Source organism: Trichoplusia ni, chromosome 4 (genome assembly GCF_003590095.1).
Source record: "Trichoplusia ni isolate ovarian cell line Hi5 chromosome 4, tn1, whole genome shotgun sequence".
Lineage (NCBI taxonomy): Eukaryota > Metazoa > Arthropoda > Insecta > Lepidoptera > Noctuidae > Trichoplusia > Trichoplusia ni.
In genome coordinates, this window is record NC_039481.1 from 18,283,921 (window position 1) to 18,564,532 (window position 280,612).

A 280,612-nucleotide genomic window follows, 5' to 3' on the forward strand; every position below is an offset into this window, starting at 1 on the left:
TATAATTGATTAGGATACTTATTAAATTTATTGCTTATGATTTATATTTGTATGTTTGGATTTTTAGACTTGTTTCACAAAATGCAAGAAAGTCGAATGCTGTATAACGGACTTAGCGCAAGTCAGCAGTTCGAAACGTAAGAAATCCTTCAGTTTTTTTTAATTAGAAAACCATACACTTTGGTAATTATAATGAATAAACAAATATTCATGAGTAAAATATTTAAAGCTGGCAACATGTTTATGTCTATTACAAACATCCCCTTGTTTTATTTTTTTGTTATCTGTCTGATAAAACCCGAGACGACTAACCTGCGCTATATAAACGATTAAATACAACAAAAACAAAAAAAAATACATCAATTTGTTTTACATTGCGTTTATAAAATACGAGATCATTGTTTTATGTGTAAAATATTAAAATATATACGATACATCGCATTTGGCCTAGAACTACACGGTGACATGGAACGATCTAATTGTGTTTCAAACTTATCTTGAAACTACATAAAATGTATGAGTGATTATGACTTTTTCTTTCAAGTCTTTACCAAATAATATTTGGGTTCCAATCTCAACAGATTCCGCTAAATACCAGTGAAGGTAAGTCTTATATAACTAAGACAAAACACAGCTGTCGTTCCAACAGATAAGATCTAACATATTATTATGTTAATAAAAGAACGGCATAGGCACGTGCCTAATGGCGTGTGCTAGCACGCATCAAAACATGCGACTTCAACAATGACCACGCAAAAACCACACATGCGATAAATAAGTACTTTTAAAATTCAGAACACATTGTTTAAAAAGGTAAGTACCTCTATGGTCCGAAATCAAATCGCCATAACAAACCTCCTTGCTTTTAAAGAGGCTTATATCATAGATCGTCCAACGTCACCGTCGAGTAGCTCAGACCGTTAATGAACACAGCTGGTGTGATTCATGACAGAATTTATATCAACATATTATAAAAAAATATACCTACAATACATTTGTAAACTAATTGTTATGTTACATTGAATGACGAATATCTACATAAAATTGACAAATGGCCTATCAAGAGGTTCTGACCTCGCCAACAGTTATGACATTTCCAAAGTTATGCGCGTCGACCATGTATCACCGGAATCTATGAAACGAGATATTAATATTTGACAAAAATATATCATATAATTTTGATCCTATACACATATTGCTTTCTTTACATTGAACACAACAACAAATTCCGACAATGCATGTTCATTATGCGGTAAAATCTTGTTTCCTCATTAAATGGTAAATAACAAAGAGTTAACAACAAATGCTTGCGATTGCACTAATTATCTAAATATTCAGGCGAATACCAAACATATAGAAATAACATTTGTGAAACGAAAAGTTCATACAATTATGTCTACCAATAAAACGTGAGAAACGCCGCAAGGCGCTTGTAACAGGTAGTGTGATATCTTGAGAGATGTTTTATAATCTGACCTCGTCTCGAGCCGGCATTACGGGCAGACTGTTGAAGTTTTTGATCATTGAGCAACTAATCCACATACTTCAAAACGACGTCAAATTATAAACAAAATGTAATGTATAGTTAACACCGAGACACTGAAAGAAAGAAACAATGCCATATAAGATGACTTTGTCGCTCTCGTTCAGCGCAAACACCTATACAGTACAGGCTGTAGCACATCGACTATCACCATACCTTACGTTAAAAAAACGGAATAATACGTAGTAACAATACAAAAGTGATAAAGTGTAAAATAATTGTGTGAAATAATAATAAATTAATAATAATGTTGTAACTAAATGTAACTAACTGATATTTACATAAAGTAAATGTTAAAATTTCTAAAATTATTTAAAATTTTACATAAATAAAATAAGTTGTTAAATTTTACAATGAGTTATTAGTATCATCCCTTGTAGGTTTCCAATTTGACTAAACTTTAAGTTAGTTAGGACTCGCACTGAGGGCTGTGGCTCGCGGCGGTCAACACGATCACAGAACACGCGACTGGATTATTTATGTTAAGGCTTTATCAATATTGCTTTCAATCAAGTATAACTAATCAACCTGTACCCTACACATAAAATAAACTGTAATCGTTGTGTAAACGAGCTACAGATAATAACACTAAATTGGATTAATGACGCAAATATAAATTGGATTGTGACGTCACTCTCTGCTACGTAAAGTCATAATTATGGTAACTTGACGACAGGGAGCCACAGACACCAGCCGAGTCGCAATGGAAGCATAATGAAATTATTCAATAAGTAGAAAATAATACAGTGTAGCGGGGTACCTATACCGAAATGCCCTTTATTAATTTGACTAATTTATTATTTCAATGATGTCGCACCACAAATTGTATACTGCTTACTAAATGTATTTTCACAACCAGTGGCCCGCAGTAGGCGGGGAGAAAGCTACGAACATATAACATGAAGACATCCTTCTGTAGACTGACAAGCATTCAACGATCCCTCGACCGGAGGAAATTATAACGGATCCCGCACGTTGTCGATCGCGATCTGCGATCACAATATGTAATCGTCAATCGGGATCGAGACATACCACGTACGGTACGCATAACGATCCCCCTTTCAATCTATAAGGCACAAAAACAAACTCCAATGCTCATCGCGCACTAAACCATTACCGAATGTTCTTACATTAAAGCTTGTTTTCAAAAACTGTTCGATAAACTAAACACAGTATTGTTTTATTGGTTCTTTTTCAAGCCCGGCACACAAACCATGGATCCATGGCGGCCGTTATCAATATTCTGGCTATAAATGGATTTGTGGACTAGAAAGGAAATTGCGTCAATATTTTGTCAATTTATGTTTTTGAAAATTTCATCTCAAGTATTCAATTCCATCAACAGATAGAATATTGTAAATAGCTCGAAGACAATAGCACTGAAACGAATGACGTGTATTCCAGTGTGTCTTGAAACCCGAAACGAAACCAAAAGAAATGCGGACACAACCATTGGTAATAGAGAAACGATCAAAAACCCCATAAAGGTACAAATATATTATAGTATTTAACTAATGTCATAACCATTTACTCTACAGAAACGAAGTGTCATATATAATTTGTGGTGATCCATATTGTAAACCTCAAAATGCTCTCCACCTCGCAACACCACCCCAAATGTACACGCTTGGTCCTGTATTTACAACATTATAATATATTCAAATTTAACTAGATATTTACATGGCCGCCGGCGTGCGTCGTCGCGAACTTTCACATAGTCAGTGTATTTTTGTCACAAACAAAATTATCACAGAGAAAACGTTTGGTATATTTAAAAACGGAGAGGCGTTTCGATCGCCGAACGTAGCGTACGTAACGTATGCAGTGTGTGTGTCGCGTGTGTCGCGTGTGTCGTGTGAGTGCGGACGACGCGGCGGCCGCTTAGGCCTCGGTGGCGACGGGCTCGCGCGCGTGGTGGATCTTGACGTGCTTGTTGTGGTTGGACTTGTTGCTGGACGTCTTGCCGCAGATGTTGCAGGAGAAGGGCCGCGCGCCGCTGTGCACCTTCATGTGCTCGGACAGGTAGTAGCTGCGGTGGAAGGACTTGCCGCACTCGGGCACCTTGCACACGTACTTCTTGGCCATCTCGTGCTCGCGCACGTGTCGCTGGCAGTTGTACTTGCGGATGAACTGGCAGCCGCAGTAGTTGCACGTGTAGGGCCGCACCGACTTGTGCGCGTTCATGTGTGATATGTATTCCGTCTGCCGGATGAAGGCGCCCTTGCACAGCGAGCACTTGTAGGGCTTCGCCGAGCGGCTCATGTGCGTCCAGCGGTGCAGCTTCAGGTTCCATTTGGTCGTGAACGACTTGTTACAGATGATGCACAGGAACGGTCGCTGGCCGGTGTGCGTTTGTAAATGCGTCCGTAGGTTTGATCTCAGGTACACCTGGAATTTCATGTTGCTTGCATTAATTAATAATATCAGGTACTCTTAAATACAGAGTTGCATTCATGAAAAGTTGAGTAAAATGTTTTTTCTTCTGTTAATGGTCGTAAGAAAGTCTTCGTCTCAAGATTGTCATAGGGGGAGCCATGTATATCCCTGAGTGGGATGTGCTTACCTGGTTGCAGACGGGGCACTGCACGTTGTCGGGCGCGGGCGCGGGTGCGGGCGCGGGCGGCAGGAAGTGGTGGTTGTGCTTGCGGCGCAGGTGGCGCGCGAGGGAGGCGGCGTGCACGAACTTGTCGCTGCAGTAGGCGCAGGCGCGCGGCCGCGCCGCGTGCGTCTCCTGGTGCCAGCGCAGCTTGGCGCGCGAGTGGAACAGCGCGCCGCACTGGCACACGAAGTCGCGCACCTTGGCGCGCTTGGCCAGGTGGTGCCGGTCTCTGCGGCCCGGAAACACACATGTAGCGACCAGCTGCCTAGGCCTTAGTTACAGGAAAATATCGCAATAGTACGATGGCGACCACGCGAGTCTAATCAAAGGGCGTAGCTATAGATTGCTACGATATTTTGGCGACCCGTCCTGTATATCGACACCATACGGCTGGTATAACAAAGGAGTAGGTTACGAGAAGCGAAATTGTTACGACAGCTAAGTGACAAGCAACATCACCATTATAATGTGTTATGTCGACGCAGCATTGTAACGATAGTCACCGGACTACTACGAAAAGAGAAGTGTCGACGCGCAACCTACTTTCACCCACATTTTTTGATTATGGTTAATCTGACTAAACTTGTATTTCTGCTTTCATCCATCCCTTCATATCAACTTATTCACAGACAAACACTCACACAGATACAATGACACCTCAAAGTTATAACACCCATCTTTACCGAGCTCAAAAAAAATCTTCAATAAAACTTATAAAGCACCATATAAGATATTTAACTATCTCCGAGTGTCTCCGGAATGTTTGCGAAGTTATATTTAGTAGTGAATATTGAGTTATCACAAAATCAATTAAGAAATATATAATGCCGACTAACATCATTGAAGTTTGTAAAATATAGCTAAAATTACACGTATTCTAAAATACACAATACAATTACAAGATATATCTTAGACAAAAATAATAACATCGATATCAAAAGTGACAATTAACATATTTGGCTAAGTCAAAAGTTGACATTTATTTTCTCAACTTTTTATCATTAGCTTGTTTGAAAGCTTGCCTTTAAGCCACATTTGAATCGTACATCATGAAAAGGCAGTAAGATACATCATCATCTATTTACAGCAGTTTGATCATTTTTTTTGACCCAGTATTTGCCTAATCTTTAGAATATCAAATAAAGTATTCAATGATTTCCTTGTTAACCTTCAGTATAGATAGGCAACGGCCTTTAATCAGTACATAAAAGAATACCGATAAATTAGTAAATGTTTTGATTTGGTCCGTTCTTTGCAAGGACATGCTTCTTATCTTACATTGATAGGCAGATAATTACTAATTCTGTGTTGACTTCATGTCTATATGCGAAAGGATATTCAAAGAATAGGAAAATATGCGTCGTCGTTGTCTCTTTTATTTCTGTCGAAGCAAGTATAAATCAACCTTATCAAACGGCCTGCACATTCATGGTTACCAACATTTGAATTAAGCAGCAACAACCTCGCAGTAGCAACCTCGAGCCGTTGTGAGCCTATCCAACACAAAAACATGGTTCTTTCTAACACTACACACTAATATAAATAAAAACTCAGCTCTATAATACATATTAAAGAATGGGGTCGGCTTCCAGTCTAACCGGATTCAGCTAAGTACGACAAGGAGTGACTGCCTATTCATTTCCTTTCATTATAAGCTAAATTATTAGGCTAGTCTGCAGTCTGCGGGCTGACCTGTGCTGCACCATGTTGGAGTAGCGGCGGAAGGTGTCGCTGCAGAGCGTGCACTTGACGGGCGCGCGGCCCGTGTGCACGTTGTGGTGCTCGCTCAGCTTCTGCCGCGTGCCGAACCGCTTCTCACACACCTCGCATCTGCAAGTCGCAACACAATGGTGTTTACATTAACGGACTAAGCTGAGACTTCAATTTTCGATAGCTTTATTATCCTTTTTAAAGAAATTAAAATTAAATTACTTTTGCTGTACTTGCCTTCCTTTTTGGCGTCAAAGTTATATTTTGTAACAGTTATTTTACTAGAAACTGGCAAAGCAATATTTCTGTTACTTGATCATTGAAAAAATACTGACTCGAACATAAAGACGCATGCCACGGTAATTTAGTAAAAACTTTTAAATGTAACTAAAATCATTAAAAGCTTTATAAACAAAATATTCTTTAAAAAATCAACTGCGAATTTTAAACTAAACTACCACATCTAATAGTCCACGAACCAACTCACTTAAAATTCTTAATTCCTAAATGTGTCTTTAAGTGTAGCGCTAGGTTCGCTCTCCGGTAGAAGCACTTGCCGCAGGTGAGGCACTCCAGCGGGTGTATCTTCAGATGCGCCTGGTACGCGGCCTCGTTCAACTGGTCCACCTTGCACGTGCTGCACGTGTAGTCTCTCCGTCTTCTCTTGGTCTCCTGTTTGATGATACGGTCCACCTCGATCTTAGGTTTCGACTCCATAGGGTCGTATACCTCTAGTATTGTTGATGTTATCGATTCTTTCGAGTCCAATGTCATGAGGGAGTCTGGAATCACATTTTTGTGGGTGAGAAATCTAGCTCTTATTATGTCAAAACAACAAATTTCGCAATGGAGCATAAAATATTTAGATTAAGAGACACAAACGTTACGACGCAAAGCGAAGATCCGGCTTTCTTGACTTAAATGTATTTCCGTCGTGAAACTAATTTAATGCTAGATATAATATAAACATACAAAACATAATGATGGTCGGATTTGAAGTAGGATAGGATAGGAGTGTCTAATGATATTTTTGTAAATAAATTCATCTGACGATCGATATCCAAAGAAATATTTTTTACTAATTAATTGAAATTTAAAGTGGCTAAAAAATACGGGCACAATAAGGCGCGACAAACATCAGTATATAACTCCACATGCAATTTCTTAATATTTCATAACAAAGAGTAACCTTGTATATTTTTTACAAATGAATTAGTTATTATTATTTTGTAAACCCAGAACAGAGAATCGTGGAAGGATTTGGGGGAGGCCTTTGCTCAGCAGTGGGACACAGTGGGTTAGATAAAAAAAATGAGTTACTGTAAAGGAGTAACATACTGGTGAGTGTGATGTTATCAGGTTTCTCCTCCTTCTTGATGGTCCTGGCGGTGACGAGGCGGCTGTACGAGGTCTTGGTGACGGAGCAGGTGGGCAGCGCGTGCGCCAGCGTCTTGTGCGCGCGCAGCTCCTTCAGCGTCGGGAACTTGGCGCCGCACTGCAGGCACGTGTGCAGCCGCGCCTTCGGGAAACTCGGCGCCAGGGGCGGCTCCTCCTCGCTGAAGATGGAATTAAATACATGAATACCTGGATATGTCTAGCTCTGGGCTAAGAGCTGATCGGTAAAGGGAATACGTTTACGAGCGAATATTACGAGGTTTTGTCGATTTTGTGTTTGTATGTCCCTGTTATAAGAAAGAATTGAAATTAATATTTAAGTGTTTGATCTGTATGAGAGTATTGCTAAGTATATGATACAAAAAAAAATACAAAAAATACTGTGTACACTACAAGTGTGATGATATAACTATATTTTATTTTCGACCAGTTTAATTTAATATTCTATTATGCAAAACACAAAGAGATCGTTTTCTAAAGCTTAAAATCTACGATTTTTACGAATGTCTACATGAATAAACAAGAGTAATACATTACTAACATGGGTTCCCTCTTCTCGCTGGTGTCGACATCAGAGCCGTCGGACACCCAGCTCTCGCGAGCTATCAGGTCGTACGGCTCAGCAGGCGGTACCTCGGTGTACATCTGTGAATACCAAGCCACAACTAAAAAAACATAATTCTTGCCTTCTGTACAAAGTGTGATCAAGATCCAAAAATAAACGATACTAATATTTATGTCAAAGTATCTGTCTGTTATGGTTTTACACCTAAACTGCTTGAACGATAGTGATAATGCCACCATACATTGGCGAATGACTGCACGAAGCTTTTAAGTTATGCGTGTTTTTGCAATCACAGTCGCATTATAAAAATTAAAACAAAATTTAAGGACTGTTATAAAACTTTGCTTACTGCTTATATGAATGTATGTATTGTGATTGAGTAAGAAAAATCTTCACAAATAAAATATCACAATTTTAGAATACAGAACCCAGAAAATAATTTCTGATACCAAATTTGATATAGGAAGTTACATGAATTGTAGATAATTAATTTTTTATCTTACAACTTGCCCAATGAATTAAAATTAATTGCCTTACCTGGCCTTACCCACCTTAACCATGGTAAAGTCCACGTTAGCATGTAGGAGCATCAACATAGTTTGTATTCCTAGTCTAAGTAAAAAATATTAATTGATTTTATCCCTTGGTTGACCTTTTAACATCGTCTATTGAGCTGCATATGAACTGTGATGTATGGTAAGATGTTTCAAAATTAAAAATTCTTTCAAAGTACTTTGCATATTCAGCAGAATTACAAAAAAAAAGCAGTTTTAAACAGTTATTTCAATTTTGTGTTATTATTGTGTGAGTGCTGAGCCTACAATAACTGTTTATAGCAGTGGTCAATATCCTATTGAAATAAGTTGAGTCATAGCAATTACAACAGATACTTACTCCACTCCAAGGTGACTCCATGTCTCCGTTGCTCTCCTGGCCGCTGAGCTCGCCACGCGGCGGCATGCGCTCGTCGGCGCATATGTTTATGGGCGCCTCGCTCTCGCTACGACCTTCGCTGAGCACGTCAGCCTTGCTGTCTCGCTCACACCCATCCACTTCCACATCCACCTGCACCTCTCTAACACCCAACTCTGAATAATCTATTCCATTACTCTCAGCTATTTTGTAACTCTCATGTATGAAGTTGGGCAAAACAAACTCATTTTCTTTCTGTGATGGCTCACCCCACAGATATATACCTTCTTTGGGGCCTTCCTTAAATGCTGCCGCTTCGCGTTCGGCGTCGAACGCCTCGACACGGTCGGGTGTAAAATAATCTGCGTAAATATTATCACCGAAGTAGTTTTCGTTCATCATACTTACGAACTGTTTATTTTTGGAAGCAGCTTCGAGGTCTAACAATTCTCTGTCGTTAGATTCTTCATTGAAATCTTGGTTAGGTATATTACCGTAAGTGATAACATTGATAGGTCGTAACGTTTCTAGCGGAGTGAGCTCCCGATCCGATGTCACCGTCTCGTTACTGAACCCTCCTTCATTACTGGAGTTAATTTCTTCTTTGACCTGCACCAAGTCCATGCCTCCAACATACTCTTCCGGTTGGTCTAAGCTTGTAGGTGCTACAGGTTCTATATCCATGGACTGTTCCTCTGTGTCAGCATCAAAGTCGTTATTATCATCATGTTCTTTGATCTCTTCTACAGATATAGTTTGTAGTAGATTTGGCTTCTCTTTATTTTCTATCCTATCAGTTTGATGAATTTTATTCATAGTAAAATTTTCTGGTGATCTGCAACCAGATGACGTGGGAGTAATGTCTGTGTCACTTTTAGCAGTAGTTTTTAGGGGAAATGATTTAGCGTTTTTAATTTGCAGAACTTTCTTGTGCTTTTTTACATAAATATTGTTCAGTCTTAGTGTATTGTGCCTTACAGGCTTCTGAGAGAGCTGAATTTTCTTTTCAGGAAGTTCTATGCTAACTTCGCGACTCTCGGGTTTAGGAGAAATAGAGGTACGGTCGGTAGAATTGTCGCAATTCTCTGATAATTCACTACAAGGTGATATGGAAGGTTTCTCATTACAAATTAAATCTGGAACAGGACAACTGTCTGAAAAGTCTGTGTCCATTTTATTATCTCCTGAGGTTTTGCTGGGGTTGCCAACATTCTTTATCACAGAAAAGGTATGGGAGACCATGCTATCAACACTAGATATTGATGATGGCTGGGTGTCATCAGACATCAATTGATTATTATCATCTAGATCTGGTAGAATCTTCTCAGGTGTATCGGATCTTTCAACAGCATAATCAGCATCACTGGATCCAGTGAGATCCATTACAGTGTTCACCATATTCTTGTGATGCTGAACTGGAACTTCGACCTTGATGTTACTTAAAATTTTTAAGCCTTTACTAGATCCAGGTGCATCACATTTAGGGTCTACAGGTTCCAAGGTTTTCTCAGTTTTGTCCACAGGACTTCTAGAGGTTTGCTGCGGTGCTACAGTACATATTGGTTCTTCATTCTCAGAAGGAGCTACAAGAGGGCCTACTTCAATTATTATTGTTTTAGGGTCATTTATGTTTTCAACAGATTTATCTATGTTTATACTAGGTACAGGAGGTCCACTCTCATTGTACATGTTTGTAGGACAAGTTTTATTCATGACTTGTTGAGGTGTAGTGTACATACATGAAGTGTTCCCAAACTGGTCTACAACCATAACATTCTGATACATGGAGCTAGTTTGAGCTAAATTAGTAACATTCTCACCACCCAGTATGGTGGGCATGGAAGTTATGAAAGGTTTGCCGTCTATGCTGTGAACCATTTCTCTGTATATTATTTGGGAGTTTTGGGTAACAACTGTTGACGCTGGAGTGAAAGCACCAGAAGTAATTTGGTTAAGTGGGTTGCTAGCTAGAGGGGGTGTAGCTGATTTGGTATTCATTTGCACTTGTGTGTTTTGTACATTACTTGGCATAATCATGTTGTTCTGTAATCCTTTCTGTACAAATGCTGGTGCTGTTGGCAACACAACATGCATGGGCTTCACCCCAGGTGGCAAGTATTGAACACCACTCATATTACTTTTGAGGAGTATATTATTTGGTTTGGGCAAAACTTTGACAAGGTCATTTGCTCTTCTAGGCACTGCTGGTACCAACTTGACACCTGTCCCTCCCAAAGTTGGCACATTGTAAGTAAACAAATTACTACTATCCATAGCATTGTATTCAGCACTCCGAGAGAACTTGATCTCTCTGTCTTCCGGTTGTTCTGGATAGTAAGCATACTGCGGTTCAAAGTCTGGCACTGGGGGATTCTGAAAGGTGTCTTGATGTTTATCATTTTTCATACTAAATGTATTGCCTGCATGCTGTCCTGGTCCAGTACCAGAAACTGAATGGTTTTCAAAGTTAACATCCATAATCCTAATATCTGGAGTGGCATTTCTAGATGGGTTAGTCTGAGGAGTATTTTTAGCTGATCTACTTGGTGTTCTCCTCCAAAACCTGTCATGATCTGCACCTCGGGTTCCATTCCATTTGGCACTATCATCAATAGCAGGTGTCCGTGACCTACTCCTATAGGATCTCTCTGAATGCATAGGTGTGGAAGTCCTGCTTCCATAATTAGAGCCTTTGCTTGATGTCAAAGAACACAATGCCTTGATAACCTGGTCTTTAGGATGTGTGTCCAAATGAGACTCCAGGCTCATCCCATTGTGCAGGAACAGCGTGCACACGGGACACTGCACAAGCTGGTCCATGTTGACGTCACGAGGTGCTCGCTCGGTGACAAAGGCAGCGGCGGCGCGACCCGTAGCGACCGCACGAGAATAATTTCGTCACAGAACGCGCACTCAGTCCGCAGAGCCAGGGCGCACAATGTCCGTGACGCGCATATCGTCTATTCACACGTAAGGCTCTCGCTCGATCCACAACAATACATAACTTCGTTGCACGTCGTCTCCTTATCGATCTGTCAGACAAAATACTCTGTATAAATATACGACATTATGTCCACAACATCACATTCTACAAACTTGTTCAACGTGCAAACAGAGGACAAAAGAAAACAAAACCCCGAGATAAAGGCCATTGAGACATAAAAAAGTCGAGCATTATGTACAATGAAGAATGAACTGGATTACGATTATGTAGCTAAAACGCACTGACTGAACTCACCTAATATATTGTTTGTCATGTATAGTCCATGACATCGATTACTCTAAATAGATCCGTTAATTATTTACGACTAAGCTAAATCTAAAAATATTTCCAAATAGTCAGCAGACATATTGCAGACGTCTTGTTCACGTTCACACACAAACTTTTATATTCCGATACACGAACCAGAACATCGATATGCGCTCGTGGCGATGTGCTATAATCGAATTTCTATTATAATTTTCCCTAATGGAGAAAATAAAGCTGAGGAATTATGCGTGGAACGGAGTTTTAGTCAAAGCCAATCCATAGAGAATAAATTAATCGTCCTTTAGTTTTTTTTCTACTCAAATAATCATTAATTACAGCAAAATTTTCAAGCTTATAATTTGAACATAATTGTTTTGTCGGTACTTTATTGGTTTATTTAATTTTACCCTAATTTATACGAGTAACCAAAAAAAACATTGCACAGGTGCTGGAACGCATTAAGTAGGTCAATGACATTAGAGTTGATTGCAAAACAAAACAATTAGAGGTCGATGATTGGTCAGAAAAAAACTAGTGTTAGTTAAGATAATAAAAAATCTTTAGTTAAAAGTTAAGTTATCGCAAGACTGCCTGTCTAATTAATTTGAGCTTGAACATCTAAAGATAATAGTTTTGGATATACTTTGATGCTTTATTTTCATTAAATTGAACTAGCGATGAGTTGAGAATTTATATAATATGACCCTATCAGCAACAACAAAGCAATTGAAATAAAGAAGCTTTTATTAAAATCACATTTTTAACGGAAGCTTTGGCTGTGGCAGGCTATGACGTACTACATCTGTGATGACAATGACAAAAGTATTAAATGACATTTCTGATTTCATGTTTCAGCTGTCACATTCAAGTCAAGTGGTCTATAATTAAAGAGATTTGTTAGGGTTAAAGTGTGAAATATTACAATATCCTGGTTAATTTCAACCTACTAGACGAGATCCGATAAGTCATAAGTCGCAATTCGTCGTGCATAATGTCGTACAATTTTGAGGAGTTGTCTTTTAGTGGTACGTTCCATAATAATACTCAACACAGTTACTTTTTAGTTGGTTACCCACCAGAAAATCTTGAAATTAATGAACAAGTAATGTTAGAATAGTACACACATTGTTTTTATCCTAAACCGCAACGTATTACAATGGAGTTCAGTCTTAAGTATTTTGCTGTACAAAGTCTAGGCCTTTAGTTCTACCCTTTTGAGCATCTCTAATAACCAATCCTCTATCGATTATCAGTAGGTTTACAGTTATAAACAAGCAAAATGAGGAATAAATCTTCCAAAATCTTGTTTACAATGTCTTTTTAACAATTAGACAATATCTAATCTAATTATACTACTCTATCATATGATTACCTTCATATCTATTTCAATTAGAACAGTTTTAAGTAATTAATATTAGTCTTTATTTGTTCAAATATGGTACATATCACGAAAGGCCTTAAAAAAGAATAAAATTTTAGTTTAGTTTTGACTGCACACATAGCTGAGTGGTTGAGGTCACCAAGCCAAACCCACTGAGTGCGACGTGTCGCGGGTTCGAATCCCGCGTAGGTCAAGCATTTGTGTGATCCACAACTTGTCCTGAGTCTGGGTGGAGTCTTTAAACCCCGCAACACACGGATTGAATTCCTTAGTGCGGGAGATGTAAAAAAAAACTTTTTGAAATTTTTTACCTTTTATTTCAGAGGCAAAGGACCTCCTTCGTAAGTGGAGAGAGAATAATGAAAGAAGGAGTGATGATGTGATTGAGCTGTGGACCTCTGTCATCAGTGATAATGTTGCTAAGCTCGGCAATGAAAGTAAGTACAGAATACCTTATTTTTAAAGCATAGTAAATAAGCACCTGACATAATCTAGGTAATTCATTTTCTGATTGTTAGATACAACTGTCACATACTTTTTTATTAGATCCAGAAAAAACTTATAATGAGGTTCTATCATTATGTTATGGTTATTATAAGTGTTGTCACAACTCACAAAAACTGTAAATATTAAAAATCAGTATTACAGTTTGCACAATTTTCTGTGTAATAGTTTTTCTGTGTAATGTACTCGTAAACTGCGTTTTTATTTTATATTTTTGCAAGGAAAATGTGCAATTATTTTTATATTACAGCCTCTTTGAGATTGTACTACTGCGCTAAGGACCTTTCTCTTCAATGAGCAATTAAAATTTACAAAAATTATTCTATACTTTCAGAGCACCTGGTATTAGAACAAGTCATGTATGCAGCTCTTGACTGCCATGCTTACCATATCGCCGTCATGTGTACCTGCATGTTGTCGTATGAGTTCCCAAACAGTATGCGTGTCTTACGGTACGACGCCGCATACAATGAGGCTAAGGAAGCGTAAGTATCAAGAAATATAACAAAATACAACTCAGGAATTCAGGAATTTGACCACTATAATCAAAATCTACTCATTGAAGTTAGCTGCAAAATAGCACTTTTTGAACGTCAAATTGTTTTTATCCTATAGTACGGCAGTACTGAGCACCCCATATCGCCCACCCTATATAAGGAACCTAATGTTACCTAATGAATGCACCCTATATATGATAGTTTAATTAGTGACTGACCAAAACTGTTAAATTACGTTTTTTTTATTAAGTTATAAAACGAAATCTAACTTTTTCGTTAATGAATTCAGTCCAATTTAGTGTATTCATGAGTTAGTCTTTGTTCAACTTTTCCAGTGTTCCTTTTTTTTTAATCTGTATAATCATAACCTGTATTAGATTCAAACTGATTTGTATATTTAATTTTAGGTATGGTGAAGCTTTAGAGACGTTGGATAAGATAATTAAAGCCGATGAGACTAACGCGGCGGCACGGAAGCAGCGCGTCGCCGTCCTCAAGTCGCAGGGACTCATCAACGAGGCTATTAAGGAACTAGTTGATTATCTCAAGAAGTGAGTATTCGAAAGAAAATTGTTGCATGAAAGTATTGTCGCATTTATAAGCGTGGGCTGCGAAGGGTGAGTGAGTGTGATTTGAGTCCAGTAAAGAGTGAACTCTGGACTAACTGGACACAAAACGCACTCACTCCACGCACTATATCAGAGGTAATATACTGATCTACCATAAATACTCATCTTCTTGATAAATTGTCGTACAATCAATTTAGAAACAGTTTCATCAACAAGCCCTAAAGTAATAAAAGATAATAATAAAAAAAAACATCTTCGTTATCTATATCCTTATATTTTATGTCCTTGCTCCAGGTTCATGTCGGACGTGGAGGCCTGGCAGGAGCTGTGCACGCTGTACTCGCGGCAGGGCGAGTACGCGCGCGCCGCCTTCTGCGCCGAGGAGCTGCTGCTGCACCAGCCACACAACCATCTCATGCATCAGCGGCTGGCTGACATACGATACACCATGGTACATACCCCTTTTCAGGGCCATCTGGACCTTAAATACGCAGAACTTAGACCAATATAGGTAGCCTTTTTAGTTGTGCCATTTATTCATGGTTGGCTACCACCATTCCGAATATGACAGACAACTTATAAATATTGTGTAATTTTCATAGTAAATATCCGAGATATTAGGTAGACAAGAGGCAATTTGAAGCATAAATTTCGTTATTTCACAGGGCGGTGTTGAAAATATGGAGTTAGCTAAATCGTACTATTGTCAAGCTTTGAAACTGAACCCCGACAACATGAGGGCCTTACTGGGATTATTCTTAGTAAGTAACATTTCAATTGAAATATGACCGAATATTTTTTAGATTATAGAGAGTGATTATTTACATGAGTCATTACACGTTGAACAGACGACAAACAACCTGCTGTCGCACTACAAGTCCGCAGGCAACGCGGGCAAGCGCAAGGAGGTGTGGAAGCTGTGCCAGTGGGCGCAGTCGGGCGCGGCGCGGCGCCAGGGACAGACGCGCGCGCCTTCCGCCGCCGCCGCGCCCGACCTCACGCAGGCCATGCTCGCGCTCGCCATACAAGACTGACTCCATACAGTGTCGTAATGGGGATGGTTCAGCGCGCGCTCACCTAATGTAAATAAATTAGCAATTTCCAGTCCAAAATATGTATGTCAAGGTGACGATATATCTACAGACTACATGAAACAATCAAATGAAAAAAAAAACTATATTACCTGCAAAGTAGTCATCTACACAGAATCCTCCAGTAAAGTTAAAAAAAAATGCAATTTAGTAAGACTGGTCAGAAACACCTATCATTATCTCTACTACCACTTATTGCGTTGGTTGTTGAGGAAACATTATAGTGTTAATTATTATACTATATTCTTGTCGGCTTTTGAGCCTTCAATAGTAATAAATATATCTTATTTATTAAATAGGTAATAATTTACTTTTCTAGTATACCTATAATGTTGGAAGTAATTATACCAGTACTGGAATATTTCATTATTTGCATTTATATTTTATGTTATTGGTGAAATGGAACTTCTTTAAATTATGTTACAGGACTGGTGGGATAACAATTAATGTGTTTATTAAATGTATACTATGTTACCATCTAACAGTGTTTATATTAATTAGCAATACTTAAATTCTTTCGATCCTGTCATCTAAAGGATGAAGACCTATCGTCAATGGATGACATTTTAAACTCCTTAAAAAATCTTTGAAAAGGTAAAAATTGGATTATAGGTGAGGCACTGCAAGTGAGCTGTTTATCTGTAGTAACAACTATTAACGCCATTATAGCATAGTCTCAGTCAATATACTTAAATAAAACGCAAGAACTGATATCTTTTTTATATTTCTGTATCATATACTCTACTTATTGCCTACAACACAGTGTCACACGTCACGTGACGTCTTTCTTGGCGGCCATCTTGTAGAGCGCATACGCCGCCATTTCTTCCGATTTCCTCTCTTTCTTCTCTCGCCTTGTCATTTCACCCATTGCGAAATATTTTTCTCTGAAAATGGCAGAATATTTAGGTACTTAAAATTTGCAAAAATCTGTTAATTCTCTGTCCGTCAAGTGGATTATAGAGGAAACAAATAGACGTATTACGTCACTCTCTTGCATATGGTTGTAAGATAATCAGGGACAGTTTACAGACCATAATGTAATTTTAGGTACAATGTGTAATTATAGACATAGACCCCGTAGGGCACAGCATTATGGTAGAGGAAGAGCACTGTTTTATGCTTTATTAATTATTTCGCTATTGTATTTTGTATACGACACTTTGTATTGTTTTAATTTCAAATTTAGTTTTCTTAATATTGAATACAATTATGAGATATTTAGTATTGTAGTCTTAGAACCCCTCACCTAAAGTTATGCGACCCCCCGTTAGTATCGAGCGGCTGGCTGGGCACGTCGTCATGCACCTTCTCGTAGGTCAGCAGTCTCCGCGCCGTCAGCTTGGACAACACCTGCTCGGAGTTGGCCACGAGCGACAGGCACGGGTGCGACGGTAACTGGTCTTCATGGTAATCTTCCCTGAACGGAGATTGTTGATTATTTTGAGAATTGAACAGAATTTACAAAGTAGGTAAGTAAAGTCTGATAAGAAAATAATAATTATGACATTTCGCCAAATCATCCACATGTTCAAATAGCAAAGAGCTGCATAAAAACTTGTGACTTGAAAACTCCTGCGGTTGCGTCCCGATTTCACAAACACAAATAACCTGCAGAAAGATTCCCAGACTCAGAGCAAGCATTCGTGGATCACACAAACGCTTATCCTACACAGGGATCGAAACCGCGAGATGAACCCGCGCACATTGGGTTAGCGCGGAGACCTCAACCACCCTGCTATCCGTGCAGTCAAAGGTCAAGGACCTGTGGCGAGAATTCTAAAACTTCATAGACTAATCCATAGATAATTCAATAAAAAAAAATATTCATTCCAAAATAAAAAGCTAATGCTCCTGCGCCATTAGCCTCTTACTTACCTAACAAGCGGATACCAGCAGACCAATCTCCTTCCGATCTCGAGATGTGTCGCGGCAAAGTTCAGCAGGTCTCCGTACAGCTGCTGCAGCCCGTACTCCACCTTCGAGGGGATGTGGTTGACCAGGTGCTCGTCGGAGAGCTTGTAGTTATCACGCTCGATGCCTATCTTCTCTGTGGGCTCTCTGACGCCGTAGGGCGCTGTGGAAGAAGTGGGGTTTTGGTCGTAAGTTAGTTAAATAATATGGAATGAATTTAATGCAACGACTTACTATCTAGAGGCAATTTAATGCTTGTGTTGATCATACATGGTTGTTTCAGGCAGCGGTAGCGTGCTGATTATAGAATTTATTTTATGACTTAAAAGGACTTTTTGGAATAATAAATTCTTTCTAGTGGGATGCTTTGAAACAAAATTACAATACTGATTCACGAAATAATAAGTATTGTTATACAATACAAAAGGTGCATAAAAGTTTTTTATAATTTAAATTGAACTTACGATCCGTGACAATTGCGTCGAACTTGAATCCTTGTTTCCATAACGGTAGTGAGAAATCACTCACTAACACGTCTAGGTAAGAAGATTCAGTTCCGTATTGCCTCATGTTACCCCTAACGCTCTCCTCTTTGGCACGCATCTAACAAAACAATGCAAAGTACAATTATGTATATTATACATAAATTAATTATTAGTAGTTTGTGCAAGATCTAGAACTATAATAGAACAGATATCTTTGAAGCAATTTCACATTAGATACGTTTTTCGTAGTAATGCTTAGCTAGCAGTGGTAAAGTTAAATAATTGTGTTCATATTGTCTGTGTTAACTGTATATACTTCAGTGATACATTTTCTTTTTTGTAATATTTGTGTGTCAGTTGATGCCCTTGCAAAGTAATTGTGTAAGCACCTTAACCTCAGAATACATACTTTGTTACCTTTTGTCCGACTCGAGTTGGCCGCGTGCGCCCGTGCAGCATCATGAAGTCGATGTCGGAGCCCCACACGTAAGCTGGAAGTTAAAGTTTTAAAATGAGTACATCGACAGTGGCCTGGCACAATACGCTGATAGTTAATTAATACTTTTCACTTCCATAGCTCACAGGAATAGGTCGACGAAACATATTTTTAAATTATCATACATTCAAAACATTAAAGCTTTACAAAGTGTTGACTGTTTTCTCTATTATTGAAATCTGGTGGTCCATATTAATTATTAATAATTCTCAAGATAATATCTCATTAATTAAGAAACCGCAAAAAAAACCTAGATCGTGAAATCGAACTTGGCTCAGCAGTGCAACCTTATACATGAAAAAAAAGGAAAGAAAATACGCTAACAATACAAAAAATTACCTCCAAAATGAGCAGCAGACACCAGCAGAGATCCCGACCCAACAAAGGGGTCGAGTACAATGTCTCCCGTCTTCACTTGCGCCTGGTTAGACATGAGCAGGGAGAGCTGCGCGTCCATACTAGTGTTGCCTATGAAGTGCCGCTTCTTCAGCGAGTGGTACTGGATGAGGTCGCGCTGCCCGTCTACTATCTGTATGGATGTACATCTTTGCATTAGTTAAGAGATTTGACCTTAGATATTTTTTTTAGAAACAGTTGAGATCACTGAGACTAATAAAAATAATCTGGTTCCCGTTGGATGCAGGTGGCAATGAACCGGTCGCGCTGGAGAACTTATGGAGAGGCCTATGTCCAGTAGTGGACTGCTATAGGCTGAGATGATGATGATGATGGTAGAAAAAAAATTAAGTATTTAATATAAGCTAGTCCCAGCCCTTATTTCGTAGAAATAGCCGTAAGGCTACCATCCCACTAGTAACTTTCAAGGTGTCACCTGGCAAAAGTACAACATTATGCTCTGGCTAGTGTGGTGAGGGCCTCAATATAAATTATGTTATTATCAACCTATATATATATATGACGATCTCCGTGGTCGAGTGGCGTAAGCACCGGTTTCAAGGTGTCGCTAGCTCTGAGGTTCGATCTCCGGTCGGGTCAATGCAAAAAATCACATTTTCTACATTGCCTCGGGTCTGGGTGTTTGTGATACCTTTGTTGTATCGAAATCCATAACACAAGTACTTTAGCAACTTACTTTGGGTTCAGAACAATGTATGTGATGTTGTCCGCATATCCTATCCTAATCTATGTTATTATCAAGGACATTCAGACAGGTGTAAGAAAAAAAGGTAAGCCATCCCATTCAGAAACCGCTCCTAGTAAATGTAGACCTACCCATTTTCCAAAGAAGACATCATATGGTTGATCAGGCACATTGTTGGGGTCATCACCATAGAACTCCAGGTAAGCTAGGGTTATATCAGGTTTGTTTAGCTTCACCGGCCCTTCTAGAGGTAAGTACTCAAATGACTGAAACAAGAACAATTAATGTTAAATAGTTTTTTTATCCTGCTTAAACTTACGTGTTGTGTGTTTAGATTGAATGATGCAATGCGAATTCGACAAAATCATAGTCAAAGCAACATTCAATATCAATTCTGATACATGTTTTAATCAGTTATTAAAAGAGTATTATAACAATCTAATAGACAACCAGGTTACCCTTCATACAACATGTTAGATAATATCTATTTGCAGATAATGGGGTGAAAATCACACTTTCGCAAATAATCGTAAAACCACTCACCTCAATTTTCTGAACTTTTTCTTTTAAAGTAAAATGTTTGCAGAAAGTTTCGACTTCTACTTTAAAAGATTTCTTAGGAGAACAACACGCTTCTATTAGTTCTTTAGGACATAAATGTGTATCACAGCTTCCACTAACACCATTTTCACCAACCACCCAACTCCCTGTTGAGTTTTTGAGGGAATTTCTTAAGTTTGAATGTAACTGCGCTTCGGTTTTTGCCATAGACCATAGTTCTATACAATTTTTGATCAACACTGATCTCGAAGCAATTTTTTTAACATAATCTTCAGACGGTAGTTCGACAATCCAATAAGGCTTCCTAATAGTCGGCTGCTCTATAAACTTTACTGGTATTTTGAAAAGTGATATTATACTATGCATTTCCTGAAAATAGAAAGGTTTGTATGTAAAGAAAATACCAAAATAACTATGTGGCAAAACATATGTTTTAAGAGCTTACCGCATGACGGAAATCTAAATGCTCATGGGCGAACCACATTAAATATCGACGCCACATTTTGTTGTCGTTTTGCATTATTTATTTTATTTTATCTTTTTAAACTTAATCATTTCTTTCAACAACAAATAACATCGTGTACTTAACTATCACAACATAACCTTAAAGTTTTGATTTGACATATTACAAATTATTTGCGTTCCATTTCAGTTTTTGGCCTTACTGTCCAATATTATTCCACAAAGGAAACGGAACACATTCATAAAACTTTGATTACAGTATTCTCGATTATGAATAAAACTAAATCATAATCCATATAAATAAGAAAAATTAAACATTCTAGGAATAAATCTTTTGATTCAAATCAAACAAGGCTTCAATTAAACAATTTAATTTTAATATTACTTAGATTCTACTGGGACGAATCACGCATAAAGTGCTCACACTAGCATAATAAACGAATTTGATAAAATTGTAAGTACTAGCTGAATGTAAATTACATTTTCCTGCAGAATTATCACATATAATCCCAATGAGGGCCATCATTATGTTGAGTCAAAAGACGAGTCAAAAGCGGATATGGCCCCAGAGAACTATGCTATGAACTGTTTTCTTCTTCTTCATGAGTAGCTTCCAGCATCTCTTGGTGTCTGTCACTGAGGAAGTCCTGGTAAGCATCCTTGATGGCTCCAGAGCAGGCAACATAGTGGCCTCCAGAATGTTCTGCTACTATTGGTTTTATGAATAGATTGATGAGTGATTCACTCATTTCTGGAAAGATGAAGAAGAATATTGGTATTACTTTAGTCAAGATATAAATATCTTGTCTTAGATGCCTGCAGATTTATAATGACTAAAAGAATTTTGCCCAGCTATAGGACAGCACAGGCTAAGGATAAAAATAGGTGTTTTTTCATCATTAGGCGTTTTTCCATCAGAACTATTTTGCGTTTTTCTTACCTTTTGGTATAATAGAGTCACTCTCTCCATATACATGCAATGAAGGCAATGTGATCTCTTCATCATAGAACCCCTTATGTACTAAACTGCCAGACCTGAACCCTGATGCAAATATTGCAAAGTTAAATGTGTAGGGTAAATCTGAAATACAAAATATTATACATTAGGATCCGCTTTTTGGATACATTTTGTTGATGCATGTTCTCATAAATAATAAGTATTTTATTAGAATAAGTAAGTAATGAGTAAGAATGACAATAATTAGCAAAACAACAATATTTGAACTAATGATAGCTCATGGAAATTAAAGTAGACATGTGTATTTCACACAACATTGTATTTGAGAATCATAGTATTAAGTTCAATAAAACTTAGATATAGAATGATGCCTCAATAAATGGTCTATCACCAACGTACATCCTTTCTGCTGCATGGCAGCCAGTAGTCCTACTAGACAAGCTCCCTGGGAGAAGCCCATGAACCCATCAAAGGGGCCGTGATCCTCCACTACTTTCTTAATTAGCTCTAATGTGTCCTCAAAGCCCAGCGCCGGCCCTCCAAGACATTTCCCACTGAATGTGTTGTCTTCAGCATTAAACCACCATGACCGGGAATCTGTAAGAACATTAATAAAAAAATATAAAAGTTGGACACGAGAAGCCGAAGATAGATCTTGAAGGCCTGTAATTGGGGAGACTTATCTCCAGCAGTGGACGAATATGGGCTAATGATGATGATAAAATAAAAGTTGATATCCATTTTAAGTGGGACATACACATAAAATTAGTGAAGTCTGAATGCGAGTTTAGATGAGGTTGCTAAATTGAGATTGTTAAGCTTCTAATTGCCTAGTAGAGGAACCAGTGTCTTAAAAAATCGTTTTTTAGCTACTTAAGTAACAAACCTTCTTCACCTCCGCCGTCTTCATTCACCACTTTGTGAGGCGCAGAAATGAATACTAGCTGAGCATATTTAGCTACTGCTTTCCGAAAAGATCCGATCTTAGCCCTAAATACTGCCCCATTCTGTCTGTAGCCATGAAAAGCTAAGATCTTCAACTTCGGTCGATCTGTTCCCTTGTTGTTTTGTGCCGGCGATAAGGACTGGTTAGAGCTTGAGTTAGGTTCCGACATTGTGCTGATAATGCGATATGTGTTTTTAACTAAGCCATTAAAGTTACGCACTAATTTAATTAAACAGGTCTGTTTATTTATTTTGAAGCTTTGAGGTTATCCGACGGTGTAAACAGTGAAGTTACATTACCCACGAGCGGATAGTTCGAAACTTCGAATTTTCAAAAGAATCATTTAATTAAATCATTTAAAGCTGACTACTTTTCAATCGATTAAATGAATCGAATCAAACTTTATTTTAACAATAAAATGCAGCCGTGACTTTATTTTTTATTAAAAATCTAAATATAAGTCATGGTAAAGTCTGCCACAATTTTTTAATCATTGGTTAATATTCGCCAATTGTCCGCTTATTTATTTTACTTAAGTTAATAACGATTTAAATCGATTTTATAAAAAGCACTCGACTGTATCACTATGCCTGATAGATTATAACTGTTGTTATCCTGTAAAAGAATAAGCTATTTTCACATCTCAAATTCATATGTTTTAAACTAGATACAGTATATCATAAAGTAGTTAAAAAAGGTTTAAAATTATTAAATAGCACGGATCTAAAAGTTTTCTTCACGAAAACTACACCTCACGTATTTGTTACGCAGTACGACATCTGTTAAAAAAGGAAAACTAAACGCAGACTGAGTATATTTGGCGCCAAATATCTAGCTGTCAAACAAAGTGTTGTGTGGAGTGTAAGACCGTTGTTTAGTTATTTGTTAATAGAATTATCAAATTTAAACAGAGAAAATGGAAGACGGAGACTTCGATCAACGTTTAAGAGATTTGCAAAGAGAATACTTAGAATTCTTAGACGATGAGGTGAGTTTCTATAGTGTAAAAGTAACTAACCTTACTCCAAACCGGGTAATAACATTAATAACTTGTTTAAACTTGCAGGAAGACCAAGGCATTTACATGGAGAAAGTTAAACAAATGATAGCTGATAAGTCACAGCGTTTAATTGTAAATGTTAATGATTTAAGACGTAAAAATCCAGAGCGTGCTCGCACTTTACTTGACAACGCTTTTGAGGAACAAATTGCGTTTCAAAAAGCCTTAAAAGAATACGTCTCGTCGATAGACCCCACGTACGCAAAGGTTCAGGAAGAGTTTTTTGTGGCATTCTGCGGCAGTTTTGGTAACAAACATGTTACACCAAGGAGTTTGACGTCTCGGTAAGTAGTTGTGTACTTTTAAAGTAGTGATTTTGATTACTGTTGTAACAACTATGTACCGTAAACGATAAAAGGGACAAATAGTGAAGGATTATAAATGAAGAAATTGCTGCTTCTTTTCTAATTATAGTTTAAAAGTTGGAATCTTAGTAACAAAAAATGCTCTTTCCTAATTTTGCTTCAGATATTATTAATATTACGAACTCCATTTCCAGGTACCTAGGTAACTTAATATGTGTGGAAGGCATAGTGACCCGTGTATCACTGGTGAGACCAAAGGTGGTCCGCAGTGTGCACTACTGTCCTACCACCAAGAAGGTCATGGAGAGAAAATATACTGACCTCACCTCCTTTGAAGCCTTCCCTACTTCTGCTATATATCCTACTAAGGTATGTGAAGGCTTAGTGATGTACTGTAACTTATTTTAAACAAGGTGATCATATAGTCAGACACAGGTAAGAGAAAAGAGCAGAGCTCTGCTGGGCAATGCTATTAGCTCATAATACAAGACCAAATGGTATTATCGAGAAAACCTTACATCAAGAACAAGATGATGAATAGGTTCCATGGTAATTCGCCAACACCCATCTTATAGCACTGAAAAGTGTGGTAACAACTTAGGTGGAACAAGCAAATGTGGTTAAGCTTCACTAGATCACTACTGGACAAAAGCTCGTTGTCGTCCCTTAACCCTTCCTCAGTCCTTCAACTAGTGATGAATGAGATGAACACCTGAATTCAAACAACTCTAAAACCTGTATGACATACTTTTTCCAGGATGACGAAGGCAATCCTTTAGAGACAGAATATGGGCTCTCCCGCTACAAAGACCACCAGACCCTCACAGTGCAGGAGATGCCAGAGCGGGCCCCTGCAGGACAGCTTCCCCGCAGTGTGGACATCATATGTGATGATGATCTAGTTGATAAGTGCAAGCCGGGAGACAGAGTACAGATTGTGGGCAACTACAGGTGCCTGCCTAGTAAGCAGGGAAGCTTCACTGCTGGCACATTCAGGTATTTACTTTTACTTATAATAATTAGCCCCTTATCAAAAACTTCACCTCCCACTAGTGGAGATTTATCCTTTAACATATTTTTTCCCCATGACAAATTTATTTGTGAGTCCTCTATACCATTTGTTTAGGTTAGTTGCTTGAAATTAGATTTTAGTCACAATTTATTTTAAAACTGAGTTTTAGACGAAAATATGTTGTTAAATAGGTATCTAAACAAATGGAATGCAATTAAATAAATAGATTTCCACCGATTTTATTTAGATTTTTTTTATAATGTGAAACCTAGGCTATATTTAATAACTATACTTAAAATATAATATAAAAGCTAAAATGTAAAAGCAATATAATTACATTTTCAGAACAATACTCATAGCCAACAATGTAACTCAGATCAACAAAGAAATGAATATGAACATAACTCTAGAGGATGTGAAGCTCTGCAAGCGTCTCGCCAAGCGCGGGTCTGCGGACATGTTTGAGTTGCTGAGCAAGTCCCTGGCGCCCTCCATACATGGACATGATTACATCAAGAAGGCTATACTTTGTCTGCTGCTCGGCGGGATGGAGAAGATCTTGCCTAATGGCACGCGACTTAGAGGGTGAGTGAAGACTTTAAACCGTTGGTCAGGGGTGGCCAACAAATTGATTTGCTTTTGCCTGACGTGTAAAGTGTGATTCAATTTTTAGAATGTTTGTATTTTGGTATCAAACTTACAACTTATTAAAGTTAATTCTTTATGTGAATCGTGTATGTACACGATTCTATCAACTTTACTGTTTAAAAATTCCATTTTATCATCTAAATTAAAACAATTAAAGAGTTGTTTAGTAACCATTAGACTTTTACACCTACCTAGATTTTTGCCTAAACAAGCCCTCATAAGTTCCACAAATTATAGCAATACAACTCAATTTCAATAACATACTTGAACTTCTACTTATCTACTACTTCTGCAGATGAATAAATGATTTAATAATTTCCAGTGACATCAACATCCTGCTGATCGGCGACCCGTCCGTGGCCAAGTCTCAGCTGTTGCGCTACGTGTTGCAGACCGCGCCGCGGGCTATCACTACCACGGGCCGAGGCTCTTCCGGCGTCGGTCTCACTGCCGCTGTTACTACAGACCCTGAGACTGGGGATCGCAGGTAACAACTACTGGCATCTAGGCTTGATCAAGTGCATATTGGTGACAAGATTTTGCTAGTGTATCTGTTTTTTTTTTTGGATTTTAATATCGGGACCAAAAGTAGTTAGTGTAGAACGTAACCTTGTTCTATACACATTTTTTTAGCCGCGAGCAAAATTCATTCAAGATGACCGAGATTGAGTGTTCTATAAATAATTTCATTTTAAAATATCACCAGTTTAGCAGTAAAAGTGCGAAAGACATAGTTTTATAAATGTTCCAGTCTAAACAGGAGATAGTTATGTAATTTTTTCGTGTGTATAAGATTGGAGGCGGGCGCCATGGTCCTGGCGGACCGCGGCGTGGTGTGCATCGACGAGTTCGACAAGATGTCGGACATCGACCGCACGGCCATCCACGAGGTCATGGAGCAGGGCCGCGTCAGCATCGCCAAGGCGGGCGTGCACGCCACGCTCAACGCGCGCTGCTCCGTACTGGCCGCCGCCAACCCCGTCTACGGCCGGGTCAGTACTACTCACTAGCTTACACTAAATGTGGACTCAACTATTCCACGCCAGGATTAAACACGCTGACATTCTACACCAGATGCACAGTAAATCAAAGAACATCTGATCTGGCCATTATTTGGGATACCCAGTACTACGTTACATTACCATCAAAATGAAATAAAGTGTATGTGTAAATCACTGTAGACTGGGCTACGTTTATATCATGTCCCAATAAAGGAAAACTTCTTACTTCGAATTATAAAAGTTTATCGGTCGCTGGTGACCGACAACTCATACTCTATTTAAAACCTTTATTAAGATGCTATAAGTCGTAGTACAACGTCGCTTGGCATTGGCTGCTTTATTTTGCGAATCTGCCTGTGTCGCTGCTTTTACCTTCAAAATGACATACCTATTAATATTGCCTCTTCCACAGTACGACCAATACAAGACGCCGATGGAGAACATAGGGCTACAGGACTCTCTCCTCTCTCGTTTCGACCTGCTGTTCGTGATGCTGGACATCGCGGACGCTGACCACGACAACATGATCTCTGAGCACGTGCTCAGGATGCACCGCTACAGGAACCCCAAGGAACAGGATGGGGAGGTGTTACCTATGGGCTCGACAGTTGAGATGTTGTCCACTGAAAACCCGGATAATGACGAGGTTGAGGTGAGTAATATTTGTTTTTAAGGTTAAATATTTTGAATTTCCTTGGTAGTCAAGTTTTCATTCCAATTGAAGAAGTCAATGTTTTGTTATTTGGCAGTCATTGGTACTGAGATATATCAGGATCAATTTCAACTTTTAATCTTCAATTAAGGGTGATGACAAACAGGCAACAGTTGCAGCTATAAAGGAGTCTGCCCATACACCGTTCCATACCATGACCATGCTAACGTTTTGATTTCAACGCAAGCACTACTTATTAAGGCCGATATATTATTCACATCTGTAGTTACATAAAAATTATTTCCAGGAAACAACCCAATCGATCTACGAGAAGTACGACCCGCTGCTGCACGGCAACACGCGCAGCAAGAAGGAGCAGTACCTGAGCACGAAGTTCATGCGCAAGTACATCCACATCGCCCGCCTCATGAAGCCCAAGCTCACGCAGGACGCGTCCGACACCATCGCGGACGAGTACGCCCGCCTCCGGAACCAGGATGTCATGGACAGTGATGTTGCTAGGGTACTAAATATTTATTACTGTAGTACGGTGGTTCAGGTATAGTCAGTAAGAGTCTGACACTACCCGTTACCTCTCCCGAGGAAGTGGGTGTAAAACATTATCCTACGCGGACGTAGTAAAATTATGTAACTTACGCCAAAAAAAGTTTGGAAATATTTTTCCTAATTTTGAGTTATAGTCATATTGATAAGTAAAGTTTTTCACAATAACTCGGCCATTTTAAAGGCGGAGAATGGCCATTGAAAATTATTGGGGTTAATGACTGGTTCTGCAAAATCCTTCTCACAAAGTTTCCTTTTATGTACGTAATAAGCGTCCAACATAAGGAAAAGCAACTGCAAAGTAATGGGAGTCATATAAAAATATAGTTATTCGCATAACAGACGCAGCCCGTGACAGCCCGTACGCTGGAGACCTTGATCCGCCTGTCCACGGCCCACGCCAAGTGTCGGCTGAGCTTCCAGGTCACGCAGGACGACGCGCTCGCAGCCATACAACTCGTGCAGTTCGCATACTTTAAGAAGGTATTGACTAGTTACATCTATAATTTTAATTAACAATATAATTTTTAGTTGAACAAATTGGAAACACGTCAATATTTGATGTCATTTTCAATTTCTGCATATTTGATTGATTTGAATTTTATTAATTTAAAAACATAACTATTTTGTACAACAGGTGTTAACCAAAGAAAAACGGCGCAAGCGACGCGCGTCGTCCGAAGAGGAAGGCGCCGCTGAAGAGCCAGAACAACCGCGCGCTAAGAAGTCCAGAAAAACGGTAAATATTTACATTAAAATAATAAAACTACGAATAATACGCGATAAGTGGCGATACTTCTCAACCAACAATATGTTTGCTCTACAACATTGTATGTCGTTAGGACGCGGCCCCCGGCGAGGACCCGTACTCGTTCTCTTCAGACGAGGAGGCGGAGCCCGTGTTGCGGGCAGCGAGGCAGTCGCAGCCAGACCCGCCGCCCAGGACCACACGCTCCTCACAGAAGGCCATCGATGCCAATAGGTTGGTTTATTTTATAGTTTTTTTTTGTCCATGTTACTCCATTATATTTAGGTGTAAGTTGACTTTTTGCTTGCATAATAATGATAAACCTATAACCTAACCGAAACAGTTGAGGGCTACCTTTCTCTTTAGTCAAAAGATAAGAGGCATTAGATTGGAAGAAACTTCTTAACTAACAGATGAACTGTTTTCGCTTTCCCATTTTGAACTAGCTCACCATTAAACTCAAATACTCTATTTTCATAATATTTATAACCCAAAATTTAAATGTATCACTGTACTACTTTCTATAATATTCTTTTATTTCTATTCCCAGGCTAACACAGTTCAAGTCAGCCCTCCAGCAGCTGTTCCGCGAGGAGCGCGCCAACTCCCTGCCCCTCTCCCGCGTGACGTCATACGTCAACGACAAGTTCTCGCACGAGACCTTCGACGACGGAGAGATACAGGCGGCGCTACACAAGATGACGCAGGACAACCAGGTCATGATGGCTGATGATATTGTGTTCCTGATATAGGCCTACTTAGCAACAAGCTTTTTTAGCGTGGTGCTTTAGCAGTAGGCTATCGTCAGTCAACTTGCTTTGCTATCTCCCGCGGTACCGCTCACTTATCTCAGGAAGTTAATAACATGCGCGCACAGTATACTGTAAAGTTCATCACTCCTAGTTTCTACAGAATGTTCATTATTGTCCTTTGATAATATTTTCCATCTCATGTTATAAGCAGTTACATCATCAACTTTTCTGCCTATATTAACACGAAACTGCCATAAAAATCATCTATACATCACAAATTGTCAATGATATTACAAAAACAGTGTATTTTTCGATAATTTACAATAGAAATATAGATATAACTTACACTTAAGATCTGAATCAGCTTTTGAATGAAGCTGTGCATGTGATATGGACCTTAACGGCTTTATAACAATGTTGATAGTTGATCGTAAGACTTGTTTATAATACTTTAATGTTAAGTTTAATTCACTATTGAGGATAAAAATGCATGTTTCTTTTGGTAATGCTCTTACTTGTGTTGCAATCCATGTATTGATTACATAAAAATCGTTGCTCCTGATCCCGCCTATTAATAACACGTCTGTTTACTTGTTAATGTTAAGTTTAAATTGTTAAGTACAAATAGTGGTTAAATACAAATAATCAAGGTAAATGTACAATGGAAATTGACAATAAAAATCTGATTTACAATTAAAACTTTTATTAAATATACTTAACCGCTACATGGTATGTCATTTCCTACCCTTCTTTCCTTTTCCTTTGCCGGATTTATTTATTTTACCGCCAAAAACTTTTTTAGGCTTTTGTCTATCGTTACCATCCCTCTGAAACTTCCTGCCGCCTTTGCTGTCGCCCTGGAACTTCCTACCGCCTTTGTTGTCATTCTGGAACTTTCTGCCCCCTTTGTTGTCATTCTGGAACTTTCTACCCCCTTTGTTGTCATTTTGGAATTTCCTGCCGTCATTTTGGTTGTTTCTAAATGGTCTTTTCCCGTCTTTGTTCTGTGGTTTCGAGTCCTGATTCCTCTGGAATTTCTGTTTTATCTTTTTGTCTAGTCGCATCTTTTTAAAGCCGCGTGGCGCGTCGGGGTCGCCTTTACGTTTCTGTGAGTTTTGTGAGAACAGATCTGGAAATAAAAATTAAACAATAATGAAGATTACACTTCACTTAGTAGAGGATAGTTTATAAAAGAAATAAGTTAAAAATACACATGACAGCTTCTTTTTTGCGGCCAGAGGCGAATGGTTTCACTTGGAAAGACCTATATGGGTCGATATATCTTTCACCGGATTGCAAAATACATTATTATTATAATACCTTTTTCTGGTTCAACTCCAACTTCTTGTCTGTAGTAGTCTGCATCATCATCATCTTTGTCCTGGTCCATGTCGGCGTGTTGCGACTCCGCGTTAGCCAGCTCCATCAATCTGAAAGATTCAAATCGATTTTTATTTATTTGCGATTTGTGGCACACTCGTCTGCAAGTTACCAGCAGTAGTCATCAGATATCTTGGCTGCTGCTGCTGCTGCGAGTCAACTACAATTTCCAAAATAAAGCCCCTATTATTTTAATTTAATACTCTGTCAACATTATCCCACTGACATTTGAACTCTTATATTAATTTATCCTGGTACTGACCTCTGGCTCTCCGTCTGTCCCTTCTTCTTCATGCCCTCGATAGACTTCTGTTTAAGGTCCTCCTTCTCCTTCTGTTTCCGCTTGACATTCTCCTCTTGTTGAGCTTTGCGCTTCTCCTTCTGTCGTCTGTAAAGGTAAACAGTTCAGATAGCATAATAAGCTTCTTTGCATGTTTTTTTTCACGAATGAGGAGAACTTTGAAAATATTTATTGTAAGTAAGTAGCTGTTGTTTGTGATATTATAATAATTATTTTTCATTTCGCTAACATGGCTATCATTGAACTCTGTAGAGTTTATAAAAGTAGGCCTTATAGTTTAATGAATACTGTATTTTGAACTAAAAGCGAAAGTCGTTAGGATCATACCTCTTTTCCTCTCGCTTTTTCTTAATCAAAGCCTTTTCTTCTTCCGTCTTCTCAACCAGTTCGTGGAATAACACCTCGCCATCCATTAAACCGTCTTCAACCTGTAAGTAGAAGTAGTAGATGAAGCAGTACATGTAGTAGTAGTCATTGTAGCAATGACATGTTATTGAATGAACATAAGGTTCGACGCCAAGAAGGCGAAGCGCGATTTTTTTTATAACTTCAAACATTTCAAAACTTATTATTTCGAATTTTTATTTGACAAAATATAGCGAAGTGTGAACAACAATTTACTTTTTACCGATAGTCTTGACGTCTGTTTTCGAATAGCTATCAAACCTACGTATCTTTGCGCTCCACTATATGTGTGCAGGGCGTTAACTTGTGACAGCAAAATACCGTCAAATATTAAATTTTAGTTCATTAGTACTCACCTTTATTAATTGGAAAGATATCCTAGGTCCTAACTCAAACAGTCTGATAGCGGACTTGGATTCCGCGGCGGCACCTCGCGACGCTAGGTTCTGAGGGAGCACTACTTGGGCGTTGGGGTCATCTTCAAATTCACTCTCTGACAGCATTCCTGCTCTGCGAATCAGTAATAATATCTTAGTTTTAGGATGATAAAGGATTCCGGTTGGGTGCGAGACTAGTCGGGCAATCCCGATAAATACGCGTGAGTAAACCGTTGTATCATTGAATAATATCTTAGTTATTTTGGGATACTATATGGCGATGGCGGAGGGAAAACACCAGATTTCTACTATAAGGACTGGCTACAAGATAAAAGATAATTTGGGAGCGCTTTGCAAAATACAACCTTAATTAATAAGATGTCAAGAATAATAGATGAGTTGTGAAAACACTATTAAAGTCTATGTTTAAATAAAAAGTAGAGTACTTACTTATCAAAGAACTCTGACATGTCTTTACAGCGATTTAAATTCGGGATTTTTCCTTGCACCATCTACAAGAGACAATTTGCCACAGATTAATAGCACACTTCGTCGTACAACGATTTAAAGTCGTCGACGTCACGTCTTATTTTACATACTTTTTTCGTTCCTTTATTAAGTCCTACAGGAGTGGCTCTGATGGCGTAGTGTCGCATATCCACAAGCTTTGTTGACGGGTTGTAGTTCATCAGCACGCAACGACGAATGTTTTTCAGTTTTACCTGAAACCATAATTACAAATATAACATCATGAAGTATAATATAACATATAACGTCGAAGATCAAATATTTGACTGACTTTAAGGCACTCTTATTGAAATAGAAACACCATTAGTTGAAAGTTTTAGTTTAGTACCAGTATAGTACTCGAACAGTGTTAATACGCTTAAACTAGTGCACAACTGCATTAGTTTTACTTTAAGCGTGGGGTATAGGGCCCTAGAGCCATGACACAATATTACGTTATCAAATATATATTCGATTCATTTTCCTATTTTGTTAAAATAATTCAAGTCACACACAAAGACACCCAAACTTAGTAAAACCATTAGCAGTTCACACAAACGCTTGTTCTACAAGAGGATCGAACGTCGAGCATGATGTCAACCACTTGGGTATCCATGCAGTCAGCAATTAATATGTATTGATTCCAAAACAAACTTACAGTAGTAATATTGATAGTAGGAAACATATTCTGGAACATGGTGGCCATGAGCTTCATGTGCATGCCTTCCCCGGAGAAGCTGTTGAGCACGATGAGCGGCGCGTGCTGGAACGCGCGCATCGTCACGTACTGCTTGCGGAGGGACGAGATCACGTCGCGGGATAAACTGTACTGGGGGTGTGGAATACTTGTTGTTAATAATAAAATCTTGGTAATCCAACCAATTAAGGGTAAAGGTTGGGGTACAATATTTATTACATGAATTTTAAAGGAAGTCAACATTTAAAGAATATAATTAGTTTAAATTGCAACACATAAGCCCTATATATTGGTAGATTTACAAATTGCTGGTTCTCACATTGGTGTGAAAGCTTACAACAGTATAAAGGCCATAAAAGAAACTAACACATTTTGAAATTAAAAATGACAAAATAATCTGATAGTAAATGAATAATTATAATTGGTTAGAAACATTCCAACCATAAATGGGAACATATAACTAGTGTCTTCAACTTGTTGCTGGACCGAGGTTAAAACATCCATAATAATGGTACATGAATTATATACTGTTACTTACATTGTGAATTTTGAAGGTGAGTGTAGGCCCGCGGGGGAGCCGAGCCATCCGCATATATGATCCCAGTTCCGTCTCCGTGAATACCATCATATGTGACACATGTAAATACCCTGATATTGACACAAAGTCTTTTATTGTATTTTTCTTTCTTTCCTGAAAATAAATTATTTAGAGTTTATTACAAGTTGTATTGTAGTATTTGTGCTATGCATTTTTTTTTTGTGAACTCTTCTGATCTGTTTTACGAAGTTTCCTTGCTACTATTTATAAATTGCAATAACACTTGTGAACTTAAAATAATATTCCACAACTTTCACTCAATACCATCAAGTCTCAAACTAAGCACTAAGCAGTTTGTTTTCTAAGTATTAGCAACTGGTAAACATAATCATATATTTCTAAACACATACAAGATTTAGATAAATATGATCCAATTACAGAACAAATGATGGTGTTCGTTTTACAAATATTTGTTTAGGGTGGGAATCGAACCCACTAGGACTATGGGCCAGTAAAACACAGGTACAATTAGTTCTTAATTTCACAATATTGATTAATAATAAAGAAATGAGCATAAAACATGCTTTTGGGTAAAAAATTATCACTTAATATACCTAGCTGCTAAGAGGAACGGTGAATAAGTCAGTTTATAAACAAGAAAAACGAATACTTGCTAACCTTAAGTTGTGAGGCTGTGAACGGCTCCATGATCTTCCTGAAGTCTTTCGCCAAGTCCATGAGGTCTTTACTACATTGTCCTCGGTGGATAACGAAGGAGTGAGGCGCTTTTACTAAGTTTTCTGGCTCCAAAGCTTCTTTCGTCGTAGGATTCTTCTTCACACATTTTCCTTTACGCCTACCCATTGTTATACGCAGTTACTTTTACTTATGTCTTATATACAATAACAATTGTTTCATGTACTCTAGAAATATAATTAAAGCTTTTATTTTTAAAATAAACCCACGAGATGTTATTTGTTTTGAGGTTATAACATGCACTTCGGATTGAGATGCTTTTGACACTGACAACCGTGACAACTTAAGTTCAGAAACGTGGTCATGCACTGGTTTATAAACATGCGATGCAAAATAAAGTTCAAAATTAATTCTTGATTCAAAACTAAAATACATATTTAGGTAAATAAATTTGGCTAAATTATCATGCTCGTGCAACCGCTTATTCAGCGGTCATGCTGCAATATGATTTACGTGCTAACCACAGTAGGCACATTTTAGTGTAGTTACTTCCATATTTTCCTATCTTTAGCTAGCTATTTTTAACGTCCTTGTATGTCCTACCCCTTGTCCTATGCTGGAAACATCTGTGCGATGAAACAAGTGGTCCTAAAATCTTGTTTTATCAACTTTTCCTTTTTCTATGCTTCTAATGAACTTTCTTATGGTTTGGCTTGCGATAAGGCACATTATTAATATACTAGACTAGCTAAACTGGAAAATGTTTTTATGCCATGTACATTATTTATATGGATTTTTGTTGCAAAAAAAGCAGATTCAGATTCTCAGACCGCCTAAATATGCGGTATAAAGTTTCACAGAAAACTGTCCAGTCATTTGGAACAAGTTTTATTTTTTAAATTAAATAATTAAGAATAATATATCACAAACAGGACTGGAAGAATTAAAGACAAAATAAAACACAGCAAAACAAATCAAAACAGCTTTATTTCCTGCTGGCTCATCTGTGGATTTTTGAAAACTACACTAGGTATTCTTTGTCTAAGTCTCATTATGTATTCCAAGCGGTTTTGTTCAATTTATTTAATAATTAATTGGTATACAAAACCCTCTCCGATGTGAGACCTTAGATTACAATAGCTTAAATGTTAAAACGAATAAATACATATTTAAATAATGTTGGTGCCGTGTACTTCCATCACAGTAGGATTTGTACCAGCAGAGTTGAACAAAAGTTGAGTAGTATGAGAAATAACAGCTAACCACCGCACAGCGTCACACCGGGACCTCGACCAGGCCGCGACTACCATGGTTTACTCGGACACTACTAATTCGATAGAGAGAAAGCGTATGGTACAAAACATTGACTTATCACGACACGTAAATACTGGCGGTAAACACATGGTAGCGGTGTCTGCAATCACAAAACAATGTTTCATCAATTTTCTATCTTATTTTAAGTGCAATAAGGTGCATTATACTCAACTATCCTACTATTTTTGGATTTGAATTTAAAAAGAAATTGTATTTGGTAGCAAGTCTGACTCTTGGAGATTTTCGTGTTATTATCTAGCTATGCACCGTAAGCGGCTAGCCGGCAGGCCGGGGCCCGCGCGGCGAGCACCGAGACTGTATATAGTGGATGAACCCCAACCAAAATATACAAAACATCTTACATCAATAAAGGTGCAATAGAAAAATTACATAAAAAATAGAGAAAAAATAGTTTTCGTTGAGAGGAACTAGACATTATTCAAATTCATTTGCAATACAAAGTAACTTTTATAAATCACAATAAAGAATGTTGCAGACAAACGAAGATTATTTTTTTGTAATTACGAAATATAAAAAGCCCCTATTTTACCCCTATTCAATTAGCTACTATCTATAGTCCGTTCTATACTATATCAGTTAAATACCGTATCATTAATTTAATTTTAAATCATATTTATAAGGTGTACGCATGAACGTGACTGAGTGGTAAAGTAACACTGATAAACGTCTCCGGCAGTCACCACAACGACTCGAGGGAGGAAGCAACGCATTGCAGCTGTCTACGTCAGAGTGAGTGATAGGACATCAAACCTAGCAGAAATTATACAGCCGTATGGACTTGCTTTACTGTGACAAACTGAAAGATAAAAAGTAAAAATAAAAAAAAATCCACATAAAAAATGAGATGTTACGAGATCAGTTTTACTCGAGTTTTTATGGTTTCTCAGTATTACTTCATGCTTCTAACAAATCTGTATATTAATATTATTCAATCTGTTTATTTGTAGCTTAACGTAAATCATCGTTAGTCATCAATAAAATGGTATCTTAAAATAAACTTATTTCCAATATAAGAACAAGTGTACTAGAAAGAATACCCACGAACAATTTGGCTACCTATATGTTATATTCAGACCTTGGCGCACTGAGCTCGCTACAAATAAACAAATCCTTACACCGACTACGCATATAATGCTACCGAGAAATGAGTTTTATTATAAGGGTACCCTCGTATGCGACAGATCGGTACATGTTGAAGCGTCAAGCTGAAAACAAACTGCGTCGCGGTGTTAGTAACGAACGATTGTTTAAATAATTATCAATTAGTTAAGTGCGAAATTTGATAGGCACAAATCTTCTAACATTCAGTTTATAAATTGAGATATTATTTATAGTTATTTTTATTAATTAACGATATAATTCCGTTAGTGTAATTTCATGGCCTAGGTATTCTAACAAAGCCATAATAGATGACGAACGTTTAATATCAATTGTGCCATTAAGTTAACAATAGTCCTCACCGCGTAGACGACAACGCGAGGCGGCCGCGCGTCGCGCTACAGATGTACCGGCCATCACCGCGGCTCAAATAAATACCGTTACTACATCCTAAGTCTTCAAATTGAGCTAAGTATATCGATGTAATTCATTCGTAGACCTGATACCCGGCGCCCTGTTCACTAGGCAGACAAACGTGTGGATCTATTGCGGACTAGTCACTCATAGTGGACTACCGATACATCAATAGGTGTCTCTGGTCGCACGGCATAGCAACTCTCAGAATAGGCTCCGACAGGCGCGCGGACCCACCTCTACGTCTAAATGTAACAAAACTAGTATCAATCACTTACAAATGTGCAACCACAAAGTAATAGTGGTTGAAATTTTCGCAATAAACTACAAAAAGCTACACTCCCTTCGTACAAAGCATCACAAAAATACTACAAAGAAACGTGTAGACGTAACAGAATATGTTAAAATCGAGCAAAATGATCGATAAATTAATAACAAAATATGTTATATGCAAAAAAATATAGTTAGGTGTCGCACGCAGACCGATGGTGGAGGCCGGCGAGCGAGTTAGTCCACTTGTATGAACTAGGTATATTACAAAATCATTGCTATGCAAAGTTGGTGCTTGCATCAGTTTCGTCCAAACCACAGCCGAGTCGTTTAGTGTTGATCCATCTGGAAGGAAAATAAAACAATATCACTATTCATTTCTTTGAAAGTTAGTAATATATAGACACAACGTTACATTACAAGTATTCTTTGGATTACTGAAAATAAGTAAAGGTATTTGTTTATTAAGTACGATTCAACTTCGGTACATGATACATAGTCATAAAAAGCATACAAAAACTACGTTATGTAAAAAGTTCTTAAAGTTCTCTGTAACATAAAAAAAGAACCTACTTGTTCTTGTCCGTTGGTTTCCTGTGATTTCATCACATCTGGCAAATCCGGTGGCGAAGAGTACGGGGTCAGATCCAAAGCCTCAAATTCACCATTTTCCTTCCTGTAAATAGTTAAACATCTTATTAAAAACACTGTTTTGAAAATATTAATACTAACTTATATTATTATTGAGAGATATTCAGTTGACAATAGTAGTTGGATAGTAAAAAGAAAAAAGGCGTGTCACCTATACTCATAGTATTAAGACGTTCGAGTCCTGTCTGAGGCTTGAATTTTTTCATCATATAAAACATATTGAATTGCAAATTAAGAGGCAAAGTTTGTGAAGTTATAGAGAGTAATTTCAGTGTCTAGAGAACCGATTTCAAAATATCTTTTACCACCAAAGCCAATTTTTTTATGTCGTAAGGTATATGTATATTATTATGTTTCATAAAGAATAGGTTTTATAATCAGTTTGATTAGTACTAAATTCTATTGTTAGCTTAGAATTAAACTTATATACAAAATATTTAATGCCGTCAGTTATTTTAGCATCCGGAACCGTGCAAAAAAATATAATGGCAGCATAAAAATTCCTTCATGAATGGATCTTTTTATAATGACTTGTGTTTGAGTAAAAAAACTTTTTACAACGGTCATTAATGGATTACTTCATGTGCTGTGGGTTAAAAATAAACTTCGATACAAAAACGCTTTTTCACGATAGAACTAAAAGTAAGTTAAAATACAGCTAGAGGGTGGGACTGGATATGCAGTTAATGTTTATTTGAATAATATTTTAACCTTACAGCTGCACCACACCATTGCCATAATTGTTAAATGTACAAAGCTCACACGCGAATGTGACCGGTGATCAAACAATTTGCAAAAATATATGGGACAAGTTGATTACGTATATTCAATATCGCGATTCCTTGCAGCAATTAATTACTGCAAATAACGCTAGAGTATTCTATTCTATAACGTTGTTTAAACGTGTTATAAATGAATATGGCTACATACATAAAGAACTTGATATATTTGTAGCGACATGCAACGACACAAAATCAATAAACTGCAAGGTTTTTAACGCGGTACCGCCGGTGTACCTGTGCCACTATGTAAGTACTATGACGATGTTACAAGGTCTGCAGTCGATTATAATTCTCATAATTCATGGAACAAGTAACTTTGTCTGATTTATCATCACAATGGTATCTACTTCGTACTTGGTCTTAGCTTGATGTTAAGGATCGATTCAAAATGATTGAACGGCCTGTGGTCTTTCTCCGGACAGAATTTGCCGAATCCAGATTCCGTTAGTACCTACACTAGTTAAAATTCGTGCCGTAGCACGAGTTGGAGCTATGCTTGATAGAGTTCTAATGACTCTGATAAGACTGGATCGCTACTCGATCTTGGTTTGGTTAACATTAAACCTTAAAAATAAGGGATAGCACGGGCGTCTTTAAAGAACTTGAAATTGAGTGAAATGAAATCCGGCCTCTAGTTGACCTTTCATATTGATTGATGCAATATTTTGCCCATTTGCATCATCCGTTAAAAGTATAAGGGCAACATTGGAATATTTCGAGCTACGTATGGTATTCCGAAATACCGCTTGCTGAAAGGACGATTTTCCGAAAACACTCTACTCCGACGGTTAGTTGAACGAAAAAATTATTGACCGATGAAACGTTTCGCCAAAAATATTATTTATCGACGCTTGGTAGTCCGAATGAATCCTTCGCCGATGTAACGGTTCACCGAAAACACTCTTCAACGACGATTGGTTAAACGAACGAAACTTTCGCCGATAGCACTCGTTGTAGGGGAATTCTTTTGCCAAATGGATAGTTTTTTTTTCACCTTGACAACACCCTTAGGTCTTGTAGAAGTCATGTTAAAAATACATTATTACAAGTATTGTTCAGCTGCATTTCACATAATTATAAAATATAGTAGCTAGCGTAAACTGAATGCTATCGGCGAAAGTTTCGTTCGTTTAACCAATCGTCGTTGAAGAGTGTTTTCGGTGAACCGTTACATCGGCGAAGGATTCATTCGGACTACCAAGCGTCGATAAATAATATTTTCGGCGAAACGTTTCATCGGTCAATAATTTTTTCGTTCAACTAACCGTCGGAGTAGAGTGTTTTCGGAAAATCGTGCTTTCGGCAAGCGGTATTTCGGAATACCATACGTAGCTCAATATTTCTTTGACATGTATTATCTTTTTTAATTTACATGACCTTCAATTTCGAAAATAGGTATTCATAAGTTATTATTAAAATAATAAATTAGTTTCTGATTTTACCGAGTCATTCTCTTTTCCTTTTACTAAGGAATATTTGGGGTGTAATCAGACCTAAGTTAAAGTGCCACGATACAGTGACGACCACATGCAATACTTGCTAGCTAGTTTACCTTAAAGCCAATCCGATAGGTGCGGGACATTGGGCCTTGGCGGTGGCGGACGTCAGCCCATACTCGGCCAAGGTCTTCTCATCCTCCATGAGCTGGCTGTCCTTGTTGAACAGCATCTGACTTGGCGGGGACACCTTCAAGATACCTGGACACCAAAACATATGAATTTAATTTAATTTTCTAATATTTACAACTTATTAAAATTAAAGATGTTTTAGTATTAAAAAAAGAACTTCTTTACTAAAGAAATTAAAGAAGCGTATTCTTTACATTCTAAAGACATTTATTTACATTTTATTAAAAAAGTACGAGAAAAAATGGCGACATAGTTGACAACAAAATTAATAAATGCAGGTATTATATATTTTATATATGTAACACAAACTTCAATGACCTAATAAGATTAAATAAGTATTAATTTTATGTATTAAAAGGACCTTATTACTCAGTCACAGCCAAACCATTTGGCTATGACTAAACTCATTTGACTTACAACGATTATACATTGTGAATAACCCATGCTTATCAGTGAGTGATTCAACACGATACCATAACAAAATTGAATTGGACTAGTTTATTATAAACATATTTATTGCAAGTCAGCGAATATATGTTATACTAGATGTCCCGGCGAACTACGTACCGCCTAACAGTCGAAGATAACAGTGTAGACCAAATATTAAGGGTGGACAACCCTTAGGGTTATGAAAAATAGATAGTAGCCGATTCTCAGACCTACTGAATATGTATATAAAATTTGGTAAATATCGGTAAAGCCGTTTCGGAGGAGTACGGTCACTAACATCGTGACACAGGAATTTTATATATCGGATATGTTTAGTTGGCATGGAGTGATATGGGCTAGTCAATAGTCAGCATATTTTCATATGTAAATTACGAACTTATATTATTCTAGCATTAGATTTGCCAGCAGAAATCGTAACATATACTTTTAGACTCACCATTTTCTAATATGTCTTATGTATATATTATTATATTAACATTATATATATATGTATTATTTACGTAACTGAAGACTAGTTCAATTGCTACCAGTAAGTGACAGTGATAATGATACCAGAAATAGCTAAAATTTTTGGAAATACCACCTGTGGTTTTTCCTTGCTCAGTGTTAAAAATGGATCAAGTGCGAGTCGGACTCGCGAAACAGAAGATTCCGTACAAATATGCTATAGAAAAACAAATTGTTTGGGTGACAAAAAAAATTGTGGACTCACCCTCAAATTTATTTGTCATCCACCAACAAATATATAACTAATTTCACCTTGATCTTTATTTTTAGTTATCTATTATTATTCTTATCATGGTTTATGAGATAAAGTCTGGTGTCAGACGAATGGACAGACAACCCTCAGTAATAGGATTCTGTTTTTATCCTTTGGGTATGACCAGATAATGAAAACAGTTTAAAGGCCATCATTATAAAAAGCCCAGAAGTGGGAAACTCAGATCTTAATCATAATATAGTACAGTTCATTACATCTTCATTCGTCCAGTACTAGTCAAAATAATTCCAAGAAACCAACACTAGATGGCATTGTGTTGGTATATGAATATTTCAATAAATGACATACTTTGATTAACAGTGCTAGTTAAATTAATGATAAGAAATCTTTGAAATTATACTTATCAAATTCTTGAATTTCTTAACCCAAGGCCAATGACCTTTTAAGGTCATATTATTGATTTTGATAGCAGCCCTTTTTTGTTTCATAAATAAGCATCCAGTATTGATTATGCATTTTCTATTCATGGAGGCTTTATTACATTGAAATGTCACAGATTATTTAAATGTTGTGTATGCATTTTTGTATGTACTCAATACTTAACTTTTCTTCTCTAATATATTAATAAGGCACTATCTCTTATTAATATAATCTATTGAGGCTATTATTAATTTTTTCTTTTAGTACTTCTGTTTACAAAACAGTGGCTAATACATTGTTGTGACAGTTGTGAGCACTTCACTATATCATAGTTATATTCTCATTGAACATGACAACACTTGGCTGGAGACTTCTAAGTTACTAATCCCTCCAGCTGTAATCTTACAAGAGATTAATATAATCCATATGCAGATTTACAAGTGGAATAATATCAATGCATTGACACATCTGTATAACAGCAAACAGCTCACTTATCAAGGCTTAACAGATTATCATGGGACAGTAATCAGTCCAAAGTCTAGAACTATTAAGAAAGCATAAACCAGTCAATGATAAACACTTCTAAACCATTCCTTTTTTAAATCTCGTCCTTCAACAAATCATAGCCACGATTTTCAATGTTAAACACAAACACACCTATGAAATGCTGTAGCAATACACTTGGTAAATATTCTGAGTCATTCTTGTTTCAATCGGAAAATATCGAATTAGAGCACAATTCTAGAGTATTAAACATTCATGAACAATGAAGAATAACACAAGGCATAACAACAAAACCTACGCTGCGCGCCCGACATTGTATCCTGACTATAAATAGAATTTTCTCATATCGCGTTTATCGCACCCACCTTCGATCATTTTCTTCAATTCTAGCACAGTTGTCGTGTCCTTCGCGTCAGTGAAGATGGTTAATTTTTTTCGCCTAATCATTAAAAAGACATCCTGAAAACAAATTCCATTTTTGAGGTTACGTCTTTCAAGCTAATATCGCACGTCAATATATCACTGATTGCACAATTTATTAGACACAGTTGTAGCAGGGTGTGTTCTCTTGATAACTTACCATGTTGAGTTTATATTTATTTTATATTATCTATTTATTTTTAGGAAAAAAACTCTCCAAGGCGTACCTACGAAATGAAATTATAACGAAATGACAACTGCAAGAATCCACAGATTGTTAATCTTATGATGAAAAAGGTGGTAATTGAAAATCAATTTATTTTGATTTTAATATTAAATTTATTTTAATTCTTAAGCAAATTTAATCTACATTAATTCTATATACGCAGACCTTTATTTATGTTTTGTAATAAGACTCCGCATCATTATTTTTAACGGAAGTTTAATGCTTAATGTGTCTTTCTCACTGCTTTATTTTACATGATTTTTATTAAAATTGTGAATATCCTAAAAAAGAAATATCCCTACCGCTTTTTCGATAGTAAGATTTTTGTACAATACAAAACATGTTTAAAATTTACAACATCATTGCGTTTGCCACAGATGACAAATATGGATTTAGGTAACAGATGTTCCAAGTCATTTTTCTTCATATTAATATTATATTTATTTTAATATTACTTTTATTTTCTTTTGCCAAGAAATATTAATCAAACAAATAAATAATTTGCACTAAATTCCATACTATTTACAATACAGAATAGCGTCAGGAACTCCAATGACTACCGAAGTACGTTCGTAAGCCATAACATTTTACTAAATTGCTAACTTTAAAATAAATATATATTTTTTATTCTTTTGTTCTTATATATTTCGCTTTCACAGACATGGACAACATCATAAGAAAAATAATAATATATCCGCAATAGCTGTGTAGTAGTACCATTAAATTATTATGTCTACTTGTTTTGACGTTGCGGTCATTACACGTAAATTATATTGTGTTAGGAACGTACTATCGTTTAGCGTATACTTCGCGAAAATGGAAGAATTTTATTTTATGTGTTGTTTAAAGTTCCTGGTTTCCAAAACAAACTGAATGAGTTTTCAACGCAAATTTTCCAAATCCTTGTAATGTAATGGTTGAAGAAAGTTAGTGAACATCAAAACATAGCGTATAACCTCAAAGTTGTGTTAACAAAATGAATTCACAAGTTTGTTCGAATTGTCGTAATGAGAAGCCTGTAAATTCGACTGATAATCGCTTGGTAACGGAGAGCTGTGGTCATGTGAAATGTATGGACTGTTTGCTGCACGAAAAGAATGGTTGTGTTGCTTGCCTTAAAGAAAAGTCCAAGTTAAAAATTGAGATAGAGTTGACTTTGGTGGAGACTGTTCATGAGGACCGGGCTGCTGACGGCGAGACTTTGGAGACTGACGACAAGTCGTACGACGACGATGTCAACAAGGAAGTTCAGTGCGAGATATATGATAAGAAGAAACCTGAAACATCACATATTAAGATAGAAACTGGTATGTTTTCTTATTGGACTTTGTTCATGTACATTATACATACACCGTTTACCTTGACATTTTGTAGCCAACACAGCCATTGAAAGTCCAAAAGAGCCATAAAAAACAACATTGTTATTGTCAGGTACAAGACTGTTGCATACTTAATGTTTAGTAACAAATAATAGGTGTACTGTTTGCTAGTAATATAAAGCGACCCTTTATTAATGACACTATTGATTAGTGTTGATGGAGTTGCAAAATGCTCAACTATAAGTTCATAGTTCACCTAAGTTTTCTGTATACATGATATGTATCTCAAAGTATTTTAATATTGGTACTGAGAGCAACAGCAGCTTGATCTCACAATTACACAAAACAAAACAAACATTGATATTATCTTTCAGGGACATGTTTTTGTAGACACATTTTTGTTTAGTATAAGTAATTAAGTATACTAGCAGGGCTTTACACAGTATACAATTATTTTGAAAATCTGATTCATGTCACTGTCTACTATTCTTATGTATTTTCTACTTTCAGATGCAAATGGTAGATGTTACTTATGCACAGTATGTAAAAAGAAATTCCATGCCCGAAGCCAAGTGGCGTACCATGCATACTGCAATGGACAGCGGAAGCCCTTCCAGTGTCCAGAGTGCAATAAGGTAATTCTTAACTGGTATATGTCATAGTTAATGAACGAGAAAATGTGTATATTATAATAATAATATTGTTACATGTATAAAATAGCCCAATTGTTTCAACACACATGCTTGCAATAGTTCTGTATGTACTTTATGTCCGTTCTCCCATAGAGTGGAGGTTAGTGATCCCTAGTAGATGCCCCATCACATTATACATTGATTAAAGTTCTCAAGAAGGCTTTTGCATTTTAGACCTGTGTCCCCATGAAAGGGACCGGGCACACCTTTGAAAGGGACCGGGTCTCTTCTCATATAGTTTACCAGAGAGTGAAAAATACCTTGGATGTAACTCTCTGTCACGTTTTGCAGGTTTGATCCGGCATATACTACGCAGGGATCGTCCCTACGACACGTCGCGCTCATACTTATTTCGCCCTGGAGACTAATCAGCTATTCAAGAATTTTGATCGTATCTGGTTTTCTGATTGCAGAGCTTTGCAACCCTCTCTCACTACAAGTATCACATGCGCGTGCATCGCAACGAGCGCACTTACTCCTGCGACGTGTGCAAAGAGGGCTTCTTCCAGATGTCGAAGTTACAGCGGCATAAGCTGAAGCATACTAGTAAGTTATACTGTTGGAATTGAAATAGTTTTTTTTAATTTTAAGAAGGCTTTTTCAGACAAATTGTGGTCCTATGGTCCCTGTTCTGAAGAAGAACTGGCGGACTTATCTGAATGAACAACTGTTGTAATCTTTTTCATTATGCACAAAAAGGAAAACAACTTATTATTTGATGTTTTACTTGTCATAGTCTGATGCAGAGTAGCTTAATAAATACTCACCGTCAAGGTGGATAAATGCATAAATGATGTTCCTATATGAGATGTTCATGAATAAATAGAATTTTAGAGCTGTAGTGCAATAGCCAGTTGCCAATGGGAGACACAGATATCCTTGCAAATTGTTTATTGATAAAGACCTTGTTGATTCGGGCCATGTGTCGTCATTCTGTCGTAAAAAGCAGCATAAAAAAAAACTGTTTGCGTGTACTGGTATGTAGATGTACTGTCAATTTCATCAAATTCGCGGCATATTAGCTATCTGCGGAGATTATTGAATTTTACTAAGGCCCGATTTTTCAATCGCCAGATAACTTTTGTTCGACGAATATGTTTGACGTTTTGACAGCTTTTGTATAGAAAATATGTCAAACGGCCATATTTATTCCTCAGATAAAACTTATCTGACGATTGAAAAATTGGCTCTAAGTGACAAGCAATTATTCTACGAACAAGTATCAAGGACAACATGACATGTATAAGTGTCATAGTAGATTAAACTGAGCGATGTGTAACCGCTAGAAACTCATTCATTCAGCTACTAAATACTAATAACTACTTCTTTATTACTCTGCAGAAGAGAAGAAGTTTGCATGCAGCCAATGTAACAAGGCCTTCAACAATTTATCCTCGCTACGTAAGCACGGTCTCACACATACCGAGGAGCGGCCATACGGGTGTCCTACTTGTGGTAGCCGGTTCCGGGATAGTTCCAACTTTAGGAAACATATGCTTAAACATGGTAAGATATACAGAATTGCATGGCAGATAAGTGTCTAAAGACATAATATGTTGAGCCTTAATTTTCTACATGTATAAAGGAATTTCTTGTATTTTTATTCCAGAAATAAATATAAACTACTAATATTGTTTGTCGTTACCTACTGAAATAATTGGAGAGTACATGTATAGTGTGTTGTCTGTTGTCCCCCGCAGAGCGCAAGTGCGGCTGCGTGGGCTGGGGCGCGTGCGGGCGCGGGTCGTGCCCGCTGCGCTCGCTCCGCGCGCGCGCCACGCACCAGTGCCCGCGCTGCCCGCGCGCCTTCCACTCCGGGAAGGACATGCGCAGGCACGCCGCCGTGCACACCGGTCTATATACCAATACATATATATTATTTTGCTTGCCTACTCGGAGATCAGATGACAGAGTTAAAGTATTGTATAGACTATAGGTAAAAAATAAGAAAATACTAATCAAATATCTACCTGTTATCTGCTTTTCGGTACTCTATGTATAAGCATTTTTTTGTTTAATCGAATTAGCATTCACGTTTGCATAATGATAAGTGACCGTCACTAACCACTAATAGGCCAGTTAATAATAAACACATAGATTGTAACAATCTAAAACAAAAGCAAAAAAAAAATAACAACTTATTTACTTACATTACAGACTCAAAACCATTCCGTTGCAAGGTGTGCAACCGTCACTTCAGAAGAAAGGACAACCTCGAGCGTCATATCCGTAACACGCACCCAGACTATGTACCCTCCACCGCCGTCGAGTGCGACGAAGCCGCTCTAATACAAATCCGAGCTAATGGTCACACGACTAAACCTGACGACTACCAAAAGGGCGAAAAGATCAAACTAGAAATCCTAAACCCTCTACCGCCGCTACCAGAAGACGTCATACAAAAACACATGCATGAAAACGGCAACCGTAAAGATGACACGGAACCAGAAACCAATATTGACAAATCGTACATTTTAGTCGCAAACAACGCTCGTCAAAGCGTCATTGTCGGTAACAAGCCTACGAGCGTAACGGAAGCAAAGACTCCTAATGAAGAATGTGAATACGTACATAAAATACGGAAGGCATCTATAATACCGCTGCCGCCGATCGATGTGAGGAAAATGATTGAATTGGAGGAACAAACCAATTTGAATAACTTGGACTTGGGGGCGCCGCCGAAGGGCAAGAAGACGTTGTACGAGAAAATTTTGTATGGAGATAGAGACAAGCGAGATCATGAGGATGGGAATGTTGATCCTGGTGCGGGGATACACTGGAGGAGGAAGCTGAAGCAGTCTGTATCCGTAGGTAGGTGTAAAAAGACATGTTGTTACATAATATGTTGTAAGACATGTGTTTATAATGTATCATATTGATACATTATAAAATCCATGGTAATCATTGGCCCCAATATTGGACCTTGATAGACACCATTGTTTACGCACAATGTTCCGACTTGGAGTCTTCGTGCGGAAAAGGGAGCCCACAACCAGACCCATTGTTACAAATTGATGCTTTGACATTCAGTTTGAATTCCAAATAACGTCCTTAATGTTTGTGTCAGGACCGTATTATAAAAGAATATCCCGTGCTTAACAGTATCAAAGGCTTACCACAGGTCGAAAAATTGTTTTTCCTTTAACAATATTTTTTATTTTACAGATTTGAAATGAATGAAGGCTGAATTGAAGCAGGGTGGACAGGGCAGGTAATCCTAGTATAATACCTATTTTATATGTATTGAATGCATTTATATTCAACGACGTTTCATACAATAAATCAATTTACACTAAAACAATAGTTATATCAAGTTTGTTATTATTAAGCATTAATCCTGTATAAGCAAAAATGAAGTTTTTACGATAAAAGGTCCATTATTATTTAAGTAGTGATAGAGTTGTAGCCAGTAGAAGTAAAGAAGAAAGCAATACAAACTATCCCTTGGGACTCAATACAATAGTGTAGGTAATTCAAGTCATCTTGGCACACGGTTCAATGTGTGGGTGACTCCGTAAATGTACAGTGACGCTGTGTACTGATACCGTCTTTATTGTGTGTGTTATAAAGCTTCAATAATAAGCAATCGCACGCACACATAGCGCCGCAGGCACAAATGAGTTGAACAATCAGTAGTACGGTTGTTGGAGTAAAGTGGATCAGAAAATATTCAGTGATTTTTCCTTTTACGTAATTTTCAAGCCTTTTTATTCCCTTGTCATACTTTTACAATATGCTAATGTATTTAGTCCCTGGAATGATAATCATCACCCATGTTTCCTAACAGTCTTGTGTCTGTGTGATTCTTTGTATACTATTTGTATGTTATCTTATTAATCGAAAAGCTCATGTATTTTATTCTTGTTTGGTTTCGTATTTGGTTAAAAAATATTTAAAAATCAAATGTTTACTTTTTTTAATATTTTTTTTTTCTAAATCAAAATGATTTGAAGTTTCTTGACTGTTAGATTTTTATACATTTTTAGGAACAGATATTAGTGTTTTTTTTTATGTATTTTCTGTAGTTATTAACTGAATGCTGTACTGCAAGTCGTAACCAGTCAATAATATTACTAACACTAGCACGTAAGGGCGTCCAAGACGCGTTAGTTTTAACTCGTTGCTATTAGCTGTGACTCTTATTTCATATATTATGTATTTTATTAAATGTGTATCCCAGATTTTAAAGTGTTATCCAAAAGGTTTTATTAAAATTATTATTGATTGGACGATGCCACGGACCAAATCATTTGATCTCTAACGGTTTTACATGTTTTAAAGGTAGTTTAGAAGTTGCGAGAAATTGGTATAAATTGCAATACATATCTAGCTATGATATATCACTTTTGATGATGACATTTCACCAACCCATCGCGGCCCCGTAATATGCGGACTGGCTGTTTGAAATACACCCCAGTGATATGGGTATAAGCGTGTTTGTATCGCAACTTCCTCGGTCTTTCTCGCATCGTCTTAATGAGCCCTTTGTTCGCAATTTGTTGGAATGCTGTGACGGGGGTTGAGACTGATTGTCAAATGGACAGGAGCTTAGAGGTTATAGATTTACATTTTTGTAAAACGACCTGCACGAATTTGGAATGACTTAGGCTCTTCACACACGAGGTAATCCAAGTACTCGATGGTCGAGTATTTTAGACTCCAAGCATTAACCATACAAACTCATCAAGATAGTTGAAACCAGTGTCTGAGACTTGGTTTACCTTGTGTATAAACAGCCTTAGGCCTGATTCGCACGGGAGCTTTTTTAACGCCCGTTAAAAATGCGTTCAAATAGAACAAATGCACATTTTCATACGACTATTCCCTTTAGCGCTCAAAATGCAACACTACTCGATAAAAAAGCGTCGCGTTTTAAAAACGCGGACGTATGAACAAGTACTCGGAAATGCATTTGTTCTATTTGAACGCTTTTTTAACGCGCGTTAAAAAAACTCCCGTGCGAAGGCCTTAGTGTGGAAAAAATTGAAAGGACTGTTTTGAGAATGTTGTTTTAAAATATCACAATAAAATGCTCATATCGATAGTTTGGTCTGCCAAAAGATTCTATGTGATAAATGCGGTTTTTCGATTCTCGATTCTTGCGTAAAAATATATAAATAAAATAAAATTAGTTTTTATAATGTCGACTGAAGATCATGATCTCTGATGTAAGCTGATCTCACGTATTTTAAGTTGATGTTTAACATTATTGCGCGTACGGTCTTGCATAAACTCGTTCATCAGTTTTCGACTCTACATCATCGAAAATGTAATTATTTGCCATTATAAGTAAGAAAATTTGCTGCCTGGACAGTTTAATGTTTACTTATCTAATTTAAAATGTATAATTATATTTTTTGTTGCAATTTGAAGCAGTAAAAAGTTGCCTAATATCCTTTATTTACTGGGGAATTTCTTCTCTTTCACCGACACTTCAGCTAACGTCGGCACACATTTCCGGCCCAGACCTATTTTATTCACCCATTAAATTTCTAAAATAAACCTAAACGAAAAATTCAGATAATTTACTGCACATATTTCACCAGCTAAATTCAACTGAACATTAATTTATCTGATATGGACGCTACCCAACTTTCAATTGTCTTGTTACAAAATTACATTAATTTAAACTTTTGAACGAGTTATAGCAGCCTGCCAGTATACATACATACGATGTACTGACGAGCTTTTTAATTATATTTTCATTAATCAACATGAATTTAATTTCACTTAAAATGCGTAACCCATTCCTTACTATGTAATAATAATAATTTTGTTCATCATTGTCTCATAACTATATACCGGTTTGATACAAATAAATGAATTGAAACTTTTCTCTTTTGTTTTATTGTTATTAATTGGTAAATGTTTATTACTACCTGTATCTATTGCCAATGAACAATATGTTTGGGTGTTTGCCAGTTTTTTCTTGTAGTGTATTAGGAAATGTACAGGGACGGACTGGCTGCATGGTTTATTTACATTGTTGTAACGATCTTATTTAATGTTCTTGGGATATACCGTAGTAGAAAAGTTAGTGTAAAGTAAATTTTGTTTGCTACACTAACTAACACTAGGTAATAGTAGAGTGTGCGATCCTTACCTTATTCTACATATTTTGTTTGATTGACATTAGTTTTTATGCAAGCCTTTTTGTTTCTATATGATATCAAACCCTTCTCACATAGGGGTTACATTCCTAAATCATTAAAATTTTAGAGCAAGTAATAATTAATCGAAAAAATATTTTTATTCCGCATTCATAATAATTTAATATTCACAACATCAAATCCGACTCTGCATTCTAGTACACAGATAAATCACGCGAAGGGTATTATGTAAGTTCAGACTGTTCAGAGTCAATGTTACGCCTGCTCGCATCCGCATACCATGGACATAGTCACTTCTATCACTTGTTTATACAGAGAGAGTAATTGGAAGGAGATAGTGCATAGGTACCATGACCACCCTGACAGGAACAAGGTGTTGTGGGTGTACCCTAGTGAGGGGAACTTCGAGTTTATAAAGGCTTGTGTGAAGGAGCTGCTGTGTGATAGGGTTGTGAGCGTCGGCTGCGGGTCCGGGCTGCTGGAGTGGATGATCATGGAGGCTACTGGTAACGAGATGTTTAGTACTTGCGAGTGATTGTGTGGGCTGTGAAGAGGGGAAGTGTTAGATGTAGTGACAACCCTTGGGTTCTGATGTTAATAAAATAACGGTGTAATTTTATAGTTGTTTTTGAAGCACTGATATTTTTTGAATATTTTTTTTTATTTAACACTCAGATTAACATGGTTTTAGCCCAGGGTTAAACATGTCGAGAATATTTCTGTTTAAATATTGTACTTTGAGAAAAAGATTATCTCTTTAAAACTTATGATTTAATATGTAACGAAAACATTTCGCAATTTTGTTTTTGTTGTTTATTCGCGACAATAACCTAAAGATTAATTAGTATATGGAATAATCGTGTATTTAATTATTCCAGGTTTACCAGTCTCTGGAATAGAGGTAGACGGGGCGTGGTGGCGCTGCAAATACGCCCCGCCCACTTTTATACCTCTCCACTTCACTCCCGCAGAGATAGACAAGGACACAATCACTCTACTGCAGAGGAACACTCACACAGCTTTACTGTTCTGCTACTTCAACAATCGGCCGGCGTTTGAAGACTACCTCAAGTATTATAAAGGGAATGTCTTGATTATCATTGGTCCGCATCAGAAAGGCGTGCATACAGACCCACAGCCCTTCAATGACGTCAGCGAGGACTGGGTCCTCCACAAGTCACAAGAGATCAGAAGCAGCGGCGACTTCATAGCAGTATACACAAAACAAAGTGTAGAAACGCATTCCATTTAATAAATAATTTACACTTTCTAATCTTAACAGTCTTTTTTATAAAATTTTAAGCCTGGTCACACTGTGTTTACAAATTAGTGTGGCCAAGTAATTAAATGCTAACAATAATATTTACAAACAAAGTATTTGTTGCAACATTTATCAATGATTATATATATTTTTAAGTTAATTGTTTCTAGTTTTATTTCTATTTTGAGTTAACATTTATTTGATATAAAGAACATCGTAGTGAAACAATAACATTTCTTAAAAGTACAAAACATGACAGCTCAAATTCCAGAATGTCCCTGGCAATTATTTATCTTGCAATAGCAGCATTTGATTAATGATTTAAGTCGAATGATACATAACGTTAGAATTACACCCCGGACTTACATGGCATTTCAGGAGCGTATATAAAAAAGAGCCCTTCATAAAATGGAAATGTTGCACAACAAATAGCCTATCACAAAAGGAGTAATATTAACAGTTCATTTTCCCAATACTAACTACAAACAAACATAATTCTTAATTTTTCATCAGTTCTATATTCTTCACATTAATCTTATTGGTGGTGGGTCTTATTGCATTCATCATAGGGTCCATTATGCTTTGAATACAGATCGGGATCTCGTTTGTGGGGCACTCAATAGATCCCTCGAGCAAAACCTCCTTCTGGTTCATGATGGGAACCTCGTTGATCATTCTATTGACTTCGTCCTGTTGGCACCCTGTGTCGGTGTCCAGGAAGTGGAACTCGTTGTGCATCGGGTACAGGCCCTCTAGGGGGTAGAACATGTCGAGCCGCGGGAGGAGCTTGTTATCGTCCGAGTTGTCATCTATCTCGATGACGTCATTCTGCTCCTCCGATGTCTCTTGCAGAGTGACGCCGGTCAGGTCCATGAGGCCCGAGTACTTTTCTCCTATCAGATTATCCAACAAGTACTGCTCTATGATTGGCTGGTTTGCCGCGGTGTTGTTCATCGTTATGTTATAGAAAGCGTCTGATTTGACTTCGTTCTTTATTTCGCTCATGTTCTTGTGTATATCTTCTAGCGGAGGCGACGCTTTATATTCGCGAGTTATAGCCGAGTTGTTGAGGAGGTTCGCGTTACACATTCTCTCCAGACTCGGCGACTGGGTGTTCTGTTTTATAGTAGCTTCCAGTTTGATGTAGTTGGGGTCGTTGGTTTGTATCTTCTGCGGCGGCGGCAGCATCGTCATGGAGTTCACATTCAGTTGCTGGTTGAACGAGAATATCTGCCCGTTACTGTTCATCTCACTGTCTACTGGAGTAGTCGCCGTGTCCGCTAACATCGGCTCCTGAGGATACGCCATTATAATGTTGGGGGACTCGCTCAGTGTGGGTTCCGGTTGTAGCTGCATAAACTGAGTTGTTATCAAATTGTTGAAGGTCACAGGACTGCCCAGACCGAACCTCTCATTGTCTTCTAGTCTCCTGAACGCCATCTTCTGCTGAGAGTGGAACATGTTCACCTGGTCTGGTCCTTTGAGAATGAGATTACTTTTGACGGATATTTTGGGCTTCTTCCTGGGCACACCTTCGGGTTCCATCGTTATATTAACGGGCGAGTTACAGGAAGACGGTACCGGTAGTATCTGCGTCGGTGTTATGATGGGCCCGGTCACTTTGTTAGGCATAGATATTTTGTCAACAGGTTTCAAAGTGATGTTTCGTAAACTTTTCTGAGGTGCTGGTGGTAGCCTGATCGGGAAGTTGTTCATGATGTTATTGCTGATACTGCTCTGTATGGAGCAATGGTTCGACACTAACGAGTTTACGTTATTGTGCTGTAGAAGACTTTGCTCCATGGATACTGATGGGTTGAGGAAATGCATATTGGATTGGTTGGTGTCGTAGGTAAGGAGGTGTTGTGCAGAGTACTGGTGCCTCTCCATCATAGTATCGTTGGAGCTCTCGGAAATGAGGCAGTCGGAGTTGTTGTCCTCCTTGCTTGCTTGACCGTTGATGTCGGAAGGCTGGGGAGTGTCGTTGCTGGAAGTGGCGCAATAGCTCTTGGTGTAGTCTGGCGGCAGACTTTCAGATAAACTGTCGCAATCGTAAACTTCGATCGGTATATCATTGACAGTCTTCGGGGAAGATTCTTTGTTCGGCTCTGCGCTTCTGGAGCTCTCGCTACTCGTGTTCTCGCTGGGTATAGTCCAGGGGCGTTGACTGGCTTTATTTTTGGTCAACTCTATAAGCAGCTGAATGCCTTCCTTGTCTGAGTGTTTGGTTAGATGCACTACATATTTATCTTTGCTGACTGTCTTGAAACGGCAGTAGGGACAGCGGTGGATGTCGCTGGAGGTCACATTGGGATGTTTGGAGATCATGTGTGATGTGAACATGGTGGACTGGATGGCGGTGTAGGGGCAGTGCTTGCACTCGTACAGACGGCCGTTAGTGTGCTGTTTTTTGTGTCGTCGTAATGAGTTGTGATCTCCAGTTCTGAAGTTGCATTTATCGCATTCGTAAGGTTTGTCACCTGTAACAAAATAATATTATAAATAAATATCACCTTGTCTGCCGACCCCTTTATAGTTCTAAATTAACCTCAGAAGCTTAGTTGGTACAGCCGCTTAGCCAGGAGACGCAGGTTAGAGTCTCGTCAGAGGTTGAAAAATTTCCATTATTTTTAATGTTGCCTTTGTACCTGGATTAGAGAGGTCAGATAGGCAGTAGCTCCTTGCAAAACTGGTGCTGCATCTGGTTAGACTGGAAGACGACCCGGACTCCGTTGGGTTTTCATATAGGAAGTCCTTCATCATAGGAAGGCAGGCTGATGATGATGATTATTTGTAGTTATTAGCGAAAACCAGGAACATTTTACATACCTGTATGTGACCTAATATGGATCTTCAGCTGGTCTTTCCTAGCTGAAGTGAAGTCACAGTGCAGGCACTTGAAGGGTTTGACCTTCTCGTGCACCTCGGTCACGTGCACCTGCATGCGCCGCTTGCTGGTGAACTCCCTCTGGCAGATACTACACGCCACGGGCGAGGAGTTTCGCTTGTGAACCATCTTGTGTTTTGATAGCTGATTCGCGTTTTTAAATGCTTTTGAGCAAATGTTACCTGTTGATTGTGGAAGATTTTAAAAGTAAAATTTTAAACGTCTATATTCAAATTAGGCTAGATACTAAGTTAAGTAGCATTGGTCGTAAGACATGGTCGACATAGGACAGTACCCTGATTCACCCACCCTTCATGGTATCTTAAGTGTGTGTGAGATGAAAAACTGGCGCAACAAACTCCACAGAATGTTATGGTGTCTTTGCATTACATGATATGATATAACAAACAAAAAAATAATTTTGCTTAATCTGCTTTCTTGGGGTCAATTGAATGATCATAATAGTTTTACATACACAGTTCTTATTGAACAATTAACTATATTCTGGTAAAATTCAAAGAGTGTAAATAATTGGAAAGATGACTTAGCTGGAACAATCAAGGATTAATAAATGTATATACATGGCAGCCAATACTTACAAACATGACCTTTGAATTTCCTATGTATATTCATGTGGACATTGTTCAACCTGTGCCTGTTGTATGTCTTAAAGCCGCAGTTGTCACAGGTAGGCAGCTCCATATCCACTGAGTGAACCTTCCACAGATGTGTGTGTAAAGACTCCACAGTACCCAACTCAGAGTTACACTCCGGACATATCAGAGACCCATTCTTATGACATTTCCTGTGATATGTGAGGTTGTCCGGCTCCTTTAGGCGTACCCGGCACCCGTTAGTAGAACACAGTTTCCCATACTTTTCTTCTATTGTCTGCTCCCTTGTATCCTCTTTAGTTTGATCTGTTTTAAGTATAAATGGAATGTGTGAGGGTTCTTTCTGTTGTGGAGGTGATGGTTTAGAGGCTGCGGTGGTGCCCTGTGGCTGAATCGAAGAGATAAGGTCTGGTGGCACACTGGACACCTGGATCATGTTGCAAGAAGTGTTCACAGTTGTGGCCCCCGACACACTGATGTACTGAGGAGCTATCTCATTGTTATAAACTATATTAAAACTAGCATCCTGTATGATTTCTTTAGGATCAACTTTCTCAAAATTAGGTGTGCTCATTTTGTTCAACTCATCAACAGATATGAATCCAACACCTTTAGGTAAGTTGTTGTTGGCACTCACTGCCTCAGGCAGTATCTCTATCTCTATGACCTGCGGTATTTTGAGGTCTGCGACATTCTGTGCGACTGGTTCTGCAGCTGGTGGATCTATGACTGGAATTTCTTTCTTTAATTTGGCGTTTTTAAGCGCTATTTGCACTAGACTTTTAACCATTTTCTTGACATCTTTAATACCCATTTTGTGATGATTACGTAGGTGCGTTCGTAGTGTCTCCTCCGCGTCGAACACGCTGGTGCACCCCGGACAAGGTATCCGGATATTGTCTGCGAGGCCATTGCTCTTAGCCAACTCTGTGTGGACGGTGAACAAATGAAACTTGATGTCGTCCTCGGCCAGGGCCATGTAAGGGCACGCTTCGCATTTGAAGAATGCAGTGGATCCCACTGATTTTTCTTCGTAAGACATGACCTTCTCTTTGGTTGGTTTTGTTTCTGTGGCACTTTGAGTAAGGGTTCCATTTACATTCAAGATAAATCCTTGTACAGACATACTTCATGGCACGAAAGCTCTCAACCAAATTTGAAAAGACTTACAGTTTAATAAACTAAACAATGCATCACACACAGCTGTAAACATCGAAAGCCATTATATTACGTATCGATTGCAATAAAAAGAGATGGCGCTATTGAACCCCGCTTTATGCGACAAGGAAAAAATATAACATTGCTTAATATATTATTTTGCTAGGTAGGAACGCAGTTTGACAGATGGAGAGCAGCTGTTATTAAAGTAGGCTACACTTCGGATTATTTCACCGCTCGGTTTTTTTGTTTTCTTGTATATTTAATTAGATTAGTTTGTAGATTCTTTGACTAGTTTTATCTTGGATACAATTAATATTGATAACGTTAATCTAAAAAGAATTGATCACAGAAGGGTAAATTAAACTTTTTAAGATATTTTTTGATTTATTAATTTCAAACTATAGCTAAAATATTATTAAATTAATCTAATTATCTACACATTGAACATAAAACAATGAGGAACTTTAATTTTGAAATCGATTGTTTGTCCACAGACTAGTGGTGTCTTGACTTTCCTAATACGTGTTAGTCTATGGCCGGCAAATTGACTGACGTATCATATTGATGTCAGTGTTTAGCATCGTGTAATATTTCTTATCAAAGTAAAAAGAAACTGCAAAAATGAGCGTAAGTATACACGATTTTTGTTTCATTTACAACAATGCGTTTGTGTTGACATGCCTAATGTGGTTTATTATTGTAATTTCAGTTGGAAATAGAGTCGATGATCCGGTACACGTCTCCTATCAACCCGGCAGTTTTCCCACATCTAACAGTCCTTCTCCTTGGCATCGGCATATTCTTCACGGCCTGGTTCTTCGTCTATGAAGTCACGAGCACAAAGTTATCGAGGGATCTATTCAAAGAGTTAACGCTATCACTGGTCGCGGCATTATTCTCGGGATTCGGAATTCTCTTCTTGCTATTGTGGGTTGGAATCTACGTGTGATCGTTGTGTAAATGTTAGTTTGTAAGCTATGTATAGCATTCCGAGTGTGTTTGGCAAGAAGATTGGTTCTGTATGACCAAATGTTTGTATCTAATAAATTTTATATGTAAGAAAACAATGTTTCTATTTATCACATTAAGTCTTTATTGTGTTTAATTTTATTGCTGTAAATGATGGTAATATACAGCTAATTAAGTTTTTGTTTTGTAATAGTTTACTTGTCAGTAGTTGAGTTGAACTAGCTCAGTTGTTGACTTCCTTGAATATCATTATCATCAGAGACAGGTCAAATATTATTTATTGTTTCATTACAAGAACTTGCTCCCATATTATTACTGCTGCAGGAAAACTCAAGTTACAGTGGTACTAAAACTGCTCTTTTGCATGCCAAACATTAAAGGCCCCAATAAAACTGTTAAAACTGATATACTCTTAACACATCTTGGCTGTCCAGCTAGCATTATAGACCATCTTTTAAAGCATATAATAAAGTAATAAATAAACAAATATTTACAAAATAACAACTTAATTTTATTTAACCTCATAATGCAACCAAATTAGTTACCTTAATTCTTATGTAAACAAAAAAAAAAGGAAAAAGTATTACAATAAGTTTTGCGAGTTTATGAAAACTCTATAAGCCTACACTTAATATTTTCATGGTTAAAGCTTAACAGCATAACATGTTTTGTGCATCAACATTAAAAATGTTTAGAACTTGTAGTTCAATCTATCCATCCATTGGCCATCTGTCTCAAGCTTGTGAAAAACATGTCTTATAAGTTTTTATATTTGCCTTGAGTTTCAGTTTGTCTACGTTCTTTCTAGTACTTCTTTTTGACAAAGAAACATAAAGGACCAGAAGTGAATAGTTAATTCGGATATAAAATGTTCTTCTATGATCTCGCCGATAGATGGCGCTAATAGTATGGATAAATTAATATAAATTAATTTATCTATAATATGTATGTATTTAGAAATATATAAGTAAGTTTATCAGTTGTCTGGTTACCATAACACAAGCTCTGCTTAGCTTGGGATCAGATAACCGTGTGTGAGTTGCCCCAGGATATATATATATATTATGAATAGTGTCAAATATAATCCAATTTCAATTCATTCGACGGGCCATTGTAAAGTAGCGGGATTGGGGATCTGGGTAATTATAATATTTGCGTCGATCCTGTACATCACTAGTTATTGTCAGCCACATCAGTCTGCTGTTGTTCGGCTAGCTTCTGCCGCTCACGGCGGAAGTTATCATCCAGGAGGACAGTCTCGTGCATGCGTCGCGATGCTAAAGCCTCGATGCGCCCGTACAGAGTAGGGTGGGATAGGACGAAATTACTGTTAAGAGAAAATTTCGGGACTTTCATATTTCTACTTTCAGTTTGGACTGCACCTAGGAGACAATATTGTTGATGCAAATGTTGTAAATGTTGTATGTAGCAAATGTAGCAAATGTTCCAAAAAGTTCTAATGTAACAGAAAGATTTATGAGTCAGATTAACCCCAGCAATTTTTTTGATACTTAAAGATTAAGGTTTAGTAAGTTTAAAAGGCTTAGTTACTTAAAGTCACGAGCGTCCAGGCGGTACAGCTGCGTGATCTCGACGGCCACGACGGTCGCCACTCGCTTACTGTCTTTCATGAGCAGCGCCACCTCACCGAAATGAGTGCCGTCTTCCAAATGACACACCTGCCAGGCAAAACTATTTTAAGCAATGATATAACTCGACGACCTCCGTGGTCGAGTGGCGTACGCACCGGTTTCAAGGTGTCGCTAGCTCTGAGGTCCCGGGTTCGATCCCCGGTCGGGTCAATGTAAAAATTCACATTTGTACATTGTCTCGGGTCTGGGTGTTTGTGGTACCTTCGTTGTATCTGAATTCCATAACACAAGTGCTTTAGCAACTTACTTTGGGTTCAGAACAATGTATGTGATGTTGTCCGCATTTATTTATTTATATTATTTATTTATTTATATAAGTCTTCGAATCTAATTCTAATGTCAAGTGTTTCGAATTTCTTATATTATGAGAGATTCGAAACATTTGACATTCGTAGCAGTAGACAAGCTCGAGATTAATCTTTCCATGATCTCCTTGAAACTAACATTACCGTAATTCGAGACAAAGTACCACGATCCCCGGTAGTGTTAAGCTGACCGACGTTTAGCCTTGTTCTTACAAGGTTATTCACTCAGAAGAGGCTGTTTCAGCAACGTAACATTTATATTAATTTGCAAGAACGACGCACGCAAACTTGGAAACACGGAAACGAAGCACGCATGGAAAAATGTCACCCTTGGTTGTCATTTTAGGGACGTGTTGACCTCATTTAAATAAAACTGTAAAAGTGCCCCACCTCAACGCCTTTCAGCGAGTACACAGCGACAGTCCCGGTGGCTATGAAGTACATGCAGTCGCCGATGTCTCCGGCGCGCACCACCAGGTCGTTGGAGAGGAACACCTCGGGGCGCAGGCAGCCCAGCACGGTGCCCACCACGTTGGCCGGCACGCCCTCGAACAACTTCACCTTATTGACAAGCGTCCGACAAGTGTGCAGCTTGATCTCATCTCGAAGCTCGTCTGAATTACGTGATAATTTATTTTAAACTGTATATTTTGTATCTGTAATTTAACATAACTTTCTACGTTTAATTTTTTTACTTTCGAGATTCAGTTTAAGAAAAGATACGATGCAGCACTGTTCTTACACGCATTCAAATGAATGTATAAGGTATACTGTATTTTTTTTAAAGAGTTGGATACTTTTTTTTTTTTTTTTTTTTTTTTTTGTCCGGGTTGAAACTCTAATGACTTCAACCCACGCCGAGGGCACGGCGAGGGGATATGTCGGACTCCCACCGACTAAAAACACCCCGGGCCCCTTCAAATGCCTGAGCCAGAGCCACGGGATCGCTCGCGCATGCTTCAGCGCGACCCTGACCGGCCTATGTCCTTTTGGACTTCTTCTCGAAAGCCAACCCCTCATTCCTCGTAAGAACGGACGTGCAGGACGACACGTCCGTCTCCTTCTTGGCCTGTTAGCTGGTCGGATGCCAGGGTGCCCTCCCTGCCACCCGCAGGCCCGACCTTACGGTGGTCGCAGGTCGTTTTGTCTTCGACGCACAAGCCGCCTGCGCCGCGACGGGTTGTCTGTAGTCACTTCCCGCTCGCGTTCAGCAGCTTCTTTTGCTGACATAACGGTTTCACAATAGGTGGCAACCGCTAGCCACGCACTCTCTCTCCCGACCATGGCTGAGATGATAGCGGGTAGTGAGAGCGCTTGCCCGTCTAGATTTGCGACCAAGTCGCGTCTGTCATTTGCCCACGCTGGGCAGTCTAATAACGTGTGTTTCGCGTCATCTTCTGGGTTAGCACAGTGGTGACACCCTCCAGTTAATTCACGTCCGATCCGACAGAGGTACTTACCGAAACAGCCATGACCGGTCAGCACCTGTGTCAGTCGGTATGAGAGAACTCCGTGTCGCCGCTCCAGCCAGTCCCAGAAGACGGGGCGGATAGCAGCTATAAGTTCGTGCCCAGCGGTAGGACTTCCTAAGCTATGCAGCCAGTCCGTCAAGGCTGCCCTACGAAGTTGTTCCCTTTGTTCCTTCAGCGACAAATCGCCGCCCCGAGCTTGGACCTGGCGCCATGTATAAAGCTGTGCCAGGACTCTAGCTTCATACTTCCAGGGCAGCGTCTGTGCGAGGAGTGTTGCTGCTTCCCCTGAGATTGTGCGATAGCCTCTTATAACTCTGACGGCCAGTGCGCGCTGTGGTTTCTGCAGAAGTGCAGCTTTGCGGACCGTCAGGTTATTTCCCCATATTGGTGCACCATATAGGGCCATGGATCGCACGATCCCGGTATATAGTTTTCTGCAGGTTATATTTGGGCCGCCAAGATTTGGAAGTAATCGGGATAGTGCCCCCGCTGTTCGGACAAGCTTGGGTGTTAGGGCTCTGAGATGGGGTCCAAAGTCCCATCTGCTGTCGAGAACTATTCCCAGGTATTTTAGGGTAGTTTTGATCGCGATTCTTACTCCCCCGACCGTAATAAAGGAATCTGGAGGTGGAGCATTCCGCGGTCTGTAGAAACAAATGGCTTCAGATTTATGGAGAGCCACCTCCAGCCCCAACATTCGGATACGTGCGACGATCTGGGCGACCCCAGCCGTCGCCAAGATTGCAACGCTTCGGAAGTCACAAGCACTAGCAACGACGAGGGTGTCATCTGCGTAGCAGATGCACGTGACCCCCCGCAAGAGAGCACCGCGTAAAACCCAATTATATCCGATGTTCCACAGGACCGGACCCAGTACTGATCCCTGTGGAACACCGCGCGATACGTCGTGCCGACCCCAGCCTTCCTGATTTGGGAAAATTACGGATCTCTCCGATAAATAGCTGCCGAGTAGACGTCGCAAGTAGCCGGGTACCCCGTGGTAAACAAGTGCCGCCTCAATACAGCACCAAGGGATCGAGTTGAATGCGTTAGCGATGTCCAAGGACACCGCCAAAACAACCTCGCCGCGTGCAACTGCCTCCTGGGCCATGCTCTTCAGTTTAAAAACTGCATCTATTGTAGAGCGTCCACGCCGAAAACCGAACTGCTTGTCATCTAGATCCGGCCCCACGTTTGTCAGGTGTTGGACGAGGCGATCTGCTATGATTTTCTCAAAGACTTTTGCCACCTCGTCCAGCAACACGATGGGGCGATATGCTGATGGTGACTCGGCTGGACGCCCTTCCTTTCGTAGTAGGACCAGCTTTCCAGATTTCCAGATCTTGGGGAATTGACCCTGCTGCAGACAGGCTGAAAAGAGCCTCAGAAGGCGAGGACCTAACGTCTTTAAGGCTAACACTAGGGCTCTACCTGGAATGCCGTCTGGTCCGGGAGCTGTTTTCTTAACCCTGAGCCTATCGGATGCCGTCTGCAGTTCTTGTTCCGTAACCTCCGGACAACCTTCACCTAAATCGACTGCTGTTTGGGCAAGAGCGTCGTCTGCCATAGGTGGAGGAGTAAAATCAGCATCGGTTTCGGGGAACAGAGCAGATACAACCTCTCGGAGTAGCTGCGAACCCATGCCTAGTGTCAGTGGTGGAGTCCAAGGTCGAAGTTTACCTCTTACCATGCGGTATGGTGTTCCCCATGGGTCCCGATCTAAGATGGCTAGCAGCTCCTCACGCGCTCGGGCTTTCGCAACTTTTATCGTGAGCTGTAAAGTCTTCTTTGCGGTGGTGTAGCGGTTGTATAATTCAGCCTCTCGAACCGATGCGTCATCAGTGCGGCGACGCCTTCTACGGAATCTGGTGTACTGGTAACGCGCGTTGACACACGAGCGTCGCAATAAAGCAATCTCCTGTGTCCACCAGTGCACTTGTCGCTTTGTTGGTCCACGATGACGTATACGTGGCATCGCTGCGTCGCATAATTGCGTAAGCACATGCCGGAACTGCACCGCCTCGTCTTCTATGTCAATGACATCATTTTGAACCGGAGTAGCCCAATCCAGCACGACGGCAGCTTCTTCCAAAAGCTCACGATTAAGCTTCTTTGATGCCCATCGTGGACCATCGTTGACTCCTATTTTTTGCCGGCGGTTTCGAGAAGTGGATTCTTGGGCAGCGACACTAAAACGGATATAAAGGTGGTCCGATAATGTCTCCTTCCACGACCCTCCAGTTTGTTATGCGCCGACTGATGACAGGGCTTGCAAATGAAAGGTCCACAATGGAGCCACCATTATACCGCACGCATGTCTGCACACTACCCCGGTTGAGTAGAGCTAAGCCAAGTTCAAGGGCCCATTCCTCAACTAGCCTTCCCCTTACGCTTGTGACTTGGGAACCCCACGCAGATGATTTTGCATTAAAATCCCCGGCGACTATAACGGGCTGAGATTGGTTGGCACCCAAAAATGACCCAATCCGACCAAGAAAATCTTCAAACTCTGCTAGTGATTTATTTGGTGAAAAATACACCCCTACAACTAACAGATCCCCTATGTGGGCAGCGACAAAACCCCTGCCCCTTGAGATATTCCCCATTAATGGAGAACCCGAAGAGATTATAGCGACCAAACCTTCCTCGTCTCCTGCCCAGTTGTTCCTGGGTGGAACATAGTATGGTTCGGCCACAACAACAATGTTTATCAACCACTCTGCCATGCTATGCATCAGTAGGTCTTGCGCCCTGGCAGAATGGTTGATATTCGCTTGTAGTATTTTAACATCCATCACTGGGTGTCAGTATCCATTTCCTGCCTTCTACTGTCTGACGTCGGTACCTTTTTTTCTGACGTCCTCTTCTCTTTTGTGTTCTTAACATTAGCATTACAGGTCTTACTGCCGACTAAATGGTCAGCAGGTTGACCTTCCTTGTCACATACAGGGCAATGCGGAGGGGCTGAACATGCCTCTTTCTTGTGGCCGCGTTGACCACATTGGAAGCAACACCCAGCGAAATCAATCTCCGAGGAACAGCATACTCCCACATGGCCATCACACAGGCATTTATAGCACCGCATAGGTCGCTCCTTTAGGAGCTTAACCTGCGCTGAGGACCATCCAACTTTAAGCCTCTTGTCCTTCTCTTTAACTAATATTAGTTTTGCCACTGCAGTAACTGGGCAGGAAGCGATTGCCGATCCCAGTCCGGTATGATCTCGGCGTATTACTCCCACCTTAACATCGGTGGGGGGGCAACCTCCCTTCTTGGCGACAGCCGTTATAATCTCTTCTACGGTGACCGAGTCATCTAGGTCCAAGAGTCGAATTTCAGCACGTCTGGTCGGTCTAGAAATGCGGACATCTTCCGGCTTTAAAGTGGCCCTGAGCTTATCAGCCAGAGCATTTGCTTTTTCTCCACTAGCGGCTCCAGGAATTTCGAGCAAACGAGCGCCTGTGACCGTAGTCTTGGGACGTACGCCACTGATTCCCAGCTCCTGCAGATTAATGTGCTTCTTAGCCTCCGTCATTAGGTCCGTATACGTTAATCCTTTTTTTACAGCCTCTGGCTGCAAAGTAAGAATAACTGCCGTCGTGCTGGGTGCTTTAAGGCGCGCTCTCTCCTTTTCGTCTAACTTTTGATTACTCTTTATTTCTGTACCCTTAGTCTGCCGCTTGCGTTTTCTCTCCACAATCTCCCACTTTTCCTCAGTATGCTTGAGTTCATTGGGTTTTTGTGGAGCTAAAAAGTCCTCGTTAGTCTGCAGGAGCGTTTGGGCTAATTTTGTCTGCGTCGTTTGAGTCGACGGAGTTATTTTCTCCGCCGTCTTGGAGGTCGATTGGTTCGCCTTTTTTGGCAATACCTTTGCCGCTTTTGAAGCATATGTTGCGGTGGCCTGCTGTGGCTCCTGCGCTGCCTTTGCATTTATGGACAAGGGAGGTCGCAGGATTTTTCCTTCTAAGAATGAGACTCGGGCTAAGACTTTGGCGATCTCATCTTTTAGTATAGTCACTAGCTCTGAGTCCTTGTTGGGCGGCAATCGTGCTTTCTCAAGCCTAAGGTTTGCCATTTCCTTCTTTATTTCCTTTACTTCGTCTCGTAAGGTGTTAGTCTGAGCTTTAAGCTGCTCATTTTCCTTCTGCAATCGGCTAGTCTCCTCGGTCACCGACCGCTGGAGAAGCGCCTTTGTGACGTCTTCGATAAAGGCTGCCACGTCTTTTAAGGCTCTCTGACTTGTACCTTTTAGCCCCTTCGACACGGAATTTATAGAAGTCACGACTTCCTGGACTCTCTGCTCTATGTCACCGCCGGTCATCTGTTCAATGATCGATTTCGAAAGTGACGATCGAGAGAGCTTTGATCCTCTTTTCTTCAAGGCTGTCTTCTCTTCCTCCGCAGATCCCTGCGGCATGACTAAGAATGAGGACCGCTTGGCACCGGTGCTCTCATTCCCATCAGAATGGCCCGCCTTTTGGCTTCTCCTAGGAGAAGACTTAATCGCTCCGGACTCGTCCCCACTCGATGCCCAAAAACTGGGCTCACCCTCTGCCTTGCGTTTCTTTGTCTGTCGCCAGTATTTAGTCGACAGACATTTCCGACTCCCACTCGATATGCTGAGCATATCCACCCCGTCCGATGAATCGGACACAACGTCATCGTCACCCACAACAATCTTTTTGTTTTTATATAAATCATCCATAGTGATCCCACGAGTACAGGAGAAATAAATGTCCTTCCCGGGCAGCGCTCCCTGTACCCGGGAAAAGCCTAGTGTTACCCTTCGAGGTGTCGGCTGGTACCTCGTCGGGGATTGGCACTAGTGACTGGATTCCCTTCAGCCATTCATCCCCTCGCCGTGCTTCGCAGCTTGGGATTAGGGGTTTTTTCAGAGGTTTCCTTCCTCGCGGCCCAACCGATTAAGGTAAGACCCCCGTTCCTCCGTAAGGTCCACCCGACCTATCGTTGGAGGTTTACGGGTTGGCCGGCGGTGACCTTAGTAAGGTCGTGACCGAAGGCAGGGTGAGTGCTCTTCGGACCCGCCGCCCCCTTCACAGCAGCACGCCCGCTGCCACTACCCGGACTATTTCCGAGGCGCCAGCGAGCCGCAATCAAAATCGATTGCCTTTCTCATGGCCGTCTGACTCTCAAAACAAGTGGTAGACTCCCCTCGGTTTTTGCAGGTGGTTTGCTCCACCGGACACAGAAAATGGAACTTATGGGTAGGATTAGTTAGGGATAGAGCAATCTGCCCTTTAAGGATGGGAAGGAAGAAAAGGAAAGTAAGGAAGACACTGGCCGTTTGCCCGCCCCATGATGGGACGTAGCGGTACGCCCAAGACCCCCGGTTTTGGTTCGCGCCGGGTTAAACCCGGTACTGCACTATGCAGCATGCCCCTATCCACCACCTGGGGACGCGCCCGATAGCAGTCCAGGAACTGCCCCCGTGGGGATAACTGTCCCACGGCGGGAAAGAGTTGGATACTTGCTGACTTTTTTCTTAGGCATCTTGGATCCGTGAGCCTAGAGTCATTACTTACGTTACATTACGTTTTTAAAAAGCTTGGAAAACAGCCTTGTTTTAATAAAAAATTTAAATTATTAAATAGCTTCAAAATTTCATACCTCTTCCGATAGATTATAATTGACCCTAATCAGAAAAGTCATTTAAATACCTAAGTTAGTACTTGAAGTAATACCTGACAAACAGTTGAGGTCCGCCTCTTCCTTGAAGTACCGTCCCTGGTATCGGTACTGGTAAAAGGCGAAAACTCGTTTCTTAAGAACGGTTGGAAACTGTCTGTACTTCATATACTCCTTGAAAATAAATATAATGGACAGTTAAGAAAAATCTATCCAACTAAAATACCTTGTTCTCTTCTTAATGTTATGTCTAAGCAAATTCCTAATTTAGCCCAAGTAAAACAGTGTCGAAAACTGTCATGTTTCTCCTCCATATACCTACTACGTAAATAATCCATGAAAAATAGGCGATAAATGTGGTGTCAGTGAGGATATCAAATCACGCTATCTACTCTGTATATATACAAAAAATATTTGCTGCGTTCGTGCGATTGTGAAGGATTGTGGCCTAACATGGGCTGATAATGATGATGAATACTCTACGTCGCTGCAATTTAATAAGAATATTTACAAGGGTCGCTCACACATGGCGCCATGGTGCCGTGGCCATGGCGCAATATTTTTTTTTTTGCTCCTAACATAAGTTGGTCATTGTTGTTGCACTTACCTCCACCTGGTTCATTAGCCCATGGTACCGCAAAGAGGAACCGAATAGCGTCAAGTAGCTCTTGATTAGAAATACTAAACAAAATGGGATAATTAATTAGTCATGAACGTAAAAATAATGTCAGTTTTGTTTCTATTTGGTCTACACAACCAGGGACAAGTAGGTATGTTTAAACCAAAAAAAGCTGAATATGCATTTTAAGTCATACCTAATGCAAACACCATAAACATGGCAGCATACACAATGATGGCCGCATGAATAATAATCTCTTCCGGTTCATTGGAACGGAACATTGTGAAGCCAGTGCCTGAAAAAAAACATATTTTTCAATTTCTGTACGTCTTTCGAGCAGTATTGATGAGTGAAAAGACGATGAGTGGAGAGACTACCACCGCCGCGCCTGCTCATGACTAATTTCGGACCCAACGGAGTCCCGTTGGGTCCGAAATTAGTCGGGAAATCGTGATGAATATGCGTGAGTAAACCGTTGTATCATTTAATCACGATAGATACAGAAATAAAGGTATGGGATAAAATATAAAGTACCGAAAAATGCGGAGAGTGTTATAAGAATAGCCTTATTGTAGCGGACTTCCCAGCTGTAGAGGAGCAGGTCGTTGGGACCGTGAACACGCAGGTAGTAGTTGTATTCAGTAGACATGTACTCCCACCCTACATCACAAAGAAAAAGGAATAAAAAAAACATAAGTATAAAGAGAAATTTTAACATTAAAATTCATGAGATGCGAAAGTGATGCTTCATTTAATCTTCGCAAAATATTAACAATTATTCATTACTTGCTGCTGAATCGAGATTTAATTTCTTTGTTCGGTTACTCGTTAAATGAATAACTTAATCCATAATAGAACTGTATCAGTCGCATGCTAGGCAAACTTTGGGCAAAACGCCACAGAAGATCACCAAAGGGCAAAATGGTACCTTGGGGCATGTAAGAGCAAATTGCGGGACGAACTCTAGTCACAAAACTTGTTCATAGCTTAAAGACCAGTTAGACAAGAAGATGTGGCCTTTGCCTTTTAGCGGGACAATTCCAGAATTAATAATAATATAATGGAAGATGAGGATAATTACAGTAGTAATGGAAGATAGCTGGTAGGTACATGAGGCAGCTGCACCAGTGCGCCGTGATCAAGAAGATGACGGCGAGCCCCACAAGCCCGTGCACGATGTAGGACTCCGTGAAGATCTGGATGTTATAATTTAATGTAGGTACACGCTGTAGTCGATAGCGACAGGTTTAGGTACAATTTTATATAAAAAGTGTCCCAATTGACTATTACCTTATAATAGAGCTTCTATTTGGAAGATTTTTGCTACTTATTGGTGTTTTCAATTTTTTGATGAATGCATTACCAACCCACACCAATATTTTAAAATGAAAGACCTAGTTTCGAAAGCAAAATATAACCTAGCGCTTGCTTATAATTTGAATCTCTTACCCTCAGAAAAATCTTCAGATTATTGTGGACCATATATATTCTAGAGGTTCGCAGTACAGCCATCATGTGTGCGATCAGAATAAACTGAGGTCTGCAACGGTAGCTCAAGGCGATGTAGGCAAAGGGCATGCACGATAACAAGTCTACAAGAAACCAACTGCGAAAGTAGTGGCTGGAAGGGAAGGGCTAATTAAAATGACAGTATTTGTTTATGTTGGTTTAAGTCTCGGCTTTTCTTCAGTACCACACTATTGGCCAACGTCAATGCCCATTAGCACAATAATGTAGCGCCACTTGAATTATCGCCACGGCAAAATGTTAATGCTGTTGTTAAATTATCGCGAGTTATGGCAACACCTACGGTTAACGTCCATTACGCGATAATTAATGGCATTTCTTGTTATTGCGGCCCCAGCATTACAACAGAACTACTTAAAATTAATTCAAACACATTGTTAGGTTATTACGATTCGTAGAGGAGCCTCGAAAAAGCAATTCTCACCATAAAATCCGACTTTTAACCATCACAACGGTTTTTTCTTTGGGCTTTGCGTATCCAGTATTCATTCGCACCAGTATGTCTAAGAAGCATATAGCATGCGCGACCAAGAGGACCTGGTCATTGTGGTGGATTCTCATTCTACCAATATGTCGTAATATAAAGAACAAACGGAACGTCGAAACGCCCATGTGAGTGAGGTTCACTACGATCATGAACGTATTCCAGATTAAACTGAAAGAGAATTATAATATATAGCGTTTGAGTGAAACAACGAGAACCACTTGTTTGTGTGTTTTTACCAAATTAAATATGGTTATAACAATTTTGCCATTATGTTAATATGATTGGTGCTCATCAGGTTCTCAAGGTTCAGTGGACCATTCTGCTTTGATATCAAAATGAATCAGCACCCAGCTGTGCTATTAAATGTTTATATGATCCATGATTTAGGTAATAAACTCCAAGGAATGTCCGTTTCATGAGATCGAGAGAACTCGAGCTCATCTTACTCAGAATACCTGTCCAGATTGTTAGATTTCTTTTTTGATTTTACCAACTTTACGTAACTTCAGAATTCAATACTGACGAAAACAAGCTAAACGGGTGTATCACCCGTCCTCCTTCCTCGAGCAGCTGTCTCTGTCGCTCGGCGACCACGGCCGAGTAGCTCCGGAAGTACTCGAAGGTCATCGGGTGGTGTTTTGTCAGCTGGCCCAGCTTCCTGATGCTGCGGAGCCACTTCCGAATCTTGTTCGTCTCCTTCGGCAACATGCTGTCAGAGCCTATAATATAATGTTATCGAAAAAGGATTTGAACCATTTTAAATTCTTTTAAAATGGTTCAAACTATACTAAATTATACACGCAAAAGTTTGTGGGTATGACGGGGTATGGTGGGTGGGCATGTATAGACATTATTTGTTCCTCTTTCATGCAAAAACCACTGAACGGATTTAGATGAAGCTTGGACAAAACATAGGTTGAATGCTATCCCGATTTTCTTTACCTGTGGGATCATTTTCGATTTGTAGCGATCGGGCCCGCGGAAACAGCTAGTTTAAAAACAACATTCAATTTTTTTTACATCCGGAGAGGCTTATATATTTTACAGCTTGTTTTTAATTGATCCTAATAAAACTGTGCGTAATGCAATACACCGTACAGGTACCTACAGCAAGAACGACATAACCTTCAACGGAGAAGAAAATTTATATGGGTTTTATTACCGAGATCCAAATCGCATTTGTGTTTCTTATGCGCCATGCTGAAATCTTTAGTTTCACGCGTCCTTTATACAAAATATCGGTCCAAGATCAACAATTCAACACTTATATAAGAAATGCTAAGATTGACAGTGACACATTATCTACCAAAGAGGAAGTTATCGGTAAGTTTTCGGTCCAATCTTCTTTGAGAAATTGAAAACTTTTTAACTTAGCGTGGCATAACTGAAGTAAAGATCTATTTACGCTACGATATCTTTGTGAAGATGTTTCTGAAAAATATATCATCTATCGACCATCATCCCAGTTTTCCGAGAAAGGAAAAAGTGGAAGGGAAAATTTCGATTTTGCGTTACCTAGAGAATAAAACAGGCATACATCTTTTATTTTTATTAAAACACAGTATACAAAATAAATGCACTTATATTTATTACGAGTATATCTACAGTTTGACATCACATTATACACGGTGATTTTTTAGTCGTCTTACAAAAGTAGCCCAGTTCATGTATCCGACGTAAAATACCCCTAGGCGCGATTATTATTTTTTTATCATCAAATAAGATAATATACTCTTAAAAATGATAAAAACGCCGCCGCCCGCGCCCCTCACCATTGTTACAAGGCTCGGACCGCGCTCGCAACAGAGCTGTGTTTCTAAAAAGTTACAAATAGCATCATAATATTAAATAAAAATTGCATTTTAAATTTATTCAAATCTCATAAATACCTATTTTTTTATCATGAACGTGTTGTAGTCATTGGATACATGAACTGGGCTGCTTTTGTAAGACGACTAAAAAATCACGGTGTATTTATTATTACCTATATCTATCTATATAATATGTATAAAAACTTGGTAAAATTTATGAACGACTGGACTGATTATCCAAGTTATACCTTAGTAAAATTACCCAGTTATAGTTTTAATATTGCGGAGGTCCAGTGGACCTTCCGACTTCCTAACAGTTGTGGGAGCGGGACAGGCACACGGCGAAGAGCGATGTCTCTCTTCCACAAATGTCTTCTGGGCAAGTTTACGCAGGGAACAGCCACTAGCCAGTATCTTATACTACATGAATACTTTCACATAGATTTTGTTTTATCTCCGGATGGGCGTGTTCCCGAACTCCGGGCTGAAGGGGCTAGCGTTGAACTTGAAGTTGTTGCCGTGAGTCGCCACCGTGTCGTTGTTCTGATAAATTAAAATAGCATTCAATTATAAATAAAGTTATAAGTACTGGTGACAGATCGACTAGAACTACACATTATAAACATGAGTTCATTGTTTCAAAGTCTTTCTAGGTGGGACCTAAGGAATTAATGCGGAGAAGAAACTGCATGTTAATAAAACCGACACTTCATATACTTAGGCGTGACTTTCACTTATATCTGATCTTTAACTGTACAGATTTTGGGTTACTTAGACTCAACATTGATACGACAAATTCCGACAAAATACCAAGTCTCATAAAGAATATTTGAATCGTGATATAAAAATTTTCATTCTTATTCAATTTTGCGACGTTAGCTGCATATGGCAGGAAAAAATTAGTTCTATAATAAAAGAAAATTTTCTTCCTACTTAATTTATCACTATAATTACATTCCGATGAACATACAAGACCATGAAAGACTATGTATTAAGGTATCAGACCTGATTATCAAGTACGATGCCCCTCAGGGAGCTGTCGTCAGCGGGAGGGAAGTAGTCGTTGCGGAACTGCGGCAGGTCCTCGATACCGATCAGGTCCGAGTCGTTAGAAACGTCGCTGGGAAAGAAGCAGAATGTCAGTTATGTGTTATGTGGAGAAATCGTGATGTGATTCAGGAGGTCGAAGTCGAAGTCTTAGTCTAAGATGTTTGTAGCGGTAATCGTTGCTCAAGCATGGTGCAAACCCATATCGCACCAACCTTAAGTTTAGGTTGCTTCTGGCTAAAAAAACTATGTTTTGCATGATGGTTCAATTCATTCATCACTTCAGATTGAAAAATCTCTTAACTCCTAAAAAATATATCGTTTTTGCTGATGTCAATGCGTAAATCCAAGCTGACCTGATTGTTTTCTTCATACACTGAGATCAGCTGGTGGTCAATACAGTACTATTCTAAATTCTGTGTCTATTCTTGGGAGGTCTCGTTTAATCCAGTCACCTGATCGCATCGAAGTCCGGCGCTTTGATGGTCTCGTTCCAGATGGGGTTGGAGCCCTCGACGGCGTGCTTGTTGGTCCCGGGCGCGGCCAGACCCACGCGGTTCAGCCCGGAGTCCACTGAGCCGTATTTAGTCATGGATAGGGCTTCCAGACGACGGTTGAGCCTGAGAAAGGGAAGATAATTACAGTTGACAATATTGTAACATTGCATGGGAAAACAATTATTACTATATTTGATTTCAATTGAAAATAGCATTAAAGAAGTTAGCTAAATTTTTTATGGTGAATCAATCAATGAATTTGTCCAAATCAGGGTTAATTTTATGTGCATATGATTTGAATTTCAGTAAAGCCTCCATGCCAAAGAGACAAATTCGTTTGGAGAACCATTAATTTAAAAAATAAGAAAGCTAAATTCTGAATGTTTTGTCCTCTGGATCGCATCAGATACTCACGCTCTAGTCCTGACGATGAAGGTGATGAGTAGCAGCACGCACAGGAAGCCCAGCAGCGCGGCGAGCGCGCCCAGCACGTATATCGTGAGGCTGTTGTCCACGCCCAGCTCTGGGCTGGAGCCACCCACAAAGTCCTCCAGATGCAGTTCGCGAGTTAACAGGGTTTCCTGAATCGCTCTCAGCAGTATTGTGTTACTACGGAGCCTGGACAAAGTTAAACATAAAATGAAAATGATATTTGGTGTTGGCAATTTATTCGGTTTTGGGATTCTGGTTTCCACTAGATGGCACATATATATTTATTGAGCAAATGGCAGCAATTGGCTCATTGGTTTGTCGGGCAAAAAATAGATTGCGTTATAATTATGTGATGCTGCAAGACGTTAATTGCTAAACGCCTGCAGCGATTTTGCCGATTTTACCAGGAATTTTTTTTTGGGTAAGGCCCCCACCTTACTCAAAAAAATCTTCGCGGACACCCACCTCCACGAAAGAAAAGTTGGTAGTGGAAGATTCTTACCGACCAGGAGGCCTAGCACATTTTAAATTGAAATTGTTGCAGTTATGGCAATGAGTCGTGTATTGGGCGGTTTTCTTTTTTAAAACTGCAATAACTTTCAAATGTCGTTAAAGGGCATTATATAGTTCTTTGGTTCGAGATTGTTTAGAAAGCGGAAACTTAATTCGGAGAAAATCTCATAGAGATCCGATTCTGTCCTCGTTGCATGTATGAGGGGTTCCGTACTGCTCTATTTCCTCGGTGGTGGCGGGCACGTGGTCCCGTATGAAGTGCGCGCGCACCTCGGTGCGGTCGTCGCGCGCGGCGCCGCTGCTGTCCGGCGCGCGCAGCACCGCGTCGATGTTGCACGTCAGGCTGAACACCGACGAGAACGTGTCCGCTATCTGTGACATGTGCAACATATTATATTTCACTCAATATTACTACTTACTCTTTGCGTCTTTATCATTGAGAACAATTAAACTTAGACCTCCAAAAATAAACATAAATCCAAGTAGCCGAATCGGACTCTTCACACTTAGGTGCAACGCAGACGACAGACTTTTAGTGCGAACGAGTTTGCGCCGTCAGCGTTATCGCGCGTTGAAACAATCATTCAATTTTACCTTAGGGATCTGTACAAATAAGCTAAACAAATTTGCAACACAAAATGATCACCTATCTAATTTATGACCGTAACAATAATACATTAGCACGAAACAAAAATCATTTCAGAAAATTTCACTATCTAGCTATCACGATTCATGAGATACGCTCGGATAACAGACGGATACGACAGAAGGTACCGTTTTTACATTTACTTGAACAATTTTGATATGATAGTATTGCAAGTATTTGTACTAAGGTATTATTGGTGCAGATAAAGGCAAGCATGATAATGACTGGGACCTTTAGCGGCCTAAGTTACAACTATTTAGTACTTACGAAAGCTCTGTTGGAGTCAACGACATCCAGCGTGTTGTTGAACAAGAAGTAGACTCTGTTGAGATGGGTGATCAGATAGATCTTCACGTCAGTACGGGCTTCTGCACCTCCTACAATATAAAAAATATATTTAGAATTTGATTTTGGGTATGGTAGAAGTCCTAAGTCCTTGTGGAATGGAAATGGCTTATGAATGAAAAAATATGAGGCTGTAAAATAGCTTCATCATTTTTAATTTCTGACCACAGCACAGATTTAAGAGCTCATTGAAGTTGGTGTACCATCGTAGATGAGAAATTCAAATTGCTTAATAACTATCGATAAATTCACTATCTGTATGCCATAAGACACCAGCTTAAAAAAAGCCTTGTACAAGACAAGGTTTTTTACGCTGGCTGGCAGTTATATAACATTTACTCTATTTTATAACCCTTCCATTAAATCCTCTCAAAATACTTCAATATTAAATCATATCCGTCTAAGATCCAGTATCAAAAATTCGTGGAGGACTATAGCAGACGAATGTAAAACTAAATATAATGTAATTGATCTTACTGGTGTCAGTGGCCACGACATCGAATTCGAACATGCCGACCATGGTGTCGAGCGGGTTCATGTTGAGGGACAGGACGCCGCTGCTCGGGTGCAGCGTGAAGGCGGACTCCCTCACGCCCTCCAGCGAGGGGTCCACCACCATCGTGTCCAGGTCCATCGTGTACGTTATGTCTAGGCCTTCGGTATGTGTCGCCTGAAATAAGCGTTTTATGTCAGTTTGTCGGTTTATACGAAAAGTCTAGATCTTCTTCTTATCCTGGTGATTTTTTGCCAAGAAAATTTATATGTAGTGTGGTTCTTTGGTAATTGGGTATCACAGATCGTCTGAGCCATTTGATTGCGGCTTCTCTCGATAAATAACAATCCATCTAAAGCTGGGCGGTGTGCCCCATACGAGGGCACTAGATTCCCTCAGAACTGTGAAGAGTATCTCTCCAACAGCTGCTTTGACAGTGGAAGTATGACCTGACCTGCACAAGCCCAGTGACGATGCAGTCTGCATGTCTGAGCACAAAACTATAAACTAAACATATTATTATAAATTGACCTATTTAAGAGCTATTCTTACATGAACAGTGAGTAGTTCCCTGTTGGATGTATCCGTCTCGTAGATGCCGGCGGTGTAGATCTCTCTCTCGAATACTGGCCGCGGGTCAGCCTCACGGACCTAAAACAAAAAAAGCATATAGCGTTTTGGATATTGGATTTGGGAGGTTCAGAAACTTTCCACTTATTCTTGTAATTCGCACTTTTAAGTTTAATTTTTAGTTGATAAGGAACCAACATGTCTTTTAATCGAATTGAGACCGAGTTCGTACCCTACAACACGACTCTTGCACTAATTGTCGCTGGGGCTAGCTAAAAACTTTGATAATCCTTACCACTATTTCATTTGGTAAATCAATTTTAGTACCAACTATTCTGTTTCTATCCAATTAAGCATGCATTACCATGTATTCTTACACACGCAAATAAATAATCTTTGTCTTCGTCTTTCAAAATAAAAATGACACCCAAACCATGTCTTTGGTCGATTCAAAATGAAAAACACTTAACAAGTTTCGGTAGTAACCTGCAGAGTATATAGGACTTACATTGATGGTGAGCAGGAAGGTGGAGGAGGGCAGCAGCGGCGGCGGCGCGGCCGGGTCCAGCAGAGTGTTGGAGGCCGCCACGCGGACCACGTGACTGGCCTGCGAGGCACGCTCCAACTCGCGGGATAGGGAGATCACGTTTGTGGTCGAGCCCACTTGGAAGTAACCCTCCTCGTTGTTATCTATCAATTATAGGAATGTTTCAAATCACTTTGTTTATTTACGAGATTAAAAATGATTTTTTATAGCTGAAGCTCTTAAAAAGCGAAGAATCAGGATGCTGGGCTCAGTAAAATCATCTGAATAAAAGATTTTTCGGTTGAACGACTCTAAAGCATGTTGCGTAACTCATATTTAGACAGACGTTGCTCCCATCCGATAATTATAATGGCGTGATTGATTTCTATTACACATATATACCGATTGGACGGCAATCCGATACGACTGCAGAAAGATGCTACCGAGACACGAAAACTTAGGAAGAACTTAACATGTCTTGGGATCAAAATTGAGATCTTTCCCTGTCCGAACCACCAGGGAACAGCTGGATATTCTTACTATTACTCTTACCGATAATACTGTAGTATATCTCATGACAAGGCTCGTTCATTTCCTCACACATGTAGTTCTTCGGGTCCACAGCTCTCGGCAGTTGATGGGATTCCAGTAAACCAGCCTCTTTTTCTGTTAACATGTAACGACAATTTAGTTTTTATATTTCGAAATTCCAATGTTTTAGAATTTCATATAACCATTGTTGTCTTCTAGGATATGTATATTTTCTTCAACCCAATTTAAGGGCAGTAATGCAACACAAACTTTCTTTAATCATAAACCCACTAAAAATGGCTATAGTAATTTAAGATAGATCAGATGCAATGTCGTTTCTTGCGATACCGGGTTCCTGTTCCTAATACAAGATCTGTCTCTTTAGCCAAGTGACATTCTAACAGTCGTTAGCGTTGATAGGAAACATTGGAATGTGTGAAGGAACGAAACGCTTTGTAATCACCATACATTTGAACTATCGACTGATGGACTCTCACTTGGTTAAAGGAACATGTATTTAGATAATAATGTTACCTATAAAAGCGACAGTATACTGGCTGACGCTGAAGACAGGGTCCCCGTGCGTGGGCACGAACACCAGTCTGAAGGACACCTCCGAGAACAGCGAGCCCGGCTCTGTGCCCGCGTCAGAACCGCGGATGGTGATCTGAAGCAGATATACTAATGTTATAAACGTGTAGGTAGTTCTGACTGTTTGTATGTCACGCCTTCAATGATAAATCAACCGATGGACATAAAACTTAGATGTCTGATAATTTTTATCAGACATTTTGCTCCCGTTGAATAAAACGAATGTAAGTTTTTCGACTCACATCAAATCCATCGTCTTCTAGAGGCAAGGGCTGCGACAGGTAAAGCTCGCCAGTGTTGTCCTCGAAGTTACGCATGGAGAAGTATTCAGCGGCTGTAAAAAATAAGTTTAAGATAATATTAATAATAATTATAGCTAAAATATTTACAAATTGATGTTCAATATTAATCTTCTTCTTTTTTTTATTTATAAAAATGAATGTTCGTAGTCTCGCTAAAACTCGAGGACGGCTGAACCGGCTTATTTAAGTCTTGAAATCTTAGTCGCAGTCCAGGGAAGGTTTAAACGGTGAGAAAATATGGAAAAGTTGCGGCAAAGACAAAAATGTCTACCGGCGGTACGTAGTTTGCTGGGACAGCTAGTACATAATCGGTTTGAATGATAGACTTGATGCTCGATTTGACTGAAATTGATATTTAGAGGTTTAAAGGCGATCGAAACCGCCGGTAACTGTAAGTTTTTCTCCTTTCCGCGTTAATGGTAGACGGCGGAGCTAATAGTTGTTTGTCATATAATAGTACGTACCAGCCCCGACGACGCTGAAGCTGACGCTGCCGGCGTGCAGCCCGTCCCCGTCGGTGGCCGACACGCGCGGGAAGCTCTGCCCGTCCACGCGGACCAACACGCCGTTCACTGTCGACTGCTCCTGGGGGAAGCAATACAAATTTCATGACTAAGTTTCCAAATGGGTAGTAATTTTTTTTCTCTACGCAGCAGGTTATAGCTTTGAAAATAATTTCAACAATTCATCCTGTCCCCTGCTGAACATAACCTCCCCAATTTGCGCCACAACGCCAGGTATATTATTTTTGGTAGAAGAATGATGCTCAAAACTAAAATAGTTTTATAAGAAGCTTTTGATACACTCAATTTAATCAATACTAATATTAAAATTTTGATAAAAACAATGTTAGTTAATGACTGGAACACTTAACATATTTTCCAAATAATATTAAGGTCTAAAATAGATCTGTGCTTGTAGGTGGGTAAGTACTAACCCTGGACAAGCGGAAGGTGTTGCCAGCCTGTGGGAACACGAACACCGGTTCGTGGTAGTTGTAGGGGCGGATGGTGAGGGTGTACGTCTCCTCAGATATCTGCTGAGGGATGCCGTGGTCGTACGCCTGTTGACAATTAATATATAAATGAAGTAGTCATAAGGAAAATATCAGACGCTGTTCTATAATTTACATTTTACTGACCAAATGTCAGGTATCAAACATTTTTTCAATTTTACCCCTAATGTCTGAAAAAATAAAGCATCTTACTAATTCTAATATTTGTAGCAGGAGAGTTGGTTTGTTTGTTTGCTTGCTTGCTTGAACGCTTATAACCACGCGGACAAAGTCGCGTGCAACAGTTAGTCGTTAACAAAATTGTTACCATATCTTATATTTGGTTAGGTAACTTAAGATGAATGTATAAAGTGTTATTGAATATCGAAATACATAAAAAACAACGTACCTGTATATGTATACTATAAGTTCCCCAGAATCCTTTCAGATGGCGAGCGGTCTCGAGCTCTCCTGTCTTGTTCTCTATCTGAATCATGTTGAACAGCTCCGGGACTTCGATCTCTCTGTTGGTCACTTTAAGGCCAAGAATCGCGTAGCCGACCCTAGAGTTATCCGTGTCCGGCTCGTCTCTGTCCGGAGCGTAGATATGTGGTAGTACGCGTACTTCCTATTGTAAAAAACATTTTGTTAAGTTTAAGTCAAGATCACAAGGCATTTTTCTATAAACAAAGATCAACATTAAATTTTGGCGAAAAGAAGGAATATTATAGACATGTCAAAATACGACAGGGCAGATAAGATGAAGCCTAATAGAAAGGTTACAATAAACAGCAGCTTCGACCACTTAGCGACTCAACCGAATTAAAATAGTCACCTTTCGGAAACATCGGGCAATCGTCCATAATCGGAAATTATTTAGACGTGTTTAAAATATCTTAAAATCATTAAAGTCAATAAAGATAGACTTCTTCTCTTGTGACATTACATTCGCGTGTAAAGCGGGAATTTGAGGCGACTTTAGATCCTGTGAGTATAAATATTATTTAATAATATCTAGGTTTGCAGTTAGTCTATATTTTAGAAGAAGTTAGTACACTTACTTCTCTCTCGTCTTCGGACACAGACCAGGATAGTTCTTCAGGCAGCGGCAGTTCGGGAGCGTTGTCGTTCACATCTAACAGAACCACGAGCACTCTCTTCTCCGCCATATTGCGTTGCCCGTCTACAACGTATGAGGAGATATTTGATTGATTGTGTGCCCAGAAACGGGATGGTGAATATTAGTCCCTGTTGTTTAGCTGTCTGAGGATCTACCATCTCTTTTTAATGTTATACTATTGCTGTTTTGAAAGTGTGCGGTGTCTCTCTTCTACAACTGCTCTATGATGTGGAAATATAGCTGATGGAGTAGAGAGTAATTGATTGATCATGAACAGAACAGAACATGTTGTGGTATGTACCAAAAGTTTCTCCTAACCCAGGTATATGCTTACTTAGTAGGTCTCTACGTAAGACTGAATGTAAAAGATGATTGATAAAGAATAAACTATTTTTTTTTAAGTACTTATGGGTCTTGAAAATTGTGCCAGCTTATATAAATCATGTTTCAATGTAACTAAACTGTGTGGTTCCGTGGAAGTTAGACAGCCCAGTAAACGGCGAGTAAGCATTATTTTAACTTGCAGGGCTCATGGCAAAAATACTGAGAGCCTGCGTCCACCTCTTTCAGTAACATGACTGCAGTTGTGGAAGTGTGGCAGCGCGATAGAGAGCTCTATCCCTTTCTGCGTAAAGATCTAAAAATAAATTATAATCCCATTGTCCCATTACCTCCATCGAAAAAGAAGTTATCGAAGAGGTTGAGGAAGATGGTGTGTTCCGGATAGTCGCCGTCTCTGTCCAGCACCGTGTCGGTAGTGTAGTGCACGGTGATGAGGCCCGAGTCCTGGTCCACCGCGAAAAGCTCCAGCAGCATCGGGTTCACCGAGTACAGGATCTGGTAGCGGACCGTGTGGTATAACTCTGTTGGAAACGAAGATATTTTCAACTCAGATGGTAACCGAGTCTATCTAATTTTGCTATGGCAAGATTGACATATTTCTAAATGGTGTTTACGTTTATACGCCAACAGATGATTTATGTTTCCTAATCCTGGTGGAAGAATTTGGGGAAGCCTTTGCCCACCTGTGGGACGTAGTGGCCTTGATAATAAAATCTCATTTAGCTCTTCTGTTTTAAGTCGATCTTCTTTGCATTCTTAATATCAGATTTTTGTTAGTTTTTTAAATAATGCTAATACGGTGTAGCATTGTGTGTCTAGCTTACGCTAATGTGATACATAATCGTCTTGTCGAAGGTTCGGCTCATGGCTAAATATACCGCCTTAAGTAACGATCAAACAAGAATTTACAGAAGTAAGTGATGTTCCAAAAAGTCTCTTTATTCACATTTGATAATGACTGAAATAAAATGAATGAAGACAATACGACATCTAAAGGCTTCTTTGCTATGTGTTTACTATGGGTCTACTGTGTGTTGTTCTAGAACTAGTTTGATCAATAAATAGTTCGAGTTTATGAAGTTCTTACCGTCTCTGTCAAGGTCGGTGGCGGAGAGCTGTGCTACGGGGTCCCCATGGGTCGCGTTCTCCCAAACCCACACGGTAATGCTGGGGCTCGCGGTCTCCGGGTTCTTGTTGTTTGTGTCTATGATGTCGATAGATAACTGTAAGGATAAATGTATGATATGAGTCAGTAAATTAAAATTTTTAATAAGCTCCGAGAATTTTCAATTGGATTTCTTCGTAAGACATGGCATTGGACAATTGTGTTGCGGGGCTCTCAATAGCTTATATACTGTTAATATGGAAAGGTTTATGTGAGCGTATAGTACAGGTCAAAGATACCACCGCGTCAGCCTATGATTAAAGACTCCGGTTGTGACGAGAAACTAGTCAAGTAATCTCCAGAAGAAACCATTGCATCAATGAACAATGAATAATTCTCACGAGAGTTACTATAGGAAAGTATATTTCTTACATCGCCTTCGGTGTTCCAGACAGTGGGGTCCGTGCCGGTGCAGGCCACGCCGTCGTCCTCCACACAGCGGTCGCTGGCGATGACGGTGTACTCCAGGGTCCAGGTCTTGGGCACGTCTGCGTCTATCTCTCCGTCACCCAGGACCGTCAGCTGACCCAATATGGGATCGATCGCTACTAGGCCTTCTTTGGTGCCTGGCTTAGGACTAAAAAGAGAGGAAAAGGTGCTTTTATAATTATGTTGTTTGATGCGAATGTACTTAGACAGGGATTATTTTTTTTGCAATCTGCAAGATGGGTAGAGGAGTTTAATCTTAAATTGACGAGGATGTCGCGTAATAAACTTCGAAAAATCAGTAAGTTACTTGAGGAAAGGCAAAAATGCTTTGGACAAAATTAGACGTACATGTAGTATTTTCTTTGTAAATTGGCATTAGAAACATTTGTAAGAGAAAATATCAGAAAGTTTAGTGAAAGACATTAAGCAAAATCCTTATGGGTTATTTTGTCTTTGTGAATATTAATCGAAAGGTAGAGAAAAGTGGTACTCAACAGCATATCCTAATCAAGTAAGGTGAAGAGTATTTCCAGTATATACTCACTGTATGGAGTACCGCACTTTATTGTAGAGCGGGCCGTCGATGTCGGTGGCGAGCAGTGAGCCGATGATCCCGCCGGCGGGCGAGCCCTCGCGCACGCGCAGCGCCTGCCGCAGCTGTCCCGCCGCCCACACCGGCGGGTTGTCGTTCATGTCGATTATGTTGATGGCCAGGATCGCTGGCGAGGGGGACAGGTACGTTAGGAACTTAGACTTGAAAGCAGTTGAAGGTAGTTATAATCTTACTCAGTACTTACTTTTTTAAGTTGTTTTTCATATTTTGCAAAAAAGAAACAAGTTAGATATCAACATGGACTCTAAAAGGCACGCAAAGATTTAGAAGAAGGAAAATAATCCTTGTATCCTGAGGACTTGTGGTCGATCAAAGAAATACTTTCCCTGGGCGGGGATCGAACCCTCGACACGCCGCGCTCTGTAGTTTTGGCATGGTGACCTCAACCACTCAGTTATTGGTGCAGTCATCAAATCTTTTTTTATTGCTAGAGACGCCAATTTTTAAAAAAGAACAAAAAAAATTGATAGCTGTCAGCCAGCCTAACGTTACAAAAAAGTCTAAAAAGTAGTACGCATTATATACTTTTGAGGGAAAACCATAAGTAAGTTGTTGAATACCTTGGGAAAATTGGTAAAAACCAAGATTTTTTTTCAAATTACTCACATTCAGCATGATCGATAGCACCAGCCACAGTGTTCCTGTCATAGACCTTGATGCTGAGGTACAGGATCTCGAACTCCTCGTAGTCGATGGTGACTCCCTCTCTGATGGTCCTCACGTCGAGGCGCCCGATGACGCGGTGACGGGTCTCCGTGGGGATGGTTATTATTTCCACGCATCTAAAGGAGAGTAAAAAAACATTTTGGAAATGTTGTTCAAAGAAATGTTTTTAGAAGATATTGTAATTCCAAAGGTGTCTATATTAATTTTGATAAAAATGTGTTTGTGCTTTCAAATATCTGACAGCTTTTAAAAACCTATTAGAAATAACTACTGCTACGTTTACGCTGTTTACGTTTGTAGAAGAATGTGACTAGTTAATATTTATTATTGAATACGTGAAATTCTGTAAAACGGATAGTATTTTTGCAATAACACGATAGCAGTTGCCAGTTCGAGTCCTTTCAGGTTGATAAGTGTTATTATCAAATTGGCAACAAAATGGTTGCATATGACGAAATAGTCAAGTGGGAAAGAGCTGACACTATATTAAAATATTTAGCTGAACTCCTAACAAATGGGAACTGACCCAAAACAGCTTAAGCCAGGTTAGGCAGAGGACAGAAAGTGTTCGTACTTATGGAACTCAACATCGGGAGCTGGTCTTCCCTGCTTGGTCGCGTACGAGCTCTCCCAATCTATTTCGAACTCGAGTTGTGCGTCGAGGTCGGGGTCCGTGGCCGCGATCTCCGCCGGTATCACGAAGTCTTGCGGCACGTTCTCTTCCACTTCAGGACTACCGCGAGGCTACAAATCAGACCAGATTACATTATGGACTCTATCCTGATCGACGACGTAAATTTTCAGTCAGTGATATTCTTAAACTACGGCTTTAACTTCGCCTTTTCACATGACTTCAAAAAGGAGGAGGTTGTCAATTTGCATGTATTTTTTTATCCGCATAGACCGATTTTGTAGATTCTTTTTTCATTTATCGTGAAATAGCTTTTATTTGATCCCATTAGAAATTTCAGGTTTGGCGCAGCAGTTTTTTAATTGAATATTTTTTTGTTTTCTACCAAAAGTTCTTGGAAAGAATTGAAAAGTATAAAGAGCTCACATAAACGAAACTACTGCTGTTATTTTAGGGATTTCATTTGATTACTTGGTACAACTTAATTTTCTCTTCGTGCAAGACTGGAACACTACTAACAAAACGTTAAAGTTAAGAAAAGTAAGCATATCAAGGTGAATTTCAAAAACTAGGGATTTATATAAAATGTATCTCTTTACAAGTTAGCAGTAGAAGGGCAATAGTAAGTTCATACGAGTAGCAGCGTGGGCGGCGTGTTGTTGATGTTCCGCAGCCTGATGGTGAGCTGCGCGGTCACCGAGTTGTAGGGCTCCATCAGCGTGTCCGTGGCGCGGACCTGGAACCAAGAACGACTATATTTACATAACCATAGCATAAACTGAACATGGCTTGTAGAGGAGTTCACGTCTCCAAGCACTGTTGAATTGCTCCAAGGGTAACTACAAATCGAATGTGTACCAATTTTCGTCCAAAGCCGATCTGTGATTCTTGGATAAAAAAGTAACAAACATCTTTAATATACATCCATACATACATACAAACTTTCGCGTTTATAATATTACTAGGATAACCATATTTTATTACAGGACTTCCAAAAACAGAGACTTTGTTAGTAAAAGATTGAGGTATCATATCCACCACTAATTATATCTTACCTGGACAAAGAACTCATTTTGCCGATGGAAGTCGAAGTAGTCATCGTGAGCGACAGATATCTCACCAGTGTCCGGATCAATTTTCAGATAATCTTCAGCATTGCCTAGCAATGAGTGTCTGAAAAAGTAATTATTAAATAGTCTTTTAAATACATTTCTTTTAAAAGGTGTATGGCTCTGACTCCTATGTGGCTGTTCCAATTTGAAAGGCTTTTTATTGAAGGCCGTAGGGTGGTACTCTGGATAGTTTATATTAACAAAACAGCCCGGCAAACCAAAGTTTACCAGATCAGGTCGACTTGGATAATTTTTCTATATATATATAATTGTGACCGATGCTTAGTTTTTAATAACAACTTTAAAACTAAGCATTGGTCACGAAGACCATAGTTCAAACTTATTTTTACAAGCGTAGTAAGTATTTTAATTTGTACGGATCTGGTCATATGGTTCTATGCAAGGAAAGTGTACAGGTTGACAGGTGGTTCTATGCACGAGGTACAGGGTCCAATCAATATTAATTACTCACACAACTTTATCACCGATATCTCTGTCGTCAGCCTTGACGATGGCCACAGGGAAGTCCTTTCCGACAGTCTCGTCAAAGTCTACCGTCTGCGCGCTGTGCTCGAAGATCGGGAGCTCGTCGTTCCAGTTCCGGAGGTTAATGTTCAACAACGCCTCGCCCGTTAAACGAGTGTCGTTCAAGTCTATTGCTCTTACCTGGGGATTTTGGTTAAATCATGGATATATAGGTATGTTAGGTAGAGTAGGAACAAAACACATTGAAAGAAATTGATGGGTTGATGAAGAAAGATTGTTGTAACATACTGAGTGATAATATGTCTTAAGTGATGAGGAATGCAGCTGGGGTCGTTTTCAGGATTTCTAATAGACTTCTAATATTTAATACAAAAAAATCAGAAGCAAATATCTGGTTAATATCAGTTGAGATTACCATCCTATCCATTACAAGTGAGAATTAAGAGATAAGGTTTCCGAGGTTAACAACAGTAAATCCGATCTGACGCTGTGGAAGAGAGACACTACGCATTAGATTGTCCGTCTCGTTTTTTCTGGTGCAGTCTTAAATATAGAACTTAAGATTCCTGTTACGTTATCCACGTACCTTTAGCTGAATGTTTTGATATTTTTCCACTTCATAATCCAGAAGGTGGTGGTTTCTCGTCGACACTATGAACGATTGTTCCTGGTATCCCCTCGTCGGGGAGATCATGAAAGCTTCCTCGGCACCTTCAGGGTATACACTCTCCAAGAACACTTCATATTGAGCGTTTTCACCCTGGACGAAGTTCAAGGTGTTAAATGATACAAGGATAAAATAATTCTCAAAATAGGCTTTTAAACACGCTTTTGTTTTTGTACAAAAGTATTATTTGCGTAACGTACGACTACTTGGATTGAAACCAGAAATGCAATTGAGTAACTTACGAGATCTATGTCGTGGAACCCAAAGTCTTCTAAATTGAGGGTCATGGGCGTCTCTTCGTCTATTTCTATTGTGTAGGTATTCTTGAAAGGGAGAGGCCTTTGATCGTTGACGTCATTGACGATGATCACGATGTTGGCTCTGGTCTCGAAGGGGTTCTTCCCCTCTTTATCATCGATACCGTACTTATACGCTACTATGGACAGCTGGAACACTTCCCGCTGTAGAGTGTCTCTGTCTATCTTGTCAACAACTAATGTGGCGCCGCTGCGATCTCCCGCGATTGGTTCCAGGGAGAAGAATGTATCTAAAATGAAATTTCTTATAAGTCAGCCTGTTTTTGTCTCTTTTGTTTAATAGGTAGTTTTAAAAAATACTTGACAAAAGTCACGTTGGTTTGTTACTGTGAGTTGGATGGAACCTGCAACCTCTTGCTTACAAATCCGTTCATAAAACTTTAAGGCCATTATGACCTTTATATCAGATAGCCAGTACAATAGCTAAAGGCACTAGTGGATAGGAGTGTATTTAGTTTTAGGCTACTGTACCTTCTTCGTCCGCTTCCAGCTTATAGTAGATTTCTCTGTCGAGCCCCGTGTCACCGTCTATGGCCCTGATGTGGAACCTCTGCACAGTCTTCTCATCGAACTGCTGCACGGCGAAGATGTCCAGCCAGCGCGGGTTCCTACGGTCCACGTTCAGGACTTGCACCATCATTGTCACAGTGTGGGTGTTGGGCTTTGAGTCCTGAATTAACACACAAATTATTTATAAGTTTGACGTTGACCAGAAAATGGCAAGAAAAGATGTTTGTTGTTCGAGTTTTTAGCTGGAACCTTGGGAATTAAGTAAAGCAATGAAGAAAATGTCGATAACAAAGTTTCAACCCACATCCTATATTTTAAGACATTTAAATTTATCGAAATTCTGGGGCTCAACATTAAGGGTGTTCCACACACGATACGGCGAAGGACTTCATCTAAACTTGTTAATTCTACTTGCGTATAGGCAACTTACGAAGGTAGAAGGAAGGACAAACTTACCAAAGCCGTGACTCTGAATATATGAAGAGGATTGAGCTCGAAGTCTAGGGCTTTGTGTAGGTAGAGGACCATGTGGGTGGTTTTGTCGTCAGGGTCGAGCGTGTGGTCGTTGACCAGCTCGAAGTAGACCGCATCGTCGCGGTCGCTCTCGATCTCATACGTCATGAACTCCGTGCTGAGGCGACCGTCCGCGTCCGTCACCGTGTACACACACGACGTGCGGCCTAACTCGCCCGGCTCCTAGACATGGCATTTATAATATTAATACGACTGAGAATACTAAATAATATAACTGCGTATGTGTCAATTCAATCAGCCGTTCAATTAACAGCCTCTTTCTCGTTAGAGGCCTCCAAACATCTATAGTTTGTGAAACATAGAATCAGCTTTGACGCCGAACAACACAGATTTTTTATTTATACAGAAGAAGTAAAAAGTATTTTATATATTTTAACCAAACTATAGTTTGCAAAATATAGCGCACAGTTGAATGAAATTGCTGAATGGATTCAGGAAGTTAGTTGAATGATAAACCAACTTAGGTTTTCAGTGACTTAAAACTGCAAAGAGTATTTTCAAAGTATTTTGTGAGTATGAGTTACTAAGCGTTGCAATTAACAAATATTCTTGTTGTTATTAAATACGGTTGTTTTGCATTACTGACGGGTATCTCGCAACGGTCGATCATGTGTATTATGGGAGCGTTGTCGTCGATGTTGATGATGTCCAGCATCACTATGAGGACGGCTGATTCACTCGGCACCGAGATGTCGAACGAGTAGCGCTGCATGTCGGGAGCCTCGTAGTCCTGCCTATAAATGGGAACAAATTCATGATACACGTCAATGTATATAGCATAGAAGAGCCAACACCTCGACGGGGGAGAACAATGAATTATTTGAGTGTAACAGATAGGTTGATAACAGTTATAAGGTGTTAGCAAAAAAATACGAGAATGAAAAAGGGTATCAGCTAGTTGTTTGATTTGATACTGTCACGATTTCCAGATTTTTGTCTTTTAGGGCTTGACTATTTTGAAAAATAGGGCATTCAAAACTTTGTTCTTAAAATAATGCAGTTAATACATACTTATTAGTGATAACAAGGTGCCAGTCGCCGCCATCTTCAGGAATCCGACGAATGACAGGACCGAGCATGTGGAAACTACCCGATGCGAAGGGTTGCCTGATGCTCGGGGTTTCAGTGCCTGATGTAGGAAAAAAACAATAACTACACATGGGAAACATCTTATCAGATCCGGAGAAGGCGAGGCTGGAAAAGGGGAAGGTGTAAAGGTAGTGCGTCATATACTCATCGTATTTGTATGAAATATTGCAGCGCATTGCCACACACCGCACACGGATGACATAGCATGACGTATGAGGTTTAGTCAGTAAGACTCTGACACTACTAGTTCCCTCCTCCCGGGTGTCCACAACAAACTAACTGCTCTTATTTTATTACTCGCTTATCTTTATCATATGTGGCTCAAGTGCAAGAAGATTGACCACTGCCCGAACTTGTTTAATATGTGTTTTCTTCCATCTATTAGAACCTTACAATGAGGATGGCAATATTACTTACTGCCAGTAATCTTGGAGTTTACTTACCTTTATAATTTAACTTGGCTATAGCTATTTCTCCCTCGATCTCTTCCTCCATAAAAATTGTCATGACGATGGAATTTCCTGCAAAGGCAGGATCTTCTATGCACAGTTCCTCTCGCTGTGGCAGTGGTATAAGAGGCTGCTGGTTCCATGGTACTCCTGAAATTTACCAACTCCACTTAAATCGCTGGCACTTTAATTTGAAACGAAAATGTGTACATACAGCTCATACTTTGGAATGATTCGCAAGAATAGCTAGTAAACTATAATAGTACCAATTTTACCAAATAATCTTTTTAAGTCTGCAATCTGTCAAATATTCAGCAATTGTGAAAAAGCATACCTAATTTAGAAATACAAACTACACGATACAATGTTTGCGCTGCACTGGTGGTGCAGGATATACGCATTATACCCTGTCTAAACTAACTAAAACCCTGCTTTAAACCGTTTAAATTTACGGAAGTGACAAGTTTAAGTCACGTGACAAATATAAGGACTACATATTCAAAGCCCAGGCAAACTGTGTTGTCGTCTCGAAAATACAATTAAACTTTACCTTAGATAAAAATCTTACCATCAAAGTCCTTTATTTCAAAAACGGGAGTTTCTCCTCTGGGTATTTCTTTCATGTACGTACATCGCACTGAAAAACAATTTTTTTTTTATGAACAAATAAAAATGGTCATCAATTGTATGACCACACCTACAGTGGTCTACCCTCGACCTCTATTACTAGTAATTGTTTTGTTTTCTTGCGACAAAAGAAATTTATTCAGAGATTTGATCTGTGTAGTTATGATACAGCCTGACAAACGGATGGACGGATGTTCCGTTTATACTTAGGGTACAAAACCCAAACAGAGGAAGCCCATCAATATTTAATAATCGTTATCGGTCTGCTAAAGTTTTTCCTAGATCTGATTCAAAAGGTTTTAATGGGACTCTGGAAAACTTTTATAGAAAAATTACATAAGAAACTACATACATCCATCATTTTGTGCGTTGACAAAGCTGGCAGCGAATAATAACAGCGCTGCCGTCGTGATTCGGACGTCAACCTCCATTTTACATTCTCTGAGTCAGTCTGGAGATGATGTCTGGAAAGAATTTTTATAAAGGGGTCATACACTACGCATTTCCTACAAGCTAAAGCTACGATTTTTAACTCCCAGGGCCCCGATTCTGCTATTTACAATGACCGACGTATGAATGGCAAATGGATTAAATTGGCACTATTCGTATTATTGCAAACATTATTCTATCACAATAATTGGAAATTAAGTACGGGGCGGAACACTCACGGTCAAAACTATGGATTTTCAATTATTGTGTTGGCAAAATGCTTAATAAGAGATATTATATTTAATTTTGTAAAATTGTAAATATATCCTATAATCAAAATGTATTAAATAATACGTCACGAATTCCTGACTTAGTTTATTAGAAAAAAAGAGTAGGGTTACTACCCTAATAGTACTACTGCACCAGAAGGGTTTCCTATCATTCTATAAGGACATAATTTACGTAGTACGAAGTTTTCTGTGGAAACACCACTCTGCATACTACTGACTGGCCTCACTGCCGGAAAACACGATCATTTCCCGTTTCCACAAAGAAAACGTATGGAAAGATACCGAAGAAAATTGTTTTACAAGGACTTGAATTGGTCTGTTTACGTATAATGTATCATCAAACAAAAGTTCCGACAAATTAACATTTTGTGTCGAATGAGATTTACACAACGATATTAGAAGAACAAATAAATTAAATTGATTAGATTGAACAATCTAGGCCGGATTCGTTATTCATATCGAGCGGAGTGAATTAATCATTGTGATATCCTTCTGTTTTTGCTTCTTTCGTGATAAAAGTGTATTTCTATAATTGCATGAAAATACGGAAAAGTGGTACAGCTGAAATTAGTAAAAATTGTGTATTTTTGTCTGTAACTTAAAACTTAATTTACATTAAAACGAGACTAAAAACAATATAAAACAACAATAGAGATTACCATATAAAATACACCAGCCGTTTTTGTTAGTACAAAAAGACATTGCGAAATTGTTAACCTTTTTGAATTACCTAAACATTTAGAGATTTGAAAAACAATGCAAATCACAAAAGGTGAATCAAAACCTCATTGAAAACAAGGAAATTGGATGTTTTGAAGTACGTGGATATTTTGTATTGTTACATACATACCTGCACCTTTGCTATAATTAATCCAATACAATACAACACTGCACAGAACACGAGAATTATTTAAATAAAAAATAAATAATGATATTTCTCAAACAACACAACTTCGGCTAGTTTCCGGACGATTAATGTCTTTATTATTTTTTTGACCGAATTATCGGCAAAGATTAGATTGCGAGATATTATTTTATTTAACATAGCTATCGATTATTACGAACGATACGAGTATGATAACGAGTCATTTTTAACGAATTAATGATAACGTATTCGTCATGTTTATGTTAATTACCCTATGACTGTTTATATACGTATTGACAGACCTTTACTGCCCGAAAGTGGCAACTGGGCGAGTTGCATTTCCCGTCTGCAAATGCAACTGCAAATGTAAATGATCAATTCAAATTCAAAATAATGTTTACACATGGTTAGATTTGTTCTTATTAAATTAAACTTCATTTGGAGGCACCTAAACGACTAGTGTCAAACTAGTCGGTGTCTAGTGCTATTGGTCATAAATAACTGAATATAGAGTCATTCATTGCGGATAAAAAAATTACGAATCTATAATTTTACGAGAAATAATTTCTTCATAGATCCTTCAGTCTTTCATACATTTAAAGTAGCTAAGTAGTTATGTTTATGTAGCCATCACGTAATTTCTTGCTAGCATCATAATTGACGAAAGTGATGATGCTCTCCATTGGGTCCTACGTCAGGAATGGGGTGACCTTTCTCACCTCAGAAATCAGCGCCACGTGGGTATAAAATCACGTGATTCTAACCCCTATTCTTTGCAGTGATAAATATTACACGTATACGATCCACAATAGTTACCCATTTAATGTTATGAGCTACAAACATGGGCAAGGGCAAAAAAAACAAGGTTTGTCTTCCAGTCGTATCGAATCCTGCTGAATAGCTTCTACTACAGGTTTTATTATAGAAAATATGACGATTAAGCCTTGTTATAGAATTGTTATTTTTTTTCTGAATGGCTTTAAGCTCCTTTAATAAAATTTAACGTCTTGCGTCTTTATTCCGCAGGTGTTTTCCTTTTCTTTAAGATGTAGGTCCTTTGAACGCCAACCCAGCAGATCTCATTTATTTAAATATTAATAACTCTTGTACATGCTCGCTGTAATTGTAAACTCAGAATTGTTATCCAATGCCTACAGTTGTCTAAGCTCATGATTTGCTCTTTCTCGATTTCATTGACAAATGTTTTATTAAAAATAATTATATCTAACTAAAATATTTGTTATCAATAGTTCTTATCGTGGTTATTCTTTCACTCCGCTGGACTCCGGACGCTATGTGAGTTTGCTGATTGTGACGTATACACAGTAGACCTTTGTTATGCAACGTTTTTCCTTAAAACTCTATCATTATTTATATACATGCTCTGGAACATGAAAGATTAGTTTTTCTCAAGGATGGCCTCATAAACATCCCTGAGAATAGTTTGATGATTCATCACTGAACGAAAATTCGGTTCATAATATGAAATGATATCATCTGCAAACCAGAATTTAAATGGAAGTTATAACCTTCCTTATTCTATTAACAATGTAAGTAACTTCTCAAATAAAAACCTAGGTATGCCCATGCAAATTGTCATGAGGATCAAAACTTGATTGGGTGGACGTTTTTTCTCAAGGGAAGCTTTCTGTAAGTTATATACCATTGATACTTATATGTTTAAAGAACACATATTTAGAATATAATCAGAACACACGTTGTATAAACAATTTTGATTCTGGAAACGTGAAACAGCTAATTAACCAGAGTAAATCCAAAGTACAGAAATCAGTCAATACAAAATTACATCTAAGCAAAGGCGTTATTCGTGTAAATCGTATGCTAACTGTATAATTGACGTCTAACAACAAATATTGACCCACGATAAGGTCCGCTGGGCTCGCTAGCGTGCGCCCGGGTATATGCGCGGGCGCCGGTCACATCTCAGTCGAGACCAGATCGTTCGAGTATCAACGCACCCTTATCAACCAGTGAGTACAGTTTTTAACTTATATCTATGTATTATTCCGGGTTACTTACTTATTATGTAACGTGATTTTTGTAATAATTCTCGAAATATAACACTCCAAGACAAAAATATTGTGTTCATTATCTTTATTTCTATAAGCGCTGCTCGCAACTTTGTCTGAGGGGTTGATTTTAAAGATGTGGAGAATAATACAGTGTAATAATATGAATCTTGCTAACTTTGTTTTAGGAAAATAGTTGACGGTCAGGGCTAAAATTCTGCTATTTACAATGACCGATGAATGAATGGAAATTGGATTAAATTGACACGATTCATATTACTACTAAGGATGTTTTCAACAGAATATTTGGAAATTCAATACGAGCCGGAACTCTGACGGTTTAAACAATGAATTTCCAATAATTGGGTTGGCGAAATGCTTATCGGAATAGGTATAGTTTCAAATTTAATAAAATTGCCATTCATTCATCGGCCATTGTAAATAGCAGAATCGGGGCCCAGCCCTTTTAGGAACTGATCTTCACTCTTTCCTTCTTATTTCTTCACAGTAGGTTATCTCCATTATTCAACTTATGTACAGCCATTAATCGATAATCTTTAATAATCGATTTGAAATCGATTAGATCGTTGAAATGTTCCAATAATAGTATAAGCATTGTTTGTACCGTTATGCGTTAGGATCTCTTTCCTAATCGTTTGTAAACTTTATTGGAAGTTGCTTTTTTATCTTATCTTTGTCTGGCATTATAATGCGAAAGTATTTGAAATATCGCTTTAATTATTCTGTTTTCTTATGATTACAAAAATATCCTGATATTTAAGTGTATCCTACTTTTACAATGAGACTATTGAGTCACAACTCCGACGCTAAGGATAGCGTCGGAGTTGTGAAAAAAAAGTTATTGTTTTTTTTTGTTTATTATGTAGTACGTTGTGTATACGCCCCTAATTACCTACTAGGTAATTAGGGGCGTATATGACGTTTGTTTACTCTATCGAACAATAATAATAAATGCATACTTATAATATATGTATAATGTTTAGGTATTTTTACATAACGTTGTAGTTTTAACTTAAGACTAGCTGTTGCCCGCGACTTCGTCCCCGTGGGTAAAAGTTATAAGTTATGATTTATACCTGCCCTGTTTTTTTCACATTTTCCATTCTATCTTCGCTCCCATTAGTCGCAGCGTGATGGTTTATAGCCTAAAGCCTTCCTCGATGAATGGTCTATTCAACACAAAAATAATTTTTCAATTTGGACCAGTAGTTCCTGAGATTAGCGCGTTTAAACAAACAAACTCTTCAGCTTTATATATTAGTATAGATATAGATAGATTCAAACTTTTTACGACCGATTTCAAAAAGGAGAAAGTTCTCAATTCGTCTGTACTTGTTTTTATTTTATGGATGTTACCTCAGTACTTTTGATGGTATAAACCGATTTCATTGATTTAACGGTAATAGCTGTCATTCGGTCCCATAAAAATTTCATGAAGTTCATCTCAGTAGTTTTTATTTGAAGCCGGTTGTATGTGTTTGTTGTCAAATTATTATTAGAGCTATGTTGAGTTGAACAGAGAGATCGAATAGTTCCAACATCAATAATTAGCGTTTATTCTTAGCTCTTTAACAACATGTTTTATAGGTAGGTACTTACTTTAAAATTTCATAGTTGTCAAAATACGAGTAGAGAGCATGAGCCTGAACCCCAAATCAATTCTAAATATTCATCATCTAATACCAAATACCAACTAAATAACGTTTGTTTCACGAGATAGTGCCACTGCGTTAGCATGAAATGAGAAATCACGTTCTTGAGGTCAAGGGTCAGGCATGCTGGTTCGTAGGTTGCACAAATAACGATGATTTACAAGCAAACGATAAACAAACTGACTCACATGACTGAATTACCGATGAAATGCCGTAATAGAAGTAAATATATATTTCTTGTTAGAATGTACAGATACCTAGTAGGTAGGTACATACTGTAGGCCGACTACCGCCTCATAAGGTATGTTATTTTATTGAGGTTGTAGAGAGACGTCGAAGGTCATCGAGAAAACTATTATAAAAATTTATAACGGCAAATTGTAATTAGACCGTGAAAATTAAAATCTTGTAAAGGAGTCTTTAACGGCTTCTTCATCCTTATACGGCGCGCGGATTAATTGAGAATACTTTGTTTATTTAGACGATTTTAATTGATTGTGGAAATGTGTATTAAGATAGTCCATAATTTATTATTATTATGAGTAAGTGGTAAATTATAAAAGGGAGCGGGTTACCCCGAATAGAGTAGTAGGTGGCGCTAGGTGCGACGACGTTCGTTTTGCTTGTCAAGACAGTTGTCATAAAAATAGCGAGCATGTACTAACCTATTGGCTCCAAATAATATTCCATCTCAACCGTCCTACTGTATTCTACTCCATAATGTTATAAGTTCACATTATACAATCTACAAGATAACATTGACGCTTTTATTTCGAACATCCCGTCGCTCATACGCCCAAGATGGAGGCCAACCTAGACTGTTCGGAAAGTGTTCCTGACGCTCCCACATCAGAAGTGGGATTACCAGCGACGCATCGTAAAAGATAAATACAGGTCAGCATGAAAATATGTCCTCAGAAAATTATTGCGATTGTTGGAAATATCTTTTTGCAATGCAACTACGAAATACATTTGGTGAAGATAATATAGACCGTTTCCTGGAATAGCATGCCTGAATTGAAGACGTGTTTTGGCAACATTTGATCAATTGAAAAACCCCAGCTGCAAATTTATGGCGATTACTCAATAGAAGTCGATGATTGATATGAGTTATGAGCACCTGAACCGCACGGATGAAGTTCTTGTCAGTGGAGAAGACTGCTATTGCTTTTACATTGGCGCACGCAGCGATGATAGAACCACGATTGTACAGAATTGCATTTACCACAGATATTAAAAGTCGCAGTAGACTGCAACAAGAACTCGTCGCGCTTACTTTTAGAAAACAAAGCCTACTATGTATGAGTATACCATTTCGCCGATAGTGGCAATGAAGTCACGAGTAGAAGACGTTCCAAAGGCCTATAGTTGTGGCAAGCAGGATTACGTATCGAATGAGTGCCGCAACCGTATAAAGAAAACAATCAAGTTCCTGTATAAGCTTCTAGAAGACGTTGTTCTGAAATCGGTATCGACGATAAAGCAGTTTGTACGAGAAAAAGCAGGTTGACAGATCAAGCATTTGGAAGAAAGCGGATTGATTTGGTTTGAAATCTAGATTTGAAAATGAAAATTGGCCAACTATATACTACGTTGCTGTCTTACAATGCGTACTAAATTGAAATTCGGCAAGACGTTTAAAGGTTTGATGGTTATTGTACTAAGTTAATAAAGAAAAGCAACGCACGTAAGTGAATTTGTCTTTGCTAAATGGAATGTAGCATCATCACTTCGAGTCAATTGTATGTGGTCAAGTCAGTTGTATGTCTTGTGTTTGAAAAAAAGAAGTGAGTAAGTATAACGATTGTAGCCATTAGGCGAGGTATCGGAAGTTTAAGCAAAATGTCTTGAGTTTGATTTTTGTATGGTGCCAATATTGACAACTAATTATTGCTCTTATTACAGCTTGTCGTCTTATAATGTCGATTCAAAGAGACAGTTATTTGCGGAGGAGGAGCGACCTATGTCGACCGCTATGTCTGTACCTTAAAGTCATCGAGGGAAACTGGTGCGAAGTGCGGAGAGTGATCTGATCGTGTTGCGCTGTGTGAGCTCCAGCGAGTATCGAGTTAATTTGAACTGGGTGCTTATGGTCAAGCTTTCCTTAGGATCACTAACACAACGGTGGGTCGATTACAATTTATTTTTGATAAGGAGCGGCATATTTATCAGTATGAGTTGATGGCAGTTTCGTTAAGAAGTTGGTTATTTAAGATTTTAAAGTTATTGATTTACAAAAGGGGCTATGTATAGGACAAATAAAGTGTCAAATTGAAAGAACCAAGTTTAATGTTATTTTGATCAAGGTTTGAGAAAGTGAGGTTCTCTAGTAGTGGGTGTTGTGTTTGTAACCGGATGGAAGTTACGTGTGGTAGTGACTGGATAGAGGTTACCCGTTGTGATCGTTACCTAAGGAAGTTGCATGATCATGCCCGGAGGGAGGTCATTTTGGTTTGATGCTTATGATTGGATTAAAGTTATAAGTGTGATGATGAACATTTCCCAGGGTTAATCAAAGTTAAGCACTGATATGTTATAATAAGTTTCTTATTGTTTGAATGATAATAGGTGTTATTGCACATGTCATTGGCAGTTATGCGTTCTGAGTATAAGGCTGTTAACACTGTTGTTACCACTAGTAAAGATTTTATCCAAAGTGCCTATATCTTTAGTCCGAAAACTAAGTACCGTTCCAAATAAAGAACGAGGTCGAGAATGGTGATAGTATAGAATTTTAGGTCAATGGTCGGGATCGAAGCAGAGACCGTGTTAACTATGGCAGAGGTGGCGACTGAAGAGACTATGGTGACTCTGGCTGAGATTGGGTCTTGGAGAGGCCATGGAGTCGGGTGGACTCAGTATTCACATGGAATGCGTGCGGACTTTGTATGACTCAGATTCCTGCTTTGAGATTCGTGATTAGTTCCAGTAGTGAGTTGCTGGTGGCAACTGTAAGATTGTAGAGTTACTTGGTAGCTCTGACTTAATGAAAGGTTTCTGGTAAAGAAGATACAGATGTTAAGATAAAGTCAACTATTATAATCATGATAACGAATGACCGAGTGGTGAGTACTGCTGTGTTGTTCTTTGATGCATAATGATCTTTAATAAAGCAGACTTTAGCTGACAAGTTTCCAGGCTAACGTAATACAATGCTGTGCAATACGTAGCGATATTTTGGGTTGAGTCAACGCGGCCGTGGCCGTGCGGACTTAAATGACTTTGTCCTAAAAATTAGGATTTCATATTTTTCATAAGTAAACATAAAGAAATATTCTTGGCTGAAAACAAATGTTGAATTTTGAGCTACGAGGTTTCCGTTGGTCAAATAAGACCCAATCCACGTAAGTGTGGAGCCTGAATTTGGAACTTAACTGAGTGAATTTTTGTTCTTGGTTTCTTGTACTTTTGATAATTTGTCCCTGGGATACTTCATGAGTAGAATGTGCCGGTGACGGCGCGGGTAAGTGAGTCCTACTTGTGTGGTTAGAGGAGATCACTACTTAGCAGTTGATTCAATTTATCAGTTGGACTGTGTGGCACCGATTGGACTGTGTGTTGGCCTGTGTGGCAAATAGCCTGTGTGGCAAATGGCCTGTGTGGCAAATAGCCTGTGTGGCAAATAGCCTGTGTGGCAAATAGCCTGTGTGGCAAATAGCCTGTGTGGCAAGCCTGTGTGGCAAGTAGCCTGTGTGGCGAGCCTGTGTGGCAAGTAGCCTGTGTGGCAAGCCTGTGTGGCAAGTAGCCTGTGTGGCCAGCCTGTGTGGCCAGCCTGTGTGGCCAGCCTGTGTGGCAACGATTAGCCTGTGTGGCGACGATTAGCCTGTGTGGCGACGATTAGCCTGTGTGGCGACAACTATCCTGTGTGGCACAAACTAGCCTGGGTGGCGAACCTGGTTGGCATTCAAGGGCCTATGTGGCATTGGTGAGCCGGTGTGTTTAATATTTGCTAATCTATAGCTATAGCTGTAGTTGGAGTATAGTTCGGAGATGGATTTTATAATTTTTAAGATAGATTTGTGGAAAATGTCTCTTATGACAAATGATAAGTGATCAGCAGTCACCCAATTGGTCAGGAAGGCCAAGACGAGAGTGTAGTGTATCATTTTATCTAATGTTTGCAGACAACAACGATGCACATGAGACACACGAGGACGTGTGACGACGCAGGACGGCCGTGACGGCGCGCGGATTAATTGAGAATACTTTGTTTATTTAGACGATTTTAATTGATTGTGGAAATGTGTATTAAGATAGTCCATAATTATTATTATAATGAGTAAGTGGTAAATTATAAAAGGGAGCGGGTTACCCCGAATAGAGTAGTAGGTGGCGCTAGGTGCGACGACGTTCGTTTTGCTTGTCAAGACAGTTGTCATAAAAATAGCGAGCATGTACTAACCTATTGGCTCCAAATAATATTCCATCTCAACCGTCCTACTGTATTCTACTCCATAATGTTATAAGTTCACATTATACAATCTACAAGATAACATTGACGCTTTTATTTCGAACATCCCGTCGCTCATACGCCCAAGATGGAGGCCAACCTAGACTGTTCGGAAAGTGTTCCTGACGCTCCCACATATACATATATATATATATATATATATACATATTATAAAACAAAGTCCCCCGCCACGTCTGTCTGTCTGTCTGTTCGCGATAAACTAGAAATGTACTGAACAGATTTTTATGCGGTTTTCAACAATAGATAGAGCAATTCTTGAGGAAGGTTTTAGTGTATAATAAGTTTAGGTTTTGTGTAAACTTACGATATTACAACGATATTAGTTAAACATGTCGGAAAAAATTAAGCCATTCGAGAGCTTTCCTCGAGAACGCTGCCAAAACCTTTTGAGTTACAACAAAACAATGTATGGCGGGTTTATACCTCTTTAATAGATCTACAAAAAAGTCCGCGGTGGTATATGTCTATCTTCCAAGGATAACCCACAATAACCATTTTTATGTGTTTTTTTAATACAGTAAAATTATGGGTTATTTACGAACCTATTTTTAACAATACAGTATTAATCCTTATCCAAATAAATAAGTTAGATATATTATGCATGTAATATAGAACAAAATTGCCTTTTACACTACACCAAAAAAGTTAATAGGTAATGAGTTATCGTAATATTAAAATCTCCGCGCGAGAAATTAAAAATCGATGAAACGTAGCGAAGATATCGTTGGCATCTATATACTAATATACAAAGCTGAAGAGTTTGTTTGTTTGATTGTTTGTTTGTTTGTTTGTTTGTTTGTTTGTTTGTTTGAACGCGCTAATCTCAGGAACTACTGGTTCAAATTGAAAAAAAAATTTGTGTTGAATAGACCATTCATCGAGGAAGGTTTTAGGCTATATATCATCACGCTGCGACCAATAGGAGCCAAGAAAAAGTCATAACTTATGCAGACTAGACTAGACTACTGCAGACAGCAATCAATATATTTGCATGCACTGTCCCGCTGTATATATTCTCGGTACAAAGTTCACAGATAACTGCGATTCCGGGAGAAATACTGATTGTTCCGTATTACACAATGCGAGAACTAGTTTTTTGTATGACATTGTTTTCCATTGAAAATAAGACATTATCAAATCAAACAAACAAACTAAGATGGCTATAATAATAATATGTCAATTGTTCTTATGGCGATAAAAAATGCCCAAAAAAATTACACAGAAAAAGTACAATTGCTACTGCATACGTTGTTTAATTTTTCTTTGCAACCTGCGTAAAGATCCTTGCTCATCATTATAGAACCTGGAAACAGGAAAAAACAAAAGTTTTCTTTTTTGTTTTCAATACTCCATAAAAAGTGCATGCTAGTAAAATTACGTATTTATTATAAAATAATCAATACTAACATCTCCGTTATTTACAGTTGTGGACAAGGTCACATAATAACTATCATGTATTAGATCATTCTTATAATTATTCTTGACCTTTCACTATATTCAATAAGTATCCGTAAAACCGAACATCAATACTATTATTTTGAAATTATTTAAAAACTTACCGATAACCTTTTTTATTAACATATAAACAAAATGTAACTATATTCAGTACATATCTTCAGTATAACTGCAAAATCCATTACACACAGACGGTCTCAGCAAAAAAAAAAAACAAGAAACTGTTTGTTGTAATAACTTTTTATTTAAAATATTCTAATGTCATTCGAGTATAGCGCGAAAATCACTGTGATAAAGATGGCCGCCAACGGTGAGGTTTTAAAAAAAAGTTTTAATGGCACGTGCACCGTGGGCCTGAATAAAAGGACGACGGGGTCTATAGCGAAAAAAGCTGAAGCTTACTTAAATGCTGTTAAGGAGAGTCTAGGAGCACCTCCAGGTTTTATTTTATTCTTAATAACTATATTTTGTCTTATAAGATGCTGTTTACTCATTTTTTTCGTTGTTTATTACCTAATTGGTCAGATTTGGACTAGTTTTTCGAGATATTTTTGTCTTCAATGATTACACACGAATCTAATTGGTTATTTTGCTCAAAATAAGTAGATATGCAAAATTCATGCACTCATGTAATGATATCGGTCTAAAAATATGTGCAAAGATGAATCATGCATTCTTCACGCGGCAATGTCGCTGGCCGAACACACGATTATCACAAAATAATAAAAACGTAAACACATTTAATGGACCGATCATTCATTCAGAGCAATTAATAGCTATTAATTTCTTTTGTTTATAATTGATAAATAAGTTGCTTTTGTTATTCATTGTTTTTTTTATTGTTTACTTCTTGTTTAAATAGATTTAAAATATTAACTTTACGTTCCTTGTATATATATGAAGTTGCTACTTTTGTAAAAAGTAACCCAAAATTATTTAGTCGCCTTGCTGATGTAAGCAGTCGTAGTCGTAGGGATAATGACAGACTATGCATTGTGCCATGCAACACTGCGCTAATGCATAAAAGCGTATTTTGTCTAGCGCCTATCATTTATAACAAAGTGCCAAAATTGATTAAGTCCCTACCCTTAAATAAGTTTAAATTAAAATTCAAAGAATATCTTGTAGCGAAAAGTTTTTATACTCTTAATGAATATTTAAATGATGCCTAACACTTTTACTACCTATATTGTGACGTTTCACTTTAAATATTTGTAAAAATTTTGTACGCCAATTGCTGGCAAAACATGTATGGGTCTGATTTTATTTTACCACCTTATGTAACAAAAATACCTGTGTTTTTTTTGTAAACATATACCCGTGTTTTCACAAAATAAATTATCTTCTATCTTTTTATCTTTTATCTTTATCTTTTATCTTTTGTTTAGTGTATTCTATTGTTTTTTGTTACTGCACCTACCTTATTATAAAAATAGTCGGTACAGGAACATCATAACATAATTATTAATACATTCATAATCAAAAACAGAAATTTCCATTCATGGCGGTGAAATGCATCATTAAATGTCTTCATAACATGATAAGGTCATGATGACGTTGATATTTAGTTAAAAACATATTTGTATATGTACAATAAAATATATTCCATAAGTCTCAGAAAACATTGATGAGACATAAACCTACTACTAGATTTGAGATTGTGGTTTTACCTTTGGCCTACGGGTTCCTACAAATTTAAATGTTTCCTTTAGTTGTCTTTCTTGTGCGATTTGTCGCATACAGCCTGCATGATGCCACCAGCATGATCAAAACTGCTTAGAACTTATTTGCCTACGCAGTTTGCTACGACTAGCGCTACGTACTACTAGATGTGGCTACGAGTTTATTAGAGCCTCCAAAATTTAATAACTTTACTCATAAGTGGAATATGAAGTCTGTATATGTTTTCTTTTTCATGTTTTATAAGAAGTATAAAACAATAAATTAAGAAAAGGAGCAGACTTAAATAAAATCATATTGTTACTCGGCTGTTGCATGTGACACTAAAATATTATGTTTTATTGTACAGTGGCGACTAAAGTTCAAAAGCCTCATATACCGAAGCTGGAGGTGGTATCGCGGGTGGCCGCTATACCAATCGTGGAGTCCAGCATCGAAGTCACCGAGAAGATGTACCACAAGATAAGGGTAAGGACCTCATGAGAACGACCTCTTTTATTATTTATACTTCATATACAAACAAGTACAATGGCGGACTTAATGCCAAAGGCATTCTCTACCAGTCAACCAAGAGGTGGTGCAGAGAAACGGGAAGTGGGTGTGTAATCAGAAAAGACAGTCGATGAAATTAAAAATATATACAATAACACATATACACACAAATATATCTATCTATATATATAAGAGACAGCTAATACATACAATTAAATAACCGGGGAATACTATTACGTAAAATTATCTACATAAACATACATATATAATATATTAGACAAGGTGAGATTCTTGTGATGACGACTCTGCCAGTTTAAAAGAAACAATTTGGGAACCTTTAATTTGAACACATTACGGTTAGTGGACGTCCTGATTTCGAGAGGAAGGGCATTCCATAATAGAACTATCTAATCTTTTATTATTTGACATCATCATTATTAACTTTTTGCTACCTTACCAGGCTATTAATTTTAAAAATTACGTCTTCTCCCTTAATTGGCCTTGCTATCTGTACTAAGAACTCTTATGGTGTCCATAAGAAAGATAAAATACAATATTCAATTTGACCGTTACATAATTATGGATGATGAAGTAAATGTTGTCCATGTTGAAGTAATACAGAATCTACGAGGAAACAAAGTTATTTTAAATCTAGTGGTTTCTTAGGTTTACGCGAATGTTAGACATTGAAATGAAACTACTTTTACGGATTTTATCGCGGTTTAATTCTGCCCGTGACCATGATACCTGCAAAGGTTTCGAAACGTCGGGAACTAAAATCTAAAATTAAACCGCGATAAAATCCGTAAAAGTAGTTTCATTTCAATTATTTTAAATCTGTTTATTTTCAAAACTATTACCTATAGTTATCAGTTAAATTGACAATGTTATGTTCCCCGTCCAGGAATCAAACCCGCTTATCCGCTGGTACTTATCTCTGGGCGAGAAGTCATTTGCCACTGGAATGTCACTAGCGCTGCCAGCGGTGCTCCTCTTCGAGACCCCGATACATCAACTGGACAAGTTCCTCTGCATGTCTTTAGACGTTGTGGAGAAGACTGTGCCTTCCATCAATATGCCTCCTCAAACAGTAAGTACATTGTGGTTAAGGTCACCACGCCAAACCCATTAAAAGCGCAGGACAAGTAATTGTGTGAACCACGAATGCTTGCCCTGAGACTGAATGTCTTTGTGGATATGGCTTGAATGTGTGTAAAACCCCACAACGTTTAAATTCGTTAATGCGGGGTAGATTTTCTAATAAGTAATCGGCCTTATTTCGAGGATCTTAAATAGGTAGCAAGTCCTGAGTAATTGAGTGAACAAAATCAATAAGTTAACGTATTGGCAGTTATTGAATCATGCTAGATAAATCACATAAATGGCTATTTTTGGATATCTGTGATATGACTTATCTTTAAAGGAAGTCCGGTTTAAAAGACAATTTTAATTGTGATAAAAACATACTTTTTTAATCCTAACTTGTGCCTACCAATACATAACATTTGATATTGTACCAAAACCGTCGTGTACTATTACGTCATGATTATCCAACAGATGTACTCGGAGACGCGCCAGTACGTGTTGCGGCGCGCGGACTCGGTGAAGCAGCTCGGGTCCGCGGTGCTGGACTCCAGGGTCACCGCAGTCACCGCCACTGCCCTCGACAGAGCGCTCTCTACAGCTGACAAGTACGTCGACAAGTACCTGCCGCCCGATCAGCAGGATGCTTCCGAAGGTTTGTGAGAAAAATAAGCACTATGTTTAGGTATCACACATACGAAATAGGAAAACGTAAGCACAACCTAATAGAAGTATTGCACTGAAATATATATCAGCAGACCTTTTTTTTTTGGTAAGGCGGGGCAATCCTCAGACATACTCCGTCGGGGGAGGAAATGGGTAGGGTCAAACTTTTACTGACTAAACCTGAACCGCCGGGCTACGTCATCCGCGTTTTTGTGTCGGTGTATGGCAATGCGTTGCAATCCTTCATGCGATCTATTAGCAGACCTGCGATGGGAAGTAGTTGACATTTAGTTTAGTAGCTTTAGTTAAACAGATTGAAACGGAAAACAATGATATCGTTTCTATAGTTCGGTGTAGGTACTGTCAAAAACAAAATCTTTTCTTCAGTTCTTTACAAGATAAAAACTGATTTTTTCCGTGGATATATATTTTGCAGATAAGGGAATGCATTTTCTGCCCATACATTTGTTGAACTTTGTGGATAGGTCGTTGGAAGCTTGTTCGAGTATAAGTATATGTATATTTCATTTCTTGATGACAACTTTCTTTAAACGCATTTATTTTATCTAGAGACGTGACGTGTTCTTATACAATAAAAATAACAACAACAATATACGAATATTGCATTGGTATCAGTAACCTAAAATAAAACGTCGTTATCACTAAATATTACACGAAATCAAGCCTCAATTATTTGTTGCGACAAGAAGAAAGATTTTTTAACACGCAACGTAGTACCTTCATTATAAGAAAAATGGGGGTTAATACAATGATTACTTCATCTGCAGAGAAAAGTAAACAACTAATTTATTTAATTATGGCGAAATATTGCAATCAAGAAATAACAAATAACATCGGAATTCGGCAGCGAAGTTGATAAGATTTATAATTGTGATAAGAACAGAAAATTTTGATAGCTTGAACAATGATTTTCGTACTGGTTTTATCACCTATTTTGCATATCGCCTTTTTCGAATTCCTTTGTAGTTTTACAAGATATTATATTGGCCGGTTGAGACAGGAAATGCGAAGTTGATAACAGGGATTATATACGTAAAAATAACAAATGTCTAGGCCTTGTTTCGTTTAAGATAGGCCACATACATTATAGTCATTGAGTATATCACACAATTACAACTGTATTTTGCATTCAAACTATATGTATGTTTATCTAAATGAGCCAGTATTTTTGGTTATTATTACTTATAGCCGTTAGTGTAGGCACCACTGCAGAGCTTTTTCCCTCCTTCCAAATTCCAATAGTCTATGGATAACAGCGGCCATTTATGCGAGAAAGAATCGAGCTTATCCTGCCATCTACTCAGCCTGCCGCGAAAAGGAAATAATTTTAATGTAAATGCGAAGGTTAATCAAGAAAAAAACCAAGCTAATTGGCCGCACTCTGGCTAAAGCGCGGTGGATACTGGTGGCTGTGTACACAAAGTGTACACAGCCACCAGCCATTAACCCTCATCGACGCTAGACTTGTGAATCTAGAGCACTAAATAAATTGCCTCATAACTCATTGTTCGGTAACATAAATTAACATAATTAGCAGGAGCTACAACAGCCCAGACGAATGAAACTGCCGGTCGCAAGGTTACAAGATAACATTTGTCTGAACCTCGTCTGGCCGCCTAATTAGCGGAAACTGTTACTGCGCCTATTATATCGTCCTGACCCGATGGCTCCGTATTCCTCAGGATATCAGTAACTGTTGCCCGTAATTAACGGACATGCAATAACTGTTACTATAACTGTTATCTGCAGACCGGTACTGTGACAAATTAGACAAGATATTTACGGCCTGGACTCTGCGCCCATTCATGTGCTGATAATATCTGATTTATGGAACAGGACTGGCGAGGTATCGGGTTGACAGCCATTATTCAAAATCTCACCAAACTGACTCATTGTATATGTATTTGTATTATTAGTGTACCTAAGATTGTATCGAACTCATAATGGTGGTGGTCACGACAACATTAGTTCCCGTAACAAATGAGAACTTTCAGTTCACTTTCGTAGCTTTGAGGAAACTTATATATTATAAAACACTCGCTATTTTAAAAGCTATTTTACTTTGGAATATAAAGAAGAACGTTTTCAAAGAACCAAACAAATAAAACTGATATATAATCGGTCATCAATAAAAATATGATAAACAAATTGCGTAATAAACTAACTAGCATTCTTATTGCATAATTGTGAGCGATCAAGGCATATGAAACTATAAAAGTTACGTGTCAAAGAACAAGTTTCACACTTTAGTATATAATTATAATCTGGGGCAGTTCTTTGGCCAGGACTATTATAGTATCATACCGTCTAACGGTAGTGTTCTTACCATAGTGATAATCATAGTGACGAGCGCTGACACGGTGGACAGCGGGGAGAGCGGGCGCGCGCGCGCAGCTCAGGCGGTCCAGCACGGAGCCAGGTTCGGGAGGAAGCTGCAGAGGAGGCTCACCAGGCAGGCCCTGGCTGAGGCTAAGGCGATCAAGGAACAGATCCACGTGCTCGCTTATGTGGCTGAACTGGTAAGCCCATGCTGCGCCAATAACTTTTCAATGGGAGTGATATGAAGATTCGAATTCATATCACTCCCTTTTCAATACTCGTTTTGTAAAAATGATCCGGGAAAATTTTCTTTTTCAACTTAGGGAACAGCATAACTAGTCGTCTATTGCTCTATTCGAATTGATGTTTAAGCAGTTGAAGATTGAACTTTAAAGGCAAAAAAAAAAAATCATTCGTCTGAACTCCTGTAAATTACTGTCGTATTCCCAAAATTGCTTCACCACATAAACTCTTATCTCCCAGGTGGCGACAGACCCAGTCCTTGCTTGGCAGAAGGCTAAGGAGCTGTTCGCGAATCTCAGTCGGCAGGAGCCGGAGAACCAGGCGCGTCCCGAGACGTTGGAGGAGCTGGTCGTGCTGCTGGCACGGGAGACCGCCCGCAAGATGGTGCATCTTATCAACTACACACACAGCGACTTGCCCAAGTAAGCCTGTTTAAGTTTATTATTCTTAAACTTCAACCTACTGGATTCATGAAATTGAATGGAACAAAAAATTAACAAGTGTTTTATTTTCCATTAGGAACGTGCGTCAAGGACTGACTCTCATAACAAAAACTCTGAACACAGCAACTGATGCACTCATGAAGGTAATGAATATTTTTATTACAATAAATTGAATAGGGAAGCGTAAATTTACTTCCCATTCCTTTTGAAAACTTGACCACTTAGTAATTATGTACCTACCTATCATACCAGACGAACTATTAAACGGTTTAGAGTGCTATAATTTCCTCTAATTTTCTTTTCCAGACGGCCCCCGTAGAGACGGCGATGTCCGAAGTCAAGGGTCTGCGCAGCAAACTGCAAACCTTACTGCAACACCTTCAGGACGCTTCCAAAACATATCTGGTATAAAAAAGCTTTTTTAAACTGAATTTCATACTGATTTGCATAGGTACCTGGGTGAGGCTGTATGTTATTCTCCTTGACTAAAATAAATGCAACGAACTACGAAGACAGCTAAGCATTTATCACAAACAATCAGAACTTGGTTTGAAAATAAAAGTAAAATTAGTAAACTTAATAAATAATTTAAATTAGGTTTGGTTCCTAAGTATTACTCATAAAACGAAGATGTACTTATTTTCCCATATTATCTTCAATAAGAACCAATAAAAATGTATTTGTGTGTTTTTACAGGAACATTTAGCAATATTTTTGGCGGGAAACGAAGAACGCGAGAAGATAGCTCCCCGCACAGCTTACGAGCAGCGAGATGATTTGGCGGCAATCAACGGGATGAATTGACTATTTTTTAAATTAGAACTAAATCTAGAATGTCGGCTTTTGTCCCAATACTCAAATTCAAATATGATCGAATACCGTACGAACCAAACCAAGGAGATTGTAAAGCAATGATTAACCTCTTTGAATGTAACTCTGTTTCAATTAATTTTCATAGTGAATAGGAGAGTTGTAACAATAGACTTTTAAGTGTTAATTAAGATAGATTTATTAGGTAATGTATTTTTTATGGTTAAGCTATGGGAAGACTTTATGTAAGTATAAATAATAAGGTATAGTTTGAGCATACAGGGATATTTATCTACATAAGCTTTGTTTACGTAGATGTATTGCTTATGGCCGTCACTCGTATTTCATAAATGATTATATTGTCTAGGAAAAAAATATTTTTAAGCAAGGGAGTTTGTAAGTTTAAGATTAAACAGGGAAGGTCTTTGAATAGGTAACAGATTTCCTAATTAAGTTTTAGGAGATATATTATTATGTACACTATTGAATTAACAAAGTATGTTATTTAGCAATTATATTATTTAACCGTCACAAATAATAAAATAGTTTTATTACAATTGCATTTTTATTATTCAATCTTTTACAAGATCCTCTAGAACACACCAAAAAAACTTAACACCTTTTTCCCACATGTTAATACACTCACTTTTCTTGTTTGTCGTTGCGGTTGGATTTTTCAACTCGATTTTGAGGCACTTCCCGATATTAAGCTAGCTGGCTGAAATTATCAGGGTAGTTTAAAAGCCGATGATAGTGCAAATAGATAGAAAAGAAGAATAGATAAAAACGGCTGAACAGATTTTGATACAATTTGAATGGAGGATATACATTGAAATACGTGGGCTTTTAGATTTTTTAAATCTATTATTTTTATGATCGACACCGGACTTGAAACCTCTTTTACAGTTCACGGACATAAAGAAGATAATATGATATAAGATAAATTGTCATGACGACAAGTACCTGAGAACACGTATTTTTTATACTTTCTTTATTTTATGTAATTAAAAATAACGATGAAATAATTTATTAAATTTAAATTAATAGTATAAACCTACGGAGCCGTTACTTTTATAACGGACATAAAACTAAAAATGAATGTCGAAGAGCTATTGAAAGATTCCCCGCAACATCAGTATTATGTAAGTTTTACAAGATTTCTCGATGGTGTTTGTTTTTGTGCTGTTTGCGTGCTTTAAAGGATTTTAAGGAGATTTCATAATGTGTCTAAATTATTGGAGTTATTTAACTTTTCTTGTCGATTCAAGTTTTAACTAAAGTTATTTATTTAATTACAATTTTCTAGCCCTGCAATAAATATTCAGAAGAACTAGGTCTGATAGAAACTGAACAGGCCGAAGTTCAAAAAGAATGGACTTCTCAGACAACTCTATGGATGATTATGTTTGCCCTTCTTCTGTGGCTGCTCACATATCTTATGGTAATGACTTTAACCATGTGCTTTGACATCAGCTTCCGTTCTCTTGCGGGCATTACTGGCTTTATACCCTGGTATAATGCAACGTCTTTGATGACTAATGAAGAATTTTCAAGATACGTTATAATATTTTAAATATTGTATTGTTTGTAAAATAAATATAAGATTTTTGATCTACAATTAACGTTTTTTGTTCTTATGGCACCTACAAAACATCTAATTACCTGAGACTCAACTTAAAATACAACACCAAGATTCAATATTACAAGAAGACAAAGCTGCAAAGATGTAAGGTATTACTGATGACCGCAGTCAAAGACGGAAGACTACATTTTGTCACTGCTCTATCAAGGCGCATATGTTATCTGTGCAAGATGGTATAGATCTGTGACACCAACGCTTGTCACATTCAATTGACAAATGCTGTGACAGTAATATTCTACAATTTGCGTCATTCGTTGTTTGAGACTCGTGTATAAACATGATAATATTTTGTTATTTCTAAGCCAGTTAAGCAATAAAGTGATATAAGTTAAGTGTGTGTAAGGCAGCCATGCCTTCTATCGATGTGTTGCCTCCTCCGGGGCCGCCGATGGAGATGCCATTGGAAGAGCCCCAAGCTCCGCCACCACCTGTAATTGGCATCATTTATCCTCCACCAGAAGTGAGGAGTATCCTTTTTAGTACAATATAATGCAAATATGGTTTGTTAAAATGTTAACGTTTCGGTAGCGTTAGGCAATGTATACTACAAATCAAAGTTGTCACATAACCTAATTCATGTACCCAAACAATGCAAATTATATACACAGCGCCACCAGTTAGCTAAATGTCGAATGTATGTGTAGTATTTATGCTTAAAAAACATATAAATCATGACCTACATAGTACTTTTGTAAAACTTTATTTTCTACATTTACATATCTATGTTCAACCTCTACTATTTGGTACCTGACTTACCTGTTGATTACCTGTTCTTAAGTTCAATACAGGGAAAAATATGTGGAGAGTACAAAATGAAAAACAAAACAATGACACTATGAACCACCATATATGTAGTGTTAATCATTTTTTTCATGTGTTGCATATTTGAATGCTGTCAGTTGCCAACTAACCACTTGTCAGTGGTAGATTGTGGATTGCCAAAAACAATTTGATATTATTTAAGCCATACAACTACAGAAATATCAATATTTTAATGAATTGTCAGTTTAAATTTTCAGTATTCAAAATTATTTCTTTAACCGCCACCCCTAGATATTGTTGACAAGACTGCAAGTTTCGTGGCTAGAAATGGACCTGAATTTGAAGCCCGTATCAGGCAGAATGAACTTGGGAACCCTAAGTTCAACTTCCTCAACTCCGGAGATCCCTATCATGCATACTATCAGCACAAGGTCAAGGAGATCAGGGAAGGAAAAGGTAAATATAAAGTGTTTGTTTTTACTCTTCTATTGGAAATTTTATTTAATCTGGCCAGTGCTGTAACTTGGAGAGTAATACATACATTACATTTTGTCATTTAAACTTCAGTACTTAGGTTTTATCCCTCTTGTTGTTCCTATGTTACTGCACTGGATTTTTTGCCTGTTAATTGTACCTAGTTCTGCCACTCAGCTTTTGGTGAGTTTGATCATAAAAATATTTTTTGTGTATTTAGCTCCTGACCTGGCTGCCTTGGTGCCCATGGGAGCTCCCACTATGATCCAACGTCCGGGGTTGGCGCTAGCCACCGCGCTGCGCCAACAGGAGCTGCTGAAGGCCGCCGCCCCGGCCGAGCCGCCGCCGCCGCGCGACCCTCCGCCAGACTTTGAGTTTATTGCCGACCCACCCTCTATATCAGCTTTAGAGCTCGACATCGTCAAGCTAACTGCTCAATTTGTGGCTAGAAATGGACGTCAGTTCCTCACAGACCTCATGAAAAAAGAAGAGCGTAACCATCAATTTGACTTTCTGCGACCACAGCACTCACTTTTCCAATACTTTACACGTCTCCTTGAACAGTACACGAAAGTACTGTTACCACCAAAGGAGTTGGTATCTAAACTTGCAGCTGAAGTTCGTAGCGGAGTGTTAGAGCAGGCGCGGAGCAGAGCCGCCTGGCACTCACACCAAGCGCGACGCAAAGCTGCCGACGAAGCCAAAATTGAGAAAGAGCGGTTAGCTTACGCGTCCATTGACTGGCACGACTTCGTAGTAGTCGAGACTGTCGACTACCCTGCCGGTGAGCCTGGTGACTTCCCGCCTCCTACGACCCCGCTTGAAGTCGGTGCCCGAGTGTTGGCGCAAGAACGTGGGGAGGACATCACACACGGCAACGAAGACGACGACACAGAAATGCAGCTTGAATCAGAGTCCGAGTCTGAGTCTGACGGGGACCTGGCCGAGATGGAGGACCGCACGCAGCAGCAACAGCGGCCAGACGATAACCGCGTGCAAGATATGGAGGAAGATAGCTCCTCTTCCGACGATGAAGGTCCTTCGGATTCTGGGCCGCGCGCTCCGGGAGACGAGGCACCGCTGCCGCCGCGGCCTGACCGCGTGGTCGTCAAGAAGTACGATCCGAAGCGTGCGCGGCCGCAGCCCACACCCGCCTCGGAGGAGTGGCTAGTGTCGCCCATCACGGGAGAGAAGATCCCCGCCAACAAGGTGGCCGACCACGTGCGCATCGGGCTGCTGGACCCGCGCTGGCTGGAGCAGCGGGACCGCGCCGCCGCAGAGAGGACCGACCGGGACGAGGCGCTCGCGCCCGGAGCCGCCATCGAGGCCTCGCTTAAACAGGTATGCTGCATGCGTTACGATTTAATACATTTATTGAGACACAAAAATAAACTGTTTCCAACTTTTTATTAAATCTGTTTAAAATCCCATAGCTCGCGGAACGTCGTACGGATATCTTCGGTGTGGGTGACGAGGAGACGGCCATCGGTAAGAAGATCGGCGAGGAGGAGCGGCGCCGCGACGACCGCGTCACGTGGGACGGGCACACCTCTAGCGTGGAGGCCGCCACTAGAGCTGCTCGTGCGCACATCACGCTCGAGGACCAGATACAGCAGATACACAAGGTATTAATCACTAGTGAATAGGATTATTGTTATAGTTGTACTTATTTTTTAAGGCAAGACTTCATTAGACTAAGAAACAGCACCGCAGTCTATTATTTTATTCTATAACTTTCTCACAAAGAACCAATAAATACGGATTCATCTTACATATTATTCAAAAGGGGCAATTGTTTAAAAAAGTAGGTTTCTTTGCGTTAATAATATTACCATCACTTCCATTTTGGAATACTGTGATTCCCTAGTGTTACCACATGTGGTATGTTCTCATAGGTCAAGGGTCTGCTTCCTGACGAAGAGAAAGAAAAGATCGGTCCCAAGCCGGTGGGCGGCGGCGGGGCGGGCCGCGCAGTCGGGGCGCGCATGGCTCCGGCCGCGCCCCCGCGCCCTCCCGCGCCCCCCGCGCCCGCGCCCCCGGCCCCGGCGCCTGTACTGCTGCAGCCGCTGCCGTCGCTCATGGTGTTGCCGCCCATGGCGCCGCGCCCGCCGCTCATCCCCACACCAGTGGGTGCCGTCGCCGCTGTAGGACCTGTTGGTACTGTCGGTAAGTATTTTTTTTTATCAGCCTCCATAGTCGTTTTATTTCTCAAGTTGTTTCTTCAATCAAATGTTCTAGTAAATAAAAAGTGCTACAAATTTAAGTTGCATTCCATTTTTAAGTACTTTCTGGTTGCTGGCAGCATACATGCATAGGACATGACATAATGACATATATGATGCCTGATCTGGAAGGCAGTTAGAAGAGCTTCTCCATGAAACGACTCAACTTTCGGCTCGCTTTATTCTTATTTGAAACTTTGATTTCAAAAGAAAGAAGCCACCTATAAAGTTTGTTTCGTAAAGTGACGATTATATACCGGACTATTTGTACGAGTCTCCATGTTTGATTGCGTGCGTGTGGCAGGCGCGGTCCCGGCGGGCGGCTTCCCGTTCCCGGAGGAGGAGGAGGCGCCGGCCGCCAAGCGCGCGCGCACGGAGGACGCGCTCGAGCACGAGCACGCCTGGCTCGCGCGCCATCCCGCGCCAGTGCCGCTGCAGGTACTATACACTACTGTAATATTAAGTCAAAACTAAAATAGTTAGCATTCTTAGAAATTTTTATATTTAAGTTTCTTCTCTTATCTACATAATAATTATTTTTATATTCGGCCAACTTTAAACGTACTTACTATGATACTGACTTAATGTTGATGTTGAAATGTGCTTCTTGGTTGCTTAATCAAAATTTTTATTTTTATTTATTTTGTTACTTACATACAACGCCATCTAGCTTCAAACCAAGCTACTATGAGTACTAGACAACTGATAAACATACTTGTATATTTCTAAATATTTTTTAATATACATATATATTATACCCAGCTACACCTTTGTCCTGGGTAGAAATCAGACCCACGACCACCAATATAGCAGTCCACGAGACTAGCAGGCCAGTTAAGAAAAATGATGCTTTGAATAAATATTTTATGTATTGTATGATGTCTTGTCCAGATCGCGCTCCCGTCGCTCCCGGAGCGCACGGAGTGGCGTCTGGACGGTCGCGCGCTGCCGCTGAGCGTGTCGCTGGCGACCTCCGTGGCCGAGCTCAAGAACATCCTGCAGCGGTCCACCAACATGCCCACTGCCAAGCAGAAGCTGCACTACGAGGTATCCTTATCATACGTCCACTTGACCGATATAGCTTCATGTTCTTTGTATCTTTTTAGACTTCCTCATAGAGATATTTTAATCCTTGTGTCGGTTCCCAAACATTTACAACAAACACCCAGACTTAAAACCAGCTTTTGTTTATCACTCAAATAAGTTGTCATTGATTGAACCCTACACCCTGAAGCGCGCACTGAGCTTGACCTTATTTACCTACCAAGACCTAAGTTATACCTTGGCTATCCTTGCAGACAATACAGAAATGTTTTTGTGCATAATAATATAATTATTGAAATAAAAAGACTATTTGTTAAGGTTACTTAACACCTCAACTTTTTCTAAATTAGTCAGTGTGGCGAAAGATGAGTGAATCTCAAAAACTTCAAATCTAGCTATCTTTTTTATGAACTAAAATTTGACTTGTACGTGTTTCCATCCCCAGGGCTTGTTCTTCAAGGATACGAACTCTCTAGCGTACTACAACGTGCCCCCGGGCGCGGTCATACACCTACAGGTCAAGGAGAGAGGAGGACGCAAGAAATAACACCTACCCACATAAGCCCACTGCTTCAGGGTGCCCAAATAGCTATCTATACGTTTGTTGCCAGCTTAAAAAAGCTCTTGGTAGTTTATGGTGTAATGAAGTTTAAGAACGTTTTCGTGACATGAATAAAGATATCTATGACACAATTTTCGTTTTACTTTGTCAATAAAAGCCAATATTTTTTTAGCAAACATTTATTATAAAAGTGTATAAAAAAATAACAAAAGTACAATATATAACAAAAAGCTCTAGTCGCATTGCAGATCATGGTTTATGAACCAACAAAACAACGGAAGGCTGTATGATTTACTAACACCACGTCAAAAACATTATGCCTATAAATAGATCTAAAACGGAATGTGAATGGAATATTGCACAGTACAGCACCATGATTTATGTCAAGTATAAAATGTAAATAAAATCTGCTTTTACCCAAACTATGTAGGGGTCATGTTCCAAAATCCAGTCTTACTGAATTCAGTTTAACATATTTAATGGAAAAACTTCCGGGTACCACCCAAACAAGTGTTACGTGTAAATAAAATGTCTTTATAAAATCATAAACTACCCTATCCACCCATAAACAACCGATATTTCTTGTTATCCTTTAATTACATGAAGAAGGATTATTCTGATTATTTCACACTCAAATTAAATATCAGTTCTTTATGTATGTCGAGTTACAGAACTCACAAATCTGTAGTGGAATCATCTTACAACTACGATCACAAAACCTCAGATTCTGAACGATAATAATAACAAAATTCAACACCTTAACAAGTAATAAATGCCGAAGCTATATCAAAATGGATGGAATGTTTCCTCTTAAAGTGCCGAATAAGCAGCAAGTGTGCTAAAATATAAGCTTTCGTTAATATTTGATTATAACTGGTAAGCGTAATTAGCGTTACGTCATTAAGTATATTTCGTTAGATAAACTAACATATTGGCTGTGGAGAGGTACTTGAACTAAATCCTGCCACCATATTGTTTTCGTTTCGTATAATAACACATTGTTCGGCAAATCTTTAGTACTTGGCCGTATACTATCGTAATTAGTACTAATAAGGCACTGTATTGTAAACCCCTTAAGCGCATAAATTGATTGATTTTCATACTTCATTCCTCTGTACCAAGATTCACAAATGTTTACTTGAATTGGCAGGAAATAGCTCAAGTTTTAGCACCATCGTTATGGAATAATTAGTATTTACTTATATGCGGAATATTAGTAAGATTGTTATTAATTAGGCGAGCTTGGGAATGGTTTCGATCATCTCTCGGTAGCGAGCCAGCATGGGAGTGTAGATCTCGTCGTGGTCGGGGTACGGGGTCGCTACCGGAGTCACCTTCAACTCCGATCCTAGGTGAACACACAAATAATTAGTTTATAGTGAAACTTTAGCTCTTGTCTAACTAACTTAGTATTAACATTTTCAAAGCACAAAAAGGTCCCGAGGAGAGAAAATGGTGCAATTATGTCGGTGGATAGAAATTCAGCCAGTGTAATATGAACCATCATGGTATTTGTCTTTATAGTATTGTTGCACATAGTGTGAGGACTCACCTGGTAATTTAGTCCCTGTGACAGCGCTCCACACTTCGGCGGCGCGTATCGCTGCTCCCAATAGTGCGGCGTTAGCGTGCTGGTCCTGGAAACATATTTGTTTGTTAGTCTTTACTTTATCTATGTTTACCTAAATCTTGTGATTACTATAAATCACAAGGTTATTCATAATAACCTTGTGATTTACAAAATGATAATATCAAAATCAGTTATTTTAAAGATCTTGATCATGTTACCTGCACGTAAACGGGTGTATTGAAGACGTCTGCAAATATCTGCAACAGCTCCTTGTTAACTGAAGCACCACCCGTCGCTATCACGCGTGAAGACTTGTCTGAAATACAGAACAGTCTACAATCATATCATGAAAGAAAAACTTATGGCACATTATTAGTTTATTCATAATAATTATATTATTCCGTTTGTATGAGGTCCAACAATAGGGCAAAGGTGTCCCTTTTTAAAAGTGTTACGAGTGAAGCAGCCCGCTCACCGAGCGTGAAGCCCATGTCCTCAGCATGCGCCCTCCTGGCGAGCGCCTGCCCCTCCAGCAGCGCGCGCGCCTCGTGCTGCGGCGCCGCGCGCTCCCGCGCCCGCCCCGCGCCCTCGCGCAGCCAGCGCCCCGCCGCCGCGCGCGGGACTATCTCCGCCGTGTCGTAGTAGATGCCTGACGCACGGAACGATGCAATGAGGCATTCAGTCGATTATGTACTATGCTTATACGAGAAAAGACATTGTAGGATACCGACGTCGATTATAAAACAAAGCAAAACATTTGAATAATATTAACTACAAAAGCCACTACAAGCTTTTAACAGCTGTAAGGATTAAACTAACATTACTAGTTCTGAGAAAAGAAACTCAAGATGTTATGTTTGTTTCAGATTAATAATAATCTCTAAACTCACCCATGTATCCCATATTTCCCCTCACTGTAGACCTCAACAAATCGTTGAAGGCTTCCCAACTGGGCCCGGCCAGCCTATCGCGATGGTTTTGCCTCGTCAGAGAGCCGTTAGCGAAGCACAGCAGCGCCATGTACGGGGCGTCAGGAGTGGGTCCCACGAGGACATGCCCAGCGCTGGGCGCGGCCGGCGCCTGTAGGCCCAGCAGAAGCGTGTCGCTGGTACCCAGCGAGAGTCCTACCCACCCCGAGCGGAGGCGAAGACCTGAACAATGAATGTTGTGTTTATCTAAATGCAATAATTATATTTCTTTATGCTCTGATTCTGTAAAAACTGCCCAAATGCAAAGTTACAGCATGATTTTGAATTTTAAGTACTTATTGTTGATATTGTTTTGGATATTTTATTTGTTCAGATGTTCAAGGAAGACAAAACCTTCAAGACTGCGTTTTTTCAGAAGTAGTTTTTTCAAAATCAGAAGATAGCTATAGAAGCTATCTTCTGATGAAAAGTAAAAGAATAATATAAATGGCGTTTTTTTGCTAACCAATTCTATGCTCTATCTATACATTCTGAGGTCTTTGTAACAAGTAAACAAGTGTAAATACGTGAAGTGTTTGCAAACTATTAAATCATAGTTACTGATAGCACGCGTCTTATCGAGCAAGTGCATGATAACGGATTTCACGGCTTATCTTGAAAGTGGATTGAAGCAAACATGTGATCAATGTCATGGGAATGAATGGAAGTGCGGTGGCCAAGTCGCTTAAAATATGAACTAGTGTACGTCAGATAGAACAAATAAAAAACAACATAAAATATGCAACAAAGAAAAATGTTGTATAATGTTTTATAGATTGTTTGACAGATACCAAGTTGCAATAACATTTTAGACCTATATTCTAAGTAACATTCATTTTCTTGTGATTTTGGTCATTGCGACATGAGTACTGCTTTTATAGCATAATATAATTATAGTGTTTGCATTCAATTAAGGTCATCAAAGTTCAGAACATTATGAGATAAAATAAAGATTTGTATTTATCAATATCGTTTTTATCCAGTTTTGCACTTTTGTGTAAATTAACCCAATTACTGGTGTAACTTTATTTATTTAATAATTTTGCTCTATTCAAAATCAAAATCAAAAGTTTTTATTTCAAGTAGGCCGTTTTCCAGGCACTTTCAAAACGTTAAGGTGATGGCTCTAGTTGCGCGGTTCCAAAGTGTCACTCTTATGGAGAAGAACCGGCAAGAAACTCCATAAGTTACTCTTTTTGAAAGTAAATGTAAACAATATAATTTTTACAAATATTATGTTTATGCAAGAACAGCGTAAAATGGTAAAATGATAAAAAAAAAAATCCAACAATGGAAAAAAGGTAAATTCTACTGGGTTTTACACTTTTGATGCATTTACAAGGCAAAGGCGAAAAAAAAAGCAAAATGAATATTTTACATGCATCAAATAATATGTAGTCCTAATTAAATTGCACTGACAACACTAAAGTTGTAGCATTTAAAGGAAAGGTACCAAGGTTTACGACTACATCCTTACCGCAAATCTAAAAAATGAAGTAAGTTGTTCTAGATGTTTGAAATTTACTAGCCTTTGGACATCTCACTGTAGAGCAAAGCCTTAATTTCATTTCTCCACAAAGGGTTATTTCTAGTTCTACCCTTACCAGTCTATGTTCCATTTATAATTTCCAGTTAGGTATTTAAGTTACATACCTGCTAGAGCAGAGCAGTTGTCTCCAGTAAAGGCGACAACGCGGCACTCAGGTTTGAATCCGTAGCGGCCGACGAAGTACGGAGAGATACATCCCACTACCGTGGCGCTGGGAACAGGAGTACCGAGCTTGGTTGCTAGGTTCTCGTCGCCACAAGCCTGGTGATAAAGTTGTGTTTGTAATTTATGGATTTAAAAGTTCTTCCTCTTACTAATAATTTGATGGTTTTTATTTTTTACAAAATGGAGATTGGCGATCTATTCACCAGCGTCGAAAGCTGCTTAGTTCCTATTCGCACCTTTGCACAAATTAATGCATGTATCGGGTTCCAGAGTAATGGATATTAATATTCCTTGTATCTCTTTTCTTTCACGGTATAACTTCATGGAAAGATACCTGGGCCTTTATTAAGGCGTACCACGGGGGCACAGGTCCAACATGTACAGGCCTTGTTGAGAACTTTAACATTAATGTAAAGAGGTATCTATAAGGGATCAATCACCCCCGCTCTGTGGGAGAAGAGAACTTTTGTTACAGTATTATAATTGTTATAGGATATTAAAAGACTCACTTCCAAAGCCTTATCATCCCAGTTCATAGTTCTAATATCGAGCAGGTTCATCCCGGAGCCGTCGGCGAGGTCTATGGGCGCTATGGTCCCGGCCAGCAGCGAGCAGGCGAAGCTGGACACGAGCGAGATGCGCGAGGCCGCGTGGTAGGCGCGCGGCCGCGTGCGGAACATCTTGCGGATCTGGGGACCTGTGAAGCGCTCGTAGGCGCGGGAGCCTGTGATGCGAGATAACTCCTAGGGATAGGGACATAGAGATTATCAATTTTGGAAGATTATGAAAGACATTTAACGGTTCTTCGTAGATCAGAAATGAAGTTTTATATTATTACTGCTGTGTAAATTTTATTTAGTTAGTTAAGAAGACTGACTCCTTTACGAAAAAAGTGTTACTATTAAAAGTACATTTGTTTGCACTCTAGCTATGTAGAAGTAAAAAACTATAAGTTTAAAATTATTTCAGGCGTGTGATTTCTAAATTGAATTCTCGTGGAAAACCTGATAGATTTATCTATATAACATTTTTAAGGAGAAAGTCAATGCTCAGTGTTTCGAGCATTATGATACAGAACAAAATATTAATCCTTTTTTTAGTTCCTAAAAATTTTCGACTATTATAAAACAAAATTAAACAATACACAATTCCAAAAATTGAATTACCAAAGACATTCTGTCGTGAAACTAGCTGTTGCCCGCGACTTCGTCCACGTGCTTAGAATTTTCCCCGTTTTTTCCACATTTTCCATTATATCTTTGCTCCTATTAGTCGCAGCGTGATGTTATGTAGCTTATAGCCTTCCTTGATAAAAGGTCTTTTCAACACAAAAAGATTTTTTCAATTCGAACCAGTAGTTCCTGAGATTAGCGCGTTCAAACCAACTCTTCAGCTTTATATATTAGTATAGACTAGAAAAAAAGACGCCTTGCACGCACTATAGAACATTATCTCGCCTCCACAAGTACAGTTCATTACGGCCTAACAGTACAGGTCCAGGTGTCTCACCTCAGCTCCAATAGCTTCCTCCAAGGCCTTACAGTCAGCAGTGGTGCTGGAGTCCATCCACACCGGCGAGTCGCACACGAAGGCGGTCGCCAGCTGCGTGTGAAGGAACTCGTCCGGAGACAGCTTGGACAACTTGGTTTCAGCATCCTTCGACCACCACACTGATCCGTGTTGCTGTTAATAGTGTATAAGGATAGAATTATGAAAAGTGTAGTTAAAGTTGGTATAATTCAACAAAGTTAGCAAATTAAAAGGTAATACACCTCTAAAATCTCAAGTTGGATACTAAGAAATTTAAGTTAAACATGTAAATTAGTAGTATATATAATTATAATAATTCAAGTGTTATAATAAAAGTTTGTTTTAGTGTCTTACCTGGCCAGCCCCTGAGAGAGCCTCAATGATGGAGAAGTCCACTCCAGCTACCACCAAGCGGTCCATCACCATGTCTAAAGCCTTCACCCATAGCAGGGGTGGTGCTGTCACCTCCCCACGCCCCTCGCCACGCACCACACCTCCCGCCGTCCTATGAACAAGGTAAAATTTATAATAGAACCTTATTATGGTGGGTTATAATAAAAGTAAAATTACCTAATAGGAGAAAGATCAGGCTTCAACTGAGTATGGATGAGTATCCTAAAACAGACATAGGGACTGCAAACGCAAACCAGCATTAGACTGCGATAGACAAAATTAATTAAAAGTAAAAAAAATAACCATTGTAGGGCGAAAGTGAAACATAAAAAACTTCTATTTCAATTTCCTAAATAACTTTCAATACACTGCCAATTACAACTAACAATAGACTTCATATAAAATGTAATAAAAATGCTGTTATGAATGTACTTTCTCTTCAGAATAGTTCTGGTCAGTTAGAATACTATACAAAGAACATATTTTCATCATCATTTTAATCAAATATTGAATGTTATTGTAAATCTGCTAAACATTTCCTAAGCAGTTCAATTAAATATAAATTATGTTTGTAAATAAAATTGCAAATAAGTCATTTAAGAATTCCAATACTCATGACCATCATTACTCAGCAGCTAGATAGTTGAAAATATTTATCTGTTAATCAAAGATTAAAAATCTTCAGGATAGTGTATCATAATGATTAAGATATTAATAATAAGAAAAAACAATAATTAAGATATTTATTCTTAAACTAACAGGTATTTGTAATTCATGTAATAATTATTTTCAAAAATACTTTTTTCGTTATATTATAAGGTACCTGAATTCTGGTAGGTCCACATCAAACTCAACTTCAGCCTCATGCAGCACCGAGAAGTCTTCACCTATAACAATGGCTTTTAACTGAAACCAACAATATGAAAACAGGTTACAATACAAGAAGAAAAAATAATTAATTCAATTAATTAAGATAATTAGGTACTTAGATTTAAACGAAAAATACGATAGCAATAAAATTTAAGTTTATGTGATTCTAATATGAAAAAAATATGTTGGGTTAATAAAAACAAAACACATGTCGCAATTAGATAATGAGTTTGTCAAAAAACTTGTTTGAAACTCGATCGCTGTACATTTATTTAAATACTATTTAAATAATTATGTTTCCTTTCATACGTTGTTATTTTCATTGATTCTACCAGTTAACAACAAAATTCTTTAAAACAAAAGAATTCAAATAAAAGTTAAACATAGCTTCAATTGTTTATCATATAATTTTACGGCAATAATTTAGAATAGCGAATATCAAAATAATAAATGACACGCGAATCTAAACCAGTGGTGATGGCGATCATTAATAAATTTAATTGTAACTATACTATGATAACATTAATATTATCAAATAAAAGTTTAAAAACTTACCCTTTGAGTACTAAAATCGAATCCCAAAAAAGTTTTTTTCTTTGAATCCTCAGTCATTTTTTTTATATTTTGACAGCGCGGGCGGGCAGTGACACGGCTCTGCGGTGCGTTCAGGAACGCGATATCGACTCAGCTTTCGTGACTGAATGCCGTTTTGTAAAATTCCAACGCGATTTCACGATATCATTACAGTATTTTATTAGTCTGAGTATATAAATTAATCGTTGTAGTCTAATGTTTGGAACAATTAGATAAAGAAGCAAAACAAGGTCACTATTATCTCATTTAAAGTAATTACGTAATCGGAACTATGACTCTATCTACTAAATGTTATTAACTCATAACCACACCCTGAGTCTGATAATATTTATTTTTGCAATATTATTCAAACATTAGGTACAGTCGACGCGAAACAACTATTCAGTTGAATGATGCACTTAAACTGATTCAAATTCCAGAATGAGCAAAATATTTTTCATGTAGGTAGTAAACTTGGTGTAAATTTATCTTAAATATTTATTTAGGTAATCTCGGATTTTATCATTTTATAACATTAATTAAGACGAAGAGAAGAAACATCGAGAAGATCAAGTATTAACGAATAAACAATTAATAACTTTAAATAAGATTAGGTGTCCGGTGGCATTCTCAACTCGAAAATCAGCCGAGCATAACGACACACAGCAAAACAGTTAGTTATGTTGCATTGTTAGCCTTTTAAGTTACGTGCTTGCTATGAATCATAGCGTGGTGCCTACCTAGCATGTAGGTAGGACGGGTTCAGTGACCTATATTTAATAACATACTTAACACCGACGGGTACTCATGGTTAATTGAACAAAGCCCCTAATATTAGACCACCGATATTTTTTAAATTACCTTGCTATAACATAGCCGATGCCTTTACCTGTATTAGATAATGTACATTCCTTGTCCTATACCACGCTCCGAAGTAGTAAGTTTGTTAATTTTGAATTTGAGATTTTGTTTATCAATTTGACTTTTGTCTACGCTTTTTATTTATTTAACTTAAATGACTGGGGATGTTTTGTATATTAGAGTATCACCTCATTATCAGCGCCTTCAATTTAAGATTGCCGTGTATCTAAATATTTTTGCTACCTGCACAGTGTTAGGCGTTTAAATGGGCTTAACCATGGGCTTAACGCAGAGGGAAGCACACGTGATTTATAAACTACAAGCTCAATGAAAATAATCAAAAGTAAAATTTTGCAGACGTGACTAAATGTGTTAGATAAAGATAGAATACTTTAGTAGGTATTAGTTAAACAGGACTCTTCTGATCAAAATCTTTGGATGTAGCTGTATCATTATACTTCTGTAGCTGCGCAATTTTTTTTTGGTTGCCTTGGTTCGTAAAGAAGCCCTTGCGGGACCCATAAGTATGAAGTTTATAGCCACGCTAGACTTAATCAATTGATGCATTAGACAAAAATTACGTTATTCTCGAGACTTAGCCTGGATATGACCAAAATGGCCGTATCCACACACACAAACGTTGAAACACACACAAGTTTCCGTGTGAGCTTACAAGGGTGGCATGTAACGTAACTAATCGTATGGAAAACCTACACGGGTGGCGAGGCGCGCTTTCGCCGGCTATATTTAACTGTGCCACCCCTGCGGCCCTGTGGGACGGCCTGGACACGGTGCGCGGTGGGACGAACGTTTACGCCTTTAAACTTCAAATACGTGTCAACTTTGTTGCCGTTTGATGAAGGTATTAGTGGAAAGGCCTGGTTCACTTGCTGGTTGGCTTCTTTTTTTAAATAGCTGTCAAAATATTGATCAGTTTGGGAGGCGGTAGAATTTGTAAGCATCTAAAACTAGGCGAATTTACTGATTCAAAGTTAAAGACTAGCAATTAAACCAATCTGCAGATAGTTGAGATAGAGATAGACTTATCTGCAGTAACATTCATAAAGAGACAGCATCTTAATAGGATAAATTTTAATCGTAACCTATTGATGCGAAACCATTCATATAATTATAACGATAGGTCTGGGCCCCAATTCCGCTTTTTACAATTGCCGATTAATTAATGGAAATTGGATTAAAATTGATACTATTCGTATTCTCCTAAGAATTAAACCAACACTATAATGGGCCCTGTTAATGGTGATGTTTGACATTAATATTTTTTTTGGTTCTGTTAAAGTATATTTTCCCGTCACAACTTTTAGGTGTCAACAATTAAGTAGGTACGAGTAGGTTAATGAGTTAGTAGGAACAACATCTTCGAATAGAGCCCACATAAAGCTAAGACCCTACCATATCTACAATCCATCAAGGTATCGTCGTAACTTATCTATCTAGGTACAATACTTTTTCCGGAATTTAAGGTATCTTTAATAATAGATACTGTCTTTTACTGCGGTACAAACTATCGATATTAACTGCGTCAGTAAAAGCAATATTGTGCTACCTAACTATGTAACTAGACTTTAAAGACATTTCTCGCTACAAATACAAAATGGCAGCGTCGGCAGAGATAGGCTCGCATCCTGTTTCAGCGCTTCGGGAAGCGATACTCACTCCATGCCTAGGTGAATACACAGTGTACGATGGAAAATGGAATTTTATAAGAGATGCAATGTTACAGCGACCCATTTACTGCACTAGCTATGTTTTGAATAAATATTGTAAGGTAAACAAGCGGTTGCGAAAAGACTAAATGTTAGTATCACAGAACTGTCCTCGACGAAAATAGATAGGTATACTTGACAATAAGTTAGTATAAAACAATTATAAATTCTAATTTAGTTCTAGTTTTTTTGCCTTTTCGTCAACCGTGATTCGCGTTCATGCGGTACAAGTTGCTGCGTAGCTGTAGCTCTGTAGTACGTGCCGCGCAAGATAGGTGGCAATACCGTCGCATAGTTGTTTTTAGACGTCACACGTTATTTAGAATATCGTAGATTTTATTTCTTCATATAGGGAGAAATATTTTTATATTATTGTACCTCATCCTTGTCAACTTCGTACTCACCAATAAGGTGGTGTTGTATTGGTATAAAAAAAACAAAATCGGTGCAGAACTTAGGTCTGGATTCCAAAAAGTCGCACGCATTGAAACTAAGCAATTCTATCAACTGTGAAATAATTGGTAAGTAATGGTAAAGTAATAATAGCCTGCCTCTTTAACGAAGAATTGATTCTCATAAAACACGAGTGATCCTATAGGGGTTCCGTTTTTGTATTCAGACGTACGGAACCCTAAAAAGTAAATAAGTTATACATTTTGGTAAAACTTGTTGAGATTCTTGAGCGTTTATTTGATATTTTTAATATTTATTGTTTACTGTTTAAAAGTATTGCATTTATTATGCAATCCTTTTAAAATCGAACACTTCGCTGAGTAAGGATACTTCGTATAAAATAGAGCGACCTAGCGATGCAAAAGAAAATTAATTTCACAGCACAACCTTTCACACTTCCTACACTGAATTAACAAATGAATTTTTTTGGGCTTGAGAAGAAATTACGTAACAACTTCAGGGCAGTCACTTAGTCTAGAGTCACGACTATTAAAAATCAATCTATAAAGCATACGTTGTTTAAACAAATGCAGTGAACCTCTAGGTATAAGTAGTACTGGTAGTACATATTTTCCCCTTCAGATAAGTTTTTTTATTTCCCATTATATTTTGCAGGGTTTTCTATGTTTATCCTAGTTTACCTACCATTGATATAACTTGCACACACAGAGAACAGAAATACTAAACTTTCGATCCCATACTACTTACTACGATCAGGATTATCTTTGACACCATATTTAAAAGTCCGTTCTCTAATTACCCTATTCGACTGCACGGGAGCCGAATAGTTGAGACCACCGCGTCAAACCCGAGCTCTGAGCACGGCGTGTCACAAGTTCGATCCCTGCGTAGAACAAGCATATTATTATGATCCATGTATACCTTGCCATTTTGATCAATTGTATCTGCTTTGTGTCCTTATTTATCGTTTTTAAAATTACTATTTAAGCATGTAAATTAGACTTAGGGAACTTGTCTTGTCTTTTATTTAGTGATTGTGAGTTTCAGAAAGATATTCTTATGCTGCCAAAAGTGTCGGCAGTCCGTGGAAGTAAGATATGATAATACTATAGAAACCTAATTCATATGAACTGTTTAAGTGGACACAAATCAGAAAGCCATGATGAATAGATAAGTGACTCGCATTAACCAGTTATTTAAAATATTTGTAGTCATTTACAATTTACGTTATCTATACTTCTATACTAACATATAAAGCTGAAGAGTTTGTTTGTTTGTTTGAATGCGCTAAGCTCAGGAACTACTGGACCAAATTGAAAAAATATTTTTGTGTTGAATAGACCATTCATCGAGGAAGGCTTTAGGCTATAAACCATCATGCTGCGACTAATAGGAGCGAAGATACAATAGAAAATGTGAAAAAAGAACAGGTCAGGTTTAAATCAAAACTTATATCTTCTACCCAAGGGGACGAAGTCGCGGGCAACAGCTAGTTTAAAATATTAACAGGGAATAAATGGGCTTCTTCAATGTTCTGAAAACACATAGAAAAAGCTGATGCAGTGTTTGATAAGACTTTTTACCACTTCATTTTCCTACGTCTAGGCTGAAATGATAATAATATCTGAGCCCAGGGCTGTCTGGATACAGTCACCGTCGCTTCTGCAGCTTCCTTCCGTTTTGCGAAGCTTGTGCAGGTGGTTGGATTTTTAATGATGTCTTGTACGAGTATGTACAGTATACGGAGGGATTTCCCATAAATCAAATTGAGATTTTTTTTATTCGTAAATAATTACCGTATTTAGCACCGAATTCTAAGAAAAATTTAATCTTCATCATCTAAAATTAGGAGTATCTAGGAACTAAACTAAACTAATATTTACATTTTGAAAGCTATATAATATAAAAAGAAAAATATGCATTATTTACAAAGCGTCAAAAAAGATATCCTCATCCCTGCCAAAGTCGGGAAACGAGCCCAGAAGGCAGCCAGCCTTCTGGGCTGCTGAAAAATTTAATTATGTTCCAAAGAACGTTAATTTTGGACTTTTATTTCAGATCGCTTTTTTATCAAATTAAACTGATGACTTCTATGAAACCTGTCTAGTTAGGTATTATTTCCCTAAAATTAAGTAAGAAGCTTAGAGTCTAGTCCAAATCAACCCTAAGATTATAGGGGCTAATAAGATAGGAATATCAACAATTTGAAAATAAGAAAGCTATCTAAAAATACCTCTTTTAAATCAAGGAAAACCCGACTGTACTGCTCATAACATATAGAGAAAAAGCGCGAAGAAATATGATAACATAAATACTTTAAAATCGTATACAAATCAAACTCAATGTTTAATTATAGTAATTTATTTCACTCTTACTGTTAAAAGATAATAAATAACATAAAAATCAATCAGCTCCATCATTTAGACTGTTACGTGCTAATGGCCAAGCGCTAAATGCTGGCTGGCAAGACGTATCATAAAGAAAAGTATTTTTATTTTTAAACGGAGCGTGTGCTTTTTCAGCCTATTCGGTAGAAGATTTTTGTTTATTCGTTTTTCGGAATCGACAGGTCGATTTTATTTGAGTGATATTCGATTGTAGGATTTAGTGTGTAGTGTGTATGTATGGTGTGTGAGGGCGAGTCCGGTCGGTGGTGGTGGTGCGTGCAGTGCGTGCGGTGCGTGCGGCGCGAGTGGCGTCTGGCGGTCGGGCCGCGCCGCGAGGATGCTGCGCCTCTTAATATTGTAAACAAGAGCTTTTTCGATTGGTGGGCGGCAACGCGCATGTTTCGCGCGACGTGAACTTGTAGCGGCGTCGCGTTTATTTTGTTTCGTAGCATTTTTACGAAGAGACTTTTTATTTACAAAAGTATTACGTATTTCAATTTTATTTAGTCACATACTTGAGTTAAGAAAAAACGTTACAAGTTCATTGAAAACCAAGTCTCCTATAGAATATGTATATTTTTATGGTAACCATTGAAATCACAAGGAAAATAAAAACTCAATGCAGTTCTTATCCGATAAAGTGGTGCATCTGAGAACTTTCGACTCCATGATGGAATTATTATTGTAATTTTTATGATACATTTAATAATCATAACTATTTTTCAATTGAGTTGCAACCCTACAAGTAAAAGCTTGTCAAGATTGTTGAAATAGATAAACTCACAGCAAACGTTATAATGTGTACTATTGTTAATCATACGGCATTGTCCACAGCAAGTGTATAGTATGTATGTTTCGAGAGAGGAAAAGCTGTAAAGTAGGCAATTGTAAGCTAGTGTCATAAGTTGAGAAACGTTTCCAGAGATAAGAGTGGAAATCGATTGTGCGGTGGCGTGTGTTCGCCGGCACGAGGTCGGGGCTGCGTGCGGCGCTGGCGGGGGCGCGGGGGCGCGGGCGGCAGCGGGGGCGCGGGCGCGGGGGGCGAGCGCGTGCGCGGGCCGGCCGGGGCGCGGGCGGCAGACGCGCCGCGATGGTGGGCCGCGACAGCCGCTCGGAGAGCGCGGCGCGCCCCTGGGCGCCGCGGCATGAGTAGCGCGCCAGCCCGGCCCGGCCCGCGCGCCCGCCATGGCGCAGGCCGCGCCCGCGCCCCATCGCACCCACTCCTTCGCGAAGAAGACCTTCCACAAGCCGACGTACTGCCACCACTGCTCGGATCTGCTGTGGGGCCTCATCGGGCAGGGCTACGGCTGCGAAGGTACGCGTCGCGCATGCGCCCCGCGTGCGTCGATACCGGGCCCGCGCGCGGCCGCCGGCACGACCAGCGCGTTATGCAACCCGGAGCCCGCGGCCGGCCCCGGGCGTGTCCGCCCCGGCGCCCGCCCCGATCGATACCGCCCGGCCTGTCCCGGCCCGCTCCGGCGTGCCTCCGGCCCGCTCCGGCGTGCCTCCGGCCCGCTCCGACACGCTCCGGCCCGCTCCCGGCCGGCTCTCCGCCGGTTCACGTGCACGCCCTGTGTCGCCTTGCACTTGAAATTTCAAGGACGTCGAAGGCCGCCTGACATTCATAGTTCTTTGGAGTAAATTGTCGCTGGTGCACGTGAGGCGAGGCATGACCACATGAGACTTGGTAGTGTAAGTCCCGCGGAGAGTCGCTCGGGAGTCAGCAGCAGCTGCAAGGCGAGGGTGTCGGAGGCAAGACGAGTGAGCATCCGGGAGCATATCGATCGATCTGTTTTGTAAGAGGTTTTTTAGAAGCGGTGAGGCGGGGCGGGGCGCGGCGCTGCATCCCCGCTCGTGTGTCCTTAGCTTTAAGCTCCATGTTGTGACCGTGCCCTCGCGGCTCTCCTGGTAAGTGAGCAGTAGCTGCGGCCGGACGCGGCCTCGTCTTCACCAGATCATGATATAATTACGGGATGAGAGGACATCTTGTTTTTGCGCATTCTGTTTTGGTCCTTACAGTTGCTTTCTTAAAATGTTACGTGTACGAGCTGAAAATCGATTAATGTTTTTACTCGGTCTTTGCATTCACATGAGTGAGTTGACGTGATGTGCTTTTTACTTACTTACTCCATCGTTTCGGAGATGTGTAAGATAGAGTCGGAGTAGGAGATGCTAGCTCTCTCTCTCGCGCGCTCCGTCTCCCTCTCTCTCCCCTGCATTACTAGGTATTACTAATTCATTGGTTTTGGTTTATGTAGCGTATCTGCAAGTTGTAAAACAGTAATATTTGTTAATTAGTATTGAGGTTTTACAAACGGGCGCACTTGAGCCACATATAATAAACATTACATAATGCTCCTGTTAGATTTTTCCTCGTAATATCGGGCGCTACGTCACGTCACAGTATTGTTTAGGACAACATAATGGGAACAATGAGTAATATGTAGACTAAATTAAAGTTGATAACATACGTGTTACATTTGTGGGGATAACTGATTTTGGAACGGGATAATTGATGATTGAAGTCTTTGGTAGAGTCGTAATAAGAACAAAAACATAAATGTAAGTGATAGGTTTTAAGTAGTACCAGTTTGGTACCGCGGGGCTGCGTGTCTCGTGGCCGGCGGCTGTGGGGCTGTGTATTGATCTTCACGCCACGTCTCTTGTGGATTGAGCCGGGAGACGCGAGCAAACGACTACAATCAAACCAAACACAATTGTTGTAACTTTACATTACAAGGCACTACTCGATTCTTATAAAAAATAGCCGAACTTGTTGGTCACAGGACATTATCGATGAACATGATATTTCTGTAAACAAAAATATTACTTTTTTCCAATAATACAATGCTTTCGATTTCGAAAACGAAAAATCAATATCACTTGGAACAAAATAAACTATTTTATGCAACAGTCTATTAACGATGTAAAAATCATAACATATTTAAGAAATATTGCGTTATTTCGCTTGTGATGTTTTGTTTTACATATAAAACATTAAAAAAAAACAAACGAAATTACTAGCATTCGATGCAAATAGGATTAACTAGGTTTTAGTTTCAACACGTCCACAGTGTCCCTCAATTTCGAAGATAAAAGCCTTCAAATCATAAAAATATGTTTTACATAAACAAAATAGCATAAATATACTGATTTCGGAAAACTCTATTTCAAAATGACATCTTCTTTCCCATCCTAGAGACATTTGCTCAAGAAACTTATTTTATTCTTTATTTTCTGTTCTGCCTTACTATAAATCTTCTGTTCAAAAATCTTTAAGGCTCTTTTTGTTCCTAATTAACGACGATCTTAACATTTAATAAATAACGACTTCATTATATCCATTGAATATTATACAATGTAAGTCGCATATGCCAACATCATATCGTAAAATTGCCTAGATAGGCTGCGGTTATTGAGTCAATTTATACAAATTGAAAAATATGTCTTGCAAAAATATCCAAATGATTGCGAGTATTAATTTACCAAGCGTCTACGTCATTGCTTTCTTTAATAATAAATATTCAATTATAACACAGTATTAGTCTAAGAGGAATAGTTTCTAGCACTAGTTTGCATCACATTCGCTTGTCCAAGAGGAGGATGAAACACTCCGGTGGTCTAAGTCGGTTAAAGACTGGTCACCGGTTATCTCTTCTCCTTCCGCGGATTTTCCTAGATAATTTGACTTTAACTTTTATGTGTAAGCATGTTATGTTATATTACGATGGAAAAACCTACAAAACTACGTATTTACAACATGTTTAAACTTAAACGCCATTGTGGTCACCGGTGTGGTAGACAAACTTAGACATCTTGCTTGCCAATCAATTTGTTAGCAGACCGATATCAAATTTAAATAACTTTTCTCTACATCTATCTGTACAATTTTCTTTAATTGAAAGCAACCATGTTGTCGGGCCTTCAGTAAATGACACTTTGAAATCGCGCTAGACTCTTCGTTCGAAGATATCTAATTTTCACACGCTTAAAGATTACGCAATGAATCATTTGTAAAATATTTCTCATCGAAACCTTTCTTTTTTCTTTATTATCACTTACGGTGTTAAACAAGGTTTTTTTAATATTTTCAAGATTTTAAGTAAAATATATCTTAAACAAAAAAAATCATGTAGAAACGTTGATACGATACGAAACAAAAGGCGTAAAATCGTAGATGATTTTTGAAAAATTATAGAATCAAAATAATAATATTGCTAAATAATAATTGAAAATACTATTTTTTTTAATCGATAATAGCTTACTACTTTTTTTATCCAACTTAAATGACTAAAAATTAAAACTCCAAAATAACAATGATAACCTAATTCAGTGTATGAAATCTCAACCGAGTATAAAACTCATTACTGTAGAGATGTTAAATAATAAACATAGATATTCCTTTCCCAAATTCGTAACCGCTACATCTCGTAGCGAGGTCTGCGTAGCACCGTAGAAAGTATTCGTAGCGAATTGTAGTAACTCCGTAGTACGACTACGGCGTAGTATAAGTTCTACAATGGATTAGCACTGCATTATTTTGTATTCGTTTGATTATTATTTGGTTAATGTGTTATATTTATTGCCGCGAGTTAATTTATGTGAGGAGTTTACTACAGCTACGCACGTCACCCGCTGCAAGGTCCTCGTAATAATAACTTTAGATTTTCGCATTTGAGGTCGTAGTCAATTATACAAATATAACTGTTTGTGTATTAATAGGTCGTTATTATTCGACTAGAATTAAATGGTAACGTTATGTGGCGATAATGATATAGTATTCATATAATAGTATAGTACTTAAATGAAATAGCATCAGAACATTCGAAATGTCCTATATTCGTAGAAATACAGAATCAGCTTTTTCTTTCTTACATTCATATAAAACTAAGCTTACATTCATTGGCCATTCAATGCGATATGAAATTACCTTCGCATATTCGCGATTCCACACAATAAACATCAAGCGTTACATAAAAAGAGGCTCCCAACACATGAACAACAAAGGCTCTGACAAGAGAACTGCAGAGCTGTCACTGCAACATGCAAGACAGTTCAACAAAACCAATGGGAACAAAACGAGAATAACATTCATTATGGTGCTGACGTTCACTATCTCGACGCGACAAAGCTTGCCGCGGCAAGACAATGCGCGTCCGCGTGACGCCCGCGCGCTATTGTAGCCGCGGGAGAGCGCGGGAGGACGCGCGATAAGGGACGCGCCGCGACAGACGTGTGGAAATGGACAAGTTATTGTAACACTGTAGGCCATTGTGAGCTACAGCCTTACAACTTACAGCTTTTGATGTTAGGTTTAGTGTGGACGGGATCTGATTACGCGCATCACTTGCTTCCTACCTTTACTTATTGTTAGCGGGACTCTTTGTGATAAGGATGCAGGGTTTAGTTATTCACTTCACTTGTATACTTAGGTATATTGTACAGGACTGGATTTATTGAAATAATATGAAATGATAATTTGAACACACAAATCAATTAGCAAAACACAAGAATTTTGATCAAAGCTTACTTGGAGCCTTACCTTCGAACTATCGATCCATACTTTCGAAAGGTACATCGATATTTACTGATCATAGGATACTGATAAAGGAAACAAGAGGGTAATTAGCCTAAAAAACAAATAAAAGGTTATAACTGATTGAATTCAAGACTTTTGAAGGATTTACGTAACTCTTGCACGAAAATCAGAAATTAGAAAAAGCCTCTCATTTTCTTTAACATGACACCCTGGCTCCAATTAAGCTCATGCTATACATAAGTTCTAAGTAAATAGTGAAATGAAAATAAAAACATCATTTACAAGTTGAAATTTAATATAATATAATAATAACAACATAATACGTTGTAGGGTCGTCCAACAAAATCTGAGACAATGCAACAAGTGAACGAAAAACACAAAATATATCTACAATGGTCCAATCAGACTTTGAGGACACATCTTATGTAATACGTGACTAAACTTTTTTAACCACATTTTTTAAAATATATTAAACTAAATACCAATTTAATACGAAATTACACATAATTTACAGAGCGTCAAAAAAGACGAGTCCGCAACCCTGCCAAAGTTGGGAAACGTGCTTAGAAAGCTGTTTGCATTGCCACGTTGTATGGCAATGCTAATTCTTCGAGCGACTGCAAATATAAGTTCCTTATTACCTCATACAGGCAGTCATTGCGAACCATTTTCCTACCTTCACACTTGCCACATAACTTTATTTTTTAATTTCACTCATTACCATTCTAAACTTTAACACTCTTGCACAAAGTTCAAATCATATATAGCAACAAAGAAATACTAACAGACAATATTAGATCTAAAGTTAAATGTAGTAAAGTTGAAATTCTTTTACAAGTAAAAAAGAAAGCTTCGTGAATTTTATATTTATTTTACCATTTGTTTGATTCAGACCAGTAATGGTCGTGGGCATGTGTCACACGCCATGACATGTCTATTTCTGGTTCATATTTACATATAATTATACCTCTATAATGCTTAAAATAGACACCGAGCTTTTACTCGATTATTTTTGGATGATATTCGGTATTGAGGATAGTTTTCGCAGAGTCATTGTTTTTGTAGATGGTACACAATGAAGTGCTTGTTTAACAATAATATTGGAGTTCGATTACGTGATTATGTGGATTAATAGTCACGTGTGTATAGACGGTTAAAGTACTGAAGCATTGGATATATACTATTATATACTCAACTAAAATCTATTTCATGTCCTCATCTCGACCACAGTCCAATAATAACAAATGAATCCTAAAACGTTAGAAAGCCCATCACAGACTGACTGTTACGAAAGTAAAGCAAAGCCCATAAAATGCAAAAAATAAAGTATGTTTATTTTGGCATCCACAAAAGCCTACAGCCGTTCTAAATATAGAACTCCTTGGTGTTGCAAGCGGAGTTGAAAAAATTGAATTCGTACAAGCTGGTCGGGTCGGTACCGGGGCTACGCCCGCCGTATGTAGGGCAGCTCTGACGTCACACGGTGATGACCCACTTCCATTGCCATTGAGAGACGCGCGTCAATGGTGCCCCCCTGCTGCCCCCCCCCGCACCGCACTCCGCAGGCCTGCCGCCTGCCGCCTGCACCCAACAGTGCAGCACCCTCGCAAACAAAGAGAGTTTTGCGAAAATTATATAAAAAAATACAAAAATCAGTCATGTTTCAAGTCATAGATACTTCACAAGAAACTACATAAAACTGTTGCAAAATACGAGAATTTACCAGTTTTGTAAGCTCTCAAAAGCATCCACAAACACATTATAAATGATATAATAACCGTAACTTATACACGTAAATACAACAATCAATGTACCGCCATATTTCAAGGATGACGTCATAGCAATTATTCATCGAACTAGGTTAGTGAACGGCGAGGCAAAAGCACACTTTCATTGAGCCGCTGCACAGAGTTCCGCATTTAAAATTTATAGTCAAAAGGAACGTGGATTTGCGCGGCACGAGTACTGCGCCTTTGTGTTGCCATGTAGATAACTGCCGCGAATTTGTCGCGGCTCTAATTTGTTCTTTGTGCACTACGCTTGTGAAGTGACTTCTGGTTTAGAATTCACTAGCTCGCCCTCATTACTGTTTGCTTTTTAAAGCTTCCAGCTCTGTAAAATAGGTTATATTTGGACTGTTTGTTTCTGCGACTTGTTTTCTTTTAGCTAGCTTATGAGGCCATTGTGTTATACGACAAAATATATATATAAACTTTGTAAGAATACATGCCTTGAATTCTTACATCACAATCTACGTAATTAGACATTACATATTAAATACGAATAAAAAAATAATACCTTCAAGAACTGCATGGTTATTATTTACAGGAAAACTGCCTATTAACTTCTTCTCTTAAACGAATCCCTGTTTCCTGACAAAGTAATGCCTCATCACCATGCATTCGTTGAACAATGAACAGCCTACAAATGGAAACACAAAATTCGCCATATGAGTGCACAGTAACAAAAGAGGTTGCACATTGAACAAAACTTTGTCGTCGGCACTCGCGTTACACTGGCCGATCTATTATTTATACCAGCGTCTGAGAAAGCATTGTGTCTCTTTGTAAGTTTCCTATTCAATTATTAATGCATTTCTGTTGCATTTCCCTTTTGTGAGTTAGTCCCGGCGGCTTAATGATATGAACACAGACGTGCAACGGCTTTATGAATGGACCTGGATTCATTAGAGGTGTATATCTATAAACATATTTACGTATGAAAACTTCTCATTAAAATGAAAAGATAGACGGCGTTTATTATAAATTTAGAACAGCAAATGTTTTTTGTTTTGTTATTTTTTAGATTTTATTTATCATCGAATTGTTTTTTGTGCTATTGTTTTATATTGTTGGAGTAGATTAGACTTTTTGTCATGACATTAGCTTTTTGGCAGATTAAATAAGTTGCAATGCTAGATAAAACCAAGAAATCGATTAAAGTAGCCATTCAATTTTGCATACACTCAAGAGTTATATTACTTTTGAGATCAGTGATATCCTGATTAGAATATAAACAAAGAAAAAATGTGCAATGCCATTCGTTAAGACATGCAATAAGCTTCCTTGTTACAACAATACAAGGTTTCATCAGTTCGTTAAGAAAACTTCTTTAAACCAACTATAAAAAAACATGTAAAAATCGATGTCGAAAAGTGCAATTATTCTTTTTTAAATCTGTGCTATTAAAATTTGGCAATGATGTGTATGTGGGTCAAACGCGGCACTCACAATAGCTCTATTTATATCAAGTAAAACTAAAATACATCAGTATTCCTGTACGCACGGACGGAAATAAACCGCCTATATGTGTTTTACACTAGGAGCTAAGATTGCAGACGCCATACTTGATTGTAATCGCGCCACGCGTCAACGCAACATTCAAATGTCGAATTGTTGCAGAAAAGTTTTTCAATATGGCACCGATTTTTTTTAAATTTTTATGAAAAGGATTTAGTCAATGAAGAAATATGCAATTTTACGATTCCCTATTTAAAAATATATTTACTTTTAAAATGCCTATTTTTTTTTACTTATTGGTTAAAGAATATGATAGTGTGAACTCCTCATATTGAACGTTACATATTTTCCATGATATTTTTAATTGGGGCAACTCTTGTGTTTATTCTTAAAATAATGTAGCGATCATTACAAGAGTACTTGACTAGCGGGGACCCTCGACTCTGCCCGTAATGAGGCGGTGGTAACTGTGACGTCAGCACTATGTACACGACCTAATTCCCGCCATTTCCCGCTCCAACTAGCACGGCCGCCATAATGACGTGAAAAGATAGCCTTTTTTTTCTTTTCGAATGCACCGGCACCGAAATGAATTCATTGAAAAAGTTTTTTGGAATTGATGAAACTTTTTCATTTAAAAGTTCTTTCTTTTAAACTATGCTTACTAACATTTACTGTTATCGAATGTGAGGTTTAAATGTTAATTAAATTAGAAGTAATTATTTTATTACGGCAATTTACATGTAAATAATAATACCGACAAAATTATGTCACTTCTTGATGAAATATCTACATTATTACGTAAATAAAGAGTGGATACTGTTAATATTTTCATATTATAAACAATTTCAGTATCCTCTTTTTTGTTTCCACTCAACACAGTGATAGTATGATTTTATTGCGTAGGCCGTAGCATTTCGTAGCAAGGTCCGCGTAGCAACAACGTGGAGCGTAGCTATTTTTAGACGCACGTAAGCATTTGAAATTGTTTAGTTTAGAACTTTTACATGAACGTAGGTATGAAATAAATTCTTTGAAGTATCGTCACGCGGATCAACGGTTTGTAGGTGGGCAGGGAATACGGCTCGGTTGAAGTATACCTATAAATACTTATTTTTATTTTCACATATGTTTATATATTGTCAATATGAACTTTTGCCAGTTATTGTAGCTAGTCAGCTATTATAATTTAAAGCCAACTTTAGGACATATCATATCATTCGTCTAACCGAGGATGCACTTTATAATTTTTTTAATAAGTTTAAACAAATATCTTTTAAAATCTAAAACAGTAATAGTTATGCCTGCACACAGACACAATATGATGTATATAACATTGTATAATCGTGTTCCGTTGAAAACATTGGTGCATCGCTGACGTCAGAGTGAACTGACCTAATAATCTCTCGATCGCGTACTCCACGCTGTAATAGAGGAAATTGTATCAACTAACTGTGTCAGGAAATAATTTGTTCCTTTATAGAACTTAATTTTTAAATTATGAGAAGATGTTTTTTTTTAAAGAACGGCTCCCGCGCTATGGAGTTTAATTCTTGTACACCATTCTTTTCATAAAAATTCAAGTTACATGCATGCTTTAAATCTATAATAATTTAGAAATTCTTTTACACAGGAAATCTTTATGTAAGTTAAGTATTTTTGATAATTTTTTTATGTGTTATTTTTATATTCAAAATTAAAAAAAAAACACGGTCGATTTATTGATCATGACCATAAAATGGCTAGATTTAGTAATAGTTAACGATAGAATTGGCTTTGACTTTATGGTACTTTGATGTCCAAATCCCTTATCGCAATGCCGACCGTATACTTCTAATAGGGCTTGTTTGTAAGGTTGGTAAAAATATCTTCGTATTACAAAAATAAATACTATTTACCATACCATACTCCTTTGAAACGTCTTAACCGATTTTTGTGAAAGTTCATATGCATATTTCAAATGTATCTTTTTTAAATGTACCCGTAAGTGAAAGGGTAGTGCATCGCAAACAATTTATTAAGTTTATTATTATGTAGTTATTTCCACACCAGAAAATTTCTAGAAATAATTTAAATGACAAATCATCAAGCAAGTAAATCTAAAAGAAGCCATTTACAAAAAAAAATCATTCATAGCACTAATAGCAATTTCAAAAACTATTCTGTACTACTGGAGTATTCGTATTTATTTGAAATGTGCGCGATAGGGCTCTCGATCAGCGAATCCGGGTCGCGGCGCGAACTGTGTCAGCTATGACGTCACGGGAGCTCCGGCAACCGGCCATCGACCATCAGCCACCGGCTATCTGCCACAGGCTACTTTGAGTTATAAGAGTGATTAGTTATGGAGACACTGTTGAAATGAGTCAAGGAACTTGTGAGAGAGGAAGGGTTTTTTTACAACGATCTGTGCCAGAATTGTGACAGCTTTTTGTTACGAGTAATCATCTTTTTATGCAGCATAATGAACCTACAATAGAAACATAAACAAATACGATTCACTAAAGCTTTTCTTTAAAAAAAAAGTCATTCATTTTTCTTGAATAATTTTAGTATTTATCTTGGTTCTTTAATGAACAGTGGTTGAGAAATAGGTTCATTTTGTAGACAAAAAGTAACAACATTATTGCTTCAAAGTAGTTGATTTGGATACCACTGAAGCACAAGGTTTACCTAGGCTAGGCTACTAGCGTCTATCTAACAAAAAAACGACTCTTTTAAACGATCTAAACTTTATCACACTAATCAACATACCCAATTTAAAGCTTTCGCTGCTACATTTTCGTCTTTCGATCGCATAATGTTTCTAACATTAGGCGATCATATCATTTGACCCGCATATAGAATTCTAGATTTCTCGTTATTTGGGATCTCTACCATTTTTTTACAAAGTCGCGAAGCTCGTGTTTCGAAACCAATTAAATCAATTCATTTCATTTCGAGGTCCACTGCTGGACATAGGCCTCCACCAAAACTGTATTGTGAAAACATTCTGCCTAATACTCCGTCAATCACAGTTCTACGAGTATAACCACGTTGTAACGTGAATTGTGTGGAAACCTCTAAAGCGTGTAAGTGTGCGCGTCACACGTTAACCGGACGTTATTTTTAACTATGTTTACTGTCGTAACCGAGTCTATTTCAGATGGATTCCGAATTATGGACGATTGGCCGATTTGTAGGTAATTACACTTATAAGTCGTATTCGTTTATGTGTGAGTTGTTTGGTTAATTACAGCTTTGTAATCGAAGTTTCAGTTTCGAGTTACAATTTTGCGTTGAATTGTATATATTGGGTTTTCCTAAGCTAGGAAATCGAAGTATGAAAGTCGGGATACATGTAGGTATGGTTGTAACAAATTAGGAAAGCTATTCCTTAGCAATAGGATCTCAAGTAGTCTGGAGGAAAACATAACGAATGTCCACATAATGTAAATCAAACCCTTAACTTTTAATTACCAAAAATAAACCAGAAATACAATACAATATTCATAATTCGTTTTTCGGTTAACACCAATTATAACCCATTATAAAAGTGGAAATATTTAGAAACAAGGTAGAAAAGTTCAACAATTGGTTTTCTCACTCACGAACATCACGCAATGCGTTGCAACATTTATGGCAAGTAAATGATCTATCGCTTGTTAGAAAGATTTAGTGTTCAGCGCGGCTCCGTGACGCCAAAACAATCGTATATCCACACATATGTATCTCAAGGCTCCATTATAATATACAATTGTAAACCATCCGGGATACGCTACTGAGTAACGTACATTTTAAAGTTTACGGAAACAGTTTTTTTATGGCAATTATGAAATGTTTTTTCTTTTACATTTATTTGTTTGTTAATTATATACATAACAACGATATGAAACTATGTCTAAAATATTAATCAACTTATCTTTTTTTATGTATAAACCCCTAAGATATAGTAATTGATTTAACAACATACAATTAAGCATAACGGGTTTACCGCATACGTAGTCAAAAGCTAACAGTTTTTTTTATCATATCTATGCAGTTTGCTTAGGTGTAGGTTTAAGCTTTATTTTCTTAAGCGCTTATTAAAGACTCGCAGAAGACACGCAACAAGTTTAGGGCGAATTTGTGTAGCCTTCACACCGAGAACAGGAGTTCTAATTTAAAATACCATCCAAATGACATATACTGTTTTGATTAAAAAAGGATCTGAGACATTTCCGAGGGAAATAGTTCACACAGTTACATAAGGGGATGTGAAACAAATATCCACTTTGACGATTTTACCAAAAAGTATTAAGAGTCCCTATAACACATAGTTATATAGTTATTGTTTACAAGCGCCAGAGCAGGTGTCGTGTAGTTCCGCCTGAGCACCGTTTGATCTGCGCCCACGCATGTCATAAACTATTTACGGTACCTTTATGGTCATCTATATTGTCTATTGTTTGTCTATTCATTGATTAGAGGGAAGGCTTGGTATACATTGTAGATATTAGTTCTGGGTGTGATTTAATTTCGCTTTTATAAGTATAGTATCATTGCTTTTTTTAAGCATAAATATGATTAAAATAGTATTTTTTTATACTTTGAAGTTCCAAAAATACTTACCCGCCTTCTTTTTTTACTAAGATTGTGCTTATCCTATATCATCTGTGCCAGGTTGTGGGGCTCTCTCAAAGTGGTTGAAATATGCGATAGTCGATGCATGCATCCCGATTGCTGACAAAGGCTTATTCGGATCGATTAAGAGGATCCATCGATGTCAAGAGGACATTCCAGGAAATACTCTACATTATTTTATAAAAAACTGGTGTAAGTGACACTAGTTTTTTAACAATTGTCTGGGCTCTAAAAAAGACAGGAAGTGTTTGTTTCAACATTTTTTGTCGAGTTAGTCAGATATGAAATGTCGACTTTAGCGGACTTAAAAAAATACCATTTAAAAGTCTTTCTCATATAATAAATGACTTCATTTTGTTTCACTAGTGAATTAAAGCATAAACTTAATCAAATTTATAAATAAAGAGCATCTGAAATAACGTGTAGTAAGTACTTGGGCAACTTTCATCATACTTGTCGTTATAATTCTCAGCCGATACACGCCCAACCATGAGTTGTTGTATCTTATAAACCTAGGTAGTTATAAACCGTACTCCATATGAGAGCCGATCTTATAAAAGTCGACATCTTGCCAAAAATATAAATAGGGCGCTTAATAACGCCACTATTACCGGAGATAGACTAATTTAAAAGAGCTTTACTATTTTCAGATCCACGTAGTAGGCAATAAGCTTGTTAAAATACGCAATGATGTAAAAACTTACTATTCGTGGTGTTCATATTCCGGGTATATTCGGGACTTTGCAAAAGGAAAGGATAAATATTGGGAGTAGGATTTGTATAGATGGGTAGGACGTTTGAGGTTACAGAACGTAGCGAATTAAATAAGATGCAAAGGCATCGAAATGATGTCGGCAAAGCTCGCGTTGGGGATAGAGCTACTCGTAACTGGTAAGCCACCCGCGGCTAAGTCAGAGTCGCGCGGCAGCGGCGAGGTGGAGCGCTATTGGCTTGCGCGCGTGACGTCAATGCCGACCTCCCGCCGCGCCGCCCGCGCCCCGCGCGCCCCCCGCCGAAGGCCGCGCCACTCGCTTCAGAAAAATAATCATGATTTTCGGACGGAACGATTTTTTCTCTTTTCTTCACCACGTACTGAATCTTCGTTGTATCTGAAGGTGTTATTCAATTATATTTCGCGGTGATTTAATAAGTTTGTGTGATGCACGTGGTTGCTCCGAATCTGAATAATTTTGTACTACACGTGTAAAGTATACTTTGCGTATTTTGTGCTACGTTGCGTACGTCACGTAAGCACGAATGATGGATTCGTAAGAACATCAAATGATTTCAAGTAAACTGAAATAAGGACTCCGTTAAACGGATAAAAAAGTTAAACAGACTGTATTATTGCATAAGGTTAAGCAATATCATGCACACATGATGAGAGACATACCATATGATGAGAAAAAAAGTAATTAAATAGCAATATATTAGGAAACAGATTAAGGTTTAAAGACAAAATATTTTGGAGTAGTTTAAGGAACAAAATATTATATTTTTCCATAGAGACACTCGTGTTGAATAATATCTGGTAGTGGCTGCGTATGCCGCGTTCATACAGCCGGCAATTCGTTGACCCCGCCCAACCCGGTGCCCCGAACTGAGATCACATAATCGATCGCCTTCACGTCAAAACACCTTACGTTTTGTATAAGTTACATACTAGAAAGCAACCTTATTAAACGATTATTTCTAAAATATGATTAAAAAAAGTTTTATATTTAAGCTGTATTTTGTTAATTTTTATTCATCCATTTCATATCTTACATGGTCAAGTGAACAAAACAAGAGAAAACATTAATCAGCATATCAGGCTGTAAACATCGAATACCTTGGCCTACAAACACGCAATCCACGAACATTGATGGAAATCTTAAAAAAATCAATGACACTTAACTTTTTTTACAAAACAGGTTCAAACAATAAGTCAATATGCCAAGTGGCACAAGTTGGCAGTGACATGGAGGCGTATTGAGCCCGAACACGCGATGCCAACAGGTGGCTTGAATTTTTACGATACATAATTAACTATGGCGCATGTGCTGCGCGCTGCGAGCTCGCGATAGCTGACAATAATGACTGGCCAGCGAGTAAGTGCTACTGATTGCAGTCATGTTTCGTTAAAGGTTTGCAAATTAGATGCGGTTTGAAGTTTGAATAATTGCAATTGTAGAAATTACATAGTTGAATTGTTTCGCTCGATTTTAGATATATTTTTTTGACGATGCGCGTTTCACAAAATCTAAACAAAACAATTAGGCACTAACCCAATCCGCAGTTTAAAGATCTTACAGGTAGGTACATAAACTGCTGGCAGGAAGCTACTGAACAACATTTTAAATCTAAAACATCTCAAGGTTACATTTAATGTCTTTAAGTTCTAAATTACTCATACAAGGAACAATAAGTTTGACCTATAAATATCGTTAAGAGCCCAATAAGGCGGCAGAATGGCTCGCGGCGTCCGCATGCGTGCACGCATGTTTACAAGCGCCGCGCTATATATAGCAGCGCTATTTGTGGGGACTCTGATTCATTCCGGTAATTAGCCTTATTCCGGACAAGATATTACGAGTGTATAGTTTAAATATATCACGCGGATATCGGAAACACTTACATAAATCTTGGTGATGCACGTGTTTTTATTCATACTGGATAGATTTTACGTATCTGTCTCATGAATCCTTCGTTGAAAGATTTTATATGTATCGCGTCAGTTTATAGAGCATATTACACGCAAATAACGTAGTTTTCTATTGATAAATGAACATCTAAAAGCGGTACAGTAATTCCCGAGACTTGACCCTACATCACAATTTTCACAATCTTTACTCTTACGATATTAGCATAGTATACCCTTATAAACGTACCTACTTCACTAAATTTATCTTCAATAGCTAAAACCACAACCTAGTGTAGGATTGATGACGTATCACCAGACCAAGTTTCAAACTTTCCATAATGTTTCCTAATATTCCTGAGACTCATGATCATTGAACTTCATAGCTGATGATCATCATCGCAGGCTGTTGACCTCAGGTTATTTCAGCGCCGTCTACGCAGTGTTTACTTTGGCAGTACGCGTAACGACCGGTGCTCTCATGTTTTAAAAGTTCTTTCATTGATTGTATACCCGTATTTGGAAATTGATACCAAGTGTTGCTCTTCAACACGAAAGAAATGCTAACATGTAACTACGATGGTTATTTTTTTATGAGAAATGGCATTATAGTTAAACAAATATACTATCATAGGTTTATTGCACTCAAGAACGTACATAAAATAAGTTAATACTAGAAGTAACGGTATTAACAATTAAGCATTTCAAAAGCTGGCGGATTCAAACGAACTTCCATTTTCAAACTTTGACGGTTTTAGTTTTTCTTACACATCATTATAGCATTCGGCTTTTTACTTTTATTATTAATCATCATTGGCCTATTAAACTTTTGACAGATGATTTAGTTATTGGCACTGTGATAGTGTGGCATTTTCACGTCCGGGAGGTGGTGCCGCGCGGGCTGCAGCGTGCTCCCGACCCCGCCCCGACGTTATTTAAATACGCCGTGACGTATTAACGTCAGAACACCACTAATATATTTCCTTGATCCCCGACGGGCGGTGCCCTTCCGCGTTATAAAAACTCACTGTAGTTTATTGACAAGCGTGATCTATAAATAGATGACATTTGTTTTATGTTTCGCGTACAATTGAGTGTTAAGGCTGAACGAGATTTCGAAATAGCTCCTGAAGCGTACCCGACAGCGGGTCGATATTTGAAAGGTTGCGGTTATTTAAGTGAAAATTAAATCTTATAATGATTAATGGAAAGGTTGAGGTTGACATTGATTCGTAAATTAATTTTAAACATTCTTTTTGAACCTAAAAGTTTACATTACAAGCAATAGAAAACGAGTAAACTCAAAAGATTAAATCAGCTGTAACTGGGTACGAGGCGGAGAGACAAAAACATTTTAAATGAATCCTAATCTAAGCACGACTTTTAATATTACATCCAATTTATTATTGAAAACATCTCGTCTATCAATTTACGTACAAGACAGTCAAGAATTAAGTCACCCCAAAATCAGCAATAAATGCAAATGACAAATACGTTAACCAAATCTTTAAAATAACATTTTAACTTGCCCATAAGGTAAGCCAGCACTCGTATAGTTTTTAACATTTAATTAATTGATAGAAAATAAACTTAATATTCATAAGATCAGCGCTAGTACTAGCAAACCACTACAATTAACTTAATCATTGATTATTTTAAGTAAAACCTTATTAATATGACAGTAAGTAATTGACAATATAACTTTAATCAAATTATGAGCTTATACCTAGTTCACATATATAGGTATTGCACGGCAACGATCCATGATGTGTACGTTACTTATATAATGAGTTATGATTCCACCAGGGAATAGTTCACCTATCACCGGTCATAACTACACCCACGCAAAAATACCATTATATTATATAGTTTTTGTTCAATGTAATACAATCCTTTTACACTGATTTCATGATACTCTTTTGAAATTAATAAGTTGAGTATTTTCTGGTATTTTAATCAGATTTTTGGTCATCAACATCAATGCTTGGTATAAGTTTTTGGTATGGTCTATTATATTTGCCTTGTATGTAGCGTTTAGTCGAACTTCACTTGACCTAGACAATTATGGTTACTTAATCTGAAGGAAATAATTATAATTAATATAATTTAATTTAAATAAGTTCCTTGATTTTGAGCTCGTTCCTCAATATTTATCATAAAAATAGAAACGTTTACGAATAGACCTCTAGTTTTTACCACCCTGGAGATATCCTTTTTGTATAATATATTGATGCATTTTCTCTTAACGTTTTTATCTTGTGTAAATATATTTTGCAGAGCTACATCACTAGGTTTCCATAATAGTACTCGAACTTATTTAAGAGACCCATGCTGCCGTCGCTTCGACGTAGCATGGATGCCTTACACGAATTTTGAATTACGTAAACGGAGAAAAGCAACAGTCAAACCAAACACACAACATACTGAACATTTGTCATCGAAAAAAATAATCTATTGAATTGCAAATAAAGTTGATTGTTGCAAATAGTTAAAATGCCTTGTTTCCATACACACGTAGTCTTCAATACAAAAATAAGGTACAGCTCAATTCAGCTGAAGTACTTACATTGAATAACCTTTACACCTTTACATTCGCTATGTCCACCAATACCTAGGTCACAACATCCAGTAAAACTAAAATGCCTTGTTTCCATACACACGTAGTCTTCAATACAAAAATAAGGTACAGCTCAATTCAGCTGAAGTACTTACATTGAATAACCTTTACACCTTTACATTCGCTATGTCCACCAATACCTAGGTCACAACATCCAGTAAAACCTCGTAGAATGGAAAGAGCGATCCCTGTTCCCGGGTCGGTATAAATTGGCAACATCAGTGTCTCGGCGGGATGCGAGCATGCGCGCGGATATCGATCGACACGAGATGAGGCCGGAGCCGAGCCATGCTCACTACGACCTGTTTTGTCTATGGCGCCACTATCTCTCCATTAAATACTCTTTTAAGGTTACTTTTTGGTCGGCTGTTCGCATTTTGAATGGTATATACATATTTGCTCTTTCACGTGGATAAGTAAAATTTTGTTCGGACTGGTTTTGAACATTGAGTTTATTAGGAAAAGGTTACGCAGATATGTTAACTACTCTTTGAATATTATCCAAAAAATAAATGCCTTTACACATTGCACATGCTTTTAATTTTGTTGTAATTGAGCTAATTAAAATATTTACAAGTGCAATTAAAGTTTTGTCAAATGAAAAGCAAACGGGCAGACCACAGGAAAAATTCCTTACCAACGACTGCTGAAAAGCGCACATTTATAAAACAAAGGGTTTTTTACTAAACTATTTCATTAATATTTTTAATTAAATTTACAAGTATGTAATAACTATCTTCGTAATTCGTATTAAAGCAACAGTTTACACGCGTCCCATGCGGGTGGCATGTCACTCTGTACAGGCGCGGTGCATCGCATGTCGTATGTATTGCGTTTTATAAGTCCTCGCTATTCTGATGACTATGAACTAGCTTTTTGCATTCATAATCATCAACTTGTCAATGTTCCATTTTCGCAATGTGTAATTTTCTCCATAGTCTGGTGAAGTAGTCAGCTTGTGCACGGGCCAACTGCTTCTCAAGAAGGCGAGACGAGTTTTTGTCAAAAAATCCTGCAAATTAAGTTGATTTAAAAAAAAAAACGAACACAAATATGCTATCAGTACGTATTATTTTGCTTTATAGCACATTTGTGCTTTAATTGTTATGAGACATTGCAAAAGCTAGTGGCAAATATTATGAAGTACCTAATCTATATTTCAGATACTGACTCATCACTATTCGAAAAAGCCAGTTTCCTGATTAGTTACAAGTTACACACTTAACAATACCTGAAAATAATTCACATTATAAAATGCTACTACGGCGTAGGCAAATTTCAATTTATAAGTGCTACGACAGTGGCTACGCCGCTACGCTTAAAGAGCAACTCACCCTTAGTTACGAAAGCCTTTTCAAAAAACATGTTTAACCTGAATTAAAAATAATATTTCGAGGGGGATCAATATTCATTTTAATACATTTAAATTAGTAATTAAAATATTTTGAGTCAGCACTCTTACTATTCAAATTCGCCGTATTTTTTTTAAATTATTAATGCAAAGCCGTGATGATTGAGTATTGAACCTACGTAAGCGGGTCTATTTTTTATGTTCAGACTATCATCTCAGCTATATTTGAATACCGCAGCTACTGGTCACACCAACGTATCTCTATCTATATTCTATGTACCGAATATTCGCGAAATCATGTTCCCTACATACACTTATACAACCTTTATCGTCTTGTTACAGTCTGCAACTTCATAGTGCACGAGCGATGCGTGGGGCAAGTGGTGACGCCGTGCTGTGGGGTGGCGCCGAGCCTCATCAAGGTAAAACCAGCTCTATTGTACACGAAATAGAATGAGAATTACAGTAACAGCTTCAACGATCAACAGTTGTGCTGAAAGCAGGCTGTTTTGGAAAATTGAAAGTGATTTATTTCGTTATGTTATTTAAAGTTTGATAGTGTTGTTGAATGGTGAAGTGAAAAAATACTTGAAGGAGGTGAATCTGGATGTTAATTTTATTTTGGCTGGTACCTATATATCAATATTATTTTATAAGTACTCGGCTTATATAATGTCTGAGCAGATAGAAAAGGGACAAAAATTTGAATATTATGACTACGAGTACGTATGTTATAAGTCAAAAATCATAATTCTACTTAAGAAGTGGGTTTCCAGGCTTACCAGATTCAACAGAATACCATGATTGACACGGAGCGAATACAATATTACGTAAGCAGTTTAGTTGTAAGCATATCTCAAAATGTTTCTTTTATTTGTTCAGAACCCGGTGGCTCACTGCTGGTCAGAGCCCACACACCACAAACGCAAGTTTTGTACGGTGTGCCGGAAGAGGCTCGATGAATTACCAGCCCTACACTGCATGAGTAAGTATCAACACTATCTAAACTAATTTATTTTATTAATTTATTTTGTTCTTAATACTTCTACCAGGTAGTTTAATTCTGAAAGAGAAATTTCTTTAACAAATAAGCAGTATGTTTGTACTGTAGTGTTTTAATTTTGTTTCATTTTTTTGTTAGATATCACTTGAGGTCAAGAAGAAACAGGAGTAAATATTAGACTAGTTATATAGTTGAGCTAATAAGGCGTGGTTGTTCTAATTTACACTGATTAGTGAACTAAGGGTTTCAGCCAGTTTCAGACGTACATAGCAAATTAGTCGCAGAGTTAAATGCTACTATCGAGAGTGTTTACACTGTAGTTTTTTAAAGTTAAAAACCTGTAGTAGTAGTAGTACGGCTAGAAAGTGTGCGACTGATATTATTATCACGTAATTAAACTCCCAATTTACATTATATCGTATTCGCTAGAACATACCTTAAAGCTAGAACAACATTGAGTGTAACATGTGAACTAACCTGAGTCCGTTTGTACAGTATGCGAATACTACGTGCACGGAGAATGCGTGGACTTCGCAGCTGCGGACTGCAAGGAGAACGCGACATACTGCGCGGGCAGCGAACCGCGGCACGTGCACCACTGGCGCGAGGGCAACCTGCCCGCCAACAGCAAGTGCGCCGCCTGCCGCCGCGCCTGCTGGTCCGCCGAGTGCCTCACCGGCTACCGCTGCGAGTGGTGCGGCAGCACGGTAGGACCCCTCACACGCCTCGCTAGTCATAGCACCGCCATTCTAAACCCGCGCCAGGTACTAACGGAACATGTGTGTTACACAGTGCCACGCAGGATGTCGCGCGCTACTACCGGAGGAGTGCAACTTCGGGATGCTGCAGCCGATCTTCTTACCACCGTCGGCCGTGTCCATCCCGCGCACGGAAGTGCCCATGGAGGCAATCATCGGCGTGCACGTGCGGCCGCCGCCCTCCCAGAGAGACTTTGGCTGCCGTAAGTGTCCCACAAACCAGAGTGGCCCCGGCAACCACCGCTTCCCGCCACGTACATGTGCCACGCAATTCGCAGCGAGCTTCCTTAGTATAGGCCTCGCTTGTAACGTAGCCCGGCGACTCGCGGCCGGCGAGCTGGCCCAGGCACACACGGTCAGGGATCTGCCGGCTGGAGGGGTAGAGGATCACCACAGGAACTTTTTGCCAGATATTATTCTTTCAACATGCTTTGCTAGTTATCTCTTTGACTTACATTGGGTTTCGACATCGTAGTTATTATCTTTTCGAATTATCTTCTTTTAGCTTTTGATTCCCACAGTTCACTTTTATATAAATCTATCAAGTGCACAGTTTATGGAATGCGTAAGTGAGGTGCGTCCTGATCGCTGATCGTGCGTGGCTGAGCGTCGGCGGTCTAGTCGTGGTAGGCGGTGTAGGCTTGGGCTCACGAATCGCTTGGCACATGCGTGGAGCGGCGTGGCGTGAGCGTGTGTGTTGGGGCAGCGCGCGCTGGCGGCTGGGCGCCGGCGCGGCTGGTGACGCTGGCGCGGCGCCTGCTGCCCGCCGCCTGCAGCCCGCACGGCGGCGCCTCGCCCCCCTACTCCCGAGGTAACCCGCCCGCGCCCCGCCCTAGCGCACCCGCACCGGCGACAGAGCTGTACCCACCACCGCTACTCAACCTCACTAACATACAAACTATAATTTACTCCCTGGGTTCATGCTTAATCAAACGATTATAATGACTTTCCACAGAGGACAATATCAGGAGAGGCTTGTTTGATGGTATTGGTAAACACATAAAACCTCAAACAAAGGTCAAGCACTAAAACCTGATCGGCGTTGCTAAGACCGTTAGTTCGACCTGGTCGGTACATCTCCATGCATGCCTCTTGGCTGGGCCGTCATAACGGCTCAGTCAAGCTGATCGTAAGCGCTTTTGCTGTAAGCTTTTAAACCTTCCTTTTAGACGCTACAAGTTTTGAACATCTTTTTCTTATTACTTAAAGGGCGTATACCAATAAATTGTATAGATCAAAGTAAATAAACTCGAAAGAAATTCTGCAGAATTGTGTCAAAGGAAGAAATTGGTACACGTCCTTATCCAAAATGAAATAGCTGTATCTTCTCTTCTCCTCTCGTTTTCCCGGATTCTAAATGTGCATGAAGCGAGAAGACGCTTATAATTATAATTGACCACACTCTACTAGTGAGGCACTAACACCTCACACCTCGATGTCACAACCGTCACTCGATTCTTTCGAACTTTCATGTAACTACAAGGCTACAAAACGTATCGAAACAGGTAAACTTCAGCTACAAACAAAACTCTAGAAAAGAACCCTCTTTGTCACTGTTACAGTAAAACTTTCCTAAATTACACGCTACCTTTAGTGCGTCCTTCAATTATGATGTACCAACAAACAATTACGACAATTAATAAATAAATTCGAAGCTACATCAAATGGAGATATGAGAAATGCCAAAAAACGAAAACTGGCATACATCTTCAATTGTGAAAAGGACACGTTTCTTAAAGTCTCAACTCTCAATCTTGTTATGATGACATGAGATTCATGACTCCTAAATCATGGTAAAGTTTGTAGCATAATATAGATGCCCTGCAGTAAAACTGAAACTTCTCTAATATTCACAAGCCCATACGTTTCTTCCGAAAGGATTGAAAATTTTACGTCTTTTCATTAAAAACTCTTTGGAATGCTAGCTTTCCTGGCACTTGTCTTGTAGTTGAGTGAAGCCCTATTCTGTGCCCCTCTCACTTGATAAAGCACAGTAACCGGCCAGTCCAAGAATACTCATGATGCAGTATTCCAACGGCACGAAGGTAACGGACGGACAAACGCGGTATTAACTATATACATCGTATGTATATGTATGCTTAGGTATCCAACGCTGCTTTGTGTAGGATGGCATTTTACAAAATACACGTCTCCTCGGCAATGTTTAACGTAAATTTAGTTTTAGCCAAATTATCGCAGGATTTGTACTTTAAAAATGCCATCCTAAAATAGGTACATATGTGTTTAAAAGTTGTATGATAGACCACGATGTTTAATGTCTGTGCTTTGGATTTAAGAAATATGTATTATCAAATGTATCACACAACTTTGTGTTTGTAGACAATAAAGCAAAATATAAAATACACGAATAAATAAATAATATTTTGAGCACAAAGATGTGAATTTTTCCCTAATCTACCAAACACTTTTTTCGCTAACTTGTCGTAATGCAGTCATTTTTGTGCTCGGAATAGATAAATAAATATACTTTAGTCCTAACAATAAAATATAAACATTAACGCGAGTTAAAAACTACATTGACATACATACCTACCTATATGCCTGAGTTTTCGCTTTTAGGGAAACTGTGTCCTGGACTAAAACTATCCAAAAATCCGCTTCAAAATAACATTATGGGTTTTCGCATACTTATTGCATAATTCTAACAAACTAGGAGAGGAAATAGTGTGGTTTTGCACCCCATAAGTTGAGAATGGAATGTATCAACCATCCCTGACCCATAGCCCATCTCATGATGACCAAGTGTTTGAGCCGGTCACAAAATACACATCTTTTTTAGAACAGATCAAAGAATTTTAGGTGACCATATCGTAAGGGCTGACAGTACACAGTTTAACAATCCATGGCACCGACGTCGGGGCGATCGGGGGTGTGTATGTGAGCGATATGGGTGTTGCAGCTCGCAGCGTCAGCGAAGAGTTCAGCTCGGGCTGCGAGGGCCGCTCGGGCTCCGGCGGCGGGTCCACGGGTGCGCCCGCCGACCAGGACCACCGCCCGGACCACAAGCAGCACCGAGACCGGACCCCGGATGATCGGGATGAAGGTAAACACCATATATTCTTCCTTCTTTTATTTTTATCAAAAACTGTCTCCATGTTTTCTGAAAACAAGCTCAGTTGTCAAAATGCCAACAACGTGGCAGTATTTTAGGCGTACAACTAGTAAGATTTGATTACTATTTCGGAAGAAGTGAACTGTGTTTTAATCAATTGTTAGGATTATGAGTCTGGGAGGAACGTCATCTAACGTTGATATTGACGTGTGTGCAACAGAGGTGGTGAAGGTGTATGACGGCGAGGCGGCGTGGACGCGGCGACTGTACCGGCCTGTGGTGGTGGGCCGCAACTGGTCCGAACGCGAGCTGGTGGCGGCGGCCCTGCGCGCCTTCCACGTGGCGCGCGACCCCGAGCTGTTCGAGCTGACGGACGCGCTGGCCGGCGACGAGCCGCCGCTCAAGGACCCCACGCCGCTCGCGCACGTCACGCGCCTGCCCAACAAGAGACCCGCGCTCTTCTTACGATTCAAGTGAGACTTTTGTACTAGCCTCTAAGCAAATAACTGCTTTGTCATTCCCCTGTTGTTGACAAACAATGTACTTCGCATTCACTCAGTCTATTTTTTCGCTGGACAAAAAATACACCGTTACTTCAGTAACAAGACATAACATTCTTCTAGTAGACGCTGGATGGATATTTATTGTTATATCGTTGTACAGAGAGCCAGAGACCGGGGGCGGCGAGGTGCGGGTGTACCCGGGGAGGGTGGCGGGTGCGGGAGAGACCTTCGTAACGGTGGGCTGCGGCGGCGATGATGCAGTCGCCGACCTCATGGCCGCCGCACTCGAGCGCTTCGGGCTCGACCCCGCGCGTGCAGTGCACGACTACCGCTGCTCCGAGATCCTGCTAGACCGCGGAGGTACCTATCTACATTAGTTTTACAAATAAACTTATGAGACAGATTTGTCTTCAGAAAATTTTGCTACCAAAATACTAAATGTCAACTCCCTTAAAGTGTGTACTTGATTGGAGAACCAGATACTCATATCCATTTTCAATTGTTGGCCCAGTGTCTGAGCGCGTACTGGAGGAAGAGGAGCGTCCGTGGCGCATAGTGGTGCGTCTGGCGCGCGAGTCCGTGCGGCGCATGGAGCTGGCGAGGTTCTACCTGCAGCCGCGCCGCGACCCGCATGGGCCCACGCTCGCTCTCTTCGTGGCCTCGCTGCCGCCAGGCCTCTCCGAGAGGAACTATGAGAACATACTGGTCGAGTTCCTTGGTGCCGGTGAGATATACGACACATATTGTTACATAAAGCTCAATCTAATTCTTCTAACGAACGTGAATGTCCTCCTAGACGATATGAAGACGATGTTAAGAATACTTGCGAGTTCTGAGTATTTGAATAATCTCGATTACGATCAAAATAAAGAAACGTCGCAGAGTGTGAATCGTATGAACTAGATGAAGCATACCAATTATAATTATTTATCCACATTGAATCCCCGCTAACCACATATGATTGCTCACAGATAACAAGTTCACATCAATCGGTCCGATCTACTACGAGTACGGGTCGATGGTGATCACGTATGAAGACGCGAGCAAAGCGGTGCGCGCGCTCTACGCGCTCAGAGAGGCCAAATATGAAGATAAGCATTTATTGGGTGAGTCACTTTGTATTTCTGTTGATACGTCTGAATCTGTTAATCGATACAAAACGTAATCATCTGACGTAGTGGCTAGAAAAGACTTTTTATAGAAAGCAAGATTGTAATTCTCGGTATTACTTTTTGCTTTTAAATGTAAATTTCGTCACTTCACCATCTTCTTTCATGAAGTATCACATATGACGGTTTCTGTATCCGTTGGTGTTCGCAGTGATGTTGTTGCCGAGCATCGAGCCTTCAATGGTGCCGGCCGGTGTGAAGCCATTGCTGGTGTTCGTCAACGTCAAGTCTGGAGGCTGTCAAGGCCTCGAGCTCATTTCTTCCTTCCGCAAACTCCTCAACCCTTACCAGGTGTTTGACCTAGAAAATGGAGGTCCGCTGCCTGGGTGAGTTTATATTTTATTCTTATTTTGTATTTCTGTCATTTTTGACAAAAATGTAAATAGGTCCAGTGCCTCGTGAAAAAAGAAGCCTTGTATAGTGCAATAAAAGAAAAAGTAGACCACACCAATAGTCTTCATAATCAGGACTTAATGATAGCAACATGTCTTCAGCAAGATACATGATCTCAATATAATTACATCACATTTTCCATTCGTCTATCAGCTCTCTTATTAAATCCCGGTTCCCACAGCCTGTACGTGTTTCGTCACATTCCCAACTACAAGATCCTCGTGTGCGGCGGCGACGGCACAATCGGCTGGGTGCTGCAGTGCCTCGACAACGTCGGCCAGGACTCTCAGTGCTCCAACCCACCCTGCGCTATCGTGCCCTTGGGCACTGGTAAGAAGTCACACCAGACCTATTTATCTTTACCAAAATGACGTCTTTACGACCAACGTGTAGAATTGCTCAATTGGAAGAGAAAAACTATGTGGCATTAGTTGATTTTTCCCCTTCTTGCAATATAAAAAAAGTAAAAAAAAACATAACAAAGATTTGGGCAACGTCTTCGGCTACAATATGCACCTGTTTCGCTAGAGTCGAAGAATAGTGGATATAATTTAATTATTAATTTCAGCGCATTATAGAATAAAGGTTTTCATATTTCCAGTCCTCATGATGTGTTTGCCTTTAGGTAATGATTTAGCGCGCACGCTCCGCTGGGGCTCAGGGTACACTGGCTGCGAAGACCCTCTGTCTTTGCTCCGCGACGTCATCGACGCCGAAGAGATCCGCCTGGACCGCTGGACCGTCGTCTTCCACCCCGAGGATAAGCAGGACGAGCCTAAAGAACTGTCGAAGCAGCTCCCTGGTAAGTAACGTGCAGTTAGCGTCGTAGCCCACACCTTACTCATTACCTCACTGTATCATTTCACGAAATCACTCAATCTCTCTTAAATGCACGATGTCACTTTATGCTCACACCAAACCCATTTATACTGGATATGAGCTTGATTCTTCCCCTCAAAATGATTAAAATTTCCTTTTACTTTTCTTATCCTTCCATTTCATTTAGTGTTTAAGGAAATTTAACACTCAATCTAAACAGCATTGGCGAAGAGTTCCAGTACTGTTGTCGGTGTGTTCATCGGTTAGGCCGCCTCATCTCATCGTACCATAGTGGTGACTACATTTATGTGATTCCGCAGCGTCTGTGACCACAGGGTCGCAAAGTGAGGACAACTCGCAGATCCTCGTGATGAACAACTACTTCGGCATAGGCATCGACGCTGACCTCTGCTTAGATTTCCATAACGCTCGTGAAGAGAATCCAAATAAGTTTAATAGCAGGTATGTAAACACTCAAACATTATTGACGGATGATCCGGTAAGACTATTGACATTACTATTATTACATATGATTGAAATATGATATCGAAACCGCCGTGTCTATTCTCCGCCCGAGTTGATAAAACCACATGACACACGACACCGTTCAACTTTAAATACGACTATTACTTATGTCTGAATTTGAGCGGATAATAATCGTGAACGCATTTTTAGCATGGTTAAAGCCAGTTCTATTATTTAGCAGTAGTTTTCAAATAAAAGTTCTATACTAGCTTTTGTTTAAGGCTCCGCCCGTTGGGATATTGGCTATCGCGATATATAACGCTATTTATCACAGACAGTTAACCGGTTAAGCTGTGAAAACATAGCATTCAGACAGAGTGACATTTATTTTTCTATCTGTAGTGACTTACATACCTACAGCAACTATTGGCATCCTTGTACATTACATTATCACATATACTGTACAGGCTCCGCAACAAAGGTGTGTACGTGAAGATGGGTCTGCGTAAGATGGTGGGCCGCAAGATGTGCAAGGACCTGCACAAAGCAATCCGCTTAGAAGTGGATGGCAAGCTCGTCGACCTGCCCCAGCTCGAGGGGATCATCATACTTAATATACTCAGGTAATAACTGGGTATTCCAAAAAAAGGTTCAGAAAGAAAACCACTTAACATTTTTAGTGTTCCAACTTCTACTATAAATTCTGAAAAATGGGGTGAACGACAAAAACATGATATTAATTAATTACATTTTTAGTGATCCAATTTACTAATTGTGAGGATAATTGTTGGTTTTAGATCAGATCTGACCGTTAAAACTATGCTCTCAAATGTCATGATTTTATCTAGAGACACAGTAAATAACAGTCTTTTGCTAGATTTTTGGAGATGCAAAAACCTACTTAATCTACTTGCCGTTAAACATCTTTGGAAGAGAAACTTATTTAGTATGGTTTAGTAACCATAGTTGTGTTAACAGCTGGGGCTCAGGTGCCAACCCGTGGGGACCGGAGAAAGACGACCAGTTCAGCAAGCCCAACCACTGGGACGGCATGCTGGAGATCGTGGGCGTTACTGGCGTCGTGCACCTCGGCCAGATCCAGTCCGGTCTGCGGGGCGCCATGCGGATAGCACAGGTGACACTAGAGGGCATATGGGGAAGCTTTATTTATATTAGACGGGGTATTTGATGTCAGGAGCTGTAATAGCCAATTCAAATTTTAATCCACTACAACGCAGGAGATACTTCTAAGCAATTTTAAGTACTTTTTCCTCCAATAGTGACGTTTGATGTAAGTGCCTTACCGATGCTACTCAAACCTTGTGAAATCATTGCATTGCTTGGATATATGACTAACTATAGGAAACTCCAGGCAAAAACGAAAAAGCACTTACCTTTACAAGTTTTAGAGTTACTTTTTCCATGTAAGGAGTAAGAATCATATGAGTGTGGTTATCCAGGGCGGGCACATTAAGATCAACCTGAAGAGCGAGATCCCGGTGCAGGTCGACGGCGAGCCCTGGGTGGCGGCGCCCTCCGAAGTGGTGGTACTTAAGTCTGCGCTCAAGGTAACTACACACCACTCAATCAGATACTGGGTACGATGCGAGGGTTGGTCTTGGAACTAAAAAAGGAACAAGTACGTCGGTCATTGCCGGTCATTTAGGTCAGAAGGGAGGGAGTTGTGAATGAGTTTCTATATATCTGGGGGTGAGTTATGAGGTGGCTGAAATGAACAAGCTCAACGCTCGCTGGTACTCCACAGTCAGTGTTTGCATGTGCTCGCTTGCCTTTGCCCAAACAGGGCTCAATTTTAAAATGCTTTTTACAATTATTCGAAATATTTGACTATATTGTCGTGTTCAATCAAATTTTCCGCTTGGTCAACTGAAATAACTTGACAAAAAAAATATAAAACCATCTTGAAAGCTGATAAACATCAAAATATACAGCTGTACAAGATAATCATAACTTACATTATTCTACGTTTATTTTTTATTATTATTCTTTTAAATTGCACAAGTATCATAATTGAGCTGTTAAAGACAAATCTAAAGTCAGCTAACGCGACCATCAGACAGTCAGTACAGCTGATGAAGCGGAACTTTGTCTAATACAAATTGACCGTCCCGAGTCACGTTACGCCCGAGCACTCAAACTCCACTCAGCACCGATGTTACCACTAGTTCTTTAAGCCGCGGTGTTAGCACGCGGCGGGCCCTCCCGCCGAGTGCGACACCGCGACTTCTGAGCCCGAATCCGCCTCCGATCGGATCCACCTACGTACACCTGACATTCAAAACCGCATCGAAGCAACCACGATACTCACCCGCGGGTAACAGCTTCGTCGAGTCGCGCACAGTTGTTTTGGGCACATCCGAGCTTTGGTCGAGCCGCTCTCGCTTTGTACATACGAGCGGTCAGGTGTGCGTAGCGGGCTCGCGGCTGGGTCGGGCGGGGGTGGGGCGGGCGCGGTGCGGGCGGCGCGTGACGTGCGTGTGCTGCAGGCGACCATGCTGAAGAAAACCAAGCGCGGGTCTGCGGGCGCGTCGTCGGCGGCGGGCACCTGACCGCTCCCGCCCCGCCCCGCCGCTGCCAGTCGCGCCCCGTCCGCAGGCCACCATGCTGAAGAAGCGCGGCAAGGTGCGGCGCCGCAACACGGAGCCCAGCATGCCGCGCTCGCCGGAGCGGCCCGAGCGGCCCGAGCGGCCCGAGCGGTCCGAGCGGCCCGAGCGCGAGCGGGCCGAGCGGCGCGAGCGGCCCGACGACTCCTGAATCTGGCTGAGCGAGCGCCTCATCTAACGCGCCCGCCGGCCCGGGGCTCAGGGCTGGCGCGCGCGGGCGCTCGCTGCGGCCGCGCCGCTCACCGCCGCACCTCTCGTGTACATAAATTATTACCAGAAAAAATATATAAACATAACTATAAAAAAAATAAATCTTATAGGCGATAGTTGTTGTTTTATTTAGAAAAATTATTTCATAAACATAATAACATGTAAAATAAAATATTACAAAGTATAAATGTCGTGGGTTTCATTTTATCTCGCGCGGCCCCTGGACTGACCGCACGTTGGACATGGATTGACGGCGCTGGTTGCGGACAACTTGGACTAAGACTTCGTTTGACGTCCGTTATTTGGTCAGTAGTCACATTCAACATAAACTTACTGCAAATAGCAAGACTGGCGACCATATTGTAGATGAGTAGTAAAAGTTTTAAAATGCGACAATTTAGGTACATCGAAGTTACTCACATTAAACTAAGATAATGTCGTAGAAACTTTTCAATGAAAAAAGACCAATCATATATTTCATTACAAGGTAAAATGGGAAAGCCAGAAGTAAATACCGGCTGGTACGGACTGACACAGTACTGGACTTGGACCTGACTGTTCTGCGTAAAGGGGCCGTGAGGGGTAAAGTAAAACCAGAATTGCAATCAATATCTTTATTACCTCGTTTCGAGATCAGACTAGTTACAAAGCACTACTCAAATCAATTAGTTACCGTTAAGGTTTCCCCTGTCTGATCTCCCACGGACAGGGGAAAATAGTCTTTAAGACTGTGTACTTAGGAATAAATTAAGCGAAACAGCTGGGCTAGTGAAACAGGAGTGTATTCTGATGTCTTAATGTAATGTTCAATTCAATAAATAAGTTGGTACGAGCATAAATTGTATAATTTCTAACCTGTGAGATGAATCAACAATGTTTTTAAAACATCATAATACACCCCTATATAAAGGTAATATACAAGGGATTATGTAAAAAAGGAAAGTATACTAGAAACGGCTGCAAGGCAAGCGTAAGACATTGTCTGTTGATTATATTTGGCACTCAAAGAGTACGATGAATACGAGATAGTTGTTCAAGAGTGGACAATATAATAGAAAATGCGATACCAAGGTCAGTACATGATAATAATAATTTCTTTTACATGGAATTTTGGACTAAGCTTTACACATTCAGTTCAGCCATTTTAAAATGGGTTTCATTACCCTGTACCATCCTCCGAATTTTGTATAAAGATTGCTAGCGACAAAACTTGTATGACCAAACGATCAACTGTCATGTGTATTCTTAATTACCTATGTACCACATAGATGTCGCTGTACAATCCAAAAACGAATATGATTCCTGGAAAATTGATTAAACGATCCTTGACTTGCCTTGCAACCTGTATAACGTCTGTGTTCGCCTACACCAAGCTCGGTACAGTTACTCGATAATCATAAAAGATACATTTGTACTTCATCAGTTACATGAAGACGCCGTATGTTGAGTTCAGAAATATATTACAATAGAGGGCGTGCTCCTGGCACTAGTAATTCATTATGTATTAAAAAATAATAAAAGAAATAGTTAAAAATTTGTAGTTTATAATGTTTTTGTACCATGCTGGAAACTTGATCTATCTAAGTTCCGTTTGTGTTAAAGAGATGGCGCTGTCTGTCGAATAGACATACTATAGTGGGTAAAAACTGTTTGTTGCGGTACGTAAGTATAAGCGCATATACAATGAGTTGTCAAACCTCACCGTTACTATTGTGGAAGCAAGACAGCGTTAAACTAAATGCGTTGTGTCTTACTTCCAAAATTGCGACGGATCTTTATATTTATGTAGTTCAACAATTTGGAATAAACTGGCGTCAGGAGTATCCCGTATTAAGCTTGAGATACATATAAAGAATCATGTGAACACTGGGTACATTTAGTTCTTAAAATACTTAGCCTAATTCGAAATCACAACATTCGTGCTTAGTTGCATAGACAATAAAATCATGCTCCATAGAGAAACGTCAGAGTCACCAGCGATACTTTTGATAAATAGACTTATTTAATACACGCATAAATAGTAATTAATAAGGCAAGATAGAAGACGAAAGTTTATTTTTTCTATGCAAAAAGCAAAAGCTTTAGCACTATATTTATTGCTGGCTATTTTTCTAAATATTATTATATACTATATTATAATTATCTTATAAAATGATCGCATAGAAAGCGAAGACGCAAAATTATTTCGATTATACGAACTCTGAATTTTCTTTACGAAACTTTTCATTCCTAAAACAAAATAAATGTATTTATTTTTATAGAAAATGGCGTCCAAAACTAAACTTCAACTTTCCCTTATTAAATTGATAGTGTTACAGAGAAAATAAAGAGTAGGTTACACGTATAAATATGATTAGTTTACAATACAGGTAGCTACAGTATACATATGTCTTTATTGTTAGATATACCTTATACAAAGTATTAAAACAAAGGTTGCTTAAAATACCGCTTCTATACAGGCAAAGCTTCTTGCTTATATTTGTGCTTGAAAATATAGGAACTTCAAAAGAAATAATCCGAAAAATCAACTCTCACATCTGAGTAGTGAACATTTGTTTATTAAAATTGACTGGTTTTCTTGAAAAAATATATCTATTTTCATGGACTACCTAACCTACCACAATCTTAGTCCGTATTTAAATGTAGAAGCATTTAAATTATATTTTGATTATTGAAGCTAGAATCGGCATAGAGCCGCGATAAAATAACTTAAACCATAACCACAAGTCGAAATAAGCATTGCTTTAAGAGCTAGGCGCGGATGGGCCCACCATCCGCCCACCCCTTATTTATTTGTAACGTCATACATTCACATTCGACAAGAGCGACAAGTCAAACGACATGCATTCCTAATCCCCATCATTTTGGCCTGATGCTTAGAAAAAAAAGGAAATAAGTTATCAAAGTTGTGTCATTCAAATTCGAAATCAGACTTGCACTTGTCTGATTTTCGGGTGGTTCGGTATACAACCTTCTTTGAGGATTGGTTCCCTGCCTGTGAAGAACACGTGGTAGGTGTTCTGAAAGCGGTATTGAAGCTATAACCACTGAATAAAAATGGACCAAGCAGTACTTAACTATATTGCCTTAGAAGTGTATATTTGACATACATAAATACGGTTATTACTCGAGTAAGTCTATTTAGCTATGTTTGTATATAAATAAGGAACATGTGACATCGACTTATAAAAATACATTTCTTTTTTATGTTATGTAGATAAGTAATGCTATAATTATGCAACGCATAACGAAAATGCCCGGGCATTTTTGTAATAATGCTCCTGATGAGAGATATTAATAAGTTTAATCAAAACAGGAATCTGTCAACAATTTTGTATTGTAATGTTTGTTGCAAATCGACTATTAAGTAAATTAAAGATTGTCATTCACAGGAACGCTATTAAAAATGCCCGGACATTTTTGTTACACGTTATACAAAGTATTTTGTTTAGCAGCAGGATAATAACAATCAAAACGTTACATCTGGTTATAAATATGTTAAACACGAAAAACGTTCGTGTTTTGTTAATATTAGTCAACATATTCGCATAGGCAGAGCCAGCGCATCATTCAATTGTTCTTCACTTTCACTTGTTACATATATATAGTGGCCTCCAACTGCCTGTTGTGGGAGCGAGATAACAATACAGAACATATAGCGGCGTCTCTCTTTCACAACATCGAAAGTTCTCCTTTAAAGTAATGGTAGTCGACCACTTGCATGCTACTTTATCTACTCTAAGTTGCTACTTTAAGGTTAAAGGTCTCTCAGACCTAGTCCAAGTGTCTATCTGTATGTTTATTATGACGCATGACAAGACTGACTAACTCACAACACTTCACAAGCATTGCTCTATACTTATAACCATCACAACTGTACTTGACATTAGAATTTAACTTACATTACAATACAAATGTTCCTACTGATTATATTGTACACAAGTTTTTTTATTTGAACTATATTTTTTTTACCAGTCAAAGATTACAGCGTTGTAAATTTTGAAAAGTAAATGTTGCCACACGGAATAAAAAAAATATGACAACAATCCAGTCAACCAAGAAGACCTGTTATAAATCACTCGAACACATTAGTTATCGAAATAAAAGTTTAGTGTATAATAGAATCAGTATGAAAACAGTTGTATAACCGTCCGACCGTCTTATACATAACTAGCTACATATGTGTAGATAGTGTCACTCACTTCACTCCGAGTCACTGGACTGCAGCCCGTCAGCATTTAATTCTGAAACAAATAGCTATAGTTGTATATTTTCCAAGTTCAATACTATTCGTAAGCATTAAATAGCCTCTGACTGTCAAAGATATGTAAATAACAGCCGGGACACGGAAGAACTCGTGGACATGGACAGTTTTCTATCCACGGACCGAAAATATCAAGCGTAGATAAACCTGTGTTGGATCAACTTGTGTAGTTGTAGCTTAGTCACAAAGTTCACTCTGAGTGTTTCACTCATTGTATAAACTATAAAAATTAATAAGAAAATGTGACAAATTCTCAAACCTGGTTTGAGAAGGTCCTCCCCTATAGAGGAAGCTGCTTTTCGGGTAGTATTATTGTTAAGAAGACACGTAGTTTACCCGGCTAGGTGTAGGCGTGCGTGGTGAGCAGCGGCGCGTGCGACTCGGCGGTGAAGTTCCTGACGCGCGAGAAGGCGAAGGGCGGGAACTTGCCGGGCGACAGGTCGAAGTGCGTCCACTGGTCGCGGCGCGAGCACACGCTGTAGCGCCGCCACACGAGCTGCGCGTTGCGGCGCGAGCGGACGCTGCGGAGCTCTAGCTCCTACAGAACATCACATTCAATCTTAATTATTATGTATTTTGATTTAATTTAAATTTTGCGGACAACATCACATACATTGTTCTGCACCCAAAGTAAGTTGCTAAAGCACTTGTGTTATGGAATTCAGATACAACAAAGGTACCACAAACACCCAGACCCGAGACAATGTAGAAATGTGAATTTTTACATTGAGCCGATCGGGGATCGAACCCGGGACCTCAGAGATAGCGACACCTTGAAACCGGTGCGTACGCCACTCGACCACGGAGGTCATCAAGACATTAGTATTATAGTAAAGTTAAAATCTTGCTGCAGACTGGGCCATAAAAATTGTAACTTTACTATAGTGTTACTTTTGTTGGCGCGAGTACTAACGCCATCTATCGGTTCACTGGGACATCACATTTGTTCTCGACGAATGAGAGCTGGTCGTCCGTGACCAATCATTGCACGTAATTATATAAGTAAAATTTGTCCTGATACACACGAATTGACTGCACGGATAGCCGAGTGATTGAGGTCACCACGCCAAACCCACTGACCGCGTTGTATCGCGGGTTCGATCCCCGCGTTGGACAAGCATTTATGTGAGTCCCGAATGCTTGTCCTGAGATGATTAGTTACAGTTGTCCTTATCCTTACCATGTGGAAGGTCTGTTCCTGCGGCTGCTCGACCTCCTTGCGTCGCGGACGGAAGCGCGTGTTGCTGGCCAGGCTCTGCTTCTTATCCTGGTTTGTTTTCTTTATCATTATCACCACCTTTAAACCGAGGAATATATATTTTTACAAAGGTACATGCTAACCAATGTGGTACAATGTCCAACAAAACTATCTACATAGTTTGTTTGTTGGATCTCATTAAACGTTGGTGAAATATTTATACTATGTAAAAAGGTATAGTGAATGAATTCTGAGGAGATTTCCACTGGGAAATTAGGTGTATCTATAGTTGAGGAGGCCGACGCTCTTTACACGTCGGCCTCCACACAACACGAGGAGCCCGCAGTCGGTGTACCGTGTATGACAATGACATATTGCAACGCTTTGCGATATACCGACACAAAAACGCGGATACCGTCACCCAGCGGTTCAGGCTTAGTCAGTAAGAGTCTGACACTCCTCATTTGCAGTGGGTGTCCATGACGATTCCCCCGACTTACCAAAAAAAAAGTTGTATCTATAGTCTCCACAGTACCTTATCACCGATAAGCCGGTAATGTCCGGTCATGATGCCGAGTCCGGGCTTAGCGAGACGGTACTTCAGGTGACCCACGCTCACTGCGGGTTCCTCCGCCGTCGTGTACATCAGCACCAGGCCATCCGGGAAAAATCTATTATGAACAAGGATCAAACAAGATAACATTTAGTTATTATCGACTAAAATAAGTGTTCCTGAATTGGTGAGGAGGTTGCGTTCACTACTACAGCGTAAAAAATATAACTTCTTCTTAAAAAGTAGTTTCTTCCAAAAATAGACAGCTAAAGTGCGAATTTCGACCAGCAGTTGATATATTATGTATAATTTGTATAGATTATGACGTTGAATAATCATTTCTTTACGGAACAGAATATTAAGACAGAAGCTGACAGAACCGCTTCAATACGACTAGATAGACTCTTCCCGGTCTACATTTTTTTGGACATTTGCTATAAATTGGGTTTACCCTATCAGATCAACTTAAATGTTTCTGTATAAAAATATAAACTAGATTTTTAAAGTTTAATACCAAGTTACACCTTACCTGAGGTATCTATAGTAGTCTATGAGGTACCAGGGTCTGTAGAACTGGTCCTGAAAGCTGTTCTCTCCGTGTCGGATGTATGTGGTCTTGCTGATGTAGACGCCGTGCAGCTGCAGCCGCGGCCGCTCCACGTACATCTGTCGCCACGAGCTGAAGCCGCTTGTCCGGGGCGTACCGCAGTCGATGCCCCAAGTCCTGGTAACGATATAAATATACATCATAAAGACTTGATAATAAATTACTTCTGCGAAGGACGGTAAATTACCTATGATTCGCTTTCCCTTGAGAAATTGAAATTAAAGAAAGCCTCATAAAATATACTTACTCAAATTATTTCCAAGCAGAACTAGGTATTTTGTTTTTTTTTTGGCTATAGATTCATTAAATGGCTCCCTAAAATTTCAGTTGAGGGGATGGCAGTGTCATCCTTCTTTCTTTCATCTTTTGGAATAAAAGTTGTTTTGATAAGCCATGGGTACAATTTTACACGGTCAATCCCGCTTCCCGGCAAGTTTAGGTGTACTAACTTGACACAGAGCGAGCGCCAGATGTCGGGCTCGCGGGCGGCCACGTACAGGCCGCGGCACACGGCGGCGGCGCGCTCCAGCGAGCCCGCGTCCAGCTCCGCGCTCACCACCCAGCGCAGCACCACCTGCACCACCTCGTACGGCAGCCACGACACGTGCGCGCCCTACACACCACCACTACTGTTACTATGTAATCTTGAAGGACATTTTAAGTCCTGAAGTAAGAGGAGAGCTTCACCCTTGCCTAGTTTATATTTTTGGTTCAATATCAAAGGTTTTTATTTCAAAAAGGCCATTTTCCAGGACTTTCGAACCATTACAATAAAAATGATACGGTTCCAAAATATCATTCCTATGGAAACCCAGTCAGAACACTAGTCCTTTGCCAAAGCCACAGAATCACTTGTGCATGATCTGCGCGCTTCTTTACCCAGGACAGAAAGCGATGCAAAATACCGCTCCATAACGTCATCACTCAACAGAACAAACTACGAAACCGATTCCGATAATAACTTCCCTTTACAGAGCGCGTCGGTTCTTATTGTTTTCAATAAACAATATTTGTATCAAATTTCTAAGCTTCTTATAACCTTAAAACCTCTCAATCAAAAAAAAACTATCCAAAACTCAATCATAAAAATATATAATAATATGAATGTTGATCCCCCTTCGTCTTCTTCTTACAATTTTTTTTCAGATTAATAAAAACCTGACTATTTCCAGGCTTAACAATTTCATTAAAATCGGTAGTTTTCGCGTGTCAATATCAGGTAGATCGCGATCTATATATGTTTGTCTCGGCGTACCTTGGCGGGGTGTTCCTGCTCGCACAGCACGCCCTTCCTGGCGACGATCCGCTGCAGGCGCGCCAGCAGGTCCTCGCCTTCCACGGCGTCTTCGTCATCACTGGGGTGTGCGTTGTCTACGCGAGCTACTTCCTCTGTCTCAGATTCTTCTCCTATAGATAAAGAAAACATTTAAATTATGGTTTTTGCAATATGAAGAGGAGGATGGGCCACTTTAACTTTGAATTGAGTGGGTCGTCACACCTATCCCGCGGTGCGCGACCCTTTGCCTGTTCGATCGCTGCATCCACGAATGCCTATTCTGAACCTGGGTGCCTTGTCTGTGACTTGAATGTTTGTCAAGTCCTCCGCGACACCGGGATTAAATTACTGTGGAAGAAGTTAAAAAAAATGGGAATGTTGGACTCGTAAGTAAATTTCTCCATACCGCTTCACCAGTTGCAGCATATTTAGTATGGTTTAACACTGCCAAAGGGCAAGCGTGTCGACACTTAGCAGGACGTTATGGTGTCGTGTGCCGACATTATCCCAAGCAAAATTAAGAATTAACCAAATAACTCTTCATGCAATTTGCTCGTTTCACTGAAATAAAAAAATACATATCTCATTCATATCTTCATTACCTTCGGGAGTATCAGTCCTCAGCTCGTCGTAGAGTCGTGTCTCGACGTCTGGCAGGATCTGCATGGCGCGCTTGTACTGCTGGATGGCCTCGTACAGCTTGCCGCCGCGCTCCAGCTCCACGGCGTTCAAGAACAGCTGTTTGGCCTGAACGACAAATATTTATGTATGTTAAGCTGATTTTGTTATTCCCACGTTTGTTTGTTTGCCAGTCCGGTTGGGTTTTTGCAACTCAATTTTGATGCACTTCCCGAAAAGCTAGCAGGCTGAAATTTTCAGGGTAGCTTCAAACCCGATGACAATGCAATTAATAACTATAAAAATAGCTGAACCGACTTTGAAAAAAAAATGGTATGATATTTAAAAACGTGGGTATTTAGATTTTTTAAGTCTAATAATTTATTTGCACCTTTACTGCTATTCTATGAACCGAATTCCTAAACTCTCGCGTCAGAATTGATTTTGTGACTAATCTAATATACATATAAAATTCCCGTGTCACGATGTTAGTTACCGTACTCCTCCGAACCACTAAACCGATTTATACCAAATTTTATATGCGTATACAGTAGGTCTGAGAATAGAACATCTATTTTTCATACCCCTAAGTGTTAAGGGTTGCCCACACTAAAAAAATATATTTTATTTTTTGGACTAAATTGTTTGTTTTTATTTTTTTTATAATGTGGCATTAAAAATACATACAACTAGAAAAATAAATATTCGGCAAAACAACGTTTGCTGGGTCAGCTAGTATACAATAATATGTAGGCTATTCTCTAGACATTGAATATAGAAATGGAGGTATCAAAATGGAGAAAAGAACATGCAAGTAAAAATCATTTACCAAATTCTGTATCGCAATAGATAATCTTTAATTTACAGATAGGCTAACAAAACATCAGTAATAAAAACCGTAAACAAAAGATGCTATAGCATAAATACATCAATTGCGTCATAGTTTCATGAATAATAAGTTCTGTACGAGAGTCTCACTCAACATACCTTGTCCTCATCAGTCAATGGCTCCTGTTCCTGGTCAGCCACAGCCGGCTTCTGGCTGGCGGGGCGGAGCTCCCTCTGCGGGGTAGTCGTGGACTCCAGCTCCCGCTGCCATTGCTGACGGAAAGCCGACAACTCATCCACGCCGCTATCCTACATAATATATGAAATAATTTTAATGAAATGTATTGGGTAAATGGCCGCATCGGTACGCGAAACAGGTGACAACAGAGTATTAATTTTTTATTTAATTATTCTAAGACATAAGTGACACATGTTGAAGTAAAACAACTTAAGAATTCTAAGGAAATTAGCAATTGCCAAATTCATACTGTAATGCTCAATTTGTCAACCCACAGTGAGTGAGTCTGGTTACCAATGCTCAATCCTTGCCGATAAAGAAACAGATAGCTGCCTACTAACAGAGAGCTGCAGCCAGTGCCGTATTATCCATAAGGCACTTTAGGCCAGTGCCTAGGGGCCCACCACCAAAGTAAGCATCTAAAAAAAAGCTTGATAAATTTTTCACTGAATGAAAATAACTTGAACCAAGGGGGCCCACACTCCCTTGTTGCCTAGGGGCCCCTGGGCCCCTAGATCCGGCCCTGGCTGCAGCATAATATTAATTCATTTATTATTGAAATGAGACAGGCTTTGCCTTGCAGGTCGCCTAGAGTAATTCAAGGTTTTCATATTCAAGATTAACAATTTCGCTATTTGCACTTAATATGGTATGTGCATATGAAAAATGCTCTTATCAGTAACGCCTTCTCATAGTTCCACACTAAAGACTTTAGTGCTCTTTTATGAGATTCTAAGTGATAGCTTTGTTTACAAACATATCTAGAATATCTTACATGGTTTTGTTTTGTAACAACAAAATTATAATAGAAAGGATCAAATCTATTTTAAGTTATAATTTCAAAACCACCAAAATTCTAAAAATGGTGAAAAATTGATATTTATATACATCATCATCATTCCCCTGCCCTTATCCCAATTATTTTATTTGGGGTTGGCGCAACATTTCATCTTCTTCCATACCTTCCTATCGGCCGTCATCTCACAAGAAACACTCTTCTTCAGCAATATTGTCTTTCACACAATCGGATGGATTGTGTGTTGATCGATTCTTTGGTCGTCCTCTTCCCCTATATCCATCCACATCCATGCTTAACGCCTTATATTTATAAACATGACAGAAGTATAATTAAACTAATTTTCTCCTTCAGAAATAAAATATTTAAGAAATTATAATTATTTCTGTGTACCTGCAAAACAACTTTCCTAAGCTTTTTTCTAGCAATAATTCTAATTTAATTGTAGTTTATGTTAAGTCATATTAGATATTCAACTACATACATTACATTGAGATTCTTCTTACAATTAAGTTAAATATATCATTTAAAATACCAAACCTGAGCATTATCCTGTACATTCAAGTTGGTAAGGGTACTGGCTATATCCTGGACCTGTTCATGCAGGGAGGAGGAGGGGTCTTCGGGCTCCTCCCCTTCGCAGTCACTCCCGGAGCCACCTGCTGATGTACCTGTAGCCGTTCCTGATGCCTAAAACAATTATTTACAGCTATTATGGCGACTTATTGTTTCCTCCAGCCACCTTTATTTATATCCTTTTCTTATTGTTCACAGAATATTTATCAATAAGAATGACATGTAGTAAAAAAAGTAACAGAATACTGCATAGGCACAGTTATTGCATGATACAGCAATTTGGACATTTTGTTTTTTTACTATCATCTGATAAGATACCAGAAGTGTCTTTAATTATGAGCATGATCTTACATTATTTATTTAGTCATGAAAAAATTTGAATTCTATGAAATATTCTATGTGTTTTACGAAAGAAATCTTTAAAATCATCAACTGCTTAGCATGAAGTATGTATATCAATAATCTAGGCACATATAGCATAGCATGTAAATATAAAAAAAAACTATTATAATTGTTTTGCACTGAAATGTCCTAAATAATTCCAATAAAAATAAATCGCACAAAAAGATATACCGTAACCAAAAATAGGTCTAACACACACATTAATAAAAATCTTAGCGCTAAAAGATAAAACTCAAGGTTAAGGATCGTAAAATAAAAAGACGGAATAACCCAATTTTACATTATAAACAGTAAATAATATCGTTAATTTAATTCAGGCCAAGCGCAAATAATAGCAAATAATAGGTAATAATTAGCGGTGTATTACTTTACACCGCTAATTATTATTTTGAATAATAAATTCTTACCATTTTATAAAATGTTTATATAATATATGTAGCTCTGGATTTACTCTGATAGTATATACAGCGGTATTTATTAAAATTTCAATAATATATATATTTTTTTCAATAACCCGAAGTACTTCGTCCTCTGAAATATATTTACGAAAAAATAATATTGAGATTTGAGATCGAAGTCAATCTAGCGTTTCAGCACATTATCATCAAAATTTGACATTGTTGTACATTTGTTTGACAACACAGCAGTACGTTTCGTTTATGCTACAAAACAAAAATCAGATTGTCTTGCTTGAAATATGGTTTTTCATCAAAAATGTAATCGGAACGCTCTAAGTAAGATGCATGTCAAAAATCCATAAATTGATAATCGCCTAAAAAGTGTTTTAGCACTCAAGATTTCCAGTCCAATAAATAGTCAAAGTTTCAAGCCTACGCTAATAAATGAAGCTTATTCCTTTCAAAAATATGACGACGGCGAAATGTTTATGTTAAATCGAAATGTAGTAGCTGAACAATTTTTAAAGTCTACTGTAGTTGGCAAATTCAAAGGACTTCTTTCTTTTTATAATTTTTTTCTCTCATTGAAATTAGGTTTATTTTTTTATTGGCTGTAGGTAAACATCTATTTGTAAATCCTGCGACTCAGGAAAAAGCGGACCACAATGTCTTTTATGTAGCTTCCTAACGTGATTGACATATAGTTGCAGGAGCAGAAAAGGTCTGAATGAATTAAACACAGATATGGGACCTTAGAACTTAATTACAAAAAGTGTCAAAATAAAACTAAATTAAATTAATCAAACTAGTAAATTTAAAATAAAAAAACGTACAACATGTTTTAAACAAAAAAATAGAATTTAATGAAGAGGTACCGAACAAGTTACAAAAGGCTCGATTTAAAAAAATCTAATCCATTATGATATTTATAACACAAAAATACTCAAACTAATTTGTTTCTAATGAGGACTATACCATATTTTGCAAGTAAGGTTGGGTTCAGCTTCAGTTATACTTTAGTATAGCTCATAAAATGGTAATATTAATTTTTATTATATTGTTTTCTTTCTTTTCCGTAAATAACTGGCTTTGGATAACAATCCAAAAATATATAAGAATAAGTGTATACATTGTAGCTAGAAAGATATAACTAATACCAAAGTATGAGTGACCTCCTTTTATTGCTTCCACAGCTATCACAACAGCTAATCCGAAACTCACAATTATGTATACAGATAGAGCAAATAAGTAAGTTAAAATCAATTTTCGTAATCGTAACAAAACAGATAAAGTTAAAACAATATGCGATGATAGTACTAAAAGGGCCAGAATACCGTATGTGCATTCAACTCCTGGAGAATAATGCGTGGGTATTCCATAACGTTCAAGGAATTCAAATCCCAAAGACGAGGAAAAATAGAAACATGCAATCGTAGGTAAAATACCCAAGACAGCTATAACATGAGAGCCACGTTGAAGAGGTATGTAAAAACAGAAGGAGTTTAAAATTGGACATCGATATCGAAAGATGCCTTCTTTTTTAATCACCATGTTAGGAAAACGTTTTCAAATTACCATTACAGGTACTAATCAAAATATCAATAACACTGCGTTTTTTGTATTTATTTTGATCTTGACAATCCAACTGACGTGTACACATCACAGTGAATAAAAAGTTCTTGGCAATTGCAAGGTATCCACCGGCAAAGACCTTCAGTTTTATGTGCAGACTATTTTGTGCTGAAGAACATCTTTACAACGGCAACATCCTAAATATTCATTGATTGATTTTACAGTCGGAGTCAAAGTCAAAAGTCAAAGTAACTTTATTGCGTTGATTGAGTAGGTTACAGGTGTTAAATAATTATAATATAGTACTACAATTAGCCTATTTAGGCATACAATAATTAAATCATAGTCGGGCAGGAAGATAATTACAAAATTATACTATATTAAAAGGTGTACATGTTTAAATTTACATAAATATATTTGATTTATTACCTACTGAAAGAGATCGAAATCATCAACATGCCTCTCAGCTATATTTCCTTCAGAATTACTAAACTAGAAAGTGTAAGAGGATAGTCCAAGTTCTGTGAGAAAAGAATGAATTGTTACGGAATTGCAGTTAGTCGATTATGCATGATACCCAATCATAGCAACACCAACAACTCTATTAAAAAAAAATGTTATGACGTCATAACATTGATCAGTGTCATGTCGTCACGTCAGCCAAATTATTAAAGGCTGTGTATATATTTATTAATATTTCCTGCCCAAAATGTAATGAAGTTATAATCTAATTATTAGTACACATAACATTCCTTTTTACGTATTTTGTGTAATATAGATTTAAGCTGAAAAAATGGTAAGTAACCTTAGTTGGACATTATCTTTTTACGGCGGTTTTAAACAAATAAACCATAATTACGGATGTTACTTATTATCTTTTTGATTGATTTGCATTACTAGCAACTGTTTCAAAGAAGTATTGTTAAGAATTATTAATCATCAGTAACAGTAACAACGAAATCTTTCGTATACTTCCAGATGCAATTTATGTTGTTATTCAGCCGTCAAGGCAAGTTGAGACTGCAAAAATGGTACGTCGCTCATCCCGATAAACTGAAGAAGAAGATCACCAGGGAGCTGATCACCACAGTACTGGCCAGGAAACCCAAGATGTGTTCATTCTTGGAATGGAAAGATGTTAAAATTGTTTACAAAAGGTTAGTATTTTACGCATATGCAACGAAGTGTGTTGTATAGGTAGGTCAAGCGATAAAAGTAATGATATATCTTACCATAGGACCTTGTTCTGGCTGTGAAATAATACTTCATCACAAATGAAAAGGTTAACCACTGGATTTTCTAAATTTACATCTCTGGTTCATAAATTGCTCTCTTTAGGTATGCAAGTTTCAACAATTTGATTCAATTCTTACAGATATGCATCCCTGTACTTCTGTTGTGCGATGGAGCAAGAGGACAATGAACTGCTTACCCTGGAGTTGATCCATCGCTATGTTGAGCTCCTTGATAAATACTTTGGCAGTGTAAGTGTATTCTTTATTTTTTTCAATACATTATACACCAATTAATAAGCCATTGCACACCAATTAGAGATGTTACAAAGATACAAAGCCATGTTCGTGTATATCTTATTTCTTTACCTAAAACTTAAATGTAGGAAAACTTTGCATTTAAACAAAATGCAAGTATTTTAATTTCACAGAACCTTGTAGGCCTGATCAAAAATGTTTTTGAATATTTTGCAATGATATATTGCAGGTCTAGATCTCAAACATAAGTGTAACTTACGTAATATATTATATTATCAGTCATATACTAAAGACGAAAAATTCTTTGATAGTAAGTAATAATGACTCATTACTTTTCCAGGTATGTGAGCTAGACATAATCTTCAACTTTGAGAAGGCTTACTTCATCCTGGACGAGCTTGTGCTGGGTGGTGAGCTGCAGGAGACCAGCAAGAAGAATGTGCTGAAGGCCATCGCTGCACAGGATCTGCTGCAAGAGGTCAGTAGCCAGGATAATGAACTTGTCTAAATTTATGTTATAGATTTGATGTGATAGTGGTTTTACAAATTTAGCAACCTAACACAGCAAATGGAGTATAGGACAAAAGCAATTCTTAAGCTTAAATTGCATTATGATACCAAGCCCTTTGGCATTCTAACAGTACATAATTCTATCAATGCAAGGATAAAACTTTCTCTATAGAGGAACGGTTTTATTCAAATTAAAAATGTTACTTACTGCTTTAAGGTGATAGAAAAACTTATTATTGGAATCAATGGTATAACAAATATCATTTAAAATATAATAATATATCAAAATAATGCAAAGCTAGAGTTAAAAAGTAAATAATTACTTGTCTATCTAGTTTGTAACACCACTATTATGTCTACAAGCCCAAAGTATTGATATTGAAATACAACTAGAAAGCCAGGGCCGTATTTAGGTGTCTATTTGGGTGCAACCATTTATTTAATTATAAATTAGTATAATTTCAAGTCTTGTTGAATATTTTTATTAGAATGCCTACAGAAGTGTTGTGGTTAGCTTGGGCTTTTCCGATTCCTTTAATCTTTATTATTATATAATAGTTTGTGTAGTTCCTAAATATCCAACAAATGTTTTTGCATAGCGGATATTATTCAGTGATTGCTTTGTTCCTTTAATATTGTTAAACTTTACTATTATTCAGCTAACAGCAGTCTATAAATAGTTTAACTAGTATTATAATTAAAAAGTATTTTTACAATTTGATTTATTTAAAATTACAGTATGTTAGATTAGTCTGATTATCGAGAGAAAACTGCCATAAGCAATATATAAGTTAAAATCTAGTCGCAACACATCTTAATGTTTCTATGAATATGAATTTTTAATAATAATATAGATATATAAAGTGGACCAGTTTATAGGACAGTGGCCTCAGTAGTGCCTTTTGATTATGTATTAGATGTATAACACTAATGTACGCGAGTAGGAGCACTGCCTTTTAGTCTAACTTGAGAAGATGCACTAATGTCTGTCACATATCAAAACTCTTTAACTTATGTGTATTACACAGTATGGTAAACGAAAACACATTCATTTTAAGATAACCTTCGTCAATATTTATGTAATTATCATGAGAATGCTTAAAATAAATGTGTTTTCAAATCTTTCTCTGCATATCACAATATTTACTCACAATTAGGATGCTACATATCTATAAATATATTGAATACCATGGTAGTGACTACCTTAAAATTTAACCTAAACAAAGCCGACGGTAGGCAGGTAAATACAAACATGAATTTAAATCAATAATTATATTAGGAGCTATATTAGTGCATATCAAATAAATATAGAATATATAAAATAAAATGTCAATTTAATAATGTATTACAATATTTACAAAATTGTTTGATATTAAGAACAGAATACTCTTAGCTAGAACATGATGAACACTAACAAATATTCTCTTACCAAGTATTAAGTTACGCGAGACCTAAAGCTAATTGACTAGTCATGTGCAGTCGACGAGGTGCGGGTACTAACTGCTCAATATACCTACCACAGAACATAAAAACTCCTACATTAATAAAATTTTGGCCCTGATTCCCCATTACAGCATATTTTTTAAGTGTGTACCGGCGAGCATGTTAAGAATTGAACATTTATACACGGTGATTTTTTAGTCGTCTTACAAAAGCAGCCCAGTTCATGTATCCGACGTAAAATACCCCTAGGCGCGAATATTATTTTTTTATCATCAACTAAGATAATAAGTACGAAGAAAATTAAACAAGAGAAATCTGAAATATACTCTTAAAAATGATAAAAACGCCGCCGCCCGCGCCCCTCACCATTGTTACAAGGCTCGGACCGCGCTCGCAACAGAGCTGTGTTTCTAAAAAACTACGAATTGCATCATAATATTGAATAAAAATTGAATTTAATTATTTTTTTTCAAATCTCCTAAATACCTATTTTTTTTATCATGAACGTGTTCTAGTCATTGGATACATGAACTGGGCTGCTTTTGTAAGACGACTAAAAAATCACGGTGTATATTCTATTGTCAATATAAGATATTAACTACAAAAAACGGAACATTTTTAAGTTTTAATATTTTTTACTTGGATCACTTCAGAAAAAACTTATTTATATAAGTTATATAGTTCCATAGAACTCAAAATAAAGAACATTCTATAAGCTATTGTATATTTTTTTCCGATCTCTTTAGAACTAATTTAATTCATGAATTATCTATAGTAAAATAGAATTAAGGCCAAGATTTTTATTAAATCACATTATTTACTTGCTCAATTTTAAATCTAACAAAAACTTTCCAATACTCTTACCTCGACGGTGGCACAACAGCTTACAGAAGTATTTGTTTCCTTCCTCTGCACTCTGCTAATGTTCTCCTTTGTTTTGGTGTGATATGCATGCGTTGGTGGCGGTCAGGACCTGAACGATGGATTGTTGCACTGATGTGTTCGCACAGCCTACAACAACGAATAAAACAACTTCTCTTACTCTGTATGTCTTAGCCTCTATTGCATGCGCTTATATACGTTACTGTCTTATTATATGCATATTTTATTATTATAATTATCTTTTTTTTTATACATAGAGTGGTTTTTTCAGAAGCTTACACTCACGCTTATTTATCGGGAACGCCCGACTAATTTCGAAACCAAACGGAGTCCTCATTCGACTCGCGACTCCGAAGCCGCGTCAGCTCATGATGAGGACTCCAGCTTGTTCTAAAAATGGTCGAGCAATCCCGATAAATATGCACGAGTACGGTTCTCAAACAATAATTTTATTATTATTTATATTTCGTTAGCTTAGTCTGTAGTTATTCCGTTGCTACATTTGCATGGACGTTTCGTTGTCTCATGTTTACTAACACTCACACTCGTACATTCAGATATATAAAAAATCATATTATAATCTCAGACATGGATCTATCACGCGATACTATGAAGCTGTAGGGAAGCGTCATTATAGTTAGATATAAATAGTTTATCTGTATATCGTTGCTTTATATATGTGTAGTTGGATTTTACTATGATTATATTGTATTGGGACACTGTTTCACAGTGCAGACTCCTTACATAACTTAGTTTCGGAAATGAAATGAATTTTCTAATGTCTTGTTAAGCATTCTTCAATATATTCATACCATTAAGTCACGAATTCTGTCAGTAATTAGACGCATTACATCAAAGTATTAGTTAATGTTCGTTATATTGTAGTGTGATTGTACATACATTGTAAAACAGTGTCCTCTTTGGTAATGGTCTGGCTGTTCATGCATTTACTGTAATGGGTTGTCGAAATACATTATATGAACAAATTAATCTGTTTTCTTGCATGTACCGATATCCTGTCCCTTGCTTCCGTAGCACGAGTTTTAAAACATTTACAAATATATTTTTATGTACAATTTTTTTAATTATATTATTTACCGTTAATCGACAACCCTATTGAACTGAATGTTGTAATATTCCGTAATTTCTTGATACAATAACTCATGCTGCGGAGTTCCCATCTCTCCGATGTGGTGTCGTGAAGGTGCAATGTATATTGAAAGTCTAACGCTTCTCCTTGGCGTGAACTAGTCGAATAACAGTTACATTATATTAACAGCATGCTAATTTTCTTAATATTGTATTATCTATTATTAACATTACAAAGTATTCTATTTGCAAACAAAGATTCGACAATTATTGTGTCCATATTTATGTATTCATAAATCTGTCTATATTTATCTAATCGTTTTAACTTCTAAATAATTAAATTGCACCACAACAAAGCGAAGTTCGGCCCTGTAAAATCAGTCAGATTCAAACACACTAGATTTTTAGGTCTGCAAATTAGGAATGTTCGTTGATATTTCGGTAACAGGTGAAATGATTGCATGGTAAGGTTGAGAACAAGTATTTATGTGAAGCGTCTAGCTTAGCTGCATGTTTACGGCGTGGATTGTGTTAGGACGAGACAGTGGACGCGGCGCTGCGGGAAGTGGGCCTGCTCTAGCCGGGGCCGCCGACTAGTGACGTCACGAGCCCGCCCCGCGACCACGACGCCACTGACAAGTGCTAAAGGACATTGAACTCTATTGACCATTTGTTACAATCGCCCATACTGTTCGTCTATGGAGATATTTGCCATTTTACCGTATATCTAATCACTAGGTTTAGGCCAATGTTGTTGAAGCTTTCGATTTTATTCTTACATACTATTATTCCGTTTTTTTTGGCTCTCTCTAAAAAACAATAAAATATTCTGATATTCTAAAACCAGAAATAAGTAGAGTCACTTCTAAACTCTTACAGTGTATCTCTAAGTTCTCTAAATGTATCTTTCAACCAGCGCTCTCTCGATATTTTTATTTGTAAAACAAAATTATAAACGAATTAATTAAAAAAGTCATTGGTAAGGATACACTTTTCTGTACCTCTTTTCTATACAAACTTTGTGGTGCCATTTCGTAATGTACAGACTATAGATAGGTGATTAATCAAACGGTGCATATTTGTATAGTGATGTGTCATTATTAAGTGATGTACCTACGTCATACTAAGTCCTCATATTACATGATTTATAACTTAGCATGTTTCGAGTACGCGATACGGACCAGTATTGGGCGACTGTTGCTAACCATTATTTTTATATAAATTTCCATTCTAATTTTAATGTCTAGGTAAGTATTTTATATAAATGTATTGACGAAATTATGTTCTACAGACTAATGAGGACCAAAAATGTTTTCTAAACTTTATAAATCTTTTTTTTTAAAGCCAGTCCTATAATGACTGTGTTTTCCTGAAATGTTGACACATTTACAGTTTTAATTTTTTTTTTTCTTTAGGATAGTTTCTTTATTTTGAATTTTATATTGTGTTATAGTTTTTAATAAGTCTATGATTTGTTGACCACGAATTATTAAGTCAGACTAAATTACATTTATTTCTAGGAGTTAAGTTCAAGGATTTTAATTTGATCGAATGACATAAAGAATTTATTTAGTTTTTATAATTAAAACCCGGAAAGGGCCAAATTATTTTTATTGATAATGTATTAAACCATAAAAAACGAATTATTAAAAATAATTAGGTTATTTTTATTATTGAAGATTATACTTTTTTCCTTAAGTAACTTTTCATTGTTTCCACAACTTTTAAATATGTGTGTTTCTTTATTCTCAAAGCTATATATGATTAAAATATTTTATATTAAATTTCATATGAATCAATACCGTTTATCTTAGAATTAACGTTTTATGACGCAGTTTATAATAACATAATCAAGGAGTTTTGTGCAATAAAATGTATTAATCTCGGTATGATAACGTTTCGTTTCTATACATGTGTACATGTGATAAAATAACATATTTCTTATAAAATATATTTTTCATGTTATAATATATTTTACTTTTATTGTGTACCTTTCCACTTTCTATTAAAGAGAAGTCATTCGCTTAAAGAGTCAGTGATAAATATTGTATATTGCTTATAGATCCCCTTAACGACTATTAATTTCATACATCAATATTTTAAAAAAAGTACCTGTTTCAAATTCCTCATAGTAAAGTGATTTCATATCATCATCAGTGGCATTGTACCTAAAGTCAACCGAAAAGCGATTGCTCGGTCTAACGCGGCCACGAGCGACACTGGCTCAGTGATGACCCTTGTTGCAGGAGGAGACTCCCCAGGGCTTCTTCGAGGACCACGGGCTCGGCTAGCAGCTGCGCCCGCGCACCGCCCCGCAAACGTAGCCGCACTAGGACATAGTCACGTGATCATCAAGTATTCTGATATTAGACTTAGTTCATATTTGATATTGTCCACAGCATCCCCAAAACAACTTGGTGCGTCTCTGTCACAAGCATCATTCGTTTGTACTCTTATCCCGCTTTAACTATTTGCAGACGTGTCAAGTTATTTTGGCGGCATAGTTATCCTGCTCTATGTGACTAAAATTGGGCGGTAACCATAACGTCTTATATACAAACCAATAAGGTTCACTTTTCTCTACCACCATCTTGCGGAAAACGTGTAGATTATGTAAAATATATTACAGAAAAACAAACGTAAATGTTTGTTGTATGAAGTATTAAAATTCTTAAAGTCCGTTTTTAAGTATTCGAACTAGGGACCTAGCAAAACCTCTGTAAAGCAATACTGTTGTCATTGTGGAAAAGAGACAGCTCTACACCATGTAGTGCCCTCTTGCTTCCACAAAAATAACAGATTTACTTTAAGATGTAATGTTAGGCCCCTAAACAATTACTATTTTGATCAAAGCTCGGTATTAGTTCTGTGGTTTAGTTTGCTTATGCTTAATCATCGCATAATTACAATTAATTAAAAGTAATTGCATTTTAGTATTTTTAGTTAGGAACCAGAGTTGTTAGTGTTAATATAACACATTGTAACGTGGCAACTACTATGTACTTAATTTAGTTTTAGTGAAGTGAAATACACCGCTTGCAGTGTTGTAAGTGAGCAATATATTCTTCCTGTCTTTTTATCTATTGGTAATTGGTACTTGAAAAATAAGGTGAATAATCTTGGTGTGTATTTAAAAAACAAATGTAAAACGACAGTAACGATTCCAAAATGAAATATACTTCTGAAATAAATCTGTCGTATATATGTGATTGTATAAAATGACACATCAAGAATTCGAATCTTATTTTTAAGTACACGAACTAATGGAATATAGTTGTATATTTTGATCTAAACCTTTCTCAAAATTGTTTTAGCTTTATTTTAAATACATTTGAAATATAAACATCGCGAGTATTCAAGTTTAGTTTTGGGTCACAACTTTTCTATAAAAAATTTAAAACTTTTAAATCCTTTTGCTGTGTTTAAAAACGGCTGAAACATTCGTGTATATTCTATGATAATAAATGTTTGTTGTGAATCTAAAGTCGCCCCAACGTATATGGTAGAATAATTTAATAAGTAGTTGTGCCAAAAGATGCGTACATTTATATTTTCGTAAATATTTTAGGAATTTCGCTTACGATTGTTATCCTTGTATATCAAAGTAAATCCTGTTATTAAAATCTATTTAAAAATACTTATTGTACCAGTAAATGTTGTATTATAAAATGTATTATCTTGCCCCAGTGACAGAAAGGTTTGCAGAAGCCCAAATTACCCAGTTATAAGCTATTTGTATAGTATGCCACAGGTTGTACCTTCTGGAACATACGTGCGTACAAACACTTCATGGAATTGTGTATCACTATAGCATGTATTGTCTTGAATAGTTTAGCTTTAACATTACCGTACACCGTGAAGACTGTTCGATACCACATCATTTGTATACATTTCTACATTTGTAAACTTTACACGATAATGTCATGTGATACGTATTTGTGCATGTTTCGATTCCCAAGTCTCGCGTCAGACTTTTATCTCATATCAGTTTCATATCTACAATCAAGAGGCCTAAGTATTAACAAATAACATTCTCTTTGAAATATATTGCGTATTAAAGTATTATTAAACAATAAAACAATCTTTTATTTTAATATAAAATTCCTTTTATTTGATATACGATTCAAAATCACTACAATATAAAATAGATCATTACAATATGCCATATAAAAGCGATAAATATTTAAAAATTGAAGACATATTGACAGTCTTTGATAAATAGAAATACATTAAATGATTTCACTTAATTAAATGCGCCATAACAATGAGGGTACAGCCTGTATACCAGCATTGTGGCTAAATAACTTAGCTCTAAACAAACAGGTCGCTACTAGCGCGCCAGTGCGCAGGCGCCGGCCCGGCTTGCGCGGTTATTGTTTGCCGACCTCAATTCATATCTCAAAGCAAGGCCAGATGCACAAGCTAAATGCATTCTGCTCAAATAGGATCCTGTTTGTAAATTAATAATAAAATAAAATTTACGTTATATAATTAAAGAAATGAAAAAGTTAGTTAGACGTTTCTGTGGACTTGAACTCGGGGGTAGTTTTGAGTTGCGTGGCGGTGGTGGGCGCGGAGGCGGGCGCGTGCTTGGAGGGCGCGGGGGGCGCGGGCGCGGGCTCGGCGGCGGCCTGCGGGGGCGCGCCCGTCTGCTCCTGCTCCTGCTGCTGCTGCTGGCTCGTCACGTTGGCCAGGTGCAGCGCCGCCAGCAGCGCCGTGATGTAACGGCGGACGTCCAGCTCCACACCTAGCATTACATGTCTTGAGATAAGATAGCAGTTGCATCGAAATAAGATTGCACGCCCTCAAGGTCGGTGAAGGTGAAACTAATTTAGATAAACATAATTGATTTGCATGTTATTATGTATGCAAAGGTTAGAGTATGGTAATCACTAATGACAGAGTGGATAAATGTTATCTCTGTATTGTATTTTTTCTATTGCAACTTGTAGGCAGAAAAAGATTTCATGTTAAATCCTACTCCATTTATTTAGGTGCTTAAAAAAAGATAATTATCTTAAAGAATCTGAATCTTAATGTCTTTTTATACAGACAAATATAAGATAAAACAAACGACTGATTTATTTTAGTAGTATATTTGATTTGGTGAACTTTATTTGATCTTTTTTTAGTCGCAAATTGTTTTTAGTGAAAAAAGCACACTAAGATTTGTTGTACAAATATACTAAACCTACTTACTCATGATACAGTTGCTTATTTTGACGCATACAAGAACTTCGCCTTTACATACAGATTTAATGGTTCTTGCCTGAAGTGGGACCACAAAAAGTGTAAAAGAGAATGGTGATATCATTTCATTAGGCAATTGTTCCTAAATACTTTTGTAGAAGATAAATGGCAGTGTTTCGTGTATTTACCAGAGTTCCTGAGCTCGTTGACTTTGTAGGCGAGGTTGGCCCAGACGCGGCGCGCGGCCACGGCGGTGAGGCGGCCCACCGTCTGCGCGGTGTGCAGCGCCGGCTCGCTGCTCGCCGCTACAAGTTCGTCTACAATTAACAAACCATTACGCTCGTACGACAACTGCCAACTCAGTTCTGCTAACTACTCAAGTTGACATGCACTTATATCTAGGTTAGGTTGGGTTAAACTATAAATACTACAATGGAACAGATAGCAGGATTTGTATGGTCGGTCTTGGTTTCCGTCCAAAGCACGTTAACTCTCACTATAGCCTAAGATAGAGAAAGGCAAGGTAAAATCCTACTTTGCAGTAACTTCGATTACGATTAGACCCATATCAAAGGTAAGAGAGAAGACAGAAGCATCTAGATTATTCTAGGTACGATATCCATCAGTAAGAAACCAGCACCTAGTTTCCAAAGTCAAAAGTTAAGGTTAATATTTAATGATCACTGTTATTATTGGTTTCAGTATTTATAGTAACGTATCGCAGTAGGTATCGTATTGTAGTAGGTGGTCCGATACTGTTTACTTGATATCCGAATTTAATAATGTAACTAGAAGATAGGTATTAAATTATTATGCATAATGTTGTGTGGGCGCCACTAGGTACAGATAATTAATTAGGTAAAACTGAACTAAGTAATTATTTCTTAATTAACTATAAACATTGAACTATCTTATCGAGTAGGTGATGATCTTTATGAGGATACAGTTTTTGTCTTCAAAAAAAAAAGATAAGAATAAATTCTAAATAGGTATTAACTAATATTGATATCAGTGCATATTTTGTTAAAAAGTAAAAAATGATAATTTCAGAAGTATTCGTTTTTTTAAATTACTTAAATGTATAGGTGTATTTTGTCCTCATTTTTAATAGACAGTTAAACTATATATGTTTCTATATCACCTATAGAAACATAGTTTCAAGAATCCTTGAACGAGTGCATTGACTGGAGATTAGAAAAGCCTACTTAGATCCTGTTATTATCTAAAGATACAGATAATGTATCGAAAGAGATTGTGCAACACATTACTGAGTCTCGATTCTTTCAGCATTGTATAATGATTCTAATATTAATTATAATTGGATATGACAAATACGGACGGTATAAGGTGAGCGTTATTAAATAAAGTCAAAACAGATCTTGACTCAGATATATTGTGAGACATATTGTGCGTCGTCGCAACAAATATATACTTTCTTAAAAGCAATTGGGAATCTCTGAGTAAAAGTTTAATTTTGTTTTGTAAGGTACTCGGTTAGTTTGGCTTGCTAATTAGGTTACTAATAAATTTAATTTCGGCAGCTGATGTCATGCCAAGCCTCTGTGGGACGCGTAGTCAAATTCTCAGCATTAAGAGTCAACAGATTTTTTTTCATGTTTAGTTACTTTTTAATGTTTAAATATCGTGAAACCATTTAAAATATTACCTACAATTGATTGTAAACTCTAATATCACGAAAAGGGTAACTACTGTAAAACAATACGTTATTGTATTAGTCGTGACTACTACAGGGTACTTATCACTAAACTTTCTACAACCAGTCACCAAAATATAGCTAGCTGTACTTACTGCCGGGCTCCTCCTGCGGTCCCACGGGAGGCAGGTAGTGGTCCAGCAGCTGCATGGCGTATGTGGCGCCCATGTCGACGCTGTGCACAGCCTTCTGGCCGTACGCTGTGGACAGGAGCGCGTTGGCCTTGGCCCAGGAGAGCTCCTTGAGCGAGTGCACACGCTGCTCTGCTGCCTCGCGGGCTGTGTATACCTGGGTAGTGAGGGTTTTTTTTATAGATGTATATAAAACAATTCCATTTATTTTAAAGTACCATCTTGGCAATAGATAGCATAGTCTTTCTTTAAAAAAAAGGTCGCCGCAATTAGGTTTTTAATCCATAAACATACCCAGACTGAAAACAATGGTTCGTGGATCATACAAAAGCTTGTCATACGCGGGGTTCGAATCCGTGACACGTTGCGCACAGTGAATTTAGTGACCTCAACTACTTAGCTATCCGTGCAGTTTATGTCACAAGTAAACGAGTGAATAAATAACAGTAAAACGGCGTTCAAATTTTTTGATACAAAAACGTGTATTTAACTGGGTTTTCTGAAACTATGGCATGCTATAATTAAAGAATACTTAGGTCATATATTTAATGAAATGTTAAATAAAGTAAGTGCCTTCATCTCACGTGCTTCTGTTTTTAAGAACGAAGCGAAATCGTCACTAAACTAGTTACAAAACGAGTAAACAAAGTTTTTGCCTCAAAGAGAAAAACATTGTGCCTACGCAGCATTTAAAATAGGATTCTTGGAACTCCGCCTACATCGAAAACTATTTGTACCATACTTAAATATTGTATTTTGGTCTATCCCTAGTCCCTAGTAATATTATAAATGCGAAAGTAACTCTGTCTGTCTGTCAGTCTGTTACGCTTTCACGTCGAAACCTCTGGACTGATCTTAATGAAATTTGGTACAGAGATAGAGTTGACCTTGAGACAGAACATAGGATAGTTTTTATCCCGGACTTTTGAAGAGTTCTCTTGGAAACGCGATATAACCGACCTCGACGCGAGCGAAGCCGCGGGCGAAAAGCTAGTTAATTATAAATGCCTCTCAGGCTAAGAAAAGGGAAACTCATGAACAACGGCCAGTAACGGAACTAATAACTAGCGTCTGAGACATGTCCTTGATCGATATTGTAACGACAATTATTTGACAGTGACCTATAAAGCCACGTTTGTTGTTAAAAAGATTAACAAATAACTAACATACATAACTGAGATAACAGCAAGGACCTCCTATTCCGGTTCATCGTCCATCACGTGCGTCTAGTTCAATTTTAATTATCTTATCGAAGCAATGCTATTCAACATAAATTATTTTTTTCGGTAGTAGTGACGTCATTTTCGTAGAATACCGTTAATTCGGTCTGGGTATGAGGTAAACAAGTACAGAAGAACACTTGAAATGCTAAATAGGTGTCGAAGTCTGATTTAATTTAATATAAGTACCTACTATAGGTAATACCTACGTTGTTGTAGATAAGTATGCTACCTATCTACTATAACCCAACAAATCATTATTCCGCATGAATTATGCACACCTAAAATACATACAAATTAGAACGCACGCAATGCATAAACCTATTAATTACACGGTAACTGTATACGAAGCGAAAACTACCGTCAACTTTACATATACAGCCGAACGAGTGCGAACACACACGAACACTTCCGAGGACGGAAATGACAGTTGCATACATTTCAAGTATGGAACATTTATGAAATAAACAAATGACGGAGCTTCGTGAAATGTAACAACATTGCATTGTCGCGATTGTGAACAGTCATAATATGTGTCTCGTACCGGTGGCGAGATGTAAATTGTGATAGTTGGACATCCTGCTAGACAGACACTTGCACTTTGAACCTGTATGAGACACTTCCTGATAGTCCAGATAACGAGAATATCCGCGTCCGGAACGTTCAAGAACATTCCAGACGACTTTGATTTAGTACATATAAACGTAAATAAAGTATGAGTCATACTGATATGTACAAGCCTTATACACTCGTAGCTTGGTGCAACAGGTTTTAAAACCACAACATAACGACATATGGTTTCCTTAATCAACTTCCTAATTCCTAACATGAAATTGGAACTTGATTGCCTTAAGATTTTTGCCTAACTTCCGAATTATGAGTCCCAGTCCTATTCCACATCAGAAAAGTAGATTAATCCTCTGCATCTAGTCTCATGAAGCTCATGCCATGAACTGTTAAAGCCAATTTCTTCACCAACATTTCTGCTATTGAAAGCTGTAAAATTAAAAAACAAAACAATAATAACAAAAAACCTACCTTGTTGACATGGGGTGAGATTCTAGACATAACTGCTTGTCTGGTGGTCTCCACGATGACTTTGGGAGGTTCAGCGACAAGTGGCACGCGGCGCTCGAGTTCATCCAAAACGGCGGCGACCCTGGCGTCCCCAGCGGCGAGGGGAGCAGCCACGTAGGGCGCCGCTGTGTTGGCCGCGCGGACCACGCCGGCCTCAGCCGTGGAGAGTGCCCATTCTAGTAAGGAGTGGGCTCCTGGTGGAAGAGGAACATGACAATCAGCATTACTCTAAGAGTTTTGTTATTATGATAAAATAAGTATGAAAATTCTGAAACAAAACATGTCTTACAGTAGTTACCACAGGGGGTAGTTCTCAAAAATAAAAGTTTCATGGTTTGATTGTGAATCTCAACTTATAATACTTCGTATTAAGTGTGTTGTGGCCATCATTAATTGTATCTGGCTAATACATAATATACAATACAATACATAATATCTGCTCTACCATGACAACATAAAAATCATCCGAGTGTAAAGATTTGATAACATTGTCACTAAAAATATGCATGCTTAGACATACTTTTATAACTTAATTTAAGATGCGCTGATAAGAAAGGCCACTGGCCTTTTTCTACAACGAAGTCAAATTTGATAACAAAAAATGTGTAACAAACTTATATGTATTATTATTGTTACATCAACCCACTTCAATTAAAGTACTTTTAAAACTATAATAAGTGAGTAGTGATGGCTAGAGCAGCCATGGGAATCAGGAAGGAAATAGACTAGCAATAGCTGTTGATGTTTGTAACAGGTAAAAATCAATAACTTAAGTAATTCTTTTTTTATCAATCTACCTACAAATGGTAATTCATGGACCTGTGACCTCAATTATCATATAAACTAATGGTGCCTTTGCTTATAAACCCTTTGCTATCTGAATCTATATAAGTTTCTGGCCCAGAAGTTTAGAAAAACTCTTTCCAGTGATAAGAACTTGACAAATTATTTTAAATTTGGATTTTTTTTTATACAGAACACAGAATACATTTTATAGTTTCTAATTTTGGGATTAGTTTAGGAGTAATATTTGTTAAAAGTGTACAAATGTAGTAAGTAAATCAACAACATACCTTTAACTTTAGTGTAGAATGCTCCGACTTGACCTACAGCTGCTCCAACTGTGGGCAGAGCCATAGCCTTCTGCACGGACTGCAGCTGCGGCATGGGTGATGAACTCACATCTGTTGCCATTTCTGCCATAAAAAAATACAAATTAGAAAAAAAGTGGTACACGCAGCCAATCATAGGTAAGTTAAGAAATTGTGACGAAATTGAAAGCAAAATTGCACAAAAGTTTAAGAATATTATTTGAATGGCAAAACCCACTTGTTTATAGAATATTTAATTGTAATAGATCATGGATAACTCTTAATACGGTACATAAAATAGTAAAAAATTGCTTTCTTTTTATTTATTATTCTACCCACTTGCAAAGTTCGCAAGTCTCAATCTTGATACTAAGTTGCTTGCACAATAGAATATAAGTCGTCAGTAAAAATGCTAAACAGGATGAAGAACTGCAATTAAGCGCATTCGATGCAATTATAGAACGCGATGCTATCAAAACAAGATTTCGTAATTCACACTTTTTGCAGCTAAATTTAGTTTGACACCAACCTGTTATTTTACACCAACTTTTAACAAAACCAACCGGCACGAAAAAATAAGCTTAAGACTTGCTCAATACAACTCAAACGACTGACTGAATGAAACTGAGCATAAAATAGAAAATATATACGTGATAAGCGGCAGATAGTGACGACCGGTGACGACGATAAATTAATAATTTTGTGTGATTCAGAACCGCTTTGTTTGGACTTTGTCCGGCTGTCACTAACAATGTGCAACGAAACGAAATGTATTTGTTTCTGAAAACTGACAATTAATTCAGAATATAAATGTTACAGAAGACTGTACATTGAACATAATAAATATTAGCAGTCACTATATTTTTATTTTTTAAGTGCAAAGTGAACGAGGTCGTAAGTTTGCAATTGCATTTTCATGCGAATAAACTGCAACAAAACGCAATGTTACTAGGACTTTGCATTTTTAAAGGTGGAAGCAAACAAGTCAGAAATCCTACCGCGAAAATTTTATCTTTCATGAATTTAACAATTATTTTCATGATATGGTCATGCTTAACCACATATATGTGAATTGTTAAAATTTTCAAAACTACCTAGTACAGAATGAATATTGAATATACGTAACCGACTACAAAAAAGAGAAATTCTCGGAAAAATCCGTCGGTTTTTTGTCTGGTATCTCACAACTTCGGAGTGGATGAACCTATTTTGTTGATCCTTTTTTTATTTAACGTGGAATAGCTGTTATTCTGTTTTGGTTCCATAAATATTTTTATTAAGTTTGTGTCAGTGGTTTTTATTCAAATCGGGAAATTTTATTCAAATTATACTACTATTGTACTATTTCCTACACAACTAAATATTTCATATGGATCGATGCTTCTTAACGACATAAAATATAAGGTTTAAGGCCGTGAGCTTGTTAAATAAAAGCTTCAGTAACAATCTGCATGAAATAGGTAACTAGTAGTAGGTATGCGTTTACCTTTATTAAATTCTGTGTACACAGATAAAATAGATGCACCATGGTATCTGGCTCTTGAGAGTGAGGTTTCCATTACAGTATTAAATTGAAAGTTGAAAGTTCTTAATAAAATTCTATTGCATAAAGTACTTTATTTTGTAAAACCTGCATACCAATTTCATACCAGTTGCAGTAGCGCTAATTAAAAACATATGGCAAACAGACAGTGACAGCTAGATTCGTATGTGAGGCAATAAGAAAGAGATAGAGAAGTGCAGCCTTTCATTGTTCTGTGTTTTAATACAAATACTGAATTGTTAAAATGATCTTTCATTTAAAAATAGAACCAAAGTGTTAAAAAACCTTAATCCAATATCAAAATATTTTTTTCACTCGCAATATTGCAACCAATATTTTTGGTTGGCGGCCAAATACCAATGTCGAACATTGATCGCAAAATTTGTGGAACGAGGCCAGCACACGTGTACATATACACAAACATTGGACGAGCGGCGCGTTCTGATTGGTTGTTACGTCAGGCGGGCTCAGTTGTTCTTGTTTTGGAGACTGATTAAGACAATTTTTGTATCGAAATATATTGGAAATGTCCTGGACGAGCGATACTGTGTTGGAATTTCTGGAACTTTACAGAAGAGAGCAACATCTATGGGACCCTAAACATCCTCTACACAGAAATAGAAGTGAAGTTGCAGAGTCCTGGCTCAGAATACAAGCATCGCTTAGTATACATTGTTCAATTACTGATTTAAAAAAGAAAAAGGAATCTTTAATGACCTCTTTCCGGATGCATCTTGGCAAGAAGAAAGCTCAAGTAGGGTACCGTACTACATGGTTCGCTTACAGTCTTATGGAGAGCTTTCTTGGCGGCAAATACGAATGCGATAGCACAAACCAATTGGAAAATGAGGTACTAAACTATATATTTGCTTGTTTATGTTTTAAAAAAACCCTTTTACTATTATATCTAACCCTTTTGGGAGTCTGAAAGTTTTGTAACTTTGAAAATTGTTGGATATTGGACCAAATTGGAACCAATTGCGTAATGCGTACTACCAGCTACTGGTTATGTGATCTTGGTACCAACTTTGTCGATTGATGTTCCAATATTATGTCACCAATATCTCTGTTAAAAATATTGGCTTTGTGGATATTTGGAATTGGTAGCCAATATTTTGGTTGTCGGTTAAAAACAGTTATCGCGTACTGGCTGTTGACTCAATAATTATTGTTCGATCCTTAATTACTTGGCGAATATTATTTAACATTATGTGGTGGATAATTTAACATCAACCTAAACTATACAATATTGATCGAATGCTTTCAGTAGTTATAATACATATATTTTCGGAAACATGGAATTAATAAGAATAATTCATTGTTCCAGTATTTTACAAATGCAGGAAATTATACAACGCAACCAGGGATACCGGAACATACGAATAATATGAATAGAAACATTAACATAATAGATAAGCATGCCTCATTAGCGAGGCAAAACAAACCATCGTCTCCGTGTCAGAAGAACTCAGCGAACAAAAATGTTTCAGACTTGAATTACTCAAAGAAACGAATGGATGAATCTGGAAATTATTTAAAAACTGCAAATGAGGTTAAGACTGAAATGGACGAGTATGACTTGTATGGCCAATTGTTAGCGAAAAAGCTCAGGAAGTTAGACGAAAGGCAACGGGATTTGGCTATGCACGAGATCGATAATGTTATGTTCCGTGCTAAAATGCAGAGTAACACACCCCAGCAAAGAAGTTACTCTACATCGCCGTCTCCAGTACCGCGCAAACTGAAGTCTCCTATATTTATAGTGGCGCAACAGAACCTCTCGACCAGTATACAGTACGAGGATGAGAATATTTCGTATCAAGAACAGCCTCCATCTTAAAAGTTGATAAAATCTATTTTTGGATTACGGAACAAAACTGAAACGCTTCTGAATCGAGGCGGATTTGAAATTCGAAATCAATTCGAGTCATTGGAGTGAGGTCAAAAAAGAAGTAGAGGTTATCCACTAATTGTCGATGGCCAATTATTTTGTTTGAATAATATTTTTTGTTACCTACATTTTAAGTTTAAATGTATAATTAATTATAAGGTTACCTACCGCAGAGGTATCCAGTGATATATTTATCCTAAAAGAGGTTTAACATATTTAACAGTTATCGGAATATTTATTATTTTTATTTAATGATTAGCTTTGTAAGATGTTACATAATTAAAAGTTATTCACGGTAGTGCCTAATATTTTACAGTAAATTAATATTTATTATCGGCACATTTAATTAATAATAGTATTTAATTACCGAGACCATGCGATAATGTGCACTTTGACTTTTTTCCAGCTGAATGTGCTCTGAACGTTTTCAAACAAACTATAATATTTTATTACATTATCAAAACTGTCTGTTCTTGTTTTACTGTCCTTATATCATTTCACCTTCCATAAGACGAACTTTACACCTTAACCTGTAATTTAATTATCTGTGGTAGGGATTTCCCCGAGTAACAAAAAAGCTATTTTTGATGACGATGATCGTCCTGCTATCGCTACTATCGCTAGTCAATCAAAGGATTATACTAACTTACATGAGATTTCGCCGGCTCAACAAAGATTCCATGTATTATTGTAACTCCAGTAATAAATATGCTAACGTTTAACTAAGCTAAATGTTGATAAAGTAAAAACACGGAATAAATGAGTTCTCCTCAGAAAAAAAACAATTGATTTATACAAATATTTTAACAGTTCAAATACCAGCGGATGACGTCATTACATTGTTTTAAAAAGGGTTTTTACCAACTTGGAAGGTAAGTACAATAATTATCTGAACAGCTTTGGACTTTGGACTGTGTCGATGTCGGTGCGTGTTAGAAGCATCATCTTTTATCCTTGTATCTACTTAGTAGTATCTATTTATTTGGACTTTGAGTTCTTTACTATACTAACAATACAATACTCAGAGCATTTACTAAGAACTGACGTGGTAAATTCTTACGCAATAAAAGTTGTTGGTCACGAAACCAATTTCATATTTATCTACCATGTAAGGGTAGTTAAGTACATAAACACATCGTTTACAGGTGAAAGATAATATTTCACGATATTTTCTTTATAACTCTGAATACTAAATAGGATATGCAAAAATACTGTACGCTCGTAAGAACGAGCGGGCACAGGAATTTAAATAAGTCCTATGCAAACAGGAAGGTCAGCGTTTTTATGACATGTTACTTTCAGTGCGAGGCGGAACTTCTATTGTACCACAGTTGCAGCAGACCCTGGTAGACCACAAATATTCAGAAGTTGGTTCCACACATGGATAAGTTTAACATTATACATATATCTGTGTGGCATGTGTTTAGATGTAAGTTCAATTCGGTAAGTTTAGTTGCGCTTTTAAATATGCCGGCATAATTGCTAAATATTAGACACAGTTTTCTTAACAGTTTTTTTTTTTACAAAAAAATGGATCCGATAATACTAATGGACGTATCCATACTAATCGCAATAGTCTTACAAAGAGGGTGGATGGTTTCTGATAGGTTTTCGCTCCAAGTAGAATACCTACGTTACTGTTTGATAAGCTGCTTCTAGTTAGACAAGCCGTCTTCTCCAACATAGTTAAGAAATATTTCGCAGATAATCATATGAGCTTCATGTGAACATGCTTGTTTGTATTGATATACTTGATCTACGTAATATCAATGAATGATCGGGTCACAATATACTATGGTCATAGTGTGATAGGGCTTGTCATAACCTTGTTTACATTACTAAGTGTAAGGCCAGTCATACAGATTGTCAGCTGACTGCGTGTGGTTCAAGGGTCGTTGGAACATTAAATAAATACCTAACCTAGAATATTAACTGACAGACATTATTCTTGAAAACATTCAAATTGAAGTGTAAAATACTCATCTTAAAGTATTAGTTGAAGAAATAATTATTCATTAACATAATAACCGGTTATATGGGTTCCGCACGTAAAATATAGGCATAAACGAATCCGTTAGATGACAAATAAATTTCAGGATATGTAGGTACCTACACTAAGCTATGATCGTAACAATCATTGCCTAAAATGCTTAACCTCGCCTTTTTAGTATTTGTTGTTATAGCGGCACCAGAAATGTTATAGATACATAATTTGTGAAAAATACTAATTTTATAGCTATCACGGTTCTTGAGGTAGAGTTTGACGTCAGACAGAGGGCGATTACGTTGGTTATGGTATTGGGTACGGAACTCCTAAAAGATGTACGGAACTAGTTAGTAGTAGGTGTGTCAGTAGGAAATTATATCATAGATCCTGGAACTAAATACTTAAGTAAGTAGATTACCTAGAATACTTTACCTAGAGTGCTTATGTACTAAAGTATTTAGCTGTATTTTTTAGGGTGAGATTCATTCATGTGCAAGATTCAAAAAAAGGCAAGTGAACGCGGAAAATTGTCACGTTTAACTACTTATCCTCGAAGTGCGGGTTCGATTCTTACGCGACACAAACATTTGCACCATCTGCAAACGTTTGTTCCAAACTTTCTTTATTGGTAATCTACAGCCCAATTTTGGGATGCGAAAGGTTTTCTTAGATTTCTTCGAACTTATTTGACCCTGTTACCTTAGCCGCTATGGTTACTTAAAATACAATTTGCCAAAGCGTTTTCTATCCTATGCATTTACGAAATTATTCTTTAAACACTTATCTAGTTACAGCTACGATTATCATAATCTTTTTAATCCTATTTAAATGACTGCGCTGTAGTAAGCCCTGACTTAGCATCATACGTTACGACGTAGAAATGTATCGAGTAGGTATTTGACCTCTGTATCATCTGTAAAACGTAATCTGCGTACCAACCTTAATCATTACATCCACAAGTAATGAAGGTCAAAGAAAGCACCTGTTCTGCCTTATGATTAGAAAATGGTTACAGGAACAAGTAACAAGAGAATGATGAAATTTATTTTTATTTAAAGTATCAGGAGGTAAAGCAATCTATCAGGTAAGGCAAGTCAGTTTAAAATGTCATAATATTTTCTTGATTTTCAAGAACATATTCAAAATACAAAATCAATTCAGTAGGTACTGAGCGATCATGATTAGTGAAATAAATGTGTCGTCAATCACCAACGTCAAGAATTTACCGAAAATGTAGTCCCATGGATGAGCAAATGTATGCAAGGATTTTTGGGCCTGTCATTCCATAATTCTTTTAGCCGCAACAATTTAACTAATAAATTTCGTAATGATTCTCAGCGAGACAAAATTGCAAACTTTATATAATTTTAAAATAAGCTTATTTAATAGTTTAGTTTAATTTAATATTAAATAAGCCTATTTTGCTTCCAAGGAAAAAAATGATAGGATAACATTACTGTAGCCCTTTTCAAATGTGGGTTTTATTTTTTAATATAAATTTTGTGATAATTATATTTTAAAATTTATTGATTCATTTTTATACTGGAAGACCGTATTGTTTCCTTGGCATTTAAAACCAAATGTAAAAAGCATAATTTGTGTTTACTCTGTGGTAACCACGTTTCATATGCGAAAATTTCATACATTTAACATGAAAATCTGCTGTCTTTACCCGTTTGCTTGTAAATGACAATGACATGGGCTTAATTCTGTCATGTCAGCTCTCAATCAGCTGTAATTCACTTTGTTTTTGTTTTGAGAAAAACATGTTATTGAATTCATTCAATTTAAAATACTAAGATCTCTGCCGTTTATGCCACCTGTATTGTGTCATGAAGGTGTAATACGGTATTTCGTTTGAGAGAAAGGATCTTATAGTGTGCAAACATAAATATAATGTAGTGTTTATATTTGTTCTTTCGAAGATCAAAATATAAAGAACCATGGCCACTATGGTGAAAGAAAAACGTAAGGGGGTAAGTAGAGATTTTTATATTAAACTGTAATCGAATGTATACGCATATGCGCAGTTTATGTAAGGCGATCTGCGAAGTGAGACTGTATAATTTTATCATTATTAATTGCGCATAATATTTGATTAATTGTCCAATAAATATTTTAGCAGGTGTAACCAGTTGTTTATAGATCACTATCGATTTTGACTCACCTTATGGAACTGTGTTGTATTGCCTTCAGGCTTTATTTCATTCTATACCTACAAGCAAGGTCACTGTTATGTTGGCTTACATTTATTGTAGCTTTTTCTTTTATATTTTTGATACATATAAATAAATTTAATTTGCTTAGTTTGATTATACATGCCTGGGCAAATTGATCTTAGTCGAAAGAGCAACAACAATTTATCAATAAACAAGATTATGTGGGTTATTCCAATTCAAGCGCCAGATTATTAAATAAAGTTTATATAATCAGTTTATTATAGTAATGTTTTGCATGTTTTAGGTGTACATCTTGATAATAACACTGTAATTTTAAAGTTACTTATCTTATTAAGTTGTTATTGCTAAGCTAGTTAGCTGAGCTAGATTATTAAAGTGAAATTTACTCTAGATAGATAATAATAGTAAATACTGTTTGCAAAATCTCACAACTTAAAGAGAATTTCATTAAAATCTTTACAGAAGAAGAAAGGAAAGGAGAAAAGCAGTTCTCCTAAAGAGGTGACCCCGGAACTAGGCGAACCACCGCCCGCAGTCACTCTCGCTGACTTTGCTGAATGTGGTCCCAGTGGCAAAGAGGTTACCAAAACTATAACCGTAGACTCTGATACCAATAAACCTGAATCATCTAAAACTGAAGATGTTGTGTGTAACAAAGAGGATAACAAAGAATTAGCTGAAGTTAACTGTGCCAAAGATCAAATAGCAGAATCAAATATAGTTAGCGAGGATAAAGATAGAAGTTTACCTGTAGCAGATTCAATAAGTAAAGACACTGAAGAAACAAAGACTGCAACCAGCATCAACACAAATGAAGCTAATGAATCGACAACACCAAGGGTGCAAAACCACTATAATGAACTGAGTAGGAAATTAGAAAGGATGATAATACCTACTGAAGTTACAGAACATATAACAGAGGAGAGAGAACAAGAACTTGAGCATCAGGATGCATACCTAACAGTGCAGAAGGAGACAGAGTTAGATGAACAGGTTGGAGAACCAGCAGAGGAAGTAGGAGAAAACTCTATGGTATTTGTCCAAGATGCTGTACCATCTGCACCATGCTTCGAAGAGATACCACAAGAAGAGGAGACAGTTCATCCAGAAGTAGAAAGGGAAAGAATTCCGAGGGTTAAGTGCATGCCTATAGAAGATGCTATCAGAATGTGTGGGGGGAAGGAGATGGATGAAGTGAGGCAAATGAGTGAAACTGAAGAAGCTTTGGTAGCTGCTGGGTCATTGGTAGGACCAGGGTCGGCACTGTTCGATTTGCTGCCCACACTCAGGTATTTTATTACTTTCTATTTATATGAGTGTTCTTTTTATTATCAATTGTTGGTATTAAAAAGTACCTGCGAATTGTGGAAGCTAATATCCTTTACATTCAGTTTTAATACATAAAAGAAAGCAGTAAAATGTACTGTTTAAGCTGATTTAGACGGTGCGCAAAATTTTATTCAAGTTCCGATACATTGCTGGTGACGATATATATATTTTGCTACAAGCGCTGCGCAGCCCCGCAATGTGTTGCAACTGGAATAACTTTTGCGGACACCGTACATGATTTTATGCACGGAAGCTACTCCTACTTCCTATAAAGGCGAAAGTTTGTATGTATAGATGTTTGTTTTTCTGAACGGGTTTAAACAAACTTGGTGCACACATAGTTTAAAACCAGGATTAACACGTAGGATAGCTTTTATCCCGATTTTGATCATTGGGGGGATCACCGTGGGAACATGTTTGATTTGTGGCGGGCTGTCTGCTGCGGGGCAACAGCTGAAATGAATTATGATTATTGTAACAATTTGTTTTTTAATCTAGGACATCACTAATAGCAACGGAAAAAGAGCGGATGAAATTAGCATACGGCTTTCTAGAGGAAGAGAAGAGTAGAAATACTTTATGGAAAGTAGAGAAACGACAATTAAACCTATCTGAGAAATGCCCTTGTGGTCTCAATGTGGATTTGAAGCTGACCTATGAGTACGCTGAGTTAAAGAAGGCGAGGCTACCGATTGCTAAGATGACACTGGACAAGTTACTGAGAGATACCCAGGAGTCATTTTGCCATTACCAGTTTGTGGCGATGTTGACACATGCACAAGTAAGTAAGATATTGTTATAGCTCGGCAAAAGTTTATTTTTCAGTTTGGTTTACATTCGTACCAGATGCATCTGTGCAGTGCCCTATTTTTTCTTAAATCATTGTTTTAGATATCAGATATGTAATCATACATTTTTTATTAAATGATGCAACGGCTACTCACGTGATTTCCCTACTAGTTTCGGACCCGACCACAGTCCTTAATCATGAGCTGACGCGTCGGGGTCGCGAGTGGAACTGGATTATTACCAGAAATTTAAAGCCTAGTCAATAATTTTCTAAACAAAAAGTTTAACTAATCTAATGTATCTTTCAGATCGAGGCTTTACTAGCTGACACAGTTCAATACAACAAGCAGTTCATCCGGGATGCTCTAGCTTTAGTTCTATCAGAACTGCGTCAGAGCGACAACGCCCCGGACGTGCTAGCCAGCGCGTTAGAGCGCTGGGCCGCCGCGCTCTCGTCAGCGTTAGTAGACAACCGCGATCTTAGGCAGCTGGTATATCTCCTGCATCATCTGTTTAGGTAAGCAATCAAATTATTTCGAAGGTTGTAAAGGTTGCTGTTGTCATCAGGTTGTGACTAAAGTATTTGCCTCTAAGACTCTCAGTGCGCGAGGCAAATCGGGATCTGAGAGCTTTCTGAGGCTAAAGGCACCAGCTTCCATAAATGGTTAAGTTAACTTTTTATAGCAGGTTATTTATATCATTTATATTCTTCATACAGCATTCTTTCTCATTCTCTCATTGAATTTGATCAAATTACAGTGAATATGAGGTACCCGTGTCGTCACTTCTGTGTATGAATATTGCGAAGTCGTAACGTCCCAAGTCCTATTTAAGCTGTAAATCATTTTTTTCAGACAAAGAAAATGATTTACGATTACGTTTACGATAAACGTGTCTAATATTTTCCATTTTTGTCTGCCAGACTAAAATATTTTTAACCTTTGATACCCAGTCACGATCCCAGTTCCATCAGTGGAAACATTACTGACTAATTCCTTCGTCCCCGCCAGACACCCTCGCTCCGTGCAGTGGGCGTGGGACTCTGTGTCCGTGCAGGTGGACAGCGCCTCCCCTTGGCGCGTGCTGGCGCTGCTCGAGCTGCTGCTGTGTAATTCACGCGCTGACTCCGCGTTAGAGTGTACTGAAGGTGAGAGAATACGAAGATGAAGTTATCTTCATAATCCTTTACTATGTATCATTTGATTTGATTTGATCATGTTGCTGGCCTTATGAAATATGGCTCTGTTTGACTTCTGGGTAGTAAAGTATTCCACAGGAAGTGGTTTTCGGAATTGTAAGAGGTGTTTTTTTGACCAAACAAAACCTTTGATGGTGTGAATTAAAGTAAAACATTGGAACAACAACAACAGGGAAGTACAGATGCATTTGAATTTTATTCTTCGTAAATTTCCCCATCCCACATTCACTTAGAATTAGTAAAACTAAACTAAACTTGTCTTTTTTCCTGTCTTATTTCCCTTTGTACTAGATCTGGAGGAAGCGTGGGAGGAGGTGGACAAGCATGGCGGCGGCGGCGCGGTGAGTGACGGTATACTCCGGGAGCGAGACCTGCTGGCGCTGCTGAACAGGTTCCCGCTGCGGGACCTGGTGGCCAGGCTGCTGCTGTTCACGCACACGGTGAGCGGATGGTGGCATTCAAGATGGGAGAGTAACTTTTATGAGGACTTAGGTTATATTTAATGGAATGCTGGATCTGTCTGGGACCATGCCTTTTTTACGCATGTGTGAAGAATCCCACTTGTATCTCCCCGGAAAAAATAAGTGGGGGAGTTATGCCCCTCAAGAATTGGATATTTAAAAGTGAAACCTGTATTTTTATGTGTCATTGCAACAGGAGAAATAAAAATGAGCACTTGGGTAATTTTAGCCGGTGCAAGACTGACATATCTCCACGTTGTTCTTTCGACGAAGGTTTTTATAAGACCAAAATATGAGAGTTTAATATACGGTGAGACGATTTATTAAACTGAACTATATTATAGCTGCTCACCCATGATTAGTGCACTGTTAGTTTCTTTTACAATGTTTTTCTACCATGTACCCTAAAATTCTGAGACATTCAAAGACTATAAAACGAATTTATCTACCCACCCCGCAGGCAGGGACCGGCCGGATACTCATTGAAAGGGTTTTTGAAGGGGTTTTTTTAAGCGCTTCAGGAAAAAACCCTATGACATATGTTACACCTTCGAACGGATTACTGTAACCCTGTTCCGAACAGGTTACCCTTTACTACCCTGTAACACTGTAACAGGGTAACCCACTCCAACCTAAGACAATGCAATATGCACTCTTTATCATAGACATTAGTTTGAAAATAGTATAACCACGAGCGCACGTGACATCTTACCGCCCAGCGGCGCCATTGTTGTATTTACCGAGCGACTTGTAAACATAGAATAAAAATCATTGTGGATATGATCTTACAGTTTAATTTTGCTTGTCGCACTTTTCAAACGTTGTGATATATATTTTTCGTGTCTATACTTGTAGACCAGGGTCGATAATTTTTAAAACCAAAAAAAAAATAGTAGGATGAAACCCATTAGAAAAGGAGGGGAATATTATAAAAATGAAAGGAAAAATAATTTACGGGTGATCTGAGGTCGGGAAGGGGGTGGGAGTGACGTTTGAAGAGTAAAAAACGGTTTTTATCGATTTCCGGCAAAACTAAAATTCGTATCGAAAAAAGTCAAATGGCAAAGTTCTAAAAGAAAAAGATCTAAAACTTTTGTGTTTACATTTTTTTCACAGAACCTCAAAATTTATGTGAAAAATCTAAAAAACCAAGATTGTGGTTTTTTATTTTTATCTTTTACAAAAATTTATTTTTGTAACGAAATTTGGTGAAAACTTACTTTTTTGTGTCCCAAATACGCTGTAATTTATTTGATTAAAAACATTTATTTTTTAACTTTATTTTTGAATTAATATAAAAAAAACACTCTAATTTTCAATCGAAAATTCACCCGTCAAATCTTCTCAGAAAATGCAAAAAATGAAAAAAAAACTTGTACTTATTCGATTTTTTTTTAAATTATTATAAATAATTTCATCTAAAAAATTTGATCTCATTTTGTGTTCAATAGACCAATAATCGAGGAAGGTTTTAGGCTAGGTATATAAAATTACGCTGCAACTAATAGGAGCGAAGATTTAATGGAAAATGTGGCAAATACGGGGAAAAATATTAATCTTCGAGAGCTTTCGTTCAAAAATTCCTAACTTATATCTTCTAACCACGCGGACGAAGTCGCGGGCAACAGCTAGTTACCTATATGACGTTTCGCGCGTAGGTAGTTTGTCCGAGGGGCGCGAGTCGCGGCGCGACGCGTCGGCGATAGAAGAAAATCAGCTGTAGTCTTAGTAAAGCAATGAGGGGCCGCTAGGGTGCAAGTATGCTGCTCAAGTTTAGTGGGTAATTCAGGGTAACACGAATAAAAGCCTTTCGTGAAGGTAACCACTTCAAAGGGTTAAGTTATTGAAGGGGTTAACCCCTTCACGTGGTTACCATAATGAAGGTGTTAACCATTTCGCTGGGTTTCGAGGATGTAACTCGAACAAAAGGTAACACTGCGATATGAGTTACCCCGTGTACGGGTTACCCTGTCAAACGGCTTAACTCTAAAGTGGGGTTGTCCGGTCCCTGCCCGCAGGACATTCGCCTGGCTCGCGCTCCCGAGTGGCAGGACAGCAGCGGCGGGCGGCGCGTGCTGCGCGCGTGCTGCGGCGTGCGCGCGCTGCTGCACGTGCTGCGCGCCGCGTGCGCGCGCCAGCCCGCCTACGCCAGGCTCGCGCGGCGCCTGCGCGGCCTGGCCGTGCGCGCGCTGCGGGGGCTGGCCTGTCTGCATCTCACGTGCAAGTCAGTCTTACAACTATATTTGCCTCATACTCTCAAATATAATGGGTGTCAACCACGCATACGCTACCAATTTTCCTGAAGTTTTGGCCGATTTGCGAAAGCCGTGGTCACGGATGTGGATGCAAAATTCAAATACCTATACCGATCTCATTTATAGGCCGAAACATAAAGCAGAGGATTTATAATGATATTCGAATATAGATTTAAATACAACTGACAGCAAGTTTAAACATCTTTGCTGAAACAAAAATGTTCTCATACACTTAGCTTTGATGTTATACAATTATGTTCTTTACATCGTTAGCTTTAGAGTCGATTTTCACTTTCTACCTTATATTTACCAGATCATCATACGACTTCGACCTGTCAGACAAGATACAGGCGGAGTGTGAGGCAGCCTTCGCCTCTGGGTTCAGTATGCTGAGCAAGCAGGAGCTACACCAGCTGCCGGCTACGCTGCTGTCTGATATCACCGCTAAGGAGTACTGTATAGCGAATATTGTTTCTCTACATGGTATGTCTCTTTTTCAATATGTTTAAAGTACTGAAAGTTTGTATGTATGAATGTATGAATGTTTGTTCCATAAACCATATGTTTCATAAACCACTGAACGGATTAAGCCGAAACTTAGTACAAAATTAGATTATAACCTCAATTAACATGTAGGGTAGTTTTTATCCCCTAATTTTGTTCCCGTCATGCGATTACTATGGATTCCGCGGGCTCGCGGACAGCTAGTCCCAATATAATTCGTGATATAATACTATTCTTGAATATTTTCGTTTCAGTAGGTTTGTTTTGATACCCATATTGCTTTATTGCTTAAAAAAGATTATGTTAAGTTTACAAATATGTTTGGGGAACCACACATAATCTGTAGCTCTCGTACCGAAGGTATACATTTCTTGATATTTAAATAAATAATCATGACAGCCCTACTAGTCTCGGAAGTAACCAGAGCCCTTTATCATGATTGACGCATCGACGGGTTAATAATGAACTGTCATTAAATAAATAACCATGAAATATTATTATAATAAATTTTAATTATTTTTAAATATAGATAATACAACGACACAACTAGACCAGTTGGAGCTGGAGCTCCCCCTCCTACCATGCGACGTGCGCGTGCGCATCGTGTCGCAAGCCGCCGCAGATAGGAAGGAGGACCACGAACTTGCCAGAATAGTTATAGAGTTCTTATTGCAGGTATGTAACAAGTATACAGGGTTAAAATTATAATGAAAGTTATTGCAATTTCAATCTAACTTCTTTTCACTTAAGGTTTATTTTACGGGGATAGATCTTTATTCTTTATGGAACCTTAATTTACTCGCAGTCTAGTTGGCATGGTATCTGTTTAAATGAAACCTAACCCATTTGACCATTTTCGAGTGTATTATAATAGTATTGAATTTTAAGTAATTGTTTTCCTGAACAAGGATGATTCACTTGGATATTGATCAGGCATAATGTAGTTGGAGATTCCATTTAAAATCAATTTTTTTTTACTATAGTGTTAAATATAAAGAAGACGTTTTAAATATACTTTTTTATCTTCGCAGACAGGAATCAAACGCAAGTCAGTGTCATGCAAAGGCCTGTGCGACATCACTGCGCGGGAGTGTCTCGGGGAGGTGCTCGCCGCTCACCCCTACTTACATACCACCGCACTGCAAATTGTGGCCGATATAAATATTGGTACGAGATATTTAATTATTAAAGTAAATACTTGTGTTTGATAGATAAAGTAGAAAGCATCCTAAATAACGCCTTTTTCACAGCCATATTATTGAATTGAAACATTTTTCAATGTCAATTTTACTGTATCGTTTTTCTACATCATTTAACTTTACTCTAAGGTTAACTAATTAATATTCACTTTGATGATTTTCGACTTCTTTACATAGATTTCTGGTCTCCAATAACTATAGAGTGTAACAGATATTAAGGAAGAAAATCCTGTGCTTTTTTAATTAAAAGTGTTTAGTTTTAGTTTAGTTAAACGCTTTTAATTAAAAATAGAAACTTGGTCGTGCTTCTTTCTGCTGTTTCAAATTGTATAAATAAATGACTTAATATTTCATTACTATCTGTAATTATAACTAATACGACGGTTGTATATCACAGTGGAGTCTCTCTCGCCGTCCTGCGTGAAGACGCTACTGGTTGACAAGTGGCGTCCATCTTGCGGCGAGCTGACCGCGGTGCTGGAGGACTGGGCGCGACGCTGTCCCCACTTCCTGCAGCATCTGCTGCTGCAGCTGGACTGCACTCCTTATGTGTGAGTTAAACAAGCAAAATATGTAATAAGGAAATGATAAGTAGGACGTGTCTTTGTGTGTGTGCTATCAAAGCTTATTGCTTGATTGGAAATGTGTGCGAGTATTCTTAGACATCTTGATGAAAGTTGGGCCTTTAAAAAGTTGTGGTGTCTGAAAGAAGTGAATGATAAAATTGGAGGTGACAGTTTCAATTAGTACATATCAGTCTGTGCAATTCAGCTATAGATGTTTGGTCATGTGGGATGTCAGGGGTATTTTTAAAATTTAAAATTATTATTATTTATCTTTCTACCGAATATTAAACCCACGTTTCTCTTTTACTCCAATTCGAGGTACTGCTTGCAATCAGCATTTTAAAATAGGTCTAAATTTTAATTTTAATCAAAAATTCAATTTTTTGGTGTCTATTAATGATATTACATTTGCACTGTAGTCCATTATTTCGAGTAGTTCTGTAACCCACACGTATCCTCTCAGCGGCCTCCCCCTGGACGTGCAGCTGTGCGCGTCGTCCTGGCTGTGCGGGCACGCGTCCTGCCTGCCCGGCAGCGCGCCGGAGTGGTGCTGGCGCGCGCTGCGGCGGCTGCGCCTGCACCGCACCAGCTGGCTGCTGCCGCTGGACGCGCCCGCGCCCGCCCGCGCGCCCGACACGCTCTTCAGCGTGGCACACGCGCTGCTGGCCACCACCTGGGGACATTGTATACCTGTGGTACGTGTTCATTCATCATTATGCTGATAGCAACTGCTTTTGTTAAATTAATAGATTAAAACAATCTAAATACCTAATTCAAATGTTATCAAAATCGGTCTAGTCGTTTTTATAGTTATAAAATGCATTGTTATCGGGTTTGTAGCTACCCTGAAAATTTTAGCCTGCTAGCTTATCGGAAAATGCCTCAAAATTGAGTTACAAACAAACATTCGCATAAGCATTCGTGGATAGCACAAATACTTGTCCTACGCAGACATCAAACCCGCGACATGTTGCACTCAGTGGTTTTGACGTGGTGAACCGAACCACTTGGCTTATCTTCTTTTGACGCGAGATGTGCACAAAATAATATACTAGTAGATTGCTTGAGCATGTTTTACCATAATCCTTAGTAATCTTTAATGATGACCCGTATGTCTTTGTTTCTACGGTCTTTAAGACCTAGCTTAATACATGGAGGAACTGTAGGGCTACGTTTGTCTATAGATATGTGTAGAGGGCATAACGGGTCTGTGCCAGCTGGCGTCTGCCCGCCCTCTCGACGCTGTCCACTGTCTGTCCGGGGTCATGCTGGTGATGGCGCAGTCGCCAGAGTCCGTCGCCTTCACACCCATGTAAGTGGTAGTAGATTAGATTAGATTAGATTGGAATATTTCTTTATTGTACACCCTGGAATGTGTCTCATATTAATTGTATCTGTTCTGTTTTTAATAAGTAACATAACACTAATGAGTCAATTTTACTTGTATCTCAACGTTGAATAACTTCCCTCTGGCGTAGGTTCACGCAGCTGTTCTCGAGCCTGCTGAGCGCGACGCCGTCGCTGATGTCTCGCGCGCTGGGCCGCGGCGGCGCGCCCGGCCCCGACCTGCTGCTCAGCCTCATCCTGGCGCAGCTCGCACACCCGTGAGTTGCATCATGACCTCCGTGCTCGAGTGGCGTACGCACCGGTTTCAAGGTGTCGCTCGCTCTGAGGTCCCGGCTACGATCCCCGGTCGGGTCAATGTAAAAATTCACATTTCTACATTGTCTCGGGTCTGGGTGTTTGTGGTACCTTCGTTGTATCTGAATTCCATAACACAAGTGCCTTAGCAACTTACTTTGGGTTCAGAACAATGTATGTGATGTTGTCCGCATTTATTTATTATTTATCAGTATCTTGACACTCCTCCTGTTAAATGTATGAATTGTCAGTTAAAACTACGGATTTGTATGTATATGTGTGTAGTACCTGCAACGCGGGCCTGGTGTGTGCGTGGCTGCAGGCGGCGTGGCAGCCGCAGCTGGGCGGCGCCGCGCGCGCTCTGCTGGACGCCGCCGCCGCCGCGACCAGGCTGTGGCCACATCTAGATGCCTATGCTGTCTCATTGATACAGGTATAACATATATGTGGCTTGAAATATTCTGCTGTTCTGGTTCAATTTGTACCCGAATATCGTTATCGGAGAGTCCCTATTTAAGTTGTTGTTGTTGTTTGTTGATAAAAACTAAAGAAAGGAAAGGTGTAAGGAATAAGTGCCAGCGGGATGTTTCGATAAGGTTTACGCGTAAAGCAAGAGAATTAATTTGATGTTTTCTCATCCCAAAAAATAAGAAAAATTTCGATGGATATTTTGAGAAAGATGATTAGGATGCTCACCTTCCCATCCCAGAAAAAAAGGGGATAAATGTTCAGAGAAAGATGATGAGCATCATTCTATTTATATTCGTATCCCCTCGAAAAACAGGAAGAGTATGCCCATCAGTGGGTGATGAAGAGGTTAATGATGATTATATCTTTCCTTGAATTCCAACCTAAACGGGTTGAAGACCCTATCATAGCATTTCAGGGTCTTACAACGAAATTGCACAATTTGTAACTGTCGAAATCACCTTCCCCAGGAAGAGAACGCCCAAGAGCATATAACCACAGCGGTCCGCAACGCTTCATGCGCGCCGCTGCTGTGCGAGTGCGTCCTGCGCGCCTGGCACGCGGACAGGGAGGTCAGCTCCGGCCTGCTGCAGCGGCTGCTGGCCGCCCTGCATCAGCAGCGGCAGGCGGGGCAGAAGGCGCATGTCGATAATGCACTGCAGGTACTAACATCATGTTACCTAACCTATACAGTAACTATCGTGAGACTGATTCATTATTAAATTATGCAACGGTTTACTCAACTTTCGACTCGCGACCCTGCCGCGTCAGCTCGTGATTAAGGACTCCGGTTGGGTCCGAAATAGTCGGGCCCGATAAATACGCGTGATTAAACCGTTGCATCATTTAATATTAGCTAATTATTCTCCACCTTTAATCAAACGACAGTGGACTGCGATAGGCTGATGATGATGATGATGATGAATCAAACGACTTCAGCATAGCGCTATAATGGTAACATTAATTATGTGGCCATTGAAGCGCCATTGTATAAGGAGGAAGTCCTCAATTCGTCTGGTCGCAATATAAAACAACCTTATGTCGCGAAGAGTTTAACAAACGCTAAGTCAGTGAGATGAGTCATAACGGGATCACTATTTCCTCTTAACCAGACAGTTGCTTTACTCTTTTGTAGAAAATCGGCGCCACGATAACGGCTGAAGAGCTAGTAATATATCGGACGGCGAACGCCGCGCTCGTGGCTCCCATGACGCAGCCCTCACACCTCACGCTGTGGCGGCTGCTGCTGCATCTGTACCTGCAGAGACCGCCCGGGGATATGTACGTAGTGTATATTAACTATATGTTCTATAAAAGTTCAGGATGTACGTAGATATTTTAAGCATTAGTCAGTGAAAACGAAGTAAGTAAATTCGCCAAATGTAGGGCTTGTCCACAGGCTACTGAAGTGACGGTTTGGAAGTTTTCTTTTCTGATCTCTTGCTTATTCTGTCATCATTCGTTGTCGATCGATTTAGATCTGTCAAAAATTTGTGTATGTAAATCTAAAAATAACTGATGTTATTTCAGGTTATCACCACCACTAGGGCCACAATTCTTTAGCGGGTTAATAAAATCTCGAACATTCGGACAAATCAAGAAACGTCTAAAAGAGACCATAACGTACCACCTCACAGAATGTGACTCTCTCAAATTAGAACAGAAATCTTTAGACTTTAACGAACTACAGACCAACAATGTTATAGAGAAGGCAAGTTTGACTGTGGACGATGATTTACTGTTCCCGGCGTTGAAGTTAGAGGACTTGGTGGGGGAGGGCGAGTCCAGTGATGAGGAGAGTGAGGAGGAGAGTACCAGTAAAGAGACCAGTCCGAGTCGGGAGACGAGTGATCAGAGGAGGGAGTTAGCGGCTATGATCAGTTATCATACGGCCGCTGCTAAGTAAGTTTGCTGTTCCATTTTAAGTCGCCTTTTTTGTTGTAGCAATCAGAAAGTCATATCCAGAAATGTCAATGTATTCTTTAACATAGACAGTTTCCCGTATCAGCAACCCTTAGCCGCTTTCTAAGTGCTTTGGCTCTGAAGAAGAAACAGCGCTACAAACAGCACAGCATAGCACGCTGTCACTTTTTTACAATAGCACATATAATTCATTTGAATTAAGTTAAAAACCAAAACAACTGATTGAATAAAAGACTGCATTATAGCCTATTTTGTTCCCCGGTGCTATCTTTCTCTACTTACGTTAACATGCAAATTATTAGGTACACGAACTTAAAGTATTTTATTAACTATCAGGTTATTGACGGAGTATTTGGGTTGGCTGGAGGCAGGTGAGCAAGTGCGTGCAGAGCCGCACCACGCAGACATAGCGAGATACATACCGGAGCATGTGAGTATTGCATTATTTTGTATACTACATTCCACTTTCTTGCAGTCAAAGTACGTCGCGTCAAAGATATAAATTTTTTTATTCGTTCGTTTTGACATACATGTGACTTTTCATAACCTACTCTGATGGCACAGCGTGGAGATATATCTAATAAACAAAAACTGAAAACTTAGTAATTCCTCGAGATTCCGTCTAATATTACGTAATAACTACTTATTACATAATATAATATTCCACAACCATTACACAACGCCATCAAACTAAGGTAATATTGTATTATGAGAATTAGACAACTGATAAATATACTCATTCATTTCTAAATACATACATACAATAGATAAATTACACCCAGACACAGAACAAACGATCATGCTTAAAAAACAAAAATTTGCCTTGGACAGTAATCGAACCCACGACCTCCAATACAGCAGTCAGTTTCACCAACCACTAGACCAACATCCCTTACAAACACAACATAATATAAGATCAAACGAACTTCTGGAAGTGAAGTTCGATCATTATTATATGAGTCGCTTCATTCGAAGATACAGTTTACCAGGTAGTCCCTTTGACCTACAAGGCAGGATTCGCACGTTGAGAGTATCGATTTTTAATCGATTACCCACTTTTTTTTTTTTTTTTTTTTTTGCTTTGTCTTTGTGACGGTAACGGTTGAGCGGTCAAGTCATTCATGTTTAGAGAATATTAATACAATAAAAGTTTTATTCTAGGGTTTGGGTGGGGGGGAACTTTGTATCTTCGAATGAAGCGACTCATATAATAATGATCGAACTTCACTTCCAGAAGTTCGTTTGATCTTATATTATATGTTCGTCGCTTCATTCTTCAGATACAGTTTACCAGGTAGATGTTTAGAGATATGTTAGTAAAACATAAAAAACATAAATATAAAAAACTTTTATTTGTAAACAAAAACTTTTATATCTTATGAATAATCAAAATGCAACGTTTTCATCAGTAATTAATAATTAGCGTGAATTAATATATTATTTTTTAATCAATAGCAAAGACCGATCTTGCGTACGTCCCTAAGTCGATCACTGGACGGTTATAAAATCTAGCGAATGTCGAAGACGAGGTAGACCAGCCAGCTGTCCTCCTTATGGTGTCAATGCAGACTCCTGCAGAGGACGCTGCTGAGGTGGAGGCGTGACGTGTGCTATGAGCACTAAATATGGTAACGTCAATGCCGCTCTCTGCAAGAACCTGCTTTATCCACCTACTTATGGTTTGGGAAGAAACTGTTTTGAAAGGTTTTTTGTGGCTTAGAAATAAGTTATCGCTATCGTCAGTTCGCAACCCGGCTGTAACTGAAAGATAATCTTCTAGGGTTTTTGCTGGGCATATGCATGGATTGTCTAAAAAGTAAGGTAGCCAGAGTACCGGTTGTTCTCGATTGGCTGCGGAGGTTTTTATAATGTCTGATATTAGGATTTTTATACCTGTAGGAGTCTTACTAATGTTAGAGATTTTAATAAGAGATAATGTTTGTACTCTTTGCGAAGTGCATAAGGCCAATAATATTGATAGTTTTTTTGTTAGCTGGATTAAATTAATTTCATTATTCGGATACCAATTGGAGATATAGTCTAATACCGTTTTGGGGTCCCAAGTAGTGGCATACTTAGGTCGGGATGGCTTTTGTTTATACATGCCTTTTAAAAGGCGTTTGATACGCTCGTCAGAACCTATGTTATTCCCGAGGAGTAATGATAGGGCTGATCGATGACTATTAAGACTTCCATAGGATGCACCTTCATTAAATAATTTAACTAAAAAAACTATTACTGATGATATTGGGGCTTCGAAACTATCAATTAAAGATTTCTCACAGAAAGACCACCATAATTTGTACGTCGATGAATATTGTTTCATGGTATTGTGGGAAATAGATGCTAACATCAGATCCAGAGCTACTTCGGGTGTATTTAATCTTCTAAATGCTTCCCTGAGAGCACCGCGGCCCCCAGGGAAAGGCTGCGATGAAGTCGGTGATGGGATCTGAAATTTGAACGTAAAATATCTTTTTCAGGTTCAAAAACAATAATATCTGAGATGACCATACGTCTAAGCAATGGAAACCATGTCTGACCGAGCCAATAGGGAAAAACTAGAATGCCGGTAGCATTCTCATTTATTATTTTTTCATAATTTATGACAAACCCTAGGCAATTCAATAATTCGATAGTTTTCGTAACATTATTTTTACACTCTGAGTAGGTATCTCCTATACATAATATGTCATCTAAATATATTACAGATCTGTGTCCTTTACTTCGTAAATAGTTTACTACTTCTTTCATTAATTTAGTGAAGACTCTAGGGGCTGCAGATAAACCGTAAGGCATAGCGTTAAACTCAAAACAATGCCCTTCAAATATAAAGCGTAAATATTTGCGATGTTTTATTGATATTGACAATAAAAAATAGGCTTCTTTTAAATCAATATTTGCCATAAAGCCACCTTTTGGCACCAATCTAGCCGCTGTTCTATGATCTTCCATTTTAAAATGAGGAGAAGAAATGAAAAAGTTTAACTTTTTGAGGTTAAGTATGAATCGTTTTGTTCCATTAGGTTTAGGAGCTAAGAAAATACCAGATATGAAATCGTTTTTAGATCTCGAGCATGGTGATATAGCACCAAGTCTTAACAGATCGCTTATAGAACGTGACATTTCTACTTTCTCATTATTTGTAATGAAGTTACGAGGGGTAGACACTTGTGTCACTGTGTTGCAGAAAGGTATGGAATAACCTTCTGATACCCACTTAAGTATTTCAGGATTTTTGGTAATTTTTAACCAACAGTTATAAAAATACTGAATTCTACCGGCATGTACCTCTATTGCTGATCCACTGCACGTGGCTTCTTGGGCTGCGCCGGTGGTTTCTGGTGTGAGGAGCTGCTTAGTTGAGTTCTCCGGTTTGTGGGTGCAGTCAGCTTCCTTTGCCCTCCCCTCCCCCCCTGTTTGGAGGGAAACGAGGAGGGCCCGTCCAGTTTCCCTGATGGCGTGGGCGTGAAGATTGGTATGAATGTGGCAAATTTGTGAATGGCAATGTTGACGGTGTCTTAGGTTGAGGAGTAGGCTTTTTTATTTGCAAACCGTGCTTCTCAATAACTTTGGTAGCTTTTATTTTGTCCGAAAGCTTATTGCCGTATAGCAGTTCATCGCGGTCTACGTCTTGCATAATATTTAGAAAAGATTTGTCAAGACTGGGTGTAATAAACCGTTTTCTTGCTTCGGTTTCTTGGTGATGTAGATCGCAGAGTAAACGGCAGCTGTTACTTAGGAATTTTACAGCTTGTAGCCGATCATTGCCATCGTCTAAGAGGAGTTCCAAGCCTTTATTAAGAGCAACTATACCCCGTCCTAGTTGCTGTTGCACCGCTTCTACCCTTTTATCCCGAGATCGTGCGGCTTCAGTTACTGCGGCCGATATTTCTGGGTTTAGTTTCGGTGCCTGTAGTAAGGTACAGTTTTCTGGAATTGGGTACTCTTTAAGGAGCTTTTCCTTTGTCTCCTTATTTATGCCTTTCCTAAGGATAGGCAACCAGAGGCTTGACAGTTTATCGTGGATTTTTGGACCTAACGTCGGTGTCTCTTCGGTTGTTTCGCCTAGAGCGGTTAGAGTATCTGGGTCCAGCTCAGGTGCCTGCTCTTCGCTACCCTCACCTTGATTGCTCTCTTCCAGGTTAGATATTGTTACATCAGACGTTACTTGCGGGTCCACTACAGTTTCGAGCATATTTTCGTTATCTGTTAGCAGATAAAAATATCTCAGGTTAAGGAACAATATATATGTATTGTTATTTTAGATACTAAAATTGACGACTGATATGGTAAATTTTACGGATTGCCTTTGTGAAGATACTCAATCCACCTCTAGGCAGTACCAAAAAACCTGAATAGGCATTTTGGTGATTTAGACTGTCCTTAACCGTTATATTGATTACCCTCGTGCTAACACACGGTTAACCTCTAGGGTGTAGGATTACAACCTAGGCGACTCCCACGTGTTAGCACACGGCTAACCTCTAGGGGTTGATTTGCCTTCGTGATGACACACGGCCAACCTCCAGGCGTAATTATTGAGCAAAGTAAGTTTTTATTTCAGCACTGATAAAAACTGATTATTATAATACTGGTAGGTATGTACTAACCTGATTTATCCGATTCGTCTGACGAAGTATAAATAATTCGTCTACGTTTATCTTCTTTTGCTTGGAGTTTCCTGATTTTGCGTTGATAATGCTCAATCTTCGCCTCACGTTTCCTTTTAGGCATATTGGCGTTATATTACTACACGAAAGGAAAAATAGAAATAATTTTGAACTTGTATCAAAATTACGTGCGTTCGCTGCCTCGCAGAAAAAAGGAATGACTTGACCGCTCAACCGTTACCGTCACAAAGACAAAGCAAAAAAAAAAAAAAAAAGTGGGTAATCGATTAAAAATCGATACTCTCAACGTGCGAATCCTGCCTTGTAGGTCAAAGGGACTACCTGGTAAACTGTATCTGAAGAATGAAGCGACGAACATATAATTATAATTATGTACTGGATATGATAAAACCCACCTACTGTATATCCCCAGGCTATAGACGTGGCATGGAAGCGCTGTGTCCCGCGGCCCGCGGCCTCGCCCGAGCTGGACAGCTTCCCGCTCCCCACGCCGCGCCCGCCGCCCGACGACAAGCCGCCAGACACGCCCTTCCACACAGCTGTTAATACTATACTGGCCATCAAAGATCGTTCGGCAAAAAGGTACTTTATTTATCCCCGGATTATCGACTGAGTATCTGTTGTAATTGTGAGTATTAGATAAATTTCAGACATAGTACTGACTATCAAGCCTGATCCTCACGTTTGATGCTGACGTATGACCCTCGTGCCTGAGCTTCACGACTGACACTTAAGCCTTATCCTCATGTCTGATCCACACCAGACACTCACATCAGATAATCGGTTGCTTTTCACGCCTGTTATTTACACCTAATACACACAGCTAGTACTGATCCCTGTAACAACCCCTTTCTTCGACTCCTTCCGCTTTGGGTTTACCGGAAGGAGTGTCAGGTTTCAGACTACTACTGAATAAAACTCATCCATGTTCCCTCCTTTGCCCTTCGTGTACCGGGGCCACAGTAACCCTTTCGGACAATCCCGGCTGCATCAACCCCTTGAAACTCTAACCTGTTTAGTTCCTCACTCCTGATTATCATTGTAAATCCACTTGTTGTTTTTTGGCAGGCGCAAACGAATCGCTCTCAGAACCCCGATGCCGCGCATTGACTATTCTGACTCCAGAGCATTTATGTCCGCGCTCGACAAGCATCTGAAAAACGTCGAGAAACTTGCACAGTAAGTTAAGAACTATTTTTAAAGTATTGTTTCTACATTTACACTTTGGAATATTCTCTCAATTTATGCTTTTTTTTACGAAGATGGATTAAACTGAAAAGTCCATTTTTTTTTCTTTTAAACAGATAATAGCCAACCTTCATCTAATTGAACTAATCAGTACTCAAACTTCCTTTGTATAAGATGCCTTTGCCCATTTGTGGTTGTAATGACGTCATTATGTTATGAAACAGAGAATGGAACTCGGAGTTGGTCCTCGTTGAGGTGTTGGACTCCAAGCTGTGGGAGCTGGTGGGCGCTCTACGCGTTAACCGACAGCTGCCGGCCGTGAGGAAGTCCTGCGCTAATAAGTGCAGGAGTATCATTTTTGTGATACCGGTATGATGCGATTTTAGTAATTTAGTTACAATTTTTTTTAATTATTTACTGCTATTTTATGTAGTCTTAAAAAAGTAGTAAATACTTAACCGCTTGTCCGTAACACAATACAATAAAAATGGGTCACAAAATGCTTAAATATGTTGCGATCATTCAACATAATGACTACAAATAGGCTGTATTTCATAAGAGACGTATCATTATTTTATTACTTAAAACGCACTGCAACTGAAAAAACGGCACTGAGCATAATGTGCTCTTCACTGTCATTCTGTCTATTTGCCTTAGTAATGGTAAAAAGACACTTTATGACGTCACTTACCTTCGTGTCGTACTTGAATACAGCCTTTAATGTCTATTATCATAATACTAGGAGCAAGAGTCATGCAGATCTGAAGACGCCGAGCGTCGTCTGAAGGAGAACAGGACAAGTGCCCGCGCGGCGCTGCAGAGACTCGCGCGCGGCAGACCGCGGGCCGTGTCCACTGCCGCCGCGCTATACCATATTATTAGGTAAGGATTATATATAGGGAAATAATAGGTATTAGGTAAGGATAGGTAAGGATTATAAGCTAATATATGCTATAAGATATGCGGGCAGTATGTGGCCAGAAATCGCAAAAGGTGGAGAGGTCTGGATGAGAAAAGGGGAGGCTCTTGGCTATATGTGGGATGTAAAACAGGCAATGTAAAAATAAATAGGAAATACTAGGTATCTGAGCTGTCGCTTTATAATTGCGAACCTGTCATTGTCTCAGAAATGCGTCGCGAAGAATATGATCTATAAATAACATTATATATTTAAAAAAATGTATTTTATGTCTACCTTCAATGTGGATTATTGTGTGTTACAACGTTTCTCGATAAATACTCAATTTTTTGGCTACCGAATCCATATATCAGCAGTCTAATGACTGCTCTTACATCTAAGCTTTTTAAGAGCGGTCTCACACAAAAAAATGTCGCTGCGTTTTCAAAAGTTATTTCTTTCTACCTCACTCACTTTTTCCTCTAGTAACCGTTTTTCATGTGATCCTAAAATCTTATCTTCTGTCGCAGGAACATTTCCACTAACGAAGCGGCGCTGCGTGTGATCGAGCGCGTGTGGAACTGCGCCGGCGCCCCGTACTGCGACACCTGCCCTCCTACCAAGCAACTCATCGTCTCGTTCGTTACGGAACTGGCTGAGGTATGGAGCAGACTTTAAAACTTATGAAAATGTGGGGTTGGACTCGTCTTCCATTTGAACTAACAGTGTTTCACAAGGAGTGACTGCTCATTTTTTTTATCACATAATTTTATGTTATGACGACCTCCGTGGTCGAGTGGAGTACGCACCGGTTTCAAGGTGTCGCTAGCTCTGAGGTCCCGGGATCGATCCCCGGTCGGGTCAAAGTAAAAATTCACATTTCTACATTGTCTCGGGTCTGGGTGTTTGTGGTACCATCGTTGTATCTGAATTCCATAACACAAGTACTTTAGCAACTTACTTTGGGTTCAAAACAATGTATGAGATGTTGTCCTCATTTATTTATTTATAGAAGTTAAATTAGGGCTTAAAGCATCACTTGCTAGTAAAAAGCGTACTGGTAAGTGACGTCACACGAGATTTTAAAGCACCGTTTCCCCTTAATTTTTTATTTCGATATAAAAGAAAAAATACGTATCCAATATTTTTTAGAAATCGTTTTTTTTGTCAAATACTCTATTAATAGTTTTGGTACACAGCGCTGCGTAAGATCAGATGGACGTATGTGCGTGGAGTTACTAAGCTCTTGGAGCAAGCGAGCTCACTGCAGCCTGCAGCAGGAGCTGTGCGGGTCTCTCCTGGCTCCCCGACATCTCGCCTCCGAACACTGGACCAAGCTCTACATCGTCGTGTTGCAGTCACAGCTACCGTCACACATCATCTTCAGCTATCTCTCTAAGGTAAGCTCAAGCGAGAATGGGAATTGTTAAAAGAAACTGCCAAAGAAACAGTGCTTATTATTTTCCGCTTTGGATATGTGACTTATTACTACAACAGGCATTTACGTTATTTTATTGATGACATTCTGCTAGTGTGAGTATTTTTAAGCGACTTCAAAAAAGGACGTTCTCAATTCGATTGTTTGCATGTATGTATGTTTTTCCGCGAATATCTCGCGTAAAAGTATTTGTTACATTCAGAAGAAGGTTTTAGTGCTTTAACCGATTCAAAAAAGAGGTTCTGAGTTGGACCTGCTTGTATGTATGCCGCGATTATTATTAAATAAACTTTATCTGTCTTCCCACATCGAGGGGAAAAGGAATTGGGAACGTCAGCAAATTTAAGTGTAGGTACTACAACAATAGGAGTACTTACTTACATCAAGATTCATTCACACGACGTTCCATCAATTCCAGTTCGAAATGACCCGCTGGTCACAAACGATCGACAAACAGCAACATAAAGAGATGCTAGAGGCTTTGGTCTGCACTGCCCAGCGGTGGGGCATGGACCCGCCGCAGGAGCACAGCATGCTGCTGGAGATCATAGGCATGCATACCGCCGTACTGCTGCACACGCAGGAGTACTGCTCGCATGTCATGCGATGCGCGCAAGCATCGGTTAGCAGGACGCTGCCGCCGAGCCACTGGGGACATGTCAACAGGGCTGTCACCGCTAATGCTGAGCCTATTTGTTTTGATGATGTGAGTTAATATTATACTAATTATTTCACACGATTATACTTTTGTACATTTCAATGTTCTTCAGGTGGAGAAAATCAACCGTCATACAAATATTTTGTGTATTTGTTAGAGAACTTTGTAGTGACGAAGCAGCGAGCAAACCTAGAGATTATTTTTGATCAGCAACAATACTTGTAGTACTATCCCCGCAAAAAACCTAGCCGCCTCTTCACTGATTAAAATTGACAATACTAGCTTTCTACTAGCAGCTATTCGATATGTATGGATGTAGTCTTTTATTGTGACAAGGTTTCAGCGCATAAGCAATTTGCCATAACTATAGTCAAGTTATTCTTCAGTGGCACCTACAATTCCTTTAACATTTTGTTCGTGTGGTCAGTTCAACACGTTACTCCGCATGCTGGGCAAGCTGTGGTGGGACGCTCGGCAGAACAACCGCGACGGAAAGAGCACGCCGTACGCCGCGTACGCGCCGCACGTGGCCCGCCTGCTGCACTCGCTGCAGAGGGCGTTCGTCGCCGCCGCCATACATAACTCCTATGCACCATATAGGAGTTAGTACCTACTGTCCTTAAAAATAGCAATTCAGAATAGAATAGAATATTATTTCATCATCATGGGCCTAGCCTTTTCCCATCTCTGTTGGGGTCGGCTACCAATTATTAAATATAGAATATTTTTTAAGAATTTTGTAACAATAAGTGTTATGTTCATAAAATTGTGTTGCTAGCGTATAAATATTTTAGGTTTACGGTCTACGAAAGTAGGAAAATATGGTAGGGGGAGGCCATTGACAGTGGAATCTAAAACAGGCTATATACACAATATATTAAAATAATTTGGAGCAAATTAATAACACTATTTCGTGACATTGAATATTAAGGAATATCAAAGTTTTAAAAACGTCTGACCATCCGCTTTTCAAAAAGTTACCATTATATTTCCTCTCAGTCGCATGGGACGCGTGGGCGACACTCCTATACTCGTGGAACCCTTGGATCCTGCCATACCCCGCGCCACCCATCCTGCTGTCCGCGGTGGGAGACCAGGACTCCTACACGCCCATGCTGAGGCACTTCGTCGACATCGTGCATCAGGTCATGATCGACTGCCCTGGTAAGAATTATTTAAACAACAATACACTTAACACTTTATTACTTACAACTTGCTCTAGTATTTATTGATCTCCTTGAGACCAAATACTTTGAGATTGTTGTAAAAGCCAGTGCAAAATGAACCTACATTTTATGACAAACCTTTTCAAAAAACCTTCGAAGAAACAAATTCGAGTTAAATTGTTTTGAACGATGAACGTCCCGTACCTTACTACCCAACTGGCATTGACTAGTCTGATGGTCGAGTGATTTGTGGCTCTGACTGATATATCGGAAGTTGTGAGTTCAATTCTCACCCTGAATAATTTATTCGTATTTGGGTGTAATTTGTCTATAATATATAAGCAGTCATACTACAAGCTAAGCTCAGTTTGAAACTAAATGGCGTAGTCTGAAAGCTGTGGAACATTATATTCTATCACAATTGATAGAGAGGCCCCACCACTGATGTGTCTGTGCAATAATTCTAAAATCATTAATAATTCCAAATAATAACGTATTGACTAGGAACCGAGGTCCACCTCCTCCAAGCGATATTCGAGTGGTGTATAGAGACCTACGAGGTGTGCCTCTCCAAGCCGAACCTCCAGGAGAGTCGTGTCCAGGCGGCGGCGCTGCTGGCGGAGACCGCCAAGCTGCCCTGGAGCGAGCACCAGTGGTTCTACGGGAAGAGTCTGATGATCGCGCTAAGGGTTAGTGCACATGACTTTTGTAAAACGATTCTTTTAAATCATCACTTACAGGATGTCCAGAGAAAAATAGTAACAGTTGTCTACACATACATAAGGGTGATTACCTCTAATTGTACTCCATCGTGGGGATTCCCGTCGTCAAATTGGTTTTTGCTACCATATTTTCTCCCAATTCTAATGTTCGTTGGTCGAAGTGGGTGGTGGTAAAGGTTCCTCTATAAAAAGTGTTATATTTCATTTGACGTGCAAAAATGATACTCAAGCTCTTTATTCAGAATAGTATAAAAAAAAACTGTAGTATAGAGGTGGCCGAAAACGGCGTCGCCTGCACCAAAAAAAACTTATCTATGATTAACAATATTTAACGTTAAGGCTTTTGCATCCGTATAAACGAATCGGGTTAGGGTTTTTAGGGCATTTAGGGTCTTCACCGCGACCGTAACGTCACCGCGGCAACCGGTCGCCGCTTGGATGAATATAAAAAAAAATACGAAGACTGAATGATGCCGCTCATACAATTTGATGTCCGTCCGTTGTTCAATACGGCAGTTAATGTCATGTTTGTGTGACCAGATAAGCGCGAGCAACGACAAAGACTTGACGACGTGGTGTTGCGCGTGCTGGCGCGGCAGCTCGGCGTCCACGCTGCAGGTGCAGTGCGACCCCTCGCCGCCGCCGCGGCTGGCGCTACTGCTGCAGCTGCTCACCGTCACCACGCTGCCGCACCATCCCCAGGTACCACGAAAAAACATTTTCAAGAGTTGAGCTTGCCTGAGCACATATTGTGGCAAAATTGAAAATTTTATCATGTATTTCTGTGTAATTGTAATGTTAGGCGTATTGGGATGTCAAATAAAAGATGGTCATATTAAACCCTTAAGGAATAACCTTAACTTTAACCCGTTTCTCGTGTCACGGTGTACAAATTTGAACTCCTCCGAAATTACTCGACTGGTTCTTATAAAATTTCGTGTACAAGTTCGGTTGGCCTGAGAATCGGACTGCTTAGATCTATTTTCATGTACCTTTTTATACCCTGATACTCCTTCGTATGACAAAACAACCTTTTCTGGGACTAGTTCTATCATATTCGGGGCGATGTACCCCACACTAAATACTAAAGAATAAGATAGAACGGTCACATGTCTTTCACTTGGTCACATTTGGACAGTTGTACGAGGAAGGCTGCAAGTTACCATGGTCGCTACTGCCGCAGGAGGCGCTGGACGAGGCTCTGGACCGATACTTCATGCTGCACCACAACCCAGCTGTACCATACCATGAAATGCCGCACTTCAGGTAGGTACTCCTTGTGTAACGGGGGGTGTAGATGGGTGATCATCTTCGTCAAAACGAGTTCCTTCGCGTTTCGGAAGGCACGTTAAATTGTGGGTCCCGGCTGTTATTCATACATCTTTGATAGTCATTGCAGATAGCCAGGTCAGTTACAGTGTTGCCCAGGTAACTGGATTGAGGAAGTCAGATAGGCAGCCAAAACACTGGTACTTAGCTGAATCGGGTTAGACTGGAAGTCGACCGCTCGGGGGAGGAAATGGGTAGTGTCAGACTTTTACTGACTAAACCTGAACCGCCGTGCTACGTCATTCGCGTTTTCGTGTCGGTGTATGGCAATACGTTGCAATCCTTCATACACTGACCGTGGGCTTACATCAGCCAGTAATGCGGGCCGGTAGGTCACTTCCTCGTGTTGTGTGGAGGCCGATGATGATCCTACTACGTTTGGTCCCAGGATAATCCTGATAGCGTGCGACCTGATCGGCGTGACCCCGGAGTCGGAGGTCCGCGTGGGGCCGGCCCCGCGGCTGCGGCGCGCGCGCGGCGTGTCGCAGTGGGTGCGCGGCGCCAGCTCGCCCGCGCTGGCCGCGCACGTGCCCGCGCACTGCAAGCTGCTGCTCGACATCATCACTGATCTGGGTACCTCAACTATATAATACATACTACCTGTTTGTGTTCAATCTATCAATATCACTGCTGGATATAGGCCTCACCCAAGTTGCCCCACAATACTCTTGCTTGTTTATGTTATAATAAGTTATTTTCGACAAACTATCATCTAAGCAAAAAGCGACAAATAAACAGAGAATGTTTTATTTTGTTACCATGGCTATTCCGCCACGACCAAAAAATAATTTCGTAAAAATCGAATTGAGAAACTCCTCCTTTTCCTTACCCTTAAAAAAATCATAATATATGATGTTGTGATTTGTCCCTTTCAACATGAATAACAAATACATTTTAAATCTAATATCTCTAGTATACACTACAGTTCATATCTATCTTAAATACGGGGCAACTTGGCATTCCTTAAAACAAATTTTCCCTGACAAATATCTTGGCAAATGACTTATACCGTTATAACCACAGAGTAAATACAAAGAGGAGATGGCCTAAGCAACTGTGCACTGTGATTCTCAACTAGGTCCTGACGTCATCATGTGGGCGTGGCTTTAGTCAGTGTATTGTTGGCGTTTGTCCTGTGCACAACTTTGTGAACGTTCCCATTTTACAGCATTGTTCGCGCTAGACGAAAAAAAAAATGAAGTGTTGTGTTTTGTCTTGTAAAAATTACTCGGATAGACGTTCTGATGCTATGGATGGCATCACATTTCATTTGTAAGTAATTTTATGCGTAATTTATTAAAATAGTTCTAGAAAAATCTCCTAGCGTCGGCGTCACCAAACATAATCCTACCCCACACTAGATGGCGGCACTTGGTCTCATGGAAACTACAAATATTTAGGTATGTAGAGCCCAGAACTAACATATTTTAATACTGAAATTTATTCAACATTCATTCCTAAAGACCCTTTAATGGCCAAAATGTTATTTTTGTAGTTTTCATATATCATTTTGTAAACAGGCTGCCATCTATCGTCAACTATGAACAACAAACATAGACAACAAAAAGACAGGGCAGTAATTAGAAATCAATTATTTTACTATTTTACTGAATGTCCTGCGGCTGTCTCATAAATGGAAAGTACCTACTTAAAACATTAAATACGCTGGACATAAAAATACAATCTCCTATAAATTAAATATTCTATCTACAGTTATTTTATTTATTTAAAGTACTTAAAGCCCACCCAGTTTATTTAGTTGAATTTTAAATGATGTATGTTTTAGATTTCCATCCGAAGATAATCTAAGGCAGCAATGGATTACAAAAATTAATAGACAAGACTGGTCTCCGACTAAATATACGAAAATTTGTTCTTGCCATTTTAATGATGAAGACTTCATAGTGACAAAAAAGGCCTTAGAAAATTAAAGAAGGGAACTTTGCCTTGTTTAAAACTGGATATAATATCGGTTCGTTTTAATGCATTTAAATTTTGTTTTAGTATTTACCAGTTAAAATTCATTCGGGAAAATTCGTAAACTTCGTATTTATTGTTTTATCTTTTATATTACAGCTTAAAAGAAAATTTACAGACCCAACCACAAAGGACCCAACAATATCATCACCTAAGCCTACCACACCTACAAGTAATTTAAATGAATTTCTGATACTGCATGATACGCCGAGAAAGAAGAAGTTAAAGCATGAAATAGCACAACTTCGATGGAAAGCAAGAGCAGATAGATTAAAGATCAGAAGACTTCATATGAAAGTTAAGCGTTTGAAGAAGAAGGTACCTGTCTAGTGGCGTTATTTTCACTTCACGCAGTGCCTTAAGATGATATTTTTCTAAATAAAATACTTTTTCATATTTTGTTTCAGGTTCAAAATTTAAGTGCCTTAATTAAAGAATTGGAAAGCAAAAGTCTTCTGTTAGGAGAGGAATCAGAAATTTTAACATCAATAAATGTTAAGTTGAGGGACTTGGTTGGGCGTCATTTGGCAAAAAATAAAAAAAAACCATTGACGAAGCAGTATTCTCCAGCTCTCCGATCATTCGCTTTGACACTACATTATTTTTCGCCAAATGCTTACTCATACGTCAGAAAAACTTTCGATACTTGCTTACCGCATCCGAGAACTATTTCTAAATGGTATGAAAGTGTCAATGGTGAAGCTGGATTTACAGCTGAAGCTTTTAACATATTAAAGCACAAAACTAACTCCTCAGGCAAACGCGCTTTGTGCAGTCTTATGATGGACGAGATGGCAATTAGGAAGCACGTCGAATGGGATGGAACAAAATATCACGGTTATGTTGATCTCGGCCTTAATGACGTACAAAACGATAATTCGGATCAAGCTTCTCAGGCTTTAGTCCTGTTGCTTGTATGTCAAACTGAACGCTGGAAATTACCTGTGGGTTTCTTTCTTATTCGTTCTATGACCGGGGAACAACGCGCTTCAATAGTTCAACAATGCCTCTACAAATGCCAAGAAAATGGTGTAAACGTTGTTTCACTTACAATGGATGGCTGCGCTGCAAACATAGTTTAGGATGTTCATTGGAAGTTAGGATGTTCGTTAGAATCTCAGAATATGAAAACTACTTTCAAACACCCTAGTACAGACTACGAAGTGGCAGTATTCCTTGACGCATGTCATATGCTAAAACTTGTGCGCAACGCATTTGAAAATAAAAAGAAGTTTCTTGATTATCAGGGTAATCTTATTGAATGGTCTTATCTCGTCAAGCTCAATAACTTACAAAAGTCAGAAGGCCTCCACCTTGGGAACAAGTTAAAAGAGAAACACATAAATTTTCAGCGACAAAAAATGAAAGTAAAATTAGCCAGTCAACTTTTTAGTAATAGCGTAGCAGATGCACTCCAAGTTTGTGAAAAATATAATGTTGAATTCAAAAATGTGGCGGCTACAATTACTTTTATCCGTTTAATAAACAACATCTTTGACATTCTCAATTCACGAAACATGCGTCAGTTTGAGTACAAAAAACCCTTATTTGAAAAAAATATTTTGAAAACAAGGGAGTATTTAGAATATGCTAAACATTATATAATGTTTATAGTAGCTCCTGATGAAGAGAAGCTTGTTATCGCCACGAATCGTAAAACTGGTTTTATGGGCCTTTTAACATGCATTAATAGTACACTTTTCTTGTATAACCGCCTAGTTGAAAAAGAAAAGGTCCTCAAGTATTTAACTATGTACAAATTTTCGCAGGATCATTTGGAACTATTTTTTGGGGTATTAAGAGCTCATGGGAGGGCCAATAATAATCCAACATCACGTCAGTTGAAACCAGCTTACAAAAAAACCCTGATAAACACAGAACTGAAAGAGGGTTTCAGAGGAAATTGTATTCCTTTAGAGGATATTTCTATTTTAAAAGAATCCTCTGTAAACAAAATAAATATTACTACAGAACGTTATCGAATTTTGCAAAATGACTTGATCGAGGCATCATTGGATGACGAACCCATGCCTGATGATTTGTTGTTAGAATTTGATGAGCAGTTAAATACAACGATAGGTGATTATTTGCGCCGTCAAATAGTTGCATATATTTCTGGGTTTGTTGTCAATTATTTACATTCCAAAATCAAATGTGAGAGCTGCCTTCATGAATTATATGCTGATAATTACGATGATGATGACCTTTATTTGATAAAAACTAAAAATAAAGGTGGGCTTACTTTCCCGTCTAAAGATGTCATAAATATATGTATACGAACCGAATGCAGCATCCGTTGTGTTAAATCGCAATCTTTGAATTCTCCTAATTTCCGTAAACATAAAATTATAACGAATACACTAAAATCCCTTATTGGAAAAAATTATTTCGAAAAATCGGTGAACCATATGTTTGATCAATCACCGACTGATAATCATATTACTCTTCTGACTAAAGCCATAGCCGAGAAATATATAGATATTCGTTATAAGCATTTTGCAACCATAGAAAACGATAGAGCAACGAATCGACAACAACTAACCAAAGCAGTTATTTTTTCAGGAAATTGAATTTTGCAAATACATTTTTTTCGTTATAATTTTTGTGTATTATTTATTTTTCCACTGTTTGTTTTACCTACTTGACCATATCAATAAACGGGAGGTGTTTTTTTTTTTCAAAAATACTGGCTTCGTAAACCATCTTGATAAATCTTTTTAACAAAATAAGTCATTTAAATATACAACATTATTCTTGATTTACACTAAACCTGAAAAGTCGCGAAAATAAATTAGCTGTTCCCTACATTTTGACGAGTATAAGTGTAGGGAACAGCTGATTTTTTTCGCGATTTTAGGGTTGGTCCCATAGAAAAAGATGTTCAAATTGGTGAGTAGGTACAAAGACCCCTTTTCGGGTTTAGTGTAAACAAAAAATAATTTTGTATAAAGGAAAATCTAATAATCTTCATTCGTCATTCATCAGAAACCTTTTTTTTTTCATAATAATATCACAATTTAAATTTAAAAAATACGCATCAAGATGGTTCGCAAAATTAATTTAAAATAAAACAGTGCTCCCCGGTACGAAAATTCCGAGTACGACCCTGTTGCATCCTGTACTTAGTGACATCTAGTGTGAGATAGTTACGTAACTACAAAACAAAATCGACAGAACGAGCGAATAGTTTTGCTTTTGACCGGTAGATGGAAAATAAAGAAGTGGGCGGGATCTAGCACCCCCTCACCCCGCAAAGTGTCACGCGTTGTTTTCTAAGGAAATCTAATTAGGCCATCTCCTCTTTGTATTTACTCCGTGGTTATAACATTCCAGCGCCGTATATCAAGGACTCGCCAGGAGAACTGGAGGAGCTGCTGAGCCGAGCTGTCGTTATCATGTGTATCGAACCTGCAGCTGCCGCCGCACTATCGGTAATATTACAATACTTCATTATAATTTTCCGGCATCTTATTAGAAAATACTACAATCTACTACAAATATACTACTATCTTTACTTAAAAATTGTCAACAATATTATTGGTGTAACTTTTTACAATGCACATGTCGAATAAATAAACGACTTATATTTAAGTCGTATACTTAGACCGACGGATGTTTTATAGTCTTCTGTACTAATTGACTACCCTAAAAGAAGCATCAAAACTTTTAAATAGAATAAACATGACTTGTCATTTTTGACATAGATGCGTAGGTATTATTACCAAAAAAAAACCCTACACTTTGTGAATCAATCCTTATACCGAAGCTAGTTTCGCAATTGGCCACACACAAATGCTTGACTTACTCGGGGATCCAACCCGCGATACTTCCTACACATTGAGTTCGGCGTGATATCTTTCTTCTCATATCAGCCTTATACGTATACAGGTGTGGACGGGGTTCCTGCTGCGCGCCAAGCCCCCGATGGTGACGGCGGCCGTGTCCGCGGCTGCCGCCCTCACGGACTTCCAGTACTTCGCCCCCGTCGCTGATGATGCTGCCAGGACTCTACTCAGACTTAATGGTACGGTGATGAGTATCTAATAGGGATGAGGACATGTTCTCTTTTTCTATTTCGGGTGGTTGTGTTTTTAATAATAATGAATACGAAGTTTTTGTCCTGCAACGTTAATTAGTCAAATTATATGGAATGGTACTTGCGTGTGACGTCACTTCTATGTATAAATTTTGTGAAGTCGTTACGTTGCTATCATTTCCTAATTTTTAAACGAGTTTACCTTAGTTTTTGCCCTGTCATCATTCTTATCGACTTGTGATTTTTAAAGCTTAAATACCTTCGACCTTGTAAAAAAAATGAATACCGCTGTAAGGAATTTCAACCTAGTCAGAAGAAGCATTCTAGATGACACAAGGGCTCGTCTTACTCGATATTCAAAATCATGTCTGGTCGCCGCGGCTGTGAAGTTTAGCTCTCGGTTTAATTTCCCGTTATGCTTGTGGCAGAGGGTTTCCCGTGGTACGAGTTCCCCCCGCGCTGGCAGTCGTGCGCGTGGCTGAGCGCGCGCGCGCTGGCGGCGGCGGGTCGCGCGCACGCCGCCTACACGTGCGCGCTCGCGCACGCCCCGCACGCGCCGCACGTGCGCGCCGTGCTGTCCGCGCTGCTCGCCGCCAACATCAACTTGTGAGTCACTACAACCACTGTCAACTTTAACGATTTAAACTGATATTTTTTTAAGTTCCTAAATAGCAGCTATAGCTGGCTGAATATTTGTGAATAAATAAATACATGTCATTACGTTAAATACAGTTCTGCCACTTTAACTCCACTTCGAATGTTATCTACCCTTTCAGGCTTACACACAATTACTTGATTTGTCATACACATTCCACCATTATAATCAAGGTTACAGGAAATAATCTCAAATTAATGCAATTTATCATTAACTTGAAATTTAAAGATATAAGATCCACTATTAAAACGCAGTTATCGCTACTGAGATCTCAGGGTAATGAAGTCAGAGAGAAAAATATAGTACTTAATGAAATCCTATATCCAATATTTAAATAACATATTCATCATGTAACACAATGCCAGCGTGATCGACGAGCCAATGATGGGGACATGGATCTGCTTCGCGTGCCGCATGGCGCTCACGTTCGCGGACGAGTCGCAGGACTCGCGCGAGTGCCGCGCGACTGTCGCCACCATGCTGGCCAGCTGGAGCGAGGCCCCGCGCCGGACCCTGCTCAGCATGATCACTACCGTCATACACCCAGACAAACCCACGCCGTTGTGAGTACTGCGACTCGTTTTATAACTATAACTCAGCGCTTTCTGATTTTTCGTATTATAAATACGATACCATTTGGTATTGAAGTCAAGTAGAAATACCAAGGTTGTAATGTAGTTTTATTTTCTATCGTAAATTATATACGTTTAAATCATTCTCAGCCCTCTCTCAGTCTAGACAGATCATGTACCTCTGCAAGCATACTGTTTGCATGTAAGCACAAGTAAGTAAGTTCTGTTTATATAAATGGATAAATACCAACCAGATACGAAACAGATATTTATTATCACAAGAATATTGGTCGTGTTTGAAAATCGAACCCACAACCGTCGGTTCAGCAATCAGGCTCACCAACCAATTTACCAATAGTCCAGTTAATTCCATTCATGTAGTACGAACCACTTACTCTTCTCGAACTGTTCCCAGGCACCGCATCCTATGCCGCTACGCGCAATGCGTGCTGTCTCCCGACGAAAACACAATTCGTCAGTTCGAGTCTGCGTGCATGACGTCACTGGGCCCGCATTGTGACGTCACGGGCTGGGCCGCGGCCCCGACCCTTCCCAATCTGGTGCAACTGGCCACCAGGCTGTGGCCTACTAGAGATAAGTACTTCCATATCGAAATGGAAATAGCTAACGGGAAAGGTCAATAAAGAATAAAAAAAAATCTTCAAAATTGTGATTTTGACTTCTGGTCTTGGTTACTCCTTAAGATAGTGAATGATTGTATTAAAACGAGGTTCAGCTACGCCTTACTTTTACTGGCCTAAGCCCTCGAACAAGATTCCCTCGTGACCTTAGACCTTTGCGGAGTGAATTACTATAAAATATATTAAGTAAAACTAACTGCACAGATATTCTTAAAAAATCGTAATTATGACGACCTATTGAACTAGTCTGTCATAATACCCACGTAAAAAATGTAAAACGCAATTTTGCCTACACCACAAATGGGGCTCTTAGTCTGCTCTGGACAAGTCTCCGCCCAGTTGAAAAAGAAAGTAGTTCTTGCCATAATAAAAATATATGAAGGCAACACTCAAATGTTACCAGTATGTGTATCCAGTGAAATTGTTAAAGATTTATTGTAATTTACAACTTATTAAGATTTTCACTCTCCTTCCACTCACTAAGTGATGAAAAGTCAAACGAAATATAAACTATTCAATGTAAATTAATCTTTATGTGTATAGGGATAAGACATATATTCTTGTATGTAGATTCGGTGTATACAGGGTCGCGTTCATTAGCGATCGTCAGTGTATCTCTAATCAGTGTCTTTGTTATATTTTCGTGTTCTAATTGATATAGATGTAAGAATATGAGGGATTCTTCATTTATTTCATAGAAAAAAGGACTTTTTGAATTAATCGAAATAATTGTTGATTAGTAATTATTATTTTGTATTGTGTATATGGTAGGTCCAATTTATTTTACTCATGCACTTTAACAAACAAAGCACAGTACCCTCCTTCAAATGCAGTTGGACAACATAAGTTTATGGTTTTAAGTAAATAATAAAAGTACCAATTTCTGTCCTTGTAATGTTTAGCTCAATACTTTTTGTCACTAAAAGTGTACGTAAGATTAATTATTTTTATTTAGAACAATTATTAATATATTCGTAAAAGACTATAAGTATATATAATTTTATTTTTATACGATCAATATGTAAATAAATATATTTAGTTATTTCGAGAAACGCCTTTAACGGCAAGAAAATAAGGCTGGAAACGTTTGGCAAAAATGTAGTGGGAAAATATAACTTAATGTATTCAAATAAGGTTTAAAGTATCTTTTCACAGGTATATAAATGCGTTGTCGACTTTGACGAACTAAAGTAAACGTCAAAACTATAACCAATACAACATCGGTAGCTACGAACACGTTTTATCGTAAAGACAACTTTACGCGCATGCCTTTAAGTTGTTTTTCCGATGCGACGGAAAGCCATACAATTTCATGTTGAAATTATGTTACCGTTTTTAAATAACAAAAGTTGCCAAACTGAAACCTTATTTGAATATGTAGAAAATACTTTTTTAAGATTCCTTTTATTATTAAATGAAGTTGAAATTGGCTGCGCGTTCAGAATTGAGCTCGCTTCGTAATGATAAGCGTTTGTAACACTGACTTTTTTTATTAATTAGGTTTTCTATTTCACGTGAACTGAATATACAAAGAAACATGTTAGAAAAACGAGGAGAAAATGCGTGCACTCTAAAACTATTAATCCGAATATTAAGATTCTTAACTTGTAAAAATCCCTACTTAATATTATAAATGCAAAAGTAACTCTGTCTGTCTGTCTGTCTGTTACGCTTTCACGTCTAAACCACTGAATTGGTTTTAATGAAATTTGGTACAGAGATACAGTTGACCTTGAGAAAGAACATAGGATAGATTTTATCCCGGACTTTTGTAGAGTTCTCTTGGAAACGCGATATAACCGACCTCGACGCGGGCGAAAAGCTAGTCTCATATATTATTAACTCAACTCCCCGAAATACTTTTCTCGCACCAGCTAGTGACTAATGTATGTGTAGGATAATAATGTTACATGTTTGTATAGTTTATTTAGTTAGGAATAATAATTATGAACTGATTTGTTTTGTTTTTTTTTTACTAGTCAACATGACAAAATATTGTATGCCAATTCATAGATTGGAGCTCGAAGAAGTAAACGGCGGGATTTAAGAAAATTCTATACTTAATAGCCAAATCCATTGAAAGATACATTTTTGAAAACGGCCGTGAGTTCATAACATACGTAGCTCGAAGCCCGCAGATATTTTAAGATATTTCTAGAATAGGTCGTTATGAAATCAGTGTTAACTGTTTTTAATGTATCTGAATGTATAAAATATATTTTCTCAAGATGTAGATAGCTGTAGTGATTAAATATTTCTGGTGAATAAACAACAGTGTATGAGTGTATAAGAATATTTGTCAACATATCCTCCTGTTACAATAACAGTTTTAAACTTACTTAACTGCCGAGATACTTACACTAGAATATATTAAAATAGAAAGTTGTTTTCTCTATTATACATTTGAACAATTTCTATAAGCAATGTCATTAAATGATGTAACGGTTTACTCACGCGTATTTATCGGGGTAGCCCGACTAGTTTCGGTAGATCGCTCGACTCGCGATCCCGCCGCGTCTGCTCATGATTAAGGACTCCGGTTGGGTCCGAAACTAGTCGGGCTACCCCGATAAATACGCGTGAGTAAACCGTTACATCATTTAATAATGAATCATTCTCACGACAGTTACTATCAAAATATAAGCAATGTCGATTGTTGAAATTTATTGACTACGGGAACGGTTCTTAATACACTGTCTACTTTCGTTTCTTTATTATCTGTGGGGGCATGGAATACTGTTGACAAGTCGAGCAAAGAGGTCACAGTAGGTCCCAGTCTTTTTGTGAGTCTATTTTGCCCATTTTTGAATATACTTATATCTCGGCAGTTTCAATTTGATAGTGTTTTAGATAATAAATTAAATGTGTTTCTCTTGCCGTTGTAAGTCAGTATTGCAATGATATTTAACGTGATATCTCATATATATCAAGTCTCGAAGTTTTGAAAACTTTTATGAAAGTAGAAAAGTGTAAAATACATTCGTTATAATTATTAAAAGTAAACTGCAATTGTCACCATAATGAAGTTTAATATATCACCAGTCATTATACTGTGTTATTTGATTTAGTATTCATATTTATGTTATTGATTACTCTTAGCATTAATTGTAAACACATTTAATTTAAGAACAACTTAAGTAAGATATTTTTTTGTAATTTCAATGTTCTAGGTAGATATCGCAGCTTATAATGACTTTTTTGCTCAATGTTGCCATATTACTTCAGATTGAAAATAAATAAATGTAAGTTCAAATAAATTATCTTTTTATTTCATTTTTCCTTAAATTTTTAGCCTGATATTGTAGCAGTAAGGTGCTTCTTATAATGCTTTATTTACAATAATCACCGCAAATATTAGGAAATGTTAACTTACCACACACAGTGGCGGACTGTGTAAACTCATTTTAGATTCGATTTACTTACACTTCGATAGAGAATTGTCCGATGGTGGTTTCTAATACCCACATGGAATGCCACCTGACAAAATTCTCAAGCTGATAACAAGGCAGGTTAATAACAAGACAATGATAATATCCCGTTCACGAAAGTCGCCCATACATCACAATGAGTTTCATCTAATATTCGATTGTTTACCTGTCTCAAAGTTAACCATTTATCAATACAGTCGAAAACTGTTGGCTTATTTATAGGCTCCCCGCCCGATGAAGAGAAGGGAGGCTACGGAGTAAAGAAACTGAGAAATATTCACCAATGGAGAGGCGCATTGGTATTGGGCAATCCTATTGGTCAATATTTCACCGTTGCTTGTAGCCTCGTTTCGCTGTATTTAGGACTGGCAGCTTCATAGTAAGGTACTTTATCTTACGGCTCCCGCACTAAGAGAGAGTTAAAACCTCTTCCCATGATAATGTACCACCAGACCTAGTACAGCTGACGTGGTGGCGATGATAGAAGCTTGCTTGGTGGTAAGAGCACTGCCCCACAGCCAGCCCGGCGGGAGCCAGCTGACGGCGTGGATGGTGTCAAGGAGTAACTTAGTGGTGGTGAGCGAGGCCTGCGTGAATCGCGCCGGCGCGCATTTCGTGGGCTCCGGATGTTTTAACGCGTTCGCTGTAGAGTGGAGGCTTCGAAGTGATCTGTGAAATTAAGAAGCATTAAAATACAAATTATACATCATGTTACTGGAAAGACGAGAGTTTGACGGTAAGTACTTGGTGTTGGATGGTAAATACTTGGTGTTGGATGGTAAGTACTTGGTGTTGGATGGCAAGTACTTGGTGTTGGATGGTGTAGTACAGTATAGCAGGTAGTAGTAGTACATGAGGTGGTCCCATTCTTCGTTTCACTATCTATTTCATTGTTATATAGTTTATTCATTGAGGAGGATATAAAATCTATAACACCATCATAATTAATAGGAGCAGTGATGAAAAATCTTACAAATATGGACACTTGGACAGAAGTTGAGTGGACTCTAAAAACTAATCCGTTTTCATAAATCCTAACTTATATCTTCTAGCCACGCGGACGAAGTCGCGGGTAACAGCTAGTTGATATATAAAAAGTAAATAAAAGAAGATTAAAAGGACCTATGGATACTATCTAAACTTAGGTATTACAGGTCACTTATAGGTTGGCTTATGGTTTTAAACAAGAGTTGATCTTAAGTGCCGCAGGGGGCACGATAAGATAATAGGTCTGATTACATGATTTCGCTAAAATTCATATAATTATTTCGCTCGTCATAAACTTCGCAACAGGTTACATCTCCAATTCAATGTAGCCACCTGTACCCACCTGCAATATTAAGTTATTATTATACGTAGCAACATTTTTAGCAGCTCACCTGATAAATCCAACGAAGGCTGACAACGACCAGAACAGTTTGTGCGCGGCCTTGACTTTGAAGTCGACCTCCTTGGAGACGGTGATGACTCCGGTGTCGATAAGCCAGGTCACCTTCTCCAGCTGCAGGTACGCCAGCGTGAATGTACTACCGACCACGCCTAGCGTGCCCCAGAATGGACCGTCCTGGAATATTAGAGAAATTCGTGGAGATTGTAGTAGCATTGTGATCAAATTATTATACCCTTAGATAATAGTCTTAGAGCTACAAGGCGTAAGCGGTATTGTATCAAATGTATTTGTATTGTCCATAATAAGACAGAAAAAGATTTATTTCTCTTTATTTCACTAGACCGGGAAAACACTTTTATGACACGTTCAAAAGGGAAAGATGGATTGTGTGAAAGACGATATGGCTGCAAAGAGTGTTTCTTGTGAGATGACGTCAGATAGAAAGGTATGGAAGAAGAAGACATATTGCGCCGACCCCAAATAAAAATAATTGGGAGGGGAGTGATGATTATGTCACGTTCAAAAAGGCTGCTTCTACAAACTGATGCTACGTTCCCAGATGATGTTATACCTGAATGTCATTAGATAATTCCTTATTTAGGTCTCAAAAGAAATGAATCATAACACACCTGAGTCCCAAGTCCGTAGCTGAGCGCAGTCTTCAGCACAATCGCATCATCGAACAGCCTCAGAGAAGCGCGCGCGGCAGCCAGCCGGACGCTCGCCGTCATCAGCTCCTGCCGGTTGGCTGTGGCGCCCCATAGCTTCAGCGAGTAGCATACGACGTTCACCACCTGAGAGTTACTTATTTATATAGGTAGGATACTTATTCAGGTAGGCTTTGAAAACTATGTATATTTTTTGTCTAATATTTGTATTTTCACAGCCTGCCTGCCACTTACTTCCTATACGAATATACGATAAGATTATCAGAAGAACGTATTTTTTAATCTCGGCTCGATAAAAAGATTAACTAATAAAAATCAATGAAAATCGTAATGCTAGTACGTATAGCAGGTCTTTATAAAAGAGATAGCGAATTATGTGTTTTCTAGTTTAATTAATATAATTTAGAAATCAAAGAAAATCTATATAGGTACACCGTGATTTTTTAGTCGTCTTACAAAAGCAGCCCAGTTCATGTATCCAATGACTAGAACACGTTCATGATAAAAAAATGGTATTTATGAGATTTGAACAAATTTAAAATGCATTTTTATTCAATATTATGATGCAATTCGTAGTTTTTTAGAAACACAGCTCTGTTGCGAGCGCGGTCCGAGCCTTGTAACAATGCAGCAATGGTGAGAGGCGCGGGCGGCGGCGTTTTTATCATTTTTAAGAGTATTTTCAGATTTTTCTTTTTTAATTTTTCTTCGTATTACTTCGTCTTAGTTGATGATAAAAAAAAAAAAACGCGCCTAGGGGTATTTTGCGTCGGATACATGAACTGGGCTCCTTTATACCATACTTTAGCTATTAAAAGCCAAGAAAAAAACACAACCAAAGCAAATAATTAAATTAAAACAAAAAAAAAGAAAAAGCTTTTTTTTTATGGAAATCCTTATGGACTTCCCTCTGCCTGAGGAAAGCCAAATTAAAAAAATCACCAACCTTATCCCTATTCGCGTGCGCCTGCAGCAAGTCACAGAGCTCGTTCACAGCCGCCGACATCGTTCCGCGTGTTTACATCCAATGGACAAATAAACGCCGAAAACTAACGATAAGATTACCACTCGACATTTTGACAACTAGTTCTATGTACTACTGTTATATAAGCCACTGTTGCTTGATAAGCAATGATCTAATCTGCAGTTTGACATCCCTAATCTTCGATAGGTCTCTGACGAGGATTGAGTATCGTAAGTGACTTTAACGTGACGTTTTTGCAATCATCAAAGATTGTAATAGATTATATTTAAAAAGTGTTTGTTCATTTGTGTTGTTTTGTAGACATAATATATTTGTAATAAATCTGTACAAAAAGTGTCATTGTAATGAAAGACTTTTCTTGGTTATGACATTTCAAGCACCGGATTAGGTAATATTGAAAGTTAATAAAAAAATGAAAATTAGCCGAAATAAAGGACAGAAATATCTACAATAGAAATATTTACCTGAACTTGGGTTTTGCAAAAAAACTGCTCTTCTGGAGATATATCCCAAGAGAGAACATATACAAAATACTTTAAATAAATAAACAAATAAAACATTTTCATAACAAATTTTATTTTAATATTTTCAATATGTACAAAAAACTCTTCGATAGTCGAATACTCCTAAAAAAAGTAGATATCAATGTACAATAACAGGTACGTACGACGATGCAAACGAATGCAAAACGTACACAAGACATCACAAGTTACACACCCGACGGTTCTATAGTCTTCAATGGCGCGTATCAACCGTAAAATCTCTTTGATGGAGGTAGTCGCTAGGCGACTATAGTCGTCGCTTATCTAAGACTTGCGTTGCCTTGTGCACGAAATCCATTAGAAATATAGAAAGCAATAAACCCTGATAAACAAATAGAAGTAAATACGTCACTGGTAAAGAAAGGCATTATACAGTTCAGTATTAGAAAAAGAATGAAAATATTTGGCAAGGTATTTGGACATCATTTTTGGATTCTTGAAATAATATTACTTTTGTATCTCATCATATCACAGGACTATATATATTGAGCGCAATTCCCAGCAGGGAATGTAGTCTTGATATCATTATATGTATTACCTATGCATTCATCAAGCTATACAAAATTTATAAAAAAAACATAAGTATAAATTAAACACCTACTACAAAATATAACCATGTATTTCCAAATAGAAGGACATTAATATTCTTTTAAATTAAAATACTTAAAAATTGCTGTTACATACATAATTATAATAAAAGAAAAAGGAAGACTGTTGCCTATAGTTATAAGGCCATATTTGCAAAAGCGCTTTTTTAACGTCATCGTTTTAAAGCGCTGTTCCTGAACGTTCAATCTAGAACTAAATAGTTCAATTTAGAGAGCCTAAGGCCTGATTCGCACGGGAGCTTTTTAACGCGCGTTTTGCATTCAAATAGAACGAATGCACATGTTCATACGACTATTCCCCGCTATTTTAGCGCCTAACGCCCAGAACTCAATATGCAACACTACTCGATAAAAAAGCGTCGCGTTTTAAAAGCACAGACGTATAAACAAGTACTTGGAAATGCATTTTTTCTATTTGAACCTTTTTTTTACGCGCGTTAAAAAAGCTCCCGTGCGAATCAGGCCTAAGAGCTAGGATTAACCTGAGCAAATAGGATTGTGTAGCAAAATTTAGATGAGCCACACATTTGTGAATTTTAAGAGCAAATATTTATACAAAATACTTTAAAGAAATGCTCTACATTTAATACAAATTAGATAAAAATTCTGTCTCCGCATTATAAAAGGATAGTATTACACTACTCCACAAATGCAAGAGACTTACAAATACATAATTATATAACCTCACTTTATCACTTGGTATAATACGATGCAAGATTACTGACAGCTTTGAAAATGTGACGAGAATTGGCGCAGCGATCGAGACACACCATAAGGGAGTGGAAAGTATTACCTAACTGCTCCAAAACACCAATAGGTGATAATCATCGTCCATGGAACGATGTCAATGTCGATTGAGACGTTATAAAAAACATAATAATACTCATAGACGTGCGTTAATATATCAATTGTTTTTACGACCACGCTTCGCTTTAAAACGAAGCCATGAACAATCCTTTTATAACTGGTAACTACTATGATATTGGTGTGGTAGGGCTGAATATGTTGATTGTTTCAAACTATTAAAAATGTGGTAAGGATCATGAGATCCCTTACTTATGTAATTTTTTCGAATTTAACTTTACTATTTCCCTTGCTTCACAGCCTTCAGTAAATCTCCTTAGTCATACAATGCTACCAAACAATCCTTAATATACATGTTCCATTCCCTGTATATACACATCACATACCACACCCTCACTTCAACAGCCGTTTCTTGGCGAAATACATAGCTATGCCTATCACTGATGACGTAGTAGCTATGGCGGCGACCTTGGTGGAGCCGATCTGTTCCCCCCAGAGCCAGCCGGCGGGCAGGCAGGACACGGCGTGCGTGATGTCCAGGCACAACTTGCCCGTCACTATCGCCTCCAACGCCAGTCTTACATCCAAGTTCTTTTTAGCGTCGGCACCGCCATCTTCCGACGCGCGTTGTAAACACTCCCGGCTCCACCATAATTTTCGCATTGATCGTGATGTTCTGGAAACGGAATTAATATTATTTATATATCTTTTTTGTAATGTAAATAGCATTTTTACATGACAATTTAAAGTACCGTCTTTCGGGCACCTATGACTGTGTTTTACACTATACAAATTCATAATAATATAAATGATTGGATTAGGTGTTGTGAAAACATTTTCCTCATAATAGACATACAGAAATTTATATCCAACCAATAGAAACATTAAATATAATCTAGCTTTTTTCCCTTTTAAGAGAATGCCCATAACCCATGTGAAAATAACGTAGTTTCAAATAAAATTACATATATACACGTTGAATTGAGAGGCTCCTGATATTTGACGTCGCCTAACACGAATACATAGGTACTGTCTATTTCCTAAAGAAATATCTCCTAGCAGACCTGCGAAAGGAGAAACATGTCTGAAATGTATTTAACTATATGTTGGAAATAGGGAATATTGAAAGTTGTAAAGTATTGTAATTATATTATACAGAAAGGAGTAGACTGCGGGTGAAAACGCGGGGCTGGTACTACATCAATGTTAAAAAGAAAGTAGAAATTTAATTACAGTTGATGAGATGCAGGTTAGAATCCTCAATGGCACAAAAGTTTGGAAGATCGAGCTTTTTTAATCCAAATTTAACACTAGGTGGAAAGAAGTAAATATTATTAACATTATTTATTATTTTGGACCAATAGTTGATTGAGTAGACATTAAGGGATCGACCTTTATTATGACCCGTACGTTTTAAATAAACGACTGCCCTCTTGATCTAGTCAAGTCTAGTGGTTCGATTTCCACCCAGGACAATTTTTTATGTGATGAGCATGATGATTTCTTCTGTGTCCGGGTGTAATTTATCTATAATAGGTGTGTAGGTATTTAGGAACATAAGTGTGTTTATCAGTTGCCTAGTATTCCTAATACAAGCTTTGCTTAGTTTAATACTAGATGGCGTTGTGAGAACGTGAAATATTATATTAAAAACTTACTGTATAAGTGATATAAACAGACTAGCTGCCCACAGCGCCGTGCTGAATGTCTCTAGCTTGTACGCAGCGTCGTCGCTCAGCTTGAGCACGCCCACGTCGTAGAGCCAGCACGCCTTCTCGACGGGCAGGAACGCTTGGTCCACGATGTTGGCGAGGACGCCTAGGAATGCCGCTGTTGTTGTCGCCTCCTGTAGTCACAGAACCAATAAAGAATTAATGAGTTTAGGTACGGGGGAAGTGTAGATTGGGCACCCCCACATGTCGTATAAAAAGCGTTCAAGATACCACACTCAGATACTGTACAATAGTTGTCAACTTTTAGGATCGTGTATTCAAAAGGTAAAAACGACCCTATTACTAAGGCTCAGCTGTCTGTCTGTCCCTGATAGCTAGACAGTTGAAATTTCCACTGATGATATATTTCTGTTGCCGCTTTAAAGGGGTACTAATAATAAGATCGAGGTTAGGCAAAGATTCTTTGAGAGTGGGTAACCACAAATTGATTCATCGCCTATCTAATTTGTTAATTATTGCTGAAAAAGCATGTGCGCAGGTGCGCATCCAATTTCCAATGACGCAGAGCTAGCTGGAATGAAGCGAAGCGGACCGTGAGTTGGCCAATCACAGTTCTCGAAATCGTTTTAACTTATAATTGGCTTATTGACAGTCCACTCCGTCTACTTTGAGGTTGAATAAGGAATTCACACTAAATTAACTTATCTATAATATTTTAATTAAGGGTAAATAATGTTATTTTTCATCTCATTGTTTATTGTTTGCAAAAGGTAATTTCCTTCTAAGCATATAAAATTACAATAGAAATGTCCAGATAACACATTAATTTTCTTACATATAATATAGTTCTTTTATATTTGTTCCATAGTTATTCAGTGTCATTATTTGAGGTTCAAACTAATAATAATTACTTGACTTCCTACACCTAAATCAGTTACTTTGAAGAAAACCGATTGTGAAAAGAATTTGAACCTAAGTGTTTATTGAATAAAGTTCATTTTTAATTGAACATCCGTTTCTGTTAAAATAATTATCTTGAAACATACAATATATTACTATTAGTGTATCTTTATGATCTTTCTGATAAATTATGTGAATGATTACATTAAATCTATAATAATGTTATGTTTGCCACATAATCTTATTAACTAGTGATAGGCACTGTCTCTATGACAATAAAAATTATGAATAGGCAGTAGCCACTGGGCATATATATAGGCTTTAATAACATCCTACTATTCTACTAACATCCTATCCTAATCTAATATATAAAATTCCCGTGTCACGATGTTAGTTACCGTACTCCTCCGAAACGGTTCGACCGATTTTTATGAAATTTTGTATACATATTGGGTAGGTCTGAGAATAGAACAACATCTATTTTTCATATCCCTAAGTGATCAGGGTTGCTCACACTAAAAAAAAATATTTTATTTTTTGGACGAAGTTGTTTGTTTTTATTTTTTTTATAATGTGGCATTAAAAATACATAGAACTAGAAAAAAGAATATTCGGCAAAACTACGTTTGCTGGGTCAGCTAGTAATATTATAAATCTATTAGATAGTGTGTGTCGTTGTTTGATCCTCTTTCACGCAAAACCAATGATCGGATTTAGACGAAACTTGGTATATAGATAATTTATAACCAAGATTAGGTCATAGGGTAGTTTTTATCCCGATTAAATATTCCCGTGGGGCGGGCCACGGGAACAGCTAGTTATTACTAAATACCTAAAATTACGATATCATTAAACATTTGAAAAAGATGACAGTTGAAAGAGTAGGGAAGTTCTATATTCATCACAATCTTTTTTCACTTATTTCTGTAACAAATGCTTCCATTTTATTTGTAGTCTAAGACAATTCTAATAAGATTGTATGATGGCTATTTTGAAAAAAAAAAAAACGTTTATTATAGTATTCTCGTAATAACTTTCAGAATGTGCAATGCGAGACATCAAAAAAGATTATTTCTCTTAGATAAATCAATCTCGAATCTAGATTAAGGTGTGAGAAATCTGACAGTGCATGGATTTGTAAGATGAATACTTTGATAAGAATGCTTTTTGAGTGCAAGTGAATGTGTTATTCAATAAAATAGTATGTTATGTTTCAATTGTTTGCTATATTAAATGAAAGAGTATTGGATAATTGATTATAAAGATATTTGTAAGCCTGTATTTAGAAGCCTAAATTATCAGTTCATTGAACTTTTGAGATGTAATTCCAACCAGAAATGTTTAGTCAATAGACTGGAGTAAACTAATTAATATAATAAAATTAAAAATATTATAAATATACAATTTTACCAATAATAATAATGAGATATTGCTATTTGAGACTAAGTTTCTAAGAAGTTATTTCTGGACTTATTGAATTGATTACCTTGTTTCCTTGTGATAAACCTTTATGCATACCAAGACATAAACTTTGCTAGTAAACTTTAGTCTGTAGTCAAAAATACTCACATGTCTCCCTAAGCCATAGTTATATGTGTGCCTGATCATGGGAATGTCATCAAACAGTCGCAGCATCATTCTGGCAGAGGATAGCCGGGAGCCGGCCGTCTGCCACGGCTTCTCATCTTGTATACATCCATACAGTTTGCATGTGTAACAAGCAAGTCGGACCACCTGTGTAAACAATAAAAATTTAATATAATTCAATTAAAAGTTGTTTGTTTAAGTAAAATCATTCTTATTTGAGAGTTAAGGTAATTGATTGGCTAATGCTTGGGTTTGACTTATTTTAACACTTAAGCTAAATGTTAAATAAAAAAGATATTTACTACTAAATGGTGGGTTTTTTTATTGTACAAAGTAAAATTATTTCTCTAATATTTCTAAGAATCACGACTAAAATTCATACTTAAATAAATTTAGATTAGCTAATATAAAAGTAAAAGGTTAATAGTTGTCGCCTAGCTTTTGTTTGTGGTTCATGTTCCTGACTGGTATGACCGGTGTAAGTTGTAAATACCAAGGCCGTCGCACTTCCGCATGCCTTACCTTATCTCTGCCATTGTAGCTGTCCAAAAGATCGCAAACATCTTCTATTAACGACGACATTTCACTTAAACTACACTTAGTGCAAATTTAAAAAAATAACTTGTTGGTGATAAGTTATCGGAGTGGACAGTGAGTCCACGGCGACAAGAGGCGCGTGCGTGCGTGCGACTGTCCAGGTTTCCGCTTGATAACTATTACATTTCTCCAAAGTCCAATCTCTTTACGGTATTAGTTTCGCAACCTTGAGTTTGATTTCAAAAGGTTAGCCGACAGCTGACGGTGACGTGTGGCTGTGACAGATGACACTGATAAACCTGTCTAGAAATAAACAGCCACTAGCTACATTTTCTGGATTGAATTCAATATCGCAATTAACAATGCTTTAAAATCAAAAAACTTTATCATCAGTTTTATATCATTAAGATGAAAATAAATGATGAGTAGAAAATAATTAAAAAATACGACAGACAGTTACGTTCGGAAAGAAATTAAACAAAAATATCACGTTGTTAATTGTCAAAAATCTGTCAAAACTAAATGTTTTCGTAAACAATTGGTTATATATAAATGGTTTTTCTTTAATTTATACTGTAACAAGATGAGCAAAATGAATGTATTTTCAATAACTGATATCCCCGAGTTCTCCAAGAAGGAGCGTATAGTAGTAGTGGGTGTAATAGGGAAGTCGCCGTATCGCTACCCAAACAAAACAACCCCACTTTTACCCTCGGTACAGTCTGATGAAGTAAGTTGTACTTTATTTAATACGAATATTAAATAATTATAATCAAAATCAGTCAGCCCTTTTATTTTCCTTGATTGATCACAAACTTGCCACGTTAATTTCGCATAAGAATAAATAAAAGTTTCCCATATATATATTTCTATTCAGAATGGAATCGAATGTCACTGGGACGAGCGTCGAGGCATTCTCTACCTCCATGCTATCACATACCTCGACACAAACCGCCTGACAGCTCTAGCAGCCACTTTAGATGAGGACTCAAAGAGTATGGACAAGGATGCGGATGCAGCCAACTGGCTGGTGGCGTCAGGGGAGCTGGCCGCGGACTCCTGCAGGGCTATAGCTCTGCTGTTCCACTTGTGTCATATTGTGGTGCTGTCATCACCAACACCGGTGTTTGATCTTGGATATTTACAGCTGTTTAAGGCTATTGATGCTTGTAGGTGAGTGAGCTATTGATAAACAATTTATTTACACAAATTCAATCTCTGCTTACAGACACACTATACATACAAAAAGAACTGAAGCAAATATGATATTGAAATAAGAATTACTTTCTTGTAATTTTTACTGAAAGAAAATGAAAACTGAAAACTGTCAAGACAATTTATTATTAGTTTTCTTGATAATTAATTAATTATTGTGGCACTTAAATACTTCTTAATTGGTTTCACAGGACAGAGCAAATAGCTCGCAGTACAGCAGCTCTTGTGAGCATAAATGCAACGGGTGCGTGGGAAACTCATGGCCGTACCTGCTGTCCTCGCCTTCTGTTCCACTTCCGCAGAGCTCCCACACCACTGAAAAAGAACCCTGCAGCTCTCAAGAGGCTTGAACATTCAGTGGAGGATCAACTGTACTTTATTTTAAGGAAGTCTAGAATTATAACTAATGTTTGGTGAGTTATGCAAAGATGTCACTGACTAATCAATTGAACAAGTACTTTGAAAAAGTCAATGTCTTTATGGTCTCTAGGATCTAATGCAAATGACATTAGTAATATTAGGACCACTATAGTTATTAAGAGACATAAATTACACAGAAATAACATATTACTATTTGTTTATACTTTGCTCAGCATTCCACTCGGACTGGATAACCTCGATTTTTGTTTTGTATTTTTTTGTTATAATAGCCATAACATAATTTGTAAAAACTTCAACTGCCTAGCTATCACACTTCACGCGATACAGCCTTTTGACAGATAGACAGATAGCGGAACCTTAGTAACAGTGTTCCTTTTTACCCCTTTAGTATGAAACCCTAAAAATATCCAATCACAATTTCTGAATCATTATTTTCCAGTGCCAAATCCCTATTCGCTATACCAAAAAACGAAGAGTTTGTGTACATAAGTGGTGACGAGGAGAGCTCGGGCGCGCGCGAGGTGAGCGCGCTGGTGCGGGGGCTGGCGGCGCGCTGCTCCGCCACCTCTGACGTCATCACGCCGCGGCCCAGCTTCAAGCAGTTCCTGCAGACGCATATAGACCTGGCGTTTGGAGAGGGGTTCGATGATAACGTCGGGAAGTATGCTATGACTACGTCGTTCTTTGAGGTGCGTTTTTGTTTCTCAATTTACTCTAAGTATAGGATACCTTTGTTTTTAAGTATTACAAGCCTAAAGTGTATTTTAACATAAACTACTTTTTTATTTACTTAATCTATACTAATCTATAAAGCTGAAGAGTATGTTTGTTTGAACACTAATCTTAGGAACAACTGGTTCAAATTGAAAAATTCTTTTTATGTTGAATAGACCATTCATCGAGGAAGGTTTTAGGCTATTATACTATCACGCTGCGACTTATAGGAGCGAAGATACGATGGAAAATATCTTCTAACAACGCGGACGAAGTCGCGGGCAGCAGCTAGTTATACATAAAGTATAAACTTACTAATTTGAAATAACACAAAAAGAGACCAAAACCTCTATCTGTTTCTGAGACTTTTCTTTGCATGTTAGTCACTGAAGAAAATCGACTCCAACAAGTTCTAAAAAATAAAAATAAAAATAAAAGGGACAGGCGTAAAAGTGAGATTTATCTAAGTAACAGAATAAATGAATACACTGCACTGCTGCACACTTTATGGCTGTAAAACTGCTCAATACTACTATATTTTTATTCTTATATGTATAAATTACAATTATTCCTGTACTGTATATCCACAGTTACCTAGCGCGTCGTCCTGGCGCGAGGCGGCGCGTGCTCTCACGCCGGTGTACCTGGAGCCACTGCCGCGCGGTGAGGACGACCCCCCCTCCGGCGCCCTCTACGATGCTCTAGCGACCGACGTCAGGTTCTCACAGGCCAGGTGTGCTAAGGTAATAGATCGTTAAGACAATAACAAGGTGTTATGAACTTTAACATGATGCAGTAAGATATACATTTCTTTAACACGGATTTTTTACGATTTCAGGTGCTGCCCATAGCCCAGGCATCTTACGCTGAAGGTCTTCCTGCACATTACTCCAGTCAGCATCATGCACATAAGGTAAGTTCGCATTTTTAAATGTTTCGTAAGGGATCATTGCTATTTTAAAAAACTTAAATTTAGCTTTGTTTTTGGGAAGCTTGGTGAGTTTAAATTCAATCCTTAATTTAAACTAATGGTGAATTTTAATTCATGAATTCACAACTGTCAGTTATTTATTAACTGACAGTTGTGAATTCAAATGACAACTGCCAACTAGTTCGCTGTTGGTTCCACCTCTACGTGTGTAAATTTTTGGGATTACAAAATATTGGTCCTAAAAATTACTCTTTGAGGTAGTAAAGTACCTACACACACTTAATGATTCCATGAATGCCGTCTCTCACCGCCCATCATAATGTTCTTTTTTTTCCTTAAGCACCTAATTCCAATGACCCCTCCCCGCAGGTGAGCGTGGCCCTGGGCGTGTTGTCGAGCATGGCGCGGGGCCCGCTGGCGCGCGGCGCCCGCGCCCGCCTGCGCGCCGCCTGCGCCGCCATCTGGCGCACGCGCAGCCTGTGCGAGGCGCTCTCGCTCACCGGACACGTCTGCATCGAGCCCGAACAGTCAGTACAACTATAATATGTCCCAACATTAGTTGTGGTGTTAAAAAAAAGTAAAATAATAAAGGCGGTAAAGTAGCAAAGGGGAGGTTTGGAAATGATGAAAAGAAACGATTACCCAACACATCCAACGAATCTTAAATGAGTGTACCTAGATTCCACATATTCGCAACATAATGGAACCCTCATTTAATTTCAATTTACCTAACTACAATTGAGTCAAACTTAGTAATAAAGATGAATGGTTGGTTCTTGTCTTGTCTACTTACGGTCGTATTTACAAACAAAACTTGATTATATGACCTTATTATACATCTATCTCCGTGTTTCGGAAGGCACGTTAAATTGTGGGGCCCGGCTGTTATTCCTACATCTTTGATAGTCAGAAGCTTGAAAAGTCTGACAACCAGTCTAACCAAGGGGTATCGTGTTGCCCAGGTAACTGGATTGAGGAGGTCAGATAGGCAGTCGCTCCTTGTAAAACACTGGTACTCAGCTGAAACCGGTTAGACTGGTAGCCGACCCCAACATAGTTGGGAAAAGGCTAGGCCAATGATGATTATACATCTATCTATCCATCTCTATTTGTTATCACAGTGACAGCAGTAAAGAGCACTCGTCGGGCGTCCGCTACATTTCCGCGTGTAACTGCGGGCGCTGCAAGTGCTCTCGCGAGGACCCGTACACGCTGCGCCGCGCCAACCACACCTTCTACGTCATGGCGGCCGAGGAGTGCGGCGTCTGCCCCACGCTGCAGACTATCGAGTTCCCCGTGTTCCAGCCGTCTACGCCCACTTATAGGTAGGTGGATATAGATATTTTACTTTAAAGGTATCGCTTGACAGGTAATCTATTTATTTCAAAGGTTAAGGTTTTGTTGAAACTGTTGAAAGCCGGATGGAAGTCGGATGTGTATGTTTTAAATCAGCATTACAGATTTAACTATAATCGATCTTTGACCTTTGAAGCTACACATTTTTCCAATTTGTCCGCTAACTATTTTTCTGCTAGTGACTGCTTCAGCTATGAGCACAGCTGATAAGTAACAAACATTAAAATTGTCAATTCGATCAATATACAAGACTAGATATTTTAAATACACGAAGAAATAAGTTCTGGTATTCAACTTGTATACATAACCTTTTCTTCTTAACTTCCAGAGCGGCATCGTTAAAAGGTGGCCCGGAGGAGGCGTCCGAGGCGTCAGTAGCGCGCGAGTCGCCGGCGGGGTCGGCCGCGTCCGGCGCCTCGCCCTCCGACGCCAACTGGTCCGCGCCCGACGCGCTGTCGCCCGGCTCCGCCAGGGACGACGACGACGATGATGACAAATCACACACTTCGGACAGATACGTCGTGCCCGTGAGGGGAGAGACTACTAGCGGTGAGACAATACTTAAGTTCTAATTAAAAAAAACTCTCTGTTTCACTCATGTACCATCGGTCACCGGTGACCGAAATCCTTTTGTAACCGACATGACAGTTTTTGCCAAGATTATTAATTTAAGTAGCTAAAGACCGCTGGTCACAACTGTGACATTTTACGCAAAAAATAAACAAGTAACTTCAATACTTGTACAAGAGTTTTAAAGAGGGTCATCGTTAGCCATACTTTTCTTTTCCCGCCTTGCATCCTATCCTTAAACCTCTCAAAAATTGTAATTTACTAACATAGATAAAAATTTCACATACAATTTCCAGTATCAAACCCTGAGAAGGTGATGAGCCGCCAACCCTCCACGACGGAGTACCTGCCGGGCATGCTGCACACGGGCAGCCCGGCCGGCCTGCTGCCCGCCTTCTCCAGCTGGTCGCTGGTGTGTCTGGGCGCGTCCTCGCTGTACTCGCACTCGCTGGGCCTGCCCGAGCACCTGCAGCCCGGCTTCCTGCCGCACACCAACTATCTACTGCCCTGGGACTGTGCTGTCAGGTAGGTAACACCTGTTTGTACTCGCGTACATTAAGGTTTTTAGTTTGAAATGTTTCTGTTTCGGGAGCAGCAAAAATGTGTTGGATTGATATGAAAGTGCAGTAGTAATGCTAAGTAAACTTAGTATTTGAACTATAGTTTCACGTCCAATAAAAAAAAGAAACTAAAATAATCCAGATGAATCCCCTTCAGTTTGTCAATTACCATCAAATTTATTTTTCCGGACAACAATCTCAGCCACATATTGTCATTATCCTCGTATCCGAAACTACAATGCTTGTATAACCAGTCAGTTACCACCGAACTTGTTTCTACAGACTGGAGTCAGTGAACGCGTGGCGCACGCCGGCGTCGTCGCGCGGCCGCGGCAAGGCCACGCCGCACCATCACCTCACCGTCAAGATCTTCATCGGCTTCGAGTACGAGTGCCCCAGGGGACACAGGTCACACATCTAATATAACTTAATTTGATTGCTACATTGGTGGTTTAATATAGATCTTGATAATTATATCCATATTTGAGCGCGTAGCACACCGGTGACCTATGAGAATTTAAACTCGGCGTTCAAAAAGAAAATATATACTATTTTTTCACGTTACTTACATTAACTGAACTGTTGGTTATAAGAGGCCTTGACTGCTTATGGGTTCGATTTCCGCCGAGGACAAATGGTTTTTTGATGAGTCTTGGTGTAATTTATTTATAGCATTATCTATATATTTTTCAGTTGTTTAGTACTTTTCATTCAAGCTTTACTTAGTTTGAAATATTATTGTATTAATATATATATGAACTATATATTAATATAGATGGGTTTCGTGCTAATAACGGGTATAGTGGATCGGCGTGTCGTAAGCTTGGTGAGCGTGTGCAGGTTCATGATGTCGTCCCCGGACACGGTGGTGTCGGGCGGCGGCGGCGGCGTGTCGCGCGAGGCGGGCGCGCTGGGCGGGCGGCTGGCGGCGGCCGACATGCCGCTGAGCGCGGCCTGCGTGTGTCGCGCGCAGCCCGCGCCGCGCGCCGCCGCGCTCGCGCGCGTGCACGTCGTCACGCCCAAGGCGCCCGTGCACGTCACGCTCGACCCCAAGGTACGGGATGGCAGGACGCCAGGCCAATAACTTGCTCTCGTGTGTTATAATAACAGCGTCGGGCACCGGTGACCGACGCATAAATGTTTTGTTGAGAATCGGTCACCGCCGACATGGAAGACTGACTGCCGAATGATTCTTGCTATGTATCTGTCATAGTCATCCGTCACTAACTCACTAGAATTTATCCTACTTTTTTAATTTAAACATGCTCTCTAGAAAAAAAATAAGTCCGATTCACATTGCAATAATTTTCAAAGTCAAATATGTATTTATAGAGACATTAAAAGTATGAGATACCGAGAATGTTTTTATTCAATTAAATATAACAGAGTGAATAGTCTAAATGACATGTATATTCTCCTTCCGACAAAATCCACTGACCATACCAATACTTCCAGGTCCAACCAATAGCAGGGGGTCCTATCTTCATCCCGCAGCCGGTGGGCTCGCCCCCCATCAAGCTATCAGCCTCCGCGTACTGGGTGCTGCGCCTGCCCTACATGTACAGCGACGAGCGCGGCTGCCTGCCGCGGCCGCGCGCCGGACAGCCGCACCCGCCCGGCACGCTTATAGCGCCGCTGTTCGGGCTGCAGGACTAAACGACTTGATAACGGTTTCATGGATACCCTAAAGCTTGACTAAGAAGCTACAGGATCAAGTGGTCTACAGTTGAGGCGAGGATGACGACTGGGTATAAAAGAAAAGTCTATTTAGTAACTCAGTTAGATAATTGAAAAATATTAGACACGTATTTTTTGAAAATTGACAATAATAAACTGTCTCAAAGTTCCGGAGAGGGGCTTGTGACGTAACGATTTCGTAAAATTAAACACAATTGTAACAAAGTTTCATTTAGTGCAATTTGATCAATATTTGTTTGTGGGATAAATTAAAAAATAGGTATCCGTTGTTATATATTAAACTACAAGACACTGAAGAATTGTCGTCATCCCTATTAAGAGTATAGTCTTGTGGCAAGAGAAAGAAATGTTGAAGAATATTAAACGCTCGTTTGGAAACAGCCGCCAATTGTAAGCAGGGTCACTGAACATGGAAGGTTGGTTTTGTAAATATGGAGTAACAATAAAGTCGGCGAGAATATACCTTTATGTAAGTTTATAGTGCGATAATGCACTAACACTATTTGAAAGAGAAAGTCCTGATTCAAAGAGAAGCCAAATGTATAGTGTGAGAGTGTCTTAATGTCAGACCATAATTTGTTGTTAATCCTTTATGTTTTAGGGTATTATTAATTTGTAAAGAATTCAATTTACTTTGTGTTTTTGCTTTACAAAATGTATCTTGTGCAAGCTATCAAATTCTAATATATTTATTTGTACAACTAAGTTACATGGTAACAAGTTTTGATTATAAGTTGTCTGACTTCAAAAATCTATTAAAACCGAGACCTTATGAAAATGAAGTTTAGAACAGGAGAAAATTTTCAGTATGTAAAGTTTTACGCATTGTAAAGTGCTTTATAAGTCACGAAGACTGGTCTTCATTATTTACTTATCAAAACAAGCATGTAAACAATTGTATGAATTGTTATTATAGAGAAAATACATCGTATGTATACTGCCAAATAAATAAGAAATGCACTTTATTTCCATATCAATACAATTCAATTTAGCATGAAAATGCATGTTTATGAAAAGTGGCATTGTTTAAAAGCTTAATATATTAAAAAAGAAATAAATTAAATAAATTAAAAAAGAAGAATAGAGCGTTTTATTATATTTCATTACACCTATCATTTCTTTCAGGATGTGACGACACTTTTACTTGCTTGAAATTGTTATGATTTTTTTATAAATAATATAAAACGTACTAAAAAATAAAGACATCATGTTAAAATTATCGTCAAACCATATTTAACAGTTAATTAACTAACGAAATTATCATATCTGGTATATTACTAACGAAATTATTATAAGGTCATATCCGGTATCAGACATTATTCGAACTGGCCCGTTCAAAATAGAACTATGGTATCGGTCAGAACTATTGTAGCCATCTCTCAATAATAAATTAAACCCATAAATAGATACACTAGTATATAATTCACTTGAAAACGAACCCCTTTCAAGTCTGCGTAATTTGCCCCACACCACGTGCTTCCGCCCCACATATTGCGCGCCAAAAGTAATTCACCTTATAAATCATATATTTACAAACCTAAGAAAAGAAGAATTGTTTTAACATTATAATTAAATTTGGAAATATTAATTCAGTTAATTATTTTTTATATTTTTGGCAATTATAATTAAAAGTATCGTATTGTGGGCGTGGCTTAGTGGGGTGGTGGAGTGGGTGATAGGGGGGAGAGGTGGCGTGGGTGCGGCTTCGTGCTTCGAGGCGCGCGATCTGTGTGTCAGTCGTGTGAGCACCGCCGACGAGTAAGCATCTATTCCCGGATACTCTGCCCGTCGCAGTACAGGACGAACATCGAAACTCTGGAAAACTTTTTTGCGGCACATATGCCGCTTCTACAGGAGGTAAGTTTTTTTTCTCCATAATCTATCATATGATTAACTGTCTCCATTCGTTTAGAACTGCAATTACGTTATCCATTATTGAGTTTTTCTAAAAATAATTTTGAGTCTCATTTCTAGTGTCTGGGTTATCTAAAATTAATTTATTTTTAAACTGTGCTGCATGTAGATCACGAAGTTGAAATAGGGGTGGTTTTTTGGCGCCGTCTTTATGCGGTTTGTTGTAGTTTAGTGTAGTGCCTATGTAGAACTATTTTGTTTGTATACTACCTTCGTTTTTGTTGTCTATTGTAATTTTGCCGCGTGGATATCCCTGTATCCATATTCGCGCCATTACCGTCTAAAATCTATTACTTTTAATTCGGTAGTCGCGATACGCGTATCCTTGCACACAACTAGTTTTCCACCCAGTATTCAAAAGTTAGAACGTTCCGCAACCATTTTGTTTTTTTTTTTACTTAGTTTCCGACACCTTCCTTGTTCTTTTTAATCAAAGATTTCATGTCGTTCCCGCATGTAATAGAAAAACGTGCAAAACTTATCTAAACGCAACCCCTAAGTCATCACTACCCGCATTAATTATTAACGATCCCTTGAATCTGTTTCAACAGAACTTGTCAAATTAATTTCCCTTTATTGCGAGTGATCATTCTTCTTTATTTCAACGCCTAGATCATGTACAAGAATGGATACGTTTTCTTACACATCCCCCTAAACATACTTTTTAACATTAATTCTTCAACAAAGACAACTGGCCCAACTTCTATATCTGCGTGTCTCTCTCTACATACAGGTCATATTCATTTATTCACACTAGAAAACTCTTCAACTTCTATATCTAGTCGCCTTATTCCTCATTACTTTCCCTAGGATAATAGCCGCGGCGGCGGCTCGGGCGAGACCTGTCGCTCCCTCGCGGACTTCCTCGGTCTGGACACTACTTCCCTGACCGACCCCGCCGCCGCGCCCGCCTTGCTCGACCGCAACAATGTAAGTACTTTCAACTTTATGCTAATGCTTCTAAAGTGTATTATCGTGTAATTTTCTATGTAGTAGTTTAGAACTTGGGTTCTTTAAGATTCAATGAAGTAGGTTTTTCTATAATGTTTTTCCTTGCAGATTTAAAAACTGTTATTTCTTGACATTTGTGAAATGGTGAGCCCTTATCCCAAGATTAATTTGTAATTTGCATTCTCAATGTAACGTTGATTCTTTCGTGGATCTCTAATATCGATGAAACTTTGACTCTAGTATTCAAGATCGAAGTGTTGTGGTATAGTTTCGACTAAATAGCCCTATTGAAATAACAATCTAATTCGTTACTCATGTTCTTTTCCGCGCGTCTAGAGGTCGTTTTGGAAATATGTGAGTACCCGCCTTAATTTTGAAGTCGTGTACGACGCTTCGTGTGTCCGCTTTTAATTTGCTTTGTTTGTAGCGCCAAAATCTTAGCTCTTGTAGTGTGGCTAGGATTAGTTCGTATAAAACTTGTTTCATTTATGACTTGTTTTAATCTACCCCTTAAAACATTTTAATAAGTACTTGTATAGTTTCTTCAGTCCAGTAAATTACTTAAAATAGCTTGGCTAGATTTATTACATACATTGAATTGCCCATAAATCTTGTTGCTAGTAGTTAAATTTAATGTCTTTAAAGTGTCACATTTGCCAATTTTGTGAAATTGAGAGAACTGAACAAGGCCCCACGTTGGGCGCCAATGTTTTTATTTCAACAACATGCATCATATTCTTTTATATTCATATAGAGCCAAGAGCTTAAATCAAATTTTAAGTACAAAGCACTCCGTAGGTTTTATTGTCCGTTCATAATGTACCGTACGACATCCGGTTTGATGCCAGTTAATGTTAGCCGAGATTGGTGCCAACAGTGCCTCGTATTAATGGGCCGGCCGTGCCAAATAATGCGGGCCGAATTGCTTGGGTTACTGCACTTGCATTAGCCGGCAGGGTTGGATTTCGTTTCATCCCCCGTCTATATAAGATGTGTACTTTTTATGGCTGGCTTAATCGCTTGTATGAACTGTACATTTTAGATTTTTCTAGTACCTAACTACTCTCTATTCTACCCCATCCCTGCATACATGATTCACTTGACCTTCGTTTCACAATATCTTCTATTACTACGCCAATACCGCCATTGTTTACTCCGCAAATTCTAGTTTTCCGTATGAATATTTCAATACGTAGGTACTTGGAGCTAAGTTTCGAGAAGTTTAAAACGATTTTCACTTTAAGTTATTTATGGAATGCGACGGGAATAGATGTTGAATGTTCTCAATTTAGTAATGTCCCATTCGGTACGTGTATGACACTTTAAAGTTTACTTATGTTTTAGTAGATACGTCCATTTTTAAAATGCGCTGTATTTAACTGTCCCGATTGGATATAGACAACAATTTTTTTTACGTGAAGTTTACTTTTTTAAATGTAAAATTAATGTTCTTTTATAAATTACACCTATAGTGCGCAGACTTTTCCCTCGCTCTTTAGACTGACTGCGAAAATCCTTTACGACCAGATTTTAAACATTTGCTTTTATTTTTGTCTCCACATAATGGTAGGACAGTGTTACGAAAAAATGTGGGTAGGTCGTATATTAATTTTTAGGACTTGAGGTTTTCAAGTTGCGTTATCGCATTACGAAGAACAAACTTAACCGCGTAACTAAAGACCAAATTGTTTGCTGTAAAATCTTGATCTCCGGATAAAGCTGAATTAAGCGTCGCCTTCAAAAGTAATACGAGTAGTTTCTGGCAAGAGGGGCGCGTCACAACATACCCTCCAATATTGCGGAGCAAGTTAGCAATCGCGCACTTGGCAGGCGTCTGGCGGCATCGCCGGCTATTGGCATGCATCTGGCAATATAATATTATTTGTGTAGGCTCATGCCAAGGCCCACGCGCGCGTTTAATCGGCCTGTGCTCGCGACCCGGAAAACTATCTTGGATACAGATACCCGCCTTTTTACGCCTATTAGCTTTTGGATTACTGCGTTTGACTCCCGATCCTCATCGATTAAGTTACAGATCATATCTTTACTACCTGGTCAAATGTTTCAAATTGAAATGTCAAGAATTCCCGGAATACCCGTACTCATCTTTTTACGCAATCCACATTTTAAAATAGCAATACAAATGTAAAGTTCCACGTACTTCTATTAAATAAGTTGGTTCGAGACCGGTGAAAGTTGTTGGAAATACATTGCCAAACTAATCTTATTTTATGGGATTTTGCGAGACGGCGGCTCCCATATTTTATACTGTTACGGGGCATTAGGTGTTTCGAAAATTATATTTTATAGTTTATATCATAACTGCTAAGTTTCATGTGAGTTGCCTTTCCACTTGGATTCGGAATAGCTATTTTTGGTTGCAGTAGCGAAGCAAAAGTTCAGAATACTCTGGCCAGATTTAACGAATGAATTGGGTCGGGTAAACAATGTACTGTGTAGGCTGCTCGGCTAATTAGGTGAACTAGGCTTGCTAACCTAATTCCCAAGGTAAACAAAAACATCTTGGGTTCAATCCAAAGTACAAGTTTGTTGCAATCTGGTTGAAGTGTTTGGCTTGTCCAGGAGTGTGGTGGCGACGGTAGCATGTGGCGCTGGGGTGAGGAGCCTGGCAGCCCGGAGGCGGCGCAGACGCCCGGCGGCCTCGTGCCGCCCAACTGCTTCCCGCCAAAACATCCCACTGCTTTCGCGAGCTACAGGTAAGTCTATGATCAGACAGGATCTTTTTCATAATATGCAATCAAATATCACGTTACCAGGATTGTCTTTCTAAAATAAAAATAAAAATGTTCCTATAACTCATAACAAAACATCACAACTCACGTCACTTCTAAGCGCTTTATACGCAACCGGTAAGACTACAAAAACGTGTTTCCTTTTAAAATTCCATTACAAAGTTTACCTAAATAAAGTTCATAAAATATTCATTGTTAAATAAGCGACACATTTTCAGTACACGTTGAAAGCGCAATTTTTCTTCGCAACACATTGGGCCGTCCATTTTGTCCTCCATTAATACTAATTAAAACTTGCGTACCTTAATGCGTCGCGTGGGTGAACGTTCTAAGTAGCGTAGTGTACTTTAATGCAGCAATTAGCACAAAGTACGGTTGTTGCAGCGAGAGCGCGCACCCCGGCGCCCTGTGGACCGAAGAGTCCACCTCCAGCCTCGGCATTACGGACCTTGTTACCTCCTTAGTAAGTACCAGTTTCGCTTGCACACTTTACGTTATTAAGTACTTAGGCTCGTACCTGAAAGGGTTTCTTGAATAGTTTTTTGAAGCAATTTTAAAATAATTTTGAAATCTTAATTTAAATTAAGTTATTTAATAATAATGTGGCTATTTACAAATTTATAAGTCTGCAATAATTATGTCCATACTGGTTTTTGTGAAGATACAAGGCTCCCATTCTCGTCTTTAGTAATCTTAAATTATTATATTGCTTACTTTGCCATTTAATATTATGTACTTTTTTTGTATTTAATATTTTGCCCTTTACCTTGCACCATCAATAGTATAGTTAATCTTAATTGGTATAAGTGAACAGATTGACTAGTCCAAAACATACTGGATTTCATACCTAGTATTTTTATGGGTGGTAAAATGCACCATCACACAGACAACTGCGCCATAATCTATGCAAAGAGAGTAAACTCTTTTCCAAAGCGTCTCTGCCTATAATGTTCTCGTGATTAATATAAGGCACCATAACTGACTTTGCCATCCTTAAAAGTTGGAATATACTAACAAATTTTCAACATGCAAAGAACATTCTTGGTTTTCATTCTTCCAAAACGTGTTACCCAACGTCGTCGTGGGTAGTACAGTAAATGTGTTTCAGAAGGCCCTGGCGATGCCGTCGGCGCCGGTGCCGCTGGCGTCGCCACTTGGCTGCGAGCGCCTCGAGCGTGACAAGTGCTGGACCCGGGAGCGTAAGAACAAGAACTCCAGGGAGAGGAGAGCTGCTTTGTTGCCGAGGAGGGCGTCGTTCTGTAAGTATACTTCGAAGATGGAGTGAAGCGGCGAAGATGACACGGAAATGAGGACTCCAGCTTTTTTTTTTGTTTTATTTGTTGTAAGAAGATTCGTGTACCGATATTATTTGCATAGGTTCAAAATTAATGTGCAGCCATGTCCACTGGTCGTAGTCAAATGTTTTCTCAAAGAAAGTAGATTTTCCCATACTGCAGTTGCTTGAATGTGCCTATGAAGCGCTTGTGTATTATGAAAACCTTTGAAACCTCCATGGTGTCGGCCAAACAGATCTGCATTCAAAGTTAATGTGAACCCTGTAATTAACTACTTAATGTGTATTGTCAGGTGGCGTGGTCCCAAGTGGTCGCAATGGAGACGAGGTTCTCTGCTGGGCCGGCAAGCTGCCGCCGCGTTGCTCCGACCCTCGCGGCGGCTACAGTTCCAAGGTGTTCCTCGGCGGCCTGCCCTGGGATATCTCTGAAATCGATCTGCTGCACACGTTAAAGCACTTTCAACCTTTACGGTAAGTACTGGTTTTTTTTTGCTGTCGGTTTAGGTCATCACAAAATAGTTGGTTTAAGCTTCAAACTGGCTCATCCTTATTATGTGACATCAGGATTCATTAACTAAACTTGTCATGCGAGTTTAATCGCTTAAACTGAAATTATTCAGCTTGTTTATAAGTTCAAAGTTAAGATTGTAAATCTGAGCACTGACAGTTGATAACTAATCCGAGCGGGATGTGGTAGGAAGCACCGTTTCACCTGTATTTTCAGACTGAAAGTTATGCGCATGATAGTTAACTTCTTTTGTTTAGTCAAATTCATTCATCAACCACATTTTCTTATCAGTTAAAAATTCCGTTAGATCTTAACTTCAAATACAATCTTCTCTCTTCGTGTAACTTACGCTGTTGGAGGTGGTCATATAACCATACTCGCATATTACTCCAATCACCTATGTACGTGTATTATGAAGTGACCCCTCATTTTCCGTAGCGTGGAGTGGCCCGGTCGCGAGTACGGCGGCGCGTCGGGCGCGGGCGGCGGCGCGGGCGCGTCGGGCGCGTCGGAGGCGCCGCGCGGCTACGCGTACGTCACGTTCGACAGCGAGCGCCGCGTGCGCGCGCTGCTGGCCGCCAGCCGCCGCGACAACACCGACTGGTACTACCGCATGGGCTCGCGCAAGATGCCCAGCAAGGAGGTACTACATTAAACTGTATTTTGTTCTTACTTTGTTTTTTTTTTGCGACCGCGATGTCATCGCGTCTAAGGGATTTAAGCCTGAAGGCAGGGGTTTCAAAAAGCACCTTTTTTTCTTTTTAACAAGCTTTTTTCTTTGTGTCCTGATTGATCCATTCTATTCCACCCTTCCGGACTTAACGTTAACACTGGAATCGCAATGATTCTATTGCTAAAGAATTCTTTTTTGCAAGGTGCAAGTGATCCCGTGGTCGCTGTCGGACTCCAACTGGGTGGTGGGCGGGTCAGTCCGGCTGGAGCCGAGCCGCACGGTGTTCGTGGGCGCGCTGCACGGCATGCTCAGCGCCTCCGCGCTCGCCACCATCATGGAGGACCTGTTCTCTGGAGTCGTTTATGCTGGTAAGTGCTACAACTGTATCAGCTTATTAACTGTGCTGAGTTTCTTGACGTTTCTGTTCGTGGCAGTTTGATTATATCCCTCTGGTGAAGATCAATGTATATTGCTACCGTATGTAAGTACATGTCCTAGCCGGTGTCTTCGGTTACGGTCTGGCCCTTTGATGTGCTCCAAAAATGAATGAAAAGCCCGTAGTTACGTGTAAACTGAGTACACGTCGGCACCATCCATGTAATTACGGCTGACGCCCGTCTAGTCATGAGACTATTATTTCATTTGCCATCCATATCAGATTGCCTATTCAGTTTTCTTTTGGCTGGGAGGCAAGAGTAGACACCAAATATTATGCGCATTGTATCGAACCGATTGTTGCAGTGACTTGGCAATAACGGTTCGAGTAGTTATTTCCTCGGAGGAGGGTAGGCGTATGGTCAGACTCTTACTGACTAAATTTGACATGCCGATCTGCCTCATTCGCGGTTTTCTGTCGGGTGTATAGCAATGCGTTGCAATGCGTCAAGACCTGCAGTCCTTTATACACAAATAACACAAGTTGCAGTAATATCAAATCTAGTCATAATTTAACTAGATTTGATATTACTGCAACTGTTACTTTTTCGTTTGCATGAGATACATTATAGTACATTACATTCTTCCCAGGTATAGACACGGATAAGCACAAGTACCCGATCGGGTCAGGCCGCGTGACGTTCGACAACGTTCGCTCGTACGTGCGCGCGATATCCGCCGCCTACATAGAGATACAGACCGACAAGTTCACTAAGAAGGTTAGTAACACTTCACCATATTATTACTGGTCCGCTATTGAAGGTATATTTTTGAATGCTTGCGCAGATTCCACCTCCAAAGTGGTAATCTTGGCTATGTTCCCAATCCTAAATCATGTTAACAAATGGCTCTAAGAATCCCCATGTTTCGTTATGTAAAATAGAAACTGCTATATTTTGGTACGCCAAAACGAATCTATGTATGTATTCATTGGCAGGGTCTGAATATCTCCCTTTCGTGTAGCACTATTTTTATTTTAACATTGTGATTATATTTCGACAGATCCAAGTGAACCCGTATCTGGAGGACTCTATGTGCTCGATGTGCAACCTGCAGCAGGGGCCGTACTTCTGCCGCGAACCGACTTGTTTTGGGTAAGATGTCTCTTAACTATAAATCAAACTGCCGCTTTAGAATTCTTATTTGAACGTGCCATTTTACATAGATTTTTCGTTTTGTGTTCAAGTATTTCGGATACTTAATTAAATTTAGATAAAAATGAATTAGCAGTATAGATTCAATGTATATATTTTTTTTGTTTTCAAATTAGTATAAGACGTGGTGAATGTTCTCCAAATTTTACAAAATTTTCTCCGCACCCAACTTGTCAAAATCTCTCATGACCCCATTTTCCACTTCAGCTACTTCTGCCGTTCGTGTTGGTCCTGGCAGCACTCGACGCAGAACCACAAAGCTCTGATGCGCAACTCGAAGGGCCCCGCGTCCAAGGCTCCCCTGCCGCAGTCGCCGCATGCCTCGCCCAGCGACGGCAGCATCTTCAACGGGATGGCAGGCCATGCTAATGAGGGTTAGTCACCAACGCTTACTTTTAACCTTACCTACCTTAAATGTGATATTATATATTAAAGTGGTTTTCGTTGTTACTGAAATCTCTGAAAGTTAAAACATGGGAAAATTTTCAATTTTTCATGTAACAAATGTTTTTTTGCCTAATGCTATCTGGAATGAAGTATAGACCCTCTGGAAGACCGAAGTTTGTTATTCCTGCGATGAAAACCTGACGATCACGAGGTATGTTTCAAGATACATAGAGGCGTATTGTCGATGTCTAAAATTAAAAATTGCAATCTGAAGAAAAATCTAAGTTTAGGCCTTTAAGTTTATTCCCTTCATGATCCTCTAATTATTATACATTAATACCTTGAAACTTGTGTACCTTCCAAAACCAAGTCCCAAAATTGAGTTCCTATTAATAATTAAATAATCCCTTATCCTTCCAGCGAGCTGTGCCAGCGTGGCGAGCGGTACGAGCGGGTCGAGCGGCACGAGCGAGGCGGGCGGCGGCGACGACGAGGCCCGCTAGCTGCGCCCCACTGTTGTCGACCCGCTATTAAGTTCGGCGCTTCGCCAACCAAACAGCCAACCTTCTGACCAGATGTACGTACTCTAATGTGTGGGAAATACTCCTTTAAGTGACGTCATTTTCAACCAAAAACGTCCTTTTCCGATTTGAGTAACAAATTGATTTACATAGTACAGTTCAATCGCTTTCATGCTGTCCTTGTGATTTTTCTTGATAGTGACAAAGACTACATGATATTTAAAGGCGACTTATTGCTACGTCGTTGTTAAATACCGCTGTAAATTACAATAGTTTTTTCACTTGTTGATTTGATATTATAAATAATGGCAACTTAAGGTATATTATTAAAACTACTTTTTTTAAATATACATGGTATTTAGCGTAAGTTTTCTTCGGTTTCGAATCTGAATAGCAACTTCATATATAAATATATCACAGTACGAGATTCTAGGCTGAAGGAGGATATTGTAAATTTACCTTGAACAATTAAGATGGCCACACATTCGAGTACTTAGTTTTCCGGTAGAGTTGATTCCAATCATTCCAATTGATTATTGAATTATGTAAATTTTAGGAAAATATTTTCGTTATTTTAATATTACCGTTGTTACTCGAGTAATATTGAGTTTTTTTAGCATTCGCTATGAAATACCTTGTATACGTTTTTATTTGTTTTAGCACTAGCTATCGAATGTTTTGTAAACTTTACTAGTTAATCCTTTACTATATTTAGTATGTAATACGCCATCAGCGTAGAGATGTTCCTTAGAAAGTTTTACGTATGTGCCTACTAGAATTAGGTGATTTTAAAACAATTTTAATAATGTGCCTCCTAGTAGTAGCCGTTGGCTCTTATTTTAAACATTTTAAATGGGCTTTTAAAATGTATAATCGTGATTTTAATATTTTAGAACGTTCATAATCTGAAATATGTTGATTTTATCTCGAATCGCTTGTTTGATTTTAAACTATACAAAATATACTGTTATTGCAAATATGTGACTTTCTTTTGTTCTCCCTAAAACCTTTGAGTTCATAATTATGGTTAAAAATCGTAAGTATCTTGATCGAAGTAGATTGAAAGACAATATTAATAAACTTAAGTTTTATTTAAATAGCATATTATTTACAATAAGTAAATTACACATGATGCCAAGACGAAAGTATAATATACAATCTTTCAGAGCTCTAATGATATTCTATTTGTTAAGATACTTATAAAAGGAAAACTAGCCAAGGACATAAATGTTTACCTTTTTTCTAAGTACCGATACAAATGGAGTATAGTGGCGACCACTTTACGACATGCTATACTGCACTGGGAATTACGCAACACGAACTAAGGCTCAATTCATAGTAGTACTTCATAGCAAATTCGCCCTTATCTACACTGTGTAATGCACAAATTCCTTAAGCGTCTTTAGCCCGCGAATTGTTGAATGCGCGTGCGAATATAAACACTACTCGGTTGAAATAAGGGTGAATATTCATGTCCGTATGGATTGAGGAGCCACTTTCGATTTAAAAAGGAAGCTCGCCCCCTTATTTAGTAGGAAAGTAAATAATTTTGTAGACCGAATTCTGAAATTTGTAGTATAATATGTCTAAAGTTATGTAACTGTGAATGTGGCTCCTCAATCCAAACATCTGAATTGAGGAGCCACCTGAAACACGGAAAGTATTCCATGTATATTTTTGAAAATTTTGTATCATTTAGTAGCAATTGTGTATAGTGTCTACTAAAAATTTGAGCCCAGTACTGTTTATATTCAAGAATATACAATACTTTTAATGTGGCTCCTCGATCTATACACAAGAGCATGAATTGCCATGAAAGTTATTGGTCAATTTATATTCCACTCTAAAGACATTTAGTAGTAAGTGTGTTCGAATTTGTAGTATATGGACAAAGTAGTAGACTGAGCGAATTTAATAAATAAATGCATTTCATTTGGCTCCTCAATCGTGACGTCTGCATAATAAATAATTGACTGTACCTACCTGAGATCAAAACGGAATAAAATACCAGAGACACTAACATTTAGTATAAACGGTCTACTAAATACATATGCACAGATCAACATTGTATATGTTCGGTATCTGAAAAACAAATCACTTCTAAATATTCCTTACGAATTCGCTATTTAGGGTGACCATGTTATATGAATTAAACTAGGATTATTCATTTTTGAAATTTAATTTTTCGACAATATTCGGTATGTTTTTGGAATCCAAAGTTTAGAAGATGCAATTTGTATTGTAGAAGAAAATAACGTTTGCACATCTTGTAACCACCAAACAGTGTGTAAATATACTGTATCAAAAACAGTGTCATTTGAACTAAATGTTTCTACGAGGTTTAGAGTAAACGAGGTACCAGAAACTATAATGATTTCAAGTAGCTTATATACTTTAATAGGCGTTATAGAATTTATCCCTGCGATTAGCGAAGCTGGAATGGGTCACTATAAATGTCACTACCCAGCGAATGATGAGATGTTTTGTTATGATGACTATGATTCTCACTGTAAAATTCATAAAAGCACCGACCAACCAATATTAATTCATTCTTTAACTTATGTCGAAATTGACTAGATACTAAATATCCTAAACCTATGAAGAATCTTTGTTCCGAATATTGTCGAAAAATTAAATTTCAAAAATGAATAATCCTAGTTTAATTCATATAACATGGTCACCCTAAATAGCGAATTCGTAAGGAATATTTAGAAGTGATTTGTTTTTCAGATACCGAACATATACAATGTTGATCTGTGCATATGTATTTAGTAGACCGTTTATACTAAATGTTAGTGTCTCTGGTATTTTATTCCGTTTTGATCTCAGGTAGGTACAGTCAATTATTTATTATGCAGACGTCACGATTGAGGAGCCAAATGAAATGCATTTATTTATTAAATTCGCTCAGTCTACTACTTTGTCCATATACTACAAATTCGAACACACTTACTACTAAATGTCTTTAGAGTGGAATATAAATTGACCAATAACTTTCATGGCAATTCATGCTCTTGTGTATAGATCGAGGAGCCACATTAAAAGTATTGTATATTCTTGAATATAAACAGTACTGGGCTCAAATTTTTAGTAGACACTATACACAATTGCTACTAAACGATACAAAATTTTCAAAAATATACATGGAATACTTTGCGTGTTTCAGGTGGCTCCTCAATTCAGATGTTTGGATTGAGGAGCCACATTCACAGTTACATAACTTTAGACATATTATACTACAAATTTCAGAATTCGGTCTACAAAATTATTTACTTTCCTACTAAATAAGGGAGCGAGCTTCCTTTTTAAATCGAAAGTGGCTCCTCAATCCATACGGACATTTTGAAAAGCTTTAACTCAGACTAGTATAAATCGATATTTTCTCTAGCTTGTTCACAATCTGTGCGTTGACTTTGTCATACAAACTCGCGTAAATTACCATAGGTACAATGAAGACAAGACACTTAAGTAGTATATTGCAATAAATACATAGTTAACACAGATAGTACCTTTCCTTTACAATAATACACTGTATCATTAATTTATGAGTAGTATTGACTAACAGCGCAGCCTAAAGTTGCGACGAAGCACTGTACAGTAAAGTATTTATAAATAATCGAGTTAGTAAGACTCTTATTCCAATGACATAAGAGTTCATTTTACTTTATTTGGATTCAATTATAACGCTGGTCTGTGTAGGATTGCCACCACGTCTTTTGAGTTATTATTATGGTTGTGGAAGCGTGACAGAGCATTACACGGTGTAGTGGGGCATCTCTATTCCACACCTACAATAAGGTGGCGATAGTTCGTGGTGGTACGTTTGACAATATAAGCCCAGCGTACATTGCTGGAGGCGCGACGGAGCGCAAATGAAGACAATTTGATATAAACCTTAACTACCTTTACATACGGTCTATATAAGAATAAATTCTCATTTCAATGCGCTCCGCTACGCCTCCAGCAGCGTCGCGGCGTCACGTAACTAACTCGTTGCTAGGCAACATCACTAAAGCGTTGCTAAGCAACGTCACTAACGCGTTGCTAGGCAACGTCTATCAGTCGAAGCTCATGCTCATGTCGGAGTTGTTGGTCGCGTCGGCTGTGGGCGTGGCGGGCGCGGCCGGAGTGATGGCCGGTAACGATATGTTCACTGTTGGGAACGGGAACTGTGGGATCTCCTCCTCTGTAAAACAAGCATTTTTTTTATTGGACACAATTTACTTAAAGAAATGCAGGTAACGATATGAGCGTAGTTCTTATAAAATAAATACTCTTCAATCCTTAATTGTTAATTTATCTGTAGATTTTAGATGAGAAAAGCCCTTGACACTTAAGACCAATGTTTTTCGGCATCGTTCTGGAAGGTTTCAATGAATATTTTGTTATATTTGTTTTCTAAGATTAGTTTTAACTTTTAAGTCGGCAATCGACCATGTTAGATTCTGGGACTAGAAATTTGAATGTGTTGTGTTTTTCAAAGATCTTTGCCTTCCGAAATTTAATGGTTTTTAAGTTGGAATTTGATTCATAACGCTTGACATTTTATTCGCCCTACGAATTCTGGTATTTTTTAAGCTATTGCATAGCTTCTATCGCAGGCCTTGAGCGCAGGGACTAAATCCAAAAATTCCGTAACAATAAAAACCTCACGCTCCCCACTCCGACGGGCACGGAGGTGTGGTTTGAAGGCCGTGCATCGTCTAACGTCGTGTCAGTTCGGCAGTCTTCGACACGGTTAATATTATGTTATTAACATTTTGACGTCTGACGTCTAAATAAACTATCTCACTGTATTAAATACACTGTTTAATATTGTTTAAAATATTTTCTATTATTTTACAATACATGTGGGTTTTATTATCTTACAGTAGCTGTTGCTTATTCAGGAATATTTATCATTGAAACTATAGGTTCATGATAACTAAAATAAGAAACATAATTTTGTGACTTAATATCCTTTAAATACCTAGAAAATACTGCGTCAATGGTGGTCCCATATTTCGTTGTGGACTCTTGTGGATTATTATTCATTTTTAAATTCAATGTTTTTGATAAAAAAGTGTAACTTGAATTAATATCAAAGAAAAAGAAATATTGTATGAATAAAATAAAAATAAAAAATAAATAATTATAATTGCATAAGTTGATACAGAATGCTATGCAATAGCTTTACCGCGGCAGTCCCCGAGTGCCACACGTATTTTTTTTATTAAAATATGAACACGACTGACCAGTAAGCGCAGCATCCAGCCTATCTACGATAGCATCGAGCAGTGCGTGCGCGACCACATCGTCCGGGTCCCTGGCCAGCGCGGCGTGCAACACGTCCGCCGCGCGCCGCTCCTGCCCCAGCAGCGCCAGACACAGCCCCACGGCGGCCAGCGTGGCGGCGCGCGCGGGCCGCAGCGCCAGGGCCCGCTCGTGCCACTGCAGGGCCTCGCGCGCGCGGCCCAGCACGCGGGACACGTGTCCCAGCGCGTCCAGCGTCGCCGCCCAACATGGGTTCGTCTGTATACAGTACAATAGTTATATGTAGATTTGTTTTTGGAGATTGTACTACGGTTTATTTGATGCGACTGGTAAGGTGACGACGTCGAACCTACTAGGTGTGAAATGGTTTTGTGTATGAAGGATTGCAACGCATTATAGAACGACACAAAACCGCGGATGACGTAGCACGGCGGTTTAGGTTCAATCAATAAAAGTTTGACGCTACCCATTTCCTCCCCCGAGGGAGTGGGTGTCCATGACGATTCCCAATCCTTAAAAAAAAGTTGTGATTTGGTTTGATTTCCGCGTTGTTTATCATTTGAGTGATCCTCAAATGACTTTAAGTCTGGAAATCTTGTTTGAATGTTTGTTCTAGGCAAGTGTTAGGAGTGGGAGCATGCCTAATCACGTACATCGGCGTGGTCGGGCGCGGCGATGTCCAGCGCGTGCAGCCAGAGCGCGCGCGCGGCCCGCCAGTCCCCGTCCGCGAAGGCGGCGGCGCCCGCCTCGTGCGCCACGTGCGCGGACCGGACCACGCCCAGCACGCGCGACCACTGCGCGCGCGCGCCCAGCGAGCCCTCCTCCACCACCTGCAGCCACAACACTACATCACACACATGGGAACAGACTCTATGGCGCTGTCGACGAGCGAGAGAATCGGGACGAATCCGTCTTTACATCGTCGGAGAACCTCTATGAAGGAGCGATAATTCCACCGCGTATCGTTGCGAGTCCTAACCTTATAGCCACGTTTTCTCGACGACGCGTTATGAAAGAAAGAATGCTTGACGAGAGGTAGCTCTGAAATGAAGCTGTGTTCACTGGCTAGCGACGATATAATGACGTTTGGCACGTTCGTCGCCACTCGTCACATCGCGGCTATAATATTGCCGTGTGGAGACGGCTCCATAAACAGTGCATCATAGAAATGCGTGGCACGACGAACATACCGCCGCGATTCTCTCGCTCGTGGAGACGGCCTAACATGATTTGCTCTATCAAAGTATTTTTAAGGATACGCGTGCACGTCATAACATGACGGCAATACGGTAACATAATTACTATAAAAGTACAGTAACAACTATCTGTTTAATGACAATAGTAGAAAAACTTTATCCAAAAACATCTCTAAAGCTATAAGTAACGTAATATTTTTCGATGTGTTAAAAGTAAGTTAAAAAAAAAGCATTTGTTATGAACTCTCAGACTCAGAGGGGAAAAATCCTTAAACTGTATAATTTTATAATTTATTTTTCATATAATTCTTACCTTAGCATTATTATGTAGGGCGGCGGCTCTTGTGAGGAATCTCTCGCACATCGTAAAGTTGTTGAGTAGAGAGCACTCGACGCCGACGTACAGCGGTGGGAGGTGACAGCCCGCCATCAACTGGCTAGCCTGTATCAAAATATTATTTAATATGGACCTTAAACATACTTCATTTTAGGTACAAATTCAAAAAACTATACTATTATATTTAACTCTGTCCTTTGGAACACGCTACGCAACCTGTTGCTGTATTCGGATCACATTTTTATTTGTGTTTTCAAGCGTAACATACCATTTTTGGGTGAAAGTATTGAAATTTTTTTATATTTTTTTTACATGACTTATTACAATATTATACTTACTTTGAAGTAAGCGGCCATAGCCTGGTCGTGTTCGTTGTCCGCGGCGAAGCTGTGTCCGTAGGCGAGCCACACGCAGCCCGCGCTCGGCTCCAAGCTCTTCGCTTTGCTCAGGTACCGACGAGCCAGCTCGCTTTTACCTGAACATGTAAATTTTTATCAGTAAATTTTTATGTCTCATAACGTTGTACTAATGGAAATGACTAGTTGCGTGGTTCCAAAATTTCATTCCTATGGAAAAGAACTGGCAAGAAAATCCATAAGTTACTTTTTTAAATAAATTATTACAGTTTTAAACCAGCTTGACTTAGATTTTTAGACAACTTATCATTAGACAACTAGAAAGAGTACTGCAGAGAAAAAGGAAAATTACCTATAAGATAATAATAGCACCCGACCGCATACCAGGACGTCCACGCGTTAGGATAGTAATCAACGAGCGAGTGTGCGAAGGCGAAGAGCTCGGAGCTCTTCTTGAGCTCCACGAGACACGCGGCCCTGACGTCGGGCGCGGCCCAGGGGTCCAGCGTGTCCAGGGCCGCCAGGGCCGCGCGCCAGCGACACGCCGCCGCCAGCCGCCGCGCCTGCGACATCACGCCGAATTGAGTGCGGCTGCCCACGGCCGCCGCCTCCGCTGCGATCTGAGAATATAACATGGTCAGTATTCTAATCTGGAGGTATAGTATACCTACACGACAAATGATGCAGATAGTTTTGTTGGGTATTGTACCACATTGAATGTTTTTACCGATGTGTCAGCCGTGAGCGCACTACACGGTGAAGAGTTAGCTTATTTTTTACACAAATTCATTAATATTACTTTGAAGGTGGTGATAGGCTTCCTCGTGTATAACCCGGTCAAGAAGATCATTAAAATTAATTCAGTGCTCGACGACATAAATTGTATAGAAAAAATAATAGCCACTCTTATACGAATGATGATTTTATATGTTGTAATCATGAAACAATGATTTTAGTACAATAAAACTACCACACAACTAGAAAACTATCTCCAAAACTCCAAGCTATACTCACAGGGCAGTCGGTCTCGGGCGGCGGCGCAGTGGCGGGCGCGGGTGAGTACCGGTCGAGCCTCTCTCTGTAGGCGGCCCGCAGCAGCGCGCCCTCCGCCGCGCTCAGCTGACTGCTGATGGGCAGCGACTCGATCAGCTCGCTCTCTACAACAAATGTTATAGTTGGCTATGCTTAGCTTATACCGCGACCCTGGCCATGGCAAAAACGTGATGAGCTTGTTATGAGTTCGTAAAAGACTGGCATGTTACCGAGCCGTGTCGTCGGTGAGAATTAAAGTCTTAAGCTGGCACTTTTTCAAAATAGAATTATCTGCATAGGGATAAGTGGGAAAGAAAAAAGGAATTATGTGTTGGTTTATGATAGTGTTCTCATATAGTACAGTTAACTTTGTGTAATATTGATGATGATAAAGGAAAAATTTCCTGGCAAAAAACTTAGACCACAAAAACTGGTCATATAAATGGTCCCGTACCCTGGTGCGGCGTGAGCGCGTGCTGGTCGAGCAGCAGGTCGAGCGCCTCGTAGTGCGCGGCGTCGGCCCGCAGCGCGGCCGCCAGCGCCTCGGCCGCCGCCTCGCGCCGCTCCAGCGCGCACAGCGCGCGCGCCTGCCACACCAGCACGCCCGCCAGCGCGCGCTGCGGATACAACTTATACTTAATACACTTTCTGATTGCCGTCTCGTTCTTTGTTAAGGCAGGGATATTCTCTTGGACGCCCGCTCCCTCTGGGGAGGAAACAGGTAGTGTCGGACTATTACTGACTAAACCTGAAACTGCCTTGCTACGTCATTCGCGTTTTTGTGTCGATGTATAGCAATGCATTGCAATCCTTGCATTAAAATTGTTCACAAAATAAATATTTAATTAAATTTTATGCTACTAACTGAAACATTTAGACAAAACTATATTTCTTAGCATTTTATCTCACATTATGTGTCTGGTCTGTATTCCTAGCCTCAAGCAGCACAGGGTCACACTCATCCATCAGGTTTAAAGCATTTGCAGGTTCTTTAGCCGCAATATATGCTCTCATTGCCACTCCAAGGCATAGAAGGTGACGTCTGAAACAGATTTCAAAAACATAATCACTGTTACTAAAATACTTAAAGAGTGAAACATGATAAAGAAATTGTTTATTGTATATGAGGAATGAAATACATAAATAAACTAAGAACATAGATGGTATGCATCAGAAAAAACTGTAAGTAGAATGAATGACAGTGGAAACAAAGTTTTCAAGATTCTAAAGCTTTGTTATAGACCATATTCATAAGATATAGTTTCAACACATTGCTCACCTATGCAATCCTCTAGAAGTAACAGCATGTGCTGCTCTGTGCAGCTCTCCTCTGGCCAGCATGGCACTAGCTAGGAGCCACACGTCATCCCCACTTGCCGCATCTGTTCCCCCAGCAGCTGCTGCAGCCGCTGCATCTGCCCAGAATAGAGCGCTGGTCCATTGTCCCTGAAACATATTTAGTATATAACACTACAATGCCATGGCACAATAATATGAAGACGAATTCTGATATTGGAGTCTATATTACAGTAATAACAATTGAGATAGTTATAGTCTTTAATACTTTTGCAGCTGAATTGCTGAACATTCTGATAACAGCTTAACTTGATGCCCAACAAAGACTAATGCCAATTTAGGGAAATGGGGCATTTATTACATTACAATTTGTCAGCTCTCGACATACACATTCATACCAAGAAACCACATACAAAGTAACCTTTTACTAATTAAACCTCAAAATCCGATGATATGATAAACTTCTTACCAGTTCTGAATACTGTTTCACAAGGGACCGCATTAAATCAATGTTCATGCAACCTTCTGCACTACTTCTACCGGTAGACTCTGTTTTTTCCATGACTTATGTAGTAATACGAACTGTGTCCAGGTAAACTTCAATGTTTTTTTTACACTTTTTGTGTTCGCAGTGCCAATAAAACTTGATGGATTAGTAGCCAATAACTTTACCCCACTAAATAAACGACAAGTTGATAAATTATTGGTTAATTTTCTAAATATTTCACTAATAAACCAATGTTTTCGTTTATCCCGCCGCCTATTTGACGTCTTGTATTTTTAAATATTGTTATTATGACATTAGTGACAATGTAAAACATACAACTCGTTCAAATTTAATTTACGGTTGGCGTACAAGCACCTTCCGAAATTGAAATGTAATTAGTATTTTTAATATTACTTAAAATACATAGATGATAATGAATAAGATTTTCTGTAAAAGTTTTACATCAAGGTCTACAAAGTAATTTATTTCATTAAAGGAGATCTTGTAATGTCCTTTTTTAGAACGCATTTTTATGGGCTTACACCTTATAGTACGTTGAATTCGAGAAGGCTGACTGTTTATTTTCTGTCTCTTTTGCTCTTGCTCTACTTCAATATTAACTTTTTGATTCTAATTTTGATACCTAAACATCTTAATTTTGTCGTATTCTATACACCCATGCTGTCAATTGACAGATTTGAATTTTGATGACGGAAAGAAAAAGGTTATACACAGTTAAAGAGGGAATAGGCTGATTGAAATTTATTTATTAACCGTCACTTAAAATTATTTAGACAATCCTAGGCTTTATTGTGTAGTGTAATTGAATAATCAACATTTGGTTTTTATAAACATTGTGGTACCGTAAATAAAGCAACGTGTCCTAGGTTAGGCCGTTAATGAAACATGTTAGTTTCTTTGAAATAACATGACAGAGAGGAAAATGTGCAAGTTTTACAATTTAAACGTGCCTGAACGTCGATCTGGGGAAGGTGGGCAAAACCACGGCCATAATGATGAAGATGATAGGAACTATGACGAAGCGGCGGCTCCGCCAGTGCCGCCGCACGAGCACAAGCTGGAGTTCTCGTACTGGATGTGGTTCTCGCGGAGGCCGCCCGCCCGCGAGCTCTCTGCCTCCACCACTGGTTACGTTCAGGTTTGTTAAAGATTTCTCACATCCTTATCCTCTTAATTAAAGTATCTAATTGGCTTCCAGATCGTTCATCCCAAACGCGGTATACCAGACATATGCTCTAGACTACTCTCTAAACTAACTATAATAACAACATCTCATCTCATGTGATTTCAAATGGATTGTTTACTGGAGTGTACTACCAACTGTACAGATATGTAAATGCTTCACAATTATCATAATAATCATGTTTGTCAATATGTCATAGTTATAGCTAACACAGAGTGAGCTGGCAAGTAGATAAAGTTGTTGTTATGACACAGATAATAAACTCAATAATGAACTATTCATTCAGGAAGCAGGAAGGTGCCTTTTAGCTGGCATTATAAAGTTCTTTGCCCTATTTAACTTTTAAAATTATTCTGGTAAAGATGTTGTTATTTAAGGTGAATGCCCCTTTATGAACAGTAAAACAAGGTAGTTGAATCCTTTTTGGAATCCTAAACTTGTTTGTGATATTATAACCTAATATGTGAACATTGTATTAGCATTAAACTGTACCAGAAATTGATATGCATAGTACTAATTCAAAAAAAGGCTTGTTTCACACTGTTACATACTCCTACAAAATTGCTAGCCTGATTTAGTAGGTCTGAGAATGGTAGGGTTGAACCACCATAACATTTTCTTTTTGTATTTCTGGGTGTATTTTCTACACCAGAAATTCCTATCCTTTTCCAATCATTAGATTATATATTATTAATAATAGTAGGAACTATGTAGTTAGGAATAGGCTAGACAATTTAATCTAAAAATCATATTTAACTTTGGTGTTTCCTATTTTTATTCAAAATATAAATGCAAAACCTTATGGAGATAAGAAGCATTTGTTTTATCTTATTATTGTTTTGTATAGCTAATGCATTCTAGCATAAAAAAAAATACTGAAAACATGAAACATTACGAAATGATAAAATTTAGATTGATAAACATAATTATAATGCAAGTACACATCAAAGTGAAGATTGGTATACTAATTTGTGTCTGCTTGAAGGAAATTTGGGTCCAGCCCACCATCATTGGACTTGTGTGACCCTCTGATATGCATAGGCCTCCATACCCTACCCATTGTTGACACTTCTGTAAACCAAGATCAATAATAGTACAAGCTAAGTAGGAAAATGTTATTTTCCATAACTTTCACACAACACCATCTAGCCTGAAACTAAGCAAAGCTTGTATTATGAGTACTATAGTGCTTATTCTGATAAGAATGAAAAAATAGATATAATTCTCCTTTTCAAAAATATAATTTTTTTTAGATAAAGAATATAAGAGAACAAATCTTAATAATGCAAAAATTTGAGAAAAACTTTTCATACATTTTGACTACTCTTTTTTGTTTGACCAATGTTATGATTTTGGCCTAAATTTCATATTGTCGTATTGTAATTCCAGGCGCTCCGTCTGGTGGGTCGGGTGGCGAGCGTGGAACAGTGGTGGGGGCTCTACACGCATCTGGCGCGGCCGTCCGAGTTGCCGCCGCTGTCCGACCTGCACCTCTTCAAGCTGGGCATCAAGCCCATGTGGGAGGACCCCGCCAATGTTAACGGTGGGAAATGGGTAAGGAAGAATGTTATATAGAACTCTTTATATTTCTTTTATGGTATTAAGAGCTAAATTTGAGAACATCACTTCACATCACGTTTCGGTGACCGCAATGTCGCGCTTAGGCACAGCAGACACTTTTTGTTGCAGTACAAATACATTTTATAGCGCCACTTATCTTATTTTCATTCTTGACCAGTATTCAATCTTGTTATTTCCCTATTAGGGAAATTTACTAAGCTATTTTAGTTAAGACTTATTTTTTTTTTTTTGGTAAGTTATTTCAAGTAAATACGTAATATTGTTTTACGTTTAAGATGTAAATTGTAATGTCTCTTCCATTGAATTCCTACAGTTGCATAAGGTATATCTTTTCTCATAAATTTTATTAAAACTTAGCTACATAACGCTTGGCTTCTGTATTGCAGGTTGTACGGCTACGTAAAACACAGACGGATCGTGCGTGGGAGGACCTGTGCATGGCGATGCTGGGAGAGCAGTTCATGGTTGGACAAGAAATCTGTGGAGTTGTGCTTTCTGTACGATTCCAGGTACAGCACCAATTATATCATGTTTTTTAAGCTAATGTTTAGTATAGTCTTAGAAAGATGTAGCCATAGGAAGAATATTTCGAAGGTTAAATAGAGTTTGGACTGTTTGCTTTTGACTGAAACAAGCAAGATTGATGCGTGCTTGAGCAGCGTTATTTGATGCGTGACGTGCTTGCATGCCCGCAGGACGACCACCTAGCGGTGTGGCACCGCACGGCGTCGGACACGGTGGCGGCGGCGCGCGTGCGCGACACGCTGCGGCGCATCCTGCAGCTGCCCGCGTCCGTGCCCATCGAGTACAAGGCGCACGGCGACTGCCTGCGCGCGTCGGCGTCGCGCGCGCCGCCTGCCGACGACGCGCACGACGCGGCGCCCACCTCGCCGCCGCCCTCCTAGCCGCGCCGCGCGCCCGCCTCCACCCGCTGACGGATCACGACTCCTCCCGATCTTCTGACCTTCAAGGAGCTTTCATTTGTCTACGTGTCGTAGCCGTGACGATAGTGGTGCACCGTCGGTACGCTTGTCGGCCGCCGCGGATATACTTTTTGTTTGCTCAGCCGTTCCGATACTGTTTTGAGACCTGTGACTATTCTTCTCTTCCTTTATTTTGTTCACTATTCAATTGATAAATTAGAAAATACTTTGTTATAGTCGAAAGGCAACTGTCACCATACTAGCTAGCAGATTATATGTATAGATGATATTGTATTGTTAACTGTGTAAACTGAGATTTGAGTGCTGCACGCAATAGTTCGCGTCGGCGTCTCACGGCCGGCTCGCCTGCCGATGTACATATAGTCAAATTCGAAGTAAATAAAACAAATTTGTGAAGCGTGTGGGGCCGTGAGACCGAGCGCGCCGTATCGCCGCCACATTGTACAGTGAAAAGACCCGGATTTAATAATAAAAATAAAGAATCAGAATTTGTATACTTTAGATGTTTGTTTTCTTACCCATGTTCATCATAAACTTAATAAGTAAGTTTCAAAAGTAATTAAAAAATACCAAAGAAAAATGCTTCACGATGGTGAAGTGTATGGAAGTGAGCTCTAATAACGTCACTTGTTGGTAAAAAGTGTACTGATAAGTGTCTTAATTAACCTGATTGTTTGGCTACTGATAAAGGAAAAAATAAAAAATATTTAGGAATCGTATCTGAATAACTAATTCGATATTTCTGGACAAACACCCATAAATATATAACACCACGCAAATAAAATAAGAAATTGTCTAGAAAATATATTTTAATACATCAAATTTCAACAGACATCCACGTTTGTTAATTTGAAATAAAAAATAAATGATAAACATGGCCGCCGAGACACCGCCGGGCGGTAACTCGACCTGCATCGACACCCACCGAAATGTCTACACTACCCAATCTAAAAAACTCACTACTCTTTTACAATAGGTATTTTACACTAGAGCTGTGGACACACGGAGGACGATTGTACAATCGAATTAGGCCTTAAAATACTCTGACGAAGTCTGAATCAATTGTTTGATTATTCGGTTATCTTTGATGATATTAAAGCTGTACAATTGCTTTCAATCGAAACCCAAGCAAACATGTCGCTGGAGGGCTTATTACACTGGAGGAATCAAAGATAAACCGTCTCTAAATCAAGTCATAGAGTTAAGCAATTTACAAAAGCTATAGCGACTTGAATAGATAGTACAAAAACAAACATATATATTTGCAAGTTTTTGGGGATGTGTGCCCACAACCTAAAACTCTGACATTCAGACGAAAATATCCTATACTAACCTTAGTCTACATTATTTACATTTGGCAACATTACTTAGTCTATGTGTGGTGATATGCACACGGCATAGGTAAATCAAATTCATCATGATTTCCCATTATGATATTTCAATTATGTTCTAAAATCACAATATTTTCAATGATATTTCGTTTTCAGAGGTTTGTTCTCTTACGCGACTTGCATGATATTACAGAATGACGTAAGAGAACAAAATCACAGTTTTGTTACGAATAAAGTGCGTTCAACATTATTGACTAATTTAGGAAGAGGCGACGTGACTTTGAAAGTCTATCCCTTTCAAAACTACGACAGTGTCACAAAGTTATCTAGGTCAGTATGTTACAATGGAGTGTTGTAGGAGACACTATCGTCGCTGGTGTCTCATTGGGAACCAGTAATGTAGTGTGCAGCCTTTTACACAAGTAGCAAGACGATACAACACAATGTCGTAGTTAAAAATCCCACATTTCACAAATAAGTTGGAGGTAACATTCACATCTCCATCTAAGACACTAACTCAGATAACTTTGCACTGTACGTGCAGATGGCGTAACCAGTCCTGTCTATGGCACAACATGTAACACTTACACTCGCAAAGATACACTGCCTAGCATCCTTACAGCTCAAAACTCACATGAAAATTTCAAACTAACACCTGGAGTTGAACTCCTGAATAAAAACAATTTACACAAGAAGACGTACGAATTCCGAAAAACTGATTAACTTACATCCTTCTGTGATTGGTTTTTGTGTTTTTGGTCCACCAATCATATTCCATATGTTAGACAGTCTTTCAGAAACCGTTACATTCTAGTTATTGGATGGTGATACACTTACGGTCGACCGTGTGTCATTGGTAATACCGAATTGCGAAATTATACCTTATTGCTTTAATATAAAGGCGTTGTCAAAGACAAAGTAACCACCGATTTGCGCTCGCCTATAGGTGTCACCATCTCATATTCTTCTATTAACAATTTTCCAATAACATTCATAATTTTTAGCCTCAAAACATATGGCACCGACATAAATATGCCTTTTTATAAACAGATGTTTAACTCATCCAACAAATCGTTTTATAAACAAGAACAAATTCATAACTTGTATAAAATCATACATTTTCCTACATTCAACCCACTAGTTTAGACACACTTTTCTAACAAACATTGGTGAGTTTTGAGCTGTAACAGAAGCTGGGCCTAAGACTGATTAGCTCTAAATATTAAATTAACTTAATTTAGCAAATGACACCCACTTATGCAAATATTAAGACTAATTTCATTGCTTTAATTTCTCATAAATTTAGCACTTTTGATCGCTTTACATTTAAATAACTGATAAACTAAGTAAATAAAGCCAATTAATAAAATAATACCAGTCTTACAAAATAAGAGGTCCCATGTGAAACCAGGCAAGATAAGTTTGATATTGTGTGATAGTCTGTTGGCAGTGAACATTGGCCAATAAAGCCATAACAAAATGACGTGTAACATGCATTGACGTGACAACTGTGCTAGGGACCCCACACTATAAAAGTACCTAAAAATAATGATAATATAACAATGTTACTAAAAAAATATAATATATAACACGAGTATTCAATAACATAGCGCTTTAGCTGCAAATTAATACGTTATGTTAGTACTTACAATAAAATACGATATTGTTCAAATGATAAAAATATTAACATCGATTCATTACGAAACTAATTTCGAGAATTATGTTCGAAATTAAATAAGAAACATTTAAAAATAGAGAACATGAAATGAACATTCTCTTAATAAATATTTACACTTAATAAATAAATAATACAGTGTCCATGATAACTACTGTGGCGAGACTGTCCCGTTCCAAAAATGGAACTAGAGAACGAATTTAATTTACTTTTATATTTATCCTAACTTCGTGTGTTATCATGGACACTGTTCGTATAATATTTATTGCGACATTTACTATTAGATCCACAGCAAGTGCCAGGAAGTGGGCTCGGTTAAGGAAAGGGAGCGGGATTATCAATTACCATGCATTAGATCGCGGCACGATGTTTACTATGAGCGTGAAGGATGTTTATGAATAACTCTGTAACTTGTTTGTTGTGTCTGCTCAGGAAGACCTGTGACGTCGGAGCCTATAGAGGACCCCTACTCGTAAACAGACGAATTATGAACATGATACATTCGTTCATCTTTCACAGGAATAACAGACGTTGTTCTGTTAATTCATGAGAATAAAATTCATTGAAAAAATTTATAATTTTCTATTTGCGTGTGGCAAAGCGTGAGTAGCATTTAATCAAGCAGGTAAAATTTAATGCCGTTTTAATAAAAGGATCACGTAAATACTAGGTTTAAGATTGAATTAAGTTGTTGACGTTTTGTAGAATGCAAATACTTGCAATAAAACAGTAGTGGATTGATATTCCGAGGTAGTTCATTTGTTAATTATTATTTAATGGGCGATTCTCAAGCCGGATATCTGACGCTAAACGATACGATATTCCTGTATATTCTGTTGGTGTATCGTACCAATTGTATTGTACCTAGTGTATTTTACATATATTGTAGCATAACCATAAATTAAAAATGAATACCATAAAGCATGGTGGTGGAACTGATAATGGTCGTGTATGCGTCTTGTCTTTAGTTAATGTCAATTTTTAGTTTTTATTCAATAGATAGGAATTTATCATATTTGAATAAGACTATTGTTTTTCGTCGAGATACGTTAAAATTATAACCAGGAAGGCTTTTCACATCGTCAATGTTTTAACGGGACATAGTTGATGTCGATGGTATAACAATTTGGTGTCTCCCCTTTCAGTGTTGAAAATCAAATCTTGATTCGAAAATCAATTAAGCGTATTTTTTTCAAGGCTATTTTAATAAATTCATTTCCATAAGGAAATTCGATAAGTTTATTCTTTATTATCTACTTATCGAGTTTTAATCACCTGCATTCTATGAAAACTACACTGCAAAGATACCTCTCTTTTTCATAAATTTATAATCCAGGCTGCTTAATTATAATCAGAAGTAACTGTAAAAAATTGTGCGGTTTAAACAAAATGCTAGGACACAAAAATAGATTGACAACTGTTCTAAAATTGTAATAGTAATTGGTGCATATACCGTGTTATGTAAAAAAAATTCTTGTATTTTTTATCACTGCTGTTAATCATTAAATTTACAAAATCCTGTCTTTATAACGAATCATGGTGAAACTACATGATTTAGCGACATACATCATGACAGTCAATGGTCACTTAAATATATTACATTTTAGTATTTGGACACAAGTCTGTTCAAAAGTAAATGTTTATGTACATTTTAACTAATCGTTGTTTGCTTCCCAAAAAAATAAACATGAAATGATGTAGTTTCTACATGACTTAGAAAAATATAGGACCGTTTATAATTATCACGTAAAGATCAATTCATCTGCATTTAATATTAAACTCTCAAACGAGCGCTTACAGACATCTACATCACATACACAAAACTAACCAAGCACGGAACAAATATATGTATGTTAACTTCAGACATTTGTCGCGCGCAAGGATCGAACCTGCAACCCACAGCACAATGTCCATACGACCACTGTGCTACTGGGTTGAAGTAAATATATTTCCAACAACACGTATTATTTTTCTCTCTTCATATAACCTTCATAATCTTTTATTAGTATCTTACTAAGAAGTAATGGGAAAATAAACTATACAGTGACCGATTCTGGTGACCACAAACTCAATACGAAATAGTTATAAAGGTGTAAGTTTAACAAATCTAAATAAGACCTTATATCTCGCTCTGCATTAGACAGGAATTCGTCTAATTATCGTCTAGTTTGTGACCAACAGAATGACCACAAGTATCTTACATTAACCCTTAAATAACCGCCAAGTGATTTCGGAAACACATCAGATTCAATATACAGATTCGCATTTCGATTGTCCAATTATAAACTTTGTACTTTACCTTTGCGCGTTTCGTGCCGCGTCAACACCTCCAGGCACAGAATAACTGAGGGCTTCACTTTAATCTAAACACCGAAATAAAGTTCCTCGAATTTACAAAGGAGGTTTCAATTTAGATTTTGACGTTTCTGAACTATCCACTGCGAGCTTTAAGAATCTGTTTTGCAATACAGTTAAACACGCAATGGACAAATGTTAAATTGTTTCCTTTTTAGTAAAAACCTCCTTTAAGTTAAACTTTCGTATACTAATTCACTGTTCCCCAGTTAATTTGCTGTGTACCTGTATGAGGGTAGTTTCAGAACTGTATGAGCGGCAGTTCGACGTAGGTGTGACGTCAGCAGGGCTGGTGCTCGGCCAGTTCGTGTATCAGCAGGGGGGTGGTGTCGGGGGTGAGGGCGGGCGCGATGCTGGCCGGCTGCTGGGCGCACACTCGCTCCAGCACACACGACGCTGAGAGACGAGCCTCAGCGTCATGGTCCCAGCATTCTTCCATCGTGTCACATAACACTAGTAGGCCCTGTGGAGGTACTTAGTATTAGGCCGCGTTCACACTAAGCGTATGTTAGCTGATTCCAGACGTGTCAGTTTATTGTATTTCCTTACATATCTATTTTATTTTGTCAAATACCCTATTGTTCGAGTCTTCAATTTCGAATGTAATAAAATATTATATTTGATTTAAATCCTTTAGTGCTACGCAGGGCAAGTTAATCACTGAAAAGGATAACAGGTAAACTATGCATAACAACAAACATTTCCCATTAAAACTAATTGTAAATCAGAACTATACTTTATCCTTCTTAATAAAACCGCATTACCGCACACTGAAGGATTTCCCCTTCATTAAAACCAACTATTTTGTCCTGCAGCTTGCAATTTATCGCTAATCGAAATCAAATGAAATATTTAATATTTATTAATATTTAATACCAAGAGCTTTTTATGAAAGAAAAAATATAAATTGTTATTTTGAAAAAAAAAATCTCTTTGAATCGGTACAAATATTTTATTTGTTCATGACAGACTATGACTACTACAAAGATTTTGACTTTTAATCCGGCCTACATCCCTATACTAAGTTATTGTACTTGACTACATTAGGAGCTAGTTATACCCGATAATGTTCAAAATCTTGCTTTAGTGACCGTACAATACTCGATAATGTTAAGTTACGTCGACTTACCGGGTGGTTCCTCCAATGCGGCGGTATGTGTGGCCTGAGTTTCCTCTGCACGACGGCCTCCTGCATCTCTTCCAGACTGGGGTGAGAGCCGACCTCCTCTTCTAGAGGCAGCCGGTACTGGCCGGGCGTGTCTGATGCTGCGTCAGTGCATCTACAAGGAAAAATTATGCTAAAGGTTCCCAAATAAATGGATTTTTGGATTTCTTGTAATGTTAAAAATTTCGAGCTCATGATCATGACGAAACTTCGGTTGGATCCGAAACTAATTGGGACATCCCGATGAATTTAATACGCGTCATATTAATAAAATAATTAAAAAGCAACTTATTCTGGAAAAATAAT

At 38.6% G+C, this 280,612-nt stretch overlaps 29 protein-coding genes across 41 annotated transcripts in view; 14 read left to right on the forward strand and 15 right to left on the reverse strand.

The window, feature by feature from the left end:
- Positions 1-1,773: 1,773 nt before the first annotated feature.
- Positions 1,774-12,131, reverse strand: LOC113493405. The gene is made up of 8 exons (XM_026871379.1): positions 11,963-12,131; positions 8,707-11,756; positions 7,789-7,892; positions 7,191-7,408; positions 6,340-6,634; positions 5,835-5,972; positions 4,107-4,371; positions 1,774-3,931 (listed from the first exon to the last, which is right to left on the reverse strand). Exons 2-8 carry the CDS (start codon positions 11,542-11,544, stop codon positions 3,425-3,427), a joined length of 4,365 nt encoding a protein of 1,454 aa, XP_026727180.1. The 5' UTR covers positions 11,545-11,756; positions 11,963-12,131; the 3' UTR covers positions 1,774-3,424.
- A 676-nt stretch (positions 12,132-12,807) lies between these two features.
- On the forward strand, positions 12,808-16,498 carry LOC113493411 (ER membrane protein complex subunit 2-A-like). The gene is made up of 7 exons (XM_026871385.1): positions 12,808-12,999; positions 13,679-13,792; positions 14,194-14,344; positions 14,764-14,907; positions 15,220-15,376; positions 15,591-15,686; positions 15,774-16,498. Exons 1-7 carry the CDS (start codon positions 12,966-12,968, stop codon positions 15,957-15,959), a joined length of 882 nt encoding a protein of 293 aa, XP_026727186.1. The 5' UTR covers positions 12,808-12,965; the 3' UTR covers positions 15,960-16,498.
- A 225-nt stretch (positions 16,499-16,723) lies between these two features.
- On the reverse strand, positions 16,724-21,206 carry LOC113493410 (tRNA (guanine(10)-N2)-methyltransferase homolog). Its single transcript, XM_026871384.1, has 9 exons — positions 21,020-21,206; positions 20,557-20,943; positions 20,145-20,279; positions 19,251-19,440; positions 18,833-18,906; positions 18,395-18,533; positions 17,895-18,093; positions 17,266-17,436; positions 16,724-16,903 (listed from the first exon to the last, which is right to left on the reverse strand). Exons 1-9 carry the CDS (start codon positions 21,092-21,094, stop codon positions 16,789-16,791), a joined length of 1,485 nt encoding a protein of 494 aa, XP_026727185.1. The 5' UTR covers positions 21,095-21,206; the 3' UTR covers positions 16,724-16,788.
- A 185-nt stretch (positions 21,207-21,391) lies between these two features.
- Positions 21,392-23,303, reverse strand: LOC113493412 (esterase AGAP003155). The gene is made up of 4 exons (XM_026871386.1): positions 22,881-23,303; positions 22,394-22,591; positions 21,977-22,117; positions 21,392-21,787 (listed from the first exon to the last, which is right to left on the reverse strand). The coding sequence occupies exons 1-4, from the start codon at positions 23,107-23,109 to the stop codon at positions 21,615-21,617; spliced, it is 741 nt and encodes a 246-aa protein (XP_026727187.1). The 5' UTR covers positions 23,110-23,303; the 3' UTR covers positions 21,392-21,614.
- A 444-nt stretch (positions 23,304-23,747) lies between these two features.
- On the forward strand, positions 23,748-30,375 carry LOC113493407 (DNA replication licensing factor Mcm3). Its single transcript, XM_026871381.1, has 13 exons — positions 23,748-23,928; positions 24,007-24,284; positions 24,500-24,674; positions 25,063-25,301; positions 25,663-25,902; positions 26,288-26,452; positions 26,759-26,957; positions 27,379-27,618; positions 27,926-28,141; positions 28,525-28,665; positions 28,820-28,921; positions 29,025-29,164; positions 29,481-30,375. Exons 1-13 carry the CDS (start codon positions 23,857-23,859, stop codon positions 29,680-29,682), a joined length of 2,409 nt encoding a protein of 802 aa, XP_026727182.1. The 5' UTR covers positions 23,748-23,856; the 3' UTR covers positions 29,683-30,375.
- LOC113493408 (protein Peter pan) lies at positions 30,369-34,925 on the reverse strand. The gene is made up of 10 exons (XM_026871382.1): positions 34,566-34,925; positions 33,888-34,040; positions 33,311-33,481; positions 32,745-32,867; positions 32,596-32,657; positions 32,125-32,278; positions 31,691-31,791; positions 31,325-31,450; positions 31,003-31,112; positions 30,369-30,811 (listed from the first exon to the last, which is right to left on the reverse strand). The coding sequence occupies exons 1-10, from the start codon at positions 34,749-34,751 to the stop codon at positions 30,417-30,419; spliced, it is 1,581 nt and encodes a 526-aa protein (XP_026727183.1). The 5' UTR covers positions 34,752-34,925; the 3' UTR covers positions 30,369-30,416.
- Positions 34,926-35,551: 626 nt separating this feature from the next.
- On the reverse strand, positions 35,552-43,544 carry LOC113493415 (elongin-B). The gene is made up of 5 exons (XM_026871388.1): positions 43,437-43,544; positions 43,222-43,315; positions 40,686-40,830; positions 38,274-38,376; positions 35,552-38,045 (listed from the first exon to the last, which is right to left on the reverse strand). The coding sequence occupies exons 1-5, from the start codon at positions 43,437-43,439 to the stop codon at positions 38,031-38,033; spliced, it is 360 nt and encodes a 119-aa protein (XP_026727189.1). The 5' UTR covers positions 43,440-43,544; the 3' UTR covers positions 35,552-38,030.
- Positions 43,545-44,224: 680 nt separating this feature from the next.
- LOC113493409 (zinc finger protein 596-like) lies at positions 44,225-51,347 on the forward strand. Its single transcript, XM_026871383.1, has 7 exons — positions 44,225-44,809; positions 45,332-45,456; positions 45,927-46,059; positions 46,855-47,019; positions 47,214-47,366; positions 47,671-48,324; positions 48,679-51,347. Exons 1-7 carry the CDS (start codon positions 44,479-44,481, stop codon positions 48,687-48,689), a joined length of 1,572 nt encoding a protein of 523 aa, XP_026727184.1. The 5' UTR covers positions 44,225-44,478; the 3' UTR covers positions 48,690-51,347.
- A 432-nt stretch (positions 51,348-51,779) lies between these two features.
- On the forward strand, positions 51,780-52,905 carry LOC113493413. Its single transcript, XM_026871387.1, has 2 exons — positions 51,780-52,129; positions 52,502-52,905. Exons 1-2 carry the CDS (start codon positions 51,904-51,906, stop codon positions 52,873-52,875), a joined length of 600 nt encoding a protein of 199 aa, XP_026727188.1. The 5' UTR covers positions 51,780-51,903; the 3' UTR covers positions 52,876-52,905.
- Positions 52,906-53,143: 238 nt separating this feature from the next.
- On the reverse strand, positions 53,144-57,885 carry LOC113493406 (RE1-silencing transcription factor-like). The gene is made up of 3 exons (XM_026871380.1): positions 56,371-57,885; positions 55,714-55,953; positions 53,144-55,364 (listed from the first exon to the last, which is right to left on the reverse strand). Exons 1-3 carry the CDS (start codon positions 57,509-57,511, stop codon positions 53,383-53,385), a joined length of 3,363 nt encoding a protein of 1,120 aa, XP_026727181.1. The 5' UTR covers positions 57,512-57,885; the 3' UTR covers positions 53,144-53,382.
- A 370-nt stretch (positions 57,886-58,255) lies between these two features.
- Positions 58,256-58,610, forward strand: LOC113493416 (transmembrane protein 258). Its single transcript, XM_026871389.1, has one exon. It carries the CDS (start codon positions 58,271-58,273, stop codon positions 58,493-58,495), a length of 225 nt encoding a protein of 74 aa, XP_026727190.1. The 5' UTR covers positions 58,256-58,270; the 3' UTR covers positions 58,496-58,610.
- A 902-nt stretch (positions 58,611-59,512) lies between these two features.
- LOC113493417 (potassium/sodium hyperpolarization-activated cyclic nucleotide-gated channel 3-like) lies at positions 59,513-71,681 on the reverse strand. Its single transcript, XM_026871390.1, has 12 exons — positions 71,386-71,681; positions 70,747-70,942; positions 70,161-70,391; positions 69,659-69,830; positions 69,291-69,405; positions 68,744-68,869; positions 68,406-68,504; positions 68,198-68,271; positions 67,647-67,764; positions 60,863-61,086; positions 60,067-60,194; positions 59,513-59,842 (listed from the first exon to the last, which is right to left on the reverse strand). The coding sequence occupies exons 1-12, from the start codon at positions 71,420-71,422 to the stop codon at positions 59,689-59,691; spliced, it is 1,674 nt and encodes a 557-aa protein (XP_026727191.1). The 5' UTR covers positions 71,423-71,681; the 3' UTR covers positions 59,513-59,688.
- Positions 71,682-71,759: 78 nt separating this feature from the next.
- Positions 71,760-91,965, reverse strand: LOC113493404 (cadherin-23-like). Its single transcript, XM_026871378.1, has 35 exons — positions 91,848-91,965; positions 90,631-90,742; positions 90,220-90,288; positions 89,646-89,801; positions 89,125-89,242; positions 88,700-88,847; positions 88,036-88,275; positions 87,541-87,739; positions 86,995-87,299; positions 86,672-86,845; positions 86,072-86,265; positions 85,543-85,660; positions 85,122-85,223; positions 84,431-84,600; positions 83,797-83,972; positions 83,122-83,296; positions 82,521-82,725; positions 82,071-82,206; positions 81,313-81,504; positions 80,583-80,704; positions 79,931-80,149; positions 79,465-79,590; positions 78,992-79,112; positions 78,468-78,559; positions 78,169-78,301; positions 77,656-77,769; positions 77,086-77,267; positions 76,560-76,658; positions 75,992-76,184; positions 75,437-75,546; positions 74,738-74,895; positions 73,993-74,196; positions 73,537-73,701; positions 73,040-73,154; positions 71,760-72,577 (listed from the first exon to the last, which is right to left on the reverse strand). The coding sequence occupies exons 2-35, from the start codon at positions 90,707-90,709 to the stop codon at positions 72,485-72,487; spliced, it is 5,202 nt and encodes a 1,733-aa protein (XP_026727179.1). The 5' UTR covers positions 90,710-90,742; positions 91,848-91,965; the 3' UTR covers positions 71,760-72,484.
- Positions 91,966-93,729: 1,764 nt separating this feature from the next.
- Positions 93,730-109,805, forward strand: LOC113493420 (lipid storage droplets surface-binding protein 1). Of its 4 annotated transcripts, none has more exons than XM_026871397.1 (9): positions 93,730-93,853; positions 103,521-103,639; positions 104,568-104,753; positions 105,221-105,401; positions 107,765-107,952; positions 108,236-108,417; positions 108,515-108,581; positions 108,745-108,843; positions 109,135-109,805. In XM_026871397.1, coding segments are annotated over exons 1-9 (1,131 nt in total). In that variant the 5' UTR covers positions 93,730-93,852; the 3' UTR covers positions 109,243-109,805. The 4 variants fall into 4 exon arrangements, with proteins under 4 accessions (XP_026727198.1, XP_026727196.1, XP_026727195.1 ...); XM_026871395.1 differs by lacking the exon at positions 93,730-93,853 and adding an exon at positions 101,716-101,930 and having other exon boundaries at positions 105,224-105,401; XM_026871394.1 differs by lacking the exon at positions 93,730-93,853 and adding an exon at positions 101,717-101,930.
- A 1,289-nt stretch (positions 109,806-111,094) lies between these two features.
- LOC113493418 (splicing factor 3A subunit 1) lies at positions 111,095-116,085 on the forward strand. The gene is made up of 8 exons (XM_026871392.1): positions 111,095-111,357; positions 111,944-112,108; positions 112,347-113,467; positions 113,560-113,751; positions 114,022-114,292; positions 114,653-114,786; positions 115,240-115,395; positions 115,838-116,085. The coding sequence occupies exons 1-8, from the start codon at positions 111,240-111,242 to the stop codon at positions 115,937-115,939; spliced, it is 2,259 nt and encodes a 752-aa protein (XP_026727193.1). The 5' UTR covers positions 111,095-111,239; the 3' UTR covers positions 115,940-116,085.
- A 32-nt stretch (positions 116,086-116,117) lies between these two features.
- Positions 116,118-123,988, reverse strand: LOC113493419 (xylulose kinase). Its single transcript, XM_026871393.1, has 11 exons — positions 123,555-123,988; positions 122,953-123,035; positions 122,091-122,241; positions 121,716-121,889; positions 120,716-120,949; positions 120,146-120,302; positions 118,415-118,675; positions 118,000-118,173; positions 117,743-117,840; positions 117,507-117,591; positions 116,118-117,302 (listed from the first exon to the last, which is right to left on the reverse strand). Exons 1-11 carry the CDS (start codon positions 123,609-123,611, stop codon positions 117,187-117,189), a joined length of 1,590 nt encoding a protein of 529 aa, XP_026727194.1. The 5' UTR covers positions 123,612-123,988; the 3' UTR covers positions 116,118-117,186.
- Positions 123,989-130,054: 6,066 nt separating this feature from the next.
- On the forward strand, positions 130,055-160,061 carry LOC113493421 (diacylglycerol kinase theta). Of its 6 annotated transcripts, XM_026871404.1 has the most exons (19): positions 130,055-130,276; positions 149,272-149,351; positions 149,812-149,914; positions 150,428-150,639; positions 150,725-150,893; positions 151,397-151,501; positions 153,611-153,754; positions 153,984-154,236; positions 154,427-154,626; positions 154,778-154,990; positions 155,238-155,372; positions 155,587-155,761; positions 156,010-156,158; positions 156,454-156,630; positions 156,968-157,109; positions 157,580-157,735; positions 158,091-158,247; positions 158,573-158,680; positions 159,729-160,061. In XM_026871404.1, the coding sequence occupies exons 1-19, from the start codon at positions 130,147-130,149 to the stop codon at positions 159,885-159,887; spliced, it is 2,967 nt and encodes a 988-aa protein (XP_026727205.1). In that variant the 5' UTR covers positions 130,055-130,146; the 3' UTR covers positions 159,888-160,061. The 6 variants fall into 6 exon arrangements, with proteins under 6 accessions (XP_026727205.1, XP_026727204.1, XP_026727199.1 ...); XM_026871403.1 differs by lacking the exon at positions 151,397-151,501 and having other exon boundaries at positions 154,772-154,990; positions 159,620-160,061; XM_026871398.1 differs by lacking the exon at positions 151,397-151,501 and having other exon boundaries at positions 154,772-154,990.
- Positions 160,062-160,545: 484 nt separating this feature from the next.
- On the reverse strand, positions 160,546-171,914 carry LOC113493422 (F-box only protein 9). The gene is made up of 11 exons (XM_026871405.1): positions 171,710-171,914; positions 170,865-171,014; positions 169,450-169,599; positions 168,447-168,591; positions 167,824-167,975; positions 167,018-167,181; positions 166,491-166,685; positions 165,944-166,079; positions 165,391-165,507; positions 164,547-164,748; positions 160,546-164,190 (listed from the first exon to the last, which is right to left on the reverse strand). The coding sequence occupies exons 1-10, from the start codon at positions 171,710-171,712 to the stop codon at positions 164,551-164,553; spliced, it is 1,410 nt and encodes a 469-aa protein (XP_026727206.1). The 5' UTR covers positions 171,713-171,914; the 3' UTR covers positions 160,546-164,190; positions 164,547-164,550.
- Positions 171,915-173,891: 1,977 nt separating this feature from the next.
- LOC113493427 (AP-1 complex subunit sigma-2) lies at positions 173,892-182,764 on the forward strand. 2 transcript variants are annotated; one of them, XM_026871412.1, is made up of 5 exons: positions 173,892-174,068; positions 174,251-174,429; positions 174,648-174,756; positions 175,103-175,240; positions 180,933-182,764. In XM_026871412.1, exons 1-5 carry the CDS (start codon positions 174,066-174,068, stop codon positions 180,975-180,977), a joined length of 474 nt encoding a protein of 157 aa, XP_026727213.1. In that variant the 5' UTR covers positions 173,892-174,065; the 3' UTR covers positions 180,978-182,764. The 2 variants fall into 2 exon arrangements, with proteins under 2 accessions (XP_026727213.1, XP_026727211.1); XM_026871410.1 differs by lacking the exon at positions 180,933-182,764 and adding an exon at positions 179,222-180,656.
- Positions 182,765-182,769: 5 nt separating this feature from the next.
- LOC113493424 (lipid storage droplets surface-binding protein 2) lies at positions 182,770-189,802 on the reverse strand. Of its 2 annotated transcripts, none has more exons than XM_026871408.1 (6): positions 189,639-189,802; positions 189,092-189,214; positions 187,980-188,212; positions 185,686-185,878; positions 184,065-184,181; positions 182,770-183,433 (listed from the first exon to the last, which is right to left on the reverse strand). In XM_026871408.1, exons 2-6 carry the CDS (start codon positions 189,210-189,212, stop codon positions 183,195-183,197), a joined length of 903 nt encoding a protein of 300 aa, XP_026727209.1. In that variant the 5' UTR covers positions 189,213-189,214; positions 189,639-189,802; the 3' UTR covers positions 182,770-183,194. The 2 variants fall into 2 exon arrangements, with proteins under 2 accessions (XP_026727209.1, XP_026727208.1); XM_026871407.1 differs by having other exon boundaries at positions 184,065-184,193.
- Positions 189,803-190,727: 925 nt separating this feature from the next.
- On the forward strand, positions 190,728-193,921 carry LOC113493426. The gene is made up of 2 exons (XM_026871409.1): positions 190,728-191,502; positions 191,980-193,921. The coding sequence occupies exons 1-2, from the start codon at positions 191,179-191,181 to the stop codon at positions 192,490-192,492; spliced, it is 837 nt and encodes a 278-aa protein (XP_026727210.1). The 5' UTR covers positions 190,728-191,178; the 3' UTR covers positions 192,493-193,921.
- Positions 193,922-196,130: 2,209 nt separating this feature from the next.
- LOC113493225 lies at positions 196,131-229,295 on the forward strand. Its single transcript, XM_026871094.1, has 37 exons — positions 196,131-196,506; positions 197,173-197,999; positions 198,538-198,820; positions 199,137-199,345; positions 199,839-199,975; positions 200,318-200,466; positions 202,506-202,711; positions 203,056-203,225; positions 203,776-203,921; positions 204,278-204,413; positions 204,843-204,996; positions 205,475-205,706; positions 206,196-206,323; positions 206,490-206,615; positions 206,938-207,085; positions 207,591-207,782; positions 208,256-208,401; positions 208,651-209,022; positions 209,380-209,473; positions 214,090-214,259; positions 214,746-214,856; positions 215,090-215,234; positions 215,608-215,747; positions 216,294-216,423; positions 216,963-217,163; positions 217,620-217,907; positions 218,287-218,461; positions 218,859-219,023; positions 219,530-219,714; positions 220,288-220,449; positions 220,886-221,013; positions 221,465-221,649; positions 226,387-226,484; positions 226,942-227,077; positions 227,518-227,695; positions 228,110-228,307; positions 228,732-229,295. The coding sequence occupies exons 1-37, from the start codon at positions 196,474-196,476 to the stop codon at positions 228,958-228,960; spliced, it is 6,912 nt and encodes a 2,303-aa protein (XP_026726895.1). The 5' UTR covers positions 196,131-196,473; the 3' UTR covers positions 228,961-229,295.
- Positions 210,207-214,101, reverse strand: LOC113493423. 2 transcript variants are annotated; one of them, XR_003400563.1, is made up of 3 exons: positions 213,657-214,101; positions 212,335-213,252; positions 210,207-211,495 (listed from the first exon to the last, which is right to left on the reverse strand). XR_003400563.1 is itself a non-coding variant. In XM_026871406.1 (2 exons), the coding sequence occupies exons 1-2, from the start codon at positions 213,778-213,780 to the stop codon at positions 212,432-212,434; spliced, it is 945 nt and encodes a 314-aa protein (XP_026727207.1). In that variant the 5' UTR covers positions 213,781-214,101; the 3' UTR covers positions 210,207-212,431. The 2 variants fall into 2 exon arrangements, 1 of the variants encoding a protein (XP_026727207.1); XM_026871406.1 differs by having other exon boundaries at positions 210,207-213,252.
- Positions 229,296-232,708: 3,413 nt separating the features above from the next.
- LOC113493226 lies at positions 232,709-242,336 on the reverse strand. The gene is made up of 8 exons (XM_026871095.1): positions 242,065-242,336; positions 241,525-241,689; positions 239,041-239,228; positions 237,780-238,058; positions 235,390-235,462; positions 234,405-234,569; positions 233,765-233,949; positions 232,709-233,054 (listed from the first exon to the last, which is right to left on the reverse strand). Exons 1-8 carry the CDS (start codon positions 242,122-242,124, stop codon positions 232,805-232,807), a joined length of 1,365 nt encoding a protein of 454 aa, XP_026726896.1. The 5' UTR covers positions 242,125-242,336; the 3' UTR covers positions 232,709-232,804.
- A 239-nt stretch (positions 242,337-242,575) lies between these two features.
- Positions 242,576-250,585, forward strand: LOC113493428 (protein SMG8). The gene is made up of 13 exons (XM_026871413.1): positions 242,576-242,809; positions 242,957-243,252; positions 243,486-243,707; positions 244,115-244,364; positions 244,980-245,132; positions 245,228-245,302; positions 245,690-245,847; positions 246,442-246,645; positions 247,005-247,225; positions 247,543-247,771; positions 248,089-248,214; positions 248,647-248,860; positions 249,262-250,585. The coding sequence occupies exons 1-13, from the start codon at positions 242,663-242,665 to the stop codon at positions 249,460-249,462; spliced, it is 2,496 nt and encodes an 831-aa protein (XP_026727214.1). The 5' UTR covers positions 242,576-242,662; the 3' UTR covers positions 249,463-250,585.
- A 503-nt stretch (positions 250,586-251,088) lies between these two features.
- On the forward strand, positions 251,089-261,639 carry LOC113493429 (cytoplasmic polyadenylation element-binding protein 1). 2 transcript variants are annotated; one of them, XM_026871414.1, is made up of 13 exons: positions 251,089-251,361; positions 252,229-252,348; positions 252,706-252,723; positions 254,953-255,086; positions 255,507-255,585; positions 256,231-256,381; positions 256,710-256,887; positions 257,363-257,567; positions 257,800-257,965; positions 258,624-258,751; positions 259,035-259,126; positions 259,394-259,560; positions 259,994-261,639. In XM_026871414.1, exons 1-13 carry the CDS (start codon positions 251,344-251,346, stop codon positions 260,074-260,076), a joined length of 1,539 nt encoding a protein of 512 aa, XP_026727215.1. In that variant the 5' UTR covers positions 251,089-251,343; the 3' UTR covers positions 260,077-261,639. The 2 variants fall into 2 exon arrangements, with proteins under 2 accessions (XP_026727215.1, XP_026727216.1); XM_026871415.1 differs by lacking the exon at positions 252,706-252,723.
- Positions 261,640-263,359: 1,720 nt separating this feature from the next.
- Positions 263,360-270,673, reverse strand: LOC113493433 (cell division cycle protein 16 homolog). The gene is made up of 11 exons (XM_026871419.1): positions 270,034-270,673; positions 269,548-269,714; positions 269,178-269,310; positions 268,723-268,885; positions 268,247-268,393; positions 267,589-267,849; positions 267,219-267,355; positions 266,857-266,985; positions 266,001-266,177; positions 265,329-265,605; positions 263,360-264,280 (listed from the first exon to the last, which is right to left on the reverse strand). The coding sequence occupies exons 1-11, from the start codon at positions 270,124-270,126 to the stop codon at positions 264,153-264,155; spliced, it is 1,812 nt and encodes a 603-aa protein (XP_026727220.1). The 5' UTR covers positions 270,127-270,673; the 3' UTR covers positions 263,360-264,152.
- A 97-nt stretch (positions 270,674-270,770) lies between these two features.
- On the forward strand, positions 270,771-274,281 carry LOC113493432 (eukaryotic translation initiation factor 4E type 2). The gene is made up of 4 exons (XM_026871418.1): positions 270,771-271,210; positions 272,645-272,809; positions 273,223-273,345; positions 273,532-274,281. Exons 1-4 carry the CDS (start codon positions 270,980-270,982, stop codon positions 273,739-273,741), a joined length of 729 nt encoding a protein of 242 aa, XP_026727219.1. The 5' UTR covers positions 270,771-270,979; the 3' UTR covers positions 273,742-274,281.
- Positions 274,282-274,571: 290 nt separating this feature from the next.
- Positions 274,572-280,612, reverse strand: part of LOC113493430 (activin receptor type-2A-like) — a 10,624-nt gene continuing 4,583 nt past the window's right edge. Inside the window, exons 4-5 of the mRNA XM_026871416.1 lie at positions 280,271-280,421; positions 274,572-279,604 (exon numbers count right to left, since the gene is read on the reverse strand). Coding sequence (XP_026727217.1) covers positions 279,422-279,604; positions 280,271-280,421 — 334 coding nt within the window. The 3' untranslated portion in view covers positions 274,572-279,421. The remainder of the gene's footprint in view (positions 279,605-280,270; positions 280,422-280,612) is intronic.

What these genes read in the sequence shown, in the direction of transcription:
- LOC113493408 (XM_026871382.1), bottom strand. Translation starts at nt 34,751, where the DNA reads ATGGGTAGGCGTAAAGGAAAATGTGTGAAGAAGAATCCTACGACGAAA. An exon ending in CTACTATCAATATTACTACT is followed by an intron (nt 32,868 to 33,310) that starts GTAAGTTTGTTT and finishes TTATGGTTTCAG; the next exon opens with GTAAAACTGAAAAACATTCG. An exon ending in TTAATAAAGGAACGAAAAAA is followed by an intron (nt 32,658 to 32,744) that starts GTATGTAAAATA and finishes TGTCTCTTGTAG; the next exon opens with ATGGTGCAAGGAAAAATCCC.
- LOC113493428 (XM_026871413.1), top strand. Translation starts at nt 242,663, where the DNA reads ATGAGCAAAATGAATGTATTTTCAATAACTGATATCCCCGAGTTCTCC. An exon ending in AAGGCTATTGATGCTTGTAG is followed by an intron (nt 243,253 to 243,485) that starts GTGAGTGAGCTA and finishes TTGGTTTCACAG; the next exon opens with GACAGAGCAAATAGCTCGCA. An exon ending in CCGTCTACGCCCACTTATAG is followed by an intron (nt 246,646 to 247,004) that starts GTAGGTGGATAT and finishes CTTAACTTCCAG; the next exon opens with AGCGGCATCGTTAAAAGGTG.
- LOC113493422 (XM_026871405.1), bottom strand. An exon ending in GAGGACTGATACTCCCGAAG is followed by an intron (nt 167,976 to 168,446) that starts GTAATGAAGATA and finishes CTTTATCTATAG; the next exon opens with GAGAAGAATCTGAGACAGAG. An exon ending in ACCGGCTTATCGGTGATAAG is followed by an intron (nt 165,508 to 165,943) that starts GTACTGTGGAGA and finishes CTCGGTTTAAAG; the next exon opens with GTGGTGATAATGATAAAGAA.
- LOC113493416 (XM_026871389.1), top strand. Translation starts at nt 58,271, where the DNA reads ATGATCCGGTACACGTCTCCTATCAACCCGGCAGTTTTCCCACATCTA.
- LOC113493418 (XM_026871392.1), top strand. Translation starts at nt 111,240, where the DNA reads ATGCCTTCTATCGATGTGTTGCCTCCTCCGGGGCCGCCGATGGAGATG. An exon ending in AGATACAGCAGATACACAAG is followed by an intron (nt 113,752 to 114,021) that starts GTATTAATCACT and finishes ATGTTCTCATAG; the next exon opens with GTCAAGGGTCTGCTTCCTGA. An exon ending in AGGACCTGTTGGTACTGTCG is followed by an intron (nt 114,293 to 114,652) that starts GTAAGTATTTTT and finishes TGCGTGTGGCAG; the next exon opens with GCGCGGTCCCGGCGGGCGGC.
- LOC113493410 (XM_026871384.1), bottom strand. Translation starts at nt 21,094, where the DNA reads ATGCAAAACGACAACAAAATGTGGCGTCGATATTTAATGTGGTTCGCC. An exon ending in TGCTGGTATCCGCTTGTTAG is followed by an intron (nt 17,437 to 17,894) that starts GTAAGTAAGAGG and finishes ATCTCCGTTCAG; the next exon opens with GGAAGATTACCATGAAGACC. An exon ending in GGGGGGTCGCATAACTTTAG is followed by an intron (nt 16,904 to 17,265) that starts GTGAGGGGTTCT and finishes TGCCATTTTCAG; the next exon opens with AGAAAAATATTTCGCAATGG.
- LOC113493420 (XM_026871394.1), top strand. Translation starts at nt 101,750, where the DNA reads ATGTCATTCGAGTATAGCGCGAAAATCACTGTGATAAAGATGGCCGCC. An exon ending in TCAATATGCCTCCTCAAACA is followed by an intron (nt 104,754 to 105,220) that starts GTAAGTACATTG and finishes ATTATCCAACAG; the next exon opens with ATGTACTCGGAGACGCGCCA. An exon ending in TCGCTTATGTGGCTGAACTG is followed by an intron (nt 107,953 to 108,235) that starts GTAAGCCCATGC and finishes CTTATCTCCCAG; the next exon opens with GTGGCGACAGACCCAGTCCT.
- LOC113493409 (XM_026871383.1), top strand. Translation starts at nt 44,479, where the DNA reads ATGAATTCACAAGTTTGTTCGAATTGTCGTAATGAGAAGCCTGTAAAT. An exon ending in ACATATTAAGATAGAAACTG is followed by an intron (nt 44,810 to 45,331) that starts GTATGTTTTCTT and finishes TTCTACTTTCAG; the next exon opens with ATGCAAATGGTAGATGTTAC. An exon ending in GCATAAGCTGAAGCATACTA is followed by an intron (nt 46,060 to 46,854) that starts GTAAGTTATACT and finishes ATTACTCTGCAG; the next exon opens with AAGAGAAGAAGTTTGCATGC.
- LOC113493405 (XM_026871379.1), bottom strand. Translation starts at nt 11,544, where the DNA reads ATGGACCAGCTTGTGCAGTGTCCCGTGTGCACGCTGTTCCTGCACAAT. An exon ending in TGATAACATCACACTCACCA is followed by an intron (nt 6,635 to 7,190) that starts GTATGTTACTCC and finishes ATGTGATTCCAG; the next exon opens with ACTCCCTCATGACATTGGAC. An exon ending in TTAGGAATTAAGAATTTTAA is followed by an intron (nt 5,973 to 6,339) that starts GTGAGTTGGTTC and finishes TGCGACTTGCAG; the next exon opens with ATGCGAGGTGTGTGAGAAGC.
- LOC113493413 (XM_026871387.1), top strand. Translation starts at nt 51,904, where the DNA reads ATGGACATAGTCACTTCTATCACTTGTTTATACAGAGAGAGTAATTGG. An exon ending in GATGATCATGGAGGCTACTG is followed by an intron (nt 52,130 to 52,501) that starts GTAACGAGATGT and finishes TAATTATTCCAG; the next exon opens with GTTTACCAGTCTCTGGAATA.
- LOC113493404 (XM_026871378.1), bottom strand. Translation starts at nt 90,709, where the DNA reads ATGGAGGTTGACGTCCGAATCACGACGGCAGCGCTGTTATTATTCGCT. An exon ending in CAACGCACAAAATGATGGAT is followed by an intron (nt 90,289 to 90,630) that starts GTATGTAGTTTC and finishes ATTGTTTTTCAG; the next exon opens with TGCGATGTACGTACATGAAA. An exon ending in ACACCTTCCGCTTGTCCAGG is followed by an intron (nt 79,113 to 79,464) that starts GTTAGTACTTAC and finishes TGCTTCCCCCAG; the next exon opens with GAGCAGTCGACAGTGAACGG.
- LOC113493411 (XM_026871385.1), top strand. Translation starts at nt 12,966, where the DNA reads ATGTCGTACAATTTTGAGGAGTTGTCTTTTAGTG. An exon ending in TGAGGAGTTGTCTTTTAGTG is followed by an intron (nt 13,000 to 13,678) that starts GTACGTTCCATA and finishes CTTTTATTTCAG; the next exon opens with AGGCAAAGGACCTCCTTCGT. An exon ending in CTAGTTGATTATCTCAAGAA is followed by an intron (nt 14,908 to 15,219) that starts GTGAGTATTCGA and finishes TCCTTGCTCCAG; the next exon opens with GTTCATGTCGGACGTGGAGG.
- LOC113493427 (XM_026871412.1), top strand. An exon ending in TTGATAAATACTTTGGCAGT is followed by an intron (nt 174,757 to 175,102) that starts GTAAGTGTATTC and finishes TTACTTTTCCAG; the next exon opens with GTATGTGAGCTAGACATAAT. An exon ending in CACAGGATCTGCTGCAAGAG is followed by an intron (nt 175,241 to 180,932) that starts GTCAGTAGCCAG and finishes CCCTTGTTGCAG; the next exon opens with GAGGAGACTCCCCAGGGCTT.
- LOC113493419 (XM_026871393.1), bottom strand. Translation starts at nt 123,611, where the DNA reads ATGACTGAGGATTCAAAGAAAAAAACTTTTTTGGGATTCGATTTTAGT. An exon ending in GTGGACCTACCAGAATTCAG is followed by an intron (nt 122,242 to 122,952) that starts GTACCTTATAAT and finishes CCTTGTTCATAG; the next exon opens with GACGGCGGGAGGTGTGGTGC. An exon ending in GGGATGATAAGGCTTTGGAA is followed by an intron (nt 120,303 to 120,715) that starts GTGAGTCTTTTA and finishes CTTTATCACCAG; the next exon opens with GCTTGTGGCGACGAGAACCT.
- LOC113493432 (XM_026871418.1), top strand. Translation starts at nt 270,980, where the DNA reads ATGACAGAGAGGAAAATGTGCAAGTTTTACAATTTAAACGTGCCTGAA. An exon ending in ATGTTAACGGTGGGAAATGG is followed by an intron (nt 272,810 to 273,222) that starts GTAAGGAAGAAT and finishes TCTGTATTGCAG; the next exon opens with GTTGTACGGCTACGTAAAAC. An exon ending in TGCTTTCTGTACGATTCCAG is followed by an intron (nt 273,346 to 273,531) that starts GTACAGCACCAA and finishes GCATGCCCGCAG; the next exon opens with GACGACCACCTAGCGGTGTG.
- LOC113493424 (XM_026871407.1), bottom strand. Translation starts at nt 189,212, where the DNA reads ATGGCAACAGATGTGAGTTCATCACCCATGCCGCAGCTGCAGTCCGTG. An exon ending in ATTCTACACTAAAGTTAAAG is followed by an intron (nt 188,213 to 189,091) that starts GTATGTTGTTGA and finishes CTCTTCCACCAG; the next exon opens with GAGCCCACTCCTTACTAGAA. An exon ending in TCTCACCCCATGTCAACAAG is followed by an intron (nt 185,879 to 187,979) that starts GTAGGTTTTTTG and finishes CTCACTACCCAG; the next exon opens with GTATACACAGCCCGCGAGGC.
- LOC113493421 (XM_026871404.1), top strand. Translation starts at nt 130,147, where the DNA reads ATGGCGCAGGCCGCGCCCGCGCCCCATCGCACCCACTCCTTCGCGAAG. An exon ending in GATCCTGCTAGACCGCGGAG is followed by an intron (nt 154,627 to 154,777) that starts GTACCTATCTAC and finishes TTGTTGGCCCAG; the next exon opens with TGTCTGAGCGCGTACTGGAG. An exon ending in CCAAATAAGTTTAATAGCAG is followed by an intron (nt 157,110 to 157,579) that starts GTATGTAAACAC and finishes TATACTGTACAG; the next exon opens with GCTCCGCAACAAAGGTGTGT.
- LOC113493412 (XM_026871386.1), bottom strand. Translation starts at nt 23,109, where the DNA reads ATGTCGGAACCTAACTCAAGCTCTAACCAGTCCTTATCGCCGGCACAA. An exon ending in TGCCATGCAGCAGAAAGGAT is followed by an intron (nt 22,118 to 22,393) that starts GTACGTTGGTGA and finishes TTTGTATTTCAG; the next exon opens with ATTTACCCTACACATTTAAC. An exon ending in TGACTCTATTATACCAAAAG is followed by an intron (nt 21,788 to 21,976) that starts GTAAGAAAAACG and finishes TCATCTTTCCAG; the next exon opens with AAATGAGTGAATCACTCATC.
- LOC113493433 (XM_026871419.1), bottom strand. Translation starts at nt 270,126, where the DNA reads ATGGAAAAAACAGAGTCTACCGGTAGAAGTAGTGCAGAAGGTTGCATG. An exon ending in GTGCTATTATTATCTTATAG is followed by an intron (nt 267,356 to 267,588) that starts GTAATTTTCCTT and finishes TTACATGTTCAG; the next exon opens with GTAAAAGCGAGCTGGCTCGT. An exon ending in CCCTACATAATAATGCTAAG is followed by an intron (nt 266,178 to 266,856) that starts GTAAGAATTATA and finishes TTGTGGCTGCAG; the next exon opens with GTGGTGGAGGAGGGCTCGCT.
- LOC113493226 (XM_026871095.1), bottom strand. Translation starts at nt 242,124, where the DNA reads ATGTCGTCGTTAATAGAAGATGTTTGCGATCTTTTGGACAGCTACAAT. An exon ending in CGCACGCGAATAGGGATAAG is followed by an intron (nt 234,570 to 235,389) that starts GTTGGTGATTTT and finishes AGTAACTCTCAG; the next exon opens with GTGGTGAACGTCGTATGCTA. An exon ending in GCTACGGACTTGGGACTCAG is followed by an intron (nt 233,950 to 234,404) that starts GTGTGTTATGAT and finishes CTAATATTCCAG; the next exon opens with GACGGTCCATTCTGGGGCAC.
- LOC113493406 (XM_026871380.1), bottom strand. Translation starts at nt 57,511, where the DNA reads ATGTCTGTACAAGGATTTATCTTGAATGTAAATGGAACCCTTACTCAA. An exon ending in GAAATTCAAAGGTCATGTTT is followed by an intron (nt 55,954 to 56,370) that starts GTAAGTATTGGC and finishes CACAATCAACAG; the next exon opens with GTAACATTTGCTCAAAAGCA. An exon ending in CCATATTAGGTCACATACAG is followed by an intron (nt 55,365 to 55,713) that starts GTATGTAAAATG and finishes ATTTTGTTACAG; the next exon opens with GTGACAAACCTTACGAATGC.
- LOC113493417 (XM_026871390.1), bottom strand. Translation starts at nt 71,422, where the DNA reads ATGGCGCATAAGAAACACAAATGCGATTTGGATCTCG. An exon ending in ATCTGAAGATTTTTCTGAGG is followed by an intron (nt 69,406 to 69,658) that starts GTAAGAGATTCA and finishes TATAACATCCAG; the next exon opens with ATCTTCACGGAGTCCTACAT. An exon ending in GTTTATGGTGTTTGCATTAG is followed by an intron (nt 68,272 to 68,405) that starts GTATGACTTAAA and finishes CATTTTGTTTAG; the next exon opens with TATTTCTAATCAAGAGCTAC.
- LOC113493225 (XM_026871094.1), top strand. Translation starts at nt 196,474, where the DNA reads ATGGCCACTATGGTGAAAGAAAAACGTAAGGGG. An exon ending in CAGAGACCGCCCGGGGATAT is followed by an intron (nt 208,402 to 208,650) that starts GTACGTAGTGTA and finishes ATGTTATTTCAG; the next exon opens with GTTATCACCACCACTAGGGC. An exon ending in TCTTCAGCTATCTCTCTAAG is followed by an intron (nt 217,164 to 217,619) that starts GTAAGCTCAAGC and finishes CATCAATTCCAG; the next exon opens with TTCGAAATGACCCGCTGGTC.
- LOC113493426 (XM_026871409.1), top strand. Translation starts at nt 191,179, where the DNA reads ATGTCCTGGACGAGCGATACTGTGTTGGAATTTCTGGAACTTTACAGA. An exon ending in CAAACCAATTGGAAAATGAG is followed by an intron (nt 191,503 to 191,979) that starts GTACTAAACTAT and finishes TCATTGTTCCAG; the next exon opens with TATTTTACAAATGCAGGAAA.
- LOC113493423 (XM_026871406.1), bottom strand. Translation starts at nt 213,780, where the DNA reads ATGCCTAAAAGGAAACGTGAGGCGAAGATTGAGCATTATCAACGCAAA. An exon ending in AGACGAATCGGATAAATCAG is followed by an intron (nt 213,253 to 213,656) that starts GTTAGTACATAC and finishes ATCTGCTAACAG; the next exon opens with ATAACGAAAATATGCTCGAA.
- LOC113493407 (XM_026871381.1), top strand. Translation starts at nt 23,857, where the DNA reads ATGGAAGACGGAGACTTCGATCAACGTTTAAGAGATTTGCAAAGAGAA. An exon ending in CCTGAGACTGGGGATCGCAG is followed by an intron (nt 26,453 to 26,758) that starts GTAACAACTACT and finishes CGTGTGTATAAG; the next exon opens with ATTGGAGGCGGGCGCCATGG. An exon ending in TGGACAGTGATGTTGCTAGG is followed by an intron (nt 28,142 to 28,524) that starts GTACTAAATATT and finishes TTCGCATAACAG; the next exon opens with ACGCAGCCCGTGACAGCCCG.
- LOC113493415 (XM_026871388.1), bottom strand. An exon ending in ATTGAAGAAAATGATCGAAG is followed by an intron (nt 40,831 to 43,221) that starts GTGGGTGCGATA and finishes TTTGGTGTCCAG; the next exon opens with GTATCTTGAAGGTGTCCCCG. An exon ending in CCTATCGGATTGGCTTTAAG is followed by an intron (nt 38,377 to 40,685) that starts GTAAACTAGCTA and finishes AACTATTTACAG; the next exon opens with GAAGGAAAATGGTGAATTTG.
- LOC113493429 (XM_026871414.1), top strand. An exon ending in GCCGAGGAGGGCGTCGTTCT is followed by an intron (nt 256,382 to 256,709) that starts GTAAGTATACTT and finishes GTGTATTGTCAG; the next exon opens with GTGGCGTGGTCCCAAGTGGT. An exon ending in CGCGAACCGACTTGTTTTGG is followed by an intron (nt 259,127 to 259,393) that starts GTAAGATGTCTC and finishes TTTCCACTTCAG; the next exon opens with CTACTTCTGCCGTTCGTGTT.